We start from the raw sequence: 285,176 nt of genomic DNA on the forward strand, positions 1-285,176 counted from the left end.
TAAATTCATAAACTTAGTAAGTAGGTACAATTATTCCTACTTAACAAAAAGGAGGAAGCTGAGGTAGTAACTTAATGTGCCTAAGGTTACATTACTAGTAACCCAAGTGGTTGAGTTCCAAAGTCTGCTTTTTAGTTTCTATGCTATATGGCCTCACATACTTAAGCACACTTGTTCGATTGGGCAACTAGGTTGTTATTGGTAAACTTGGCATTTTCAACTGATGAGTGGAGCTGAAGTAATTTTAATAGTGGATTGGTAGAAGTGTATATGAGTGATGGTGCTTCCCAAGATTGGGGGAAAGATAAGGGTAAGCACGTAAAGAGAAAATACAGGGTTTGAATTTAGTTTTAAGCATAAGAGACATGATATTATGTTAATGGTGATATCACTGGAAGAGTAGTTTAGTCCAGAGAAGAGCTTATGATGGATTGAAACTGGGAGGAGTATGAAATGGAGCAAGGATAAAAAGGCAGGGGGGAATAAATAGCCTTGGATTATAAAAGAGGAAGCACACTATTTCTTAAAACATGTCAGGTACACATTTTCACATGGATAGATAGGTTGAGGGAACTCAGCCCTGTGAAATTTGGAACTGCTTTTGGATTTGCATGCTGATAGGGTCTGATACCTTTTTAAAAATACCCTACCAGAAAATACTGGCTTTGTTACTAGCTCATTTACATGACCTCGAATTACCAAATTTAATCTCTGCTTTAGATTATAAAATAAATGGTGAAGCCAGGTATCCTGGATTGTTGCTCCAACAGCTTTCTTTGTAATCCAGTGGTGAGTTAAAAGGAACATAATTTCATAAAACATCTTAAAGATCTAAGGAAATAATATATTCTACTTTATTAAAAGTTTGGTATTTTATATTCTCTTTCTTTTTTTTTTAATGTTTATTTTTGAGAGAGAGGGAGACAGTTTCTGGATCAGGCTCTGTCCTGATAGCAGAGAGCCTGATGTGGAGCCCGAACTCATGAACCCGTGAGATGATCTAACTGACTGAGCCACCTAGGCACCCCTGGATTTTATATTCTAAATAAAGGTCTTTGTTTTTAGTAATACAGTACTTAGCTACAACTAACCATTCATATCTTGATCATCCTGTTATTAATATCATGTAGATTATGTGATGATAGTTCCTTAGATCTCAGAAAAGGAAACTAGCCTATTGCATATTATTCTGAAGTTTAAAGGGTTTTTTTGTTTTTAAATTAGTAGGTTCTTAAATAGACTTTATTTTTTAACTTTTGAGGATTACTTCAGACATAATGCATATAGTTGCTCTATGGAAACACATGCTGGGTACCATAGTCTTATTTTTTCTATTAAGAGCTTCAGTAGAAAATAGAGAAGCTTTGATTCTTTGCCTCTTTGAATACAGAATAATTTTGACTTTTACCTGTTCTTGATATTGGAGCGAGCTCTCTGTAAGATTTTAGGTGAAAAAAATTGCTGATAGGTCAATATGAACATATATAGGTATGATTAGCCAAAGATGTTTGAAATATCACAAGGTCTTGTTAATTTGTTAATTTGTATATTTGGATTGGTCTCTCTTTAAAACAGAATTCAAAGAAGCTTTTTCACTATTTGACAAGGATGGTGATGGAACTATAACAACAAAGGAATTGGGAACTGTAATGAGGTCTCTTGGGCAGAATCCCACAGAAGCAGAGTTACAGGACATGATTAATGAAGTAGATGCTGATGGTAAGTTTTTTTTTTTTTAATTGGGGGTCTGTTTGGGGTGGGGGAGTCAAAGAGGGTTATTTGAATCCTACTGTAATATTTCAACTAAACAAACCATTTCAGGAAATGGCACAATTGACTTCCCGGAATTTCTGACAATGATGGCAAGAAAAATGAAAGATACAGACAGTGAAGAAGAAATTAGAGAAGCATTCCGTGTGTTTGATAAGGTAGGTATTCAGTGATTGAATTCGTTAAATTTTGAGGATGAATCTTGGCAAAGAGGCATCACTTGACTTTGGAACTAAGAAATGGTGATTTCAACGTAGGTTATCCTGCTTTGTCCTCAGTGATCTTTAATTTATTGTTCAACTATAGATTGTTTTTAGTTGGTATGTATTTTTAAAGTATATTTTTCTCCCTAATGTGAAGTTTGGCATAAACTTACTAAATTTCCATGCCAACTCTAAGTCTGTAATTTCAGTTAGATATTTTATTAAATTTTTTTCTAGGATGGCAACGGCTATATTAGTGCAGCAGAGCTTCGCCATGTGATGACAAACCTGGGAGAGAAGTTAACAGATGAAGAAGTTGATGAAATGATCAGGGAAGCAGATATTGATGGTGATGGTCAAGTAAACTATGAAGGTAAGCCTTTCACTACCTCAGTCTGCATTTTGATTTTAAGTTATAGCTATTTGTTAGGTATCTGATAGGTCAAAATTAGGGATACCTCCAATAAAGAAGCTAAAACAGGTTTTTATATTTATAAACTTTTAGCTTTTTAGAGTATTTTATATACTAGGCAAAAATCACGATCACCTGAGAACTTTTATTTATTTATTTTTAAATTTATATCTGAGAGAGAGAGAGACTGGATAAACGGGAGGGTCAGAGAGAGAGGGAGACACAGAATCTGAAGCAGGCTCCAGGCTCTGAGCTAGTTGCCGGCACAGAGCCCGACGTGGGGATCGAACCCATGAACTGCAGGATCGTGACCTGAGCCAAAGTCAGACGCTCAACTGACTGAGTCACCCAGGTGCCCCACCTGAGAACTTTTAAAACGGTTTACTCTCAAGTCCTAGTCTACCTAGTATCTGCATTTTAACAGGATTGCCGAGCAGTTTCATATGCACATTAAAGTTTGAGAAGCACTGTACTCTAAACTGCTAAATTGATCTTTGTATAATGATTGTGGAACAGTTTGAAAATCTTTAAACTTATTTCAGTATCCTCAAAATGAAATTAAGGTGATTTCCCTTCATTGGATTTATTTTCCCTCTAATTAGCTTTAGGCTGAAACTGGTTACTTGTGCTTCCATTCAAAATTATCGTGTTATACCAAGAATATTTCTATTTATAATAGCTTGTTGAAAGCATAAATTTGATGTATTGATTAATAAGCCTTAATAATTTTGGTTTATAGAGTTCCAGCCTTGACAGTCTAAGTAAACTAGCTTTTTCCTCTGTACCATATGGTGGTTTTGAGGAACAAAAGGGGAAATGGAGACTGCTCAGAGATTGAGTAATATGATTGGTTTTGTTAGTCTTTTGCCATTGATGCAACTTTTTGTGTACTTCTTCTTTTTCAGAGTTTGTACAAATGATGACAGCAAAGTGAAGACATTGTACAGAATGTGTTAAATTTCTTGTACAAAATTGTTTATTTGCCTTTTCTTTGTTTGTAACTTATCTGTAAAAGGTTTCCCCCTGCTGTCAAAAAATATGCATGTATAGTAATTAGGACTTATTCCTCCATGTTTTCTTCCCTTATCTTACTGTCATTGTCCTGAAACCTTATTTTAGAAAATTGATCAAGTAACATGTTGCATGTGGCTTACTCTGGATATATCTAAGCCCTTCTGCACATCTAAACTTAGATGGAGTTGGTCAAATGAGGGAACATCTGGGTTATGCCTTTTTTCTAAGTAGTTTTCTTTAGGAATTGTCAGCATGTTGTTGTTGAAGTGTGGAGTTGTAACTCTGCGTGGACTATGGACAGTCAACAATATGTACTTAAAAGTTGCACTATTGCAAAACGGGTGTATTATCCAGGTACTCGTACACTATTTTTTTGTACTGCTGGTCCTGTACCAGAAACATTTTCTTTTATTGTTACTTGCTTTTTAAACTTTGTTTAGCCACTTAAAGAAAATCTGCTTATGGCACAATTTGCCTCAAATCCATTCCAAGTTGTATATTTGTTTTCCAATAAAAAAATTACAATTTACCCAACTGTTGCTCTGAATCTGAGTCATTTCATTAACTTGAGGTCAATTTTGAGAATCAAATGGGGTGGTTTTTACTTACTATAATTTAGATGGTTTTGTTGTTGTTTTTGCTATCTAGATTGTGTTTAGTTTTGAAATTATAATACTTCTTCAAAAGGTTTAAGTGAAAGATTAAAACACCTTTTATAAGTGTACCTAGCATGGGAACTGACATAATGTAGGTGTTTAGTGTTTCCTATCTTTTTTACATACTTTTCAACTTTGGCATAGCCACTTGTCTGTATTAACTTCAGCTATGCAATGATTTTTTAAAATATTTCTGTTATAAAAACCCAAAAGGAGGGAAGGGTGTTGTTATGTTTTTACTTCTATCTACTAGTGTTTTTTTCATAGTACTTTTTCTTCATAAGACAAAGAACTTTCGGTTATCCTGCCTATCTGCAACATGTTTCACAAAGAAAGTTCTCTTTAGGAGTGGAATGGCACTTCTGGTTTTAGTTCTTGCTTGCTTCTAAGCCGTTGCTTTCTCTCTAAGCTACTCAAAAAGTGGTTATCAGGGTTTTTCTGTTTGTTTCAGCTACCTTTTAAAAGCTTAATGGAAGATTTCATAGCAAACCAGTGCCAAGATTAAAATATTGAGTATAATTGTTATCTGATTATTGTAGCCACAAGGTTTATCTTCACGGGGCGGGGGATTCATTTGTCAGGCTACTGCCATCTTGGACTATTTTAATACCATTGTTATTGATTGTACCAGTAAATAGAAAACTGGACGGTTAGTGAAGAAAAAGAGAGCTAATAAGTAGGTTTTAGAGAGAAAGTACAGGCATTGATAATCCTAATGGGATTATTACATGTTACACAGACAATTAAATAGAAAGACCTTTACTACATGTAACAAGTAAAAACGGAGGGCCAGCAAGGTATTTGGGGGGGAGAAGATTAATATGCCTGAGTGTTGAGGCATAGTAGTCTCCGGTGTATTAAACACGGGCTTTGGAGTTTTATTTCATGAGTGTGCAGATCACTGCTGTGTGTAACACTTGAAGAGGTCAATATTACCTAGGCCTCATTTATCTTGCCTGCAAAATGGTTTAAAAACCAACTGGTTTTTAACTTCTACAATAATGAAGGTAAAGTATTTAGCATAGTCCTTGGTGTTTGCAGTAAGTATTCAATCGATGTTACTATGTTATTAAGATTATAGTTAATCTTTTTGCAGTTCCAACAGTTTTTCCAATCCCTACATTTTGAAGTTTACCTAGGTTAACAGGGTGGAAGGGATCACTATTTTGGGGTACTTTGGTATATCATACTAATTTTTATGTTCTAATCTTCAAAGCCACAAAATTGGCATTTTTATTTTATAGGAAATTGAAATGAGCAGTTTTATATAATGGGTTATATTTAGCACATACTGAGCAGGATTCATATCTCTGTTCTACTTCCTACAACAGTCTTCGGGAACCCTGGACCAATTTTGAAACTTTTAGTCCTATCTTCAAATCTTAACCATATTGCCTGTTTTAGTTTAGCAGGATTATGGTAATTGATAATTCTTACCCCCATTCTAATAGATAATTCTAACAAAAATCACCACTACTGCAGTTAATAAAAATGATCCATACTTCAGAACATATTTTACAGAATTTTTATTAAATATCTGATGTGTAACAGAGGTGCTGTTGACCTCTATTCTTACGTACTCTTGTATTCTCAAATGCCTCCTCTCTTTTAAAACTGTTAGGATAACATGAAAATAAATCTTAAGGTTTTCTCAGTGATATTGTACAAGACTATGTTTTCTTACGAGGACATTTTGTTTATCCTACATACTTAATCTGTCTTACTGGTGAAGTCCTAGAAGTCATTGATTGACCTATGCTGTTTCTATTTTTGAGATACGCAAAACTATTTTCTCATCTAGATGTACTTTTCTATTTCACACCTTGTATGGGTTTCTAGACTTCTCTGTACCTTTCATCATATTCCTTTAATCTCTAGAGTACCAGTCCCTAGTCTGCTGAGCCAGTTTTACAGGCTCAGCCAAAATAAGAAAGTGAAATGAGGAACAGTGATGTACTTGATTTAATCTCTTCCATTTGTTAAAACTCTGGTTATTAGCCTCTTGGCCTTATAATTTCAGTTCTTGATTTCAAACTTGATGCCTGATTGTTCCCCCTCCCCTTGCTTTAGTATTTTTTAGACTGTTGAATTTAGCACCGAATTATTTTTTTTTTAATGTATATTTTTGAGAGAGGGAGAGAGATCACGCATGCATGCATGAGCAGGGGACGGGGCAGAGAAAGGGAGACAGGATCCCAAGCAGGCTCTGCACTGGCAGCAGAGAGCCCAATGTGGGGCTCAAACCCATGAAGTGCAAGACAAATCGGATGCTTAACAAACAGCCACCAAGGTGCCCCATAGAATATGGAGCCTTCTAGTCTCTCACTCTTGAAAAGTCCCCTACAGAATCTTAGGCCCTGCCTTAGAATCTGAATCTGTATTTTCCTAAGATGCCCAAATGTTTTGTATGCACATTATTATTTGAAAAGCACTGTGCTAGTCCACCCTCTGGTTTTATATAATAGGCAGGAAAAGTGGTCAGCCATATGTTCAAATATTTTAATCCCTCCTCCTATGTTCAGAAGACTCAGAATTAAGACAAAAACCTGTGTTTGTGACATATTTAAAAATTAGTGGGGCAATGATTTGTCAAAATGAATCCTCCAGTAAAGATAGGCACAGGGGACTTTGGGGTACAAAGGATTAGGTTAAGGAGGACTTCCCAAAGGAGTTGACTCTTGTGGTTTGCCAGGTTGTCAAAAAGGAATAAATAGCATTAAGGGGAGACTGTGAAGATAGCATATTTGGCATTTCGAAGTATACATCTGAGCATGAGGTTTTAATGAGGGAAAGGAGAGGAGATTGTGAATTTTGCTTTTGTCCCAAAGGCGATGATAATGACAGTCCATATTTACTAAATGTATTATGCTAGGCATGGTTCCACACATTTCACTCAGATTAGTCTCTACAACAACCTGGTGTGGGTAGGTACCATTTTATTAATCAACTTTATAAACAATAAATCACAGCAGATGCAGTGAGTGGTCAAATCCTGATAGTCCAGGCAGGAGAGGGATTCAAGAATGAGGTAGTGGAGTAATCAATACAGCAATGACAAGTGAAGGTCAAGTTTGATAGTTGAAAAATCCGCATTGGATTTGGTAATTGGGTCACTGACTAGCAAGTCCAGTTTTAATAGAAAGATGTGTACACATGCCAGATTAAGATAGTTTTAGGAAAGTGTAGGAGGCAAAAGTCTATTGAAATTTGTGAAAGGAAGGAGAAACTTTCTGGTACAGTGGACAGTGGGGTGCTGGACCAAGTCCCGGATTTGAACTCTGCCTCTGCCCCTTCTAAGCGATGCCCAGTGAACTATATATATGCTAACCTGTCCAAAGAGAAGCCTCTGTTTCCTCACCCATAAAATGAGGTTAGTATTTATTTCACAGGGTTGTTGCGAAGACTGAATTAGATTAATGTGTGTGAAGTGCTGACAACACCACAGGTTCTCCATAAAATGAAATTATTAAGGTTGAGGGGAGAGTGTAAAGATGCGGATGTTTATCAGCAGGGTGGTTCTTGGTTTCACAGCTAGGGAAGCCCATCGTCTCTAGTGCTTACTCCTCAAATCAAGAGGCAGTAGAAGAGACACCCCCAGAATTTCAATCCGGAGGAGTTTAGAAACAACCTTAACCAATGGATGCTAAGGCTGATTTTCGCTCTAAAGCTAGGTATGCCTACCAAGCACACCGTCTCCCTGCCTTGAGGTGTGGGGTGGGGGTAATCTGGGAAAAGGCCGGTGGGGATTATGGTACACTCAAGCTCCCACAAACCATCTTTTATTACAAGCCTTCCTTGGCGCAGGACTCCGTGGCGCCTCCAGAGCCCTCTAGACTTTAACTGCACAGGTGCGTGACAGGCTGGGGCGATTCCGCGGGCGCCAGGCTCGGGGCGGGACCTCAGTGTGCCCGCCTCCCTTCTCCCCAGCGCGCGACGCGAAGGGGGCGGTTTGCTCGCGGGTCCTCTGCGCAGGCTCGGCAGCTCGCGGACCCCGGGCGCCTCCTGGTAAGCGGACGCCCGCCGTGGCCCAGGGAGCAAGGAGGTTGCCATGGACCAGCAAGTCACCGCCGTCACCTCTAACTCCCTAAGGGAAGACCTGGGACCTGGCAGTTTGGTGGTCACCTCGGTACAGAAGTCCTCCCCGGGGCCCCCAGTACCCACTCCCATCTGCTCAACTCCTCTGCACGACTCCCATGTCTCTCTAATGCTGGGCCCTTGCGCCCCTCTGTACTCTGTTCCTGCATTTTCCCTGCCCTCATACCTACCCTGTAGACCTGTCTTCCTGATCTTTATCTGAGGTTCTGCCTCGCTTTATTTCATCTTCCCTTGCTCTCTCTCATCCTTCCATTCGCCCTTTGTTTTCTGTATTTTCTTTCCTTCTTCCCTCCTGCTAACTGCACTGGACAGCCGCTTTAATTTCCTTGATATCCCCCTTTGCCTAGAGGATGGGTTTTTTCCTTACTTAGTCTGACGCGTATGTTTTTGCCTCTGCCTCCTACTTTAGTATTTATAAAATATTTGAAACTACCTGCGTTTAGTGTTTAAGCGTATTTGGGTGAGGGATGTTTAGCCTACCTTTTGTAAAAGCGATTCACCCCCAAGTTGAATTTGAAATGATAGATGAGGGGCGCATGGGTGGCTCAGTCGCTTAAGCGGCTGACTTCAGCTCAGGTCATGATCTCACAGTTCGTGGGTTCGAGCCCCGCATCGGGCTCTGTGCTGACAACTAGCTCAGAGCCTGGAGCCCGTTTCAGATTCTGTGCCTCTCTCTCTCTCTCTCTGTCCCTCCCCTGCTCACACTGTCTCTCTTTCTCAGGAATTAAAAACAACAACAACAACAAAAACATTGAAGTGATAGATGAGTGGAGTTTAGATCACCTGCCTGGGGCCAAACAAAACAGTGTCTGCCAAATACCTTCCTTTAGAAGTACCACGTTTGCTTCTGCCTTCTTACCGCTTCATTTTCCTGGTCCTAGGTAGAGGTGGGAGACCTGTCTTGACCTGCCGGAGCAAGTTTAATTTCTGTGACTTTAAATGTACAACAGAGAAGACTCAACAGAAATCTTATAAAGGGAACACACAGGAAGAAATTCAGACAGCAGTGTGTTGAAACTGTGTTTTTAGAGAAATGCACATATTTCATAGTAAAACTAAAGCTCAGGAGTACTCATAAGTAGAGTGAATATAAATTGCTAAATAGGAAGAAAGTATTATATCAGTTTACTGATTAGAGTATTATTTCTAATGCATTGTTGCTTGAAATAACCTATATTTTGTCGTAATAACCAAAGCATTATAAATGAAAGTACAGTTCAATATTTTAATGACTACACCTTGTGGAAATAGCACAGAAGGAAAAAATAAGTAACTGTGTTCTGTTGATGGTGAGGCAGAAACAAATATGGAATAATAATAAATGGGTATAGAGTACTTACTATGGAAGATAAGAGCATCCTAGGAAACTAAGGAATACCAAAAATAATTTCCTTTTTAGCATAGCAGGTGAGATGTTAAAAATAAAAGCTATTTATTGAGCACTCTTTGTGGGTCCAAGTCTTTAAAAATTTTTTTTTCTTTTATAGTTTATTGTCAACTTGGTCTCCATATAACACCCAGTGCTCATCCCACCAAGTGTGTGGGTCCAACTCTTTAAATGTATAATGCCTTATTCTTGTGCCAACCTTGGTATGCCTTATTAATATACTCCTAAGAGGGAGTTGAAGTTCAGAAGGGTTAAGTAACTTGCCTAGACCTCCTAGCTAGTGAGTGGCAGAACTGGAGTTCAAGCCCAAGTCTGTCTAGGCTCCTCTAACTCTTTAGTGTCCCAGCTAGCTGGACAAGCTGAGGGAACTGACTGTATCATATATATATGCTATATGTTTGATAATGTATGTAAATCCAGGAAACAGCAGTTTTCAGCATTTGCCACATCATGAGGAATTTGTATCCCAATATCACATTAATTTCATGGCTATACCCTTCTACCTTGAACTCCCAGCACAATCACCTGAACCGTAAACATATAATAATCCAGGCTTAGATCTACACAACTCCTTCCTTCCTAAGAATGCCACATTTTGGAACATCTAATTTTCCTTATGACATCTCTGGAAAATAAGATTATTTATTACTCTCATTTTTCCCAAGGGAATTTAGATGATTAAAAAGCGCTTCAAATCATAAAATAGCAATTTAAGGAAATATTATGGGCAAAATTTATCATTATATAGTTTCATTTTAATTCACTCTGACCAATTTGGTACAGGTGTTGATTTCTTCAAGCAAATGTTTTATAAGATATATTTAACTTCCAGGGGTCATCTCTCAAATGATTAAGCACATTTTATGTTTGTTAATAGAAACCAACCCGGAAGACATCATCTTTTGAAAGAGAAGGATGGTGGAGAATAGCATTAAGAGTATGTATATTTTCATTCTTTCCATTCACATGATTCTTATTCCCATTGATATTTTCATCAGTCCTTACCCTTTAAGTTGCTAACAATTGTAAAAAGACAGTGGACCTCATCTCATATTTATAATTTTGGTATCAGCATATGACTGAGAAACTAAATTTTGGATGCAGTAAAAAGTAAACGGGGAGTAGGTGCATTACAAGATATTTAGATAAGGTCAATGTAGCTTATGATGGTGGTGAGATTACACAAGAAAAAGCCTCCATTGTAAAAAAGGGTTTGGGTTTCAGTTTGTTGTTTTTTGTTGTTTTGTGGTTTTTGGTTTCAGGTTTTATCTTGGCAAAGAGCCTGTGAGAACTTAGCATGGTCAATGTAGGAAAGCAAGGTGGTAATATGCTAGCAAAGAAAAATAACCAGGAGATTCCCCCTTTCAAGAGCTAATCATTTCTATATTGTAGAAATATTTTCTATCCATACCCCTCAATAACAGAGGGACCCATAGGTCAAAGCCTTCTTGAAATTGAACTAATTTTAAGGGTGGAACCAAGTGCAAAGTTGGTCACAAAACAAAAGTGGCTAAACTTTCAGGTCCGGCCATTCAACCACGTTGTGGTTGTGATTTGAAAGTACCAAACCTCTTATGGCACCGATTGGATCACATGATCTGCCCGTTCATCCTCAGCCTCATGTTCTTATTTTTTAGCTTCTCACTTGAGAGCTAGAAAGGAACCTGTTGTTAACTACCAAACAGAAATAGGCTAACTTTTTTTTGTCAAACTGTCTGTCCTGAGTGGTCTCACAGGAGACCTAACACTTAACAGTCCAAATGCATCTCAAGTTTTAGTATCTCTGGGGTTACTTTTTAAAAGTTAAAACGCCCACTATGGCCATGACCCATTTGCTATATAATTCAGCAATTGTCTCAGAAAAGAAGCAGTCATGATTCTCTGGAAATATTGTTCTGTTGAGAGTGTTTATTATATTTGATAAATTTTATTAAACTTTAAACCAGAGAGAAATGCTCCTTAAGAGTAACCCTTCTGGGGCCTGGGTGGCTCAGTTGGCTGAGCATCCGACTTCAGCTAAGGTCATGATCTCGAGGTTTGTGAGTTTGAGCCTGGAGGCTGTTTCGGAATCTATCTCCCTCACTCTCTGCCCCTCCCCCACTCATGCTCTGTCTCTGTTTCTCTCTCTCTCTCTCTTTCTTGGTCTCTCTCTCTCTCAAAAATGAATAAAAGTTAAAAAAAAATTTTAAAGTAATGAGTGACCCTTCTAAGAATGATGTTTTAGGGGAGGTTACCCGTTCACACGCTGATCTAAAAAATGATGTCAATTTTCCACAGAATACGCCTATCCCTGGCACTTACCACTTGAAGACTTTTATTGAAGAATCCCTATTAAATCCAGTGATAGCAACCTATAATTTTAAAAATGAAGGAAGAAAAAAACCACCTCTTGTGCAAAGAAATGATCCAGTACTAAATGACCTTCCCCTGTACGCACCTCCTGACTTCTTGGACTTGTTAAAGAAGCAAGGGGCCACTTACTCATTTAAAGACAAACCACGGCCAAGCCCCAGCACACTGGTTTACAAAGATCAGGTAAAGTGCTACTTTTTTTTTGTGGGAAAGCTACCCAGAACCCCTGAGGAAAATATTCTATGTACTTAGAGTGCATCTTCCCCAGGAGAAATTGCAAACCTTTATGATGCCTTATTTTCTACAGAAATCAAATGAGGGCTGCCTAATTTGCAAGTGTGTCCAGCAAGATTTTTCCCTCTGAAGTCTCCTTCACCTAAGGAGAGTACATGGGGACAAATTATTCCCTCTCCGGGCATTGTTGGCAGGATTCCCCGACTTGGGGAGCTTCTGAGATCTTATCTGTGATCGGGTTATAGTTCTGTTCTCTCAAGCAGTTCATGCAGGGTGCCCTCTTCTTTAAACGAGAAAAGTTTTCCAGTGAGTGGTACCCTTTAACTAGAATGTGAATAGAACTGGATCCCATAGGGAACGTTTTTCAAAACTTTCTTGTGGAAACGAGCACTGTGGTGTCAGAAAGGTCAGATTCTATTCTCTGCTCCACCAGTTCATTCATAACATGGGTAGTAGACAGAGTACTCCTATGCTTACAACCCTGTGCTAGGTTCTGTGCAGGAAAGATGTTCCTGACTGGGGAGTATTTGAGTAACAGTATAAGAGCCAATATACCAAGTGCTAAAATAAATAGCATGGGAGGAAATGCCAAAGGGAGTTCATTGTAGGTTGGGTTGAAAAGCTGGAAGACTCCCTGGATTAAGTAGGACCCAAGCCGGACCTTGAATAATACATGACATTTATGTGGCTCTTTATAGTTTACTGTGAGTTTCCACATGTAATCTCTCAGTTGTTCTTCCCCAGCATTCTGAAATAGGTGGAACAGATGTTATCCCCATTTTGTATGTGAAAACCGAGGCGGATAGAGATTAAGTCACTTGTTCAGAGGCATGTAGCTGATAAGTAGATGAGGCAGTAATTTTAACTGAGGGTTTCTGAGCCCAAATTTGGTGGTTTTTCCAGTGTGCCTCCAGCCATGAATGAGGGGCAGCATTTGGATGGTGGATCCAGAAAAGGTGTTTCAACGGAGGGGCATAGCATTCTTTTTTTTTTTTTTTTTTTTTAATATTTTTATTTATTTCTAGGAGAGAGAGAGACAGCGTGAACAGAGGAGGGTCAGAGAGAGAGGGAGTCACAGACTGAAACAGGCTCCAGGCTCTGAGCTAGCTGTCAGCACAGAGCCTGACGCGGGGCCCGAACCCACGAACTGCGAGATCATGACCTAAGTGAAAGTCGGACGCTCAACCGACTAAGCCACCCAGGCGCCCCAGGGGCATAGCAGTCTGGAAAGCCTGTTCCAGACTGGCAAATGCAGAGTTGTGACTTGGCCTTTGGGACTCGGGCCTTTGGGCCTCCCATTTATAAAGAAGCCAGTAATATGGGGCGCCTGGATGGCTCAGTCGGTTAAGCATCTGACTCTTGATTTCGGCTCAGGTCATGATCTCATGGTTTGTGAGATTGAGCCCCATGTCGGGCTCTGTGCGGGCAGTTCAGAGCCTGCTTGGGATTCTCTCAAAATAAATAAAATTTTTAAAAAATTAAAAAAAAAAAGAAGCCAGTAATAGTATCAGTCTCTATAGCTTTTTGGGAACATTGCTGTGATAACCTGAGAAGAGATGCATTGTAAGTGGAGGTTGAATTAAATACAAATGCTGTGGTCCTGAAGATGGACAAGCAATTTTCAGCAGGATGAGCACATGTCATAGCCAATATGTAAACCCTTCCTGTTGCTTTGCAAATTATAGCTTTGAGACAGGACAGAATGATAAGTGTTCATTGGGTAAATCTTATCCTGTTTGCTTCAGTGGATGAATACAAACACTAAATTATGCTTAGATTTTTATCGCTTGGTATCAGGTAACTGTGCTACATATGAAATCGTTCTGGCCACCTCCAATACAAAATCATTCTTCTTCATTTTCCATCACCATTTACTTCCCTTCTACTTCCTCTCTTCTTGCTTTTAAGAGTTCTTGAGGGTAGAACAAGGCCTACTACTGAAAGGAGAAAACATAGAAGGTTGATATTAAGTAAAATTTAAAGCTTTAAAACTAAAAGAATTTGGCTTACCCAGAGGGAGGGATAAAACCTGAAAACATACTCTTCCCGTTTTTCTTTCTCCTCTCTCTCTTTCGACCTCTCCCAAAAGGTTGTGCTCTAGAAACTGGAAGAATTCAATGTTTTCCTAATTTTCTGTCTCAAAGGTATATGATAACGTTCTCAAGAGGAGAGATACTCAGATGTGATATTGTTTACTCACCAACAAAATCTATAATTCTGTTTTTTTTAAAGCAGAACTCAGTCAAATAATAATTTGAATTTGAGGTAGATAGGATATACATTGTTGTTACTTACTAAGGCAGAGCAACATTCTCCAGCTTCACAATTTTTAATAGAATATTCACTTGATACCCCATTAGTGCTTCTTTATATTTGCAAGAAAGTTTTTACTATTTTCAGCACCTTTATTCTGAAGCATGTAACTCGCTGGAGAGTCTATATCAAAGACTTGTCATACATATGTGTGTGTGTCGTATGTGTCTTACATATGCTTGTCATATGTGTGTGTGTGTGTGTGTGTGTGTGTGTGTGTGTGTGTATACTCATCTATGTCTGGCTCTTTCCAAAGAGTATTTGAGACGGCCCTCCAATTTTTACAATAATTCTTTTTGTGTTTATTTTGGAGAAAGAATAGGTTTTTATTGTAGAACATGTGTACAGAAGTGGGGCGATGTGTCTTTTCGTTTATAGTGTGGCGACCTGCCCGTTGCCCGGTCACTGCTCATCCTCCGCTAGCCCCTGGGTTCTTCCCCCTCGTTTCTGAATGATTTTAGCTCCTTCATGCCACCGCTGTCTCCACTACCACTCCTGTCATGATTTCAGGGCACCTGTACATGATCTTCCAGCAATCTGGCTTTTCAGTTTCTTGAATTCTCCTCTGCCTCAGCTCCTCACTCCTTAGAGTTTTTCAAGACCGATCATTTCAACCCTCCCCAAGCTCAACTGCGTGCAATCCACTCTTATCATCCCCTCCCAATCTTCTGTCTCACTCACCCTAGCACCCCAACCTCAGCAAGTTTTCCATCCTCCCGATCTGTAATCCATGGATCCTCCTTTTCACTGCCTCTGATGTTCTGATGTTTTCCTTCCTTGCAAAGCTGCAGTTTGGAGTTTATCGTTAGAGTTTCTCCCTGCGTACGCCCTTGGTTCCCTTGCCCCAGTGGCTCATCTTACTTGCCTGGCAAGGCCAGGGGATTTAACACTGGTTAAATCCAAGTCTCTGGGAATTTTGTATTTGCATCCTTGTAGCCGAACGACTGGTCTCATTTTAAGTTCATCAGGGGCACTCCACCTCTTCCTCATCTCTGCTCACTCCCTTGGTGATCTCATTCAGTCCCAGGGCTCTAGACACCATCTATCTCTTTGAGATTTCCAAATTTATGTCATCTTCCCAGACTTCTTTCTTAAACTCCAGACTTGTATATCCAACTGCCGTTTTGATTTCTGCACTTGTATGTCTAATTCAGGGTTTCTCAACCTTGGCAGTATTGACACTTTGGACAGGAAAATTTTTTGTTGTGGGGGCTCTTCTGAGCTTTGTAGGATGTTCAGCAACATTCCTGGATAATTAAATGCCATTAGCTAATTAGATGCCATTAGCAATTCCACCCCCCCCCCCCCAATTATAACAACCAAAACTGTCTCTAGACATTGCCAAGTATTCCCCAGGGTGAGGAGGGCAGTGATAAAACCAACCGACCAACTAACCAACCAACTAGCAAACAAACCCACCTCCTTCCTGACTGAGAACCTGTGTGATAGTGGGCCTGATCTCTAAATGGTTGTCTTCAGGGTCAACAGCTTTATTGTGAACTGACTTTATCTTACTATTCCCTCTGACTCTCTTCCTGCCCCACTGGCCTCCTGGCTGCTTCTTGAGCTTGCCATTCCACCCCGGTATCTTTGCACTGAATCTTCTTTCTTTTGGAATTCTCTTATTCCAGATATCTGCATGGCTCGCTCCATCTCCTTCTTCAGGTCTTCAAGTGTCACTTTCTCAATGAGCCCCATTTAAATTGGCCACCTGACACTCCTGACCTTCCCTATCCTGCCCTTATTATTTCTTTCTTTAGCCGTCAATATACTATATTTGTATTTGTTATTTTATTATTTATTTTTATTATTATTATTTTGTTGTCTGTTTTCTCCCACGAGAGTGAAGCTTCATGAGGACATGAATGTTTATCTGTTTTGTTCACTGTTACATCTTTGCCTCTAGAACAGTGTCTGATGGTTAATATCTGTTGAATGTGGAATGAATGAATGATTATCCAAATATCTGAAATCTGACTGGGCCTTACTCTGTTTCCTTTGATGTGTGATTTTCTTTGTATGTGTATTGCTCATTGCTCCTCAGACTTATTTTCATGAATCCTAAGATCCAAGAGGAAAGTGTTTTCCTTCAGAAAAAGTTTACTTTTGGTTCTGCTGATACTTGGGGGAGCTACCAGTCTGGTGCTACTTGAAATACACTGCTTATGTGTTCTCGAATCATTCCAATGACGGGAATTTGGACTGGACTCTGTGAGAAGGACCAGCTGATGGTTACACTCTCTCAGTGGTGGATTGCTTTCCCCTCTTCCAATTCTGCTTAGCACCAAGGCAACTCTGTCTACAGACCCTTAGCATTGGGTGATGTAGGAGAGTTTACTTTCACGAAGTGCTCTTTTAGGGTCTCCAGTTCCTGTGGGTAGGACTCCCATTAGATCACCATCATTGATGGGCCCAGGCTTTGACCTCTGGATCCTTGTAGTATTCTGAAGTTCCCTCAGACACAGCTCTGTTCTTCTGCTAAGTTTGGTCTGGACCAGCAAAAGCTAGGCCACAGTTCCTCTCTGGCTTTTCGCTATGTCTTAGTTTGTGGTTCTTATGATTCCTTATTATCTTGTTAGCAATTTCATATTGTTTTAAAATCTCTTATTTGCTCTTAATAATTTATTCCTCATTTCTAGTAGTCATCTACAGTGGAAACTTTATCATCCAAATAACTTAGCTTGCTATATATAGAAACCAGATCTGTTTTTTTTTCCCTTAGAAATATACTGTGAATCTTTTCCATACCATTATGTATTCTCTACATCATTTTATTTTATTTCTTAAATGTTTATTTTGAGAGAGAGCGACAGAGAGACAGAGAGGGCGCATGTGAGAATCCACAAGCAGGGGAGGGGCAGAGAAAGGGAGAGAGAATCCCAAGCAAGCTCCATCTCATGAACTGAGATCATGACCTGAGGCAATATCAAGGGTCAGATGGTTAACTGGCTGAGCCACCCAAGTGCCCCTCTCTACAACATTTTAAATAGCTACATAGTATTCTACTATATGGACATATCCTAATGTATTCAACCAATTTCTGCTGTTAGTCATAGAGTGGAATTTTGGGGGAAAGGGTATATAGGTATCTAAGTCTTTAGAGATGCATTGCCAAAATGCTCGTACAGAAAAATTGTGCTTGGGGCACCTGGGTGGCTCAGTTGGTGGAGCAGCTGACTCTTGATATCGGCTCAGGTCATGATCTCAGGGTTGTGAGATTGAGCCCTGCATTGGCTTGGAGTTCGATGTGGAGCCTGCTTAGGATTCCCTCTCTCTTTCTCTCTCCCTCTCTCCCTCTCTCTCTTTCTTTCTCTCCTCCTTTGCCCCTCCTCCACTCATGTGCACTCTCTCTCAGAAGAATGAGAAAGAAAGAGAAAAATTGTGCTATTCTGCAGCTCCATCTTACAGAGTATTATAAGTCCAGTGGCATTTTACATCTGTTGTTGATGTTTTCAACTAGAAACATGGATCAGATGACTCAAATGGGAAATTTTTAAGTATAAGCTTGAAATCGGTATGCTAAGGGAACTTCCAAACAACCTGAAGTCAGCAAAGTCTACGCCAGAATTTCCCTACAATGAGCAGGACAGAGAGAAGATGGTAACTCTGGCCCAGTCTGTAGCCCATGAGTCAGTAACTGTGTGGCTTCAACACTCTTGCATCAAAGGGTAAAAATGAGTCATGTTCTCTTATAATACAATTGAAATAGATAGTCTGGTTTAAAAATGAACAAAGGCTGTGAACTAGCAATTCACAAAGAGACATACCAGTTACTAAAAACACATATACACACACAAAACCATAAAATGATGCTTGGCTTCAACTAGTAATTAAGTAATTACAAAGGAACAAAGCAGCTAGACACAATTCTTTGCCTATCAGATGATCAACAATTTGAGTTTGATGATACCCATTATTGGCAAAGGGGGTACAGAAACATATTCTCGTACACTGTATAAAACAAATTATCGCAAGTAATTTGTCAATTTCTAGTAATGTTTTAAATGCACATAGTGAGGGATTCCACTGTCAGGAATTTACAAATTGTCTTACAAAAGTACAATGAGATATGTATATACAGCACTGTAGCATTGTTTATGATTTTATTAACCAGAGGACTAAGGACTAATTATATAATGGTACATCCATACAGTGGTATACCTTGGGAGGTGAAGCTCATGTAAAAGGAAACAAACTTGGTAATTCTGCCTCTCCCCACCCCCATATCAAAAGGAGGGGGCCAGGCTGGAAAGGCACCCCTGTTAACTTAGAAAATTAGCCAAAGGACCCATTCTAATGTGTTCAAAAGACATCCTTGAACAGCTGATTGGGAGACTGAGGTTGAGCAAATCTGGTCAATTCATTGATCCTTCTTAGCTGTGTTTGTAGCTGTGATAATGCTATAGCTGTGATAATGCTATCTCGGAAGACATGTTAATTTGAAAAGTGTTCTATGGTAAAAATAATGGCTGATGGGAAATTTCAACAGAATGGTTTTGCATCGAGCAAAATATCAATGGAGAGAAACCTTGCACCCCAAGAAAGGCCGGCAAGTAATACTGTAGGGAACTCAAGTGGTAAATGTTGGGATAATGAAGAGCAAAATGTAGATGGGACAGTTCATTGTTTTTAAACTTAAATTTAAAAAGTGACCCTCAGAGTTGACTCATTTAGCAAATATTTTTTGAGGTTGAGCTCTCAGAGAGCACCTGCAAGGCAAGGCAGTAATTGTCACATGCAAATATGTCAAGAAAGCAGCTAGTGAAAATGAATTTTGAAAAATGGATACAGAGAATCCCTCTCGGACTGGGACCCACTCGTACTTCTTAACGTTCACTTGGAGCTGATGAAAACTACAAGATACTGGCAAAATTAAGAACAATATCATTGCTATCATGAGGCAGGCTTCTTTCTGAGAAAGTCCCATGTCCCGTCTATTTCTCAGTCCCAAGTCTGAACAGTGAATCAGTGATACTTTCATATGACATAAGAGACTTGACTTCTCAGAGAAAGGATACATTTGGTGAAATTTCTACCCCTAGTGCCTAAAAATATGGTACCTACTAGCCCATTCACTTCACTCACATTATGATTATTCTGATAGGGATGCTAAAGGGGTGAAAAATCTGTTTCCTTCTATCCACCTATTTATGGATCTGGATTTTCAAAATACTGTCACACCAAGGACCTGATAAGTAGGGTTGGATTTTTTCACTTATTCCAGGTTTTTGACATTAATGGTGCTGGTACCACCTGACTGAAATAAGTATCCACAATGATATCGTGCCGTGTTTTATGATCCCAAGATTGTAAGATTTCTGAGTGCCTAATCAATGTGAATTGAAACAATTAGCTAGAGTCCGGTCCTTCTGTGGGCACATCGTCTAGATTCTCTGAGCTGTATCTTACAAATGAAGAACTCAGAAGCGTAGATTGGAATTAGGAAAGTGTGTGTGTGTGTGTGTGCGCGCGCGCATGCATGCACACGTATGCGCACATCCACATATGCATACACATACATACACACATCTATTCTTTTGGAGTTATATATACTTATATACTCCATTAGACCCAAGGATAATGGGACTACCCAGATAGTTTGCAACAAGTTAAGCAATGCACAGAGAAACAGTCTCTTATGTAAGGCAGTTGACTATTTAAGACTTTATAGGAAAAAAATCAGCCCCCTCAACTATGTCAAATAGCAGAGAATGGCCAATGCCAAATAAAGTAGGATAAATATAGAAGCTATGGGTAACCAATATTCCTTTCTAGATTAATGCTGTCTAGAGTTTTTCCATGAGTACTTTATTACGTAAATCTTTTGTGATTGCTGAATATAGAAGAATAAACAGCTGCTTAAAGTTTTTTGTGTGTGTTTGTTTCTTGGTCTTTGGTTTTGTTTTCTTACTTTTCAGTTCTCTTTCCTATTTCTCCTCTTTGTATGTGTATATATGTGTATGAAGGAGAGAGCACAAGAACAATGAGCATAAAGTATATATGCACAATTTAAAGTAAATAGAAAGCAAATATACATGCAACCATCATCAAAACCAAGAAATAAGATGCTGTGGCCCCCAAGAAAGCTGCCTGCTTAAAATATATTCCTGTGCTTCTATGGTGTGATAAACAAACACGTTTCCTTGGTGTTTATTATGTTGAGTGAGCAATTAAGAAGGCACAGGTGCACCAGGGCAATGTATATATTTCATCATAAAATCTGTATTTACTGTTATTATCACTGTATCCACAAAAAGCTGCCTCTGCAATCAAAATTGTATTAGGACCTCACAGCTGGGGGGTGAGATAGGATAGCTGAACTCCCATGTGGCGGATAGTGCCAGGATACGGGTGCCTCATTTTCAGCAAAGGCAGTATTATACTTCTAAATCTGATTTTTAAATAATAGGGGGTGGAGAAGGTTGTTCTTCAAGGAAGGATTCTTCCCAGGATTTCGTAATACAACTCCTCCCTGCCCGCTCCTTTGACACAGGCAGTTCTGGAGGTCTGGTCGGTCCTCCCCTGGCTTCTCATTCTCTATCCCGCTCTGTGTGCGTACCAGCCCCTGACGCTCCCATATGTCACACACTTCTGGGCTGTTATCTGTAGATTCAGGGACAAGAGTCACCCACGTAGTTTGCAATAAGTTTGGCAGAGGTAGAGAGACCATCTTTTCTGCAACATTCCGCCTTCAAATGCCCTTCTTTGGCCCCCTGGAGGAAGTCTTGCCTTCCCTAAAACCCCAATCAAGTCTTACTGTCTTCGCCATCTTTGGATCACCCTGGTGGATTTATTTATTTAATTATTTTCTCCTGGCTTTACTGAGGTATAGCTGACAAATAAAACTGTATATATGTGTATGCCTCGTGAAATGATTACCACATCAAGTTAACTAACATCCATCACTTCACATAGTTAGTATTTGTGAGTGTGTGGTGAGAACCCATAAGATCTAGTCTCTTAACAGTTGTCAAGGATACAATACATTATTAACTATAGTCACTGTGCTGTACATTATATCCCCAGAACTCATTCATCTAGTAACTGAAAGTCTGTACGCTTTGACATTCATTTCCCCATTTCCTCACACCCGCCCCCACCCCAACCCTGGCAACTACCATTCGACTCTCTGTTTCTAGGAGTACCCTTTTCTTTTTTTTTTTTTTTTTTTTTAAGATTTTCTTTCTTTTCTTTTTTTTTTTTTTTGAAGTTTTGGGTTTAAAAAAATTTTTTTTTAATTTTTTAAATTTATTTCTGAGAGAGAGAGACAGCGTGAGCAGGGGAGGGTCAGAGACAGAGGGACATACAGAATCTGAAGCAGGCTCCAGGCTCTGAGCTAGCTGTCAGCACACAGACCGGCATGGGGCTCAAACCCACACACCGTGAGATCATGGCCTGAGCTGAAGTTGGATGCTTAACCGACTGAGCCACCCTGGCATCCCCAAAGATTTTATTTCTTAAGCAATCTTTACACCTAATATGGGACTTAAACTCAAAACCCAGAGATCGAGTAGCACGCTCCAACAACTGAGCCAGCTAGGCACCCCATGAGTACCTTTTTAGATCCCACATATAAGTGATACAAAACAGTATTTGTTTCTCTCTGGCTAATTTCACTTGGCATAATGTGCTCTAGGTTCATCCATGTTGTTGCAAATGGCAGGGTTTCCTTTTTTATGATTGAATAATATTCCTGTGTTCGGTAGGTAAATAGGTAGGTAGGTAGGTAGGTAGATACCATTATGCTCATTGATATATATATGTATATATATATATATATATATATATATCAGGCACCCCTCTATTTTTTAATTTTTGAGGAATCTCCATACTATTTCCCATAAAGGCTGTATAATTTTACATTCCTACCAATAGTGCACAGGGAGTTTCTTTTCTCCACATCCTGATCCACACTTGTCATCTCTTATCTTTTTGATAATAGCCTTCCTAATAGGTGTGAGGTGATAGCTCATTGTAGTTTTCATTTGCATTTCCCTGACAATTAGTGACATTGAGCACCTTTTCATGCACATGTTGGCCACTTGTATGTCTTCTTTAGACATAGAAAAATGTCTGTTTAGGTCTTTTACTAATTTTTAATCAGATTGTTTGTTTTTTGTTTTTCTACAAAAACTCATGAGTTGTATTTTGGATATTAACAATTTATTTAAAAAAAAAATTTAAAAAAACCCATTGCCAAAACCATCATCAAAGAGTTTTCCCCTATGTTTTCATCTAGGGGTCTATGGTTTCAGGTCTTACATTTAAGTATTTGGTCCATTTTGAATTAATTTTTGTGAGTGGTATAAGATAGGGGTCTAGTGTCATTCTTCCCATGTGGATATCCAGTTTCCCCATTACCACTTATTGAAGAGACTGTACTCTACCCACTGTGTATTCTTGGTGCTCTTGTTCGATATTAGTGGGTTTATTTCTGGGCTCTCTATTCTGTTCTATTGGTCTGTAAGTCTGTTTTTATTCTAGCACCACACTGTTTTGATTGCTATAGCTTTGTAATATGGTTTGAAATCAGGACGTGTGATGCCTCCAGCTTTGTTATTTATCAAGATTGCTTTGCCTATTGGCAGTCTTAGGGGATTACATATCGATATTAGCGTTTTTTCTATATGTAGGAAATATGCAGTTGGAATTTTGATAGGGATTGCATTAGATCTGTGGATTGGTTTGAGTAGTATGGATATTTTAACAGTATTAATTCTTCCAATCCATGAACACAAATATCTTTGCTTTTATTTGTGCCTTCTTTAATTTCTTTTATCAGTGTCTTACAGTTTTCGGTTTATAGATCTTTTACCTCTCTAGTTAATTCCTAAGTGTTTATTGTTTCTGATGCTATTTTAAATAAGATTATTTTCCTAATTTCTTTTTCCGATACTTCATCGTTAGGGGTGCCTGGGTGGCTCAATCTATTAAGCGTCTGACTCTTGGTTTTGGCTCGGGTCATGATCTTGCAGTTTGTGAGTTTGAGCCCTGTGTCAGGCTCTGAGTTGACAGCATGGAGCCTGCTTGGAATTTTCTCTCTCCTCCCTCTCTCTCTCTCTCTCTCTGCATCTCCCTGGCTTGCTCTCTCTCAAAAAAATAAATAAATAAACATTAAAAATTTTTAGAAAAAAGTTCATTGTTAGTACATGAAAACTCAGCTCTGAGTTTTGTAATTTGTTTTGGTATCCTGTAAATTTACTGATTTTATTTATTCTGACAGTTTTTTGATGGAGTCTTTAGGATTTTTTATGTATAAGATCATGTCATCTATGAACAAGAACAGTTTTGCTTCTTTCTTTCCAATTTGGATGCTTTTTAATTTTTTTTTTCTTGCCTAATTACTCTGGCTGGGGCTTCCAATGCTATGTTGAATAGGGATGGAGAGAGAGGGCACCCTTTCCCTATTTGTGATCTTAGAGGAAAAGCTTTTAGCTTTTCACCATTGAGTATGTGATATTAGCTGCGGGTCACTCAGTTGGATTTAATCTCTACCTACCTCAGTCTGTCCTTTATAATTTTATTTATACTATTTTATATTAGAATTGTGTAGGTATGTGCCTGCTCACTCCTGCTGGTCAGGGACTGTTGTATTCCCCATTACACCTAGCACAGTTCTTTACCTACAGAGCAGGCTCACTAAATAGTAGTTGAATCGATTTGTTGAATCTAGTACATTTAAAATATGATCAATTTTATAGCATTTTTTTCTATGCATCATCTCAGGCATACTGTCATATAAAATTTATCAAGAAGGGGCCCTAGGTGGTTCAGTTGGTTAAATGTCTGACTTCAGCTCAGGTCATGATCTCACAGTTCATGGGTTAGAGCCCCACACTGGGCTCTCTGCTGTCATTGCAGAGCCTGCTTTGGATCCTCTGTCTCCCCCCTCTCTCTGCCCCTCCCTTGCACTGCTTGCTCAGAATCTCTCTCTCAAAAATAAACATTAAAAATAAATGTACCATGAAAAGTGAGCATTGGTTGAATGTTTTGAAGCTCCATCTTTGAAAATGTTTTTTCCCCATTATTAAGATGGAGAATAAATTATGTAATGTTGTATAATCATAAAATAAAGGATAATGAATGACAGGTAATAAAATAAAGTGAGCTTGAGACCTGTATTAATCTATTTTTGGTGTCCTTGTCCATTCTGTGTAGTCGGTTAAGCTTTCACCAGGGCAATACGATCTACTTCCTGCACCAGTTCCCAAGCACGCCTCCAGGTAATTATATACTTACTAAGTTGCTTTTAATAATTTCACCCCTGCCTTTTTATTTACATACTTAACCAATACTAATGGCTTTTAAACCTCATTTAAGCCCATCATATCCAGATTGTTTTTAAATATTTAGTGAGAGATAGGGACTAAGTTAATGAAGTTCTCACATTAAAAAAAAGGTTTAGAATATCGTCTTTTCTCTTTTAATATAGGAGCTTCGTATTTCGTTCTGTAGTTCAAAGATTTCCAACAAGCTGCTTCACTCCTGTAAGTATATTGTAGACAGTTAACTCCTGATGAATTTGATGTTTAAAACATTCAGTGGTTCATTTTGAGATATCAAGATTAACATTTTGTTCACTGTAGTAGATAAGCAACGGATAATTAATGTAATTTATTTAATATGTACTTAAAGTATATCTGAAGATATACTAGGGATTTCAATGTAAGTAACCCATTTGCGTCAAGTTATAGAAGAAAAGTAAAGGCTCCTTTACTTTCTGTAGGTCTTGACTCCTATCATCTTCTCAGTGAAGTGATCCTGTTCAACTGTTCAGAATTTCCAATGCCCTTTCCTTGTTGTTTTTTCTTCTCTGTATTGCTAATCACTGATACACTACACTTAAACATTAATCTGTCCTGTTTTATCTGTCTCTCTCACTAGAATATAAGCTTCAGGAAGGTGAGGAGTTTTGTCTGTTTTGTCCTGTATATATAACATGTAGACAAAAGGCTGACACATGGTATTTTTTGATTTAATTAATTGATAAAGTCAGAGATATTTGATAGATCATTATATTAACAACAAAAAGGAAAAGTATCTCTCTCTAGTTTCCTTTTTTTTTTTTTTTAATTTTATTTCTAGGAGAGAGAGGGAGAGGGGAGGCGCCCCAGGCGTTTCATACTTTGGAAAGAAACTAGAGAGAGAGTGGGGCGCCTGGGTGGCTTAGTCGGTTAAGCGTCCGACTTTCGCTCAGGTCATGATCTCGCGGTTCGTGGGTTCGAGCCCCGCGTCGGGCTCTGTGCTGACTGCCAGCTCAGAGCCTGGAGCCTGTTTCAGTCTGTNGAAAAACAATTATGAAATGGGTACAATGATATTCAAGAAGAATTTCCTCTTCAGATGCACTAGGTCCTCTATCCAGGAATGAGAAAATTCCTAAATACATAATTAAGAATGAGGAATGATGGGGCGCCTGGGTGGCTTAGTCGGTTAACCGTCCGACTTTCGCTTAGGTCATGGTCTCGCGGTTCGTGGGTTCGAGCCCCGCGTCGGGCTCTGTGCTGACTGCCAGCTCAGAGCCTGGAGCCTGTTTCAGTCTGTGACTCCCTCTCTCTCTGACCCTCCCCTGCTCACGCTGTCTCTCCCTCTCTCTCCTAGAAATAAATAAAAACATTTAAAAAAAAAAAACAACAAAGTATGAAACGCCTACCTGTTTCTACAAGTTTCCAAATATATGTACATGTGTTATGATAAAAATGAACTCCTTTAGATAACTAACTAGTAGGATGTCAAAAAATAAATAATTATATAAACATTTTGCAGAATTAAGGAAATATGAAATTATTTGGGGATAGTTTGATGGACTCGAGTTACTATTTGTAACTAGAAACTCAGAGGGAGAAAAACATACAATGAACATCCAAAGTAGGAATTTAGATAACTGAGTTCAGAAACAGGCCATAGACTCTGTAAGATTTTATATTTGATAAAGATGGTATGTCAAATCGGTAGGGAAAGGAAGAGCTATTTTATGCTAGACAATTGATTAAATAACTTAGAAAATTAAGTTAGATTCTTCATACCATATATTAAAATGAATTCATATTGATTAAGGAATTAAATACTTTTGAAACCATAAAACCAGAAGAAAACTTATTAGCATATATCTAATTTTGGGATAGGGCAGATTTTCTGAGATAATAGCAATGGATGAACTGCAAAGGAAAAGAAGTATTTGATTTGATTCCACCACATTTACATTTTTTTGTATATCAGAAAACAAACTGTAAATAAGTAAACAGGCAGATGCAAATTAGGAAAAATATTTGCAACATACATGGCAGATAAAAGGCTGATGGCCTTATCTATACTTTTCTTAACAATCTATAGGAGGGATGCCTGGATGGCTCTATCTGTTAAGCCTCCAACTTTGGCTCATGTCATGCTTTCATGGTTCGTGAGTTTGAGCCCCACACTGGGCTCCGCACTGATGCTGTTAGTATGGAGGCTGCCTAGGACTCTCTCTCTTTCTCTGCCCCTTCCCCCCTCTTTCTCTCTCCAAATCAATACACTTAATAATAATAAAAAAAAAAAACAATCTATAGGAGAAACATCAATAGAAAAGTAAAACAGATGAAGGAAATGTAAGAAGCTAAATTGATTGAAAACTGGCTGTATGTGGGTGGTGTGCTAGGATGAATAATGGCCCCCAAAATGTGTCTGTGTCCTAATTCCTAGAACCTGTGAGTGTTACCTTGTGTGGCAGAAACTCTGTGTGACTATGTGAAGGATCTTGAGATGGGGAGATTATCCTGGGTTTCCAGGGGGCCCTATATGCAATCACAGGTGTCCTTATAAGAAAGGCAAGGGGAGATTTGAGAAGGGGAGAAGGCAATGTGGCTGCAGAGGCAGAGGTTAGAGTGACGTGGCCACAAGCCAAAGAAGATGGCTGTCACCAGGAGCTGGAAGAGGCAAGGACAGACCCTTCCCTAGAGCTTCCAGAGGTATCTCTACTAACACCTTGATTTTAGTCCAGTGACCCTGATTTCAGACTTCTGGACTCTTTGAACTATGAGAGAATAGAATTCTGTTGTTTTAAGCCACCAAATACAATTTGTCACAGCAGGCAAAGGACATGAATACAGGCAGGGATTATGTCCAGTGGATTTCACAGTGGATTGATGGGAGGAAGGAGGGCATGGTTTTTCCTTTGGGTGTCCCTAGGCCTTTTCTTTCTGACATATTAGTAGCTTCAAAATGACTCCTCAGCCTCTGGCTTGGGGTATAGGCCAGTTGTCGGTGTTCTGGGAGCAGAGTCGGGGAGGGGCTGGGGGTCTCACTGTTTGGGGTGTAGAGAAGTTCACTCAATTCCTTCTTTCAGTAAAGGCTTCTGTCCTCACAGTGTCTGAGGCTCCTGAGTCCAGTTCTCTGGTGCAGTCTCCCCAGAAATGAATCCCCCAACACCCCAGGATGCAGGAACGGGGTGAGGTGGACGGACCTGGAGAGAAGGGGTACACCAGTTCTCCTGCGTTCAGCCCCCACCCCCCAGGTGCTCCTGCTTTCAGCTTCCACCCTCCATTCCCACCTCACAGGGGCCTGTCAGGGCTGAAATTCCTGACCTTCTTTTGGGTTCTGTGGAGCAAATCAGCCTTCTTCTCTGGCAGGCCCTCTCCAGGCTCATGGGCTTCAGCTCTCCCCACTGAGCCACATCAGGTACCATTCCTCCAGGCTGCTTCATGTCTACCCCAGATATCTTATCTCTGTTGGCTGGTGTCTCTTCTCTTGGGGGGGGGTGTGGAATGGGGGTGGTGGTAGATATGCTTTTTTTATTTGATAGGAGGAACAGAGACAGATGCATATGTCTGATTGGCTTCGGCAGCAACCAGTCAAGATATCTAGGGGTTTTTTGTTTGTTTGTTTGTTTGTTTGTTTGTTTTTTGCTAGGTAATACTCTATTTCTCTTGAAATATATTCTTAAAAAATTTTTTTTAATGTTTATTTACTTATGAGAGAGAAAGAGAGAGACAGACAGACAGAGTGCAAGCAGAGAAGGGGCAGAGAAAGAGGCAGACAGAATCTGAAGCAGGTTCCAGGCTCTGAGCTGTCAGCACAGAGCCCAATGCGGGTCTCAAATTCACAAACCATGAGATCTTGATATGAGTGGAAATGGGACGCTTAACCGACTGAGTCACCCAGGCACCCAGATTGAAATATATGCTTTAAATGAATGCTGTGAGCTAATAATGATTTGTTTACTGTTAGTAAAGAAGCTCAAATCAAAAATGATTTGATATTAGTTCGGTTTAGGTGTCCTACAGGATAGGCAGCCTGGTATATGAAATAGCACAAGTCAATTGATTCTGACAGTCTTTGCCTTTGTTCTCATCCCTTTTATGGAGGAAAAGATTGTTGGAGATCCTTATTCTGCCATTTTCATTGATGTCACCTCATCCATTCTATTTTATAAATAAATGTGATTCACTGATTTGGAACATCCTGTCTTTCAACAAAGTGAAAAGAATACTTTCACGGAAAATGTTCTAACACAAAGAAAGAGCCCAAGGCTGTGATTCATGTCTGTCCTAAACATACATTCCCACAGCAGAATGTGGGTTTGGTTTAGATCCACAAACTTGTAAACTGTTGAACAAATTCCTTTGATCCCAACAGTGGGAGATGGTATGCTGTGTAGAGTATGGTACAGAAATGCTGCCCACCAGAACATTCTGAAATGTTAAATAAAGGCAGTAATCTTTAGGCCATTATAATATGCTACTTAACCTCTATCTGAAAAACTCATTTGATTGATTTCATCTTTCAGTTTAATTGTTCTAGAAATTAACATTATAATTGCAGAACTATTTAGGACTCTTAGAACTGGAAGAATCTATGTCAATGAGCTATAGCTGACCCTTGAACAACATGGATTTGAACTGTGTGGGTCCACTTATACGTGGATATTTTTTTTTAGTAAATACAGTATAGTACTATAAATGTATTTTCTCTTTCTTATGATCTTCTTAATAACATTTTTTCTATAGCTTACTTTATTGTAAGAATGCAGTATATATAATACATACAGCATACAAAATACATGCTAATTGACTATGTATGTTATTGTTAGGCTTTCAGTCAACAGTGGGCTATTAGCAGTTAAGTTTGGGGGGAGTCCAAAGTTATACATGCATTTTCCACTGCTTGGGGGCCATTGCCCCTAACCCCCATGCTGTGCAAGGATCAACTGTACTCTATTAGGGCTGGCTTTGATGGTGATAACCACCATCATTCATTGAGTGTTTTCTGGTGCAGATGCATTTAATCCTCACAGCAACTTGGTGGGATAATATTTATCATCTCCATCCCACAGGTCAGGAAATGGAAGTTAGTTTCCAGAGGTCACACAGTTATTTAGGAAGTGGAGCTACAATTTAGACCCCGTTTATAGTGACCTCAAAACCTGGGCTCTAAACTGTGCTGCCTAGTGCGTGAGCATGATCAAGTGACTTGCTTAGTGCCTTTGGACATTTACAGCTGATCTGGGGTCAAATCCAAGTGGGAGACGGGTTGTCTCTGGTGTCACCATTCCTCACTGATGACTAAGGTTCGTTTATGGGCCCAAGTTGGACCCTTTTTGCAGTAGGATAAGTTCACATGCAAGAAGCTTCTCTCTCCTGAGATGTCCATCTGCCAGCCTGCCTGTTAGCCCCTGATCATTGAAGTTCCTTAACAACGGATGGATGCAGCTTAGGCTTCAGCTGGGAGCCTTGCTACACTGGCTTTTCTTATTTGGCCGTATTTTTCTTTGGAACACCTTTAGGATATTAGAACCTCCAGTCTTTTCTCAGCAAAGTCTCTTTGTAAAAAGCTAGACTCAGCTGAGTCTAGCTGACTTCAGTAGAAGTTCTTTCATCTACTCTATGCATCTCTTTTGGGTGACTCTATGTGTGAGATCCCTATGCCAGGTAGGTATTGTTGAGTATTCAATGCAAATGAGACATTTTAGCAGTGCTCTCCCTTCCCTCTTGAAGGGCAAGGACACTCTAAAGTCAATAACCACCCCCCCCCCCGAAAAAATGAAAAAGCAAAGTCAGTAATCCAACCAAGGTGTACCCACACAAGCACACAGGAACTAGTGTGGGACCAAATGGCTTAGCACGCACGACTTGGCACCCAAAATTAGACACTGATGACTCAAGTTTAATATTATCTGTTGATAGAAGCACATGTACCTTCTTCCTTCTGGCCATCTCCAGAACTTTCTGAATACATTGACTTGTATGCTTCTTAGCAAGTGCTGATTCCAGGTGGAAGAAAGAGAGAAGGGCAGGAGTAAAGAAAAGGCTTGAATGAGGAAAGGGACACCCACACTTGTCCCTTCAGAGCCTGTGTGCTAAGCCAAACTCAAAGAAACCAAAGTGCTAGTTGTCTTCTCAGCCTTTGGATCCAAAGGCTTTTTCACGAAGCCTTTATTAGTTGAGGGGTAGAGAAGGGAAATTCTTATTTAGACCTCCCTGCCCACTGCAGTAATGCCTGAAACTCCATAGTAGGGATTTTTTTTTTAAGATTTTATTTTTCAGTAATCTCTGAATTACTGAAGCATGGGGGCCAAACTCACAACCCTGAGATCAAGAGTTGCATGCTCTTGGGGCGCCTGGGTGGCTTAGTCAGTTAAGCGTCCGACTTTCGCTTAGGTCATGATCTCGCGGATCGTGGGTTCGAGCCCCGCGTCGGGCTCTGTGCTGACTGCCAGCTCAGAGCCTGGAGCCTGTTTCAGTCTGTGACTCCCTCTCTCTCTGACCCTCCCCTGCTCACGCTGTCTCTCTCTCTCTCTCTCTCTCCTAGAAATAAATAAAAAAAAGTTAAAAAAAAAAATTAAGAGTTGCATGCTCTTCTGACTGAGCCAGCCAGGTGCCCCCATAGAAAGGATTTTGATATAAAAGCCTAAGATCTGAGACATAAGACATGCACCATTCTTTTTTTTTTTTTTTACTGTTTATTTTTGAGAGAGAGACACAGAGAGCGAGTGGGGGAGGGGCAGAGAGAGAGAGGGAGACACAGAATCTGAAGCAGGCTCCTGCTTCAGGAGGCACAGAGCCTGACATGGGGCTCAAACCCACGAACTGTGAGACTATGACCTGAACGAAAGGCAGATGCTTAACCAGCTGAGCCACCCAGGGACCCCTCTTTTTGTTTTAATGTTTATTTATTTGGGGGGAGAGAGAGGAAAGGAGAGGAGTAAGTGGAGAGTCAGAGAGAGACAATCCTAAGAAGGCTCCATGCTCAGCTCCAAGCCTGATGCGGGGCTCAATTCCACGACCACGAGATCACAACCCAAGTCCAAACCAAGAGTCGGTGGCTCAACCAACTGAGTCAGCCAGGTGCTCCAAGACATATCACTCTTGATTTAATTGTAAAGGGTTTTTTTCCCCCCTTTTCACATGTCCTCTTATTATTGTTTTATTGTTAAATGTGGCTTATTTATTTATTTATTTTGAGAGAGAGAGAGAGCGAGCGAGCATGTGCAGGGGAGGGGCAGAGAGAGAGAGGGAGAGAGAGAATTCCAAGCAGGCTCTGCACTGTCAGCATGGAGCCTGATGCAGGGCTCAGACCCATGAATGGAGAAATCATGACCTGAGCCAAAATCAAAGAGTTAGATGCTTAATGGACTGAGCCACCCAGGTGCCCCTCACATGTCTTCTTTTACAAACAAACCTCTTGAAGGAGAAATATATTGATCCAATTCATACTAAGAGATCCCCTCATCCTCCAGCAATATAGATGAGACAACAAGAATTAGAGTACCTGAGATAAAGAAAAGGAACTGAAAACAGGGGTTCCTGTTTTTAGATATTTATATCATTATCTGTTTGTTCTGTGCACAAAATATGTGTATTACACTTTTTGATATTTTGATATCAACCTAAAGATAATGCCATAAAAGCATTCTGCAAAAAAAAAATTCACAAAGAGTTACTATGTTGGGAATTTTTACAGACATTTTCTTTATAAAATAAATTTATGATCTATTTTATTCTTGATCGATTGAGTCTTACGAGAGGATCCAATTTTGTCAGAACTGTCAAAGTACTCATAGTTTCAGAGAAAAACTACAAGAATGAATGCTAAATAGGTGGGAGTTCTGGTTTATGTAGAAAATTTGAATATCAATTTATATATCTGTACTTTATGTAATTATGGTAATAATAGCTATTTGAGTTTAAAGTGTTTTTTTTTAAATTTTTTTTTAATGTTTTTTATTTATATCTAGGAGAGAGAGAGAGAGACAGCGTGAGCAGGGGAGGGTCAGAGAGAGAGGGAGTCACAGACTGAAACAGGCTCCAGGCTCTGAGCTGGCAGTCAGCACAGAGCCCGATGCGGGGCTCGAACCCACGAACCGCGAGATCATGACCTAAGCGAAAGTCGGGCGCTTAACCGACTAAGCCACCCAGGCACCCCTAAAGTGTTTTTTTTTTTTTTTACTGTTTTTTTTTTGAGAGAGAGCGTGAATGGAGGGGTAGGGGCAGGGGCAGAGACAGAGGATCTGAAGCAGGCCAGTATCAGTGTTGACAATGACCTGTGCTGACGTTGGACACTTAACTGACTGAGTCACCCAGGTGCCCCTGCTTTTGAAGTTTATATTTTCTATTCTAAAAGTAATATATGATTTCCTGCTCAATATGGCAAATTGGCCAAACATCAATCTCTTTTCACTCTTAAATCGCAATAAAATGGTAGCAAAAGAATAAATAAATCGGCATGGATAAATAGAAAAAAAGGGAAACACTGCAGACAAGAGATTTCAACAATATTTAGACAATAGAAAGTAGAGGAAGCCACAGATTACGAAGCAGGCAGGGGATGGTGCAGAGAGGACGGGAGCCTGTTTGTCTCTTAGAACTGCAGGGAGGCTTGGGACTTGGGGAAGTAAGGTAAAACAGGGAATTAGTTGAACACCAGGAAATTAATCAGAACTGTATGCAGAGAGTAATTTAAGTCTGAAGGCTCCCTTCCTCTTCTAATGTAAAATGTTGCTCTTTGGACATTTGCCCCTCAAGCAAAAGATTAGTAGAATTTATCCTCTGGAAAAACTCAATGAGCCTAGAGGAAAGAGAACCACTCCTGACATTGAGGGAACCTCAGGAAACAGACTGGCTCCCCATTCATTTGCCTGATCTCCACACATCCCAGCCACATACCTAAGCTTCCACCAGACAAATGTGAAAAGCCTGTAACACGAATAAGAGATGGAAATAAACAGAAGGTTGGAAAACTGGTTGAAAACAGAACACAGGGAATAGAAGGAAGATTTTTAATACATTTTAAAATTTATTTATTTATTTATTTATTTATTTATTTAGAGAGGGGGTAGGGACAGAGAGAGAGAGAGAGAGAGAGAATCCTAAGCTAGCTCCAACCTCAGTGTAGAGCTGGATACAACTGTGAGATCATGATCTGAGTTGAAATCAAGAATTGAACTTAACTGACTGAGCCACCCAGGAACCCTGAGGGAAGATTTTTTAAAATCCAGTTAGCACCCACAGAGAGAGAAAAAAGGGAAAATTCTTTTCAACTTAGAATTCTATGTTCAGCCAAACAGTCAATTGTAAAGACAAAATAAAGACATTTGCTAGCATGCAAAAACTCAGAAAAAAAATGCCTCCCAAATACTCTTTTTAAAGAGGTCACTGGTGATAAAATACAGCAAAACAAAGAAGTGAATCCAGGAGGGAGATGTGGGCTCTAGGACAAGGTGGGTCCAGCCTGGGAGAGCACTTAAAAGGTGTCCCAGGTGGACCACTGTGCAGCAGGGTGGGGGGGAAACCAATCCACATTGAGAAAGAAACTAAAGAACCCCAGAAGGAATGTTTTTAAGAAGAAAAGGATTTAAGAACAGCTGATATGATGGGAAAAATTAAGAAAATACATATAGCAAAATGTGCAGGTGAAAAAAACAAAGTGCTCATTAACCCCAGGTAAAACAGAAGACCGTCTAAGAAAAGGTATCATAATATGTAACTTGGCTCTGCAAGGAATAATATTTATTTAGTAAACATTGGTTAGTGATTTAAAATGCTACTTAGAAAAAAATAAAATGCTGCTTTGAGCAGATGAGGAGAGAGGAATAGTGGATAGGGCAAGTGCCATATCTTCATTCATTCCGGGAGGCCATGAATAGATAATTTCTAAAGTATAAATTAAGAAATATCAGTATGAACGAACTATTTAGTGATAAGATCACTTCTATAAGAACAGTTTAAAATAGTTAATAATAGTTGCCTTAGGCTCTTTAGAACCTGCTCAGAGACATGTATGCCTAAGATATATGTGTGAAAGGTGCTTCTAAGAGTGCTAGTTGTGTGAATGAATCAGTATAGTGTTATTCACATTCACTATCCTGTGCTGTTACACACTCTTAAAAACAAAACACAAAAACCTGTAGTCTTAGGGAATGCAATTGGAGAGGAATGAGGTCAGACTTCTGTTTTTCATTATAAGGCTTTTGGTTCCCATTGATGTTTAAAACTAGGCTTCTCTATAAATTTAATAAAATGTCTTAAAATTTAAGTAAAATATATAAAAATATAAAGTTAGAGTAAAAATAAATAAATTATAATTTGGAACATACAGAAAATTCTGTTTACAATTTTTGTCATTGCTCATATGCAACCAATAATGTTAATTTTCTCCTTTTTCCTTTGCAGTTTTAAAAACATAGTTGTGAAAAAAATGAAAACATAGTTGTGATCATGGTGCATGGTAATTTTGTATCCTTTTTTCACTTAGCACATGTTTCACTTTATATTATTATAAATCCTTTTAAACTTTATTTTTACTAGGTAAATAATCAAGTTATCACATCATAATTTACTCAACTATTTCCCTCTTGATGGTCAATCTTGTTTTCATTTATTCCATATATAAGAGCCTTCATTATCCCGGTAGAACTTGACCCACTAATGTGAACTCACTTTAAGTAGAATCAAAATCTCAAAGTAGTCAAAAAAGTTTGATTTGGTCTTTCCTTTAAAAAATTGGACTAGGGGCACCTGGGTGGCTCAGTCAGTTAAGCATCTGACTTTGGCTCAGGTCATGATCTTGCAGTTTGTGTACCTGAGCCCCGCATTGGGCTCTGTGCTGACAGCGCAGAGTCTGGAGCCTGCTTTGAGTTCCGTGTCTCCCTCTCTCTCTGACCCTACCCCCTCTCAAAAATAAGTAAATTAATATTAACCATTTTTTTAAATTGGACTAAAAATTAGGAAAATATCCTATAATTGCAAGTAGGCACTAATTCCTAAGTTAAAGAGGAGACTGTGTTCAGTTTTTCTGACAATATCTTATAATAGTATAGTGATGTCCTTCACTTCATGTTTCACATTCTAATGAAATCACAGAGGACAAATTTTAGAAAAATATTATTTGAAGTGTCATTAGTTTTCCCAGGGGCACCTCCTCTGACATTTGAAATCATTCTTTACTGAAAGGCCAATACTGTCACAATCCTATTCATCGTCTCTTTTTTCTTGTTAGCTAGCTTAACTTTGCTGGGTCCTCATTGGTCCATCAAAGACCTTTCCTGTGATTTAGGTACTTTTTCATCAGTTTCCGTGACTTCATGCAATCTTGCATTTTTTGGGTAAAATGTGCATTTTCACTTTAAATTGGATTTGTACTTTATTTGTGATATATTATTAAATATCATTTAGGAATGATGGGGAGAAACTGACTCAAAAAGACACTGTCCTGTCTGCAATGGTGGATGCCAGTGTTAAGCGGGAAGGGATGCTTGAATAGGATATAATTTTTAATTAAAAAAATTTTTTTTAATGTTTTTATTTATTTTTGAGAGAAGGAAAGACAGAGTGTGAGTGGGGGAGGAGCAGAGAAAGAGGGAGACACAGAATCTGTAGCAGGCTCCAGGCTCTGAGCTGTCAACACAGAGCCTGAAGCAGGGCTCGAATCCATGAGCCTTGAGATCATGACCTGAGCTGAAGTCAGACGCCTAACCAACTGAGCCATCCGGGTGCCCCTTGAATAGAATATAATTTTGTAAGAGGTCAGCTTATTGGAGAATTCTTCTGTGTTATGACAACTTTGTTTACATCACAATTTTGTTATACAAAGACTATGGTACCGAATACTCCGATCAAAAGACAAATGCTAACATAAGACTGAATGCATAAAGTCTTTTCTAAATTTGAGCATCATTTTTTTCTGGATTATCACAAATGGTATTTACTAGGTTAGAGGTTATATACAGCTTCTTGATCTAGATTGCCAAACCTTTTTTAAAAGTATCACATTCATTTATATCTTTACCAGCAATCAAAAGAATGCCCATTTCATAAAATTGGTATGAATTTTGTTTATCATTATTTTTTAAATATTTGTTAATTTGATAGTAAAAGAATAGAGGGGTGCTTGGGTGGCTCAGTCGGTTAAGCGTCTGACTTTGGCTCAGGTCATGATCACACAGTTCGTGGGTTCAAGCCCCGCATCAGGTTCTGTGCTGACGGCTAGCTCAGAGCCTGGAGCCTGCTTCAGATTCTGTATCTCCCTCTCTCTCTGACCCTCCCCTGCTCTCACTGTCTCTCTCTCACTCAGAAATAAATAAACATTAAAAATTTTTTTAAAAAAGAATGGCATCTCATTATTTTAATCTGTAGGATGTGAGACTACACATTCTAATTATTAATCAGTTACTTGAGGTCCTTCCTACATACTTTCTGGTCATAGTCTTTACCCAGTTATCTTGTGGGTGGAGTTTTACCATTTTTTTGTTGTTGTTAATTTGTATAAACTCTATAGCGAAAAAATATTAGCACTTGTATTTGCTGAGGGTTTTCAGGGATTTTGTGTTTTTATATGGAGAAAAGTTTATTATTTTTATTTATTTAAAAAATTTTTTAAATGTTTTACTTATTTCTGAGAGAGAGAGAGAGAGACAGTGTGAGCAGAGGAGGGTCAGAGAGAGAGGGAGACACAGAATCTGAAACAGGCTCCAGGCTCTGAGCTGGCCGTCAGCACAGAGGTGAACTCAGGGCTCGAACCCACGAACTGTGAGATCATGACCTGAGCCGAAGTCAGATGCTTAACCAACTGAGCCATCCAGGTACCCCTATTTACTTATTTTTAAATGTTTATTTTTGAGATATAGCATGAGCGAGTGAGCAGGGGAGGTGTAGAGAGAGAGGGGACAGAGGATTCGAAGCAGACTCCAGGCTGACAGCAGAGAGCCCGATGCAGAGCCCAAACACACAAACCATGAGATCACGGCCCGAGCCGAAGACAGAGGTTCAGCCGACTGAGCCACCAGGCATCCCTAGAGAGAAGTTCAAAATGTAAAATGTTTGTATCGTCTAATTAGAGAGTTTATCATCACCTTCTGGAATGTAGGTTCCAAGGAAGGGGGACTGTCTTCTTCATCAATATCCAGAGCCTAGGACATTGCTCAGAAAATGTGTTGAATGAATGAAATCTATGTACTTTTTCTTATTTTTTCCACTATTTAAAATATTCCCTCCAGAGACATGATGTTTTCTTTCATGTATTTGGTGTTTTGATTTGAAAAAACATAACCTACAACTCTTAGGGACACCTGGGTGGCTCAGTCAGTTATGTGTCTGATTCTTGATTTTGGCTCAAGTTATGATCTCAGAAACCATGAGATTGATCCCCACGTCCAGCTCTGCCCAGGCAGTTTGGAGCCTGCTTGGGATTCTCTCTCCCCTCCCCCCTCCCCACCCCTTCCCTGCTCACACTATCTCTGTCTCTCAAAATAAATAAATAAACTTAAAAAAATTTTTTTTTAAACCTTATAACTCTTTAACTTTTCTGAAATGTGTTTTGTGTATGGTTGCACTGTAAGGTTGTGGTGTCATTGAGCCCTGTTGACTTAGGACAGGTTGCCTCATTGTTGGTATACCTGAAACCTATAGTCACCAGAAATCTGACCTGTAGATCTGGTGTAGTATAATATGACCTACAGATATTCACTGAGCCACTCTAAACCCTTTTGAGAATGCGGCAGGTTATAAAAGATGGATACATACAGGTGTGCATCTCCTCCTCCTCTCTTTCCATCATCTGTGAAAAGTAGCCCACTGAAATTTGTTCATCATTCACGCCTAACATCTCCAGGAGCACCAATTAAAAAACAAGTAGATGACCATGTGAATGCCTAGCTGATCACTACATGATTTTTTAGTTGTAAAAAGTACATTAACCTTGGGGTTGAAAATCCTCTAGGATCATATGCCCCTATAGGCCTCTCAGTGTAGTGGAGCTGTTAGAAACTTGTGGAACTTGTTAGAAAACACAGCCTTCTTGTTTGTGTCAGGGGCCCAGTTGGTGAATTACATTTTGTCCCCTAAGTGTAGGTAGTTGTCAGGGAAAGGATTTGTTGGCTTGGAAAATGGTGTTTAATCTTTAGATCAAACTACCAATGTAAGGTTGTATACTCATTGTCTATTTCAGTTATTGTTGAAATAATAGTTGGTTTGGATCAGCACGATTGTTTTGTCTATAGTAAAGACTGTGAGAAGATTTATGTGAGCATTTTGAGATCAATGCCAGGAGACATGGTCTGCCATAAGTAAAAAGGGCCTTTTTGTGCCATAATAAGAATTGTATTGGCAACTTCTGCTGCCTTTGAGCACCTTGATAATAATGACCAAGCCCCACAAATTCCAAGACCTAAAGATACAGTTGCCTCATAGTGGGATTTTTTTTAAAGAAGGAAAACTACAAGAAATCCTGGTCATTCTTCTCCAAGAGAATTGGACAAAGTAAAACTTGTCATTTGTGGTTTCTCCTCCCCTCACTCTTCCCTTTAATTAATTTTTTTTTTGCAAATAGTTTATTGTCAAGTTGGTTTCCATATCTTCCCTTTAATTAATTTAAGTGCTTTCAAAAATGACTCAAATAAAACTCTTGACTCACCAAAAAAATTGCATGAATTTTGTTCCCTCTTGAATGTGTTTCCAAATGTGGACTATCTTCTCACATTTGGATTTCAGAGATTCTGCACAACTTCTTGGAACATATAGGGGCCACTGATGACTTTATTTATATGCCCATCTGCGTAAAGAAGACTAAGAAAGATGCTTTTTTCTAAGTCTTTTTTCCCCAGGCAGTTTGGCAGTATATTATCTTGTAGGCTATTGATTCCTTCTTGAGAAAGCCTGCTTAAAGTAATAGTCTTATATACAGAAATATCATCTGACAAAGATATCATGAAGGGATTACTTATAATAGCAAGATAACAGTAGCAACTTAACATCCAGCAGAAGGGAAATAATGTTTTTTTAATGTTTATTTTTGAGAGAGAGAGACAGAGTGTGAGCGGGGGAGGAGCAGAAAGAGGGAGACACAGAATCTGAAGCAGGCTCCAGGCTCTGAGCTGTTAGCACAGAGCCCGACACAGGGCTTAAATTCATGGACCGTGAGATTAAGACCTGAGCCAAAGTCAGACGCTTAACTGACAGAGCCACCCAGGTGCCCCAAAAGGGAAATAATTTTAAAAGAATATTAGATATCCACTCAAAGGAATATTGTATAGCCATTAAACAATTACTGTTAAAATCACAAAATAGCATCAAAAATGTTTATGATCTAACGTGTAGGGGGAAAATGCGATATATAAATTGGTACATATACTATGATTAAAATAATGGAAGAAAAATTGTGTGTATAAGAAAACAGGAAATGCACCAAAATGCTTTTTGGCTATGCCGAGGTGTGATGATTTAGGGTGATTGTTTAATTCCTTTCTTTTGATTGCTTTTATAATTTTTCAAAATACAATTTTCAGAAGTCAGACAAGAGTTAGTGTTTGTGGAAAAGAGCCATCAAATTGGTCAACATAAAAATATTTTGTTACTTAAAAATTTACTTTAAATGTTTATTTTTGAGAGAGAGGAGAGAGAGCAAGAGAGGCAGACACAGAATCTGAAGCAGGCTCTAGGCTCTGAGCTGTCAGCACAGAGCTGGATGCAGGGCTCAAATTGACAAACTGCGAGATCATGACCTGAGCTGAAGTTGGTCGCTCAACTGACTGAGCCACCCAGGTGCCCCCAAAATATTTTGTTACTTAAATAAAAATAGCTCCACTTAACGACTACTTAATTAGGCTGCAGTCATTCATATGATGTGGAGCTTATAGGGATTTGCTGAGCAGATTCTTTACAGTTTCTAATTCTCACAATTGTATAGACAGTGAAAATGCAGACATGCACACCTTTCCTGACAGTAGGAAATAGAATCTTACAATGTCAACAAAAATGGGTTACTTTTATTTGATGTCACAAATATTTCAAGATGCTTCTGTATTTCTTAAAGCCTGACAAGCCTGTAAAGAATAAGGAAAGGATTAGATAAACAGGAAAGAGTGTGTGCAGATACGAATGGGCGTTATATGATTTGTCTGCTGTAGTCACAATTAAGAGCACTTTGAAAGGGGCATAGTAGTCTGTGGCATACTCTGCATTGAAACTAGCACTGTGACAGAATGCTGAATCAGTCCAACTGTTTTTGCATTTACGAAATTAGTTCAACTAGAAACTAAGCTGATACCTTAAAAACTCCACAAGGAAAAATAATTAGTCAACACGGTCGGATTGAATCAAGCCGAACACAAATGGATTTCTGCTTGAATGGAATCTGAAAGATGATTAAAGCAGGTCCCAGGCTCAGTCTCCTCAAAGATGAGTTCACTTGTAGGTAACATTTTTGGAAAAATATAACCTTTCAAATATAGCTAAAGATGTACTAGGGCTTTTTTATTAAAAGATATCCTGGCATTTTTTCTTTTTAAAAATTTTGTGCAACTTTTCTAGTGGTATGAACACCAGCAGAGTCATATATCCCTGTTCGGCTGCGAGTATAAAGAATGTCCTGCTCTTTCTTACAACAGCATCTTGACTGGGAATAGGAAAAAGCATATAATCAGTAGGATTTTTTTCAGTTGCAAGTGACAGACGCCTATCCTGAATTAGCGTAAGCAAAACATTAAAACATAAAAGAAGGATGAAGAATTATTGGCTCACACAGCCTCTGGGACGTTTGCCACTGATTTACCTTTCCCCAGCTGTGGGCACACTCTGATTATGGGCTGGTAGGAGGGGCCATGAGCAGTCCCAGGTGCACACCTACCTGCCTGACCACCTGGTGTGGCATGTGAAAATGCAGGCTCTTTGGATTGGCCAGGTGATAGTCACATGCCTGCCCCGGACCAATCGCATGACCAGGAGTTGCGAGCTCGGCCCGAAGTTCCTGTGCGCAAGTATGCCTTATGTTTTTCTTTCTTAATTTAAAAAAAAAAAAAATTCTTTTAATGTTTATTTTTTGAGAGAGAGAGCGAGAGCGAGTGGGGGAGGGGCAGAAAGAGAGAGGGAGACCCAGAATCTGAAGCAGGCTCCAGGCTCGGATCTGTCAGCATAGAGCCGGACACAGGGCTCTAACCCGTCAACTGGTAGATCATGACCTGAGCCAAAGCTGGGAATGCTTAACAAACTGAGGCACCTAGGCGCCCCACCACCACCACTCCGTGCCTTAGATTTCTAACGTTGGTGCCCACCCCCCATCATCTAGAAAGGGGGGGATGGGCCAGTGAATACCTGTAGCAATGCTGCGTTGCCTAGCGGGCCCTGGAACATGCATTCCTGTAAAAGTTGCACTTTCATGGTGGGCAGGTTTGTGATCGCTCCGTGCTGCCTGCCCACATGGCCTCTATCAGGAAACATAGACTGCCAGTGTTTCTCTCCTTTCTGCAGACATAAACAGTACCGAGCTACACTTCAGAGGTGTGGTCAATTCTTAATTTGGCAAACATGAGTAACTTTTGGGCCTGATAGTTTGGCTTCTACCCTGCTCAACAGCATGCATGTCTCCCTGCTTTCTCCTGTGAACTTGTAGATCATCACAGAATTCTAGAATTTTCTGGGTTGAATATGCTCTGCCTCATGCCTCCCGCTGAGTTCTAGAGGGGCAGCTCCAGCTTCTCTCTGTGCCTGCCTCCACACAGGATTCCACTCTCCTTGCTAGGCCACCTGTCTTCCTGCCTTCTTTCCTTCTTTCCTTCCTTTCTTCCTTCCTCCCTCCCTCTCTTCCTTCCTTCCAGTACGAGGAGGGGTGGGGTGGAGAGAGAGAGGGAGAGAGAGGATCCCAAGCAGGCTCCATGTTGTCAGTACAGAGCCCCACGTGGGGCTTGAACTCACCAACCATGAAATCATGACCTGAGCAGAAATCAAGAATCAGATGGTTCACTGACTGAGTCACCCAGGCATCCCTTTTTTCTTTCTTGAGCAATGTATTCCAGCAATTATACCCATGTCACCAAATTTGGATGAGATCATTTTCCTACCCCATCTAATAATTTCAGTTTATGCTGCTTATTACTTGTGTTTTACATGTGTACAGATAGACATTTGGGGCCATAAATTTGGCTTCTGACCTTTTCTCTCTTCAAGTATGATTCATTGAAAGTTGTGCCTAGGATCAGTGGGAATAGACTGTGTGCTCTTTCTAGGTCCCCTTTAGCTTTGTGATTTTATTTATAGTTTTTATCTCAGAGCATGAGCAGGGGAGAGGAACGGGGTGGGGGAGAGAGAGAGAGAATGAATCTCAAGCAGGTTCCATGCTCAGCACAGAGCCTGACCTTGGGCTCAGTCCTGTGACCCTGGGATCATGAGCTGAGCCAAAATCGAGAGTCAGATGCCCAACTCACTGAGCCACCCAGGCACCCCTAGCTTTGTGATTTTAAGGAAAAATAGCTTAAAACTAAGCACCGATACCTCTCAGCGATGAAAAGCAAGATAAGTAACTGGCTCTGGCTCCCACAACTGAACTGCTGAAGCATTAGTTTCTAGGCCTACCCAGTCTCACTTTCTCATCTGTTACATGGAGGGAATGACGTTTCCCCTGTGAGGCTGTTGTGAGCATTGGATAAGGGTGGGTATGTGAGCTACAGACGGTGCAGGGATGAGCAGTGGTGAGGGCCTGGGGGAGCTTGCGGTGGGTGGCAGGGAGCCTGCTGCACACCAGGCTGGAGAGCTGCCCTGGAAGCTGCAAATCAGAGGCAGACGACTTGCAGAGATTGGAAATACAAGGGTGACATTTAACATTCTGCATCTGCAGTTAAATTGTAAAACGATTCTTAGTGTTCATAAATGTGTGAAAAACACCCAAGTGGTAACTGTCTTGAGAAAGTTTAATTTCAGGTCCCTAACTATATGCATATAATTTTTTTGACAGGAGTCTATGCACATTTTATTTTATTTCTGTGATGCAGTGGATTTGTTTGAATGGTTAAAATGAATGGCATATTCCTCACTGGGTAGCTTTCCCTAACCTTTCCTATTACTGCCTTTTTAAAAAAATTTTTTTTAATGTTTTTTTTTATTTCTGAGAGAGAGAGACAGCGTGAGCAGGGGAGGTCAGAGAGAGAGGGAATCTGAAGCAGGCTCCTGGCTCTGAGCTAGCTGTCAGCACAGAGCCTGACGCGGGGCTCAAACCCACGAACCATGAGATCGTGACCTGAGCCGGACTCAGATGCTTTAACCGACTAAGCCACCCAGGTGCCCCCCTATTACTGCTTCTGCACAGATCCTTCCTCTAGCTTCTTTGCCCGCAGACTCCACCCCTTCTTTATTCTTTAGGTCCTACCTCGTTTGTACTTCGCTAAGGGTTTCTCAGGCCAGATCAGTTTACCCTCTTACATGCTCTCCCATAGCATCCTGTATGCCCTTTTGTGTCATATGCCACATGTTTGTTATAATTTTTGTTACTGCGTATATTTCCTACTAGAATATAAGCCCCATGAGAGTAGGCCACATATCCATCTTGTCAATTAAGACTGAGTTCTGCTGCCAGGAATAGAGACCCCAAATAGCAACATTATAAATGAGAGAAGCACAGGCTTTTGTCTTGTGTACATTTCCTGCAGTAGACAGTTTAAGGCCAGGGTGGGGCAATTCTGCAGCATCACATTTCTGCATGCTGCTTGCTGAGCATGGCTTTCATTCCCATGGTCCCAGGGAGCCAAGAACTCTCAATGGGACCAGTTAGCAGGCAGGAAGGCAGGGAAGCTGGACAAGCTGCCCTCTCCATAAGGATGCTCTGGAATTTGTACATATCTCCTCACCTCTGTCCTCTTGGCTAGAAATTAGCCGCGCGGTCACATGTAGCTTCAGGGGAAGCTGGGGGATTTAGTCTTCATTCTGGTTAGACATGTGCCCACTTTAAAATGTTTCTAATACTAAGGGATACAATAGATATTGGGAGACAGTCATATACCACTGTCTTCCCAACTCCCAGCATATAGGATTAGGGCCCATCCTGATGACCTCATAATTGCATCTGCAAGGACCTTATTTCCGTAGAGGGTCACATTCTGAGGTACTAGTGATTCATGGTTCCTATGAATTTTGGGGAGGATATCATTCATTGCAGTTCAACACAGTACAAATTTATGGGGTTTGTGAATTTTGAGGAGATCACAATTCAACACATGTTAATTTTGGATAATTTAATTTACCCTCACACAGTCTTTCAGAGATGCCTGGAATTTTGCTGCTCTGGGATGTCCCAGAGAGATAACACCTTTTAATTCCAGAGCAGTGTGTCGTAGATTAGCCCGCCCCACTCTCCCAGTCCCAGAGAAGTGTGTTCAGTAGAGGCATGGCAGGGCTTACCAAAGGCCTATAATGTTACTGAGAGTTATTGCCCACTAAGAAGCTCTTTATGGTACGACAGATTCCCACGAGCACTGCAGAAAAGTCAATAGGACCCATCCATTCTGAGCCCTTTACAGGAAGTGGAAAGCAACCCTTGGTACCATCCGTTGGCCCCCTGAAATCACACTTAGCTAGCACATGCTGGATACAATGTGGGCTGGGGTAGAGTCTTGAAGCCAGACAGTTAGCTCAGCTCTCACTCAGCACCATTTGAGCTCCTCACTACCTTTTGGGATAAAAAGAATCCCTCCCTGGATAAACTCCTCTAAGGTTGAAGGTAATATCTCTATAGCTCCTGGTTGGTTGAAGTTGTTCTTGCCATTCAAGTGTTCCTGTTTTAAACACCCTCCTGTTGAACTGGATCCATTTTCTCAACCCACATTCTGAGCCATCCTAGACCATGTCCGCTTCCTTCCATTTCTGCTCTGCCGACTCACATTGTCCTCGGAAGTGGGGTCTGTGCCGGAACTGCTCCCTGCCCATTGCAAGGTCCTGGCCCAACCATTACTTCTCACTTAGAACAACATTCCTCTGACTTCTGGAATATGAACTTGGGCCTGTGTCCACTTCCCTAATGTTCCTTCTTAAAAGATTCCATCTGACACGTGGGGCAAATAGCATGAAGTCACTTCTTTCTGCCCCAACTTTTAGGCCCTTTGATTTAGATGACCATACCCATATAGGGAGGCTGCTGGGTGCACAGGCACACACCAGGGCTTTGCCAGGCCTGGCACCTGGACTCCCAAGGAGCTCATGATTTGGGGCTTAGAAACGTAAGCCACATCAGGCTGGGGGGCAAGAGGGCATGGGCAGCATTTCTTGGCCATTCTGCAGATGGCTGTAGGCATGAAGTCAATGAAGCACACTTAGCATCTTTTTCCCCAGCTACTGCTCTGGCTTCAAAGCACTGTATTTCTCTTGGCCAAACCAAGGGAAGGTGACACAGACTGTTCCTGTCAGAGTCCCTGGCTTTCTATGCTCTGGTTTTTACGGCAGCTCGGATTTCTCCAGTGGGAGTGTGGAGGTCACTCCACACAGAGAGCCTCACTGGGGTAGTGATCTCTGTCCCATGTATGCACCGGTTTCAAAACATTGCTGTTCTCATGTCTCTGCTGTGAGTCATAAAATTATGAGGCACATCCATCCCTTGATTCTTAGACTTGTGCTTGACTGTTAATAACAGACTCCATTCATGGAGGGATAATTGAGAATGGCAGCTGCCACCCACGGGAGTGAACAAGGGAAAGCCTTGCTCCTAAATCCTTGAAGGGTCTGCACCTGGGCACTTGTTCTGCTGAATATGATGGGCTAATTGGTGGCCCAGCCTTACCTATGACATAGATCTTACAGGACACATTTCTCTGGTCTTTTTCTTTTCTTTTCTTTTCTTTTCTTTTCTTTTAAGTTTCTCTATTCATTTCGAGAGAGAGAGAAAACGAATGAACGAACATACACGCTGAAGGGGCAGAGAGGGAGGGAGAGAGAATCCCAGGCACGCTCTGTACCATGAGTGCAGAGCCTGATGTGGGCCTCAAACTCACAAACCGTGAGATCATGACCTGAGCCAAAACCAAGAGTTGGGCACCTAACCAACTGAGCCACCCAGGCGCCCCCACATTTCTCTGTTCTACTCTAAGACATGAGTTATTGTTCATTTTGTCTTTTTTCCCTTTGCCCATTTTTCATATTCTTTATCCATATGTTAGGTACAATTTTTTTCATACCTCAGGAGCACTCAAGTCCATGGAAGAAAAATTAGAAAATGCAGATGAGAAAAATAACATTCTTTTTACACAACACGCTGCCACCTGGAGAAAACAGTCAGTGAACATTCCATTCCCTGTGTTTTTATGTACTTTTTTTTTTAAGCTTGCATTTGCACTTAGCAATATTAGAGAGTAGCTTTTGTGTCCTTGACAGTTCATCACCAGACAGCTGGATGGAAGAATCACAGTGTATTTAGCCAGGCACGCATCACTGGTCATTTAGTTTATTTCCAATTTTCCATTTTTAGAAACAACATTATAGTGAATGTCTTTGTGGTGAAATACTTGCATACATTCTCAGTTGCTTTCTTAGGATGAATTCCTAAAAGTGGAATTGCTGGATCTGAAATATAAATATACGTTGTCTGTAACTTCACATTGTAAAAACTTTAGAAGTATATACCACATAGACACAATACTTCATCGAACCTCCATGCACCCTTATGACAATTAGAGCTCGTGGCCAATGTGTACTCACACCCATTTCCCCTGGTCCCTGCATTATTTAAGAACAGATCGAAGACATCATGCCAGAAAGACTCATTTCTGTCAGATAACACAGGTATTTGAAAACAGGAGAGAAATGAGAAAAAGTGAATCTCCAGAAAAAAAAAGTTAACATTTTGTCCACCTTATCCACTGCAATGTGTGGGCCCTTTCCATTTTCCCTGCTGTATCTGGGCTCAGGACTCTTCATCTGTCTTCGGATTCCTGCAGCAATGTGGTAACTGGTCTCCTTTCTCTCCTCTGGGTAGGCATAAATGTTTTCAAGCCGTTTCATATCTTGCCAGATCGCACATCAGAAATGCTAATCAAATTGACACTTGCACCAGAAGAATATAGTTGTGCCCATGCCGGTGGTTAAAATTTTGGGTCTTTCTTTCTTTTCTTCTCTCTCTCCTTCCCCACTCTGCCTTTCTTCTTTCTTCAGGAATTTTTTAGACCCCCAAACAAGAATCACATCATTGTTTTAATTAGAATTTATTTGGTTATTCATGGGATTAAAGCTCTCCCCACCCCCTGCCATTTCCTCACTTGAACAATTGTATTTCCTCTTTGTAACTTGCCTTTTCCTAATTTTTCTATTAGGATGATTGTCTTTCAAAAATTGTGTTCATTTTATGTTAATGTCTATAGCATTGTACTTCTATCAGTGAACTGCTGTGAATACTTGTTTGGACTTAGATAACACATACTATATTCATAGGAAAGAATAAGTGTGTTTTATAAAGCTAGCAGCCCAAAGCAGGAAATCCTTATTACCAGTCAGAAGGACAAGTATGGAGTGAGGTGTGCCAGTGTGGGGGGAGGGGCACAGGCAGGAGAGAGGGAAACTAGCACGGGTCACTTAATCCACAAGGCGAGTAAAGCAGGTAAAGCAGGTCTTATCCCCATTTCACAATGACTTGTGCCAGGGCACACCTTAATGATATACTGCAACCCCCAATCTAGGGATTTTTCTACCATATCACAGTGATTCATATGTTTATTTGTGGAAGGCAAATAAAGCAATGAAATATAACAAATATTAGTAGTTATAAAACACTCTTCTTTTTTTTTTTTTTTTTCTATAGCATGAAGGCCCAGGACCAGGTCATTATGACTTGAAAATACCTCAAGCAAATTCTGTTACTTCTTGTTTTCAATCCAGAGTACCTCGATTCCTGTTTACCCGTTCTGTAAGTACTCTAAAAGATTATGGCTGTAGGTTTTGTGGCTGGGGTTGGGGGAAGGCAGTGCGGCCATGTTATAGTTCTATACAATTCTAGTGTATATATATATATGTATCCAATTGCTTGTTAAGGAAGAGTTCAAAAATCTGGCAAGCCCTCAGCCTGTTTCAGGCTCAGAGTGACTCTAGACCCAAAGACTGTGGCGGAATTATGGGTCCAGTTGACAGCATCCAGCATAGTAATTAGCCATCAACGATCTGATCTGGATGCTCTATGGGGAAACATGTTTAATGAACTGAGGTAAGCAGTAGGCAGTGGCTGGCCGAGCCATCCAAAACCACTATTCTTTGTGTATGTGGCTTTCCGGGACTGTGTGTATGGCTTCAGAGCAGAAACATTATTACTGAACCAGAGGGGACCATTAAGACATGAGCAATCATCCTGCCTCCAAGAACTCCGGAGAGTCAGGGGAGAGGCTCAAGTCCATTGAGAGGTACAAAGAAAGTACCATTTGGGGAGTATTCAATCCTCAGAGGCCTAGAGAAGACCAAGAGAAATTGCAAAAGCATAACATGGTGCTTTTGAACAATGGCAATTTTTTTTTAAGTGCTGACAATTTTAATTCCTGTGGTCTTGTTCCCAATCTTCATTCTAGTTTGAGAGTCCCAGAACTCCCTGGTGTGTAGCCTTATTTGAGATGGTTGGGGAGACAGAAATACAGATTCTGCCTGGGGCATCAAGTAAGGGTGGGTGTCCCAGGCCAGTGTCTTCATGATCTTGCTGCAGAGCTACCGATCTGGTGGGGGGTAGTGTGGTCTTTATCTGGAGGAATACTGGGGAGTCCCTGCTGGTGAAATTAAAAACAGACTAACAGCAGGAGGTGGAGGACACCTTCTGCAGATCCTCACACCCTAGTAGTGTCACCATGACCCAGACACAGATTTTTGTCCGAGCTCATAGGACTGAACATCCTCAGGAAGTTGGGGTTATGCTAACCATATCAGTTAAGCTGGTAGAGAAGTCAGAAGGTGTAGTATTTTTTAATGTTTATTTTTGAAAGAGAGAGAGTACTCATGAGAGCTGGGGAGGGTCACAGAGAGAGAGGGAAACAGAGGATCCAAAGCAGGCTCTGCAATGTCAGCACAGAGCCCGATGTGGAGCTCGAACTCGGGAATCATGAGAGATCATGACCTGGGCTGAAGTTGGATGCTTAACCGACTGAGCCATCTAGGCGCCCCCCAGAAGACATAGTATTAATTTACAAGTGTCCAGCAACGGGGCTGGTGTCTGGGGCCGCTTCTCCAGGGGGTGTCTCCCCACATAGGAAACTCTTCATTGAAACCAAGGACAGTCAGAAGTCTGCTTGGTGACAGTGAAATCAGGACTGGGGGATGGAGCCAGATGTGCTCAAGGTCTGAGAACCATAACCGGTAGCCTCCTGAGGGGTAGCCTTGTGAGACCGAGGCCCACAAACCTCCTGTTCTGTGGGCTGGCTCTCCAGGACTCCACATGCATGTTGCTTCCTTATTAATAGCACTAATAAAGGCTTCAGCTTCCTTTGACGTCTGGCCAGGCCTTGATTAGATTTTCAGGCTGCTCCTCCGCTTTTGGCAGGCAAAACATCCTGTCATTTACAGTGGCTTCTGCATGCAGCTGACTTCATCCACTCTGGGCTGACCGCTCTGTCCCACTTGCAGGGTAATCCTGTTTCCATCCTCCCTGTCTCTTGAAGAGATAACAAACTGCAAAGAAGGATGGAAATGACAAGTACATGATAAGAGAGAATAATAATAGTGGTGGCAGCTAAGCTGCAGAGCTCTTGCCTGGCCTAGTGTGGTGCTGTCTGTCCTGGGGGCATCCGGCAAACCTCATTACCTCATCTGATGGGTGAGGCTCTGGAAGCACCTGGTCCAGGGGCACGCCAGCCCATTGGCGGTGGGACTAGGACTCGAACTCAAGCCTGAGACCCTTCCCTTAACCACACACAGAGACACTCGTGTTTGTCCAACAGGCCCAAGATAAAATTCCTTTGGGCTCCAAGAATAGGTAGATGCGCCCCAGCCTGGGAAACACTGACCTACGAAATCAAAGTCTTTGTTTTACTCTATGAACATGACATTCAGTTGCATTTGATCACTATGGAAGAGAAGCTTCATTTAAATAATCAGCAAAACAATCTTTCCAAGAATTTCATCCAAATGAAAACGTGACTTTTAAAAATTAGTACTCAAAGGGGCGCCTGGGTGGCTTAGTTGGTTAAGCGTCCGACTTTCGTTTAGGTCATGATCTCGCGGTTCGTGGGTTCGAGCCCCGCGTCGGGCTCTGTGCTGACTGCCAGCTCAGAGCCTGGAGCCTGTTTCAGAGTCTGTGACTCCCTCTCTCTCTGACCCTCCCCTGCTCACGCTGTCTCTCTCTCTCTCCTAGAAATTAAAAAAAAAAAAAAATAGTACTCATAGATCCCTTGATAATACTTTGGGTCCTGGGGTCTACAGACCCTGGTGTCCATAGACCCTGGTACAGAAACATGAGTTTGGGCTTTTGAGGTCAATCGCCCAGGTTCAGAATCCATTTTCTCCAACCCCTTACCACTAGACTGAGGTCATTAGAGGGGAGGACAGTGGCTTTCCCAGGGATAGGAGCAGTCTGTGCGGATAGAAAACGTGCATTGAGGTGCAGGTGGGATGTGAGCCCACCGCCCTGCGGGTCTAGGCCAGCACTTGCTTGTACCTCTGCAGCCTTGGGGGCGGCCGCTGATTGGATCAGGCGCCAAGGAAACGCTCCACTCCAGGGTGTCCCGGGCCTCTGTGCCGTCCCGTGTGGCCCTCGTTTTCCCCAGTGGAGATCTGCCAGCCAGGCTCTGGTGGCTCCAGAGTTTCGGGGTCACTCTCTCATCAGCCTTGTCTTTTGTTCTGTTTCCAGAAAACCCCAGGCCCAGGAGCATACACATCTTCAGCACAGTACCCCAAGCAGTCCCCGACCATAGCCAAAATGGGCCAAGAACATAGCCTTTTCTTCAACAACACAATTGGCTTTTAAAATAAAGCCTCCGTGGTCCTAAGCTACTTTGTGTTTAGCAAGTCGTTATGTTCAGAAGACTCTGTTTTGTCTGTTCTTGAGGAGGGTTTGACTACAGAACAAAATCGATTGCCCCGGTGACTATCCTGCCCACTTATCTGGAATGGTCCCAGGACAATTTCCAGTTCACTCTCCCAGGTGTCCTGGTTTGAATAATAAACTGTGTGCTCACTCTGCTTATTGTCAAACGGTATATTCCCAGAGACTGTCACTGGGCTGCTCCTGCGGCAGCTCGGACAGGCTCCGATATGCCCAGGCTGTGTTCTGCGTGGCCATGGGCTCTCCAGCTGTGTCCCAGCTGGATTAGCGCAGTAATACTTCACAGGCTCATGGAGGCTTCCTTGGGGGTCGGCATTCAACCAAGGCCAAGCTGAGCATGACAGGGTCCCAGCAGGTGGTTCTTTCTCTCTCTCAACTCCCTGAGAAGAAAAATATTGATTCAACCCAATGAGTATTTGTGGTTTCAAGTCAACAGAAACATTTGAGTATCTGCTCTGCGCCAGGGTTGAGGAGTGTGGGCCGAACAGAAAGACGAATATGGCACGTATGTGATTGAGTTTGGAGAGGGTTATAGAGAAGATAAGGCCAGAAAGGGAGTTTGGGGCAGCCCCTGGCTCTGGGAAGGGTTTGCAAAGCTGTGCCCAGTGGCTCCTCTGGTCACCTTCTGTGTGAAGCTCAGGGGCTGCCCTCACACAGTGGCAGTTCCACTGGTTAGACAGGCCCTACTCTCAGGAAGCTGTCAAGTCACTGCACCTGGTGTATGAAGGCCACAGGCAGAGCAGAGATAAGGCAGGATGGCCTTAAGCAGTGAAGGGTGGCCACATGCAGTAGGACAGCTTGGCTGGCACACAGGGGACCTGGTGGCCCAGATAGAAAGAAGAGGGAAGAAAGCAGGCGGGGGTGGGGGTGGGGATGGGGGAGAGGATCTTGTTTGGGGGAAAGGCAGGAATATGTATTTGCTGGAGGGGGAACAGTGGGGGCTTGGCCCAACTAGAGCAGAGGGTGCTGTGAGGGTTGGAGGTGGGGGAGGGGAGGCTCCGTCAGAAGGTGGGGTCACACACAGCCGTGCCTGTCCAAAAGACCCACTCAGGGAGCTCCAGCTAGACACACCCCATGTATGACAGCAGGTATCTCACAAAGGAGGGACAGATTCCACAGGCATTAGCAAATGGAAGGGATTTCTTTTTTTAATTAAAGAATTGAACTTAAAAACGAATATCAATGCTTACATTCTGTTGTATTTTCAAAGGTGAAACCTGTCCTCCGGCACGTCTCTTCTCTAGTCTTATAATTCTTTATGAAAGAGGTGTTGGAAGCAAGAAAGGGAAGGTCATCATCTCACTGAATTTATTCAAGTTTCTCATTTGTATAAGAAACTCCCTGTGATGCGTTCTTTCAGAATAGAAAACGGCTACTTACTTGGAAACTCAGACGTGTCTCAGGGGCAGTGGCTCCTGTCCCACTTTGATCAGAAGACGGCCTCAGGGCAGGTAGTTCCAAATTTTATTCTCCAAGTGGGTCAGAGTCTCCTGTGGGGTCAGAAAGTAAAGGCTGGCAGTTGTGACAGAGGGGGTTTTCTCTAGGAAGCAGTGACTCAGGTGCTCAGGGAAGCTGTTGGTTTTAGAAAGCAGGAGAGGCAAGAGGTGTTCATGTCTGTGTGAGGGCTCACAGGTGGAAAGTGAAAGGAACCTCTCCTACCAGCGAAGGGAGAGAGAGATTGTGAGTACCTAGGGGGATCTCTCTGACAAGAGTGTGAAGCAGGGGCTGGCAGGAGCTGCCCCTCCCTCTGTCTCCCCACCGCTTCTCTCTCAGGCCTGCTTCTCCTTCCTTGGGAGGCCAACCTTCACTGACTCTTCATGTGTGTAGGGTCTAGTGTGGCTACCTCAGGCTCTGTGAACGGCATTTCCCGAGCTAACACCCTAAAAGAATGTAAGCAGCCCCTCTTGGTTCCAGCATCAGGTTCCCAGGAGAGAGACTCCAGTTGGCCCGTGTGAATCAGGGGCCCCTCCTAGGCCCTTCGGCTATAGCCCCTTGGTGCAGACGCAGCTGAGGGGCCCAGCTGTGTGGTGTGTATGTATAGTTGGGACAGAGGATAGCTCCTTGGATTCTGGAAGAGAATGAAGAGACCCTTTCAGAATAAGAAGGGGAGGATGTCTTCACCGGCCTGCAGGAAGGCGGTTGGAGAGGCTTCCAGAAGCTTCACCTGGAAGTAGAACCACTGGAGAACATTCTGCAGGGCCATCTGGACACCCTTAAGCTTCATTTCCATTCACTAAGCTTTGCCTTTGGCTCCTGTGACTCTGTCTGTTTTTCTGGAGCTGGGGCTACCTCAGCCCCTGCCGCCCTTACCAGTCTTGCCTTCTGCCTGTAAAGCAGCCCCTCACCCTCCTTTGTGGTTCTGGATGATGTGACAGTGGCTCTGCCCTAGGATATTAGCAGAGGGGCTGGTGGGAACGAGGTAGTGAGAAGAGTAGGGTTTCACTGCTTCTCTGGCATATTCCAGTATTTTTCATAGTGTTTCCTACAAGTAGGGAGAAGCTTTCCCAAAGACACTAGAGGAATTCTCGTGGCTTCTTCCTGCCACAAGCCTGAGACTGAGACAATAATTGAAGAGCAGAGCCTCCTTCTGTTCTTTCCAAGATGGAGAGACTGGGTTGACTTTGAGCTTGAGCTCTGAGGTTGGGATTTTACCACCTAGCATCCAGGATTGTTGGGTGCATCAAGTGACGTGCCCAGAAGAGCTTAGAAAAGCCATAGAGCGTGGCAGATGGAAGGGGCCTTGCTGTGTATCTGAAGTCCCTCCTCCCTCCCCCAACGACTGCTGTGACACTGCTTCTTGGGGGTCCCTGTCCATCTTCTGTTCCTCTCACCTCCCTCCCTCCACCCCCAACTGCTCTCTGAATTTGGCTTCAACCAGAGGGCCTGGCCCTTCTTGGCTGCAAATATCTTCTGCTGTTTCCATGTGACATTCTCTCTCCATTAAGTCAGAGCATGCATGTCAGGAGTCACCACACTGATTGGGACAGCTTGTCTTCTTCTGCCTCCCTCTTTTCTTTTTCCTTTCTTCCTCACCCCACCCACACCCCCACTGCCCTCTGGACCTGGAGCCAAGGGCCACACGTCGCTTGGGTGCTGGGCTCTGCCTCCAGTGTCATCTCTCACCTGCTTGATGCCACTGATGTCAGTGCAGCACAGAGTAGCCTGGACTTGGGTCCTTATGCCTGAGATTACTTTGAAGGCCCTATTATCTTGAAAACATAGTTCAGAATCTATAGGTTCAGGATCAGTGGTTTTAAGCTGCATTTTATTTTATTTTTTCAAAAGAGATTTTTTTTTAACATTTATTTATTTTTGAGAGACAGAGAGCACAAGTGGAGGAGGGGCAGAGAAAGAGGGAGACACAGAATCTGAAGTAGGCTCCAGACTCTGAGCTGTCAACGCAGAGTCCCACATGGGGTTTGAACCCACGAACTGTGAGATCATGACCTGAGCTGAAGTTGGATGCTTAACCGACTGAGCTACCCACGCACCCTCTGAGCTGCATTTTAGAATCCCCTGAGGAACCTATAAAAATCTTGGTGCTGGGCAGCTCCCTGACAGATCACATTAAACTCTCTGGGGGTAGGATTCAGGCCCAGTATTTTTAAAAAATACTTTCCCTACTCTAGGTAACTCTGATGAGCAGTCAGGGATGAGGACCACTATCAAGATGGTATAAAGGCACCAGTCACCAATTCTCTGTGGGGCACACATAGTTTTTCCAACCCTAGAGCTTGAACAAGAAGACAGGGTCCTTGTGCTAGGAAGTCAGTTTCTAGCTATGAATAGATTGACCCATGTTAGCATCTGGCTGAGGCCTAAGGGAAGAGAATAGCACAGGACTGCTTTGTCTGGGTGAACCTAGGACCTGAAGTGTCACTAGGTAGAGTTGTTCTGGGGAGAATGAACCATAGGAGCCTTGAACTCAGGCACCTCTCACCAGCCTGACCCTTGGCTGGGCTCCTCAGAGGCCTTTGGCTTTGGCCAAGGGCAGGGCTGCAGGCATGCAGAGCCTGCAGGCCCAAAGGGCAGGATTTGGGCTCTAGATTCAGGGCTGCAGGGGCTGGGTGGGCTTATGAGGGCCAGTGCCAGAGACCCAGAGCCAGCTTATCCGCAGCCTCCCCAGAGAAGAGGCAAGCCTGGACCCGTGGAGGATGGATGGGGAGAGAGATGGGACATAGAAGTTGGGAAGCAGGGGTAGCCAGAGAGAGGGGAGGCCCAGGGGGTGGACACGTGGAGAATCATCTCCCAATGGGCACTCCTCATGGCCTCATTAACTACACCATTGGCAAAATCAGTGCCCAGAGAAAAGTGTCACCCTTCTGGAGAGCGGTAGGGGCTCTGAGGGACGTAACCAGGGGTGGGGGAGGTAGTAGTGTGGATGCTTTGGGTGGTAGTATGGCTTAGAATCTGAGAACTCTAGGCAGGAAGGTGAGCTCAGGCCCACTGACCCCCCATCTCTGGTCACTAGAGTGGGTTAGGTGGGACAGGAGGCAGGGATTTCATTCAGTTCCCCTCTGCCCCCTCCCCCGCTCGGGGAACTGAGTGGCCCAGGATAGGGTCAGAGTGGGACAGGAAGACAGTGTGCTGAGAGATGTGTGGGTCACACGTGGGGCTCAGGGCTTGATGAGGGCTGGCTGTCCTCATCCTCTTTCTGAAGTCCTAGAGCTCAGCAGTCATGCCTGGCAACTGAGGGCCATCAAGGAGAAAGGAAGTTGCTAGAGATTCCCATATTTAACAGGGCAAGAGGGGACACTTAGAAACATGCCAGGCAGGGTCACACCTGTTTAGGCTTCTAATCCCCAGCCCCTCCCAGGTTGGACATGGGGGCTACACTGCACGTAACCCTGAGCTCCTGTGCCCAACCCTGTGCTTGGGGTAGCCTTGACCAAATTGTCTATATTACTGTCCTGTGGCTGCTATAACAAATTTCCATAACTTTGTTGCTTCACACGACACAAATTAATTATCTTCTAGTTCTGGAGGTGAGAAGTCTCCAAATCAGTCCCACTGGGCTAAAGTCAAGGTGACGGCAGGCTGGGTTCCAGAAGGAGCCTCCTTCGGGTGGCTCTGAGGGAAGGTCTGTTTCCTTGCCTTTTTCAGCTTCTAGAAACCATCCACCTTCCTTTGCTCATGGCCTCTTCTTCAAAGCGCTCCAAACCCCTGTTCCCATTGCATCTGCTCCTGACTCTGACCTTCCTGCTTTCCTCTTGTAAGGATCCCTGTGACTATATCGGGTTCACCTGGATAATCCAGAAGATCTCCCCATCTCAGGGCCCTTAACTTAATCATGTTTGCAAAGTCCCTTTCCCATGTACAAGAACAGGGGTACCTGGCTGGCTCTGTTGGTAGGGCGTGTGGCTCTTGGGGTCACAATCTTGGGGTCATGAGTTTGAGCCCCATGTTGAGTGTAGAGATTGCTTAAATAAATGGACTTAAAAAAAACATGTAGGAGAATACTTTCACAGGTTCTGGGGATTAAGACACAGACACTTTTGGGGGGGGACATTATTCATACCTCCACACAGCATAGCTGGGATAGGGAGTGGGGCATCCTTCTACCAGGGACACTGCTCCCCACCCTTACCCTTGGTGTACTAACTCCAAGCATCTTCCCCCACCTTCCTGAGGCTGATTGGGTGCCTCTCAAACATGTCCCAGCAGTTCCCATACTGGCCTGAGGCCAGTGTTGGGTTGTGGGCTCCAGGGTCATAGAGTTGGGGCCTCAGTGAATTTTCCAGTGCCTAGCAGTGTTAGCACATAGTAGATGCTCACTGAATACTAGATGTGCTTCAAGATACACAAGTATCCTGTAGGAAGTGCAGAAGCTTTGTAGAAAATATGTTATGGAAGTTTCTTTGATTATTTTGAAACACAAGGAATTACTTAGGGAATGGCTGGTAACCTGAATAACCTCAGTCCTTGCTGGTTTGGGTGCTGACAGAAATCACCTAATGAAGTAAGTGGTTGATTTTTTTTTTTTTGAAGTTTATTTATTTATGGAGAGAGAGAGAGCACGTGTATGCAAGTGGGCAAAGGGCAGAGAGAGAGAATCCCAGGCAGGCTCCACACCATCAGTGCACAGCCTGATGCGGGGCTCAAGCCCATGAATTGTGAGATCATGACCTGGGCTGAAATCAAGAGTCGGACACATAACCAACTGAGCCACCCAGGCACCCCAAGTTTTTCAAAAGGGGGTAAAGAAATTGAGTCCCTCCCTGGCTTGTTCTCTGTCTCTCTGTCTCTCTCTCTCTCTCTCTTTCAAAAGAAATTGAGTACTGATTTAGAAATCATTCCTGGAGGGTTAAGCTTAAGTTTGCAAGTGTTAGACATTATAAATAAGCTCTCTACAGATCACTTAAGGGGTAGTTGTGTTAAAAGTTGCATTGTGGGAAGTGGGGTGGGCAGAGGGGGAGCCCCCTGGTATTTTACAAGTGGTACTTGTGGCTCCAGATGAAATTTCCAGTGGCCACATTACTCCAGGATTTGTTATTGTTGTTTTAATTCTAGTGTAGTTAACATATGGTGTTACATTAGTATCAGGTTTAGTAAAAGTGCCCTATCTTAAATACCTTGATGGAAATGAAAATGAAGCTTCTAGAAGCACCTGGGACTCAGTGTGTTAAGTGCCCGGCTCTTGGTTTTGGCTCAGATTGTGATCTCAGGTTTCATGAATCTGAGCCCCGCATTGGGTTCTGCACTGAAAGTGTGGAGCCCACTTAGGATTCTCTCTCTTTCCTTCTCTCTCTGCCCTTCCTGTGCATGTTCTTTTTAAAAATGAACTTAAAAATAGAAAATGAAGCTTCTGGAAAATTGTGTCTAATGACCCACATGTCTACAGTGTAGATGAAGACCCTAATGGAGAAATGCATATTTCTATAATAATTTGCAGAGTAGGATACATGTGTAGCTTTATTAAGAAAATAAAATGGATTGGGACCAGCTGTAGGCCCTTGAGCAGCCTTATTAGAATCAGGAGGGCTGTGACCCCTCTGCAAAGCCCCTGACTTAGACATACTCCCAGGGCAAAGCCCTGGGATGGCATGTGGATTGGGTGAGAAGGAGGGCTAAGGTCAACCTGTGGGTAGAGCAAGATGTAGATTTGTACCCCAAGCCTCTCAGTGGCAGGAGAGCCTCCCTAGGGCCGGGCTGGTATCCCATTCATGAGGGCACATGTAGGTGTTGCTGAGCCCAGGAGTGTGGGATGTGGGGGCTGCACTCAGGAAGCATGATCCAGAGGGCCTGTGGCGGCCTGGGTGTTCTGACACAACATGAGAGTCCCATAGCATGGGTGCTGGGAGGTGGGGAGTGGGGAAGGAGGAGAGAGAGTTCTGAGAGGTGTGGGAATGGGAATCTTAAGAATGAGGGCATGGAGTGAGGCCCAGCAGGAATTCTGGGAAGACATCTGCAGGGGTGAAGCTGACCTGGGAAGACCCGTGCCTTTGAGGCCACAGGAGACATGGTAGATAGATGCATAGGAGGAAGAGAAGAAGGCAGGCGGAGGAAAGAAAGATGGCAAGGGCCCTGGGAGAGCGTTGCTCCCAGCTGAGAGGAGAAGCTGTCTGGATGCAGGAGAGTGCCCTGCCTCAGTCCAGCCCAGCCCAGCCCAGCCTCTGTGGGTTCACCCCCAGCTTGTACTGGGCCGAGCCACCAAAGCCCTTGCACCCTTGGCGGGGTGTTCTCAGGGATGGGGAACATCCCACAGGACAGGTGGGAAGCCACAACCCATAGCCACTAAGCCCTGGGCCTTGTTGGGGGGTGGGGTAATGAGCTGTGGGCTCCCGGGCACAAGACTGGAGTGTGAGAGAACACTTAACGGCCTCTTCCTCTGAGCCTGAGCCAAAGCAATTGACATCACAGTGATAGATGGGGAGTCTCGATCTCAGAGTCAGGCTGGGGAGCTGGAGAGGTTGTTGGGGATAGAATGGAGTTCTAGTGCCTCCATCATCCTTTTGCCCCTTTGAAAGTGGGCATCTGTTTTTTTGTTTGTTTTAATGTTTTTTTAATTTATTTCTGAGAGAGGGAGGGAGAGAGAGAGTGAGAGGCAGTGTGAGCAAGGGAGGGTCCGAGAGAGAGGAAGATACAGAATCGTAAGAATCGTAAGCAGGCTCCAGGCTCTGAGCTAGCTGTCAGCACAAAGCCCGATGCGGGGCTCGAACCCACGAACCGTGAGATCATGACCTGAGCCGAAGTTGGACGCTCAACCGACTGAGCCACCCAGGCGCCTGTTTGCTTGCTTTTTTTTTTTTTTTTTTTTTTTTTATCTGAAAGCTCTGTCTTTATGGAGATTCACCTGCTCTAACTTCCTGCTGCTGGCCTCCAGCTGCCCTCCCTTCTCTCTGCACCATGACTTCTGCTGCTTTTCAGCTTCTGCTGTTACCACCAGCTGCTTCCCTCTTCCTTGGTCCCACACCCCTATTGCAGAGGCCAGAGCCTCTGCAAGTTTTTATTAATGTCCATGTCATGAAAGACAGAGAGAGGCAAAAGGAAACAATCGAGACGTGAGAACCAAGTGGAGTATGTGGTCCTGGGCTGGAGGGAAACACCATTACAGAGAACACAAGTGACAAACTGCCATATGGATGGGAGAGGAGATAAAACAGTGTGTCGGAGTCAAATCCCCTCCGTTAACCATTGTTAATCATGCCTGTGGTTATGTCAGATAATGTCCCTTGTTCTTTGCAAACACACTGCAGTATTTAGGGATAAAGGGGCATGATTTATATAATGTAGGCTCAGATGGGTCAGAAGAAAATAAATAACAAGACATGTTTTTATAAGAGGTCCACAATGACCAACTTCTTGCTAAATTCCTAAGGGACACTTAAAGGAGGAAGAGAATGAGAGTGGGAGAGAGTGAGTGACACCAGGAGAGCAGGGACAGTCACCACCAGTCTGGGGACCTCCTGCATAGGGAGGCTCAGCCATGTCACAGGCTGTGGGCCAGTCCACAGAGGAGGAGCTTTGGTTGTGGAACCCACCCATGGTCCAGTCAGCCGGCAGGCAGGGCAGTAGGGTCACGTGGCCCAACACACAGCTCCTGTGGTGAGCTTGTCATGTTTCCGGGCTGCCTGGCATCTTCTGAACCTCCTTGCTAGTTGAGAATCTTCTGGCTTCTTGAGTAGCCTTCACTTACGGAGTGTCCTCTCTGGCACTGAGCATCATTCATTCCTCATCACTGAAGGCGGGGCCCAAGCCTCCAGCCTGTGGGCACCCAAGGCACCCCTGGACCTGTGTGTCATCCCCCGTGACGCTGCAGTAGAGGACTCCCGGTGATGGACATTTCATGGATCTCAGAGGGGCCATCCTGCTGCTGCAGCAGTGGGCACTTCTGTGTCTCTGTCTCAAGATCCAGAGAGCTGGTGCTGTGCAGGGTCTTCAGAAGGTGGTGGAAAGAACACTGGCTCTGTAGGCCAGGACCTAGGTTCTCAGGCACCATAACCTCTCTACCTTTCATGGGGACAAGGCCCACCTCCCAAGGCTGTTGACTACCAAAGGAGCAACGTGACAAGTAAAGTGCCTTGTACACTTATACCTTATAAGCTTTGTTTAGTGCAGGGAGAACATTAGGGTAGTTGCTGCCACTTTGATTTTAAGAGAGCAGCCAATTAGTAGTAGAATAGTCAGTGCCTTTGAATCCAGGCTGGGTGCTGACTCACAGAAGCCAGACTGTAGCTCCTTTGGCCCCAGGTCCATGCACTGCAGTCACTGCCCTAGGGCACCTGTGTGGGAGTAATTCCTAGAGCCACCTCCAATGGGTCTCTGTCCTTTGCACCTGGAGGAGCCTGATAAAAATTCCAAGAAATTTCTGGCAGGGGGCAGGCAGCAGGATACTTTCCCCACCACAATCCTTCAGATCAGTATTATGGGGGTTGGCACCACAGGTCGCTTATGTGCGAGGCTCCCTGATTATGGGTTGCCATCAAGAGCTGGCAGCATGGGCTGGGGGAGGTTTGTTTAGTTGGCAGCTTTCCAAGGCCGAGAAATATTTGCATGGTGATGACATCTGAGCGCCCGGTGGGGGAGCAAATGCAACAATGAGCACTTTGGTATCAGAAAGGAGTCTGGGTGTTGGTGGCTGAAATTCCATTCATATTTATGCCTGTAGATAAACACTATTAATACTGAAGGGCTGTGTCCTCGAGTGTGGTGGGGGTGCTGGAGGTCCATGGGGGCAACCGTGCAACCCTGAGTCTTGTCCCCAGGCTCCAGCCCTTGTTCTGGCACTATGGACTGGACACGGGGTTTGTGTGTGAACAAGGAGTCTGCTGATGGGACCCGGGGGTCAGGAAATGCTTGGGTCTCCACTATTGCTTGACTTTCCAACATGTGACCAACTAATGTCAGCTTGTGTCAAGAATAGGAAGGCCTCCCCTCCCTCCATTCTCTTCCTGGTAGGAAGAGCTTTCTAGATCTTTCTCCAGGGCTGGAAGACCATGTGACACCACCTATGGCATCAGGCAGCCTTTTACTGCTCACCAGGGTCCTTGAGCTGGGAGTGAGGGTGGGAGATAAATAATCTGATACCAACTGTTAAATCACTGAAGATTGTTTCCTCAAGTATCATAGTGAAAGGGAAGCTGGGCACCCACCAGCTCCAAAAAAGGCCCTTCCTCTCTGGAACAGCAAAACCAAACCCCAAGAATAGGGCTGAGGTGGGGAGCGGAGGCCAGACAGCTGTGAGGCCATGGGAGTGGGAAGTTCTTATGTCGGCAAAGCTCTAGGGGAAGCCTCTAGGGCAGCTCTCTTGAGTGGGTGGCTGCGGCCCTGGGGGTGCACCAAATGATCCTTCAGGGCACATGAAGAAAACTAGAGCTTCTGTGCAAATTTATGTCGTCCTCCAAAATTTTGTTGCAGGTTTATAATGTAGTAGCCTGCTGCAATGGTTGTAGCATGTTTTAGGAGCGTACTGGTATGGACTTCATAGCGCAGGTGGCGGATCAGGATCAGGATGCGTGCAGCCACGACCCTCATCACGCAGGCCTCTCCCAGTGCTCCTCCCCTGGGTGCTGGAGACGCTCCGCCAGCAGTACCCACGGATGATGGGTCGAGCCCTGGCCTCTCCCAGCTACAGTTAGGGGGCTTACCGGTGGCAGGCCACCTGGACCCCCCTCTGCCTCCTTCCACCCACCTCCAGGTTTCAGCACCTCCCTAGCCCTCTCTGCTCTCATCTGCTCAAACCAAAGTCTCTTTCTGCGCCCCTCTCCTCCACACCCCTCCCTCTAGTGTGGCCTACCCTGGTGTCCTCTCCTCCATGCCACGTTCCCGCCTCACTAGGCGCTCAAGGTCTGCTCTGGGATACCTGTTGGATGAAATGAACACACTGTGTCCCTTTCAAGGGTCTCTTTAAGACCTTTATTTCAAACTGCCAGCAGCTTGGCCCAGCCCTCTGAGGCTTTGTCCAGAGGAATGCTGCAAGCCGAAATGCATCCGGTGCCTTTCCTATTAACAATAACTACCAATCTTTGGGCACCCTGAGGCAAATCAATAGCATTTGCTTTTCCCATTTACTTTTTTCTAATAGAATTTCAGATAAAAATAGATCTCTATCATACACACACACACATATATTATATTTATACACACACACATCGAGACAGAGATTCTTCAACCAAGCGGTGAAGGATCTGGTGTCCTCTGCAGTGCCCCTCATGGAGCGGGTTGGCCAGGAGGGGCAGGACCTCTCTAGGAGGTACCTGGGGGTGTGCAGTGCTGAGCCAGTGAGGCGAGGAGGACGGGTCTCCCTCTGAGGAGCAGACCGGGCAATGTGAAACCAGGGTAGCCCTCGCTCAGTCTGTCCACACACTCTCATCTTAAGATGAGAGAGACGTACCAGATGGAGCTTTAAAACCCAAAGTGCAGAGAAAAAAAGGAATTCCCTGATAGCCCCGAGGGGCTGACTTCTTGGGGGAGAATTCCAAGAGCATCACACAGCAGGGCTAGGGGAACCAACAGAGGATACCCCCTCCCCCGAGCAGCCCCAGGTCCCCTCCTCTGATCGCCACAGTCCCCACTGAGCCCCAGGCAGGGGGACCCAAATGGCCAGGGTGGTGGTGGTGATGGGGGGTGGGGGGTTGGGTCACCTTTAAAAGCCTGAAGTGGAAATGGACTGTGGGTGGTGAGATGTGCGGGGTCAGTCCTAGAGACCGCCCGTCTTCATACCATTGTCTCAGAGGGTTCTGCATTGTACCCATGGCCCAGAAACGTAAGGCTTGAAGGAGTATGTTGATGCAAAGTATTAGGAAGAACTGGGTCCATCTACCATGTTTGTATCCTAGGGTCTATGGCCTAGAGCCTAGGGAGGCCATTTGAGTTGGGGAATGTTTCCAGAAAGGTGAGTGTGGCAGAAATGGAGGCTGAGTGAGGGCCAGTGCTCAGTGCCCCTGGCCAGGCACGAGAGGCCCAAAAGGCACTTGGCAGCAGAGGGGAAGAACAGTGGGGCCCAACTGGCCTCACAGAGCAAAGAGGGGCAAAGCTTGGCATCCTCCGATTACTTAAACCTGGGAGAGGGACCCAGAGATCCTGTCCTCTTCCCATTGGCCAGCAGAATCTTCAAGCCCTGACTGCTCTGGGAAAGACCTGAGAGTTCTCTAAAACCCTATCCTGAGACTGGGGCTGAGACCAGGACCCTGGGCTCCCTGGGCAGAGGCACAGGTGGAGGTGAAGTTCAGCTGTGAGGCTCCCCAACCTGTGCTCTCAGGAAGCAAGTCTGGTCACCATGACTCTAAGTCACTTAGGGTCCAAGCAGGCCATCTCTTGAGGCACCCGGTTAGCAACAGGGAAAAACCCTCTTGGCCTAGTCAGAGGGCAGCTTGTGGGGTTCATCTTTGGTGTTGGAGAACAGGGAGCTGAAGTTCAAGGCTAACACCTATGCAGAGTCACTGGGAAATCTAGGGACAGGGATGTGGAGAGTGGCAGGTATAGTATGGGGGCTTCTAGACAGTGGGGGGGGGGGAAGTACCTAGGAGATCCAGACCCCTACTGCACATTTAGATGATGTACAGGCGCTCTGGGGAGATGCCCCCATGCTGATGTGGCTTCCCAGCTACTTCTTTGCTCATAAATGCCACAGTGTCTGAATCCCAAGGAACAAAGGATTTGCTTTTCATGCAAATCTGGTCCACCCAGCTCCAGATGAGCAGCTCCGAGACCCAGCTGGCCCTGGAGGGAAAGCAGGGCTGGAGGGGGGAGGCAAGGAGAACTAGGGCTGCAGCGTGCAGGAGTGTTCCCTAGAGATGTATTTCCCTGAGGCCCCACACCTCCCCTGCCCTGTGCTCCCTGCTGCGTGCCTGTGTCTGCCTGCCCCCCTCTCCTTAGGGCAGCCCCCTCCCACCCTGCTGCTGCTGAGCAATGTCACAGCTCTCTGGGGATGATGGAGAAGGGCAGCACTGGGCTGCTGGCCTCCAGCTCGAGGGCGGTGAGGAAGCAGTCGACGGCAGCCTCGCTCTGGCCCTGGGCCTGCAGCACCTCACCCAGGCCCTGCCATGCCTCGTGGCAGGTGCTCTGCCTCTCCACGGCGTCCCGCAGCACCTTCTGGGCCAGACTTTTGTGGCCCAGCCGGCTCAGCATCAGACCCTGGGGAGCAAGCACAGGGTGGGGTTAGTGAAGGGCATCCTGGCCATCACGGCAGGGCTCTGAGTCTCAGGCTTGGGAACCATCAAGTGACTGTTCTTGTTACCCATGCAAATCCTGCCTGTCCCCACCCCAGCCCTGCTTCCCAGATCAACCCTCTGTGGGAGCGCTGTCCCTCCTGGCTTTCAAGTCAGCGGACCTGGCTTTCCATCTCCCCATTACAGCTAGGGATCCTGGCAAGTTACCTCTCTCTGGCCCTCAGTTTTCTCATCTGTAAATGGGAAAGACCACAATACCCACCTGTAGGTTTGTCAAGTTTACACGAGTCAGTATATGTAAGGCACCTGGACAGTGTCTAGCATGTGTGAGCTCTCAAATGTTTCTGTTACCCTGAGGCCTTGCTGCTGCACGTGGTGGGACCCTTCCCCGCAGTGATGCTGTAAGACGGAGGAATGTGTGCCACAGGGTTTCAGACTCTACAACTTAAAGCTTATGTGTAGGTGGGGGCAGCTCCTCTGCCTGCATCAGCCGTGGTCTTCCTGGGGACATCTGGGTCCCCAGATGGCCCGGCAGGTGAGGGTCACAGGAGGGCTGGGTAGAAGGAGAGGCTCCGGGGAGATGGGCCGGGGTGGCTAGGAAGCTTGGTGCTGCTGTTTGTCTTCAACAACCCCGGTGGCACAGAGGAAGTGACAGGAATCGTCATCAGAGTTTGGGAAGTGAAACTGGCGCCACGTCCCTTCTATGTCCTCTTCTACTCATACTGCAGATGGTGCAGGGAGGTGGGGGGATAGGGTGGTGAGTAGGGGGGCGGCCAGGACCCCCTGCAGCCTCCAGTCCCAGAAAGGCTGCTTTGTGCCATCCCACTGATCTTTGTTCCAGCCCTCAGAGGTGGCATGGGATGGCAGCACAGGGGGCTCTCCTCTCATTCAGATTTGAGGTAAAGCCTAACCCTGACTTCCTGAACAGGTGGAGGCTGGGATGGGGGAGGGGAGCTGCCTTCTCTGTGCCTGGAGCCCCCTCTTGGGTGCCCACCCACGGATGGCCATGTACATTTTTAGCTGGAACATTTTCCTCTTCACCACGCTCCCCAGAGTTAGGCTCTGTTGCTATGGAGACCCACTGGGGAAGATGCACATGCCTGGCTTCATAAAGTCCTCTGAGAGCCTGGAACACGACCAATTAGGCAAGAGTGAAAGATAGTGCTCAGGAAGCCCTAGGAAAAGCCTCTTCCTCTCCAGAGGGGCTGGCTCATGGTGGTCCTATGGCCAGGGGCCAAAAAAGCAATGGGGAGCCATATTCACAGCGCCTCTTCAACCCCGGGCAACGCTGTCCACAGAGAACCACACGGATGGGGTGGACAGGAGATCTGTGGCAGGGCGGAGCCACGTGGGAGCCATGCTGACTCAGGGCTGCCTGGGACCAGAGGGCAGTGCCCAGTCTGGCCAGCAGGGCTCCAGGCCAAACTGCGCCGCCCGCATGGCCTGGGAGCTGGACCCTGAGCAGCTCAGGATGGAACAGGGCCCACAGGGAGGAGGGAAGGAAAGCGAGACGACAGGCCACCAGACACCAGAATTAAGCACCAAAAACGGAAGGTTTCAGCCCTGTGAGTGCCGCCCCTGGAGGAGTAACAGAAGACAGATGGGGAGGGCCGCCAGGGCCTCCCAGAGAGAGGGCGGGGCTGCAGCGATCTTACCCGCTAAGTTGTCTACACTGAGCTTCCTCGTGAGATTTTGTTTGAAAAGAGGGCTCCACTGCTAAATCAGAGTTCAAAAACCCCTGATCTCAAGAAGTGTGTGGGTGTTTGGGAAGGGGCCAGATGTGCCTGCAGGCTGAACAGGGTGTGTCTCTCTTTCTCTGCTGGTTATACTCTCAGTTAGGAAGTTTGCAGAAGTCTCCTCTGCATGTTTCGCGTAGAGGAAAATGCCAGGGCTTCTCGGCCAGAAGACCTTGGCTGGGCTGGAATTCCAGCTTTGCCACTGACAAGTGCAGTAACCATGGGCAAGTGGCCCATTTTCTCTGAGCTGTGGTTTCCTCATCTGCACCCAGGGAACCAAACGGTGCTTCCCGGTGGGTGACCATGCAGGTTCTGCAGTGATGAGTCTGAAATCATGTAGTCCGGGCACACGGTGGGCCGACAGCAAATGGAAGGGTCCCCAGGATGCGCGGAGGGGTCCTGCCCGAGTGAGGAGGAGGAGTAGGTGACTCCTCCGGAGGGCAAGGCTCCCTGTGCGCGAAGACTGGGGACTGGGGTGGGGTTGGATCACATCCCCCACACCCTGGGGTGCTGACCTCAGAGCCTGAAAGGAGACACCGGGCTGGGGTCAGGCTGGGGCCCCGAGGCCCGGGGCCTGTAACAGGATCTGCTGCCACCTGCCTGAGACACCAGCCTGTTCATGTTTGGTAGCAACTCGGAGCTGTTTGCTGCCTGACAACTGGGCAGAGCCTGCCTCTGGGATTCGTGAGGTCTCACCTGCTCTGCCCCCAGCCTGGCGCTGTGCCAAGGGCCCACCATCGCCCTCCTGGCACCCCCACCCCAGCTGACCAGAGAATAGGTCTCCAGGGAGATGGAGGGAACACAGTTCCATCCAAATGTCCCTGGTGACTCTTCTCCGACTCTGGCCAGGGGCCACCTGTGCCAAGAGAAACCAGACCTGTTGGTGACTCAGCCTCTGACCCTCACCTGGGAGATGTCATGGCTGTACTGCCACCCACAGCGGTTAGCAAGCAATGTGCCTGTGAGAGGGGGCCGAGGTTCCAGCCGCTCAGGAAGGGCAGGGCTGTGGGGGGAGTTCCCAGAAATTCCCAACTCCATCCATTCTTTCTTCCCTCCCTTCTTGGATCTCCAGACGAGGGAGCATCTGGCCTCATCTTAACTACCCAGGAGCTTGCTCCCCGAGGAAGCCTTCCCTGAGGTCAGCACCTCCTGGCCACACCATCACCATTACGGTGGGCTCTGGTGTGGGATCCCTGTCCTGCTCCTTCCTGGGCTGGGAGGGACAGGGTCCTTGGCTCCTGCCTGCTTTGCTATTCCTCACAGGATGGCAGCTCAAAAGCGGGAGGGTCCTGGGCTCGGAGCCAGGTTCACCAGAGGCAGTGTGCATGCTTACCGCCCTGCTTATGGCCACAAGGGCAGGTAGCCTGAGGGGCTCTCTGAGGGGGCCCTCCCTGTTGGAAGACTATCTTCTCTGGCTGGGGGGGGGGGGGGGGAGGGTACACTGACTGCACCCTGGGATGGGGAAGAAGGGAAAGAAGGGTCCCCCACCTTCCTTTTTCAGAACTGCTGTTGCATCTCACCCCATTAATTCAGTGCCCGACACTGTCTCCAGAGGGGCAGGGCAGCAGGAAGGTCCCGGCTGTGGGCTGTGTGCACGTCATTTTCTTCTTCCAGGGTAGGCCTGCCCTGGGGAGCAGCCCCTAGCGCTAGGCCAGCTGCAGGTCAGGCTGAGAGCTCCCTCCCTGTCCCTACCCTCAAGTATTTATAGAAGTTATTTTGGGAATTTTCTTTCTGAGCTCAAGGCACATTCCTGGGATTCTGTAACAGGCTTTCCAGCTGGGAAGTGAGGAATCAGCTAGAGATGCTAGAGCCTCCTGATCCCAGGAGCCCTCTTCCAGGGGACCCTGGGGCCACAGGGAGGGGTCTGGGGTGGGGTCACCTCTGAGGCTACTCCCTCCACCCACCCTGAGGCTGACACACCCTACAGGGGTGGCCCACATTCCAGCCCCAGCTCAGCCCCCCCTCCCCCCCAACCCCCCTGGCAGGCCCCAGGTCCTCCCAGGTGTGTCAGCCTCAACCTGTCCAACCAGACTGGGAATGAGGTGTCTCTCCAGGCTGAGAACAGAGCCCATGTATCACCACGTCCCTCCTCCTGGACCTGGGGCAGCCCCAAGGCCTTGTCGGGAGAAGGGGCACAAATCCTTCTAGACTCCACCCAGCACCCGGTTGACAAGCTCCACCGGGCTCAGTTGGAGCCCACTAGGTGGGGGTCTTTTGGGGTAGCAGAGGTGGCCATGCTCCTCTTCCTTCCTCCTCTTTCCTTCCTGCCCCTCACCCTCACCGAGGTGAGATGTCCAGGAACACCAGTGGGCCTCTCGGCTGCCTGTGGTGGGAGTTGTTTGTCCTCACAAGGTCATGGCCAGGCTCAAAGATAACACTGGCTTGATGAGAAGGCACATGACATCCTGGGGGGCTCCCTTGGCAGCCCTGTCCCTAGGCAGGGGGCTGGGCCTTTCCTCCTCCCACATTCAGGTTCTGGGCCAGCTGGAGCCCCCCCCCCCACCCCTCCCACCCCAGCACAGTTAGGCCCTCAGGGCCAGGTCAGGAGCCTGGACTTCTTGTTGTTCTCAAAGTGAACACCCTGTGATGGGCAGTGAGTAGGGGACACCATTTCAGAAGCTCCCCACTCTGGGCAGGAGGGGTAGGTGCTGGCATACTGGGCAAGGGGAAGGCTGGACCCTGCTGCACCCTCCAGACATGGTGACTCTTCCAGACCACTGATTCTGGAATGGAATTAAGCCAACAGTGCTTAACTATTGTTCTGATCTGAGTCTACGACAGGCTGACAGAAGGCGTCCCTTCCACTTCCTCATCAGGGTTGATGAGGACTTCAGATCACAGTGAAGCCCAAGATTTTCCAAAGTCCTGAGCCAGAGCCAGGAGAACCTGTCTTCACCTTCTCGAAGGTCTCTGAGCTGGGGCTGAGGGTGTGCGGTGTGGGCTGGGGGCTGTGTCAGCTCAGGAATGAGGTGGGTGGGCAAGGGCCTGAACCCCAGTGAGGCCCATGCTGGCTCTGCCCTCCCACCTCCCCACACAGTGCACCTCCGGAACTCCCTTCTCCCTCCCCGTCCACTCCTTTCCCACCAGTGGATGCGGACCTCAGGTAGTGCTGGGACGGACGGTGGAGAGAAATCAATAAAACCACAGCCCGAGGAGGTCAGATGGCCAATGAGACATTCCTGTTGAACTTTCCTGACAAACAGAGCAAGGTTCCCCATCTGTTGGAGCTGGTAGGGCAGATGCTGTCTGTGAAGGGTGGGGTGTGTGTGTGTGTGTGTGTGTGTGTGTGTGTGTGTGTGTGTGTGTAAGTAAAAGAACTCAGGGTCTCTGCACACCCAGCACAAGGCTTCTGGGCCTTCCCATCCCTTCAGGCTGCCTACATTCTCTAAGCCACGTGCCACAGCTCAGAAAAGGTGGGGTGTCCTGGACCCTGAGGCATCGGGCCCTAGGAGCCAGAAACCATTCTGATCTGGGTGTTTGCTGGCCTTATCCAGCATCAGGGAATCTCCAGAGGGCCAGGCACTGGGTTTCACTTGTCAGCTGCTCAGGACACCTTTCCTCCTGAAAGTCAGGAAGCAGAGGCTGGACCAGCCTGACCACAACACAGCCAGGGTGGAAAGCCAAGCCGGGCCTCCCCAGAACCAGGCCTTCCTGCTGTTCCTCCCAGCAGCCTCAGATCACCAGCACGCCCCTTTAGCTGAGGAGACCAGCTGGGAAGCTGTTCTCACCCTCAACTCAGACTCCTGCCTACTGAGCAGGCATTCCCTGCTCCTGGCCAAGGTCAGCCTGGCCTTGCACTGTGTATATATACCCTCATCCCAGGCACAGTGCACTTGGGACCCATCTCTGCCTTGCCCAGACTCGCCTGATGGGCTCAGTAAGGACCGAGAGGCTCTGCTACAAAGGATCTCTGGAGTTTGGCTTTGGGCCTCTACTTCCCTCTGCAAACCAAGAGCATCTGAACCTGGCCTGGAAGCTGTGCTTCAGAGTGAAAAAGGTAAAAGTAACTCCAACCACTGGCCCATTCACAGTTATTTAACCTAATTCTTTTTTTTTTTTTTTTTTAATATATAGTTTATTTGAGACAGAGACAGAGCATTAGTGGGGGAGGGTCAGAGAGAGTGGGAGACACAGAATCTGAAACAAGCTGCAGGCTTAGCTGTCAGCACAGAGCCTGATGCAGGGCTCGAACCCACAAACTGCGAGATCATGACCTGAGCCGAAGTCGGATGCTTAACCGACTGAGGGCACCCAGGCAGCCCCTCTTTAACCTAATTCTTATACAGTTACTTAACCTAATTCTTTAAAAAAAAATTTTTTTAAGTTTATTATTTTGAGAGAGAATCCAAAGCAGGCTCCAGGCTCTGAGCTGTTAGCACAGAGCCCGATACGGAGCTCCAACTCAGGAACTGTGAGACTACGACCTAAGCCCAAGTCAGATGCTTAACCCACTGAGCCACCCAGGTGCCCCTAACCTAATTCTAGCAAGAGACCTAGATGCTTGGCATTGTGATTACCATTTTAAAGATGAGGGCACTGAGGCTCTGAGAGGTTGAACTTGGTCATGGTGGAATAATGAGTATAGGCAAAGTGGGACTCAAGTCCAGGTCCATTAGACTTGAAGGCTATGCTCCAACGTCCAGACACAAGCTCGCTCCGACACTGGGGCTTAAAAGACCATCCCAGCCAGGGGCGCTTGGGTGGGCTCAGTCAGTTGAATACCCGACTTCAGTTCAGGTCATGATCTCTCGGTCTGTGAGTTTGAGCCCTGCGGTGGACTCTGTGCTGACAGCTTGGAGCCTGCTTCAGCTTCTGTGTCTCCTTCTCTCTGCCCCTCCCCTGCTCACACTCAGTTTCTCTCTCTCTCTCAAAAATAAATAGAAACATTAAAAAAAAAAAAAAATCACAGCCAACCAGCTTCAGAGGAAAACTACAGGCAGCTCTGAGGCCCTGGGTCCTTGCCCAGCACCCCCTCCCTCCCTTCTCAGCACCCTGCTGGCACCATGGGCCACCAGGCAGCCCAAGGGAATCTGGGCTTGTCCTGCAGCAGGAGGTCAAGCAGTCTGGTCACAGGTGGAGCTCAGCCTTGGGCCATTTGCTATCAAATCCTCCATATGAATGATGACAAAAATGCCCGATGCTGACTTATCTTTTCACAGTGCTCGGCCTATCTGAGCCCTAAAATCTTTTCTTCGAGGTCACAAGGGCCTGAATTAATAACCTCATTTGAGAGAGGAGAAAACTGAGCCAGTGAGGGGAAGTAATCTCTAAGGCTTTCATAACTCAAGGGCTGGCAGGGCTGTCTGCCTTCGGTGTGTCACCTCTGCAGTCTAGTCCTGCCTCCAGGATTGGGGATGGGGCCAGTCAGGGGAGGAGGCGGCAGGAGCTCTGTGCAGCCAGAGTTCACCTGTCTGGCCACAGACAGCAGAGCCTGCTGTGGGATTCCTGAAGCACCTGCAAAAGGCTTAACCCAGAACCTCAGGGCTGGGCAGGATGGAGGGGGTGAGGGGTGGGGGAAGAGGCGGCGGTGGAAGCCCTGGTCCTGGCTGACTCAGGCCCCGCCTTAGGGGGCGCAGGGATGGTGGTGGGAGCTTCTGGGTACTTAGGGCAGAGTGCGCAGCAAGCACCAGCCTGGGGAAAGAGGTGCCAGAGTCTTTGGGGCTGGCCATGCGCTATGGCCGTACCCTGATCCCTCAAGCCCACCTGAGGAACGAGACAGCAAGCCCCACACTGGAAGCGAGAGGGAACAAATGCAGAGAAATCATTCACTGCTACGCTGTCATTGGGGTAATGGATGACAGAAACACTGTCTTCCTGTCTTTCCAGGGGCATCTGGAGAGAGAAGAGGCTGGGTCACATGGCCAGGACTGCTTGAGAAATCACATCCCCAGGGATTACATCACAGGAGCCAAAGTTGATTTAGGGCAGTTCCCCCCGCACCCCCACTCTGCTGCTGGGGTGCCCAGGGAGGAAAGGGTTCTGGGAAAATGGGGCAATGAGAGCCTGGAACTCTGGCCCAAGAAGAAAGCATGATCACAGGCAAGGGCCTGTGAGGAGCAGGGAAGCCTGGCCAGCGAGGCATGAGGAAACCCCAGAGTCTCTCCCTGGGAGAGCAGGGTGGGGGGCTGCCCACAGATGCAGGTGCAGGGATGCAGCAGGCTGCATCAAAGCATCCACACTCCTGGCTCAGCCAAGGGGCAGGCAGGGAGGATGAGTCAGCCTGCGGCCAAGATTAGTGACCCTCCCACCATTGAAGTCAGGGGACCTCACAGTCCTCCTGGGAGGGCTGTCAGTGACTTGACCGTTCCATTTGTCCTGCCTGGGTTCCTTGCCTTCCCCGGGCATCCCTGTTCCCGCAGAGATGCAGAGAGGCTCAGAGAGAGAGGGGTGCAGGCACCTCTAATTCCTCTCTGCCAAGCCTGTGGAGCCCTCTCCAAAAAAAAAAAAGAAAAAAAAAGTGTCCCCTTGGGGCCAACTCCTCTGCTTCCTTTCTCACATTTCCTCAGAGCAGGCAAGTCAAGTTCAGGCTTCCCCTCCATAATGAGATTCTTCTGCCCGGAAGTGAAGTGCTGAACACCCAGGCTGACTGAGTCGGGTTTCTGGCTACCTGGAGGGGAGGCTGAGACAGAGCTGGCAAAGACTGTCAGGACCTGCTCCTGAGATTTCACTGGGAATTTCCATCTGCAGAGAGGATGGCTGTTCCTTTCTGCATCTGGCAGTCTCCTGAAGCAACCTGGCCATCCGTGAGCCTAGTGGAGGTGGCTGCCTGCAGGGCTGGGGTTTGATGCCACAGACTCCTCTGGGGCGCTGCCGAGGCACAGTGGGGACTCTTCCCTGGCAAAGCACTGCTAGACTGATGTCTCTTTCCTGCCTGTTGGGTGGAAAAGCCTGAGCTGAGCCCAGGGTGGAGCCTGAACCAGGGAAAGGCCTCCCATCACATCCAGGGCAGGGAGGGCGGCAGGACCCGAGGGTAGACAACCTGCTTCTGGGTCATAGTTCATTTTCTTAGAAATGCCTGAACCTTGCCTCCTAAAAGCAATCGCCTCCCACTTCCAGAAGCTTTCTCTGGCTTATTCCCAAAGCTCCTGTCCCAGGCACACAGCCCCAGGGAGAGGCCCTGAGACTGGCCCCCTGGTGTTTGACAATCCTGCCCTGAGGACTGTAAGGCTGAAGCTGGCACCCACACGGCTCCCTGAGGGACCCAGAGCTCTCCCGACCCAGGCTGTGAGTGGGTGGCTGTGCTCTCGGGGGAGGGCTGCCTCTCCTCTCCTTGCACCTATCAGAGGCTGATGTCCTCAGAGAACCACCGTGGTGTGGCAAGGCCAGGATCCACTCCTTGGGAATATGCCTTGGCAATGACTGCACGGGGGGGTCCAGGTGGGTATCAGTTCCCGTTCACATTTCTGTCTCTGGATAGTTCTCCAAGAATGCACCCACCTCCAGGGTTCATGAAGGCTGAGACAACGTATATGTCTCCGTCATTCTCTGCTACTTTTACAGCGAATCCCTTACATAAATGCCAAGTTGACTGAGACCAACAGGTAGTGGCTCCCCTGATGTTGCACTATGGTGAAAGAACATCTGAAGGTCACGTGTGTGCTCAGTGAGAAAAAGTGCCGTGACTGATTAGCAATGTCTGTCATGGGTGTCGGACTGGAGAGTCGAGGCTTGTACGTTTTTCTGCCTTCTTGGATGTTGCACTGAAGACGTTAAGGAGCACTTTCACACGCAGCACCTCATTTGATTAGAAGTGGTCTAGGAATGATGTAAATTCACCCAAGTGAATTAGGGCCAGCGCCAGGATTAGATCCCAGATGTCCTGAGTCTGAAGCCGGGAAGACACTCACGTCAGGGAATGCTGGTGATCAACATGCCAAAGTGTTCCCGCCCGTATCTTTGGGAAAAGAGTGCTTAGTGAATCTTCTCCAGGCTTGTAATTTGCTATTCTTCATGCATGTGTGTGGGATGCCGGCAGGAACAGAGCATGTGGAAAGCGAACGGGCTGCCCACGCTAGAGCCGACTGCCACTCCGGTTGCTTGTAACTTTAACAGTGGGCAGGCCTGGCCCTGACTTGCTCTAATTCCATCAAATCAGCAAGGCACCCCGGGAAGAGAAAAGGGACCATTTCAGAAACATCTGTAGGGAGCCACTCTGGACAGCTATTCAGTTACCATGGAAACCCACCCTTGGAAACTGCTTCAATTTCAGGAAAATCGCTACAAACAATAATAAGCATAAATGAAAAATGGTACACTGTTACTTCAAAATTGTACTTATTATTGGATTTCGTCCGGTTTTAGGGACTGAGCCGGCAGGCGCCTCTCCATGAGCGCAGTGGAAGGCAGACATCTCTGGCTGGCTGCAGGCCTGACGACAGAGCCCACATCCTCCCTCCCACCTCCCTAATCAAGTGTCTGGATGTGACCTCCGGGGAGGCATTTGTCAGAGGAGCTCATGTCTGAATTGCGGGAGGAAGGAGGATGTGCCTTGCAAAAAACAAACATTTGCTGAGCAGACTGCAAGGCAGCACAGAGCCATGTGGAGGGGAACATGGGCCAGGGTGTGATGTCACCGCGTGGGCTTTCTCCAGCGGACGCTGAACATTCACATGGGGCCAAGGTAGATATCCTTTAAGAAATTGGGCAGCAGGAGTAATAGCTGAGCTGGGAGTCTCTCCTCTAATCTGTTTTCAGGGACTCTTGGGGTTGGAAAAGATCTTGTAAAGATGACTTGGCCCAGCTCCTCCGGCAAGTGGTGTTTCCATTCTGCTGGCAACGTCTTCACCAGACAGTTCCTGAGTTTGTACTTGGACTATTCTAAGAGCTGTACGGTTTTTCCTGACACTGAGCGGAAATCAAACTCCCTGTGGCTTCTCCTCGTGAACGAATCAGACCCCTTCTGGCAATGATAACCCTCCAGCCATCTGGAGTCAGTCTGATCCCTCTGTGTTCTCCACGTGGCAGGTGTCAGTGACGCCCTTGTGGCCGCTCCCCTTAAAGAACTGTCAAAGGGACATCTGAGGTAGCACCTGGACCCTGACAGGGGAAGACCGTGTCGCTAATGGTGTGCTCGTGAATTCTACTTCAGAAATCACTGAGCATGTGCAGGCGTGTACACCTTCAGATCCTTACACTTATCCCGATACTGGCTCTCTGAAAGCAGCTAAGGAAGGAAGGGGAAAATGGCTATCCCTACAGTCTACTATACCAACTGTCAGAGCAGGTATTCAGTACATGTTTCCTGCACCGGACAATCCCCACTGCACAGAGAAGTAAAACTGAGGTGCAGAGAAGCCCTCGATCACTCAGAAAGAGATTGGCAAGGCCAGGCCAAGAACACCAGCATCCTGCTCCCTGCCTCCAAACCTTCCTACAGAAACTCACTGAGCCCTGGGCACCCACGTCCTGAGTGCCACGTCCCCAGACTGGGGGCTGCTGGGCCCTCTTACCACCCCAGGAGCCATTTTCCATGTGTGCTTGAATCAGGCCTGACGTGACAGGCCATCTCCGGACATCCCCTGAATGACACCAAAGAGGCACAGAGCTCCTCCGAAATGGGAGAGGCAGCCCGGTGATCACAGAGGCACTGGGGACTCCCAGAAAGCAGAGCATTTTGCCTAGTGTGTCCAGGGCAAGGGTCTGATAAGGAACCGTGAAAGCCCTCTGGGGCTACACTGCTTTCCAGAAACTTACAGCAAAAAAGAAGTCACAAAGTATATCTACCAACCCTAGATTTTTCATCAACTCAGGCTCTGGTTAAAAGGGAATGGCCCAACTCTGTAAGACACTTGTGTCTCCCAGCCGACCAGGGAGGAAGTCACCTCCCCCCCAAGCACCAGGGAACAGGGGCGGCAGGGCACCTGCAGACAGTGGAGGGGGTGAGAGGGGAGAAGGGCCCTGAGGCCTTTCTCGGAGGCCGGGGTCTGACTCACCAGGCTGTGCATGATGCGCACACCATCGGGGTTCACCGTGAGTGCCTCCTTGTACAGCTGCTTGGCCTCCTCCAAGCTGCCCTTCATCTCGGCTAGCCGGCCCCGCATGTAGAGTACCGAGTGTGAGGTGGGAAAGAGGCCCGCTGCCTCCTGGATGCAGAAACCGGCTTCCTTGAGGTGTCGCTGCTCCATGAACAGCTCAGCTGTGAAACCAGAAGGACAGTGGGAGGTGACAGCGGTAGGAAAAGCCAGAGGCAGAGGACCCCTCCCTGCGGCCAACTGGCAGCCCCCAGAGTTGAGGGTCTCAGGTGGTGGAAAGCATCCCTGGAGTCACAGCATGGGTGGGGCTGGCTCTGGGCAGTGAGGACAACAGCAGAGAATGGTTTCCCGGCGCTCATTCAGTGTCAGGCACCGTACTACGTGTTCCACACAGGCCATCTCCACTGACGCTCACAACAGCCTGGAGAACAAGCACTTTTATTGCCCTGCTTCAGGGAGGAGGAAACGGGCACAGAGAGGGTAGGGAAGTAGCCTGAGGCCACAGGGAGAGTCAGCTGTAGGATTTGCATCAGGCTGGCTGACTTCCAAGCTTGGCAGTGGGGATACGGGTGGTGTCTGTAAAGGTCAGGTGGCTTTCTGCAGTGTCCCTCACTTCACCTGGTCTGGGGGTGGGGGATGGATGCTGTTCACGATGAGGCAGGTGTGCTCTACCAAACGGCCCACATTCCTCAAGACTGACCGCGGGCCAAGGCCTGCTTCTGCAAAGTGTCTTCTCTCATCTGACCCTCCCAGCAGGTGCCCTCATGAGCCCTGTGCTAACAAAGCAGGCTGAGGGAGGGGGGCTGTCACTCTGGTCCCTCGGTGCAAAGGCACGAGGCAGAGCTGGGCTCCCAGAACCCCCGGCCTCTCCCCAAAGCCCAGGGCTTTCTGCCACACTGAGAGAATAGGCAACACACATGCCTTTCACCAACAAGCAGGAAAGATCTGTCCCACAACCTGTTTGCCTTTTTCCCTGCAGATCTGTGGAAAATGGGGCCATCTCTCCGATCCCAGGCCAGCCCACATAAAGGCACATTTCAGATCCGCGCCGCACAGGTACACACCCGCAGCAGGCACTTTTAGAAACAGGCCAGCTGGGCTTGCAGCACGGCCTTGTGGCCCACTCCACCTTCCTCTCTGGCAGCCCTGGGCTCAGCTGCCCCTCCCGGGGCTGGTGCCCGCACACAGATGGGAGCACAGAAGGGCACGCAGAGCCTGGCCTGTGGCTCTGCCAAGAGCTGTTCCCAGCACAGGCCAAGGGCTGAGGTTACACTAATTTAGGTTAGGTCTGGGGTGGGTAGATAACAGACATCCCAAAAGAAGCTCCCAGAAAGAGGTGGAAAACCTGGGCCCAGGCATCGTCTTCCTGTTTCGACAAGCAGCAGGAAGGAAGCCTAAGGCCTCGACTGCAGCACACAGCACTTGGGAGATACTCAGCACGAATGTTGCCTAAGGTTCATTGTGTAATCAAGGCAGCTTGCCACATCCTACAATACTACAGAGGCCATTTTGAGCAAGGGTACTCTTTTTCTCTAGTAGAGATGAGAATTTGGAAGAATTGAGTAAACACAGAGGAGCCAGGCCCCCATGAGAACGCTAGAGAGAGAAATGCAGGCTCTTGTCCCTGTAGACAGCCTGAACTGCAGAGTCCCAAGGCAGAAAGCACAGGAACGTGAGGCCAGGAAGGGAGGGCTTGGAGCCCAGTGCCTTGTAGGGAGGGCTGGCCCAAGGTCAGGGGTTTGTCTAAGTTGGCTAAGCTCTCCTCTGCCCTGCCATCGTGTTCCCTTCTGGAGCTGCTGCCTAGGGCTCCGAGCAGGCTGCCTTCATAACATGTGCAACTATGATGTCCGGACCATGTGCCTGGCCCTCCCCCATGAGAAGGATACAGAGTGGAGGTGGGGCAGCTGAGCGACCAAACTGCTGGAGGGAGCCTGGGCAATGGAGTGCCAAGTGCCAATTCTGAAAGCTCCAGGCACTCCGAAGGGGTCAGGTCAGCTGTGCTGGTGTGGCCAGGAAGTCTTCCTGGGGGAGGCAACATTGGAGCCGGGGCCTGAACGTGCAGGGGCGTTTGGACAGGCAGATGGGAGGGAGGCTGTGCAGACCTGGAGGGCTGGGCTCCACCGTGACCTGCGCGAACTCCCCAGGGTCAGTGGAGGCGAGGGGAGAAGCAGAAGGAAGTGTGTGGTGTGAGTGCTGGGGGTGGGGAGGCCTGTCCTGCACCAGCCCTGCAGCTGCTTCCTCCACCACCAGGAACTCGGCTCAGAGGCTAGGCTCTCCACTCCCCCTGACCCTGCCCAGCAGGCCTGGCCCACCTGCCTGCCTGACCCTGGCATGGCTCATTAAGCTGTTTACAACTTGCCATCCTGCCTCCTGTCTCTGGAGGCTGCTCCTGGGGTCTCCCTTGGGGACTCCTCACAGTGCCTTCATATCAACAGATTTCAATTATAGGGATCCCCACCTCCTCCTTTCCTTGGGGCCGTAGGCCTTGTCAGGCTGGCCATACAGCAGAGAACATGCCCTGAAAAATAGGTAGGGCTGCTTTGGTCCGATGGACTTCATTACCAGTTAGGCAGGAAACCAGATGACACAGAGCAGAGCCAGAGAAGTGAGGTCTCCTGAGGGCTCCTGGCCGCCTTGCAGACAGTCCCTGGCATGCTCAGACTCCAGGGCGGGGCCTCTGACCTGCACACAGGCCCACAGGTCTGGGGGCTGCAGTGCACCCCTTCTTCCTAGCCTCAGCGTCCCTGGGCAATTGTTTTACCAAACATGGTGCTCCCGAGCCAGCCTGCCAGCCAGCCAGCCAGCCAGCCTACGCTCAGGCTAGCTCAGGCTGCAGCGGGAGCTGCGTGTGGTACCACACCCGCCCACTGCCCTGATTTTTCAAGCTCCTGGCCTTGACTGCTAGGGCCCCAAGGTGCCCACCCATCCTGGCCTCCCCCTCCGCCAGGGCTGGAGGAACACTCCCTGTTACTGGATTTTCCTTGAATTCTCTCGGTCCAGTTCACCATCCCAGCAAACAGACCTAGCTGTCCCTAGTGTGGGGGGCTCCTCTCCCATCCCCTCAGCTCTTCTCTCTATCCCGATTTCCCTACTTCTCTCATCTCCTCTCTGCCTTCTCTTGACCTCTCCTCCTGCTTCTCTGTCTCAGCTTTTCTCCCTCTTCCTTCCATCTCTCTCCACCAGCCCCCCTCTGTGCTGCTCCCGGCAGGCTCCAAATGGAAAACATCTGCTCCCTGGAGCTTTGCAACAGTCCCTTTTATTGTTGTTTTCTGAGGCATCCTGATCTAACCCTGCGCCCTGGGCCGGTTCCAGTCTTTCCCAAAGCAAAGCCCCACCCCACTCCCAGGTTGGGGGATGAACTCACTCTTCATGGGCTATTTGCATACCCTCTTTGCCGGGAGGGCCTTGCCCTTGGGCTAGTTCTAAGCTGAGGAACAGGGGGAGGGAGGGCCCAGGGTCACATCTAAGGCCTTTCAGGAGCCTCTCCACTTGAGAGGTGCCCCTAAGGACGGGGTGCACTCAGGCTAAAGGCAGAGGCCCCACAGAGAGAAGCTCAGGAGAGAAGTTAAGGTGAGGCTCTTAGCTAGCCTTGAACCCCAAAAGGGATCACCAAAACTGCCCACTAAAGAAACAGGTGTCCTCCCCATGGAGCAGACCATCAGGGCATATGGACACGCAGAATAAAGGAGACAGAAGGGAGGCAGGCAAGGAAGGAATGAGAGAGCCGACCACAGAACTGAAAGAATAACACTGAGAATCTGAAGTCTGAAGGCGTTATGCAGGTTGGTCTGAGACCCTCCATCCCAGGGACCCAGAGCGGGGCCCATTTTGCCTCAGGCCACAAGGGAATCAAGGCTGCAGGGCCAGGGCTCCTGACTTCCTGTCTCTGAGTGCTCTCCTCACTAATCGGCAGCTGGGAGGAGGGGGTGCCGGCAGAGGAGAGAAGAAAAAGCCAGAGCAAGGGAAGAGGGAATGTGGGAAGGAGGCACAGAAGGCAGGAGGGAGAAGGGCGGGGAGCTGGGACAGAGGGGAGTGTGAGGGAAGACAAAGAAAGGGATGGAGGAGGGATGGAGGAGAGGCACTAGAGGAGGGAGGTGGCACTGGTAAGGCTGAGTTTCTCCCCTGACTGCGATGTTATAATAAACATGCCAGTTGGACACGGCCCTGGCCACCCTACCCCAGTTCCCCAGTCTGCTCAGCTGACAGTGCGGGCAGCCGTTACCCACCCAGGGCCTCCTGAGAACTGTCCCCAGAGGTGGCTGGGTCTCCCATTCTGAGATGCCTTGGGCAAAGGGTTTCTGGGCACAGACTCAGCCTGGGCCAGTGGGGTTACTGGCTCTTGCTCAACGGATCTGTTCAGCAGTTGGAGCTCTGTGCCCAAGCCCAGACATTGTGAATCCACCATTTGGGAGCTGAGACTCGGGCCAACTCCCCCCCCGCCCCCCCCAGGGAAAGCCCATGGCCTTCCATGAGTCCCCTTGACCTCCAGGGCAGGGGATCTCTTCCCTACATCTGTCTCCCTCTCTCTAGCACACTGTTAGCTCCCAGAGACATGAGCTGCAGGGAGAGAGGGAGGTGGGCCATCTTGCTTTTCCAGAAGGCTCCTCTTGACACAGGGAATCCTGGAGCGTCTGTTAGGCCTGGTGCCTCTCCTGTCGTCACACAGACCCTCTGCCAAAGAGGCAACATTCCTGAAACGCGTCTCTCAAGTGGAACCCCCCTGTGATGCTCCTCACATCTGGGATGGACAGAGGCTTGCAAAGGGCGGGGAGGGGGACAAGAGTTGGGAGAGGAAGGATTTATTTCCCAGCCTGCGGGGGTGGTTAAAGATGGAGCCTACTGCCGAAACAGACAGGGATGTAATTTATCCTGAACCAAACCAAGGGGAATGAGCTCATTCCAAAATGTTAAAGGGGGATGGATGTTCTTCCCTTCCTGCACATTCACTATAGCTGGTGGAATTATCAGGCAGGGTGGGTGGGGGTGCTATGGACGATATTCTCAGCCTGGGTCAGGTCAGGGGAGAGGTTAGGGAGAAGTTTTTGCCTTGGTGATTTGGTCCTGGCAGCCCTTCCATTCAGTAAGTGCTCAGCACCTGCTTGTTGGTGAGCTGGTGGCTTCTGGAGTGCAGACGGCTCCAGAATCCTCCCATGCTCAGAATAAAGAACCTGGCACACTGTCTTCCTTCCCTTTCTGGCTGTGGCAGCTGTCCCTCAGTCTACCCCCACTTTCCCCTACAGTGACAGAGCCCCTGATTTTTAATGGGCCATAAGGACAACCAGGACAGTGACATTTCCCACAGTCCTTTGCAGCTCGGTGTTGTCATGTGACTAAGTTCCGGCCAATGGATCATGGCGGGGAAGTGATGAGTGCAAATTCCAAAATATGTCCTTACAGGAAGGGGTGTGCCCTTCTCCCACTCTTCCTGGTTATGCCTGGGAAGGTGAATGTGGTGAAGAGCTATCATGGATCACAGGGGTGAGAGTGACCTCCCACAGTCAACAGAGCCAATGAAATGGAAGGTGGAGCAGAGCCAACGAAATGGAAGGAACCTGGGTCCCTGGACCAGGAGAGCACAGCTGTCATCCCAGTCAAGGCCTGGGAAAAGAAAAACAAAGCATCTAGCTTGCAGAAGCCACTGCCATTTTGGATCGGTTACACACACCCAAACCGGCCTCCTAATGCCACACTGCCCAATCCTTACTTGGCACTACATTCTTAGCATTCAGATTTTGCTCTCGAGAGTTCTCTGTATGTAGGCTGAATATCTAGGATAACGTCCACAGAAGAAAGGCTAATGTGCAAATTATTGAAGGGCATGTGTTTATACCGATAATTCCCAAGCCTAATTACAGGCTTCAGGAAGGCTGTTGTTTAACCTTCCCTGAAGTTACCAGAACATACTAGCATCCAGAGCACAAAGCAGCATACGTGAGAAATGCAAGCAGGCTTGTGAAATACAGAACTGTGTTCATTTGCTGATGGTAGTAAACAACATGCATCATTAAACCAAAGGCCTTGGGAACTCTATAGAGTAGGCAGCGCACAACTCGGGATCCGATCGATGTGTTCCTTGCAGTTGGTGAAGGCCCAGTGAGGGGCAGCTTCCCCCCCAGGCACATGTAGGGGCTGGGGCTCCAGTGTGCCCCTCAGGAGCCATTAAGGATTCATGTCTTAGAAGATGACAGGGGCTCTCTGCCTAAGGGGAGGCCTTGTTGAATACCCCTCTGGAGTTTTCGACCTTCCTCTTCCTACTTAGGATGCAACAAGCCGGCTGTGGAACACGGCTCCCACACACCCCTCGCATCCTAAGGGACCCTCCTATGCTAGCTGCGGCAACGTCTGCTTTATTGAAATGCTTCCCTGTTCAGCCCGTGAATCCTGGCCCAACTGTCCCCGTCCGCCACCTTCAGAACCTATGGTGGGGGAAGAGGGGGAGCAGTACTAATAGGGCCATATGTGAAATCCAGGCAGCGGGAAGCCTCAGATTTCCAGGTAACCACATTCTGCCTCTGCCTTGCAATGTCCGCCAGTCTCCAGAACCATCTACTTGCAGTCTCTTCCGCATCTCCCTTGGGGGCTTGCAGGCACCATCCCCTGGGCAGAGAGGGGCATCAGGATAACCAGGAAACAAGCGAGGAGCTTCACTCGGGCAGTTCTTGACCAGAAGGCCATGCTGGCCTGGTGCATTTCTAGGATTCCACTTATTATTATTTTTTAATTTTTTTTTATTTTTGAGGTGGGGGCAGGAGCACGGGGAGGGGTGGAGAGAGAGAGAGAGGGAGACAGAGGATCCGAAGTGGGCTTTTGCTGATAGCAGAGAGCCCAATATGGGGCTCGAACTCAGAAACCATAAGATCATGACTTCAGCTGAAGTCGGACGCTTAACCAACTGAGCTGCCAGGTACTTCTAAGGATTCCACTTATTCTGTCACCTTCTTTTTTCTGCTGCTGCTGTTGGTGCTATTCTGTGTCATTCAGGTACCTCGATGGCCTTGATTCCCTCCCCTTTCCCTCGAACCCACCTCTCACTCCGTCTTAGATGAAATTCTCAAACACAAGGGAGTCCCTGGAATCCTCAGTGGAGCCTCAAGGACGCTCACCACTGGGGGCCATCCTGCTCTGTCTGCAGCATGACTGCAGCGGATGGGACAGAGACCAGGCACCATTTACTGGAGCCCCGCACTGCACTAACTGCTGCACACACATTAGCTCATGCTCGGGACAGAAGGGGGCTGGCATTAGAACCTAGCTCTGCGGGGCACCTGGGTGGCTCAGCTGGCTGAGTGTTTGACTCTTGATTTTGGCTCAGGTCATGATCTCAGGGTCATGGGATCAAGCCCTACGTCAGGCTCCACACTCTGGAGGCTGCCTGAGCTGCTCTCTCTCTCTCCTTCTGCCCCTCTGGCTCTGTCTAAAGTAATAATAAAAAAAGAACCCAGCTCTGTGTGAACCTGAAGCTGCCTGCCTCCCCAACGCTAACTGACCCTCAAACTCCATGGTGGCAACAGTGCCAGTTACCTATCAAGAGGCTACCTGAGGGGCGCCAGGGTGGCTCAGTCAGTTAAGCGTCTGACTTCGGCTCAGGTCATGATCTCGTGGTTTATAGGTTTGAGCCCCGCATCAGGCTCTGTGCTGACTGCTCGGAGCCTGGAGCCTGCTTCAAATTCTTTCTCCCTCTCTCTCTGCTCCTTCCCTGCTCGTGCTTGGTCTCTCTCTCTCTCTCTCAAAAATAAATAAACATTTACAAAAAAAAAAAAAAGAAGAAGAAGAAGAAGCCTCCTGAATGGACACCTCAGTGTTACCAGCCCTCTGCTTTCAATGAACTATGCTGCCACACCTCACCTCTTCTCTAACTACCCTGGGAGCCCTCTGGGTTTGACTACTAACTGGTTTTACTCAGGAGAAGATGGGCAAGGAGGAGGGATGGGCCTGATTTTGAGACTAAGAAGCCCGTCCATCTGTGTGGTCTTCACATCTTCTTACATTTGTCTTTGCTTCCAGAGAGCCTCTCCCAGGTAGGCAGGCAGGCCCTGTCCCCATTTGGTGCAGAAGGAAGCCCACAGCCAGACAGATTAAGCCACTTTCTTGGGCCAAGCAAAGAAGAGCTGGAATGAGGGCTCCAGGTTCCTATCTCCAGGCCTTTCCATGAGTACGACAGTCTACACAGGCCTTGTCAGGGACCCTCACTCCCCCACACTCCCTCTTCCCGGCAGGACACGGCTGAGACGCGCCCCCTCACAGGGGCCAGAGACACTCACCAGCCTGGAGCCAGATCTGTTCCAGCGTGGTCCACAGCTGCATGGGGCCCTGCTTCAGGACTGAGCTGGGCATAGTCAGCTCCGACATGGCCTCCTCCAGCCGGGAGGCCGCGATGGATGATGCCCTCCGAGAGCCTACAGGGCAAGAGGGGCAAGGGCTGAGCCGCACGGCTGGAGCGGCCCCTGGGCCAGGCGGCTGCAACACAGCTCCCCAGTGGGCTAGGAAGGGCCCTCCTGTACCTTCACCCATGGCTGAGATGAGGAGCATCAGGCAGCAAGCCTGCTTCCTAGAGTCTATCACTAAAGAAGGCAGGCACAAACGTTGGCAGAGGTGCCTGTACTACTGAAAACCAAAATGGCCTGAATGTCTAACAACAGGGAGTAGTTCAAAGTAAGTGAGGGTATATTCACACAAGACCCTGCAGTCATTAAAATAATGACACATAAATATGGATGCTGATGCAGAAGGATGTTCACGTTATACACTTAGGTGAAAAACAGCAAGTTGAAAAAGGGTCTGATTATTTACCCATTTATGTTTGTTTATATATTTTGAGAGAGAGAGAGATAGAGAGAGCATGAGCGGAAAAAAGGCAGAGAGAGAGGGAAAGAGAGAGTCCCAAGGATGCTCTGTGCAGCCAGCATAGAGCCCGATGCGAGGCTGGAACCCACGAACTGTGAGATCATGACCTGAGCTGAAACCAAGAGCTGGGCGCTTAACGGACTGAGCCACCCAGGTGCCCCTGATCACATTTTTGTAAGAAATAGGGACCTAGAGAAAAGGTCCGAAAGGCCATTATTAAGGTCTGGGTGGTGAAACTGTGGATGATTTTCCTTTTCTGCCTTTTGCCCTCTTTGCTTTCTGTCTTCACCAGTGCACGTTATCGTATCTGATATAGAAAGGTCCCATTTGAGATTGTGCTGTGAAGAATCCTTAGGTAGCAGCTCAGGTCAGACCCTGCGCCCTCCGGAGAACCTCCCCCGGGGCAGCTCTGGGTGACACGGTCTCTGTTGAGGATATATAAGCCGCCGTTGACATTTACAATTCACATGTAGGTGAAATGCGAGCACTTCTTTCTCTCTCTCCTCTCTCTCTCTCTCTCTCTCTCTCTCTCTGAAGCAATAAAGGCTCCAATAAACTCAGGAAACCTCAGGGCCAACCACAGATGGTTTCAGTTTGTAAGGCAGTGTACGTGGAATCCTAATAATTGGCTCATGGTTCTTCCCTCCCTAACTGCAAGGGTGCTATGCCTTCCTTCACCGTTCCCTCTTTGCAGCCAGCAGCTCCACATTCAACCCAGCGCCCCTCAGATGTGCCTCCAAGTCAAGTCAGGTGCAGGGCTTGGCATCGGAAATCAGCTCCAGCAGTGACAACAAAGGTGCATCTCGGTTCACGTCCACAGAGGTGGAAAAAATGAGCAATGCCGCTAAACGCAACTCCCTCACACTCCATTCCAGTGACTAATTCTTGTGCCTTTGCTCTTCTGCTGTAATCAGGGCTTCCTTTCAAACAGTGCTCTTTGGGCTTACAGTTGTAAATGTGAGCTCAGCTCATTCCTTTCCACTTGACTCCACTCAATCTACTATGGACATTTTCATGGCAGATGTTGGCCTTGGGCTTAGCCTAAGGGGAGATGGTTTCCGTGCTCCACAGCCATTTCTCCACCCTGGCTCTCCTCTCTGCACCCCTACCCAGGAGGCGGGGTCCCTCCCTTGCCTACTTCAGCTGCTCACTTCCTGCCCCAGAGCCAGGATAGGTCCAGAAAGATGCCCAAGGGCAGCTCCTTAGTTTCTTAGCACCAGGCTTTGGGGCCACAGCTGGCAAAGAACAGAGTAGGTTTGGCCAGGCTGCGAAGATACCAGTCTCCCCAGTTTGTGCTCAGGCTGGGAGAGGGAGTGGTAGGCCCACATGGGCAGCTGCCCATGGGCATGTTCTTACCGGAGTCTGCGTCATGGGCGTCGGGCAGAGTCAGATGCATGCCACTCTGCTTCTTCAGTGTGACACCCTCGCCGAGGCTCCCATCCTTTTCCAGGCCTCTGAAAGGCAAGGGAAGACCAGGCCCTGGTGAGGCAGAGGGCTTGCAGGGAGAACCAGGGAGCCTTACACCAGGCAGGCTCTGAGGCTGAGGGTTTAGGCCTGGGAACGGAGCCAAAGCTACGACCACTACGAAGGGTGGAGGCCACCAGAGCTGGCAAGACACATCGGGCCTCGAGCTTGGGGTTCTAGAATCTAGCTCACCCCTGAGGCTACACAGACATGCTGTCAACTCCTCAGCATGTGTATACACCTGCACACCCCCACACACACTGACGCTGTGTGCCCGTGGGGCCATCAGTCTCTCCGCTATTCCTTAACGCCACCACATTTCATCCCCGCAGCTAACATTTGCTCCTGCTGCTGCCACCAACAATGTTCTCACTGTTCTTCTGCTCCACACAAAACCCCCCATCCTTTAGAACCCAGCCCGCAGCCTCTCATCCAACCAGAAAGCCTCCTGTGCCCCTACAGCTGCCTTCTCCCCTGCCCTCCATCAGCATGGACCCAGCAGCACACGGATTAGAAGCTCTCCCTCCTCTGAAGTGGGTGATGCTAGAAGCTTCCCCAGGACAAGAGGAGGTCTGTGCTACTTTGGCCACCCTCACAATGTCCAGCAGAGTGCCAGGCACAGAGCAGGCACCAAGGCCCAGCTTCCAAGGAAAACTTGGTCTTCATGGACTACCAGAAGTACCCCCAGTCCGCCCCCCAGGGAAGGAAGGCCCAGCCACCACTCTGCATCAGGCACCCTACCTTGGGCTGCCAGGGTGGCCCCAGAAGAACCAGAGGGAGGGCCCTGGGGTGGCAGATAAACAGCACGGTACTCTCCCCCGCCCCCAATTCCCCAGATCCTTGTAGTTCCCACACTGCGAAGGAGGTTCCTCTTTTCTGAATGGGGGAGCGGCGGGTGGGAGTCACCAGCTCAGAAAGGCAGCACAACCTGTTGTGCCGATCCTGGGGCACCCCCCCAGCCACCCCACCCACTTCTGGGGTTGCCCTAGAACCTGCTGACTGGGGAAGCCCAGAGGAAGGCTAAGGTTAAAAAGGGCGGGACAGATGAGAAGCCCAGCCTGGGGCCAGAGGCTTCTTCCCTTCAGGGGGGTGTCAAGATGGTTAAAGGAGGACCATGGGGGAGGAGAAGGGGAAAAATAGTTGGGGAGAGGGAGGGAGGTAAACCATGAGAGATTCTTGAATGCTGAGAACAAACTGAGGGCTGAGGGGGGTGGGGGAGAGGGGAAAGGGGTGATGGGCAGGGAGGAGGGCACTTGTTGGTATGAGCACTGGGTGTTATATGAAAAACAACTTGACAATAAACTATTTAAGGAAGAAAAAAAAAAAGATAATCCCATCAAGAATGCCAGAGCCCCGGGTGTCCTTGCCATTTTCATTCCAGCTCACACTGGCCTGAAATTGGGCCTGTGGGTGCACAGCCATGGTGCAGACATTAGAGGAAACTATGCACAAAACACAGTGGGTCCAGGTTGGTGCCTTTCCTCCCCACCCTCTTCTGCTCCTGGAGGCACCAGAGTGTGGTGCCAAAGAGCCAGAGACACCGGCCACCCCTACTTAGATGTGGGACTTTCAGCAAAGCTACCTAAGCATTCTAAGTCTTACTTTTGTCATCTTATTGTGTGCAGTAACAAGCAGAGGATGTCGATCTCACGAGGTTACTGTGAGGTGTACAGGAGACAACATGGGCAAGTGCCCAGCACAGGCGCTTCTAGTCTCACCATCCCTCCCAGCCCAAGAAGGGCTCCAGAAACAGCCCGTCTCAGGGAACTTTCGCCACTTGGCTCTAGGCCAATATAACATTGCTCCTACCCTGAACACCCCCACAGCCCCCCCCGGGGAGGCGAGAAGGGGAGGGGAGTCCATGATGAGCACTTCGGAAGATCATGAAGGTTGAGCTGAAGGGTCCAAGGCTGGGTGACTGCAGGCTCCACGAAGGAAGGCATCCGAGCAGGGCCTGGGGACAGTGTGGGCTGGCCCAGGTGGAGCGGAGGAAGAAGGGCGCCTGGGTGGGGCGGGGAGGCCAGACCTTCAGGCTGTAGATTCTGGCCTCTGGTCTCAGCTGCCCGAAACCAAATTTCACAAGTCCTAGTTTCTGCTCTGTGGCTCCAGGTTCAGAAAGAATGCTCCCTATGTGACTCCAGGCTGAGCCCTGCCCCCCCGCCCCTGAGTGGGGAACTATGAAGTTCCCCAAAAGAGGTGCTTGGGGAACATAGGAGGAGGTCCACCAGGCCCTCCTATCACAGATGAGTGTGTGGGTGGTGACTTAAAATGACCGTAGCGAGAACCCACAGCCCCAGCCCTGGAGAGAACATGGGGCACCCTCACAGTTCTGCTGCCTGGAGGGGAGGCACAGCATGGGCCCAAATGCCAAGAGACAGGGCTGCAGCTCAGAGAGGCCCCACAAAGACTGCCTGGATGAGCGGGCAACCAGCCATCCAGCCAAGAGGAGGTCCCTGCCACCTCCAGTGACAGGTCCTTTCTGTGAGGGGAGCCGGACTGTTCACCCACAGGCTCCATGAAGGAGTGGCCGCAGCCAGTGAGTGGCTGAGCAAGGGGTACCTCCATGCAGGCCCCCTCACACCGGAGTCTGGTCCTCACCCCCATATCACGCAGCTGCCAGACAGCTCCCCATTCCCCTTTCTGAAGAGTCCCTCACCCCAGAGCCTCCTCCTGGCAGCTTCTGCTCACTGGGTCCTGCTCTGCCCTAGAATCTCTCAGGCCTTTCAAAGGCCTTCAGAGAGAGGCAGACCCTATTTGCCCAAGGGTTTTAACCTCATAGGATTACCCTGGAGCCTCCTCTATAAATTTCACCATTAGAGAGTCTTGCCTCTGGGGACTGTGAACACCTTCAGGGATCCCAGAGTCCCTGTGAAAATGCAAACACATCTACCAGAGTGGGGGCCCCTAAGGCCTCTGGTAGATGACATCGTGGACAATTTCAGGGAAGGGGAGGGAGGGAGGACCGGAGGACCAGGAAGACACGGTGCACCTGCCTGGCACAAGGCCCTTTTCTGCTTTGGGTTGCACGGTGTCCCAGGGGATCTGAGCACAAACTGTCAGCAGATTCAGTCTGCACAACGGTGCCTGCTCTGGCCCAGGAGAAAGCCGGAGTCCTGGCTGCGCACTGTGGCAGGAGCCAGGATGGGTGGAGATGCTGGGAGAGTGGGAAAGAGGGGTGGGCCTTTCAGGAACTCAGCTTCTTCCTCCTCTTCTAGCTTCTGAATGGAGCCAGGAAGAAGCCACAGGCTCAGGGCTGGGGCTCGGGGGATCCAGGTTCAAGCCCCAGCATTACCATATACCAGGTGAATGACTCTGGCAATTTCCTAAGGTTCCTGAGTCTCAGTTTCCCTCCTGGGGTGAGAATAAAATCTGACAGTGTATAAGATATAAGGGGCAATCCCAGAACCTGGCCCAGACGCTCAATAAGGACTACAGTCTTACCCCTCTGAACTTCAGTTTCCTAAACAGGTTCTTTGTGTCCTCACAGAGGACTGTCAAAAGGTTAAAATTAGCCTATGGATGTAAAAGGCCCCAGGAGCAGTAAGTAGCACACGGATTAAAATATCGTCACCACCCCCAGGCATCAGGGCCACTCAGCTGTGGGCTGTTGCCTTGGCAACCACCACCTGCCAGTGCTGCCCTCCACCCCCTGGGTGACCCCAGGGACGATGATGATGACGACGACGACGACGACAATGACGATGACGGCCACTCACCCCAGCTGGGAGAAGCTGTACAGGGTCTGCCACAGCTGCAGCATTTGTCTGCAGGTCACAAGGGCTTCCTCGGGGCCTTTCAGTACCTGCTCCAGCTTCACCTTGGTGAACATCAGGCTGCAGGGAGGGACAGAAGCAGTTAGCATGCACCTGAGAGGGCCCCCTTGCCCCCTGGCTCTCCTCCCAGGCCGGGAGCCCAGGGATTCGGCCCCACCATTCTGCCCGTCCCCCTCATCCACTGAGCCCCTGATCAGATACTCTCTTGCGCCGCACTCTGAAGCACTGTCCCGTGTGCCTACTGGTACTGCTTTGTTTGTTCCTCTTACCCACACCCACGGTATGCACCATCCTCAGTGACCGTGTGTCCCTTTTTATATTCACACAACCCCATGAGCCCCCCTTGGACCTTGTATACGAGACAGACCCAGAAGGCAACAGGTCATCCAGGAATGGAGCTAAGCGAGGAACTGAAAAAGGAACGGCACCTAAAGGGCAGAGTTGTGCTTTAGACCTTGCCAGCACACAATAAATGCTCAATTCACATCTCCTAAACTGAACTGCACACTCTGTTTCCTGATCCTGGATACATGAGGAGTGTCATCGGTCATGAGTTACTTTACCAAAGAATTCTTCACTGGATATCCTAAAATAGCCAGCTCCCCTTATATGTGCAATAGGATTCAAGTGACACCAAGTCCTATTCAGTCACCATTTAGGAACACAGTTGTTCTGCAAACGGAGAGAGCAACTTCAGAATCTCTTTCAACCTGACACCTGGGCATCCTCTGAGATCAGGATGCTGTTGGATGTGGGGATGTGGCCCTGAAGGGGGCTGCGAGGAGAGGGGCAGGGGTGGTCCCACCAGAAGGGGCCAGGACCACAGGAGGGGCCGGCGGCTCCCTCCCTCTGCCTTGGACATAGCAGAGACCATTAGAACACTGCTCACCATATCCTAGGTGGGGGTCTGGGAGGGGCCTGCTGTGCCAGGTGTTGACCCTTCAGTTGTCAGGAACTATTGGGGTCCCAGGGGAGGGCCAAGGCAGCTGGGGACACTCAGGACATTCAAGGCAGAGGCAATTCACTAACAGCTATGGAGCTACTGCATTCTTTATAGCGGGGGTACTGCCAGCCGCACTGATGCACACCAGCTGCCTGGGCACCGTGTGAACTTGGCCAAGCCACTGAGGCCCAAACAAGGCTGTGGCTCTGGTTCTCACTGGGTGGTGAGTGTGAGGCCCTTTTAATCCTGGCATTGCTGTTGGGACAAATGCACATGACTGTCAGGCCCTGTACTTGATCGCCGCCCGGTTAGCTCTGCTGGACCCTCTGAGGTTGGCACACAGGCCCTCACAGAAGCGGAGTCCTGCATCTGGACAGGGTGTATCCTGTGCCTGAGGCTGGAGGCATCGTACAGGGAGGCCAGCCTCCACCTGGGAGCTTTCCCCTCTGACCTTCTCACTCAGTTGGAGCCCTGGCCCGAGACCCTGTGCTGAGACCTGGGCCTCCAGCCTCGTGAAGGATGCTGATGGCCTCACTCTGCTCCTTGCTTCTCATACCTTGTTTTTCTTAGATTGTGACTTGCTGCTACAGAATGAAGACCAGGGTGGAATTTGCCCCAGTTCTCTTTTCAGAGGAGGTGGTTTGGGTTCTGGCCAATTATTAGTTTCCCTCCTTGCCTTCCCTCAAAAATGCCATGTGCATATTCTGCCTCTGCTCACAGGACCCTGACACCCCGCCCCTCCCCTGGCCTTGCGTCTCCAGGTTCATCTCCCTTCAAGCCTGACCTTACATTCCCTTCTCCAGGGAGACTTCTCAGACCCTGAGGATGCCTTGTGCCCTTCTTAGAACAGCTACTAGTGGATTTCCTGGCTGGCTTACAAGGTCCCCAGGCCAGAAACTGGGGTCCCCACAGTATGGACTGCACAGGCCTGGGCAGGAGCATGGTCTCTGCATCCCAGTGGGCAGCTGCTGGGGAAAACTGGACCAGCTGTTTTCTACTCTGCCTTCCCGGATTCTCGAAGGGTCCAATACTCCACAAGTACTAGGAGCCTCTGCTTCAGGAATATGGAGGAGAAGACACGATTTCTGCCTTCAAGGTAACAATTAGTGCTAAAAATGATCAATTGCTAATCAGGTCCTGATTATCAAGTGATAATCAAGTGGATCAGACTCAGTGCAATGAAGGAAGAGATAGGGGATCTTGCTGGGGCTGGTGTCTGATGAAAAGGAGGGGTGCCTGGGTGGCTCAGTCAGTTTCGGCTCAGGTGGTGATCTCGTGGTTTGTGGGATAGAGCCCTGAGGGCTCTACGCTGTTGTGCACCTCGCTGACAGTGTGGATCCTGCTTCCGGGTCTCTTTCTCTACCCCTCCCCCACTTGTGAACACATGCTCTCTCACTCTCAAAAATAAATGAAACCTAAAAAGATTTAGAAAAAGGATGGTGGGGTGGCACGTGGTTGGGAGTTGGGGGAGAGGTGAAGCATTGGGCAGCGGGGACCAGTGGCTGGAGCAGGTGTTGATGAGGAGTGAAAACTCCTTCCTACAGGTGTGGGGAACATCCAGGCAAGTCCATTCTAAGGCTGACCCCCGCCCCCCACCCAGACAGCCAGAGCAGCAGAGTCCCCTGGGCACGACCACTTAGGGCTGGGCTAGGCTGGCTCCTGGGACAGCTCCCTGGGCAGACCAGCCCTGAAGCATTCCCCTGGTACCCCATCTCCCCAGACATGCCTCCTCTTCAGCTCCTCTCTGCTAGGCCCAGCCCCGCCTCTTGCTCCCTGCTTCCCTGAGAGCCAGGATGAGTGGCGGACCTGATCACACCATATGCCTAGAACAGAAGCGGCTAAAAGCTGAGCTGGCACAGTGTCTTCTCCCAACACAGGCTGTTATCCTTGTGGCTGCTGACATTCCATTAGCGTGAGTGACCTAGAACGGAATTTCTCAACCAAACCACATCCTTTCTGGGATGGGGCGAGCGCTCCAATAGTCACCCTCTGGTCAGATCCTTCACTCCCGGATCCTGGGAGGCTCCACATTAGCTCCCGAGATTTCCTTAGTCTCACAGTTCAGCAGTGCCAAGAGGGATCTTCCCCACCAAAGAACCCTGCCCTGACTGTCCGTGACATCAATTCAAATGCCTTTGTGCAGCCACTTTCATTCCTGCCTCTCCTCCCATGCCCTTGGGCACCCATGTGCTGCTCATATGGGTATTAGCAACCTGAACAGAGGGACAGGCTCCCGGACTCATCTGTGTCCTGCTTCATGTCATTGCCCTTGCTGGGACTTCCTCTTTCCCTCCAACATCCGGCCAACTCCCAACCAGATGTCACCTCTGACTTTCTGTGCTGTACACACACCCCTTCAGGAGGGCCTTCACTATGTCGGACTTAGTTATCTGCTCACCTGCTGGCATGCCACTAATTCACTGCGGAACTCTCTCCCTGCCACTCCCCTCCCCATCACAGCACAAGGCTCCCTCTCCATCCCCTTGGCGGTTCCTCCCACAACAGGACAAGAAGGCTAGTAGAGCACTGGTGTGGGCTGGTGGGTGACGCTTTCCAGCCCATACAACAGGCTGGAGCCTCAGTGGAACCCGGTGCCCTTGGCACCCCACCCCTTCAACCAGCCCAGCCCCTGGCGTGCCTGTCTTATACACTGAAATGAGCCTAAAATGTCATTTGAAGAAGGGTTTCTGAGGCTTGAAAAAAGCCCACTATCTTAATTCGGTGGTTCTAGGCCTCCCCCAGCGTGACCACCCTTGCCCTTCTCTGAATATTCAGTAATTTTTACTTAATACTTACACAGTATAGACTTATACCTCTAGATGTTATCTATCTATCTATCTATGTGTATTTATATATTTATCCTTTTGCCACATAGGCTTAAGAGTTTAATAACAAAGATAAATTTATATCAAGCATTTTTAAATTCTAACAATATGGACACAGTGTGTGGCTGGTCCCACCTACAGATGGTAAAACTACTATTTATCTTGTCCTGTGTCCCGCCATGTGTCCCCACCTGGATGGCAGGTACCTGTAGGCCAGGGCCCTCATTCTGCCACATCAGGGTCCCCCTCGCCTCTCCAGTGCCCGGCACAGAGCCAAGAACATGGTGTCTACTCAGTTTGTGAAAATGTGTGTTGTCACAACCACACTCAGCGGTCTCGTAATCCGTGCTAAATCAGAGAGGATTTCTAACACCACCACTTCCCACGGCTGGGTCTCAGGAGGTAAGAGAGGAATCTGTTCGCTTGGTGCCTCATAACTGCTGAGGGGGCTGGACTCGCGTAGCCAGTGAGTGAAGTGCTGGCCGAGTCTGTTTTAAGCTGTCTGGAAGCAAAGTTTTACAGAGCCTGGGACAGCAGGGGGTTCTGGGCAGGACATGAAGGTATCTGGCTCCTTGTGATTCGGGGTCTTCATCCTGGAGGACAGTCACCCAGGCAGAGCCAGAAGTACAACCAAGGAATGCGTCTGAGACAGGAAGGCCTGGAATATGGGCTCCTAGCAGCCCTCTCACCCTGACGGGAGCCACGTGGGAGGGGAACAGCCACACTGCTGTCCTCAGACCCACTGTGATGTCACTCAGAGTGGACAGACACTGGCCCAGGAGTGAGAAAGCTGAGCCAAAGCCCCAGCTCTGTGGTCACCCAGCAGCGCACATCACAGGTTCCAGTGAAACGGGAGTGAAGTCTCCCACTAGATGAACTGCAATGACCTGTAAGCAGCAGCTGAGAAACCCGCAGCTGCATTCAGTCCTCAAGCCCGGGCCTGCTGAGTCTGCGGGACGGGACTCTTGCTTTCACGCTGCTGGTGTAGACCCGGCAAAGTGGTTTCCAGGCCTTGTGCCTCTGAAGGCTCCCAGAAAGCCCCCGAACCTCTCATGGCCTGTCTGGCAAGGCAGGGGGCCCTCCTCGTGGTTCCCGGGACTTAAGAAGGATATAAGAAAGGAAGAGGACAGGAGGGGATGGACGGAGCCCTAGCCAACTAGGTCCAAGCACCCTTGGCTCTAGCCCTCTCTTGCCAGCACTTTCCTGTGTCTCAAGCTATGGAAGCCCATGTCGAATAAACACCAAGGTCGTACAAGAATGAATGGCCTTCCCATGCCTTGCATCTGAAGGCAGATGTGAAAGCGAGTGTTCTCTCTGGGGAAGAGGAGAGAGCAAGAGTCCATGTAAACACGCCATGTGCTCTGTCCTGCTGCGGGGGTGAGGCTGCTGGGTCCTGGACTCCACAGTCCCGTCCAGTTGAAGTGGTGTGTGTGCCCTGGTCCTAGTAGGGAGTCCCAGTGGGGCCACAAGGCCACTCTCCAGGAGCTCACACCCTCCCAAAGAATGCCGCCCGAGCATCGGTAGTCCACAAAGGCCACCTCATGCCTCACTCAGCCATTGTCCTCAGCACACACTTCATCTACCACTGTGCTCTGGTCCAGGTGGGGGGGTCTGCCACCGCCCACGTCACCTGCACAGTCCAGCACTCTGGGGGCGCAGACAGGGACAGCCCCTGCTGGACCATGAAACGTCTCAGCCTTGCAGAGTCCATCTGCAGCTCTCTGCATCTGGGCCGGCCCTCCTCCTGTGGGGAAGACAGAGATCGGCAAGGCCGGTGTCTCTGCGTGTCACCACGGGGCATCTTTGCCCATCCTCGCAGTCGCTCAGGCCAGGGGCTGATGAAGGAAGTTCTCGGGGAATGTGTGGTCAGCCTAGTGTCCTCCCCCTCCCCCTCCTCTCCCTCTCCCTGGGCCCTGCCTGGCCTGTGCTCCTGGGGCAGGAGCAGCCTGCTAATTATTTGTCAAAAGGATTAAGACTTGGAGCTGTTCCCATGTGAGGCAAAGACAAACCATTTTTCTTCCCACTGCCATAAAGGAGAAATATCTTAGGGTGAGCCTCCTCAGAACTGTGTGAACATGAGCCTTTCCAGAAGAAATTTTTTTAAAAAAAAAATTATTTTGAACACAGGGGATATTTTTGTGAAGACGGCTCTAGCTAAGCAAGCAATGGCCTGGGGTCAGAGGTCATCTTGTCCATTCCCCTTTCCAGGAGCCTCCAATCATTCTCTCCTATGTCCCTTCCCTGGCTGCTCCCCCCAGCCCCCCATTCCTGGCAGTTGGGGAATAACAGCAGAACTGGATGTAGGGAAGGACATGGGCTGTGTGGGCGGCAACGGGTCCACATTTTCACTCCCATGTTCCTGAAAATGACTCCCTCTAAAATTGCTCAGCATATGCAATAAACACCTGAACACGGCCACTGCCATCTACTGTAAGGAGCCACCTCTGGCCCATGCCTCGCTCCCCATCAAATGGGAGGACACTGTGTTGGAAGAGGCTGAAACAGCCTTCAGCACCAGACAATGCAAGTACACTCCCAGGCCCTGGCACCTCCCGGCAAGTGCCTTCACTCCCTGGGACAGTAACGGAAGCGCCCAGGGAGGCCGCTGGGAGGAGTTAGGGCAATAGAGCCTATAAAGGCAGCCCTGGTGCACCCCTCAGGACAGGTCTCAAGCGTCCACACCATCATCCACATCAGTAGACCCTGTGCCCGGCGGGGAACATGACTTTCTTCTCTTTGTGTCCCCAGTGCCTGACCTAATGTCAACACGTCTGCTGACTGACAGAAGGAGGTTGAGCCACAGAGACTCACTGGGGCCTTTGGAGAGTTGCGGGCATTCCCAGATTCACAGAAGTCCCGGGAAGACAGGCGGCGGCGTCTTGTGGAACTGTCCATTCTTTGTGGTCCCACCAGCACCATCCGTCTGGCTCCTGGCCATTGTGGGAGCCTTCCGTGGTGGGGGAGGGGATGGCGGCAGGTGTGGCAAGTGCACAAAAGGGGGAATTATCTCTTTAAAGGACAGTAATTAGTAATTCTGGCTGATGGCTGTGCCGTGCTGTTTTAATGAAGAGTTCTATTTTTACAGAAAACACATAATTGAGTGAAAAAGCAGGCTATTCTTTGAGTCAAGCAGCCACGCCTCTGGAAAGTCTAACTCCTGGGCCAGGAGGCCAGAGCCTGTACGCTGCACGGGGATACACAGGAAGTGGGCCCCATCTTACATGCCCCACGTCCGACTCGGTACTGAAAAGCAGGGTCCAAATCTGATGACCCAAGTTCAAACCCTGCTTTCCCTTCTTCTAGCCATGTGACCTCCGGGTCAAGTCACTTTAACTTCTCAGAACCTCAGTTTTGTATCTGTAAAATGGGAATGGCAGTATTTTATACAGTATTGTATACCAGCAGGGGAGGGGGGTTGTTCGTAAATAATGCACATTAAGGCCTAGCAGGGGGTTCTTCCTTCATAAAGCGCTCAATCCAGGTTTGCCCTGCCATTGTTTACCACTACATACAGTTTGCTTATTTATGCCCTCATTTGTAAAGCGAAAGTAACATAGTTGCTGTACCTCCCGGGGTCCCTGAGGGGATCAGGAAGCTCATGCACATAGAGTGCTTAGAGCAGTGCCTGGCACAGAGCATGCTCTGGGCACACTGCTGTTTTACTATTACTGAAGCTCATGGGGTTCGAGCCTCTCAGGGTTGTTCAGCCCACCACCTGGCTTGGGCTCTGGCCTCTGCTCTGCCCCGTACCAGCCATCTGACCTTGAGACATCATCTAGCTTTCCATTAGTTTCTTCATCTTTTCAAGTAGGAGGGCTGTAAAGAGCAAAAAGTAAACATACCCAAACAACAAAACCAGGGTAAGTGGAGTGAGGGCTGTAAGACGCCAACATCCCTGTGGGTCCCTTCCTTCCCTCCAGAGCAACAAACAAAACAACTCCCACAGTCTATCCATCGGAGGGTCTACTGGGGTGTGTGGGTGCCCAGCTGTGGGTCCCCCACAGGGAGGAGGGGGAGGCAGGGTGCAGGCTATGGGGAAGCTCAAATGGTGTATCTGAGGCAATCAGGGAACAAACCAGAAGACAATCCAGTACTTAATTGAGTGGTTCAGTTTTGACTGACAGGGGTGAGGGGTGGGGGGCTTCCAGGGTAACTGGAGTGGAGGGCTGGCCCAGCAGGGATGAAGACCTGAAAGTGGGGCAGGTTGCTGGGCTGACTAGGCAGAGAGGCCCATCCCCAGGACGGGAAGGGACAGGGGAAGGGAAGGAGCATACCCCCCCCACCCCCCGCCCTCATTCAGGCTGTGGTCACCAGGCTCTGACACCTGGCTCTAACCAGTGGCCCAGGAAGACAGGCAGGTGCAGGGCTGCCCGGGTGGTACACACTCTACCAAATTCCATGCCTCTGGGAGACTCCACCAGGGAAATTAACTGGTTAAACTCACACACATGCTCTTTGAGCCTATTATCTTAAAGTGATTCTAAGAGGAGTGAGCTCCCTGAAAGGCCATAGTGAAGCCCTTCCCAGAGACTAACCCCAAACACAGATGGGACCTGACAATAGCTCTTAGCCATAAAAACCAATGATTTTCCCTTGGGTATGGAGGATTAACTGATCTCCCACCTCTTAATGAACTCATTCAAAGTGAACCGATTTTGGGGAACCTGCGTGACTCATTTGGTTGAACATCATCAGACTTTTGATTTTGGCTCAGGTCATAATCCTAGGGTTGTGGGGCTGACCCCAGTGTTGGACTCCGTGTTAAGCATGGACCCTTCTTAAGTCTCTTTCTCTCTCCCCCCACTCCAGGGACCCCCCTCCCCCCACCTCCCCTGCAGCCAGCAAGGTTCTGCTTCCTGAAATTAGCTCCTCCTTGCTTTAAAAGCCCTACCTTTGCCTGGAGAATAGCCTCAGGGCATTTCTGAGAGCAGCCTGCATCTAAGCTCTCTGGTGGCAGGCTGCAGGGCAAGGCCTTCTTCTTCCCCACCCGTTTGTTTATTTATTTTGAAAGATGGGGGGGGGGGCGGGGGATGAATCCTAAGCAGGCTCCTCGCTCTCAGTGAAGAGCCTGATGTGGGTCTCGATCCCACGAACAGCAAGATCATGACCTGAGCAGAAATCAAGAAGGACACTTAACAACTGAGCCACCCAGGTGCCCCATGGCAAAGCCTCTTTATCTGTGCTGACCCAGCAGGCCTCCAGTTATCTCCAGAAGACTCTACAAACACAAATGCGTGGTCTTGAAAGATAAGAATACAAACCACGCATCGCCTTTCCATAACCATTCAGGAGTGGAAGAACTTCCAGAAAGAAGGTCCCTAGGTGGAACAAAGGTAGTATAAGACACCAAGAAGCAAAGACCTTGGTCTTAGTCTACAATCTCTACCCAGTGAGAGCATCCACTTGGGACCCACCGACCACCTGACCACCCACCGTAGAGGGGAGGCCAGCCCTGCCTCAAGGGCAAGAATGCCCTCTCTCCAAGAAGCAAAAGGGCTTTCTCCTGGGGCCTGGCCACAGTGCCTGCCTCCAGCAAATGTTGTAAGCCAGGAGATGAGGGAGTGAGGATCAGGAAACCAAGGGCTAAAACCAGTTCAGCACAAGTGAAGAATTCCTTTTGGGAAAAACTGCAAATAATGCCTGCCTTCCTTTCCTCTCTTCCCCAAACAAACAAAATAGCCTGGGTCGTCTACCCTCCTGTCTGAGCACGAGCGGACTGCCGTGGGGAGACTGAGGACTGTCTGACTGCAGCGTCACACAGAGCTAGATCACAGGAGGCTCCACAGAACAACCAGTGAAGGGAAATGCTGAATGTCAAACCAGCTTAGCTGATGAGGAACTGACCTTTGGGGAAGAAAGTGCTGGTGCCAGTGATTACGCCTGGCTTAACACTTCCCTCAGCCACATGGCCTGCAAGTTTAACCCCTGGCTCTTGTCCTCGCTGGGGGCTGTGGCGGCCAAAAATGTTTAATGAATCCAGCAAAGTGATAAACTATGTTTGTGTTAATACCTTTGATTCCAGCCCCCTCACTGGAGTGTTGGTATTTTAAGTGTCTTTTTGATCTACTACAAGTCCCTGGGTAGAGCCATCCAATAAACACACTGGGCTTAAGTCAGAAATCTTAAGACAGGCCTGGGACTCTGATCCTTCTGCCTGGTGGAATGCATGGCTAGAAACATATCCCATGCAACCTGAGAAAGAGGTGAGGCAGGCCAGGTAGATCAGAGAGGTGCCCTTGAGGCCATAGTTCGCCTTCACTACAATTAGCCAATGTCTGGGCCCAGCTCATGCCTAGTTATCAGCTCAAACATTTTCCAAAACAGCCTACGTTTCCTGGGGGAGATGGTTGTGCCGATAGTTTGTTTATACACGGCGAGCTCTGGCTTGTTGAGAGGGCCATATTATTCCTGCACTGGGGGAGTGCCCCCCGGGCTCTGGCATACCTTCCCCTAGGATCTTCCGAGTCCCCCAGGCCCTGGGCTGGGCCAGGCAGAAACTCCTGAAAGGGTCTAGCCTGACCCTGCACCCACCAGTCCACCCAAGGTCTGGGCTTTCAAAACCGGTCTGGCAGGCTGCCAGACCTGGGGTGGGGGCAGTGACTGACAGGCTGGTTATTGGAAAGCTCCCATCATTAGCCTAGGAATTTTGTTTGGTTCCCATGGCGACCTTCACTACAAGCGCACTGACTAAAGCACAAGGAATCTGTTACCTAAAACCAGTGCCCCTGGAGCCTCAGCTTCGGGAACCGTGCTTATCAGGGGCCCGATCCCCTGGACCCCATATTCCTGCCCCTCCCCAGGGGAGCCTCCCAGCTGCCTCCCCTAGCAGGGAAGAGCAGGAAGACTAGCACAGGCAGCTTCCGCACAGGACAGAGACCATTCACATTCCACCGCCTGGCTGGCTTGGAACCCAGGTCCAAATATGGAGTTTGCTGCACCCCTGAGGCCCCCTGCAGGCTGGCCAGGGACAGCCCAGCCAGCACATGTGTCCAGGGCTTAGTCAGAAGCCCTCAGGATTTCAGGAAGCTGCTCAGGGTGTCTGGTTGCCCCCGTGCCAGGTTCACACTGTCCCGGCGGGGCCATCAGTCTCTGCCTCATCACGTTTCTGCCTTTTAAACCCGAGCTCCATTAACTAAAGGTCATCCCACAGCACAGAAATCAAGATCCTCTTTGCTTTTGCTTCCTAATCCCCGAATTTAGGGGGGATTTTCAGAAGTTCAGCTCCACGAGGGCTGGGTTTTTCTTTGGGAGCTTCAAGACTGCCTATAGGAATGGTGGCCTCTGGTGCAGTTAAGGAACCTTGACACCTTCCCATGGGGCTTCCTGCCTCGGCCCGCGCCTCCCTGCCCTCCCTTGAACGATGCCCTCCTCTGCTCCAGGCCCATCACGCACCCTACCCTCAGCTCCCACCTTGCTGTTTTACCCTGTTGGTGTGCTACCTTCCAGATCACCTCGCCCCACTGCTGCCCTTGAATACACTTCTAAACGGACTGGGAGACCTTCTCTTGCCTGAGTCTCACAACAGATCTTGGAGGCAGAGGGAGGCAGGACAGAGGTCTTTGGCAGCTGAGCAGGCTGCTGGAAGTGGCACAGGTCAAGAGCACCGACCCAGTGAGGGCAGGAGCCTAACTGTGACCTCACGTGGGGACCAGCTTACATGGAAAGCGTTTCATCCCGCCCACCGGCATGTCCCCTGTGCCAGACCTCCTCCACACTTGACATGGGCCTGCCAGCCTCCTCCTTCACTAAGAGCTTCTGGGAGCCGATGCACAGGCAAGGTCGACGGAAAAGAGCATCTGAGAGGCCTCAGCCCCTTAGGACAGACTCTGGGGAGCTCCTGGTGGAAGACACACCTCGCCGGGGGCACTGAGGTCAGGGTGAAGGGGGTTTGATCTGTTTGGCTGCAATCATATTTACTGGACCGGCTGTTGAATGCTCTGCCGTGGCAACAGCTGGAGACACACACAGCTTGTTCCCAGCACAGGGAGCAGCTGGAGGACCAGGATGCAGCTTCAATTGAAAAAGCAATGACATTTGTCAGTGATCCCTGGCCGGTAATGGACTCAATGACATTTCCTGCTAATCCATGGGTTTCTGTACTCTGCTGTTTCATCTGTGGGGAGTAGTGTTGCCTGATTCGCAAAGAACCACGGTCATGCTCTATGGGCACTCCACAGAGCTACGTGGTAGGTAGATTTTCCACACCCACTCCCAACCTCTTATGTATGTTTTTTTTTTTTTTAAGGCTGATTTTTTTTTTTTTAAGATAACAGAAATGCATTGTTTCATAGTTCAGAAGGCCAGATGTGGCCTGTAGATATTTTTTTTAGTTTTGCAGCCTTTTGGGGCTGGCTCTGATCAAGACAGAGATCCTTATGGCCATGGAGGTGAGAGGCTCATGGTGGCTTAGAGATAAGGAATCTGCCACTGCTTCTCTATCCCCACTGTCCCCGGATGGGCAGGCTTTGCACAGTGAGGCATCACAGAGGATGGGATTCTCTGGTCCTCGGCCTCTCTGCAGTGACACAAAACAGAAGAACCCTAGGGATGGGACTCAAATACTTTCCCTTCTTGGGCTCGGACTTCAGAGATATCTCCCTGCTGCCAGCCCCGTGGCCCAAGCTCCCAAGGCCCTGGCAGTGACCCCGTGGAGTCTGGATGGGGCAGCTGTGTTCTCATGCAGAGGCTGCCCCTTCAGAAGGCTCCTGCCTAAAGGAACAGGGACATAGTTGACACAGAGGGACACAATTACCCTACAAGTCGACCAAGAGCCCAATTGGCACTGGGGAAGAGCTTGTCATCTTTTTTGGGTTTAAGGTTCCTTGGAGGATCTGCTGAAAGCCATCTCCCTGGGTACACGCACACAGGCACAAATGTTATGGTTCGGTTCTCGGTATGCTTGGAGGCCAGAAGCCCACCCACACCTCCTGAGGGGGAGTCACCAACCTCAGCAAGGACCACCTCCTCCACCACCCATAAAGGCCCTTGTGGTTGCAGAAAGCACGCTTGAGGGGAAGGGTGTACACTCTGCCTGCACAGTACAGAAGGACTGCAGAGAAGGGGGCTTCCTCACCAGGCCAAGGAGCCCAGGGGACAGGAGACACCTCCCCTGGGGTGGGCTGGGATGCTGAGGCAGAGCCAGAGGGCTGCCCCCCAAACCAACACCCACCCCCAACACAGCGTGAAGTGCCATTAGCTTCCTCACACCAGGCCAGGGGATGTGATTCTGGCGGCAGAAAGAATTGAGCCCGGAAGTTAGGAAGAGACGCTGCTGTGAGATGTCAGGCACTGGAGCAGGTTGGGGAGAGGCTCCTTGCAGGGCCTGGGGGTCCCAGGAAGGGCCAGGTATGCAACATGACAGTCCCCTACCCTGCTTCTATCAGGACAGCTCTGGTCCCCTCTGCTACCACACAGTCTCAACTGGCATGTAAGCTTTCATTTGGGAAAAGGATGTGCTGATAAAACCAGGTATGACACCAGGCCTCGCTCGCTTCTCTTTCTATGACACACATTCTGACCTGGGAGCAGGGCGAGGAGCCCCTCCCCACTCTAAGATTTTCTTCAGGAAAGTTTCTTTTTCCATCAAAGCCTGACGAAAAACGCACGCGCACACGTGCACATCCACACACAGCTGGTAGAGACCCTGCCTGACAGTCGTGAGGACAGAGCCAGGAAAACAGCAAGGTATCTGGTACTGGAAGAGGGGGAACCTGGGTCTTCTGTGTTGTTTCACTAAATGTGAAAAATGAACTTCTACACGGTAGGTCTTGCTGTATTACGCTTGGGATTAATGAGATGAGGTACCCCGTCGCCTGTCCACACACACACTATTTCATCTGTGCTGTACTATTCCCTCAGTGACCTGCCTGTTCACGTGAACTGACCTGGGGGCTTGCTCTTCAGTAGGGCACACCGGGGAGTTTCCGGTAAGGGCACTCTGCTGCTCCCAAAGCACCTTTCTTGAACCCTGGCAAGGACAGAGACATCCCGCAGAGCTCACAGGCACAGCTTCCCGCAGCATCCTCGGGAGGAGGCTAAAGGCACAGGAAAGCCGGCTCTGCCCCATGATGGGCTAGGGATGGACAGAGGTGGACGCCCGGGAAAGGAAGCCTCCTTGGGCTGGGAGACTTGCAGCTTCCCTCTATCACCTAATATGGCTGTGGCGCCCCCCAATTTCTCCTCATTCTTCATGAACCTGCCTTCACTGCCAGTATGAGTCACCCCTCAAGGAAGCCAGGACTGAGCTTCTTTCTGCTGTCTGAAGCAGGGCCTCCCTTCGCTGGTTCTAACAGCCTTCTTCAGACCCGAAGGTGGAACAGAGTGGGAATGGGGGCGCTCAGGGACCCCTCATCCTGGGTTCACAGGATTCAGCTAGACAAGGTCTATTATATCCAGTGTCATGTGCCTGGGTGGAGGGGGGCAGAAAGCAAAAGATGACTGGCCTCCTCCTTGTTCCCTCCTGCAGGGCCATGCACCCTCCTGCCTCAGCTGGTCCAGCATGGCTCGTGTTCCCCAGTGTCCTAGTTGGGTGGCAGTGGGTCCTCTCTGTATAGGTGGGGGCAGGAAAGTCTAGTCCTGCCCCACCCACCATGGCCTGGGGCAAATGCAGCACAAACCCTGCTCCCCAGAGAGGGGCATCTGGGCAACGTGGCAAATAGGGCTGCGGAGGAGCCGAGGATGGAGGGAGAGGCCAGGACTGCTCTGGATGGAGCGAATCCCTTTCCTCCAATGCCGGTGGCCTGCGTAGAGGCAGGGGGATGGCTCACTTGGCCTCCAACCATGTCAGAATCCCATCCTTGGCTGGCTGTGCCAGGGTTATGATTAAGGTACACAACTCAGTGTCCCCATGAGGCTTAAATGCAGAGCCCATGGGGATGGGGTGGAAACAGCTCAAGCACGTGCATTTGAGCACAGTCTCCTCTGTGGTCCCCAGAGCTCGCACGGAGCCCGCAGCTGCCACAGAGAGCCCCTCACTCCCCACCTGACACTTCCTGGCACAGAATGTCAGAGCCATTCCCTGACCCCACACGTCCTCCTCGCCCCACCTTGACCCTCCAGCCAGGGAGTGTGCATGCAGTAGGCACTTAATCAGTATGTGCTGGCTGGCTACGTGGCAAGGTGAGGTGTGTGTGGGCACCTGCATCTGTGGCAGGCGGCCCCCAGCCCAGGAGTGTCCATGGGGAACTCACTTGAAGTTCTCGGGATACTCTGTGATGGCCATGTTGATAACGTCTAGGGCATGCTGGTAGTGTTTCTGGGCAGAGAAGAGGAGTGCCAGCAGGTGGAGGGCGTTGGCATCATCCCTACACATTTTCAGGACCTCCTGCAGCTGCTCCATGGCACTGGAGATCTGCCAGAGAAAACTGCCAGGTTAGTGACCTTCTCCACGGCCCAACATCCCCCAGGACCTTGGTGCCAGTGCCTGCCATCGAGGGCACAGTGGACTCAAGTGAGCCCCTGGGCCCTGGGTGGGGAGGGCTGGTGCTCTGAGGAGAAAACACACCCTAATGGCATGGCAAGAGGGATCTGTTGTCCCAAGTCAGGCCTGGGAAGCCACTGCTGCTCAGGCCTAAAGAGGAGGTTTATGGTGTGGCACAAAGGGTTTGGGCAGACGCCGGGGCTGTGAGAAAGCTACCCAGGTCACAAGCTGCAGACCGAGAGGTGGCCTCCTCTCCGAATGGTTTACGGAGTGATGGAGGCTGACAGACCAATGCCTCCTCCCACTCAGAGGCTCACAGTGGCAAGAGCTAGGCACTTGCTAGGTAAGGGGTGGGGTGTGGGTCCCGGCTCTGCCACTGCCTAGCCGGGCCCTTTGGGTAGCTTCTCTGAGCTGCAATTCCTAGCCATCAAAATGAGGGAAATGGTCATGCCTATTACTGTGGCTGAGAGGGGGAGACGACAGAAGAAAATGTCTGCCCCATATTGGACATGAGTAAAAATGTGCATTTCCCTCTTCAGGCTCCCAAAGCCCAGGCGGCGACCAAGCTGGTAAGACTCTCCCTTCTTGTCCTAAGGGATGTGTTCTCTCACGCCCTCAGGACTGGCGGCCACATCGGCTCTTGCAGCCCTGTCCACATCAGGGCCTGACCCTCCCAGGAAGTTCGGGACTCTTTTCCAGAAAGTCTTGCTCCTTACCAAACCTCAGACGTGGGCCTCCCATGCTCCTATGGTCCCGGTATACCTGGTGCCAGCCTGGGGCCCACCCAGCCTCTCCCCTGCCCTGAGCACTAGTGCCAGGCCCAGACTCCTCCGGCAGGAGCCCCCTTTCGTGGAAAATTCAAGGGATGTGAAGGAAGCTAAGTGGTTGCTGTGTCCGCTTGCCTAAGGCTACTCCTCCCCGGTGATTCTCCAGAGCACCCCATTATCCCGGCCTGAGGATCCAAACCCACAGCGTCACTGCTTAGGCAGCCGTACGTGCTCCGGGCAAGATGGGCTGGCGGGCTTTAGAGACCCAGGCAAGCCAGGTTTGGGCTAGAGTCCATTCCCTGAGGCTCCCAAGGTCTGGGGTTCCCAAGGAAAATGGGTGCCAGGCTCTACTGGCCTGGCCCTGCCATCTCTCTGGGAGGACGGACACCGTTCACCCGAGGTGGCTGAATCATGAAAGACATCAAGAAATGCATCGCCAAAGGTTTATCATGAACTTGAAAGCTAAAAATACAGTGGTCTCTGACCACGTTCCTTGCAAAACCAGACCAGAGTGATGTTCCTTGCGGAGAGCAGCAGAGAGGTCCCAAGCGTCTCACTCAAGACCTGGGAGTCCGGAGTCATGGGCATAGTGGGGAGGTGGGCTGGGACAGGTGGCGGCAGCCGGGAGGTGGAGGCAGGAGAGTGGGGGGTGGGTGGGCAGGTGCAAGGGAAGGGAGAGAAGCAGCAAAAGGGAGTGGGAAGCAGAGCCGGGCCACCGGGGAGAACAAGGCTGAGACGGAAGACCGGGATAGATGAGTGATGAGTCCAGTAGGGGTACACACGGGCGCTGGACCAGGGGGTGGCATGGGGGGTCCCAGTGATGGCAGTAAGGGTGCAGTGAGGGGAGAAGCCAGGCTGCTGCGGGGCCTGAGAGGAAGGTCAAGCAGATGGCAGCACGAAGCACCCAGGCGACCCCAGAGCCAGGAGAAACAGCTCGCTGAACCACCTGAGCACAACACCAGAGGCCAGGAGATGGCACTGACCCGGAGGCCAACTGCAGGCTGGCGGATACGGCTCTAAAGGGGTCAGGGTACGCGATCCTTAGAGCCACGTGGCATCTCTTACTGGGGGTAGAGTGGGCTCTGGAGCAGAAACCCGGCTTCAGAGCTGGCTTAGCTGTAGCTCAGCAGGGTCTTAGTTCCTCTAGTATAAAATGAGGCCAAGGGCACCCTCCTCATCAGATGGAGGGCTCAGCCAGGTCAGCAGGGTTACAGCAGCCCCCACGTTTGCCAGGGCCGCCCATCACCTGACCCCCAGAGGATGGAGGCTCTGTTGGCTTCTCTCCACCAGTCCAGAGGCCAGCCCCATTCCCGTGGTGCAGGGACCTGTACTCTGGGTATCAAGGCTGTCGGCAGTCCCCGAGCAGTCCAGAGCCCAGCTCGCTGGGTCAAGGCCAAGAGGTCCTGCTTTGGAGGCCGGGGGTGCGCACCGAGCCCCAGCCTGTGTGAGGCACACACACAAAAAGCAGAGACTCCCAAGGGCCTGGGGGAACCAGGAGCCCTCGCTCTTTTATGAAAGGTGACCCCCCCCTGGCTGGATGACAGCCTGGCCTTACTCCATGGACAGACCAGTGTCCTCAGGGCACCAACAGCTCAGCTGCTCAGCTTGGGAAAGAAGGTGGGTTGGGCAGTGGCAGTAATTCTGATGGGGCCAGCGTGGCCAGGGGACAGGAGGCCCTACCCGGTCCTAGAAGCTGAGCCCAAGGGTATTGCCCACAAGGGCAGGGACAAGCTCTGGGGTCCACAGAAACAGCTCCGTGTGTCAGTCACTCTGCTCTCCTAGACCCGTGGAGAAAGCCTGATTGATGGAAGGAGAGGACGTAAATGCTTCCTGTAGTCACTCACCAACTTCTCAGGGGACCGAACTGTTCAAGGGGGTATGAGGACAGAGAAGAATCCCTTCCTGCGTGCCCACCATGGGCTCTACCGCGTTTTCTGACTTAATCCTTACTAGGCCCCGCTGAGGTGGCGTTCAAAGGTGCTCAGAGAACAGATAAAGAAACAGAGACTGAGAGAGGTCAAGTCACTTGCAAAGGGTCACGTGGCTGGGAACAGCAGTGGTGCCAGGAGCAGACCCGCGGCCCTCGGGGACCTGGGAGTTAGGAAATGTGACAACAACCCACCTGGCGGACCAGGGCCAGTTGCAAGGAGACGTAGAGGATGACCTGGGGGTCACCGGGCGCCAGCTGCTGGGCTCTGTGTGGGGAAAGGGAGTGACAGGTCAGCCAGCAAGGATTGAGCCCCCAGTGTGTGACATGCACCTCGAGTGTGCCAGCCCTGTGTTGAGTGCCGCAGGGCAAAATGTCAAGGATTCTCAGAGGGTGCCCGCGGGGGATGATGGCGTCGGCCCCAGGCTCCAGGAGGGCTGGCTCTGCCGAGGTGGGGCCGTCCAGGAGGGGAGGGCTGGGGGATGGGTGCTGCCCGTCACCTCTGGGCAACTGTTGGCCTGCCTGAGGCCCCGTGGTGGCTTTGTACAGAGCCCGGAGCCTGATCTCTCCATTGCAGGACAGAAGGGAACACTCCTGCGGGTGGAGGGCCTGGGAATGGCCTCTCTGGGAGAGAAGCCTCAGGAACGAAGAGCCGAAGAGCCGGCCTGGGTAGCTCAGCGGGGGTTGGTGGGGATGGGACTGTTCTGCCTCCCTGGGTTCAGAAACCACCTTCCCCAGAGAGGGGTTGGATGTGCTACATGTTCCCACAAAGACGGCACAGGAGTCTAGGGCCGGCCCCAACCCAACAGTTTGCACATCAGTCCTCGGAGGGAGTACACGCAAAGGGCTGGGAGGGCGGAGGGAGAAGGATGCTTTGTGGGGCCCAAGGCTGGGGCGGAGTCAGGGGCTTAGCAAGGACGGGGCTGAGGGAGAGAGGGCCACCACAGGGGAGGGGCTTCTCTGGCATCCCCCCCCCTCCCTCCAGGACCCTACCCTGGCTGAGGACCGGGGTGGGGGGTTCTCACAGGCTGGAAGGAGGCAAATATCAATTTGGAGCCCCTGTTGCTAATACAAGGTGCATCCCTAGCTTGGTCTCACATCATCCTCACAACCGTAATGGGCTACTACTCCCATTTTAGAGGCCTGAGCTCCAGAGGGCAGGGGCTAAGCCTGGGGGCACTCTACCTGCCCAAAGAGCCATGAGAGCCGGGGTTTCCTAGTCAATAAAATGGGGATGGAAACCTTCGTTTGTCTATACCAGAGGGTCCACTGAGATAGATAAAGCACGCGGCTGTGCCACCTCATGCCCCTGCTTTGGCGGGGGCCCTCCTCACCTCTCCAGTGTCTGCAGCGCTTTCCGGTGCAGCTCGTCTTGCTTGGATTTCAGAGTCGCTGCAAGAGACAAGACAGAGACGGAGCCATGAGGGGCTGCCGAAGGGGCGCCGACCCAGCTCTGCCCCATCCCGGGGCGCTCAGGCTCTGCAGAGACAGGCAGGGCTCTATCTGGCCAGTGCTCGCACTCAAGCAGCTCCGGACTGATGCTACCCACCGCCCTAGTTACCAGGGGAGGGTGCGTGTAAGAGTGTGAAGTCTGGGTAAAAGACTGGAAATGGGACTGAGAAGTGTGTCTGTGTGTGTGTGTGTGTGTGTGTGTGTGTGTACTCAATGACGTGTTGGGGGGTAGGCACAGGTGGGACAAGACGCCTGGTAGGCCACCGTCTGAGCCCCTAAGCGGACGCCTCTAGGCCGTGGCACTCACCGTCAGTGGCCTGCAGGCTGTAGGTGAGACCCAGGGCCAGGTAGCCCTTGGAGAGGAACTCCCCGGCTTCCTCCCTCAGGTCGATCACCATCATGGCAAAGTGCTCTGCCTCCTCCAGCTGCAAAGAGGACAGGCAAAGGTCAGTGAAAGGGCTTTCCTGGCTCAGTCACCAGCCTGGGACTTTCAGAACTACAATTCCCCGGGTGTTGGCAGCACAACCAGAGGCCAGGTGGCCTGTCTGAGACCACACGACCACGGAGTGGAAGAACCGAGGCTGTTTCCTCTATCAGTGACTTCCTAGAACTCCTCCCTGCAACCCAAGGACCTGTGGCCAGTGTCAGAGGGGAAAACTTCCCTTGCCCCAGACATTCTAGCTCCCCAAAGAGGACTCTGCCTAGAGCGTGGACCCAGGACCAGGCCAGCTGGTGACAGCTCCTTTCATCATCTGGCCTCTGTAGGTGGCTGTCTGTCCCTGGCCTGTGCGGCAGAGAGAGGGGAGCCAGGGCCGGTGGGGGCAAGGGGGTGTGGGCAGGCAGGGCTTGGGGACTGGGCCCTGGGGACACCGCCCACCCTGCAGAGTGGGCAGGCTGCCACTCTGGCTCCATCTGTGAGCTGGCTTCCTGACACAGGGAGCTCAAACTTTTCAGGGGAAAAAGGCCTGAGGCTGTTTTTGTCCCGGGAGCAGGAAGAACTGTTTAGTCAGAAAGGACCCAACTGGCACAGGTCACGTGTGCACACACCATCACACGCGTCACATGACATGAAGACGGGCTCCCACGGCGGTCGGGCTAGTCAGGGGAGACAGGGGACAGCTGGGGGATGGTCACAGTCATGTCCGCTCATGGCCCACAGGCCTTGAAGAGGCCCCCTCCCTCCTTCTCAGCCCAGGAATGGCCTCTGCCCCCGTGCCAGGCATGGCAGTGTACTGACATTAGTGTTCCTGAGAACACAGATGGGGGCCTCCACAGCTAGGAGGCTGAAGGGATCATACCCAAGCCCCGCTGCCACCCAGATGTCAAGGCCCCCTGTGTAGGGCATCTCGTCCCCAGCAGAGGTCCATAAAGTCAGACGACCAGGGAGCTAGATTCAAACCCAAGTTGGCTTCTGGCATTCACACCAGTGCTGCTCCTGCCCTGTTCTTGTCCCTGCCACCCCATCATGGCAGGAGAGGGGCAGCTCTGTGCATCTTGTGGCCTGACCACTGGGCACAGCCGGGGCACCGGTGGACCCTCCCTCCCTGGAACGTGGAGTTGAGATCCTGAGACAGAGCCCATCGGCAGAGGGGAGAGGAGCTGCCCTTCACGTACAGCTGGGGTACGTTCTGTGCAGGGAAAGGGCTGAAGGAGCAGAGAGCTGCTGTGTAGGGAGGGAAACAACAGAACCCAAACATAAGGAAGTAGAGCACGTGAGCTGACGGCCCAGACAGAGTGGTGGGTGAGGGGCTGAATCCCTGTGTGGCCTGCCCACCGTCCCTGACCAGGGCAGTGCTCTACCCCCTCGTGGTGGTGCTCTGGCTGCTGGTCTGGACAGGAGGCCACCCCTAGGTTGGTGGGCTGGTCACTGAGAGGAGAAGGGGGTCCAGGGACCTGAGCTCTGACACTATCAGGCCTTAGGATTCACTGTTTGGGGGAGGCCATAGCTCAGGAAACCCCTAAGCTGCCAGCTGCCCATCTCAGCTGGCTGGGGGGTGGGGGGCCAAGGCTGTAGCAGCTAAGATCTGGTCCAGCAGGACCCGGGGCAGTGGGGGTGGGCTTGGTGGCTTGAGGTCAGAGCCAGGTTGAGAGAAAAGCACTGGAAGATGAACTCCCAGACACAGGCTCTGATCCTCGCCCGGCACCTGACAGCTGTGGGGCCTGGAGCCAATCACTTAATTTCTGTGCCCCAAAGGTCCTCTTCTGCAAACTGGGGAGTTGGACCCCAACTGCGCCTCCCCACTAACCTCCACGGAGGCTGCAGCAGCAGGCTCTGTGGTGGGCCCAGCTGGAGGCCCCAGTGATGAGGGGCAGGATGCCCCGGTGAGCTCACAAGGAATCGCCGCAAGCTGACACGGTGGCTCTTAGTTAAGGCTCCCTGCATAACGCTGGCATGGGGCTAACTAGAGCTCCAACAGTAAGATAATCATGTGGCTGTGGTCGTCCAAGGAAGACTCATGGTGGGGCAGGGACAGGAGGGACCGAGAAAAGGGTTAAGTGAGTAAACTGTACCTTTCCTCCTTCCTAATAGCCCACTGCTGACATGGCTCATCGCATACAGTCTTTAGGCATCATTATGCCCCATCCAAACAGGACGAGGCTTGTTTATAAGTCACCAATTACCAATTACAGAAATAATCTAGAAACCTATTACATCCATGTATTATATACTCTCCCCATGACCATGTCCTTCTACTCAGCGAATGTTCGCTTCTATCTCCTGCAACCCGTGTAGGGAGGGTGCTGGGAACAAGGCTCAACAATTACTGGCCAACAGGGAGAAGTTACTCTCCAGTTCACACACATCATATTCTGGATTAGGAGAGCTCACCACGGTTTAGCTTTAAAAAGTGAAAACAGGGGCGCCTGGGTGGCTCAGTCAGTTAAATGTCCAACTTCTACTCAGGTCACGGTTCATGTGTTCGAGCCCCACATCAGGCTCTGCGCTGACAGCGCGGACGCTGCTTGGGATTCTCTCTCTCTCCCTCCCTCTCTTTCTCTCTCCTCTCTCTCTCTCCCCCTCCATCTCTTTCTGCTCCTCTCCCACTTGCACTCTCTCTCTCAAAATAAATATATAAAATCAAAAATCAAAACATATATCCTTAGCCTGTCCAACTTGTGGTCCACTCTGATCCCCAGGTCAGGAGCCTTCCTCAGCCAGTACTTGCCAGCCTTATCCATGCAGTTTAAGCAGAGTGTCAGCATCTGTCTCAAATCAAGCTCACAAAGCTTGGATATACCATTTTCCCTTGATGGCCAACCCTATTCTGGTTTCTATTACCTACTGTAAAGCAGCCTGTTTGCACGTGGGGTCACTGCAGTGGTAATGAAGGGAAAAAAATTACCATTTGTTTTAAGCATGACGATATATAACATGATAACATACGTGGGTGCTCTAACTGGCCTAGCGAAAGAAAAACTGCTGTCACAGCAAACAAAAAACAAAACAAAAACAAAAAAAACAAAACAAACCCAAGATTTGTATGTATTTTAAACATATTTTAAAAATAAGAAATATGCAATTTAAGTATATATATGTACACCTACACACACCCACATCGACAAATACATACACTCACAATGCACCATTCCCCTTCATCCAAGACCCGAGTGGCAATCCTAAAGCCCTTGAGAAGTGACTTTTCCATCTTTGTTCTGAAGTACTAAACCCTCTCCCCGCCCCCGCCCCCCCTCCGCCGCCCTGCCCCCAAGTCCATAATCAGTTCCACACTCAGATAAGCTCTCCACACAGACAGCAGGACCACCTTGAAAGCTAAGAACACAAGTCCGGGGACCAGACTTCTCACACTCAAATCCTGGTTTGGCTCCTTACTAACTGTGTGACTCAGGGCAAGTCACCTCCTTTTGCTATGCCTCAGTTCCCTCTTCTGTAAAATGGTGTAACAAGTATCTGTCTGTGAGGCAGCTGCTGGGAGGACTGAATGAGATAAGACACAGGGAATGCTCGGAGCAGCGCTTGAATAAATATAAACTATTATTAGTAGTTAGTGAATCTCTATCTATAATTAGTGAACCTTCCAGAATTCTCTTGGGCATCAACCTCACCGATGTGGCAAGTGCTTTCTGAGTAAAGTCCTCGTGCCCCTTGTACGTGACCTCACTGACAAATCGGGGAAGTGGCATCAAAGACTCTCCTGGAATCCAAAGGGGGTACTACTGCCCACCTTTCAGCTCTTGCCTCAGAAAAGGAGACAAGACAGAAGGGCAAGCTGGGTGTCCGCAGCCCTGGGCAGTCCACTGTGCCAGCTGGTCACACCCATCCACAGTCCGGGACACACATACCTACACCCACTAACCCACCCTTTGTCACAGTGCTCACCTGTGCTGTAGGTAACACACTGGGAATGACATTTTCCGCCCTATTCTCTGATAGTCTATTTCCATTTCTTCTTAAGAAAGAGTTCTATTTCACAACCCACTAACAGGTCTCAACTTCCGATGGGAAAGCCATGGCTCTAATCCAGCGGTGGACTGAGCTGCCTGGTGACTGTCCATCTGCAGCCGCCGCCAACAGCTTTCTCCCTGGGACTACCACACTTGGTCTCTCCAGTCTCCACACACTTCTTTCAGTGGCCTCAAAAGCCAGCAGCTGGTGGCTCTGTGGTTGGGGCTGCTGTTTCTGCAAGATTAGCTCCGATTACAGTGCTGGGCCCTCCTCGCTCATCCACACACTTCCAAGGTGACAGGTTTTTAAAGTTCTTTTCAACCGTTCTCCTTCCTGCGACACATTACTTTTTTAACATCTCCCTTACCTATGGCAGTCCTGTAACTTCACCATGAACCCCATAGAGAGACCCCCTCCACGCCCCTGCCACTCCAGAGCGGTTTAGCGCCACCTGGCGGGTCATAGCACTGCTGCTGCTGGATGAACAGGTATCTCACAGCTGAAGGTTCTGGGGGACACAGGGAGCTTTGGGGACCTGTTCGAGGCCATCTGACTAGTGAGTGACAGCACAGACTTTTCAACCCAGGTCTCCTGAGCCTACATCTGGATCTTTCTGAGCTGCCCGATTCACAGCTGCCCTCTGTGGGTCTTTACTCTCTTCCTCTCTGACCCTTTGGGAAAAGGAGGCACTGAAGGTTCTAACGTGTGGACCCTCTGCTTCGGCTTTCTGGAAGTAAGGGAAGTGTCCCCATGACCTCACAAGTTCCTATGGCTCTCCAATCTTCTTGATTTGGTCCCTACACAGACAGGCTTCTGGCTTGCACGCCTGGCTCTTGCTCGCCTGCCTTCTGCTTCAAGGGCTGCCTCATTCATGTCACACTGGGCCAGAGAGATGGACCCCTGGCATTTCATCCTCTTCCTCTCTTCCTAGGAACCAGAGAAAGTTCCTTTCTGAGCCTCTCCAGTTTCCCCTCAGTCCCTTCCCACGGAGTCCAGCGCCTGTTGTTATCCACTCCACTGAAAATGCACTTTCTCCTTCCCGGGAGGAACAGGACGAAATTTCTGTATTTCCACAGGCTAGCAGCAAGACCGGTGGCACTGTCTTCCCTGCCTCATAAACACTCAACTCCTCTTCCTGGCTCTGGCCACCTCTGAATCTCAAAAAGGGAGGCAAAAACACAAAAGCACGTGCTCTCCGAGAACCCGCTGTTTTGAAAGGTCTGTCACAGGCATAGCTGCCGTCCATCAGGTACCTGCAACGTGGCAGGAAGCGACTCTGCTCAGCTCTGGTGTTCCCATCCACGGTACAGATGAGGCACGGAGGCGGGTACATTACTCCCCTAAAGTCACACAGCTCCTAAGGGCACGGGCAGGGATCTGAACCCTACCCTCTCTGCCTCCAAAGCCTGAACTATTTGCACGGCCTCATACTGCCCCCTCAGGAAGAGGCTCAGAGACAGCACCACAGACCTTTCCGAAGAGGAGCATGGTCTGCCTTTCCATTTCGTAACTGCCCTCTTGTGTGTGATACATAGCACACATGCACACCCAGCTCCTATCCTCCTAGGGAAGTTTCACCTTTTTTTTTTTTTTTTAAAGTTTTTTATTTATTTTTGAGAGAGAAATAGAGACAGTGTGAACAGGGCAGCGTCAGAGAGAGAAGGAGACACAGAATCTGAAACAGGCTCCAGGCGCTGAGCTGGCTGTCAGCACAGAGCCTGATGTGGGGCTCGAACCCACATACCGTGAGATCGTGACCCGAGCCGAAGTCGGACGCTAAACAACTGAGCCACCCAGGTGCCCTGGGAAGTTTCACCTTTTAAAACATCTTAAGTAAATTGTGTTTGGAGAGATACTAAAATATAGTTACATCCTCTTTCCTTCTTGCCCCAAGTAACTGACTGGGGACCTTGGCAAGACATTGGCCATGCCAAGGCAGGAGGCTACCACACACTGCAGCAGTACCCCCCACCCCAACCCTCACCTAGGGGAGCCTCAGGCTAAGCCTCAGGGCCAGTGCCCTTCCATCTGACCCTATACCTGCCCCAGGTGCAATCATCCTGTAGCAAACCCCATGTCAGTCAGCATGTGACTGCGCAGGGCCCTCTGCCTGGTGCCCCCCTTCCCCAACCACTACCTGAGGGGCAACCTCGCTCTCACACCTAGACCCAGCCTAGGGCGTCCCACACTGCCTCTGGGCATGAGGACAGGACATGGGGACAGCAGGTGCTCCACCTCTGGGCACATGGCCACAGAGGCTGGTTTTACCCAGCACAACTCGTTTTTCAAATGTCCCAGTTCCAACCTCCTTTCCTGCAACCTGGGCCAAGTTGTCCACCCCCAGATTTCTGTCCCCTGCTCATGGGGCTTGGCTAGGCGAAGGCTGGGCCCGCTGGGGGCTGTCGTGAGCCAGAAGAGCTGCAAAGGCAAGAGACAGAGGTGGCATCAGATGCCTTTCAGGAACAGTGCTCCGTCTCAAGCACTAGCACCCCTCTGCCCGCCGAGGTCAGACCTGTTCTTCCTGCTTGTGGCCCTGCGAATAGAGAGTGCTGGGCCGCCTCTCTTCCGGCCTTGTTGGAGAATAGACTGCCCTCAGCTACCCACGGTCTGCTCCCTGCCCAGTGCCAACTTGGGAACCTGAGAATCACTGAACCAGAGGCAGACTTCCCACACCCGTCCCTCTCAGCCAGCTGGGGCGGGAGTCATTCTCTAAGATATTAGCAGACACCTAACCACATGCAGAGTTCTCTGCTGGGGAGAGAGCCGCAGGGTGCAATGCGGTAAGGATAGAAGCTCCCCGACTAGTTGGGAAGAGAAGTACCACGTAAGGCAGAACTGGGTGCCCAGTGATTGGGCTCATCGGCAAGTAGGGTCTATCCGAGAAGCACCGGACATTAGCTTTGACCTGGGGTTTTGAGAAGGAAGAGAGACAGTCTCTGCCCTCAAGAAACACTAGTGATGCCAGTGTAATGTGCTAGGTGTCCAAGGCAGGTATAAACGGGACTTTAGGGAGGTACAAGGGTTCCAGGTTAAGGACAGCGGCCGGGAGCCACCCCCTGGCCCTCCAGCATGACCTGGCTCTAGTCTGGACCCAATTTAAACCCTATCTCAAACCAGCCCCCAAAGCCGTGCACACTTCTCAGCTGAGGTTAAACAGCTCACCCTCCTCCCTGATTCTGATGACAAGTCTGCATGTTTAGGTTTCCTTTTGGGCTTTTCTATTTATGTTGTCATTGATGACTTTGCTCCTAACGCATCTGATTTCAATTTGGACTGATTTGATCCTAATTTTATTACCATGTAATCTGAATGCATGTAATGACTGTAATTATGCTGCTGAGGGAAACAGCTCCTCCACGGCGAGAAGACCTAAATTTAGGCTTCCTGGCAAGGGGCTGCTGGCTGGGTGGACACCCACGGCCACCTCAGAGCTGGCAGCCTATGAGGGGACAGAGGCCCTCCCCAGCCCTAGCTCAGTGAGGCGGATATTTGGGGCTTTGTCCCACAGATGGGCATGACGTCCCTTTTAAGAGTCCCAGAAACACGCAGTAGTATGAGTGAGGGGTCGGCAAGCCCACCTTCTCTGCACCCCCGGCTCACACCACAGTCTGCTGTTGCAGTGCTCAGTCTGGGTGTCTCCTCTCTGCTGGCACCCCTATACCAACCATGTCCCCACAGCTCCCCCACCTTTAAGATGCAAGATGCCAATAGTGCCCTTGGAAAGATTTGGGGAGCAAGGAGTTTCCCTGCTAATCATAGTGTGGGGAAATGTAGCACCTCCTAAAGTCCATAGCGTGATGGAAGAGCCCACCAGTGGCCTGACCCTTCACAGTCCAAGGCCATCTCCTCTGTGAATCTCTCTGACCCATCCAGCCTTCTGCATACTTTATGTCACTTATGCCACATATGAGGAACAGACTGTAATTATTTCCATTTTATGAAAAAGGAAACTGAGGCACAGCAAGGTTATGTACTTTACTCAAGACCACCCAGGGGCTGGGCAGTGAAACTCTCACCCACCTCATCACACAGCTTCTTCTGATGCCTGGAGCCTGTTATAGGTCCTTCTGCTGGATTTCTCCCTCACCAAAACCACCCTCTAAAGGCTGGGGTCGGAAGCCATGCTTCCCTCTTCCCCCACCATTCACAGCGAGTGGGGCCATGCAGCGTGATGCAGGCATTTCAGCTATAGGAATCAGACCAGGAGACAGAAGGGAAGGTCCTGTTTCTCTCCTGCTCCTCAGGCTTGGGGGTCAGTCCTCTCTGTGGCAGAGAGAGGGCAAGGCCCACTGGGGCCGCGAGGTGGGGGACCCAGGAGAGGGTTGGGGTGGGAAGGGTTAGAACATGGAGTCTCCTTTCCCAGGGCTGGATACCTAAGGAAGGGGGAGCAGCAGCAGGAGCTGGACAGGCGGCTAATTCTGAAGCGCCTGCTGTATCACCCTGGAGCCTGGCCCCTGCTGCCCCGAACAAGCTGGGCCCTCAACCACGGCAAGGGTGGCCTTGGGGGGTTAGGGCAACAGGCAGGGGAGGCCTGTGTGTGGGTGCGGCTTCCTTTGGGGAGGTGCTGGGCCTGGAGGGCAGATGAAGGAGCTGGGGCTGTGTTGCCTGCAGAGAGAAGTGGGCTCCTGCCAACATGCGGGAGCGGATGTGCTTGTTCTAAGACAGCCCCGGACGTCAGGAGGTTGATGCGGGCTTAAGGAAGCGGAGACCCTCGGGAAGTGAGCTCCTAGTGAGAGGAGACACCATGCAGAGGCCCTGGCCCAGGACGCCATAGACTCAGAGCAGTCATCGCGGGAGACTGGGCAGGGGGGTGGGGGGTGGGGTGCTCCAGGCCCAGTGCCATGACCGCTCCAAGCCGCAGGCTTCCGTGAGGGCCTCAAGGCCTGCCTGCAGTAAAGCCTGTCCTCTGGGGAGAGGGTGCTCAGAACAGTTCCTCCACCTCAGCTGAGCCCCAGGCAGGCAGCTGAGCACAGGGCAGGGACCTGCAGGCTGGAGCCCAGAGGACCAAGGGGGCTGACAGAGGAGGCCACCCTCGAGTCCTGCCCACACAGAACTGCACCCTGCAGTCATGTGCAGTCTCTATCCAAACGATGGCTGGCCAAGGTGCTCCCAGTCCTGTCCACTGCTGCACTGCTGGCCAGGTGGGGGCCTCTCTACTTTTGACTCTACATTCAGCTCTCTGGAAACCGCAGCTCAAGGCTGAACCACAAGCCTGACACCATCCTGAGCCGGGGGACCTGCTGCTGCAGATGGAGTCTGGTTTCCTCAGATCTCTCCCTCCAGGCCGTCTGCCTCACGGCTTCCCTCATGCCCCCCACCCTTTATACACACAGCAAGATGCGCATGCCCCCATCTCATGCCCATCTGCAGGAGCTGCCGGGACCTGGACCCTACCCCCACGGCTCACTCACCCAGTGCAGGGACCCGATGCAGACCTTGGCGGCCATCAGGGGCACGGTGGGGTCCGAGGGCCGAAGCTTCACGCACTCCCGCAGCAGCGACACAGCGTAGGCCGACTGCAGAAGAAAGGGCAGGTGATACCATCACTGGAGCCCTGGGTCTCGAGGGACTGAGTGCTTCGTGCCTATGGTGGGGGGAGCTCCCAAACAGCCAGTCCTTGCTCTGCACCCCCTTCCTCCCAAGAGCCAGGAAGAGGGCCCAGTGGGAGGAGCACAGGGAGACATGCTGTCACATTGGTGTAACAGGCATTGTTATAAATCGGAGCTCAACAAAACACAGCCCATAGGCCAAATGTGGCCCTCTGCCTGCTCCTGGAAATAAAGTTTTATTGGAACTCAGCCACAACCATTCACATATGTATTGCCCACAGCTGTTTTTGTGACAGAGTGGAGTCGTTCCCACAGAGACTGGCCTGCAAAGTAAAAAATGTTTACCATGTGTCCCTGTACAGAAAGTCTGCTGTCCCCTGTGCTAAGTGCTTTATAAATACTAAGTCATTTATTTTCACAAGTCTCTGAGGTAGGTATGCTATATCCCTATTTACAGATGAGGAAACTGAAGTGCAGGGAAGTTAAGTAGCTTGTTCAAAGCCACAGTACGCCTAAGTGGCTGAGCTGGGGTTTGAACAGTCTGGCTCTAAGCTTGTAACCATTGCCCTATTCTGCTCTGTGGTGACTACCTTGGCAGGAGAAGCTTCTGTCACCCTTCTACACACACACACACACACACACACACACACACACACACACACTCAGGGCTTTTGACTCAGTCCAACACTTTTCCAAGAAACTCAGCAGTGACACCCCTCCATGTGTGCACACCACCATAGTTGTGTGACTTCCAGGCAGGCAGGCAGGGGCATGAGTGTGTCACTACAATTCCCACATGCTAAGCCGTGCTGTGAGCCAAGCTTCCTTGCCATGAATTAGCTTTCACCCTCCCCAGCAATTCCGGAGGTACCACTGAGGAAATGGGGCTCTGTTAGGCTTAACTGTCCCCAGCTCAGTGTGAAGCACTGGCAGATACAGACCTGGAACTCTGATCTGTGTCTTCCCGGGATCCCCAGCCTCTTTCCAGCTACCCCTCCTTTCCCCACCAGCAAAGAAGTGCTTTTCTCGGCCCAGACATGACAGACTGAGGCTCTGGGCTCAGGCTTATTAGGCCAATTCCAGGTGTTTTAGTTAGGGGCCGGCTCTGTGCCCAGTACTGGGCTGGGGTGGTGGGGTCACTGCGGAAAGGGGGAAGAGGCCATGACTCCTGCCTATCAGGTGCCTGCAGGAAGGTCAGGGACAGAAGACAAAAGCGACCATTCCCCGCTGTTCTCTCGGGAAACAAGAGGGTGTGAGACCAAGCACAGGAAGGCGTGTCAGTAGATGACCCGTGGTGGCAGCCTGGGAGACTGTGGCAGGCTGGGAGACCGGCTTGGGCTGAAGGATGGGAGGAGGCAGTGTGAAGGGCCTGAAGGGGCTCCTGTGAATGTCACTCCCAGCACCCCCCAGCCACGGCCCCCTGTCCACACAGCACCGCAAGCCTTGGGCTCTCCTCGGCCTCCTTCCTCGGCTGCTGGTCTCCACAGGGTTGAAGTGTTCTCTGACCTTAAATAAAGGTTCTATAACCCTGACTGTCTGTGTTCACCACACACAGACCACAAAATGCTGCTATTTAAGGAGCCATCTGAGGACTCCACAATCAGGGTAGGCAGCTCATTCTCTCTCTCTTTTTTTGTCATGCTGGTTACCTAGCAACGCAGACAATGTGACTGCTGAGGAGACCAGGAGAAGGAGCAACCTAAATTATGTCATGGACCTCATCCTTTCTTCCTGCAGGCTGACATGTCAGATGTATTTATACTGGCCTGGCCTCACCTTCGGCACAAGCGCAGGTACAAGAATCTTGATTCCCACCTTAGGCTTTGGCAGAGGCCAGCTCTGGGGCTGCCTGGGCCAACCGGGCAGACTGAGCTGGTGTGCAGGTTCCTGAGGGGGTGGAGAGTGTGCTTCCAGAACCATCTCCTGCTGTACCAAACTCAGGGATGGCTATGTCTCCAACCGGAGGGGCCTCACATGTGAGGAACTCCCGTATGGCCCCAGCTCCCTGCCTGTAGGTCCACTCTCGTCCCCACCTTGCTGGTCTGTGAAGGCGTCCAACTCCCTGGATCCTGGGACGTGCCAGACTGTGTGTGGACCTCTCTGAGCCTGGCTCTTCTCAGTAGGGGGCTTGGAGATCCTGTACCTCCCAGACTAACACGACACCTTCTCCTGAGACTGGGGGGCTTCCTGGAGCACCACCAGAGATCAAAGCTACCTTCTGAGTGTGGTACATTCTTCTGAGAAGGGTCCCCAACTTTCCTTGGCACCTCAAAGGGAGTTCATAACTCACAGAAGGGGGAGGATCATTTCCCTGGCCGTGGGCCTCTCCTCCTGGTTCATGGCCACTATTACAAGACTAGAGGCTCTTTGTTTCCCAGAGTTGGGAAGAAGCTGTCACATGCCACTGGGAGCTGTCTGCCCAGGCTCACATAAGCTCCAGCCCTACCTCCTCCCCTCCCTCAGGCCTCACTCCATCATGGCTTGTGGCTTGAGCGCCCCCTGAGCCTTGACAGGACCCTGCTGAGCACAGAGCCAGGGAACATCATGTCTATGCATTTAGGACGAGCATTTAGGCCCTGGGAAGTCAATCTGATGGGGGAGGGGAAGAGGTCTGGGAAGATAAATGCCCAGTGGGGATGGGATGCAGGGGTGGGAGGCTCCCCACATGATTCTCACCATACTCCCCTGGCCCCTTCCCACGTCAGGCTGTGGCACCTGCTCTTCTTCCTCTTCCCTGCCTGACCCGGCCAGCACAGCCTCTGTCTGTGGGGGAGATGCTGGCAAGCCCAGGAAGGCCCGCCTCGGAGACGAGCAGGAGGGCTAGAAATGGCAGGTGGCACAGATGGGCGGGGGAGGGGGCAGGAATTCCCTCAGCCTCACAAAAGGGCTCTGGGTGTTTACAGCTCTTGGCACGATCTGCAAGCTCCTGCCACCTTATTTCCTGCATTCGTAACGTCCTCAGCTCTAACACCCGCAGCACCCAGCTCCGGAAAGGTTTTCCTTTCATGTTACTGCTGAAAATAGAGGCTTATGTAAGTGTAGCTCTCATCAGAGGAGAAAGCAGGGGGTGCTGGAACCGGGCTAGGTGGGTAGAGGGCAAAGGTGGCCCTGGTGCCCCAGGCTCCCTGCCCCCACCCCGGCCACAGCCTCTGACACAGTCGTCCCTCCAAATTTGAAGTTTGGGAGCTGCTGCTCTGCTCCACCCCCAACCCCTCCCTCCCAGGCAGGTTCTTCCATGGGAAGGTTCTTTCCCAACACCACACTCAAAGGGCAGGAAGACAGCTACGGCCCAAAGGGAACAGCGTGCTCCTTGCCCGGTACCCTAGTCCCAGGCCGGTTTCACACAGTTGTACTCAAGTCACACACGGAAATGCTCCGATGCCCCATGTGTGCACATGTGCTAGGAGAAAAGCATCCACAGATTCACACTGCACACCTGGCACCTCGTAACTCAGAAGGGAACACCAGTGCCACACAGGGGGCTGTGTGAGACCCTCTGCTGCCCCCCACTCTCCTCCGATGCTGGAGGACATTTCTGAATCACTGCCACACCATCCACCAACCTCTGGGAAGGACCAGAGGAGAGCAGAGGCCCCAAGGATGGGTGTGCAACCTCCCCCACCCCACACATGCTTTGGGTCTTACCTTCCCACAAGCCACCATGGAGAGGGCCACTTGGTACCAAAGGTGAAATTCTTCAAAGGCAAACTTCATGGCTCGCTCCAGGCACTGAGGAGAGAGGACCAGTCAGCACTTCCCCACCAGGGGGCCTCCCTTCCCCCCCAAGTCCAGCCCATTCCTCTCCAAGGTAACCACTGCCCAAATCACTTCCTGGAGGAGGCTGCCCGAGGCCCACACTTGGTCAGCAAACACCAGACATCACCTGTCCCTGCCACGGGCATGCTGGATGACTTTGCACAAGTCTCTTATCCTCTCTGGCTCTCGGTTTTCAAACCTTACAGGATGATGGTCCAAAGTGAATGAAATTGGGCCTGGGTTTCTAATATGGAAACATCCCATAAAAACCATAAAACCATGACATTATTGTGCATGGTACCATTCCCAGCTTTGTACATGTATTAACTCATTTATTCAACCCAACAACTCTTTGAGGTGCTTCTCTCATTATGCCCATTTCACAGATGAGGAAACTGAGACCTGAATGACTTATCAGGGTCACAGGGCCAGTAAGCGGCAGAACAGGCTGACTACAAAGCCCCCCAAATGGAAAGGCTTTTTCTCGGTTCCGCTATTCTCTATGATCACCAAGAAGACTGACCGCCCACTGGCCTGTCTGAGCCAGGGCAACCCCAAATCAGGGGCGGCCTGGTGAGATCTGGTAGACAATACAAGTGCTTTTAGGCAATGGAGGCAGAAGCCAGCATGTGAGGACAGGATTCACCATGTGGCCATGGTCAGGCGGGGTGGGGAACAGAGGTGACGTCACAGGACCAGACAGTATGTACTTTAAGAGCTCACTGGCCTGGGTTCACATGCCTGCTGGCTCAGTGTGCCCTCCCTCTGCCACCTTGGGCAAGAAACCACCTCTATGAGCCTTGCCTTCCTCACTGGTAAGTTTGAAAGAACACCCTACTTAAAGAAGGTATCCTCTGAAAGTACCTTGCGTGACACCTGGTGCAAGCAGGGGCTCAACAGATATCACCGCCCCCTCAGGAGCCCCATAAACAGGTAGGAAGAGAATCTACTGCCAAGAGGCGCACCTGGTACAGGGAGACAGGGACCCCAGTGCCACCTTTGATCCCAGCCCAGATCGGAAAGCTCAAACATGTACGTGTGCCATTTGCACTGTGGGAGATGGAGAGAGGGGCGGCTTGGTCCCCCTGCCTTCACCCCAGAAAGGCACTATCCCTGCAGCATTGCTCCAATAGGGTCTGCTCAATAGATTGGGGGTGCTCTGTCTAGCTGGGGTGGGAGGGGGCCCAGGTTTCCGACACACGCCAAGCTCAGAATCCTGTTGGGAGAGGCAGTCATGAAACACCAGTGTCATCTGTGGGGAGAACTGAGGGCTGGAAAATTTCCCCTTGTGCTTCTCTATGCAACACCGTGTGTTTTTTTGTTTTTTGTTTTTTTTGTTTTTTTAATATCACATAAAAACACTAGTAAAACAACCGAAAACCAAAACCAAAACCAAAGCCCACCCTGCCAGTGACGGGCAGCTCTCCCAGCATTGGAAATGGAACGGTCCCAAGCCTGGTCTCCCAAGCACCGACTGTGCCCCTTGGTGGAGTCAGGAAAGGGGCAGAGGAGGAGGTCCTCAGCGTGCCACCTGACTTCTGGGGAGGGGTGGGCCACCGTACCTCAGAGAGCATGACGTACTGGCCTCTCCTGCCCAGCGTGATGCTCAGGAGGTCATAGATGGCCGCAGCGTTCCGCAGGCTCAGCGCCCGGTCCTCCTCCTGCTCCGGGGCCCGGCTCAGCACCACATCTCGAGTAGCCTGTGGGGGACGTGGTTTGGGAAAGAGCAAGGACAGAAAGTAAGCAGCTGCCTGCCTCCAAGGCCCGGTGGCCATCACCCTTCCGCTGCTAACCCAGGCTGTCCTCCTAGAAATGGCCAGAGCCTTTCCCCACTCCTATGAAGGCCCCCATGAAAGAGGGAAAACCCTCTCTTTAGGGTTTAGGGTTTAGCCCAGGTGAGGAAGCAGTTCTGAGGGCTCCTGGTGTTCAATGTTCTAGTCTGCAAAATCTCAAACCTACACAAAATTGCAAGGATAATGGCACTGACCACATTTGCTTGTCTCTAGTACATAGTAATAACAATAATAATAATAGAGTCATTACGGTAAGATGACCTGTTACCCTTAAATGCAAGAGGACATTCCTTTTACAAGCACAAGAGGAAGGCCAGTGTTTCAGGAAGTGTAAAACTGAAACCTCTCCTACCCGCTCGCAGTCAGATCTCACCACCTGCCCGCTGCTGGTCTCACTAGAAGTTTTCTCATCCCAGAACCCAATCCAGGACCATGCCCTGCATTCAGGGGGCATATCTCCTTCATCTCCTCTCATCCAGAGGGGCCCCTCAGCCCTCATCTGTCTTTCAGACACTGGCACTTCTGAGAATATGTTTATATGTTTTGTGGAACAGCTCCTTGTGTGCTTGGAATTGTCCACTCACAGAAAGAGCTTCCGGTAGGATCTGGAACTGTCTAGATCAGGTGGGTGGTTCTGCTGCTTGACTCACAGGAGGGGTGCTTGGGCGGTGGCCCCTTGGTGCCCTCTGCAGGTCCCCCAAGTCCCTCTCATAAGGACCCCCCACCCCTATACCTCCTTCTCATCACCCCTGTGTCCAACCCAGACCCCATCCTGACTCCTGACCATGGAACTATCCTCTTGGAGTTCCCTAAGAAACCTCTCCTATAACACATGGCCTCTGTGCTTGGTGTCCAGCACTTAGGAGTTCAATAGCTCAGAGCTGCCAGGTGGCTACTGGGTGGGAGGGTGGTGGCAGGGGGTGGGGTGGGGGGAGGAGAATGGGAAAATGTACTTTAGGAGTAGGTGACTCTGTACAATCTGGAGCATGGAGCTCTGTTTTGCCTGAAATCTCCCCCGTGAGGATTTAGGATTTTCTGTGGCCGATGATCCCACCCCCTCTTGTAAACCCATGCCCTGGGAACAACACTCAGGCTTGGGAATAATTCAACACGAATCATCATTCTTTCAGCTGAGCACCAACAGAGCAGGGACCAGACTAGGGATGCTCTGGAACCCCTGCCTTACACACACACACACACACACACACACACACACACACACACACACACACTCTGAGTGCTATATCTGAGCTGAAGCAAAGCTGGGATCCAGCCAGATGTTCCTACTGGCAACTCTCAGTATTGTCTTCCTTCTGTTTTAGGGACTGAACCCCCTTATCTACTTCCCCACACAGGACCTCAGAACCAAGGATGCTGGGATAAAAGGGAGCTTAAAATGGCTCTTAAAACCCATTTCCCACTGACAGATCTGGACAATCCTACCTAGCCTCAGATGGTCCTCAAAACACACCTGGGAAGGACTACTAACCCCTCCTGCAGGTCAGGGGCTGAGGTTCCCAAGGGCAAGTGGTTATAGAGGCAGAAGGTCAATGGCCTTCAGACTGCAGGCTCTGAAAAGTGTCCTGCTGTGCAGGCCTGAAGTGCATTCCCAGAGGCTTCAGGAAGCCCAAATGCCTTGTAAGACCCAAGGAAGTGACTCAACCATGGGGGCATTTCAGGAAGGCAAGGCAGTGGCCAGGGGCCCTGAAGGGTGATCCTCCACCCACAGCAGGTGAGGGCTGCCAACCCCCCACCATGTACATGGACCGGCCCCAGGAGAAGGTGCTGGACATGCCAGGAGATCCCCAGAAAGGATGAACACTGGTGCAGCCTGATATAAAAGAGCTGGTCAGGAGCTCCCAAGGGTTAAGGGAGAGGAGCAGAGAGGGAAAGTGCCAGAGAAATCCCTCTCCTTCTCAGCAAAATCCACCCACACAGGCACCATCAGGAAGAGAGAAGAAATTCTGAGGCTTGGCAGGAGCTATTTCTCTAAGCAGAGCAGGAACACAACACTGGCCGTGTACCTCACCCCTCCTCCACTTCCGCCCTTCCCCTCTAGCAGCTCCCCAGCCCTGGCCACCAAGGGTGGGGCCCAGAGAGGCAGCCTTGCCAGGCAGCAATGACAGGGGTGGGGGACAATGAGAAGACAGAAGGTACAAGTCCCTGCCCTCAGGGAGGGACCACGGAACCTTCTGGAAGCAGCAGCAGTACTTGTGTCCAGTGGAATTTGACCTAGAGCTCGGGTGGGAGAGGGGTCCTGATGGAAAGAGGACAACGCTGAGGCAGCCTGCGGCGGAATGGGGGTGGGGGCTTCTCTGTGGGGAGTGGGCACATGCAGGACCTAGGAAGCCACCGTGCACAGCAGGATCCTTCTGGGGACGGTGAGCAGCGAGCTATGACCGCAGGCCTCAGCTCTCGGTGGCCTGTCCTGCAGAGTAGCCCCTGCAGACCCTGGCTCCCGACCCCCTCCAGACTGCTCCAGGACAAAGTCAAACCTCCGCTTCTGTGGCTGCCACAGGAGGCCCTTCACCACGAGACCCGGCTCCCCTGGCCAGCTCCTCCCCCAACCAGCTCCGGGTCGTCCCCCTGCCCCACGGGACTCTATAGTCCCTCTCTGCACCATGGACGGACTATCCGTGCCCTCTGTCAATCTGGATGCCTCCTGGCTCCTTACAACCCAACTCACGTACCTGTTTCTTCAAGCGTTGACCTGACTTATCCCACCAGGCAAGGCTCCCTGCCCGTGACCTCTCCCAGCATGACACACAGACCCCAGCCCCTGTATGCGCAACAGTTCTTGGGGGACAATACTCAGGCTCTTGAGGCAGGGAAGTCTCGCTGTCCCCAGCACCTTCCTTGGTCCATGTCTGTAGAATGAGTGACGCTGAGAGGGAAAGATTTCTGGGCCTAGTGTGGAAACTTTCTCCTCTTGCCCTAGACCTTGCCCTGTAAGACAAGAGCATCTCTGAATGTGTGCCTGGGGGATGGGAGCGGTGGATTTCCAGCACTGGGCATGGATTAAGTCAGAGGCCCAGGAACAGATGTGAGCATCTCCTGGGCCTGGGGCCGGGCCTCCCCAGGAGGCAGACGGCAGAGAAGGTGTCTCCCCAGGGGTCCTCAGGACCTGGCACCTGTGTCAGAAGGTAAGCATGGTTCCCCAAAGGAAAGCCAAAAGCAGAAGTTTGCCCCAGTTGCTATGGCTTTAGGGCAGGGCTGCGGTGAAACGCTATGGTGGTGCTGGCCCGCCAGGTGGGGGGAACAGGGAAGGAAGCTGTGGGGGCTAGTAGCAGGCTGGGATTCCTGTGCGGCACAGAGGGTGGGGCCTCAGACACTCAGGGGGCTTCTGGTCGCTGCCCATGTTCCCCGGGTGTCCTGTCCCTCCTCCCCTGGGCTCACCACCCTCGGGCCAGCGACACTGCAAGATTCACGAGCAGCCTACTTGGAACTAGTCCCAGCCACTCTTTCCCTCCACCATCCAAATGGCCTTGCTAGGAAATCCTTCAGACCAAATGCAGTGACAGATGTGACGGTGCCTATGACCCATAAAGCAGTATGCAGACACTCAAGATTCTTCTCACTCCCACCATCCTTACAAGGCTGGGTATAGTGCAGAATGTTCTCCCAGTGCAACCTCCAGGCCCCTCCGCCTCTGAAGATGCCCTGCCCTTGTCTGGTCCACGAATTCTGTCCCAGGCAGGGCCCGTGAGCTGTACCTTCTCCCAGCCTGGGCCCTCTGGCTGTTCCCCCCCATGGCAGCCTCTTCCAGACTAAGGGCATTCACCCCAGGCCCTCTGCAAGCCAAAAGGGGGAAAGCCAAAGAAGCATGCTCTTCCCTACTCCCACCATCCAGCAGCTCATCACTGCCAGCGTGATCCACATCTGGTCTTTGGAGAAGGATCCATGGCGCAAGCGTAGGGCCTTACAGGAAGGTCAGCAGGGCAACTGCCACGTTTCCAGGCAGGGCAGCCCACGTGAGAGCCAAGGCAGGAGACTCTTCTTCCAACAGCCATCCCTTAGGTGTGCTGCACGTCACCTTTTCAGGGTCACATCCGTCACATCTCATCTGGCCTCACAGTAACCCCATGGAGGGGCAGGAGGAAACCACTATGCCCCCTGGGCAGATGGGAAACTGAGTCCCAGAAGGTGAACTCATTGTGCAAGGGCCCTGAGAGTTCAGGCTGTACCTCCAACGGCCAGTCCAGGACAGCATCTACTGCCTCATAGGCTTCCTCTGCCTGCCTTGGTCCTGACCTTATGCTGACTGCAGGGCCTCAGATCACACCAACCTTCGCTTCCACCCAGCCCCGTTTCTCCTCTCTGATCCTGGACACGAACGGCGAAAGAGAAGGAAAGGGAATGAACTTGTGGAGTACTTTATAAACATCTCACAGTGACCTCATGTACTACTGTCCTGTTTTACAGATAAGACGGAGGCCCAGGGAGGCTCCCCAAGGCATACAAATAGATGGGACCCAGATTAGAACAGAGTCATTCTGAGTTCACCCCCAAAGGCTTCTGAAAAAGTGTCCAGTAGCCTCGTCTATGCCACAGAAGCCCTGGGATGGCTCTGCTTATAAAGGAACCAAAGCAAAGCACAAAGCCTGGCCTTTCAATCAGGGAAAAAGCCTCTTAGGCAACGTGTCCAGCCCTGTTCTCAGACACGGCTGCTCCGATGGTCAGGGACCCAGTCTCAGGGCCTGCTGCTGGCACCCCACAAAAGCACCCCGGAGCGGAGTCTCCCAGCAGCTTCCGTGATTGGTGCCTGCCCCTCCCTGGGGGGGGCACTGTCATGTTCTGCTCGTGCTCTCGTCCCCCACCAGCAGACATAATTACCACGGCTCTCAAGCTGTGGGTCCATGGAGCCAAGAAATAGCATGCTCTGTGACGTGTCCCAGCCCGGGCCAGGCCCACGCCAGCCCCCACTCTCCTGCCGCGTCAGGCTTCTGTGGCAGAAATCACAGCTCTTCCTGCCAGTGAGGGCGAGAGGCTCTCCCACCTCTACTGAACCGAATGCTCCGAGCTGGTGGCGTTATCAAACCCTTTGCCATCACAGCCCGCAGCAGCGCAGGGCCTTTGTGTTGGAGCAAACCAGGTGCCAAACGCTGGAACAGTGTGTGCTCATCTGCTAAGTCCCAAATGGAATCAAGCCCAAGAAGCACTTGCTTGCTTTTTTTTTTTTTTTTAAACTGAATGGTATCCTCAAACCAATTTTTCTCCCAACCAAAACTGAGCCTCAATGTATTCTAAAATGACTGAATTGGAACCAGTATTTGTCAGGACAAAACAAATACATGAACATCTACAATGTACTAGGCACCTTTGGGTTCATTTTCTTGCTTTTTCTGAGCAAGAGAGGCCTTAGCAGCCTCATTTTACAGATGAGAAAACTGAGGATCAGGGAGGTAAGAACCCTGCCCAGGCCACAGATTGTGAATGGTGAATTCCAGACTCAGACTGCCGGGTGCCTGACACTGGGCCTGGCACAGTTCGTTAAGCTGCAGGGTCCTGGTCCCCAGAGGCGTCCACCCCCATCTCACTCAACACCAGGCCTTGTGCTTTTTTAGTTTCCAAGTGCCTGAAGCCAGCAGCAACTTCTCCACCAGCTGAGTAACACAGGGACCCATGGATTGTCTGCCTTAGCGTATATTTTGATGCCTAGATCAGTATTTTAGAAATGATCAAGATTTCTGTACTTCCTGGTTCCCCAACTATTAGAGAAAATTAGACTAGTTTTTGATATATGATTCTTTTAAAAACTAGAATATATACTTAGGCTTCAGCAGACTGGGTGGGGGGGGGGGGGTTTCTTCCTGCCAGGAGGACCAGGACTTCCTCCAGCTCCCTGGATACATACTCTAGTAGGTGGAAGTACCTCTGGGAAGGGGGGTATGACTGAACTCCTCATCACTGTTTCTCCAGTGCTCAGCATGGCCTGGCGTGTTACAGCTTCTCTAACAAAGCTGGATGGATGGACAGATGGACGGAAGGGCAAATGAGTGGGTGGATGGATGGATTTTAAAATGTCCTTGTGGGGGCGCCTGGGTGGATCCGTGGGTTAAATGTCTGACTTCAGCTCAGGTCATGATGTCGCGTTTCAAGAGTTTGAGCCCCGCATTAGGCTCTGTGCTGACAGCTCTGAGCCTGGAGCCTGCTTTGGATTCGGGGTCTCTCTCTCTCTCTCTCTCTCTCTGCCCCTCCCCTGCTCATGCTCTCTCTCTTTCTCAAAAATAAATACATTAAAAATTTTTTTTAACAAGTAAAAGATAAAAATAAATAAAATATCCTTTTGGCTCCAAAGACTCAAGAGTAGGTCCAAAACACAAATCTTCTTCAACCGGTTATAACTCACATCCCTTGCATTTCTGTAAAAGCAGTGGTAAGGTTTCTATTTACCTCTTGAAAGACAAGGGGATTCCCTATTCATTCTGATCACGCTCGGTTAGCTTGTAATAAAAAGCGTAACTAAGGTAACATCCCCACACTCAAGACTGCTTGCAGGCTACTCCTGAGTTCCAAACCACGAAATAGGGGCTGACATCCTCAAGAAACCTGCGGACACCCTTTCCCAAAGCAGCTGCTCTGCTGATCCTGGAGGTGGGAAGCTTTCATGATTATGTCTCCCGGGCTGGCTCTGCTGGGGTAGCTTTTACCGCAGCATAATGAATTCTGCAGGTATTAGGAAAACCCAAGTAGCAGCCGAGGCAGCCAGCTGCTGTTCTAGAGGCTTCTCCCTATCATCTGCAGCCAAGCCCAGCCAGCATCAAAGGGTGGTGAGGAAAAACCCACAGGTACATGGAAGCCAGGCTGGGCCTCAGGGTTCAGCTAAGGGATCAGAGCCCGGGAGGCTGGCATAGTGGTGCCCGCACCCAATTGAAAATGTGACCCGCAGGGAAAGAGGGTATGAAACAAGGGCAAGGAAGAAGTCAGAGGCTACTTGGTCAGCTCTGAGCCACAGAGGCCAGATCCAGATCCCAAGTGGAAAGGCCTCTGTAGATGAGACACCAAAGCGCTCCCCCAGATTCCTGAAGTTTCTAGCCATGTGACAGGCTGGGTGTGAGCAAGAGGAAACAAACCAGCCGGCCCTGGAAGAGTGCCTCCTCCCAGCCCAGCGCACACAGCGTCTGGGCACTTCCTCTGCTTTGTGTGCTACAGGAGTTCCCAGGACACAGCCTGGCAAGCCGGCCTGCACCCTCTGGGTCTCCCTGGCAGGCCAGCAAGTCACAAAGATTCTTGCAAAAGGGCAGGGGTTGCTTGGATGGAAACCACACATTTAGGAAAATTCACTTTGGCTTCAAATCCGGGCCACTTTTTTGTGAAAGGCCATTCTTCACTTTGGATACAGGGCAACTTGAGGGTTTGGGGTTGGGCTGGGGGGCACAACCTAACGGAAGGGCATCTGAGCTCTTCCCAGATCAGGCAGAGGCCACCAAAAATGGCTGAGGGAGACAGAGTCCAGCCTCGGTCCTTGCCATCTCACATCAACAGGCACGTCCCTGCTTGCAAAGCCCTCCCTCAGCCTCGTCTCATTTGATCCTCAAAACTACCCCCTTGGCCCTTGTACAGATGAGGAAGCTAAGAATCAGAGTAGTTTGTAAGTGGCCGCGGACTGCAGTCCAGGGTGTGGGCTCCATGGCCTATGCTTTGGAAGCTATTTATGGAGGTGGACTTCATTCAAATCATGGCTGTGAGGATTATTACTGTATGACCCTGACCAAGATCCATACCTGCCCCGGACCTTACTTTTCTCATCTGTATGGTGAGAACATATTAGTACTAGACCGAACCATATGAAATGGTTATTTTTTTCACGTGGCTCAGCATAACACCTCCCTCTATGAGATAATCGCCTTGGAACCTGGCAGAGAAAGGACCTAAGAAAGGTTCCTGCTTTCACCTTTTTGCCTCCCATCTGTCATTCCTCAGCACAGGAAGGGGGTTTCCCGAGACAGATGACTTCAGTGCAGTCTCATTCGAGGGTGTAGATGGTGAGGTGGCACCGGTGTGTGGGTGGGGGCAGGGCAGGGCACCGGTCTATGTCTGAGATTCCATGAGTAGACACTGGGGCTCAGTCTGTGGTCAGGGTGGGGGCCCACTTTCCATGAAAACAGCACTGCTCTCCCATGCCAAATCCTGCACTTGGCATTTCCATCCTCCCCTCAGGCGAACCAGCTGGGTGCCCCTTCTTGGAGCAACCACTCACCCCCTCACCAGCCTGACCTGCAAACCTTCAGGTCCACAGCCTGGCTGAGGAGGGATATAATCTCTCGCTGCCCCGGGCCAGCATCCCTCCTCCTGCCTACCTGCTGACAGACCCGGAGAGGTGGAAGAAACCCACTGACCAAAGCTCTCTGAACAAATCCTGTTACCACGTGGTCCCCGGTGTCCAAAGGAATATTAGTTTCAGGCTCTTCAGGGACCCATCTCATGGGGTCTTGGTTTCCTAAACTCTACTTCCACATGCTGTTGTCAGATGTGCCAATTTAGCGAACTAGGTCCTCAACCTGGGGGGAGGTGGGGTGTCCTCAGCTCACAAACTCTGAGGGGCCCCTCAGTCAGAGGGCTCAGACCCAGCCTTGGACTCCCCCCAGGCAGCCCACGTGGGTACCACCTGCACCCCCTGGCTTCCGGTGTTCCTGCACACCCCTACTCTGCCTCCCTCCGGCCAGTCCAGGCTGTCCTTCTCACCGACCCCTGCGCCACACTCTCCCCTCCACCAAGGCTCCAGAGCCCATGCATGCATGTGTGTGAACATGTGTGTGAATACGTGTGTGTGAACAGGTGTGTGTGTGTGTGTGTGTGTGTGTGTGTGTGTGTGTGTGTGTGTGATCTCCCTGCCTGAGGCAAGGGAAATAGGTCTTACGAAAACATCCAAAGAGCACTTCCTGCACGCTTTGTCCAGCACACTTTATCCCTCCTCTGCTTTATTTCTCCATAGCACTCAGACACTAGCACCCTGGATATTGTAGTGCTTGATTAATTCATTGTCCACCTCCCTCACTAGAATGTAAGGTCCGTGAGGGTAGAGACTTTTCCCCGCTTGTTTGCTGCTGCTTTCTGGCTTCTGGAACAGGGCCTGGCACAAAGTAGATGATAATAAATAGTTGCGTGAATGAGTGAATTCCTTCTATGGGCACACTTACTCTGTGCACTACTATCATCTAACGGGAAGAAACTGAAGCTCAAAGGCACTAGATTTGCCCATGGCCCTCAGGTGACAGCTCTGCCAAAATCCAGACCTTCTGCCTCAAAAGTACATGCTCCTTCCACTCCCTCACATCAGTCCAAGAACAAGCACAGGGCTGCTCAGTGCATACTGACGACTTGCTGGTAAAATCGTCTTTTGTAATCCCAGAAGAGGTGCTGGGACTCATAACTCAGTCCCTACTCACACCCCCGAATGCAGCCCTGTGCACTGGACTCAAACCTAGTAGCCTAGCCAGCCTCACCCCAATGTGGGGCGCAAGTCCAAGAATCCTGCTTCAGGGATGTCCGTGGGAGGCTGAGCAGGGTCAGGACCCCATGGCCTGTGCCTGAGCCCCACAGTCCTACCCCACGGGGGCAGTGAAGGAAAGCCCTGGCGCTTACCATGGACTCACTGATGAGGAGCAGCAGGAGGGCTTCCTCAATATTATCCTTCGGGCAGTAGAGGCTGAAAGACACAAACGACAGCCCGGGCTCCAGCACAACGCTCTCAAAGCAATGCGGCCGGCCCACCACACGGGCCCTTCTGCCCCACAGTCGGCAGCTGCCCCGGTAAGGTGACCCTCTGCTGCATAATTTATCAGCACCGGATACCGCCTGGAGCTCTTTATCAAGCCCCAGAGCTATAGATCTGAAAGACTGGGGTGGGTGGTGGGGCCAGAAATACCACAGATGCTCCAGGGGAAGAAACGTCCCTTCCAGCACCCAGTGCTACATGAAGCAGCTGGGGCAGGGGGCCGGGGAGAGCTGCTCACAGATCCCACCTTCAGTTATTAAACAAACACAAGAGAAGGCACACCAAGACTAGAAGGGAGGCAGATGCCGTCCAAATAATTAGATCTTCGGATGCCTTAGCGAATTCTCCTCCCAACCCCCATCCTGGGACTGTCTTCCCTGGTCTATCCGGCTTCTGCTGCTGCCTGCCTGGCAGTGAGCTGGGTGGCAGCTGGGGGAAGGGCAGGGCAGAGAGAGGGGATGTCGGCGGGGCCGGAGCCCAAGTGTGGCATGAGACCAGCAGGGCTTACTTGTCTCCTTCGTAGAGGTGAGGCTTCCGCAGGGCCTGCGTGATGAAAGAGTTCTCCTCCTTGCTCATGAACTCAGGCAGCGGGTGGGACAGGGGGCTCCAGTAGCACTCCTCACTCAGGGAATGGAGCAGGACCCCTGCCAGATGCTTGGCAGCCATCTGGCAGGAGAGGGAGGAAGTCAGACCTGGAACGCCCTCCACCCAGCACCCAGCCAAACCCACTTGCCTTTGTTTGCAATGTGCTGCCCCTTCAGGAGGCCCGCCACTCCACCCCCAAGGAGCCCCCTGTTCTGTTTCCAGCACCCCTTCCGTTGGCCTTTGATGGCTTCTACTTCATCTGCTGCCCTGTTTCCTCTCCTAGACGAGACATACGTTTCCTCCTCCTCTGGGCCCATAGGGCCCAGCGCCGCTCTGAGTATTCAGCAAGCCCTTGCAGAGCATAAAGCCACTGGCACAGCAGCTCTCTCGACCAGATCCCTTTCTGATATTTGACCAAAAATTCTAGAGTGAGAAGCAGCTGTGGCTCTGAGTTTGGGTGAATTGAAGCCTGAGAAGGTAGGCCTGAATTGGGGCAGGAAAGCGAGTCCAGGTTATTTATGAAGTTCATAAACAATCCCTAAGAACGAGCACACCACTTTGCTAGGAAGGGATGATATTAGGTTTTAACTCTGATCTAACGCTAGGGCCTGTGGGCAGCACTGTGGTAAGGATGCTGAGGGTGCCTCCTAGGTGCAGTGGGAGAGAATGCGGAGATCGATTAACAATGTCTGCCATGAGCACAGACAGGGAGAGGAGAAGCATGCATGAAACATACTGTCATCCCTGATTCAGAGGCTGCCTGCTAGCACTTCTAAGGGATCCTACTAAAAGTGAGTCCTGAACAGGCCAGCCACAGCCAGTACCCAGCCCCAAGGTCCTGGCCGTGTGTTATTACCACTTTGAAATTCTGAGTTGCTTTGGTCTCCACGGTGCGTAGGACCTCCCGGAGTTCTCTCATCCCTTTCACGATGTTCCTAGAGGGAAGACAGCAGAGCAGGGTCATTACCAGCCTAGCCCCCACAGACACCATCATCAAACCTGCAGATGTAAGCAGAAGCCCGCCACTTTGAGTTTTACTTGAAAACAGTCAACTAGAATGAAAGGTCAGAGTTGTAACACCAGGATCCTAGAAGCCCAGGACATCGGCAATCAAAGAACAAGAAGGATCCTTCTCCCTCACAGCCCCCAGGAACCCAGGCTTCCAATCACTACCAGAAGGAGACCAAGATGGAGTATATCAAACAAGATGTCACATTGGCCCCAAAGCCTTGCCTGGTGTCAGACTTTCTGACTTGAATCAGCCTCAAATTCTTCATCTTCACCCAACACAGCCGGTCAATGCTGGGGTCCATCCTCACCTCTCAGTCCCCGTCACCAGAGCCCTAGACCAACTTGCATCACCACAAAGGCCAGTATCACCTCCCTGCCGGCCCCTGTCAGCTCTCTGGGCCCTGAAATAATTTGCAAGCTTTATAAAGTGTGAGCCAGAGTAAAAAAAATACATCTTAAATTGCAACTCAGTATGTACACACTTTCCTTACATAAAACCGAAGCAAGTTTCTTGACACATTACCTAGCTCCGCTCTGGTATTTTCTACTTTACGTCTCCCTCTACTCCTCTTTCTAAAAATGCTGGCCGCAGTCCACTACACAGAGCTTGCAACCCACTAGTTTGCACAACCTACTAGTGGTGGCCTACACTTTGAAACTCTGTCGCCCCTGGAGGGGTCTCCTTGACAGACAAAAGTCATCTTTTTCCTCCCCAGGCTGGCCCCTCGGTCAGCACCCCCAGGGCTTGCAGAATCCAGTCTAGGTCCTCAGCAAGGTATTGTGGGGCTGATGGGTCTGTCCCCTTGCCTGTCTCCCATCTCCTCTCCAGCCACTCAGGTCCATTTTGAACAACTGACCCAGGTGATCTTTGTCAAATCTTGGCACAGACTTCTCCCATTGCCTTAAACAGCCCTTCCTCATTCATCCTCAGAAAGCCTTTCCAATATCACTTCCTCCTTGCAGCCAGCCCAGATTCCCCCCCACCCCCACCATGCTCACCACTCCTGCCTGCGTCCCTCTTGCACCCTGTTAATTCCTCTTCAGAAGCATGACACTGCGTGGCTGACCCTTCGTGCACTGTGCTCCCAAGGGCAGGGCTCCAGTCTTGCTCCTGACCCTCAGCCTTCACATAGCTCCTGGCACAAAGCATGTGCTCAGCAAATGTTTGAGCACCGCCCGTCTCATTTCCTGTGGGGGTTCCCTGGATCACAGCTCACAACAGAAAGCAGAGGCTGCCGGCTGGTCAGATTCAGAAATGAAAGACTACAGAGGGGTGAAAGGCCAAAGGTGGCAGCTAGGACGTCGCAGGAGCCCCACCTGCAACTTTCATGCACAGAACAGATTCCTAGGAGCTGTGGGGCCTGAAGCCATGGAAGGACAAATTCGCAGACCGAGTCTCTGCCTTCTGGAACCTCTGGTTTCAGAGAAGAAATAAAACCGTGCAAACTACTAACATTATAAACACAGACCCTCGTTTGTGGGGCTGAGAATGGAGATGAAGACCCCTGGGACAGAGTCAGAGTCACAGCGACCTCTCCTAGTCTGTCCAGAGCTTTTGAAGGACTGGGAGGGGAAACAGGACAGGAAACCACAGTGTCCTTGGAGATGATTCAAATTTGGGTACTGCTACTGATGCCCTGCAGCCTGAGGAGGGGCTCGCCTGTGGGCTGCGCATGGTCTCCCCTTCTACAAAATCAGGACCTCAGTTTGGACAGTGCCTCCTAGATTTCTGTCATCTGCATACCACGTGTGCAATTTTTGCTACTACCTGCACACCATCAGTGTTATTATTTATGCAATACTTTCCTTTACTTCTTGTTACGTTAGTAAATATCTCAACAACAACAAAAAAACACCTGAAATTAGGGCTTTGTTATGGTAGTTGGGTATTTTTTTTTTTTTTTTTGGCAATAGATGTTAAATATAGAAGTACTTATAAAAAGTCTGCATGTCACTCAAAGCCATCTTGTGTATCACTAGAGGTGCAGCCTGGGAAGCACAGGTTCTCACAGAGCGCTCCCTGGGCCGGCAGAATCGGCATCCTGGGAACGTATTAACAATGGGGAGTCTGAGGCCCCCACTCCAACCAGAGTCAGAAACTCTGCGGCGGAGCCCAGCAATCTGGGTTATATCAAGTCCTCACAGGCTTCCAATGGACTTTCAGTCTTGAAAACCACAGGTTTGCCTGATCCTCAGTGTCTTCTAGTTCCCCTATGCCAGGAAGGTAGCTTCCAGAAGGTTCAATTTGACACGAAAAGTCCAGCTTTGCAGCTGGATTCTGAATCTGTGATCTCAGCAAAGTGAAGCAGCCACTCAGTCCTTGTCTCCCCATCCATAGGCGGGTTCCTCATTAACTCACGGTGCAGTCAGGAAGATGAACTCGGGCGAAGCCCAGCCACACCTGGGCACGTGGTAGAGACTCGCTAAATATTCATTATTTTTCTTTCTCCTTTTAATTTGGGTCCTAAATATCGCATTAAAATATGTTTTAACTTGCCACGTGATTTTCCATGGAAGTTTGTGATTTTGCATGGAAGTTCGGGACCGAATGCGTAGGGGGCAGGGGACAGAAGTACCTGAGGGGATCTTCCAGTTCTGAGCCTATCTTTCTCCTTCTACTAGTCCCTACCCGCCCCCCCTCCCCGCCACCAGGGGACAGAAAAGCAGGGTTCCCTCGTAGACAAACCACACAGACCGGGAGTCCCCAGGAGCCCAAGTAGGAAGAGGCTGCAGGACAGGCCCTTCAGTCCCACGGAAGCCTCTGCCTTAGAAAAGGACCCAGATTTGGAAAGCAGGCCGTCGGCCAGGCCAGCTGAAGGGAGAGCTCAGCGTCAGACACCACCAGGAGAGAGAGAAAGACAGACTGCGTGAACTCCCAGAAGAGAGAAGAACTGGCTGGCTCTGGGAAGTCTGTAGGAGAGCACTGTCCTGGGAGCTGGGCCCACGGCCACAGGCTGGGGCAAGGCTGGACCCTAGGACTGTCCCAGGGCCTTATGGCCCACAGACAGCTGGTAGCTCCTGGGACCTGTGGGTGATTTTCCACTCTGAGGGCTCCCTGCCAGCTTCCTCCCTGGCAGCCTGGCCAGCCTGCTACCAGGAGCGCAGAGCCAAGAGGGACTATGGCCTCTCTTTCTCATTCTAGCTCAAGGGCTGTCCTCTCTCTGCTTTTAGTCTCCACATCATCAGCACTAGAAGAGGGTTCCCAGACCAGCGGCACGGGCATCGCCGAGGGGATTCAGAGAAGTGCGGACTCTTGGGGATCCTGCCCCCCACGAACACACACACAATTAAGGAATCAGAACTGCATCTTCACAAGCTCCTATGTGCCAAAAGTTGTATCATTTTACTATTTTCAATTCTGTAAGGAATTCTGGTATTTCAATAAGCTCCCAGGAATTCTTTAGCAAAGCAAATAATCGCCCTTGGGCATCTTTGGGGTAAATCCCAATTTTTATTGAATGCACATAAAGAGGAAAAACCAATACTGACGCTCCAGTGGCCGGGGCTGTACAGGGAGAGATTCAGGCTCTCAACTGGCCCCGACCTGTTCTAAGATGCTAGAAACACCCCTCTGCCTCAGCTTATCCCTCCAGGAAATGGGAAATTAGGTGGTTTCTCCCTCTAGCCTAAGCTAACATTAACCGTGCCAAGTAGAGCTGGGGCTTTTCCCAGTCCCGTGAGAGGGAGGCTTGAAAGATCTCTTTGTTCTGGTCTTTCATGCTGACCTTTCTGAGCAAAGCTGCCACTTTTAACAATATCCAAACAGGGCCTCAGACAAACCCTGGCCCAGAATCAGGCTGCGTGTGGAGAAGCCAGGAAGCGACCGATCCCAACTCCTGTTCCTGGCCGGCCGGGAACAGAAAGACAGAGATGTACAGGCAGTGATGGGTCACCTAGGGAGGTCTCCAGGTGGTAAGCTTCCCCCTCTACCCTTTGCCGCCCCTCCCCACTCCCCCTCCCGCCGCCGGGGTCCTTCATCAGCAGTAGGCAACAGACAGACTTTTCAAATGCTTTGTCGCCTTCAGTCTTCACAGCTTCTGATGAGGCTGGTAAGGCTGGCTTGGTTCTCCCAGGTACCAGCACAATGCTTGGCACACAGAAGGCACTCAATAAATCACTGAGGAATAAATAAACTCCCATTTTCCAATGGGAAAACTAAAGCCTGGTAGATGCCTGCCTTTTCAGGCCATCATACCCAAGGGGGAGAGGCAGGCTTACCATAGGCACCAAGGCTTCAGATTTCACTTCCTTTACACTGAAATGATTCCTGAGAAAGATAACACTTGCCTTTCAACCCAGCTTTCCTTTCCAGGCCATCTGAACTCCAGGAGTTCTGGAATTCAGTTAATTGACTAGTCTTTACAAAGTACCTACTGTATACTCAGTGCCTGGTCATCAGCCCTGTTGACAAGAGGCATTCCACAAATTCCCTGATAAAATGAACTGAGTGAGAGACAGATGGAGTGAATGAGTATCTCATTTATGGCCTGCAGGTAAGAAGTTCAGTCTATTAAATTAGCCACACTCAATTTATTCAGAGTTTAGGAAAGTGTTTTGCATATAGTAGGCACTCAACAAATGTTTTGATTAGGTTTGATTTGAGAAAATAAGAAACTACATGGAATTTATGGTTGAATGGAATCTAAACAGACACTGGTGCATGTGACTCTGCCCAGAGGTCCCCATTTCAGGACTGGCACTAATTGTGTAAGAGAAGTTTCTGGTCAAAGAGCACGGCCAGTTGGCAGATCCCAACAGCTGGAGAGTTGAATCAAGAGACAAGGTCAGATGAAGCTCAAATAGCTATCAAGCTGTTTGCTCCTGCCATAGATCCATATCATCAGTTTCAAAAAGTAAAGCTCTCCTCTTCACCCCAAGTCCCAGAAAAAGGGCACTGAGGACATCCAGGCCAGGAGAGCTTTCCTCGCGACCGAGGTGGGGGATGGGCAGTGGCTGCTAACAATAAATACAGGCTGTGCATTATGAGAGGCTGGAAGAGTGTGTTCTCTCCATGGGCCTCAGAGGTGTCCCTGTGCCCCAAAGAGTGACACAGGCCACTAGAAGGCTCTCCTGGGCTTTTCTGTTGGATGATTCTGGCCCCTGAATCCCCCTTAGAGCAATGTGTCTCCTGCCCGCCTCAGTACTGCAGATAGCAGGCGGTTGCTGAGGACAAGACAAAATTGCTGCTGACTGAACACACCTCTCAAGAGGTCATGGGGGCGCCTGGGTGGCTCAGTCGGTTAAACATCCGACTTCGGCTCAGGTCATAATCTCATGTTTGTGGGTTCGAGCACCATGTCGGGCTCTGTGCTGACAGCTCAGAGCCTGGAATCTGCTTCACATTCTGTGTGTCTCTCTCTCTGACGCACCCCCTCTTACTCTCTGTCTCTCCCTGTTTCTCAAAAAATAAAACAAACTATTGAAAATTAAAAAAAAAAAATATCATAACCAGACAGTAGGCCAGGCTTTCTAAGGTGCCTCACCATTGGGCAGAGCCCCTCCTGACAGCCGTCTGCAGCCCCAGCTGCCTTAGCTGCCTCTTGACTCAGCACCTAGCTGGCACAGACCCACAGACCGAGACACCTACACACACACACACACACACTTGCTCACAATCACAGCCACCCACACCCACACCCCCCAGAAAGGGAGAGTGCTTTCATAAGGCTGAACAATCTGCCCAGCCCCAGGAAACTCCCTCAGAAAGCACACACACTTCCTTCTCTACTGTTTGGTTTGGGTACAGTGAGCACATATTGTTTTAATAATTAAAAAAAAATATATTCTTTTAACATGCACAAAACGTACAGCCCACCTGGTTCAATTACACATGGCTCAAGCTTACTCCCAGCCCAGAGCCAAGAAAAGGCTCTGTAGGTCTAGGAAGAAGGAAGGGAAAAACACCACTCCAAAGAGAATGGCCACTTGTCCACTCTGGGGGAGGAGCCTCGTCAGCTTATGATCTTGTTTCTTTGGGAAAGGCCCAGAGACTCAGGTCCTAGTGAGGTCAGGGTCCCAGACAGGGACAGTCAGCTTTCCTGGTATTGCATCGCCATTGGCTTCCCTTGCTGCCTCATCCCTGGAGCTGCTTCGTGCAAGGGAGACCAAACCTCTCCCACAGCCAGGGCTCTGGGCCCAGGTGCCGCTGTCCGCAGTCACAAGAACACGTCGGAAAGGTGCCCTCTCCTGGCAGCTGCTCTGCAGAACTACCTGGGACAAAGTTCCACTCAGAGTCCACCGCTGCCCTCTAGTGGCAGCGAGGGGGAATCGAACCACAGGGTCCCAAGCCCCTGCCCTTTGGAGGGGGTCTCCCAATTCCTGATTGTCTTTTAGGTCAGGACTTCCAGTGCCAGGTCAGTTAGGAACCCTGTCATCAGCCACAGAGCAAGGGGAAGGAGTCATCTGGGGGGAATTAACTGATGGGTCAATAGGGCAAGGCCCCTGGAAAAAATGAATGTCTAAAATACTAAGGCCCAGATTTAACCAAAGCTCAGAATAAAAGAAGAGCTGCTGGAGGTCAAACAAACACCACCACATCCCATTTTTCACAGTGGAGAACACCATACCCTTTAAATTATGTCAAATCCTCAACTGGAGGGACAAGGGTGGACCATGGGAGCAGGCACTGCTTGTGGCCATCCGGTCCCAGGGGCCCAGCACCCCAGGGTCTGCCCAAGGCCCGCGTGGGAATGAGTGCCAGCTCTCAGATTCTACCCGGAAGCAGGCCGACCATCTCCCCCTGCTCCTTAGGCCCCAAGGGAAGTCTTCTAACACCAAACGGCTCCCTGGCCCCTCAGAGCCCCCCTACGCCTGCGCACCCCCACCTCCCTGCCTCCCTTCCCTGATAGCTACATTCAGCTCCTCCACTGTCTGCTCGGTGCTGGGATGGAAGCTCCCTAAGGAGGGGGGCTCATCCCATTCCTGGCTTCAAACCCAGTGAGTAAGGCGGGATGCGGGTGCATGGCAGGCTCTCAGAGGCTATCAGTGAAATGAACAGGTGGGCTATTCTCTGGGGTGTCTTTTGCCTTAGACTCTACCCCCTACTGGGCTGTAACCCCTCAGAACATAGGGAATGATGGTTTTATCACCTTCCCAAATGCCCCAAGAGCCCAGGTGAGGTGGGGGGAGGGTGGATTTAACCAGCAGGAAATGGCTATGAGACCCTTAGAAGACTTTTCAGAGCTGCCCTGGAGGAGAAGACCCAATGGCAGGTATAGGGTCTCAACCTACCCTGAACCTCTGCTTCTTGCAACTTAGGCTAAGGCAGTGGTTCTCAACTGGGGGTGACTTTGCCCTCCACCATCCAAGACATTTGTCCACATCTGGACACACTTTTGGTTGTCGCACAGGAAGAGCTACTCGCATCTGGTGGACAGAGGCCAGGGATGTTGCTAAATATACAACATACTGGTATCTGGCTCAAAATGTCAACAGGTACTGAGGGTGAGGAACCCTGGGTTAAGGTGACTTTTTGTTTGTTTGCTTGTCTGAACTTCCTAACGACAACAAACAGGTAAGACAAATACTGGAACTGGTGATTGACCTAGGAAGATGTAACTCTGACCTGAAGGCCGTAATGGGTAGTCATGAAAGCTCCTACCACTGTGGGTGGGTGGAAGGGGAGGCGTAGGGCTGCAGAGGCACGGACCCCATTCAGCACCAGGTATGCTGCCTCTGCCACCTGTTAGCTCTGCGGCTGTGGGCAAGTTACTTCCCCTTCTCCTTTCTTCAGCACACAGGGACATTATTACTTCCTCTACGCTCACAGGATTCTGCCTGGCAGGCAGCAAGTATTCAACAAGTGTTAGCTACTGGTGGAGGAAAGGGGTAAAGAAATTATTTAAAGACCAGCCAGGCACACAGGGCCACTGCCCTCGCTTTAAATATCTGTCACATTCCCGGGCCACCTCTGGGCTGCATGCGGCCACAGAAAACGGACAGAGGAGCTGAGCCGTTGCCACGTGAACTGGGGACTGCTGCTCACACTCAAGCTTTCGAATGTCTGGGCTGTTTGCTTGGAAAGAAAAGATGATTCAGTTTCCCTTGCTCTTTATTTGGGAGGCACGGGGCAGGGGTGGGGGAGAAGAGTCAGCATCCTGGCTTTCAGGACTGAAAGCTGTTTTAGGAGGAAAAGGGGATGAAGGGTGGGCAGCAGAGTGACAAGAACAGAGCAGTGTTACTTGGGCTCTCCTGGAGAGGTGAGGGTTGGTTCATGTTCCGTCCACCGCCGGCGGCACCGCCACCACACCACTACCACACACACGGACACACACTCACAGGCGCGTGCGCACATGGCCAGAGTGTGCAGAATGCTGGCAGGGAGGAACAGCCCCGCTCAGGAGGGTGGGACCAGCTTCCGGAAGAGGAGCCACCCACTGAGATGGTGACTCAGGGTCCCAGAGGGACAGAGAGAGCCCTGAGTCAGCGGAGCAAGGATCAGCCCAACCATCACCAGGGCTCTGTCCTTCTCCCACACACTCCCAAACTGGAAACTGCATGGGGTTGAAGGCTACTCAGATCCAAAGCTGGAACGTCAGTGGGTAAGGTCTGGCAAGCTACTCAACCTTGTTGAGTCCTTTGTCCCCTCTCGAGTGATGCGGGGTCACCTGACTTCCTTCACAGGGCGCTGTACACTGAGCACATGGTTTAGCCTAGCACACAGCAGGCGCTTGATAACTGCCAGCTCTCTCCCTACTTCCCTCCCGGCTGTCCTTGACGGTCACCTTAACCTCATCACACCTGCACCAAGTGTGGTGTGGGGAAGGGCAGCAGGCAGCCCCGAGGGGACTGCAGCGGAGGTGGGGGGTGGTGACAGCAATACCCCGCTGTGCTCTGAGCTCTGTACTCAAGGTGTCTTTTCATTGCTGCCTCTCCTTGGGCCCCCACACCCCCAGCTACAAGACAAACAGGAGCTCCCTGTTTGAGGAAGGAAGCAGAGCTGGAGGGTGGAGAAGGAACTTGCCCAGGGTTGCTGTGCGGTCTCCCATTCCCAGGCCCTGCCTTGGTGACCTCCAGATGGCCAGGGTGCCCCTGAACTCTACACACCGGAAGCTGAGGCCACGCCTTCCAAGCTGGAGCACACTCACCAGGCTGGAGCCCCTGGGGGCTCATTAACCCCGGGGGCTTCTGCTGTGGGCAGGGGAGCCTGCTGGGCAGGAGCGTCCGCTGGCTCCGCCCAGGACAAGTCACTGACGTTCTCGGGGCCTCCACTTCCCGCCTGTAAAATGGGGATGTAACAAGTGCACCTGCCTCAGAGGACTGCTAGGACCACGAGATACACATGAAACAAAGCACTTACCAAGTGCCTTGCACAAATTCAGCATGTATTTTAAGATAAGGAGTATCTGTTAAATGAAAGCACAAAGGAGACAAGACACTGACATCACCAAGACCCCCTCCTTACAAAATCCACTCCTAGGGTCTGCCGCACAGAAGGGTTCCTCTACCCTTTGTGCCTACAGCAGACATTGGGAGCGAGGGCCTCTTCAACGCAGAGCAGGCGTCAGTCAACAAATTTTCTCTAAAGGGCCAGGGAGTAAATATTTTAGGATTTGCTCTCTACTCCACTCTGGGTGAGAGATGATATACGAATAGGGGGTACAGCCATGTTCCATTAAGACGTTCTTTGCCAGAACAGGCAGCAGCAGATCCATGTTGCAAAGGTTCAGCTGAGGGTGGCAACTCTTCATGGCCCCCACCCACCCCTGGGAGCTACACCTGCTGACAGAAGGTTCCCCGGGGGGAGTGGGCGGAGCCAGGCGATGGCATCCGCAGCTAGCGAGAAGCAGCCAGGTGGCAGCTGCCTGGGCAGTAAAAACAGGAACTAGCCCACCGGGCCACGTGTCTCTGAAACTCGGCAACCCAAAAAGGACAAGGGAACACAGATGGTGGAGGGGGAGCAGAGGCAGCAGGCTTCCCAGGGTCCCTGCGATGTCTCTCAGTCCCACGTCTCCCCAGCCACAGGGTGGTCTGAGGAGCCCAGGGCTCTGGGGTCAGCCTCACCCTTGGGGTCAAGCAGGCTCTCTGGGCCTCCTGGTCCCAAACGGGGACACCACAGCCTCCCTGACCTAGCACTTGAAAAAAGAAAAAAAAAAAATGAAGAAGAGGTGTGAAGTCCAAGTTTGGGCCAACAGCCTACCCAGCTGCGGACTGCCACGAAAAACAACACAAATGATAATAATGCCTTTAGTTTTCTAAGCAGCATTTTCTGGGATGGATCAAGAGCTCCGGGCAGTCTTCTCACATGAGAGTCTGAGGGCAGCCTGACTGGGACCTTTTTGCCCTGCTCTTCCCACTCAGAAGACAGGGCTCGAGCAACAGCCCCTCATCTAACAGCGAGGGTAGGGTGGAGAGATCGGAGGGCAGCACAGGCCTCCTCCAGGCCAGGGGTCCATCTGGGGCAGGGCTGCCCCCCTTCGCAGGCACCTGCCTCTGCGCACCTCAGCCCGACCGGGTGTGAACACACCAGCCCCCACGGATCCTCTCGAGAGAGCGCACACACCCGGATCCGAGAGGCCCAACTCCACGCGACCGGCGTCAGGAGCACCCCGGCCCAGAGGGAAATGTCCAGGTCCCGTTTAGCTCAGCGACCTACCCCTTCTTCAGGTTTGTCACATAAGCGCTCTGGAGGGCAGCTTCCAGGAAGTAGGTGAGCTCATAGTCAACCGGGTGAGAGCCTTTCAGATGCCGTGATGTGGTGTTATTTGTGATCTGGAAGGGGAACACAGAGAGAGCCGCTGTCTCAAAGTTGCGAGTCAGAGGAGCTGGGGTGACAGCCAGCCCCTCATCTGTCGGCAACCCCGTTACCATCCCAAGTCTCTGGCTGCCTCAGGGGCGTGCGGTGCAACTCTCAGGCCAAATCCAACCTAACTTGCTTTTGTTTAAAATAAGTCTAAAACATGCTCTCTTCATCCAGATGCTGGGTGCCCTCAGCAGCCATACAAAGCTGGTTTTGTCGGCATTTTACAGATGAGGACACTGAGGCTCAGAAAGTGCCTAAGGTCACAAAGCTGGTATGCACCTAGACCTCAGACTTCAGTCTGGCCAGCTGCAGGGTCAGGCTATTTCTGCTACTGGCTGGTTCAGTCATTCAACAAACACTGGAGTGTCTACCATATCCCAGGCACTGTCCCTGTCATAGAACCATGGAATGTCAGAACAGCCTAACTGCTGAAGACCCCTGGCTCCAGGGGAACCTGAGGACCAACTGTGGGATTAAGTGAGCTGTCCTTAAGCCTCAACTCTAAGAGGATCACCCAGCCCCAGCGAAGTAGGCCTGCCTTTATCATGACACCTCCCCTCCCTGATCCAAGAAAAAAATCAATAAGCCATCCACCTTGTCTTCCAGAAGTTGAAGTGGATTTAAGAGACGTTCTTGGAGCTTGGGGCTGGGTCTTAGGAAGGACACGGTGCCATTTCTGAGAGTGCACAGGGTTCCACAGCCTGGCCTCCCCTGACCCTAGATAACCAGCTCCCGGGGCCCACTGGTGTGCCCATTGCCGCAGGGCACTGATTCCAGCCCTGCACACCATTACAGCTCATCAGCCTAAGAGTCCAAGGCCTAGGCTGCTGGCTAAATGGGAGTCTACGTTTTTCATGAAAGTTTTCTCCCAAACCACATGCATTTTCAGTGTGGGGAGCTCCTAAAACTCTGTTGTCTAGCAGTGATCCATGTGACCTCGACAGAGGTCAACCCAGCCATGCCAGTCTCTGTGTGGGCTTCTGCCAGGGAATGCGCTTGAGTCCTGTTTTTGCTGAGTCCCCCAGTCACTTCTCCTTTCCTCCTGAAATCCAATCAAGTGGAGGGAATCTAGGCTAGTGACATTCAACAGGGAGGTGATTTTGCCTTCCAGGGAAATCTGGCATATCTGGAGTCATCTTTGGCTGCCACAACTTGTATTTTATAATACACAAGGTCGCCCCACACAGCAAAGAATGATCTGGCCCTGACATCAGTAGCGCTGAGGTTGAGAAATCCCACCGTGGGGGAATCAGCTTGGCCTGGACGACTCCTCCTACAAGGCCTGTCACAAAACAGGTGCTGGGTTGACATTTTGGCACTTGCCAAAGTAGGTAAGGTTCAAACGTCCCTGAGCTGACTCTCAGCTCATGACCAGCTCTTTCAGGATGCCAACCCAGGTCTACACTGCCATAGCACCTGCCTTCTAGCACCTATGAACCGTCTACGGAACAGAATGCCTAAGCACCACCCCCGAATTCTCCCCCACAAGTAACCAGAGCCACACTCCCAGGGATCCAGTCCTGCCAATGCCACTTAGGAACTGTCTGAGCTCTGGGAAGCCATTTCACTCCTTCCTAAACCGGAGTTTCTCTCTTGGGAAACAGAACAACGGGGCCTATCCCAGCCAATGGGTGTGAGGGTTAAGTTCGAGAATGACGGTCAAGTACTCAGGACTACTGTCTGACACAAGAGCAGTATCTTTGTTAAATACAGCTGTCTGCCCTCCCCCCATTAAATCAAGACAGCCTCCCCCCCCCCCCCCCCCCCCCGCTGAGGGGAAGAACTGGGGTAACATCACAGTATACTGCTAACCCAGAACCACTGTCCTGCCCCCAGTTCGAGCTGGGAGAAGAGGAGGCCCAAGGACTCCCAGGCCCCGGCTGGCCGGCTCTCTGCTGGCCTCTGAAAGGCTGGGACAATGGGCCCCAAGGCCTCCCCTCCCCGAGGGGATCGAGTAGGGAGCTTCCTGACCACGGGAGGACAGGGAAGGATGCCTAAGTGCAAGGACCAGCCAACACCTCTCCCGAAGGGGCTGTGGTGGGCAAATGGTTTCCTCTCGCTAAACCTCATCTGTGAGGAACAAGTATAGTATCTACTTCATACAGCTGCTGTGGGGGTTACACAGGTGTAACAGGTACAGACAGGGCTATCACATTTGGTCGTCCAAGCTAAGCTCATCAAGGAGGCTCTGGGCTCCCACTGAAGACGGTATGGACTCACTTACTTGTTAAAGGGTCTCACTCTGACAGAAGAGGTATACCGTGATGAGTTTTCCAACCAACAAGGTGGAGTGGCGTTGTAGGGGTGCAAGGTGGCTTTTTCTAAGATGCACAGGGCGGCCCACAGGCTTAGTGGGGGCCCCGCATGACAGGCGCTCTGCAGAGGCAGCTATAAGCAGAGTGCTCACCTTCTCCAAGTCCTGCAGGAACACCTGTGCGATCCAGGAGGCCCTCTCGAAGCAGGTGATCACTTCCTCCTCCCTCTCAGTCAGGCGGTGGCGGGAAGCAATGGAGTTGGGCAGGCGTTCCAGGGAGAGGCCTGCGGGAGGAAGACGGCACCTCAGATGTGCCCAGCCCGGCCCCCCAACCCCAGGCCCTGCCCACGGGGCCCCGGGAGACCTAGGCTCAGGAGCAGCCCGCGAGGGGCAAGGTCTGCAGCGGCGGGGGAGGAGGAGGCTAAAGCAGCGGCGGTACTGGTGGTGGCTGGGGTCAAGCTGTGGGCCGATGGCGGGGACACCCACGCCCCACACAGGGAACTACACCGAGGCACCGTTCCCGCCTGCGCTTCCAGGCCAGCTCCTGCAGGACCTTCCTGGACCCTCCTCCACGTTGCAGGATGAAAACCACCACTCCCCAGGCACTCACTGTTTCTACACTGATTATTTACGCTCAGCTCTCCTCTCTCCCTTCAGCTGAAAGCTCCATGCAGGCAACATGCGAGCTTCCCTGCACCACCGCAGTCCCTAGTACCTGCACACAGCAGACTCCCCAGCCGGACAGCACTTCACGGGCACCCCTCCTCGGAACCAGTTTCTGCCTCCCCTAAGTTATTTGCGCACAGGTCAATCTGCCTGAGGTAGACAGCAGCTGCTCCTGCTCTCCGGCAGCCACGGCCAGTTCTCAGGCCCCAGAGGCTCGCCTTCCCGGGGAGCACCCCTGCTGCAGCCTTAGAGCTCAAGGCACCCACTCCATCTCCTGGGCAGACCCATCATCAGGACCACAGCGACTGGCTAAGTAAGGATGAGCCCAGGGCCCGGAACTTTTAACTCTTTCACTGGGGCTGGGAAGAGGCCAGCCTGAAATGCTGGGGAAAGCCTGCTTTAAAGTGATGCTATGCAAGGTGAATGCAGTTAACACGACTGAGCTGTACACCTGCAAACACTTGCAACGGTACGTTTTTTTTTTAAAACCACAGTTACATTTTTTAAAACCAAATCAAATCATGGCTCTAAAGCAAAAACCAACAAAACAAAAAACCCCAGAACAAAACCAAAATGAACAACAACAACAACAACAACAACAAAGACGCCCAGAAGGGAGAGCACAGTTAATGCTCATTAGCAGTTAATGTCATAAAGGAACAGAACTATTTTTGCATCCGTTTTGGGTTTTTCTAAGAAAAAGACTGAATAAACTCTTAGTAATGGGGAGAAAAATCTACAGGGTACAGATGAGTCAAGATGAAGAGGGCAGATTCCTAATGACATGGTTTGAGTGCCCTGCCCGAAGCTCAACCCCCTGAAACCTCCCAGTATATGAGCCCATAACACCTCCACCCTTTGTAGGGTCCAGTCAGCTTCAAGTGCATTTCTGTCACATGGGACTAACACACAGACGTGACGAGAGAGTGCTGTCCCGGACTGTTGCTTCCTAATGGGCAGAATCCGGGTCGCTCCCAGCTTTGTGTCCCTCACAGGACTTCACACGCAACAGGTGCTCAGGATGAACTTCCCGGAAGAACAGTAGGGACAGAACCCCCAATTCTCTCCCGCCCTCACCTCCAGCTGATGACCATGCCCTCAACACTTCCCCTCCCCTCCTTTTCCTCCCTCATTTTAGATTTGACCTTTCTGTTTTTTGAAGTTTATTTATTCATTTTGAGAGAGAGAGAAAATCCCAAGCAGGCTCTGCACCATCAGTGTGGAGCCTGATTCAGAACTTGATCTCCCAAGCTGGGAGATCATGACCCGAGCCAGAACCAAGAGTGGGATGCTTAACCGAATGAGCTACCCAGGCGCCCCTAGGCTTTACCTCCTGTGGATGACCACATCAGCCTCCTAACTGGCCTCCCTGCCTCATGTCTTGTTCTACTCCACCCTGCACACTGTTCCCGGGGTGATCATTCTAGAACTTCGCCATTTCAATCCTCCTGGGGTCCCCAGTGCTAAAGGATATGGTCCAAACTCCGGGCACTCCACAACAGGGCCTCTAGGATTCCATCCCTGACACCTGCCCAGCCTTGGCTCTCACCATAAGCCATAGGCTCAGTGTTTGTGCCCTCCACCCCCCAAGTCATATGTTGAAAACCTAGTGCCCAAGGTGATGGTATTAGGAAGCAGGGGTCTGGGAGGTAATGACTGGGGTTAACAGCCTTCAAAAGAGACCCCAGAGATCTACCTCCTCCCGTCTGCCACGTGATCTCACAGCAAGAATTCAGCAGCCTGCAACGCGGAAGAGGGTCCTCACCATAATCTGACCATGCTGGTGCCCTGACCTCAGACTTCCAGCCTGCAGAGTCATGAGAAACAAATGTCTGTAGTGTCCCAGGCTGCACTTTGTTACAGCAGCCTGAGCTACAACACCACAACTGCTGCATCCACACCCAACCTCCTGTTTCCAGTGTTGACCTTGCTCAAGCCCTTCCTCCTGCCTGGAATGCATGGCCCTGCCCAATCTCCCAGGTCCACCCAAAATTACCACTCACCTTCTGCCCTGTTGAGGGCCGCCCCCTCTATGCAGCAAGCCCCTCCTTTTTTTTTTTTTTTTTTTACAAATAGTTTATTGTCAAATTAGTTTCCACATAACACCCAGCACTCAACCCCACAAGTGTCCTCCTCCATGCCCATCCCCCCCTCCCCCCCACATCCATCAGTCCTCAGTTTTTGTCAGCATTCAAGAGTCTCTCATGGTTTGCCTCTCTCCCTTTCCCCCACCATTTCCCCCCTTCTTCTCCCCCTTGTTCCTCCGTCAAGTTCCTCCTAATCCTCCTATACGTGCAAACATATGATATTTGTCCTTCTCTGCCTGACTTACTTCGCTCAGCATAACACCCTCGAGGTCCATCCATGTTGCTACACGTGGCCAGATTTCATTGTTTCTCATTGCCATGTAGTATTCCATGGTATAGATAAACCACATCTTCTTGATCCATTCATCTGTTGATGGACACTTAGGGAGCAAGCCCCTCCTAATACACCCTGGTATAACCAACCGATCCCTCCTGGGGCCCCAGTCTATGCTTTACATACTACTGCCCCACCATTTCATATACATATTTATTCACACGGATACCCAGCCAGACCGTGCGCTTCTAAAGGCCTCAACCTTAGCACGTTCACCTTTCTATAAACTGGTGCACAGTAGGCACTTTGCGAGCCCTGGCTGGCCAGCTGAAGGAATGGAGAGCCTGATCATGTCTGACAAAGTACAAAGTACCCTGAAAATACAAGGTAAGGAATTATTGTTTTTCTTGGCTAGATCCCAACTCATATGGATTTTGTGACCTTGCCCTCTGCCAGGCTGGGGCGTGAATGGGTCCAAAGGTCAGGGTGACTCGGCCAGGGGTAAGGCAGGCAGAGAACATGGTGGCCCTTGCTCAATGCAAAGACTCAGTTACCGGGGTCACCAAGGGTCACCGTGCCTCCTGCCAAATGACTCATGACCAGGAGGGGAAGCTTCTCACTCGAGAGCACAAAATGGGGTAGAGGAAGAGTGGGAGCCCTGGAGAAGCGGGCAGGAGGCAGGTGCCACCGCTCACTGCTGGTGCCAGCCCTGCTTCCTCCATCCCAGCTGCGTGGCCTGCCCACCCTGCAGGAAGGTGGTTCAGAGGCCTGGCCTGGGAGACCAGCTGCAGACAGCAGAAGGGTGCAGCCACTCCAGAAGGCCCGGACCCGGGCTGGATCGGGCTGGACACGGCCACTCTGTGGCTCCCTGAGACACATGCTGCTGGCTGGGTTCCTTCCTGTCCCACAGCTGGGCCCAGACCTGGGATAGATGATGCCAGCCACTTGGCCTGCTCCGACGGCCGGTCCCAAGCCTCCAGCGGGCTGGCCACTGCAAACGGTGAATTCAGTAACACGCGTCTGTGGGGCCTCTGCTGTCCATTGCTTCATGTATTCCCTTTGCTCCAGACAGGGGCCTCTCACCAGGCTTCTCAGGGAATTCCAGTCCTATCCTCCTGGAAAACTCACAGCAAAACCACCTCCTCTTGGAGGCCGTCTTAGGCCTCCTGACTTCCGAACCAGTAGAACACTCTACCCGCATCTCCCCTGCGAATGCCTTTTCCCCACTCTGTATGTAACCAGCCTCTCTGCCCATTCCTGACTGCTCCCGGCAGCCAGAGAGAGCAGGGGCTGGTGTCTGGTGAGTGGATGGACACAGAGCTGCCTGCACACAGTCACTCACACGCTTTCTCCTGCTCCGTTTACAAAACGCTTCTTGCTGAATTCATAAACAAACTGGCATGTATTTATACAACGGAACATCACTCAGACCAACAAAGGACAGATTCTTAATACATGAACAACATGAATGAATCTCCAAGAAATGAGGTGCAGAAGAAGCCAGGTATCAAAAAAGTACAATTCTACAGGGTTGCAGTTACATTCAGAAAAAAAGGCAAAATTATAATCTGTATTAACAGAAACCCACCAGGCATTGGGAGTAGAGAGAGAACCAACTGGAAAAGGGCCTGTGGGAAACTTCTAGGCTAGTGGCAAGGTTGTCTTTACTGTGGTGTTGGTTACATGGGCATTAACACTTGTCCAACTCACCAAGCCACTATACCCTTAAGATTGGTATACCTCAGGGGGCGCCTGGGTGGCTTAGTCAGTTGAGCGTCCGACTTTCGCTTAGGTCATGATCTCGCGGTTCGTGGGTTCGAGCCCCGCGTCGGGCTCTGTGCTAACTGCCAGCTCAGAGCCTGGAGCCTGTGTCAGTCTGTGACTCCCTCTCTCTCTGACCCTCCCCTGCTCACGCTGTGTCTCTCTCTCTCCTAGAAATAAAACATGAAAAAAAATTAAAAAAAAAAAAGATTGGTATATCTCACTATATGAACATTTATCAAAAATAATGGATCTGAGGCCTTTTCCAGAGGAAGCAGTTGTGACAGCAGAGAACTAAAAGCTGGAAGTGGAAGGACTACGGTCACAAAGCTGGTCCTCTGTGAAATAACTTCCAATATACATAAGACCAAAAAGCTTCCTGGAGCTTGGCAATGGCTTCTAATGAGGGTCAGTCTGGTCACCCAGTTCTGCCCATAAAAAGGGGCTTTTTGATCATACTTTTTTTTTTTTAGTTTGTTTATTTTGAGAGAGAGAGAGATTGAGAGCAGAAGCAGGGGAGGCATAGAGAGAAAGAATCCCAAACAGACTCCACACTCAGTGCGGAGACCAACATGGGGCTCCATCTCATGAATACTGAGATCGTGACCTGAGCCAAAGTCAAGAATCAGACACTTAACCAACTGAGCTGTCTAGGTGCCCTAGGGCTTCTTTACTTTACATTTGCTCTTGGACTCCCATGAAGGTCCATTTTTCTGTCCATAAACATCTGATTAGAAACCCACTAGGGACTCCTTGGGTCCCTTCATCCTCTGCTCCTTGAGCGTTTCTGCACAAGCGGCCAAACCACAACACCAGATCCAAGATGAGACGGGCTGCTCCTGAGCCCGGCCTCCACAGGACCCCAGTGGTTGTCACACAGCCCTGTGAGGAGGCAGGAAGCCAGGGGCTGCCAGGAAGCCCTGGGCACCACCTCTTGATTCTCACTGGCAAAGGTGTCCTTCTGTGAAAACACCCAGCTTTACAAGCCAAGGGAGGGCCCCTTTCAAGAAGAGTGCTTGCTTTTTCATTAGTCCAAACTTTTGGTTTGGAGGCAAGCTTGGTTCAGGCCCAGGCTCAATACCCAAGCTGGTCTCGGCCTCCTCAGGCTGAGATGAGTCATCCCGTCCCAGGCAGGCGCCTTTCCAAGAAGCCCCACCCTTGGAGCCCTGGGCCCTAGATGCAGAGGTGGAGAGCACAACGTTTCCTCTGCAATGGAACTTTCCAGTTGGGTGGACCCCTCCCTCCCTCTTACCCAGTTGGTCCAAGGGCACTCGGAATCCACAGAAGGCTAAGCCCAGAGTTAGGTATTCTGGGCTGGGGGGCGGGAGAGGAAGAAATGCAAGTCATTGCTTCAGCCCTCAGGGAGGGAGCCTCAATGCCAGGTAGGGAACAACCCTTATAAATCACACTTAAAAAGCGGGCGACTGCGGGAACGGAAAATGGTGCAGCCACTGTGGCAAACAGCCTGACGGTTCCTCAAAAAAATGAAAAACAGGGGCGCCTGGGTGGCTAAGTCGGTTAAGCATCTGACTTCAGCTCAGGTCATGATCTCATAGTTCATGGGTTCAAGCCCCACGTCAGGTTATGTACTGACAGCTCAGAGCCTGGGGCCTGTTTCAGATTCTGTGTCTCCCTCTCTCTCTAACCCTCCCCTGCTCGACAGCTCAGAGCCTGGGGCCTGTTTCAGATTCTGTGTCTCCCTCTCTCTCTAACCCTCCCCTGCTCGCTCTCTCTCTCTCTCTCTCTCTCTCTCTCTCTCAGAAATAAATAAAACATTAAAAAAAAAAAAAAGAAAAACAGAAATACCTTATGAACCTGCAACTCCATTTCTGGGTGTATACCCAAAAGAATTGAAAGGAGGGTCCCAAAGAGATATTTGTACACTCGTGTTCACAGCAGCCTTAGTCACAATAGGCAAAAGGTAGAAGCAACCCAAGTGTCCCTTGATGGATGAATGGAAAAGGAAAATGTGATACATGCATCCAATGGAATATTATTCAGCCTTTAAAGACAAGGATATCCTGCCACATGCCACATAGATGAATCTTAAGGACATTATGTTGAGTGAAATACACCAGTCACAAAAAGACAGTGTATGATTCCACTTCTCAGAGGAGCCATTGAGACAGAAAGTAGAACAGCAGCTGCTAGAAGCTACAGAGAAGGGCAAATGGGGAGATGTTTGGTGGGTATAGAGTTGGGGTTTCACAAGATAAAGAGTTCTGGAGACTGGCTGCACAACAATGTGAATGTATGTAACACTCCTGTTCTGTACGTACACTTGCAAATGATTAGGATAGTGAATTTTATGGCATGCGTATTTGATCACAATAAAATAAAACCTTTAAAAAACAGCTAAGATGCTAAATTTAGGTTATATATATTTTGCCAATTTTTTGACCTACAGGGTTACATTAGTTCCGGGTGCACAATATAGTGATCAACACACCCACACATCGCCGGTGCTCATCACAACAAATACACTCCTTAATCTCCATTACCACTTCACCCATTCCCCGTAATCATCGGTTTGTTCTCTATAGTTAAGAGTCTGTTTTTTGGTTTCTCTCTCTCTTTTCCTTTGCTTGTACTTTTTGTTTCTTAAATTCCACATGAGTGAAATCATATGGTGTTTGTCTTTCTTTGCTTTATTTCGCTTAGCATTACGCTCTCTAGCTCCATCCATGTTGCTGCAAATGACAAGACTTCATTCTTTTTTATGGCTGAATAATATTCCATTTTGTATATACACAACACACCTCCTTTTCCCATTCATGGACACTTGGACTGCTTCTGTATCTTGGCTATTGTAAATAATGATGCTATAAACACAGGGGTCCATGTATCCTTTTGAATTAGTGCTTTTGTGGGCCGCTTGGGTGGCTCAGTCGGTTAAGCATCTGACTTTGGCTTAGGTCACATCGGGCTCTGTGCTGACAGTATCTCAGAGCCTGGAGCCTGCTGCGGATTCTGTGTCTCCCTCTCTCTCTATCCCTCCCCTGCTCCTGCTGCCTCTCTCTCGTTCTCAAAAATAAATTAAAAAAAAAAAACATAAAAAAATGAATTAGTGATTTTGTATCTTCTGGGTAAATACCAAGTAGTGTGATTACTGGATCATAGATAGGGTAGTTCTGTTTTTAACTTTCTGAGGAACCTCCATACTGTTTTCCACAGTGGCTGCACCAGTTTGCATTCTACCAACAGTGAAAAAGAGCTCCTCTTTCTCCGCATCCTTGCCAACACCTATTGGTCCTTGTGTTGTTGATTTTAGTTATTCTGACGGGTGTGAGGTGATATGTCATCATGGTTTTGATTTGCATATCCCTGATTATGAATGATGTTCAGTATCTTTTCATGAGTCTGTACATCTTACCAATTTATAAAAATGAAAAAAAAGGAAAGCAGACAACTTGACCCATCTCCAAAAAGTGCATGCTCTTGGACCCACTAACTCTGCTTCTAATATATCTTTAAAAAATTAATTACATAAGCAAAAATTTAGTTTGAAAGATATCAATCGTAGCACTATTTATAATGGCAAAAAGATGAAATTTAACCTACAGGTCCAATAACAGGAGACAAGTTTGCTAAATTGCAATAGATTCTAACAATGAGATGCAATTAAGCTTTAAACAGTAATGTGGATATGTACTGGAAAATGTCTCATAAAAGTACTCACTTTATTTTTTTAAAATATTCACTTTATTTTTTTTATTTTTATTTTTTTAATATTTTTATTTATTTCTAGGAGAGAGAGAGAGAGAGACAGTGTGAGCAGGGGAGGGTCAGAGAGAGAGGGAGACACAGACTCTGAAACAGGCTCCAGGCTCTGAGCTGGCAGTCAGCACAGAGCCAGAAGCGGGGCTCGAACCCACAAACCGCGAGATCATGACCCAAGTGAAAGTCGGACGCTTAACCGACTAAGCCACCCAGGTGCCCCTTAAATATTCACTTTAGAAAAGAGATTATAAAGTATGATTGTATGAGCTTATTTTTGTTTTTAACAAACCACATATAAACCTATAGGGAAAAAGACCATGATATATCCCAAAATGTTTATAGAGATCTCAGTCTCTGTTTCCTGAAACACAAAATGGGATTACCACTGATGCCCAACTCATATGGGCCCGTGAAATTGAAATTAGATGGTATTATACAGATTAGCATGCATTAGCATGCACGCTCTCAGAGAATGTTGAGTGAGGCTCACAGTGATCTCTCTGGAAGGAATTTGGTCTTTCCCTAGAATGACAGATGAAACCTCTAATTCAAGGAGAAGAGATTCCTTCCAACATCTCTCAGTTACAAGTGCCAGATTCCAAACTCTAGGCTTCAACACTGTCTGCTGTCACAGCCCAGATGCCCTGTGTCTCCCCCTACCTGCTGTGATGCCCAGGGGTTCCCAAACCTCAGGCTTCTGGCCAGCCCCTGGTGGTTGAGGTAGAGCTGTCCACCCTGCAGGGGGATGGGCCCCTCAAATGTACCCCTCACAGCCCTGCCTGCACTCCACACCCCCAGCCCAGGAAAGAACTCAGTGAAGGCCAGCTGCACACACAACGAACACACTCAGCCTCCTTCCAAGATGCCCCAACAGCGCTCCTCTCCCTCTGGAAGTCTGGCCCTTGCTCTGCAGACTGCAGTCTGGGGACAGGGCAGTGGTGCTGACAGTGCTGACCCACTTCCCCACAGGGCAAGCGACCCACGCCCCTCTGAGAAGGAAGCCAAAAACAACTAATTCCTGCCATACCAGGACGAAAAAAAAAAACAACAAAAAACCCACCCAAACCAAATATGCCACTATGTCCTGCCCTAGAAGCAGGCTGGTACTTTTATTTTCAAACTCTAATAAGTTCCCAGGTGAGAGCAGATGAGCTTGGGATTGAAATGACCGAAAGACGACAGAAGGGAAAAAAAAAAAAAAGAAAATACTCAAGAAGTGAGGAGAAGAGAATTTGCAGATCATAATTCTCACAGCTGTTCAATGTTTTGTTTTGTTTTTTTATGTTTTTACTTTCCACAGCCTGTTCACCACTTAGCGCCTAGCTAACTGGGGCCATTTTTCTCCATTGCCAGGCCAATCTCCTACTGGTAGCCGGAGGGCAAGCCTGTCCAGGGCATGGACTGTGACCTCCCTGGTGATGGGCTGCAAGCAAGAGGGGAAAGGGCAGGACTCGTGGCTTTTCAGAGAAATGGAGAGTCATTCCTCCCTGACATGTTACCACACTGAGCTAGCGCTGGAGAACAGGAAGTGACACAGGCCTGAGGGGAGAGGCAGCCGTTTGCCACGAACAGTCCTCTGAGAGGAGGACAACGATGCCGCCGTGGCTTGTGGGGCTGAACTGAGTAAGCTTGAGATGTTGAAAGTGCAGGCCCTGAAGCTCCTGCATGCCCATCAAAGCATGATTACCTAGGGCCAAAGTTCTAGAACACCAGCAAGGAGACACCCTGAGCTTTACTGCAAGGCTCTCATGCTCAGTCGCTCCCCGCACCACCACCCCCTCCCCGCTACTAAACAAGTCACCTCCATTTCTCCTGGGGCTTCTCTTTGGACTTCTCCTTTACCTGGAAGGCGCCTCTTCTATTTATCTGCAGACGGTTCCTCCTTAAGTTCAGGTTCACCTCCAAGCTAACCTGCAGAAGCTCCTAACTAGCTCCATTCACTTCACTCTCTGCAGCAGAGTAGTTCAATCCCCAAGTACCTTTTGGGCATCAGGGATGATGCCAAAAGCTGGAGAGCCGAGTTCAAATGCTGGCCCGATCACAGTGGTGTAACCTGAGGTGAGTCAGTTCTGCCTGAGCTCTGGGATTCTGCCCTCCATACCTTTCACCTACTTTGGTAACAGCACCCTGATTTTCCTTTGAGGAACCATTCCTACAACTCAGTCCACCAGATTCAGGTGGAGAAATCACACCCCTGGCACCAACCCAGAGTCCTGGATGCTGGTCACTGCAGCTGATTCCAGGGTAGGCATGACACTGAGCCAGGTCAATGAGGCACTCTCTCCTCCTGAGGTTGTAAGTGCTATGTCCAGAACCACGTAAACCCGGAGGTGCTAAGACATCAACACATGGAGCCCCTGGATCCAGCTATGCCTGATGCCACCTACCTCTGAGGACTTTCTAGTTACATGGGGTCATAAGTTTCCAGTGCCTCCCTCCTTTTTGTTGTCGCTCTTCCAGCTAGTTGGAGTTACGTTTTTGTCATTACAACCCTAAGCCTGGTTGTATGGAAACTGGTCCCCAGAAGCATGATGACGTCAGAGGGTACAATTTCTGAAGTGCAAGCCTGGCTGAATTCAGGTCAGATACGAGAGTGAGGGCTGACTATCTCACAATTAAGAAACCGGGGCCCTAGATACACAGCAGCAGTAATGCCTATTGAAATACAGCCTATTTTGTCTTGAGGTGAAGGCTGGAGCTTCACGGCCTCGGGTAGAAGGTTTCCAGATATTAGCCTATGTTGGGTACTTCCCAGGGTCCACAGCAAGGCCTATGAAAAGGGCAAGGTTTACTCCAGCAATCCCTCTGGATGGTGCAGCTTTGCCAGGGGCCCTTTTTGCCTGTGGACAACAATCCAAGGTGGCTGACGGTCAAGTCAGAAAATCAGGGTTGGAAATTTTCTGCTCCTGGAGACGGGGAGACCAGACCGTATCAAGAGCTAAGGTGGGGGCCTGGGAAAGGCCTGATCTCCCCCCAGGGTCTCACAAGGACCCTATGCTGGGGCTCTCATGTGCTGCTACAGAGCCAGATGCAGCTTGGGGGCAAGAGGTGTGAGCACCCCTCAGCCCAGCCCATCGCTTACCCATTAAACTGAAGCCTGTGGGCTGCGAGGGGCCCTGAGGCCTGCTGTAGAGACAGAAACTTCTAGGTATGGCTCTAGAGCCAAGGGCTCTGAGTCAACGAAATCTCTAGCTCTAGTTTCTTACCCATGGAGATGATCTGATGCCAAATGTCCAAAGGCTTATTATGAAGTTGCTCTGGAGAGCCTTAGAGCCAGACAGACCCCAAACCTGGAAAACAAGGCCTCAGACCACTTAACTCGTAAAGCGATCCCAGGTGTGTTACCACCATTTGGAAGTGGGCTGCTAAGGAGCTGCAGCCCCAGAGGGTACTTTGCAAATAAATGCCCCACTCAGGCGTCAAGGCAGAGAATAGCACTGGGAACAGCCGATGGCTGGGGCGGCCAGGCCAGGCACAAAGTCCAATCTCCTGCCCATAACAGGCTGCAGAAATAAGCTACAGACTAGCCACCTCTGGGGTAGTTGCCATTTCCTGATTTTTCCAAACCGTAGGCTCCACTAACACTGTGGCCTGTCGATTCAGGGACTGGACAGGAGAGAGTGGCCCCAGGTAGCTTGTGACTCATCAGTCTGGCCATAGCTACTGCCTGCTTAGCTCCTCCTCCAGAGAAGCTGCTTCTCCCGGAGCCACATCACACCAGAAGCAGGCTTTGCTCACTTGACTGCTACTCCCTCAAGGGAAGGGACCCCAACTGTTCATCTTGGCAACCCTGGCAGGTGCCTGCTGAATCAGCTGCTGGGAAATCCTACTTCCTCCTGTAAGACATAGGGCCAGGGACCTTGAGGGGTACAACGGCCAGGGGCCAGATGCCTGGCAGGAGGAACATACTGACTTCTAACTGGGGAGACTGGGTCAAGGTCCAAATGAGGTTGAAGGAGAAACAGAATGCTATAGGCTGCAGCTATAAGCAAGGGAAGCCTTCTGGTGGAAGAGACACCTGAACTGTGCCTGCAGGGAGTGTCAGGGCTATCTCTGTGCGTAGTAAATACAAAAGGGGCATGTTGGGCAAAAGCAGTGGCTCAAAAAAAGTAAAGGGACAGACCTCTATATATCACGTTGGACACCAGGAGGGGACCTCATTCAGCGGGAATGTGAGTGGCTCCAGGAAGGGACAAGAGGGAAAGAATACTGGGGTTGCAGAAGGAATGACCACCTGTCCCCCAAGGGCTTCAAGTTCAGAGGGAAGACAGGGCTGGGAGCCACGAGCAGGCAGGATCAAACAAGCAGGCCCTGCCTAGGGCTTCATGAGGGTGAGTGGCACTGCAGACAGGCCTTCTGAGAAGGGCTTGAAACCAAATTATTCTAGATTTTAAAAAGAAATTTTTTTTACGTTTATTTATTTGTTTTGAGACAGTGTGCATGTGAGTGCTTGCATGCAAGTGGGGGAGGGGCAGCGAGAAAGAAGGAGAGAGAGATGGGGTTTGATCCCATGACAGTGAGATTATGACCTGAGCCAATATCACTGACTGAGCCATCCAAGTACCCCTGGGTTGTTTTTTTAATACAAAGTAAATGGAAGATGTTCCCTTGAAACAAACCAAGATGGTGGAGGGGCAACACCATCAAAAATAGATGGCTACCATCCGTACCTGGAATGGGCTGGGAACATTTCCCTTCCCAAGGCTTTTGCCTGGTCTGACGAGCTTGGCCAGGGGGCGGTGGGCTGGCAGAAGTCACACGGGAGCCACTGCAGGGCCTAGGGAACAGGGTGGGAGCAGACAGACTTCCCACTCCAGACCAGGTAACCGATGTTGACATATAAAAGGTAGTCTTCTGAACAACTTGCCCACCAACACCGCTGCCTGGGCTGCTTCCACACTAAGTAGACCCATGGGACAGTGATGCAGGGCTTCACCGGTGGCTGCAGCTCCTGGGCAACCCAGGGCTGATGGAAGCCAGGAGAGGGTAAAGCTTCCCATCTTCCCAAGGCCCAGTTAGCCCCACCGTGGGCTCCTCTCAGGAAGAGAATGACAGTGCACACAGGCATCGTTCCTCCTGGCTGGCCCCTGGGTTCTGCAGTAACTGGCAGGAAACTCTCCTTTCTCCAGGCTCCATGCACTACACTCTCATCTGTGTGAACCTGTCCCGGAGGTAACTGCAATCTGCTCCCCAGGGGAGGTCCTCTGTCACAGGCAGGATACAAGCTTGAGAGACAACCACCTGGCCATCAAACTAAGCTCTGCTTCTTACAGGTTGCATGACCTTGGGCAAGCCTCAGTTTCTTCATGCAGAGAGTAGGCATACCAATTAATCCCCACCTTATAGAGTAGGGGTGAAGATGAATCCCCTTACAGAAGCTGGCAGGTCACGTAACCCCCATGCAGTGTACACACATATGCAAGTATGTTTCTGCATTTCAGGCAAGAGAAACCCAAGACCGCTGCAGGAGCCCCTTCTCTCAAGCTCCTCGGTTGGTGTCTAGAGCCCTCCCTGAGAATCAGAAAGCATTTTTTGGTCTCATCCACATCCCCTTAACTTCAGAGGAAGGCCTAGTCCTTGTGAGTGATGCCTCAGAAGGACACATCTCCAGGTCCCTCTGCCCTGAAGGAGAAAGTGGATGAGTTGAGTGTACTTTTATGTCTTTGGGGGCTGGTGGTGAAGAGACCCCAAGTCTGCTCCTGACTCCTCTAACAAGACCAGGAGCTCCATGTTGGAGATACCCATACATGCACCCCCACTGAGCCTCCAGGCCCATGACACATGTCCTCAGGCACCCCCGTGACACAGGGTCCCATCTTCCTCCCTCCAGCCAGGTGTGCTGAGAAAATTCCCTGCCCCAATGGCACCAAGTGGACCCATGAAGCAGAACCCAGTGCAAAACAGTAAAGAAACTGTGATGTAATGGCCTGGCCAGGCAGTGCTTGCGAGTAGGGAAGGCAGATTCCTGGGGGTGGGTGGCTACCTGGAGACAGGGCCTAAAGCTACAAGACTGCCTCGGGTGGAACATTCTAGTTCAAACAAAGCTGACTACTGTCATGGGTAAGTTGCTCCACTTCCATCAGTCTTGGCTTCCTCTGTATGGACTGAATGTTTGTGTCTTCCCCCAGCTCACATGCCATACGTAGCCCTAACCCCAGTGTGATGGTATTTGGAGATGGTGCCTTCGGGAGGTAGTCAGGGTTAGATGAGGTCACGAGGGTGGGGACTCGTGACGGGACTGATGACTTTATAAAAAGAGGAGATAAAGAGATGAAAGAAAAGCCATGTGAAGGCACAGTGAGAAGGTGGCCATCTGCAACCCAAGCAGAGCGCCCTCACAGATAACAACACTGCTAGGACCTCAATCTTGGATTTCCCAGCCTCCAGAACTCTGAGAAATCAATTTCTGCTGTTTGAGCCACTCAATTTATGGTATTTTGCTATGGTAGCCCAGCAGATTAAGACAACCCCATGTCCAGCCATCCCCATCCCTTCTCTCTGCATGGGGAGACCCACCAGGTACCCTCCAAACCCAGGAAAATCAACATCATGCACACCCTGGGGGCCTCATGCATGATCTCAAGCACACACAGGGTCAGGTGAAACTCAGCATGCCGAGCAACAGGCAGGACACAGGCACTGCAACAGAACAGAACGGACAAGCAGAGAGGGGGCAGGCAGGTGGGAGGCCACGTGCAGTCAGCGAAGGGTGGGGAGCTAGCACAGGCCACGACCGAGCAGCCCACGCCGGTGGCGCTCGGCTCCTTACCTCCCCTGCAGGACCTCTGACCACCAGGACTGTGTTCCCCCAAGAAGCTGGAGGCGTGCTGGAAAGAGTAGAGAGCAGAAGACAGGGAGCAGTAGGTAGAGCCAGGTCTACAGGAAAAAGTGCTAGAAAGGGTCCCCAAGGAAGGGTGTTAGGTTTGGGGAGTCCATGTCAGAGTGCTGATTTTCAAAAGGCCCAAAAGACCTAAATACTAAATGAAAAACACCCCCAAGACCGGCCTACGCTGGGGCACAAAGGGACGAGAGCCAAGGGAAAAGACCCCACATACTGGGTCATCCCAGATGGCCACCTGCCCTCCCGCATGCTGGTGTTGCATCTGGCCTGCTTGACAACCTCGGCAGACTTCCTGGGAGGATGTGAATAGTCCCTCAAAGGGAGAGGGACCCAGGGGTGGACAAATAGCCCTCAAGAAACCCAGGAGCCAGGGTCAAAGGAGGTCATGCTCTGCACAGATGTCAGTCAATCTCCTGGGATCCACAGAGTGGAAGTTCCAGCCCTGGTTCCACCATAAATCTCTGGGCAACTCTGGGTGAGGTACATATCCTCTCTGGGCCTCAGTTTCCCCATATACAAGATGGAGAGAATATCCCTATCTATAACAGAGAAGAACGTGACAAACACTCTACCATCTCAGACATCCAATCTCCATATGGCCATAAGCATGTCTAGACTTTTCTCTGGGGGCTGGTTTGTGCTGGAATAAGCCAAACGTGTAAGATTCCTGACAACAATCTGGGGGGGGGAGGGGGTAGGGGAGGTGCTCCTGGGACACCTCACTGCCACCAAGAGCCATCTCTCAGGCTTGTGACCCCAGGGTTCATGGATCCAGGGAAGAAGAAGCCTGAAGCACAAGGTCTGGGGTCAGGCTTTTACTAACATGTAACCCCTTCAGGGTCAGTTCAATGGCACTAAACAGTGCCCCAGGCGAGCCACCATTCACAGCTCCATATCATGGAATTTCTACACCCCCAACCCTGTGTGCCTGGGCCCTCACCAGAACACCCCTCACGCTGGGAACTGGTTCTGACCTGCCCATCACTGATCTCTGTGCCTCTCACGGGTGCCCAACAAATACCTGAGGAGGGACAGGCTGCTCTATGTATACCACAGAACCCCTGACCTATAATAGCCAGTGTCGGTTCCCAGCACCAGCCTGACGACAGGATGGCAGTTTTTAAGCCTTTCTCAATGTCATGACCCAGCGGATTGCTCTTGGCTACAGTAACCCTGTGAGGGCAGGTATTATATAACTCTGTTTCGTACAGAAGTCAACCGAGGCCAGGAAAGGTGAAGTGGTAATTTGCCCAGGGGCATGCAGTTGGGCGGCTAGTTATCGACAGAGCCAAGGTGAGAACCTGAGTCTCCTGACATCTGGCCTGGTGGCTGCGGTCAGTCAGCATGCACTGGTGCATCTGGTTGCCAATGGTGTCCACCTCGCTGGTCAGCGCCTGGACGCTACTAGGGGTCATATATCTTGGACACTGACCTTGCAGGCCAACTGTGAATATAGCATCTGCTCTCCTACAGCCACCACCTGCTCCTGGCACCTGGGGGCCAGAGTGTAAGGAGCTAAACATGGTGGAGGGGAGCCGTGGCTTGTGTCCTCTAGCGCCCCAGCTGCATCCACACCCACCTTTGATGACAAAGGCCTCTGCCAGCAGCCGCATCTGATACAGTGGCTTGTTCTCCATGGACATGTCATCAATCCCAGCCCGTGCATACATGCTGATGGCATCTCGGTACGAGCCCTCCAAGTAATGCAGCTTGCCCTGGATCAGCATGGCCTCACACAGGTACTGTGGCTAAAAGGACAAAAAATACTTTAGCAGGCTTCTGCCTCAAAGCTCCCACCCCATCCCCACCCCCACCACGTACCCTGAGATGAACCCCCACCCCCTCCCACTGAGCCAAAACGACTTGCCTAAGACTCTCCTCAGAACTCCCCTCTTCTCCAGGAAGCCTTCCCTGGCCCTCAATACAGGTGACGTTCCCCTTTTCTCCACACCTGCAGTCTGTGGGCTACACTAGGGCTCTCACTGAAATCCTTACACGAGTGCGCACTTATTTCATGTGTGTGTCCTATGCCCCCAACCAGCCCCCAGGCTGTTTGCAGACTGGGCTCTGTCTTCTCTCTCCTGAAGCCCCAGAGGCTTTGACCTAAGGCTGGCACTCAGGAATTCAGGCATTTGTTCTCAAAACAAGGAGGGAGTCACGGACCCAGCCAAATTTTGGGGGACCTAAAGCTCACATAACTGGGGCGTCCTCTTTACAGGCACATCTGTACAAACATACAATGAGGGGAAAGGCCTTGGAAAGAGGCCGTGCAGGTAAGGGGCCAGCAGCTGAAGCCCTAGCCCCAACAGCGAGACCTCTGTGGCAAGAAGGGCCCTGTCAGCAGTGGGACAGGAAGGCAGGAAAGCCACGGCCTGCTGGGCCACCGTCCTCGGCTCAAGTGCAGAATCAAGTGCCTGAATTCAAGCTGGTTGGTTTTCTTCCCTTTCTCTCTCTAGTACTGCTAATGCCCAAATCTTCAACCCCATACAAGGACTCTTGGGGCCTCCCTCAGGAGGTCTGCTCAGCTCTGCCCCAAAGTTCTGTTCTTGGAGAATGTGCCCAGCTCCGCTCCAAGATCTCCCACTTTCTGTGGCCATTTGCTCTAGCCCTCTGCCTCCATCTCTGTGCTCAGCAGGTCGACCACCCCTTTGGGCCAGGCTCTTGGCACTGCCCTTACTACCCAGCAGCAGCTCTGTCCACAAAGCTCCTTGGAGATGCAGTGCCGGCCCCCACCTCGGGCCTATGTGCTACCCCTGCTTCCCTTCAGAGAGATCGGAGTCTGGGGAACCTGTAGCCCCAGGGAAAGCCTCCACCACTCTCTACCACCTACTGCCCTCTCAGAAGCCAACTAAGAGATATGGAGCACAGCAAAGCCAAGTTCTCCTTCCGCACTGGTGTTTTGGTCACTGTAAATAATTTTCCCCTTGCCTTTGCTCACACAGCTTCCTCTCTAGAACAGTCTATCTGGATCCTCTTCCATCCTTTGGGAACTTCCTCCAGGCCCAGCTCTTTCTAGAAGCCTCCCTGAGTACCAGAGGGCTCCTTCCTGAACTTCTAGAGTGCCTACACCAAGCAGACCTACTCAGCCCAAATATGCCCGACATTTTCCATTTCCAGCTATCAGTTAATTCTCCAAGGCTGAATTTTCTTTTTTTTTTTTTTATGTTTTTTTATTTATTTCTGAGAGAGAGACAGCGTGAGCAGGGGAGGGTCAGAGAGAGGGGGAGATACAGAATCTGAAACAGGCTCCAGGCTCTGAGCTAGCCGTCAGCACAGAGCCTGACACGAGGCTCGAACCCACCAGCCGTGAGATCATGACCTAAGCTGAAGCAGGACGCCCAACCGACTGATCCATCCAGGCACCCCAAGGCTGAATTTTCAAGTGTATCTGCTAGTCACCCCAAAGAGGCCACCCACTCCCTATGCCAGGGCCACAGATGACACACTCCAGAGCTTCGGAGCCCATGGTCCCTCCTAGTTGGCCAAAGATTCTGCCGTTCCCCATGTTGGTTTTGAGCCACAGGCACATTTTCTCATTGCTTGGGCTTATTTTCACCACGGGTGAGGGCGAGATAATAACTAACATCCACCCTCGCCTCCCATCAGAGCAATGCCAACAGCATCAGAGCAGTGTGATTCCAGAAAAGAGCTTTGAACTTTTCTTTGGAAAGGAGCTAGATAAATACAGAGCATGAGTCATTATCTTTCTTTTAATATTTATTTACTTGTTTGTTTGTTTATTTAAAGAGAAAGAGAGAGTGTGAGCAGGAGAGGGGCAGAGGAAGAGAGAGAATCTTAAAACAATTTTTTTAAATGTTTGTTTATTTTTGAAAGACAGAGAGACAGAGTGCTTGCAGGGGAGGGGCAGAGAGAGAGAGGGAGATACAGAGTCTGAAGCAGGGTCCAGGCCCTGAGCAGTCAGCACAGAACCTGACATGGGGCTCAAACCCACAAACTGTGAGATCATGACCTGAGCTAAAGTCAGACGCTCAACTGACTGAGCCACCCAGGTGCCCCAGAAGAGAGAGAATCTTAAGCAGGGTCCCCGCTAAGTATGGAGCCCAACACGGGGCTCGATCCCCCAACTCTGGGATCATGACCTAAGCCAAAATCAAGAGTCGGACACTTAACCGACTGATCCACCCAGGTAGCCCACAAACTACTTTTAATATTTCATTTTGCCTAATCAACATCAAGTTTTTTGCTCTGGCCTAGATAATGTTGACTATCTCAGTGTTATTGGTGGCTATGGATGTCTTTAGAGCATGGTAAAATTTGTTCTTCCTAAGTGTGATTTGGCATACAAACAGTTTTCATAATAATACACATGGATGCTATTCAGCCAGTGCAGAGAATGAAATATTGGCATGGGGAAAGCTCTAAGTGAAAGTTCTTGTCAAATATGGGTCCAAGGACTGTGGTGAGAACCGATACGTGTGCACATGTGTTTGCTAATGCACAGAGAAAGCGTGTGGGACGTGACACCAAATGGTGACCAGCACTCAGCTCTGGGGAGGAGTGGAGGTGGGCTGGCAAACAAAAACTTTTACTTATTAGTCAAACTACTTGCTTATTTAATGGCTTTTTAACAGTGAGCCTGAGTCATTTTTTACTTTCGAAACAATTTTTAAATATTTAATGGAGTCTGGCAAAGGAAGTAATTCAAAGGGGTCTTGGTGGGGAAAGCCTGGGGCCCCTTTGACTGGCAGATGAAGAACAAGAGGGTCCAAGAGGTCAGATGACATGCCTCGGGTCAAACAGCTGGTTCACTGCAACACGAAGGCTCCCAGAGCCTCCTGAGAGCATAATCCCTGCTGAGGAATCTAAGGACAAGATGCTTAAACTTCCAGGATACTTTCCCTACAGAAAAAGCCCCACCCTTCTTGCCCTAGTTTTTCAGTCCCTGCTCACTGGCCCCAAAGTCCCTCTATCACCTCATTTCACACCATTCCCTTGTGCTCCTGCTAAGTGACATACTTGAATGAAAATCATATAAGAGAAACCATTAAAGTGTACGCTGCTTCCTTCTTGGAATGTCATATCCTATGATATGATATGTCAATATCCTCCCCCCCTTCCAGGTCTGGACCCCCCACCCCCTGTAAAGAGTCTGATTCTAACGCCACCATCATCCTGGGTTGACTCCCCACCTCACCCCAGGGAGTATCCCCCTTGAACTTGCCTCCTCATGTACACTAATCCTGTGGCATGTGTCATAGTCCACCTAGGACAATTTGCCAGTAAGACTTATTTTCCTGGGGCACCTGGGGGGCTCAGTCGGTTAAGGGTCTGACTTCAGCTTAGGTGATCTCACGGTTTGTGAGGTCGAGGCCTGTCTAGGGCTCTCTGCTGTCAGCGCAGAGCCTGCTTCAGATGCTCTGTCTCCCTCTTTCTGTCTCTCCCCTGCTCACTCTCTCTTTCTCTCTCTCTCTCTCTCTCTCTCTCTCTGAAAAGTAAATAAACATTAAAAAAAAAAAAAAGACTTATTTTCCCAGTAAACCTGCAGCCTCCTCCCTGAGGGCAGGGTCCATGTTGAATCAGTCCATCTTTACTGCCCACAGAGTATAAAGCCTTGCACAGAGTTGGTCGCCATAAAGTGTTTAAGTCAGAAAGTATATTACTTTGGAGCATCTCTTGAAAAATCACCTACTCTTTGGGTCTCTAATGACATACCCATACCTCTATTATAGCTCAGGATACACTGTAATCTAGAACAGTCTCAAGCTTTAATGTGCACATGAATCACCAGGAGAACTTGTTAAAACAAAGATTCTGATCCAGATTTTGCATTCCCCAGATAATGCCCATACTGTAGGTGGGTGGACCATGCTTTAAGCAGCAAAGGCTGGAGAGAGCTGACTTCGCTTCCCTCTATACCTCGCCTCAGTGCCTTTTATACAGTAGGTGTTCAATAAATGCACAGACTTAAACTGGTTTGCCTTGTTACCAAGTACTTCTGTCGCTAGCCAACTTCGCATTTTTGCCTGTCTCCAACTAGATCACGGGCTCACTGAGGTCTTATTTCCTTGAGATCCCTAAGGGGTCCAAAGGACCTGCCACATACGAGGTCAACTAAGTACTGTTTAATAGCAATATGACTTAAGCCACATGTATAATTTGACTTTTTCTAGTGAAATTTTCTATCACATTAAAAAATGTAAAAATAGAAGATATTAATTTTATTAAAAAATTTTTAATGTTTATTTATTTTTGAGAGAGAGAGAAAGAGACAGAGTGTGAGTGATGGAGATGCTAGAGAGGGAAACACAGAATCTGAAGCTGGCTCCAGGCTCCAAGCCATTAGCTGTTATCACAGATCCCGACGTGGAGCTCGAACTCACAAATCATGAGATCATGACCTGAGCTGAAGTCAGGTGCCTAACCGGCTGAGCCACCAGGTGCCCCAGTGACATTAATTTTAATAAGATACTTTATTTAACACAATTTATCCAAAATATTATCATCTGAACATGTAAGCAATATAAAGAATTAATGACATTTTACATTCTTTGTTTTGTGCTAAGTCTTCAAATTCCAGTATATGTTTTACACTTGGATAGCACAGCTCAGTTTGGACTAGCCCCGTTCTTTTTTTTTTTTTTTTTTTAATTTTTTTGTAATGTTTTGAGAGACAGAGAGAGTGTGAGCAGGGACAGGCAGAGAGAGGAGACACAGAATGCGAAGCAGGCTCCAGGCTCCGAGGTGTCAACACAGACCCCAACGTGAGGCAGACCCCAACGTGAGGCTCGAACCCACAAACTTCAGGATCATGACCTGGGCCAAAGTTGGATGCTCAACTGACTGAGCCACCCAGGTGCCCCTGGACTAGCCCCATTTCAAGGGCTCAAGAACCACATGAACAGTACAAAGCCCACCCTTAAGGGAGACTTGCTGCTTAAGTGACCAAATGACCCTGGAAGAGGGCTTGAGAGAAGAGAGAAGGGGAGGCCCCAGACACACGGGGCCAGCTACTTACAGACAGCCTCCCGTGGTTAAGGATACTACTCAGGTAGCTTCTGGCTTCATTCATCTTTGGCTCATTCTTCTCTGGCAAAGGGATGGAGTCTTTTATCTTCGTGTGGTTCTCCTTTAAACACTGCTCCAGCAGGGCCTCGGCCAGCAGCAGCTTCCCAAAGTCATCTGAAAAACACAGCAGTGACCCCCTGCAACTGGTACCTGTCCTTGTACCCAGCCAGCCACCCCTGCCCCAGCACACAAAGAGCCCAGGTCTGAGAAAATAAATAAAGACACTGTTTTCATAAAGTTAAACAGCCTTTAAAGAAAAAACAGAGGCACACGGGCACAATACAAATTGCCCCTTTGGGTTTATTTTCTGTAGTTTAGTGGTTGGGGAGGAAAAGTTTCCAAGACTTGGGGCAAACTCCCAGAATTTCAGAATTTAAAATGAAGGACAAAGTCACACCCACGTCCAATTGTGGGTAATGAGTTCTTTTTTTTTTTTTTTTTAATATTTTTATTTATTTCTAGGAGAGAGGGAGAGAGAGACAGCGTGAGCAGGGGAGGGTCAGAGAGAGAGGGAGTCACAGACTGAAACAGGCTGCAGGCTCTGAGCTGGCAGTCAGCACAGAGCCCGACGCGGGGCTCGAACCCACGAACGGCGAGATCATGACCGAAGCGAAAGTCGGACGCTTAACCGACTAAGCCACCCAGGCGCCCCGTGGGTAACGAGTTCTTAAACTGAGAAGAAATTACCCCAAATAACAGAAGAGGAAAAATATATGATGTGGCTTAATGCATTTTCATGAGCTCCTAATTTCCATGTAACCAGAAAACCATGGTTTTTCCATTTTTAAGGTATTTTAACGTAACCAGGGATAACCTAGCAACAAGAGCAAAGAGTTAGCCAGGAAGCAGATGTACCCGTGTAGCAGGGCAAATCCTTGGACGTGTTTAGCTCTGGCACTTTCTGGAGTTCTCTCACATATGTTAACCCATCGTCAGACCTCACCAGCTGGCAAGGGAATTCATACTGTTTGGTTCAATCTGCCATCTCCCCATGCAGCACTGAACACTCTAGGATTGTGACCCTCTTGCCACCACAGAGAGGAGACCCGGGGAACGGGCGGGTCCCAGTGCTCAGCATGGGGGCTTAGCGGTTGAGTGTGGTTTCACCATCAGCATCAGGTGGCTGTGCTTGGTGTGACTGATTCACTGCCCCTCGCCTGCACCCAGGGCGAGGACCAGGCCCACCACTCAACACAGGCACCCATTAAATAGCTACTGGGTGAACCAGACCCTCCCCACTACTGCATGAGGAAGCCGCCAGGCTCAGAGAGTTATACGCCAACCCAAAATGCCTCCAGGAAGGTCTGCTTGGTTCCAAGCCTTCGCAGAGCTCTTTCTACTGCCAGGATGGCATTTTTAGACCCACTCGGGAATGCCACTCACTGCTTACTCTCAGGACCACTGCAGTTTGCTCACAACTCAAAGCCACGGACCCAGGATTGCGGGCCTCTGAAGAGCTTTTCCCGCCCAAGGGGACACCCTGAAAGCCCAGATTCCAGGGAACAGCCATACAAGCGTTTTCCTCTGAGGGTACCAGAGCCTCTTAGTGATCCTTAGGTATCGACCTCAGGATTTCCAAATTAACATTCAGAGGAACTGGCCAAGACAGTACCTAGTTCAAACTCCGTTCCATCACTGGTAGAGCAGGAGTCGGCAGGACCTCTATAAAGGGCAATTTGATGACACACATGAAAATTATTTTTGTGCAACCCACTGATTCCACAATCCCACCCCTACAGAGATCTTGGTGTGTGTGTAAAATGACTGACTTATAAGGTGATTTCTACAGTGTTATTTATAACAGCAGAAAATCAGAGATAACGTTTATGTCCACTGACATGAGGCTGATTAAATAAAGCATGGGCCTTCCATAAAAGGGGACACCACGCTGCCATGAAAAGAAATGAGGACGCTCTGTGCTGTGAATGAATGAACTCCATGATACATCAGTAAGAAAGCAGAGCGTGCACAGTGGTCAGAAATGTGACAGTAGACCAAAATGTGCCTTTATGTATGAAAACGTGACAGGATACATATCTGATGGCCTTTCTGGCTTATAGGGAAGGTGCCGGAGATGGAGAGAGGCCTTTCATTCTTTACTTTTTGGTCCCTTTGGAAGGTTGAGCCATGTGAATATCTTATCTAGTCAAAAATAAAATTTAAATCGTTAGAGAAAGATAAATATCATATGATTTCACTCATATGTGGAATTTAAGAAACACAACAGATGAACATAGGGGAAGGGAAGGAAAAATAAGATAAAAACAGACACGGAGGCAAACCATAAGAGATGCCTAAATACAGAGAACAAATTGAGTGTTGCTGGAGGGATGTGGAGGGGGCTAAATGGGCGATGGGCAATAAGGAGGGCACTTGTTGGGATGAGCACTAGGTGTTGTATGTAAGTGATAAATCACTAAATTCTACTCTTGAAACCATTGTTACGCTACATTTTAATAACCTGTATTTAAATGAAATTTAAAAAAATTAAAAAAAATTTTTTTGTTATGTTTTATTTATTTCTAGGAGAGAGAGAGAGAGAGAGAGACAGCGTGAGCAGGGAGGGTCAGAGAGAGAGGGAGTCACAGACTGAAACAGGCTCCAGGCTCAGAGCTGGCAGTCAGCACAGAGCCCAACGCGGGGCTCAAACCCACGAACCAAGAGATCATGACCTAAGCGAAAGTCGGACGCTTAACCGACTAAGCCACCCAGGCACCCCTTAAAAAAATTTAAAAAAAGAACAAATGTATCAATATTGATTCATTAATTGTGACAAATCTACCATACTAACATATAATAACAGGGAAAATGGGTCTGGGTTATTATGAATTTTCTATACTATTTTCACAATTTTTCTATAATCCGAAACGGTTTTAAAATTTAAAAAGTTTACTTAAAAAATAAAACAAAATAAAATTTAAATCAACTCAATGGGGCGCCTGGGTGGCTTAGTCACTTGAACATCTGACTCAGGTCACAATCTGGAGTTTGTGGGTTCGAGCCCTGCATCTGGCTCTGTGCTGACAGCTCAGAGGCTGGAGCCTCCTTCAGATTCTGTGTCTCTCTCTCTCTCTTTCTGCACCGCACCTCCCCCTCCCCCTCGCCCCGTTCATGCTCTGTCTCTCAAAAAAATAACAAAACCAAAACCAAAAAATAACACATTAAAATTTAAATCAAGATGAAAGGCAATCTTCTCAATTTCTCAGTATCAGTTAGGAGGAGGGGCAGGCTATATAGTGGATGCCTGAGCTGTGGGCCACTGGGCAAGTTGCTCTTCCCTTCCAACCTGTTTTGCACCTGTTAAACCAGAGGTAGGTTTAGGAACCTGCTCCTTCTGAAGGAACTGAGTCGCTCCCGGACTGGTCCTTGGCTCTCCACAGTCAGAGTGCACTTGCAGCTCCCACCAGGCCCCGCCTCCGCCACCCAGCTGCCTGCCTGGAGCTCCCCAAGGGACTCATTGGCTCTGTTGTTCCTTTCGTGCCCAGAGATTCCTTCCCAGCAACCCTTAATCTGGAAATACTCCCCAGGGCACAACACCTCCCCTCTGGGAGGTGGGAGTGTCTTCTGGATACCTGCTGCTCAGAGTGAGGTCAGGGGACTAGCATGGGTCTGTGTTTGTCACCCAATCCTGGGGACATGAGTTCAGTTTTGAAACATTGATAATAATGTGACAAAATAATTCTGAATCTGTTGAATTGAATAATTAAAAAAAAAAAGAAAAAAGAAAAAGCCCCCTGTCGGGCTCTGTGCTGGTGGCTCAGAGCCTGGAGTCAGCTTCGGATTCTGTGTCTCCCTCTCTCTTTGCAACCCCCCCAACTCTGTCTCCCAAAAATAAATAAACATTTAAAAAAATGGGAGGTAGCAGTTTGCGTATCTTATGAAAGTATCAGAGCACAAAAAAAAATGGGAGTTAAAAAAAAAAACAACCCAAAACATGAAAGTAATCCTTCACCTCAGGTAGCTTGAGAACCAGAACGCCTTTTACTGCATGAGGGAGACCAATATTTGTTGACGGCCTCCTGAGTGCCAAGTACTTTATTATACGGTAGCATTTAATCTGCACAGCCCTAAAAGGTAGATACTACTCCCATTTTATAGATGATAATATAGATATGCAATATTGCCATGGTCACAGCCCACAATAATAACACAACATTGCACAACACAGCCACAGAACAGTCTGTCTCTCCTGCATCCCGGGCACAGCAGAGCTTCTGGTAGTTTAGAAATAAAAGACAGTCGGGGAGCCTGGGTGGCTTAGTCGGTTAAGCATCCGACTTTCGCTTAGGTCATGATCTCGCGGTTTGTGGGTTCAAGCCCCGCATCGGGCTCTGTGCTGACTGCCAGCTCGGGGCCTGGAGCCTATTTCACAGTCTGTATCTCCCTCTCTCTCTGACCCTCCCCTGCTCACGCTGTCTCTCTGTTTCTCTCCTAGAAATAAATAAAAAAATTTTAAAAAAAATTAAAAAAAAAAAAAGAAATAAAAGACAGTCTAAGGGCTATAAATAGTAGGTTCAAAGGTAATAGCAATTCCAAGTAGTAGGATAAGGATTGTTCTCATCTCATACACCTGTGAGTTTTTGACTGTTCTTTTTTTTTAATTTTTAAAAAATGGGTTTATTCATTTTTGAGAGAGCATGAGTAGGGGAGGGGCAGTGGCAGGGGGTAGGGGTGGGGACAGAGGATCAGAAGCAGGCTCCAGGCTCTGAGCTGACAGCAGCGAGACCAATGTGGGGCTCAAATTCACAAACCATGAGATCATGACCGGAGTCAAAGTTGGACACTCAACAGACTGAGCCACCCAGATGTCCCCGAACTGTTCTATAAACTAACACTTAAGGTCCTTCTCCAGCCTTTTTGCCCCACCTCTTGATCCCACCCAAGGTCTTTGGTTTTTTTTAGTAGACACAGTAGGTGTTGGGCACTGAACTTTATTTTCTTCCTTGCCCACATCTCTTCCCTCTCTACTCTGCCTCTCTTCCCTTTCTCCTATCCATCCCACCATTCCCAACTGGCCAATCTGTGGGACTGAAGGCTATTTTAGAATGAAAAGTTCTGGATTTTCAGTTGTTAAATAAGAACCCAGATAGACTAGGGGCTTTCCTGTCCTTCCTTCTCCGAAGGCAAAACATGGCTTTTTATCATCTTCTGGTCTGAAACCTACTCCCTATTCTGATGTGGGTGAAGTATTTCAATTTCTCCCCTCCCAGAGGCATTAGGAAGACCTTCCTGACAGTGACACAGATTCTAGCAGCCCAGCCCAGCCCCCTGCCCTGGGCAGAGACCCCCACTTAATGGTCCCTCAGTCTGCCCACCAACCTGGTTTTGAAGGCCTCTGGTAGCTAGCTTCCCGTCTGCTCCCACCCTTCTCCAGGCCTCTTTCAGGGCGCTAGGCCACAGGGACCCACTTCAAGGATACCTGCCCCTTCCCCAGAAACCACATTTGCAGGGCAGTGCCTCCTCCCCACAGCCTGCCAGCCTGCAGACAGGAAGCCTGGGTCCGGCCAGGCAGGCCATTCCCCACTAAGTCAAATGGGGACACAGTGGTAGCTGCAGCTGCTCACCACACAGGACCATGGAGGGCTGGGAACTTCTAACCACAGCGAGAGGGGGAAGAGGCCAAGACCAGTGAGAGGCCACCTGCCTCAAACACACCCCCTCTAACTCCAACTGAAGAAATGCTCAGAATAATCTCCAGTTCAGAAAAAAAAAAAAAAAAAAGATGGGGGTGCCTACGGATTATGAGACTCTAGACGGATGGATAGATAGAGGGGCAGTCGTGATAAAGTAAGCACAGCTTAAGAATATCAGAATCTTGTGGTGGGTATACAGGTGTTCACCGAAACATTCTTTTAATTTGGCTGTTATATTTGAAATTTTCATAATAAAATATTGAGGGGGAAAAAAAGGGACACTCGAGCCGTTAACCAAATACAATGTGTAGCCTTATTTGGATCCTGATTCTAGCAAATGAACTGTAAAGTTAAATCATTAGATCTTGGTGGGGGGAGTTGTGATAATGGTATGGTGGTTTTGCTTTTCAAAAGAGCTCTTCTTCGGCAAAAAAAGAAAGGATCATATGATTGATTACATTAAAATAGAAAGCTGCAAAAAAACAACAAAAAAAATGAAATTTCAACCTATTAATCTAAACCATCATCCTATCTCACACCAAATCATCCTGTCCATGACATTCTAAGAGACTTCCTAAAATCCTGATTTATCTCTAGAATTCCTTTTGTGTAGCAGACATCTAATCTTAATTAAGAGAAATGATTTTTCCCCCATTTTTTTAGGCTCCCATGCTGTCTCCTGATAGTCACAACTTCTTCTTCTTTTTTTTTTTTTTTTAAGTAAGTTTGTAAAATATTTATTTATTTTTGAAAGAGAGACATAGCACAAGCCAGGGAGGGGAAGAGAGAGAGAGGGAGACACAGAATCCGAAGCAGGCTCCAGGCTGTGAGCTGTCAGGACAGCCCCAACCAGGACAGCTGGAACCACGAGATTATGACCTGAGCCAAAGTCAGATGCTCCAATGATTGAGCCACTCAGGCACCCCTCCACTTCTTTATGTATGTGCTTACACACCACAGTAAATAAATTAAAAAAAAAAAAAAAAGAAACAAGAGTTCTTATTAATAAGTACCTACTATGATATTCAGTGTGGGGAAGACATCGGTTGGGGTAGTTCATGAGTTCATGATCACTGAGGCTGGTTAATGGATACATGGGATCCATTCTTCAGCTTTTTTGATGTTTTGGAAATTTTTCATAATATTCTTTTCTTTTTCTTTGACCACTTGGATGGGCTCTTTGTTTTTACATGAACAAACTCCAGCACAGCCAGCTACACTCTGGGGTTCCCCTGCTCCATCCTGGCCCAACCTAAACCGGATGTGAGTTTGAAAGAAAATGTACAAACAGTGGCAGCCACCTTCCCCCTGATAGTGGGTGGTGGGGAGCAGCCTCCCCTGATAGGAGAGGGGCCCCTCTGCCTGAGATTCTTCTGACCCTTCACTCCCACCAGATTCTACAAAGGCCCCCACAGCCAGTCTTCCCCTGCTGCCCCCAGGACTGAAGTAGATGCTCTGGGAGCAATTTTTTGTTTCTGTAGGAAACCTTGCAGAGATAGCCGGGCTCAGGCCCTCAGTCGATAAAATGGGATGCAACTGGGGTTTGCCTCCCCCTCCATACATTCCCTCCCTCTCCCAAAAGAAGTAACTGTTGAAGCTTCTGGTCACTGATGGTACGAGTGTAACAGGCCAAGTAGGACATTAAGAATCTCTCTCCTGGGCTGGAGGGGGGCAGTGCCTATACCACTCTAAAAAAACAGGCCCTCAATCCCTTGAGTGACCAAGGAACCCTGCAGAGGGAAAACCAGAAAAAGCAGACAATCCAAAAATTGCTCTACACTTGGGTTTTAGGACTCCTCTGTTTTCCTAGTGTGCACCTGTGTGTGCGCCTGCCTGGGTGTTGGGACAGTGTATCCAGATTTAACAGGGGGAGAGAAATCACTCATAGAACCAAACCCCAATGCCTGCCTCAGTCTCCCTCCTTTTGTCCCCATGGTGAAGCCAAGCCAGGCCCTTGAACCCAGCCCCCACCTTCCCTAGCAGTAGACTTGGTGGCAGGAACTTAGGCTTTCACACAGGCTCTGCCACATACACATTACATGACCTTTCTGGGCCTTGGGGTCCCTATGTGTAAAATGGAGACAATAACTCCTTCTCTACCCACAAGGTTGTTGATAAGAATTAAAAAAAAATAGGGAAAGCACTTTATAACCATACTATACCACTTATAAATTATGTGATACCAGTGTTTCCCAATAATGCCTCATAGAATATGGTCAAGGCAAGTTTGAGAAATGTGCTATTTATACTCCAACCTTGGCTTATACATCACAGGCAGGTGAGCATATTAAAGGCTCTGAAAAGTCCTACAGTGGAAGGAAAAAAAAAAAGTCTGTATAACAATATTGAATCTATTAGGTCCAATTTCTTTAATTTTCGGCTCCCTAAACTTGTTCCTCTTGAGATACCAATTATCAATTACATAACCTTCTTGAGACCTCCACATAGCAGTTTAAGAAACTGGACTCAAGGGGCGCCTAGGTGGTTCAGTCCATTAAAGGCCTGACTTCGGCTCAGGTCATGATCTCACAGTTCATGGGATCGAGCCCCGCATCGGGCACTGTGCTGACATCTCAGAGCCTGGAGCCTGCTTTGAATTGTCTCCCTCTCTGTCTGCCCCCTCCCCCACTTCTATGTCTCTCTGCCTCTCAAAAATAAATAAATGTTAAAAAAAAAAAAACCTTTTTTAAAAAAGAAACTGGACTCGAGGAGGTTGGGTTCCTATCTTGGTCCAGCATGTTTCTCTGTGGGGCCCACTTTACTCATATTCCCATAACTCACCCAGGCCCCAGTGCCCTCTGTGTAGGTCCATATCCACTCCCACTCTTGGAAGCCCCACCCCACCACATCGCCCCATGCGGGGGCAGAAGAAAACCTGCAATTTCTCTATTCTGCCCTGGAAGAGCAGGGCCCACCAGCTCCTCCCATACATGCACCTATTGCTCTGGTCAGTCCCCTCACTGCTGAGCCCACACCCATCTCAAAGCCTCAACCTGACCGTCCGTCCGTGTCACCTGGGCCTCTCAGTGTCCTTCTATCCTTCCTCCTTGATGGGCAAACGCACTCTGCTCTTCCCAATACCCGTCGGAGGCCAGCGCATTCTGCGGCTCCCCCAAAACTTCTCTGAGCTCCACCATCTACTGCACGACTGTCCTCTGGTCACTCCTCTGCCTCCTCGTCCATTTTGGCAACTCCTCAGGCTCAGATTTTGTGCTACATCTCATTAAAGGCAACAGTGCAAGAGGTAAGGATATACTCAGAAGCCCAAGTTCAAATCCTGGCTCTAACCCTTATTGATTGGATGATCAAGTTTTTTAAACTTTGGGGGCCTGCTTTCAGTATCTGCAAGCAGAGCAAACAAAAGTGCAGGCTTCATGGGGTTGTTGGGAGGAACTGAGTTGACTGAAGTGCTTGGGCAGTGTCTGGCACACAGTGAGTGCTGGGTAAGTGGTAGCTGCTATTATTATTACTATTATTATCATCATCACCACCACCACCACTGTCTCCCCCACAGAACCTTTCACAGGCTGGGCAGTCTTTAAACCTCTTCATATCTGCATTCATTGACTCCCTGCCTCCTTCCACAGGGCTCTAATCTGGTTGCGCACAGAGAGGGCTCCGGGAAGGCTCTCCAGGCTCAGCTGAGGGCACCAGGAACACGATTTCAGGTTGGAGACTGGGGCGGGGTGTTCCCCTCCCGTCCCCTCCCCGAGACTGCCACATCAGGGTGCCTTCCCACCCCAGCACAAGAGCCCAGCCCAGCCAAACCAGCCCCACTGCCAAAGCTAGGGCTAGATGGGTCCTGAGTCCAACCACAGATGAGGACACTGAGGTTTACCGGGCCACTTTCTTGCTTCACCACCCTATCTCGGAGCTCGCCAACCCCTCCAACCTTGTCTGCTGTGGACAGAGCTCAGCTGTCAACTGGACCTGGGGGAAAGAAGTGGAGGGCGGGGAGACACACACAGCCTTCACCTGATGGAGTTTAGGACCGGATGCGGGGTGAAGGGACGGTGCAAGAGTCCAGCCCTTGCCCCGAGCTGAGTCGTGTCGACACCACCATTTCACGGTAGACGGAGTTGCCCACATGATCCCAAAGGACAGAGAGCAAGAGCAGTCTCTCTCTCTCTCTGTCTCTCTCTGCCCCAAAGTTCCCAAACCTGCAAGTGGTTTTTCTCCTGGGGCATAAGAACGTTCCTAATTACCCTGGTTGCTCCTAACACCAGCACTACAGGAAGGGTAATACCGAAGGCGGCCGTTGGCGGCCGGGAGGCAGTCGGGGCCCGCTTCCTGGAGGAGGCGGTGCATTTCGCGCGCTGGGTACTCGTGAGCCAGCCCCTTCCCTCACTCACCAGCGTCCAGAGAGGTGAACACGGCGCTCGGGTTGGTTCGCCGGCTGCCTCCGCCGCCGGGCACTACCAGCGTCTGCAGCTGCCGGACCAGCTCGGGCATGCGGTCCCAGTGGCCCTCCGCGCGGCAGCGCTCCAGCTCGCTCTCCATCTTCAGGTGGGAGCCGTGCGCGCCCTTCGCAGCCATCTTCGCGCGGGCGCTGTCATGGGAGGTGCGGCCGAGAAGTGGAGACCCGGCCGGGGGCGGCGTCCCGGCTGGGGCGCACACGCGGGCGGGGGCGGCGGGGACGCGGGCGGCGGTCGGGGCCCGGGCGGCAACGGGGGCCCGGGCGGCGGCGGCCGGGAGGCGGCAGCAGCAGCACCCAGAGCACCGCCCGGCGCCTCCGGACTGGGGCTCCGGCTGAGCGGCCCCGACGCGCCCAGGAGCAACCTCCGCCTCTGCTGCAGCAGCTCCCGGCGGTGCCGCCGCCGCCGCAGCTGCAGCTGCTGCCACAGCCCCCGCCCCGGGTCCCGGCGCCGCCAAGCGCGAACCCGCCCCTGGCCGCGGCTCCACCTCCGCGGGGGCGTGGCGCGGCCTCGGCGAGCCCGGCGCGCAGGCGGCCAGCGCGGCCCCAGCAGCCAGGCGCACGAGGAGCGCTCGCGGCAAGCCCTGCGCCAGCGCCAGGTCCCCGCCGCCGCCGTCGCCGCCGACTCGGCGCTCACTTTAATGCTGCGCTGGGCCCCCGCGCCCGGGGGCGCCTCGCTCCCCGCCCCCTTCCCATCCCATCGGGGCTCTTGGCCTGGGGGCTCCCTGCCCCGACACCCCGGCTTTGTGTGTTGGCTTCGTCACCACCGCCGCACGTCACAAATCCGGGGAGACGCCGGCCGGCCGGTCGCTCCCACCTTCGAGAGCGAGCCTCCCCGGGAGCGGGCCCCGCAGGGACGCTCTGCGCGCGTGTTCGGACAGGCGTGTTGCGGGGCGGAACTGGCTGGATAGGAGCCCCTCGACTCCCTGGGCGTCTGCACTCCGAGACTTCTCATTTTCTTTTCTTCCTTCCTTCCTTCCTTCCTTCCTTCCTTCCTTCCTTCCTTCCTTCCTTCCTTCTTTCCTTCCTTCCTTCTTTCCTTCCTTCCTTCTTTCCTTCCTTCTTTCCTTCTTTCCTTCTTTCCTTCCTTCCTTCTTTCCTTCCTTCCTTCTTTCCTTCCTTCCTTCTTTCCTTCCTTCTTTCCTTCCTTCTTTCTTTCTTTTCTTTTCTTTCTTCTTTTTTTTTTTTAACAGCGGAGTTCCTCTTTCCAACTTGACAACCCCGCACGAGTTGGCTGGCGTGTCCTCTGTGGAATCCCGTTACCCTGGAGTTCTTAAAGGTTTTAAGCTGTTTTCTAACTTGGTATTTTTTTCTTCTGGTGTCTCAACACTGTAATCAAAACTCACAGCATGGCTTAGCTTGGCTTTGTGGGGTGCTCAGAGGTTCAAGGGATCACAAGGTGGCCTGAAGGCGGAGGGACTGGTTAGGGTGGCCCTGCCTCGGGGGCGGTTTACAGTGGGGATTGAGGCCATCATGCAAGAAATGACGGTGAGACAAAAAAAAAAAAAAACTCCCTTGAATGTAAGCGACATATTGCACAGTGCAGATCTAAGACTCCAGAACACAGGAGAGTCAGGACACACTTTGAAGTGTAGTATAGACTCCTAAGAGTTAAGTGTCCACTTGTTTTTTTTTTCCTGCTGCAACACGAAGGGCTTCACCACTGCCTGACACGCGGCTGTGAGAGTGCACCTGACCACTTTCAGTGTTAGCAGACTCAGCCCTTCTGCTTCTGGATAACTGTAACCGTGGTAAGGTGTTTTGCCAAGCAGAGCCTGGGCCCCAGGTGCTTAGTGCCACCAGCCCTTTGCTACCTGGGGTTGTCTGCGCAATGCCATCTTCTGCTCCCCGCCACTCCAACCCCACAACTCCAAGATGGAGACTCTCCTTTCCAGGTTCCAGATGCAGCTCCATTCTATGCTTGGGGACAGCATTTCCCGAACTTGGGAGCATCTGGGGTCTGTTCTGGACTCCTAGAGGCCAGAAAGTAGGTGCAGAAAACAGGGACAGCTCCTGCCCTTGGAATTTAGGGACTCTCTACTCCATTTACACAAAAGCTGTGCCTACTCTTGTCACCTCCGCTAGTTGGCATCTGGTTAGCCTTTGGCTGCCCTTGCTGGTCCCCGGAACCGCCTTTCACTTGGAGAGAGCTGTGCATGTTCTTTGGATGAGGGTGGCCTGAGAACACCCTGTGATAAGCCCCAGGGTCAGCCCTGCAGCAGGCGGAGGACAGCAGAGCTGAGGACAGAAGGCAGCCCTGATGGAAATACGGAAACGTCCCCTCCTCCCTTTTTTCTCCCTAATCCTTTGCCAACCCTGCCCCCAGGTTGCAGGACTCCAGGGAACTAACTGGAGAATTACTGCTTGTTCATTTGACTCAAGCACCAAGATTTGTGTGGGCATGGCGCAGGGGGGAGAGGAACACAGTACTGTGGTCAGAAGTTCTAACAAGCTGTTCCTCAGCACTGCAACCAATTCCTGACCCCTCTGTGGTTCTTTTCTCGCAGAGACAAGCCCCTAGCCTGCTAGTGACCCGCATTTTTTTTTTTCAGGAGAGTAAGAGACTGTAGGAACAAGAGCAAAGAGCAACCACGATTGTTATTAGTAATGTTTGCCAAAATAAAAGGCATGTAGGAAGCGTGGCGGTTGTTTTTATTTTTTAATAATCTGAAATCTCTCAGAGGAAAGTTTAGGGCGAGTTCTGATAAAGATTGCCATTTTTTTGCCAACTGGAGAATGCTGTAAAAATCTCTTGCCGATCGGGAGAAGCTGGGTTGGCTGCTTAGCAGAGTGAGGGAGAGCACTGCCTGACAGTCCTGGCATCTCAGAGAAGGTATTGAAGTTCACAGGAGGTAAACCAACCTGCCCAGAAATGTGTAATTTTACGGAGCAACAAAGACAGGTACCAAGCAAAGGACCTCTACCCGCAGACTGACGGGAGATTCCACTAGTTCAGGGGCTGACTCCCTCTAGGTAGGGAGGCTCTTACCGCTGGATCACAAGAGAAGCTGTAGTTAGCTCTTGGTCTCAATTCTCATGAACTTATGGCCTTAGAAAGATCTCTCATGTACTTATAGGTTGAAGGTTTATGCTTTTCGGTTAGGCCCAGAATGGGAGGGTGTTGAAGAGCTAATCTGAACTCACAAAAAGTCTGTTCATGTTTGGGTTCCCAGAGAAAAGGTTTGGTCAGCAAGGACTTGGATAGGTTAAATAATGGCATGGAGATTTCAGAAAAGTTGGGGCTGTATGGCCTGCAGTAGCCATTGAGACCCAGGGATCCTCATAATTGTCTTAGAGATTGGCCAGAAACACCTTGCACAGCTGGTTGTCTGGAGTAAGGGATTTTCCTCCATGGGATATCTTTTGTCTTGGGTAGTGCACTTCCTTTGACAAACTGTCAGCTTTTCTATAGAACCCTTGTGCCCTCTCTGAGCTAAAAGAAAGCAGTAGATGAATCAGCCTTAGAGCTCACCTCATCGTTGGAACACAGCAAAAGATTGTCCACACATTGAATAAGAATAGAATTACAGGGCAGTGGAAAGCTCTTGAGGTTCTGATTGAGGACTTGTGAAATGTAGGAGGGGACCTCAGTAAACTGAGGCACAGTGGTCCAGATAACTATCTTTGATTTTCTCTGGAGAAGACACACAAGTATTGACTTGATTTACAGAGAAACCGAAGTGTAGATCTACAACTGTAAAACACATAGTCAGTCTCTTTAGGACTTGAAGATAGAATAGTAGTGTATTTGAGTTTGATCTTAAAGGGAAGCAGCAAGTGACCAATTTATTTGTGGCCCTGGGGTCCTAAGCGAATCTATATATTCCTGCCCACTGGGTTTTTCAACTGAGGATAGGTGCATGTTACAAGGACTGGGACAAGGTATGAGACTCCTTTCTCTTTAAGTCTTTTTTTTTTTTTTTTTTAGTTTTGAAGGCTTTTGATTATTAGTTTTATTCCTTCTTTATCCCCTTGTTTTAGAGGCTATTATGCAAGTTTGGGTAGAGATTTAACCTTGATGGGTTTAGCTCCAGTAGAATATCAGTAGAAGTTTTGCTGTTAAGAGGGCTGCAGTCTCTGCCTGGTTTATACACAAAAGTGCTGGTAAATCATATCCAAATGAGCCAGGATCTTATTATGAAAAGGGAGGTCCTCGGGGTCCAGAAGGAAGAGACCATCAGGAGAGCACCTAATGTAGTAGTGGCATATTAGCACAGTAAATCCCTTGCTATTAAGTTAATGAGTGTGGTGTCCCAAAAGTTAAAAGAACATTCCTTGGCTAAAGGTTTGAGGCTGATGGTTATGGGCTGGGGCTTAGGGAAGGCATAGTGAAGATAGATGTGTGACCAGAGTAGTTTGTTGGCTCCAAGGAAAAGGCTGTGTAATAGTGTTTGGGTTTAAGATTAGTATTATTATGCCTATATCAATAAAACATTTGTAAGGCTGTCCTTTAATTTTTAGAGAAATGTTTCATAGTGGGTTTAAGAGTAGAATGAGAGGAGCGCCTGGGTGGCTCAGTCACTTAAGTTTCCAACTTCAGCTCAGGTCGTGATCTCCTGGTTTGGGAGTTCAAGCCCCGCGTTGGGCTCTGCTGACAGCTCAGAGCCTGGAGCCTGAATCTGTGTCTCCTTTGCAGATTCTGTGTCTCTTTCTCTCTCTGTCCCTTCCCTGCTCATACTCCGACTCTCTCTCTCTCAAAAATAAAGAAAACAATTAAAAAGTTTTTTCAAAAGAACAGAATGAGAAACGAAACACCTTCATTGGTATCTTTGTTGTTGTTTAGTTTCTTAGTTTTAGAACTCTTGACAAATATTCAGCCAAGTATTGGAGGTCTGGGCTTGGGGCTATTTCCCATCCTACTTTTTGCTGGCATATTATGACTTCTCTATGTATGATTCAAGGCCATTCACGAAAAGAGAATGAGCCAGGGTCATGTCTGCTTCAGGATCTACTCCTGCATGCAGTTGCTGGGTATGAACCTTCCCTGAAGTCTCCATCAGACTTCTCCTTTTTGGTTTGAAGAACTGAACCAGAGCGCAGTCTATTTTTACCCAAAATACAGAGGATAGCCTCCAAAGGCCTTGACCAAATCTCCAGCTTTTATAAACCCCAAGGATTTCCTATGCCAATGAAGGCTGTTTAAGTTACCATTGGGTCTTCCCATTCTGACTTTTTCATTGAACTCCATGCATCTGAAGTTCCTACTAGCATCCGAAGGGATTAGTATCTAGGTGGCTGCTCTGGGCTATGTGTCCCTCAAATGATTCTAAATTCCTCAGCCATGTTTTCTCTCTCGTTTAGGCTTTGCAGAGTCTCTGACAATGACTTTCAGCAGAGAATGAAACCAGAGCTTAAAATCCACCGTAAGAGATTTTCTCTGTCCTGCAGGAGGTTTACTTTAAAGAGGTAAGTGAGCGGGGCGCCTGGGTGGCTTAGTCGGTTAAGCGTCCGACTTTCGCTTAGGTCATGATCTCACGGTTCGTGGGTTCGAGCCCCGCGTCGGGCTCTATGCTGACTGCCAGCCTGGAGCCTGTTTCAGTCTTCAGTCTGTGACTCCCTCTCTCTCTGATCCTCCCCTGCTCACGCTGTCTCTCTCTCTCTCTCCCCCTCTCTCCCCCTCCCTCCTAGAAATAGAATAAAAATATTAAAAAAAAAAAGAGGTAAGTGAGCTTTGGGGTAGCTAGCTGGCCAGCAAGGAGGGGCAGTGCGTCAGGGGAGGACACAGAGGAGTAGCAGGAGATGGAGGAGCATAGCATGGGGGAAGAAGAAAGTAGGCTTGAGTTGTGGTTTGGGAAATCTAAAAAATAGTTTTAACATGTTCGCATTTTTCTTTTGCTTTGGCCAAGCAGTCCATGAAGGAAGTGATTTTTGAACCTGGTTTCTTTTGGATGCTTCCTCATGCTAAAGAAAAATAATGAAGACCATTGGATGCTTAGAATTGTGCTGCCTTTACATTCTTCGGCACCTCTCCAGTGAATAACTTTGTTCATATCGAAACTTCCTCATAGTGGCACTGTAATTCTAAATTATCCTTGGTGAAATGATGCTATTTAGAAAGATAAGTGCACAAATTTGGGTACAGCATAAATACACGGAAGGCATGGACTGAGGTTTATTCCAAGACAGAGCCTTGAAGGCCTGGGGATGATCAGTCAAGAGTTCCTTGTGCATCCTCTGGCTCAGAGCCCCCCAGCCTCACAGCTAGACCTTATCCAACCACAACTCTGATGAATTTATACTTTCTGGCAGATAGAAGGTGTGGAGACATCTTTGCTGAACCTCAAAGCAAGTCTGAGCAAAGTTCTCATTAAGTGGTCCAAGACCAAATTTGTCCCCGGGCCAGGTTAGGGGCATACTTATTGGGTCCCATATCTGTCCTTACAACTATAAACTTTGCTCTGATTGATGCACAACCAAAAATGACGAGGATGGACATAGACAATAGGGATCTATATATCATATAGACAATAATATTATGAATTACTATGAACAATAAGGCAGCTATCTACCAAGGTGAAAAGATGTTCAAATATGGTCAGATAATCAAAAGATTCCCGAAAGGGGTTCCTTATCACTGGAGACAAATAGACTGTATACTTGGGGAACTCAAGCCCAGTGCAAGACTTAACATCTCTCGTTGCTGTGGTCTAAAAGACTCCTGAGGGGCTGGAGGGCCTTGGAGGAGCACACTTTCTGAGTCGGGGTCTTGGCCACAGTGGCAAGGAGGTCTCAGTGGGCCTTGTAATTGAATAATTGCTGCTCCCTGAAAATATCCTCGAAACAAATTTGTGAGAATGCAAAGCTGCGTTCTGATCGCAGGAAGGAAAACACCTGTGCAAAGTCATAGTCGCATCTGTACTAGGGAGGCCATGGCAGGATATTTATAAAGTGTTGGGTCTATTTGAAGGCAGCTTTTCTAATGAGGGGCTTGATGAGGACTGGGCAAGAGTCATGAGAACAGTAGTTGAGGATCGATGGACAGGGCGAGGTGAGGGTTTTGAAACAAGGGTTTCAAGGAGTCTTAGAGAATAAACAGTGGTTGGATGCAATCTATCGAAAAGTTGCGAAGTTCATTCAAGGTTACTTCTTGAAATTTCTGCAAAAACAATAGTTACTTACAACTGTTATCATCACGGGAAGAAACTTCCTATATAATAAAAAGGTTGTGTCAACATCAACAGTAAGCTGGGTGCAGGTGGTTTTGATTCTTCCTGTGTACTCATGCAGAAAGGGATTATGTATGATTATTACCAGAGCCCCTCCCCCCATCAAATCACTCTTGTTTATACTAACTGTCACAGTGCTGGGAGTAATTAGGCCATCCAGACATGGGAACCGCCTGATGGGAGATGTCCTTCCCACCTTCTGTTCCTCTCTTCTCTCATACTCTTGTATTTGCTATTCAGGGCCCCCCAGAGCCCTGTGTTCCCAACAGGAACCCTAAAAACCCTAAATTTGAATACAGTTAAACCTTTCCTTCATAGCCAAGAGTGCTTTCATGCACTCAGATCATCAGTATGTATGACCCAGAGCCTGCCCAATCTTCTTGTAGACCCATGCCCCACAGTTCTTACATTTGAAAATCAGCTTTTACTTATGACCATGGTTGTTGGCTCACAGCATTTCTGGCCCCTGGTGTCTCCTCTCTTACTTAATGATCAGTACTGTGGACTGGCCAGCTGAACCGGCCCTCCTAGAACACTGCCATGAACACTCTGCCAGGAGGTGGCTGTATGGTCAGTCTTTCCCTTTGACAGCTGCCAGCAAAACTGCAGGTAATCATTAGGTGAGGGATGCGGTGCTACAAAGGCAAGCTTCAAAACCATGAATTCTTTGTGCTTGTGCATAGTGGGCACTCAGTAATTACTTATTATGTTAATTTTGGAATCCTATAATATTAAAGGTTTTCCCAGGCCTGGGAGATGAGAGCTCTGGGGTGTCTCCTATCCACCCCGCCCCACCCCGCCGCCCATTTCATGGTTGAGATACTAGCATGTTCTTCCATGCATTGACTTCCTCCCATCATCTGGCTCCCTTCTGTTCCCCCGGGGTCCCAGGTGACTCCTGCTTCTCCTCCGTGGCTTCTGTGTCATCTTGCAGGACTGCTGCAATGGTGCCCACCCGAGAGTGGGGGTTCACACTTTTCTCCCAGCCTTTGCCAGTGCTGATTCTTTGCCCAGATACTGCTATCCTGGAGGAGAGAAGTCAGTCCAACCCAGAAACAGTGAGAGCCTTTCAGTTCATGTTAGGTGGTCTGATTTTAAGTTCCACCACTCCTAAGGCCAACTTGTGTATCTGTCCTTCAATGATGATAGCAGTTTTAGGCCTTAAAACATAGCTTTGCTTTCTGTGCTTTCAAATCTTTTTTTCTTTTCTACCTTTTAAAAAACATTTTTGTTTTAATAGCATTTTTGCTGAATAGCAAACAAATAACACAGAGGAAGTTACATAAAATACAATTGTTATGAAGCACTTTCATTAACCTAGAAAGAAATCAGATTTTACCAGCATCCCAGAAGTCCCCAATATATATCCCTTCCCAAGTACAACCTCTTCCTCCTAAATGTAACTGTTGGCCTTTTATGGCAATTATTCCATTGCTTTCTTTCCTCCATCCTCCACTATCTTCCTCACTTCTTTCCTTCTTCCTTCCTTTCTTCCTTTTATTTTTAAAGTTTATTTTGAGACAGAGGGAATGAGCAGGAGAAGGGCAGAGAGAGAGGAAGAGAAAGAATCTCAAGCAGATTCTGCCCTGTCAGCGCAGAGCCCGACATGGGGCTTAATCCCATGAACCGTGAGATCATGACCTGAGCTGAAATCAAGAGTTGGATACTCAACTGAGCCACCCAGGCTCCCCCTTCCTTCCTTTCTTATTAAAGTATGATTGACATACCATGTTATATGAGTTCTGGTGTACAACATATTAATTTTACTTCATCCTCTGGTGAAGTGTATCCAATTTAGAAAGACCCTTTCAATCCTGGGATGTTAAAAGTTTGTGTTTTATTTAATGATGATTAAAGTTGAATTTTACAATTTTTTTTTCACTTATTGAGCTAGCCATATGATTTTTCTCCTTCAAATCTATTTATACGGTGAACTATTTTGATTTTCCAGGGCTAAACCATCCTTGCATTTCTAGAATAAGATCAACTCAGTTGTATTTGTTTCCTGTTGCTTCTGTAACAAATCCCCAAATACATAGTGGCTTAAAATACCACACCTTTATTATCTCCCAATTCTTGAGGTCTGAAGTCCAGGGTGGGTCTGTAAGCTAAACTGAGGTATTGGCAGAGCTGCATTTCTTCTGCAGGCTCTAGGGGAGCCTTTTCCTAGCCTTTTCCTGCTTCTAGAGGCTAGTCACATTCCTTGGCTGGTGGTCTCTTCCTCTATCTTCAAAGGCCATCATGCCAATCCAGGGTCACATCTTGTCTCTGACTCTGACCCTCCTGCCTTCCTCTCATGAGGACTCTGGTGATTACATTGAGCTCATAGGATAATCCAGGATAATCTGCCCATGTCAGGGGCCTTATTTTCAGTCAACTTTGCAAAGTCCCTTTGCCATGTAAGATGACATATTCACAGGTTTTGAGGATTAGGATATAAACATCTTTGGGAGCCATTATATTGTCTACCACATTGGTTATAATGTATTTTCCTTTTTATATATTGTTTGGTGCAATATTTTATTTAGAATTTTTGTATCTGTGTTCATAAGTGAGATTGGCTAAATTTTCTCTTCTGAAACTATCTTCATTGGCTTTCAGTATCAGAGTTAGGCTAGCCTTATAAATGAATTTGAGGGTATACCATTTTTTTTTTATTCTCCAAAGAGGTTGTATACAGTAAGCATTATTTTTTTCCTTAGCTATTTATGGGAAATTTTTTTAGGTTTATTTATTTATTTTGAAAGAGAAAGAGAGAGGGGGAGGGAGGGAGGAGCAGAGAGAAAGGAGAGAGAGAATCCCAAGCTGGCTCTGCGCTATCTGCACAGAGCTGGACCTGGGGCTTGAACTCATGAAATGTGAGGTCATGACCTGAGCCGAAATTAAGAGTCGGTTGCTTACCTGACTGAGCCACCCAGGCGCCCTGATAGGAGGTTTTTTTAAGTACTGATAAAACTTATTTAAAAATCACAGGACTTAAAATTTCTATTTGTTCCTTGAACAATTTTCAGAAAGGTGTATTTTTCTAGTAATATATTCATCTAGCTTTTCACATTTTAAGCATAAATTATTCATAAAACCCTCTTTTTTTTTTTTAAGTTTATTTATTCATTTTGAGTGAGAGAACAAGCAGGGGGAAAGAGGATTCAAAACAGGCTTCTGTGCTAACAGCTGAGACCCCAGCTCAGGGCCCGAACTCAAAAGCTATGAGATCATGACCTGAGCTGAAGTCAGATACTTAACCAATGGAGTCACCCAGGTGCCCACATAAAACCCTCATCATTTTTTTAATGTTTGTAGAGTTCATAGTGATATCTGCTTTTTTCATTCCTGGTATTGGCTATTTGCACATTCTCTTTTCTTAATCTTATTGATAATTTTTTAAGGATTTATCAGTTTTATTGGTCATTTCAAAGAACCAACTTTTGGTTTTATTGATTTTCTGTATGGCATGTTATTTTCCATTTCTTTAATTTTTTTCCTGTTATCCTTATTATTTCATTTATTTTATGTTTTTGGGCTTTGTTTGTACTCTTGTAATGGTCAGAATAGGTTAGGTTATGCTGCAGTAACAAACAACCCAGAAAAAAATAATCTCAGGGCTTTGCACATTTCTCATTTGTTCTACCTGTTCCAATCAGTTTGCCTGGCTTCTTCTCATTGTTTTCACTCTGAAGCTTGAGCTGACAGAACAGCCACTGTCTAGAACACTGACAGTCATTGCAGAGGGAAAAGAGACAGTATGGTGAACCATATGTTGGCTCTTAAAACTTTTGTTTTAGAAGTATATACTCCTATATACTTTCCATTGACTAGAGCAAGAGATAGAGCTAAGCTGATGCCAATGCCCAGAGACGGATTAGTGAATAGTTGTGAATAATAATATAGTATCCCAGATCTTCTTTTTCTTACTTTTTGGGAAAAAAAAAAATTTTTAATGTTTATTTATTTCGAAGAGAGAGAGAAAGACAGAGCATGAGCAGGGGAGGGCCAGAGAGAGAGGGAGACACAGAATCCGAAGCAGCACAGATCCTGACACAGGACTTGAATTTGCAAACCATGAGATCATAACCTGAGATAAAGTCAGATGCCCAAGCGACTGAGCCACCCAGGCACCCCTTTCTTACTTTTTCATACTGAATCTTTGCTCATGAATGTTCATTCTTTCTTATTTTCTAACATATGTGCATTTAAAGCTACAAATTTCCCTTTTTCAGCTATATCTCATAGGAATCAATACATAGAAATTTTGTTAACACTTGATTCAAACTATTTTCTAATTTTCTTTGTGATATGTATTTGACCTATGTGTTCTTTAGAAGTGTTTCTTAATTTCCATGTAACTGTGGAGTTTTCTGAGTTTTCTTCTTGTAATTTCATTGTATCAGAGAATATACTTCACATAATTTTAAATCTTAGGCTTTTTTTAGACCTCACTTTTAACCACATGACGTTGGGAAGAGGACCTCAAGCCTCTAATGGCACCCCAGCCGCACTCAACACTTTGATTTCAGTCCTGTCATACTCTGAGCAGGGAGCCTAATTGATCCTTACCTGGACTTCTGATCTACAGAACTGTGAGAAAATAAATGGGTATTATCTTAAGCTGCTAAGTTTGTAGTAATTTATTGCATAGGAATAGAAAACTAATATAGTGTTTCTGCAAGTGGACAAATCACTTGTTTTTTGTTTGTCCCAAAATATCTTCTTAGGTTTATGCGAGGAGATTTTAGCTGGATGTAGAATTTTATTATTTATTTGTTTAAATTATTATTATTTTTAACATTTTATTTATTTCTGAAAGAGAGACAGCATGAGCAGGGGAGGGTCAGAGAGAGAGGGAGATACAGAATCTCAAATAGGCTCCAGACTCTGAGCTAGCTGTCAGCACAGAGCCCGACGCAGGGCTCGAACCCACGAACCATGAGATCATGACGTGAGCTGAAGCTGGATGCTTAACCGACTGAGCCACCCAGGGGCCCCTAGAATGTTATTATTTTAAAAAAATTGTTTTAAGTTGTTTTTATCTAATCTCTACACCCAGTGTGGGGCCTGAACTCACAACCCCAAGATCAAGAGTCACATGCTCTACCGACTGAGCCAGCCTGGAACCCCAAAGATGTAGATTTTTAGACTAACAGTTTACGTTAGCCTTTAAAGATACTACACTGTTTTCTGGTTTCCATTTTTGCTATTGAGAAGTCAGTTATCTGACTGTTGTTCCTTTGAAAACAATCTTTTTGGGACGCCTGAGTGGCTCAGTCAGTTAAGCGTCTGACTTCAGCTCAGGTCATGATCTCACAGTTTGTGAGTTTGAGCCCCGCATCGGGCTCTGTGCCGACAGCTCGGTGCCTGGAGCCTGCTTTGGATTCTGTGTCTCCCTCTCTCTCTACCCCTCTTGTGCTCACACTCTGTCTCTCTCCAAAGTAAATAAATATTTTAAAAATATATATATTTAGAAAAAAACAAACACAAAAAACAATCCTTTCCCCACCCCTGCCTGTCTTTTTTTCTTTTGTTTTCTGAAGAATTATTTAATGTGCCAAGAATAGATTTCTTAAATAATTAATTATGCTTGGGATTTGTTGCTCTTTGTGACTGAACTTTAGTCTTTCATCAGTTCTGGAAAATTCTTGGCTATTTTCTCATCAATTCTTGTCTCAGTTCCTTCTCTCTCCTCCTGTGACACCACCTAGATGGAAGTAAGATCTTTTTACTGTATTCTCTGTATCTCTTACCCTTGTTTTTGGATTTTCTATGTTGTCTCTTTACTTTATTCTAGATAGGGTTTTCTTTTTCTGCTATATATTTTTCTTTATTTTTAACTTTTTTTATTTTGAGAGAGAGAGAGACAGAGCACAGGCAGGGGAGAATCAGAGAGAGAGGGAGACACAGAATCCAAAGCAAACTCCAGGCTCTGAGCTGTCAGCACAGAGCCTGATGTGGGACTTGAACCCACAAACCGCGAGATCATGACCTGAGCTGGAGTCGGACGCTTAACTGACTGAACCACCCAGGCGTCCCTTTTCTGCTATATTTTCTAATTCATTGACTCTCTCTTCTGATGCATCTAAACTGTTGAATCCCTCTCTTGAGTTTTTAACACCTCTAATTAGATTTCTCTGTTCTTGAATTCTATTTGCTTCTTTATCTAATCTGCTATTTTATCATAGAGGGAAGTCTTCCTTGACTTCCCACATCCTCACCTCAGGCCTTTTTACATGCCCTCTGCCCCCGCCCCCCCTCATGTGCTCCCATGGCAACCTGGGCTCCGACAGACATTTACCATATTCTTTTCAGTCTCTCCCCAACTAGATTGTAAGTATCTTAAGGACCGTGGACATCATGTAGTTTGTATCTCCAGCGTTTAGCCTCACAACTCACAACTGTTCCTTGTGTCAGGAGATTCTTCTATAGAGGGAATGCTAAGAGATGCTCTTTCTGCATCCAGACTGATGAGGGGAGAGCATGGAAAGCAAAACAGACTCAGAAATAAGAGGCTGGGGAGACCTTGGGTGAGGAAGTCTCTGAGAAGGAGCAGAAATTATTGGGCAAGCTCAACTTCTCCAGGCTGTGGAATTGGCTGGATCTGATCCCATTATACCCGAACCTCCAAGGACTAAGGGGCTCGTAGCCAACATCTGGGTTGTTCTGTAGTGCATCTAGAAACTCAAGGCAGAGTGGCTTTTAAGAAAGGAATGTTGTATAACCAGTATGCTGGACACGCAGGATTTATGGGTTATATCCACAAGAGCCACTTAGTTTTTGTCCTCCACTGCTTTTAAGCCCTTCCAGTGGAGGTTAGGATGGTCTTTTCCATGACCACGTATAAAAATCCTGCCAAGCTCATAACTTTTTCTCCGCATCTTTAGTGTAAAAGTCCAGGGAATCACTTTAAGTCACGAATGCAGGCTTAATTAAATAATTAAAAGGGTTCAGCCCAATGTACTAACCAATGTTTCAGTCTTCATTCATAGATAGGATTTCTCTCCCACTCTCTCAAAGCTAGGGCCCATGGCAGGTAGCCTGGGAGGGAGCTGTGTTTAGCTCCTTTTCTTTCTAATTCTCGTCTCCCCCATCTTGCTGCTGTTTCTGACCTTTAAGGTTGAAATGAGGGAAGGGGGTAGTCCTAGATTTATGGGTTCTACACCTGGGGACCCATAGGCCACAGGTCCTCTGGCAGACATTTAACGCTGATCCTGGGGCTTTCTGTGAAGTCCTGGGAGACTCCCTGCTGGGCTTCTCTGACCCTGTCCCTTTCCCTTCAGCAGGCTCCTCCTGCCTGCGACCCCCCCCCCCCCCCCCCCCCCCCCCCCCCCCCCCCAGTCTCCGCCTTAGGACTTGCCTCCCAGCCTTTAACTGCTGGGACCTACTTGTCCTCACTGGCTACCCTCTTGGTTGGGCTCCACCCTGGGGAGACTTACCTCTGTCTCCTCCTCAAATGGTCCCCAGGACTCTTGTCTCATTTGACCTGCACCCAGCTGGTTGAGCAATTCTCACCCAGGCCTATTTCTGTCAGCCAAGCCTGCTTAGCCTTCCTGAGACAAATAGCACCAGGCCATCATATGTGCCCTAGAGCAGTGACCACACCTCAAGCTACCTGAGTGGTCTGTCCCTCTGAAGCCTTTCTCACAAGACTGGAGGGGAGGGAGAAGGTGACCCCTCACGTTTCCCAGGGAAATCTTTCCCACAAAATCACCTCTGAATCTCCCCTCTTCTGACTCTCTTATTTCCTCTTTCTGGGTGAAGAATTCCTTAGGCCAAGGACCAAGAAGCAGGCAGGTAACCAGATTTTGAAAATCGCCTTTGAAATCTTTGTGGTCTGCTCGTACCTTACTTTGATGCTCAATACTATTCTATCTTGGCATTTCAATCAAAATCCAAGTCAACATCCTGTTGGATTTGCTTGTTTTTCATCGGAATGAAACATCATTATTGTTTTTTTCTGATTATGAAATGAATGTGTGCTTCTTCTAAAATTAAATCAAAACAAATAAATGTAAAAGACAGTAGTAGGGGGTGCCAGGGGAGCTTAGTCGGTTAAGTGTCTGATTTCGGCTCAGGTCATGATCTCACGGTTTGTGAGTTCAAGCCCCATGTCGGGCTCTGTGCTGACAACTCAGAGCCTTGAGCCTGCGTCGGATTATGTGTCTCCCCCCCGCCCCTGCCCCTTCCCTGCTCATGCTCTGTCTCTCTCTCTCTTTCAAAAATCAATAAACATTGAAAAAAATTTTTTTAAAAAACTGTAGTATCTCAGTGCAATTTTACCTCCCAAAGATAACTCAAAGATAAGACTTTGCTTTTTACCTTTCCAAACTTTTTTCTTTGACACACTGTGACACACTTGTACTTCTGTTTTTAATAGTGGAAATGGGATTGTACCATATATGAACTCCAAAGAGCCTTTTCCCTAATGCCGTAGAACATGTAAGCCCTCCAGCCCGCTATGTGCCTAAACCCATGTTGAAGTGGAAGAATTGATGAGAGACCAGGCAATGATCTTGACAGACTGAATATCTAAATGGTCAGTTTATGTATTGAATTAAACGGGTTTTAGTGGAGTAGACTAAATTTAGTTTTCTTTCACTTCCTATCTCAAGATGGGTGCTTTGGAGGAAATAAGTTCAGTCTCCTAGGCGAAATAATAATAATAATTAAGCCCTTCTTATTATTTTTTTAGATTATTTATTTATTTTGAGAGAGAGAGAGAGCACATGAGCACACGAGCAGGGGAGGGGCAGAAAGAGGGGGAGAGAGAATTCCAGGCATGTGGTACGCCGTCAGCACAGAGCCTGACTCAGGGCTGTAACCATGAGATCATGACCTGAGCTGAAATCAAGAGGCTTAACTGACAGAGCTACCTGGGCACCCCAAGCCTTTCTTTGGTTTTAAGTAATATTGAGCAAATTTTGCATGAGGATAGGACACTTGCTCATTACCAGTGCTCCCTTTGCCCAAGTGTCTATTTTCATATCCCAGTAAAATCTTCATAGGCTTTGCCCAGGCTCAGGTTTTAAAGAACCCAGGCTAAAACAAATGAGCTCCAGATCTGCATCAGATTCTGACTGAAAGAGGCCTAACCCCTTCCTGAGCCCCAGGGCGGACGTGGCTCTTGGGGAGTAAAAGTGGAAGGAGTCCTGGAGGCCAGCATGAGAGCTGCTTCAGGCTTGATCTGTCCCCCCATGTTTAGAGAATCGATCACTCACTCATAGCCCCAGACTGTGCCTGAGCCTTATCTCATTGCCCTATCCCTTTAGACACGAGTGACCCCACAGACCAAACTCTTGCCCTGAGGGAGGCCAGGCTACCCATGGACCAATTAATTAGCTGTTCCAGACAGCAGTGGCACAAAAAGATGGGCTCAACCAGTGTCTTCTTTCTGGAGATCAACTAAGAGACTTGGAAAGGATTTGCTTGTGAGCAGTGGGAATAAAGTTGTAAAGATTAAGTCAATTCAGCCCAAGCCAGGCTGAATCGACTAGGAGATGTACAGAGGCAAGGAGTGGTTCCCTTTGACACAGAGATCTCACCCAGGCCGGTGCTGCTGGCCTCCTGCAAGTAGGGCTGCAGCCTTATAGCCACAGACCCCATGCCTGGCTCTGAGCACCTGGGGGTGTCCAGCCCTCTGCTGCCTGCCCCCCCGAAAGACTGAAGCTCCTTTGGCCCTGCCCCATACCCACACTTACCTTGTACATGGCACCAGCAGTCACACAGATACTGTGTATGGCCCACGGCAGCTTGCACGTGTAGATAGAAGATGCTCCGGATGGCCTCTGGGCTGGGCTTCTTACAAGCCACTTACATCATTGGGGGGAAGATTTTGATTATAAAGGATAAAGGGTAGGTGAGCTTTTTAAGACACGTTTGGAGCAGATTTGGAGCAATTTTATATGGACTTTGCAAGAAAAAGAAGACAAAATGTTTTACAATAAATTCTCTCATTGAACTTGGAGGGAGAGGGTTGTTTGCTTTAGGCCTGATCTTGGCAAGTCTGGTAATATACCCCTAGCATGGCATCTAGCTGGTTAAAGCGTCCAACTTCGGCCCAGGTCATGATCTCACGGTTCGTGGGTTTAAGCCCTGCTTTGGACTCTGTGCTGACAGCTCAGAGCCTGGAACTTGCTTTGGATTCTGTGTCTCCCTCTCTCTCTGCCCATCCCCTGCTCTGTCTTTCTCTGTTTCTCAAAAATAAATAAACGTTAAAAATAAATGAATAAATTGGAGCGCCTGGGTGGCTCTGTTGGCTAAGTGGCCGACTTCAGCTCAGGTCATGATCTCATAGATCGTGGGTTTTAGCCCTGCATCGTGCTCTCTGCTGACAGCTCAGAGCCTAGAGCCTGCTTCTGATTCTGTGCCTCTTTCCCTCTGACCCTCCCCCGCTCACACTGTGTCTGTCTCTCAAAAATAAATAAACATTAAAAAAAATAAATGAATAAATAAAAAAATCACCCACTTTATCCTCCATTTCCCCCACTCTACCTCCTTACAGGAGAGGATGAGCCATCGTTCAGTACAGAGAGGTTCATCTAAATTGTTCTGTGAATATATGGCATTTCCTAAAATAAAATATGCTTCCAGAAGGATCAGTTTCTACTGTTAAAACTTTAACCCTTTTTGGTTTTTTTTTTTCTTAAACGTTTATTTATTTTGAGAGAGAGACAGAGCATGAGCAGGGGAGGGGTAGAGAAATAGGGAGACACAGAATCTGAAGCAGGCTCCAGGCTCTGAGCTGTCAGCACAGAGTCTGATGCAGGGCTCGAACCCGTGAGTGAGATCATGACTTCAGCTGAAGTCGGATGCTCAACCTACTGAGCCACTCAGACACCCCATCTTTACCCCTTTTTGAAAAAGAATACACTGTCAAAAGAAGTCCTTTTCATTTTAATTTTCTCCCTGTCAGGCGTGGTCCTTGAGTGTACGGTAAACCCTTGGAACAATTCTAATCACTCACAAAGAATAATGAACCACTTGATGACTAAGCAGAGGATTTGAGCTAATTCTTGGAGTAAACACTGGCTGGAAAAACTCCAGAAAAGGTTAACGACCTCAGTTCATGCAATGTCTGTGAGGCCGAAAAGTAACACGCCAGTTAAAGTTTTAGAAATAAAATCCTATTAGGAAGGTAGAAGTAATCACCATAGAAAATGTCCTCTTTACAAATATCATATGTTTGCACGTATAGGAGGATTAGGAGGAACTTAACTGAGGAACAAGGGGGAGAAGAAGGGGGAAATGGTGGGGGAAAGGGAGAAAGGCAAACCATGAGAGACTCTTGAATGCTGACAAAAACTGAGGACTGATGGATGTGGGGGGGAGGGGGGATGGGCATGGAGGAGGGCACTTTGGGGATGAGCACTGGGTGTTATGTGGAAACTAATTTGACAATAAACTATTTGTAAAAAAAAAAAAAGAAAGAAAAAAAAAGAAAATGTCCTCTTAAGAGACTTGGATAATGTGAGTAGACAGAATGCAGCCCATAGTTTATTGTATGTGTTTAGCCAATGTCTTGCAGGGATCCCAGTTTCATGACTCAACACCAGGAGCTCAGCCCGCCTCCACCTACACTGTGAAGCCTTCCCCTACCTGTCAGGTTTTAGGGTTCATGTTCATTCATGTTCATTCGAATATGAATATGAACTTAGTTTTAACATGAGCTGTATCTTACAGTTCAGCTCTTTTCACTTTCAATGTCAAATCCTGCAAGGCTTAAAAAAAAATTTTTTTTAAGTGTTTGTTTATTTTTGAGAGACAGAGAGAGACAAATCATGAGCAGGGGAGGGGCAGAGGGAGAGGGAGACACAGAATCCGAAGCAGGTTCCAGGCTCTGAGCTGTTAGCACAGAGCCCAACGCGGGGCTTGAACCCACAAACTGCAAGATTATGACCTGAGATGAAGTCGGACGCTTAACCAACAGAGCCACCCAGGGGCCCCTGCAAGGCATTTTTTTTTTTTTTAAGAGATGCAATTCTCAACTTGATACACTTTAAGGTTTTTTTTTTAATTTTTAAAAGTTTATTTGTTGAGAGAGAGCAGGAGGAGCAGGGAGAGAATGGGAGAGAGAATCCCAAGTAGGCTTCACACTGTCAGTGCAGAGCTGCATGTAGGGCTTGATCTCCCCAACCATGAGATCATGACCTGAGCTGAAATCGAGTCGGATGCTTAACTGACTGAACCACCCAGGCACCCCCTTAACTTACTACAGTTTAAAATACCTCTCTTACCTCTTCCCTTCTTTTCCATGTTTCTGTTATTGCAATCTTTAGTATAGTCATACTAATCAGAATTCCAAGCATAGCTCTGTAGGTATCACTGTGAAAAATAAAATTTAAAAAGCTTACTGTTCTTATAAAGTTAATTAACTGATTCATTCACTCATCCATGCCTTCATTTGCTGTTACTAAAACTGTGGTTCGATGTTGGGCAGAGAAGGGAAAACAATTATTAATGTTGCTTAGAGAAGAATGGAGCATAATGAGGGGGGCTTTGGGGGAAGGTAGGAGAAAAGTCAGGAATGGATTTGTGAATTGCCTTTTCCTACCATTCATATTACATTTATACATGAATATATTCCATACATGTTCTCTTTCTTTGAAAACATCTTGAAATCATGGTAAAATAAATTAAGCTTTGAGTTGATTGGAGAGCTAAGCTCACAGAAAGTAGCAAAAATTCTCAGTGGTCAGCAATTAAGAGGGAGCTCAACTAAGGGGCAGGGGAATGTTGACTGAGCTGATGCAGAGCCCCTCAACTGGGGTTTGCTGGTCTCAGGAACCAAGGTATTTTTGAACAGACCCATAGCAACAAAAGAAGAGACCTTGGGTTAACAAAAGTAAGGAGATAGACCTGATACTTCGACATAAAACTAGGACTCTCAAAGGGCTGTACCTTTGGTGAAAATATGAACCAAAAGTGAAATGTACAGACATGTACAGAGAAACAGTGAAGTTGTATCTCTTGGCCTAGCTTCTTGATTGGGGGAAAATGTTCTCTGAAGAAGTTATAATTTCAGTCTGCCCTTATTCAGGTCTAGAGTTCAATCTTATACTACCTATGGCAACTTGGGGGCCCACAAGTTGAAAAATTAACTTAAAAATGGATATCAAGCAGATAGAAGCAAACATAAAATCTCTATGAAGGTACATACCCTCCATCTGGGCCACACAGAATTCCCAGATACAAAGCCCCACTAAAGATGAGCCCATCATCAAGGGGTGCCTGGATGGCTCAGTTGGTTGGATGTCTGACTTCTACTCAGGTCATGATCTCGCGATTTGTGAGTTCGAGCCCTGAGTCAGGCTGTGTGCTGACAGCTCAGAGCCTGGAGCCAGCTTCAGATTCTGTGTCTCCCTCTCTCTCTGCTCCTCCCCTACTCAAACTCTATCTCAAAAATAAATAAAAATTAACAAATTTTTTTTAAAAAAGATGAGCTCATCATCTAAAATTATAAAATGCAGGAGGGTGTAATCACAATGAATGAGAGAGAAGAAATTCTAAGGAGGAAAATGGTACAGACCTGATCTAAAAGTGTCAGCCTGGAATGAATATTCCACAATTAAAATCTCCAACTCATCAGAGGAATCTGTCAGAGGCTAAAACTGTTTCTTTTCCTTTCTGAGCTTATTCAAAAGCACACATCACAGGCTAGACTCTGCCAGGTACCCGCTGATCCATGTGCCTTCCTCATGAAACATCAAACCAAACAATCTACACACTCACTGTTCCCAGAGTGTTATCAGGGCTTTTTCCTCCCTTTTTGAAATCCTTTCTTGCTAACAGTCTATTAACTGTTCTCTTTAAAATAAGTGAGTTTAGGGGTACCTGGGTGGCTCAGTCAGTTAAGTGTCTGACTCTTTATTTCAACTCAGGTCATGATCTCAGGGCTGTGAGACTGAGCCCCGCAGAGCTCCACACTGGGCATGGAGCCTGCTTAAGATTCTCTGTCTCCCTCTCCCTCTGTCCCTTCTTCACTCTGGATAATGCATGCAGACTCTCTTTCTGAGAAATAAAAATAAAATAAGTGAGTATACCATTTGCTTGCAGGTAACTAAATGTCTCTCAGTTACACTTTAACAGAGTGAAATGGAAAGACATAGCAGCAGGACTGGACCACAATAACTGTAGATAATAAAGTTCCCAGGCTATTAAAAAAATAAGTGTACTTTTTTGTTAAAGACATCTGTAAGTGTTTTATGTTTGGGGATGCTATTGTAAAATTCCATTTTCCATGTTTTCATTGCTAATATATGGAAATACCATTGAATATTTATCATATATTGACCTGTAGCCTGTGGCCTTGCTAAATTCACTTAATTCTAGTAGCTTTTTTATAGATTGTTTAGGATTTTCAATGCACATGATCACGTTGTCTGCAAACAAGGACTGTTTCACTTTTTCCTTCCCAATCTGTACACCTTGGGTATCTTTTCCCACAGTGGCTTGGCGCTCTAGTGTAATGGAGGATAGAGTCCAAGGTGGACATCTTTGCTTTGTTCCTGATGTTAGGGGAAGAACACTCAGTCTTCCACTATAAAACATTAACTGAGGGTTTTGAATAGATGTCCTTTATCAGATTGAGAGACTATCCTTCTATTTTTAGTTTATTGAAAGTTTTGTGTTATGGTTGTTTGTTTATCATGAATGGGTATTGATTACCTTTCCCCCCATCTTTTTAGATGATCATACAGTTTTTCTTATGATCATGTATTAAGTACTGAAGAAAAAGAACCCTGAACCTTAAACTTTATACACAGCCAAATTTTCATTTCAATGAGAGAGTAATAAAAATGTGCTCAGGCATACAAGGTCTCAGAAGTTTGCCACATTAAAATCTACAGTTGAAAATACCTTTAATGGAAGTGTCCAAGTAAGAGAAACAAATCCAGGAAAACCTTTAAAAGATATGGGATGTCAGGGCAATCTAATATTTCGATAAATCTACTGCTGTTAAAAAAAAAAAAGCCTAAGATTGACACAAATCCCAAACACAAACAACATGATAGGGAAGGAAAGGAGATAAAAAGGAATATTAAGAAATGCTAATAATGTGTTTGACTTATTACAGGGGAAGGTATATCTATTTAAAAGTTTAAGAGATCAACAGTTGTGGGATTTTTCACCCAAGTCATGAGTTCTTTGGTAATAGTCAGAGATGGAAGAAGCAAGGTCATTAGATCCTGATGGACATCATTTCCACCACCCCTATGTCAGTGTGCCTAAATTCAGAACATCCAATAGAAACTAAAACTCCACTGTGTTTCACTCTTTTTTTTTTTGTAATGTTTTATTTATTTTTGAGAGAGAGAGAGACACACAGCGTGAGCAGGGAAGGGTCAGAGAGAGAGGGAGACACAGAATCTGAAGCAGGCTCCAGGCTCTGAGCTGGCTGTCAGCACAGAGCCCGANAGAACATCCAATAGAAACTAAAACTCCACTGTGTTTCACTCTTTTTTTTTGTAATGTTTTATTTATTTTTGAGAGAGAGAGAGACACACAGAGTGAGCAGGGAAGGGTCAGAGAGAGAGGGAGACACAGAATCTGAAGCAGGCTCCAGGCTCTGAGCTGGCTGTCAGCACAGAGCCCGACGCAGGGCTCGAACCCACAAACTGAGATCATGACCTGAGCCAAAGTCAGATGCTTAACCGACTGAGCCACCCAGGTGCCCCAGTCTGTTTCACTCTTATCAAAAATGAGAATAAGAGAAGGAGATAAATGAGGCCCTACCCGGGTGCCTTGATTAAAGCAGATTTTACTGGCATCAGTAGTTTGAATTGCCCCTTTTGAGGTTCTCTTGAGCTTGGTGAATCCTGGGACAGTGCATCTTCGTAAGATGCAGGGCAGAGCTGTTTAAAGTTAGGGAGGGAGAAGGAGGGCACTTGTGAAGATGAACACTGGGTGTTAAATGTAAGTGATGAATCACTAAATTAAAAGTAAATACATAAATACATAATAAAGAAAGTGGGAGAGGGAGAATGATTGCTAAAGGGAAGGCTGGAAAAGAGAAGTGGCTTCATGTTCTAAGGCAAGTCCTTGTCAGTCAGGTCAGTTTTAGCAAACAGTGCATCTGAAAACAAAAGGCCTGAAAGTAATCTCTAAAACAACCCTTGCCGGAGCAACCCTTGGAATGTCTGCATGTAACTCTCCGAGGTACTCATGCTCCTTGGGAACAGTGATGGGTCATTGTGAAGGAATGAGGAACACAACACAAGATAGGCTTCTAATGGCTTTCAGCCTAAAAGACCTGTTGAAAAGTTTAAAAAAAAAAAATCACAAACCCAGAGTTTTAAATTCTTAGCTCAAATCACAGTCAGAGCCTGTGGGAGGGTCTTTAAAAAGTCTTTTTTGTCTTAGAGCTCCTGAACATAAGCAGCTAGAATCCAGATACAGTGTCTGATACTGTGGGAACCCATGTTAACAACAGAAGATGAATTTATAAACCAGTCATGTCCCTTATCAGAAAGTTAAGGCAATGAATGAGAACATATGGGACCTTGGGGATTAGAATAGGGGAATCTAGTTGCAATTCAGTGAATCTGAGTATCTGGAATTCGTAAAAGTCACTGGACTTAAGTGTGAACTGGATTTATGAAGGGGAGGTCACTGGGGGCTTATTGCCAGTCGAATCAACGTCTTTCTTCCATCAATCATCTGAGCCCTTGCTGGTGTCCTCTATTTGGGAGGGTGTCAAGGGAACCCTAGTGAGGGCTCCAGCTGGGAAACCACACAAACAAACTCTGAGTGAATCGGTATCAAATGGAGAAGGTGGGGGAAGAGCCAACTTAACTGTACTAGTCAGGTAGGAACATCCTTATCCCGCTACCATTCTCCAGTCCTTCCCCACTCAGCCCTGATGTGCTCACAAATGGCAGCTAGCCCAAGAGGGAATAGCTAGTGATAGAGAGGAATTTACTGTTTTTGAGACAATTTTATGTTCTTTTTCTGGCCACATGTAAAAAAAAATGTTTTTAGATTAAATTTCAGGAAATGTACGTTCCCAATTGTATACAATCAAATAATTATGAGGACTGTACCATTATACCATCATAAATGAACAACTTCCAGTTTCAACTAGACCTTCAACTCAGACCAGATAGCCTTCTGTTTTCCCTAGGCAGTTCACTTTCCCAGTTACACCATGATGATTTCAAACTTTGACCCGCTCAGTCTCCCTGCCCCTCCTCCAACCACGGCTCTGTCAGAAAATAGCCATGCTTCCCAAATCTCAGGCCTGTCCCCGCCTGGGCTTTGGATCCACTCTCTCCTGCCTCTTCAGTAACCTTAGCCTTTCAATTTTTTCCACTCTGCTGGCTCTTCAGTCTCGTCTTTGCTGGCTCCTTTCCAAAACGATGTAGACATACACATGGCACTCCGTCTTAAAGACCACCCTTCCTGGATCCTGTGTCCCCTCTAGCTACTTTCCATTCCCTTCATAGCCAGTGCTTGGAGAATTTGCCCGTATTTGCTGTACCGGTGCTTCCGTACCAGGCGCTCGTCGCACACTGCAATCTGGCTGCTGTCCAGCATTCCACATTAGCTGCTTCCTGAGCCCCCAGTGACCTCACCTTGATCAATTCAGTATCACTGAGGAATGCAAGTGACTGAAAGTAGTTTAAATAGGAGTTCTCCCCACATAGCAGGATATTTGGAGGCAGGCAGCTGCTCGTGCTGCTTCAGTAGCTCCAAAGCATTGGGGTGGCCTTTCTGAAATTCTCCCTGACTTGCCTTCATGGTTGAGGATTACTGTTGAGGTGGTACCTCCCCACTTTTGGGGCTGGAAGATGGGGAAAGATCAGCACCAGTCACTTAGCTATTTTTTTTTAGAAATGCAGACTTCCCAAGCACCCCTTGGTCTCATTGCCCAGAACTGTGTCATGTGGCCATGTAGCTGCAAAAAAGACAGAAAAGTGAGTGGTTAGTGTTGTTTAGCCTCTATTATGGGGATACACCAGAGCCAGAGGGTGGAAAATTGAATCTGGCCTACCACCCAGTCTAACTCACCAGAGTCAATGTGGTGCAGCACTTTGGTTACCTACAATCCCTGCACACCCCGCTTTCCCACATACACATTTTGCATGGAGTGTTCTCACTCCTCCATAAAGGAGCTAGTCCTAAAATGTCAGTCACCTCCTACAGACAGCATGGAGTCCAGGTACTCTGCGCACAGGCCCCCCTTCCAGGTCCAGATGGGGTGCCTGCTGTGGCCTGCTGACTCAAACTGAAGGTTAAATTCTCTGCAAAAATGAAAATGACAGTACCAAGTGTTGGGAGAATGGGAAAAAACGGAACTGTCACATGCTCTTGCTGGGGCATACGTGGTCACAGCCACTTGGGAAAACTTTTGGCAGTAGATTGCAAAGCTGAATATCTGTGTTCCCTACAAGCAAGCAGTTCTATTCCCGGGTAAATACCTGACGGAGATGCAAACAGATGTGCAACAAGAGAAACGTTCTACAACATTCAAAGCAGCATTATTTATAATAGCCTCAAACTGGGAACTACCTAGATGTGCAAAGAGAGCAGAATAGCATACAGAAATGAGAATGGTCTAAAACCACACACATTACAGACGAATCTCAAAATAACATTGAGTCAAAGAAGCCAGAGACAGAAGAGTGTGTACTGTGTGATCCCATTTATAGAAAATACAAAAACAGGTAAAATGGCTCTGTGCCATTAGAAGTCAGGATAGCAGTTACCCTTTGGGGAGAGGGTGGTACTTGGGGGGGAACACAAGGCGGGGGGCTCCCAGGATGTTGGTAATGTTGTATTTCTCGATCTGGGTGATAGTTATATGGGTGTGTTTAATTTCTGAAGATTTATGGAGTTGTATGCTTTTCTATATGTGTACTTCTCTTTGTGTATACTATTGTGAAATAATAGAAAATCCATGTACTAGTCTATACCCCTAGTTCCTGGCATAGAGCTCCTAAAACCCTTGTAATTTCCCAAGTGATGAGAACACTAGGAATGTTTTTGGTCTAATAATTGATTTTTGAGTCCTGACCCTGGTTTCTGACACAGTACCTAAATCCCTTGGAATTTCCTGGGTGATAGGAGTGTCTTTTGTTCTAATGAGGTGACTCTTGGTGGGGTCCTGGAAAGCTTCAGAATGGAGGCTGGTCACCAGAAAGACCAAGCCATGATTAGAAGCTTGGAACTTTCAGCCTCAGTCCCCATCCTCCAGGAAAGAGAGAGGGCCTGGAGATTGATCTAATAATCAATCATGCCTATGTCAGAAAGCCTCCATAAAAATTGCAATAGTACAGGATTTAGAGAGCTTCTGGGTTGGTGAGCACAACCGTATGTTGGGAGGGTGATGCACCCCAACTCTGCAGGGACAGACTCTCCTGCACTTGGGACCCTTCCAGACCTCACCCTCTGTATTTCCAAATCTGGCTGTTTTCAACCGTGTCTTTTATTACGTAACAAACTGGCAAACATAAGGAAGCATTTCCCTGAGTTCTGAGAGCTATTCTACCAAATGATCAAATCCAAGGAGGGGGTCGTGGGAACCTCAAGTTTGTAGCCAAGTTGGACAGAAAGTGTGGGTAACTTGGGGACCTACTACTTACAATTGTCATCTGAAGTGGGGGGCAATCTTATGGGATGGAGCTCTTAAGCTATGGGGTCTGTACTACAGTTAGTGTCAGAATTGAATAGCATTGTAGTACACTAAGCTGGTGTTGCAGAGAATTGCTTGGTGTGGGGAGAAAATCTGCACATCTGATGTCAGAGGTATTGTGTTTGTAAGTAAAGGACAATAGAGTGTGTCTTTCCTCCACAACTGTACAACAATAAAATGCATAAAAACACTTTCAGTGCACAGTGTGAAGAAACAATGAAAACTTCCTTTTAGGGAAAGAAAAAAAAAAAAGAATGCAAAGCATAATATATCTTTCTCCTCCCCTCTCCCAAACCCCCAGTAAACCACATCCAATCCTGCTGGACAGATATAGTAAGGGATCTCCTCTGGAGCAGTATGTTAAGTATTTGATTTGGGGAATCTGCCAGCCCCTCACTTGTTCTGTGCCCTGGTTGTGCAGAACACCAGTGTTTGTATCCCACTACCTGTTGGAGGGGATTCAGGAATCCAGGGATTGCCCTAAGTGTTAAACAGTAACAGACAGATGTTGACCAGGCTTGAAATTTTAGGGACATAAATGATTCCCTCAATCATTTGTTAGGCTTCTGGTCAATTCCGTGCACGAGTAATAGCAATCAAATAACTTACCTAGGGGGTCTTTAAATGGTTTTCTAATTAAAGATTTAAAAAATGTTTTCCCATGGGGCTCCTGGGTGGCTCAGTGTTGGTTAAGTGTTCGACTCTTGATTTCAGCTCAGATTGTGATCTCACAGCTCATGAGATCCAGCCCCATCATGGAGCCCTGCAATGGGCTGACAGCAGCGAGTCTGCTTGGGATTCTCTCTCCCTTTCTCCGACTCTCCCCCACTCATGTGCTTGTGCTCTCTCTCTCCCTAAATAAATAAACTTAAATTTTTTTTTCAAATAGGTGACATTTTTCTTGGTTAAAAAAAGAAACAATACAAAAAGAAATAAATGAAGATCTTATTGGGGCACCTGGGTGGCTCAGTAGATTAAGCACCCAACTTTGACTAAGGTCATGATATTGTGGTTTGTGAGTTTGAGCCCCAAATGGGCTCTGTGCTGATAGCTTGGAGCCTGGAGCCTGCTTTGAATCCTGTGTCTCCCTCTCTTTCTGCCCCTCCCCTACTTGTGCACTTGTGCCCTGTCTCTCTCTCTTAATAATAATAATAATAATAATAATAAAGTTCTTATTCTCACCTCTGTTCTCTTTTATTGGTTTCTTGTGTATACCTCAAGTGCTTACTTTTGCAAAACAAGCAAACCAAATATAAGAATATTTAAGTCTTCTAGGGGTTGCTTTTTATGGGCTCAGTTACAGTTGAGGCAATTCAAAACAACAGCTGCAGGTAGAGAGGCCACCTGTAGTCCATTTTTGCTACCTTTGCTACCTTGGGCCTCAGTCTTATCTCCTGATAAAGCTGCCTCTTCCCTGCTTCCACTTGTGCTGGGTATACAAAGAAAATTATTTATTTCAAACTCATTCCAAGTTGTGGGACTAGGTCAGTTTAGGCTATAAGCTGCAGATAAGGAGTTCTGCTCTTACCAAGGCCTTATTTTTAATCTCTGCTTTCAAATAAGGTGTCTCTAATCTAGATTTGTCACTCACTTGCTGAAAGCTACTAAAGAAAAAAAAAAGCCAACACCACTAATGTTTTATATTGTACCTGAGATTTCTCCTACAAGACAACTTTGGTTGGCATGCAGTCTATATTCAAGGCCCAGCAAGTGACAGCAGTTTGACAGTTTCACTACTGCTTAACAAGTCGGCCGCCACCTTTCCAATTTGGAATAGATAGTCTTCACCACTGGCCATGTTAACTTTCAAATAGCTAATTCCACATGTTAGTGTCTGTTTTTAGTGTCCTACTTCTGGTACCAAATTACTTGCCGAGTAGGAACTAGTTTAGCTACAAGTTACAGAACATTCACCTATAAATGGCTTAAGTAAATGTGTGCTCTCTCATTCATGGACTAGAATGGGGGCAAGAATGGGTTCAGGGAGGTCAGTTAGGAAGCTCTCACAGTAGTACAGGTAGCAGATGATGGTTTCATGGATACCAAATATACCTCAGTAGAGCTGAGGAAAAACCAAGAATAGCTCCCAGAATTTTAGCTTGAAGAACTAAATGAATGGCAATGATATTCACTAAAATGGACAAAACAGAGAGGTACATGTTTGGGGATGAAAATATTTGGGGAGGCCACGTTAAGTTTGAGATACCAGTTAGACATTCATGTGAAGATGTCAAGTATGCACTTTTTTTAGGGAATTAGGAATTATTGGGAGAGGTCATTGTTAGAGAAAATTCAGAGCCACCTGCTTATAAGTGGTACATAAAACCACAGGACTAAATGAAATCACATAAGGAGTTAGAGTAGGGTAGATAGAGAAGAGAAGGAGACTTGGGATAGTACCCAGGGCACTTTGATATTTATAGGTTGAGCAGAAGATGAGAAGCCAGAGAAAAGAACCCAAGAAAGAATAGCCAATGAGATAGGAGAGCTAAGAGTGCATGATGTCAGAAAATGAGAAGAAAGTGTTTCAAGATGGGAGTGGTTGACTATGTTGCATAGTACTGAGAGGGCAAGTAAAAACAGAACAAAGAAGGGACCACTGGATTTGCATGGAAATTGCAGTTTCAGTGGTATGATGGGGTAGAAACCGGAGGGTAAGCTTATGTAATGATGAGAAGGGTTTATTAGAGAGGAAGCAATTGTTAATTCTAGAGAAAGATGATAGAGGGTAATATCCACAGAATAAGTGGAAGCATGGGTTATATAGAATGAGAACACAAGACTATGTCTTATTTGTATATCTAGTAGCTCCTAGTACAGTGTTTAGTACATAGAAAGTACTCAAGAAATGTTACCGAATCAATGAATACATGGGCAAATGTAAAAAAGGGTGGATGACAGATACAGGGCTGAATAATGAACAAGATCAAACTAACCCAAGCTTCACACTAAGGAAAGAAGGGGGTCTTGATCTAATAGGGTTTCTTCAGGGACTTTGGGATCCTGGGAATTTTCTCTGGGAGCGGACTGACATTCAATCTCAGATGAAGACGGGAGGAGGAACGGTGTACTGTCAATGGCAGTTACCTTGGCGAACCTTCAAGACGGCTGATCTGCTAAAGCAGAGTGCAAGGAGGATTCTGGGATCATCTACTTAACCCCTTCCTTTCTCCCCCAGACTGTCCCTTTTTGAATCCAGACTCATATGAAAAATGATTATGGATCCTTATGAACACAAATGGGAGAAGGGATTTACAAAACGACGGTCCCACACTTATTTATCCATCTGATCAATAGATATTCATGGAATCATAGTCTTGTATAGGGAGAGAGATGTAAGGGCAGGATTATGTGGGGCTTATGGTTTCTTTTGTTCGTGGGTCTGTTTTGGCGGGGGGGGGCATTGAAGCGCTTTCTATTGGGATAGCAGGTGATTTCACGAAGTGCACAGGTAAGGTGATTGTTGAACTGGACTGCCGATAAAATCTTGGGTGGGACTCTATACAAATGAATAGGTCTTGCAGCTGAAGCGGTTTGTGGACTGCAGCAAGCGGAGGCTGGAAGTAGGACAATCTTGGAATCGCAGGATCCGTGGCTGTCTCCAGCGTTTTCTAGACATTTCATCAGGAAAAGAATTAGGATTCCTAGGTCGGAGGAACCTAGGAACCTGTAAAGGTGGAGGCAGACTGGAAGCCAGCTGTAGCATCCGCCCCATCCCCATTAGCCATCCTACGTCCCACGCCCGACTACATTCCTCGCAACCTGCTGGGCCCCAGAAAGCTCAAGGGGCCCAGCTTAGGCCCGAACCGACAGTCGCCTTCGGGGAGGCAGACTAAAGAACTGCGCCTGCCAGGGACTAGCCCGTCCTGAGCCCTTTACACGTGGAATCACCCGAGCGGTCCACTCTGCCTCGCGCCGGGCAGGGGCGGGACTCTGCGGCACCAACGGGCGGGCAGATGGGGCGCGCATGCGCACGGCGGGTCGGGCTGAGGGGAGGGGCCGAGGGAAAGCGTTGTGAGGACGGGGGCTGGCGAGGCTCATGCTAGAAGGCTTCGCGTCTGAAGACAACTGCTTGGAAACTGGTGCAGCCAAGGTAAGTGAACGCGGGCGGAGCCGAGGCCCGACCTTCGGCCTCTGAGGTCTGTGACTCGACCCTGGGCAAGGAGGTCGGTGGGGCGGCACTCAGGGGTCCGCAGTGGAGCGGGATTCCGGCACCTCTCTCGGGCTCGGGGCCTCCGGCTCGGGTCGGGGGATGGAGGGCGGGAGCAGCCTGAGTAGGGGTCTCGGCCTCTGAACTGCCTCAGGAAGCTTAGGCTGCTGGGAGCATAGCCACTCTCCTGGAATAGAGGCCGCCAGGGCCTTTGAAGCCAGATGGGTCCGGCTGGGGCCGGTGTCTGCCTTCTTGGGACACCTGCACGCGGGCCTGGGGCGTTACTCTCCGTCTACCGCTGGTAGTTTGTGTCCCAGAGGGGGTCACAACAAACAGGTCTTTTCTGGCCAGGCGAGTGGGAAGACGGGGGTAGCCGACTTCCTCTTGTATTCCCTGTCTGGGCACAGCACTGCCATGCACCCGGTGCCGAAACCAGAAACCTGGGCGTCACTCTTACCCACCACCCCTCCTCCCCCGGCTCGGTACTCCTTCACCCACCCAGTCGAATCCATCACAGACCTCCCTTAAATACTTCCAACCTCATCCCTGATCCCCAGCCCCTCTGCTGCAGCTAGTTCAAGCCACCATCGTTTCGCCCCTGCCCTACCTCAGGGGCCTCCTGCCTGGTCTTTTGATCCTTTGTACTTTGTTTTGTACTGGAAAACCTGAGTGATAATCTTAAAACACAGACCTGATAGTGTCACCAGGTCCCTTCCCGCATTCCCTTTCTGTTCATAGTGGATTTTCATTGTTCTGAGCTGGTTTTTTCCCCTTAAATAGTTTATTGTCAAGTTGGTTTCCATATAACACCCAGTGCTCATCCCAAAAAGTGCCCTCCTCCATGCTCATCACTCCCCTTCCCTTCCCTTCCCCTCCATCCCCCCCCCAGCCCTCAGTTCTCAGCATTCAAGAGTCATGGTTTGCCTCCCTCCCTCTCCCCAGCCATTTTTCCCCTTCTTCTCCTGCTTCGTCCTCCACTAACTTCCTCCTAATCCACCTATATGTGCAAACATATGGTATCTGTCCTTCTCTGCCTGACTTATTTCGCTCAGTATAACACCCTCTATTTCCATCCATGTTGCTACACATGGCCAGATTTCATTCTTTCTCATTGCCATGTAGTGTTCCATTGTATAGATAAACCACATCTTCTTGATCCATTCGTCCGTTGATGGACACTTAGGTTCTTTCCATGTTTTGGCTATTGTTGAGAGAGCTGCTATGAACATTGGGGTACATGTGCTCTTACGCATCAGCATTTCTGTATCCCTTGGGTAAATTCCTAGCAGTGCTACTCCTGGGTCATAGGGAGTTCTCTGGTTAATTTTTTTTGAGGAACCTCCATGCTGTTTTCCAGAGTGGCTGCACCAGCTTCCATTCCCACCAACAGTGTAGGAGGGTGCCCCTTTCTCCACATCCTTGCCAGCATCTAGAGTGTCCTAATTTGTTCATTTTAGCCACTCTGACTGGCGTGAGGTGGTATCTCAGTGAGTTTTGATTTGTATTTCCCTAATGAGGAGGGACGCTGAGCATTCATTTCATGTGTCTGTTGGCCATCTGGATGTCCTCTTTGGAGAAGTGTCTGTTCATGTCTTCTGCCCATTTCTTCACTGGATTATTTGTTCTTCGAGTGTGGGGTTTGATGAGTTCCTTAGAGATATTGGATACTAGCCCTTTATCTGATATGCCATTTGCAACTATCTTTTCCCATTCTGTTGGTTGCCTATGAGTTTTATTGATTGTTTCCTTTGCTGTGCAGAAGCTTTTTATCTTGATGAGGTCCCCGTAGTTCATTTTTGCTCTTGATTCCCTTTCCTTTGGAGATGTGTCAAGTAAGAAATTGCTGTGGTTGAGGTCAGGGAGTTTTTTTTCCTGCTTTCTCCTCTAGGATTTTGATGGTTTCCTGTCTCACATTCAGGTCCTTTATCCATTTTGAGTTTATTTTTGTGTATGGTGTGAGAAAATAATCTAGTTTCATTCTTCTGCATGTTGCTGTCCAATTCTCCCAGCACCATCTGTTAAAGAGGCTGTCTTTTTTCCACTGGATGCTCTTCTTCTCTTTGTCAAAGATTAGTTGGCTATACATTTGTGGGTCCAATTCTGAGTTCTCTATTCTATTCCATTGGTCTATGTGTCTGGTTTTGTGCCAATACCATACTGTCTTGATGATTACAGCTTTGTAGTAGATGCTGAAGTCTGGGATGGTGATGCCTCCTGTTGGTTTTCTTCCTCAATATTGCTTTGGCTTATTCGGGGGTTTTTGTGGTTCCATACAAATTTTAGAATAGTTCTAGTTTTGAGTAGAATGCTGGTGCAATTTTGATTGGGATTGCATTGAATGTGTAGATTGCTTTGGGTAGTAATGACATTTTAACAATATTCTTCTAACCCATGAGCATGGAATGTTTTTCCATTTCTTTGTGGATAAGAATGTGCTAATAGCAGGGGACTTTAATACTCCACTTACAGTAATGGATAGATCAACTAGACAGAAAAATCACTAAAGAAACAATGGATTTGATAGATACATTTAGAACTTAACAACCTGAGGCCATGGAATTCACTTTCTTCTCAGGTGCGCATGGCACATTGTCCAAGATAGATCACATACTGGGACATAAAGCAGCCCTCAATAAATATAAAAGAACTGAGATCATACCATGCACACTTTCAGGTCACAATGCTATGAAACTTGAAGTCAATCACAGGAAGAAGTCTGGAAAACCTCCAAAAACATGGAGGTTAAAGAACACCCTACTAAAGGACGAATGGGCCAATCAGGCAATTAAAGAAGAAATTAAAAAATATATGGAAAGAAATGAAAATGAAAATACAACAATCCAAACACTATGGGATGTGGCAAAGGCAGTCCTGAGCTCTTGAACAGAACTTATACGGGCCGGGCCCTTCATGACCTGTCCTGTTTTTACCTTACTCTAGTTCTCTTCCTCACTGTGTTCCAATGGATTAGGCCCCCTGGCCAAACAACCCTCCTTACCAAATGGACCAGGTATAGTTCCTGCTTAACCCAGAGTAGCAGATTTCAGTTTTCTGCCAGCCTGCAGAATTATTCAGACAAGCTAACCATATGCTTCCATCCAACTCTCCCTCTCTACTGTGTCTTCAACCCTTTTGAACCTTTTGTAGTGCCTGAATTGGACCAAGTTTCTTACAGGCTTAGGTGTTGGTTACAATCTTTTCGGTCTGCCTGAAGTACTATCCTTTAGTTGAAAAAAAATCCCCTTCTCCCTTGTGTGTTACTCCAGGTGTGGGTTGGGGTTTCTGCGGTAGTCCATAGGTGTCTATTTACTAGTCTCTCTTTTCCATCAGGCTGGAATCAGTGTGACAGAGGCCTGTCTGGGCCGCTGTCCTATCCTTAATACCTTCTGTGGCACCAGGCTGTTAGTAAGGAGCGTGTTGGTTAAATGCATAATGAAGCCAGGCCACTCCTTGGGCTCCCCAAATAAACATATAGATCAGGTTATTAAATGCCCTGCTTTTCAGCGCCAATTCTCAATCCCCAACTCATGTAGCAGTTTCTTTGGCCTGGGAAGCTAGTTCTATTCTTGCCTTTAGTCCAGGACCATAGCAGTGATAAAGGGGAAGTACTGTTCAGAGTTTTTCTTTGGCATTGACTTTGGGTACAGGATGTCTGGATATTGGTGATTGTGGCTGCTTTGAGTTTGAATACTCTTTTTTAAAAAAAATTTTTTTTTAATGTTTATATCTGAGAGCAGGACAGAGCGTGAGCAGGGGAGGGGCAGAGAGAGGGAGACACAGAATCTGAAGCGGGCCTCAGGCTCCGAGCTTTCAGCACAGAGCCCCGTGTGGGGCTTGAACCCATGAACTGCGAGATCATGACCTGAGCCGAAGTCAGACGCTCAACTGACTGAGCTACCCAGGTGCCCCTGAGTTTGAATTCTTAACTGAGGGCCCCTGGCATGAGAGAAAGATGCTAACAGCTGGTGCATTCTTTATGGGAGGAAGGCTGGCTCCAAACTCTTACATGCTGATAGGGCTAATGACACAATGGGAGGAGGGGGTGGACCAAGCTGGCCAGGCCAGCCCTCATGGGAGAGCTCCAAAGGGGTTATTTTTCCAGCTTAGGCCACGTCTTCTGTCCTAGGAAACAGCATATCTAGGAGCCAAAACCCACTGCCCTGCATCAGACCTGATGGTCTGCTGTTCTTCAGTCAGCTTACACTTTGTGATTAGTAGAGTAAGGGAGACACTGAGGTGATAGGCTCCTGGCCCTCACAGAGGGAGGGAAGACTATATGTTGTGAGAGGCTGCAGACTAAAGTCGGAGGAGAGAACGAACCTATCCGTGTGGCTGGAAGAATCCCAAGATGACATTTGAACTGGGCCTGGAAGGAGGAGGGCAGACTGGTTAATGGTGGGGGGAGGGGGGGAGCAAAGGCTCTGGGTTTGGAAGAGGCTGCTGGAGCGGTAAGGTGAAGGGAGCCCTGTTACACTCCAGGCACTGCAGGAGACGGCTACCGAGCCTGGTCTGCTCCTTCCCTCCCAGGACTGAGGCTTCTCCTTGTGAAGGATGTCTGAAAGCAAGGGTCTTTCAGAAGTCTCTCCTTTGGATTTTTTTCCAGTCTGGCCTCTATAATTTCTCAAAGAAGGCAGTGAGCTTAGGAACTGCCAGAGCTTATCTACCAGCCTGTTTGCTCATGGCCTTGAACTAAATTGTTGGAGTATGGGTGATGCAACATGTTCCTCAGGCAAAGGGGAGTTGCTTATGTTTCTTTTTGAATGTGACAGTTTAATTTGTTAGGTGGTAGATTCCCTGTTCTCCCTGTAGCACTTGAGGGAAAGTTTCTCCTCTGAGTTTGTAGATTGGGCTTTTGTTCTGTTCTGTTCTGTTCTGTTAGAAACCCGCTGCAACAAATCATAATGGGACATGTTCACAGCAACTGGTTCTTGGCCTTTATTCTGCCTCCCCTGAAGAAGAGAGAATGTGGAGAATATAGTTACTGTATTACCTATCCCTTCCAACACATAGTTATAGGAAATGGTGCTGTGGGTTCATTGATCACTCAACTATCTGATCGATATCTCCAAAAAAGTTTTATGCTTAGTTACACTGACATCAGAACTTGGCAGCATATCTGTGAAGGTGCGGGACCCTCCCCGCCCCAACCTATGCTGGAAATGTGGTTCACTCCCTGCCTTCATGGAGCTCAGTCCAGCAGGGAGCACTTATAAGTAATCACTTATAAGTAATCAGGCAAGTTTCAAGGTCGCATTCACAGCTTTTCTCGGACTGGACCCTTTTGAAGGGAGGCACTCAGGAGCATATGGGAAGAATGCCTAAGCCAGACTCAGATTTGAAGAATGCTTGCTGGAGAAAAAGATGTCCACTGTGCATGAGTCTAAGAGGCTTGGGAGGAACCGGCTTCCCTCTCTGATCTCTCCTGTCCCAGAACTCCAAGATGTGTGCTTAGACCAAGCTGTTCTGCTCTGGCCTGGGCAGTCACTGCTGGGAATAACTTGAGACCTTGTTTTCAGGTACCAGGTGCAGTGGCATTGGCCCTGTCAGGGTCTGGACACTTTTATTTGGTAAAACTGGAAATGTAGTTTCCGGTCCTGAGTTATTTTCTACAGATGAGAATTAAATGAAAGCCCCCCCCACCCTTTTATTCCATTCATACACATTTGAACAAAATTATGGGGTAAATTACCTTAAATACATATTTATAAAGAAAAACATGTTTATAGTAGGAACCTTAGAATCCATAGAGAAATAGAAAGAAGAAAAATCAGAATCACGCCTCATAATTCAGAAAATAATCTTTTGGGGCGCCTGGGTGGCTCAGTTGGTTAAACATCTGACTTGATTTCAGCTCAGGTCATGATCTTGCAGTTCATGAGTTCAAGCCCCATATTGGGCTCCACACTGATAATTTAGAGTCTCCTTGTGATTCTTTATCTCCTCGTCTCTCTGTTCCTCAACCACTCAAGCTCCTGCTCACTCTCTCAAAATAAATAAAGGAACTTAAAAACATTAAAAAAAAACCCAGAAAATAATCTTTTAGCAATTTTTTAGTCATTGTTCTATGTATGAAATATACACACTTTTTTTCTTTTTTTTTTCTATGTTTTTTCTTTATTTCTGAGAGAGAGAGAGACAGCGTGAGCAGGGGAGGGGCAGAGAGAGAGAAGAAGGTACAGAATCTGAAACAGGCTCCAGGCTCTGAGCTAGCTGTCAGCACAGAGCCCAACGCGGGGCTTGAACCCATGAACTGTGAGATCACGATCTGAGCTGAAGTCGAACGCTTAACCGACTGAACCACCCAGGCACCCCCACACTTTTTTTTTTTTTTTTACAAAATTATTCTTCACAGATTTGCAGTCTGCTCTTTTTCATTAAATATTAAAAATCATTTCTTACTGTTAAGTGTGACGTTGCATTATGATGTCCCTATACAGTTGTAACATTAGATGCTGCGTTTTCGCTCTCTGGAAGTTACACCCCAGTAACTGTTGTTCCCTTAAGGAAGGGACTGTTGAAGGGGTTACCACAAATAGGCAAAATGGGTTTGGGAAATTTTCCTGAACGTCGTGGGGATGCCATTCGCCCAGAGTCCCCCCTTTTGGGATGGGTAAGAGGGTTGCCACACAGCTCCTGGCCAGCCCCAAGTACCGGAAATGGAGGGAGCAGGGGCTTTGGAGGGAGCTCTGTGTGTGGTGGGTGTAAGGGAATGACCAGTACCCTAAAGCTTTCTCATTACTGCTGTCGGTTTGGGCTGGTGGCTACCGTTGGCCCATTAGAAATCACTGACCCTTGTCACCAGCAGAATTTGTGCTGTCTTTCGGGAGATGGGTGTGTAGTCCTTGTGTTGGTGTGGAGGTCTGGCAGTCCTTCACCTTCCTTTTTGAGATTGGTCTATAAGCCCCCAGAAAGACTGGGCTTTTGAATTTCACCAGTCGTAGAGGCCTGCTTGAGCCTTGGTGGGGAGCCCTGGGAACGAAGCATTCCTGCCCTCAGGAACTTACTGTGTAGCTATGTCTCATTGACCACAAATGCAGGGCTAGCCAGACTCCGGGAGTACTTGATGGAACCCTAATGTCTGTGTAACTGTCCTTTCCGCTGCTTTTTCACAGTGGTCGGGTTACCTGTCACAGTCCTGAGACATGGACGAGGCAGGGGTTAATGTCATCTTTCCTGGGTCCCCTACTGCAGGTCTTGATCCGACCTGCCTCATCGCTTCCCCTCAGCTGCCACATTCCTAGCTCTGGTCTCGCTCTACTAAATACCTTCCCCGCATTGTGCTGCTGGATGAGCCATTCTGAAACCAAGCTCTGATCTCATCTCCCACTCGCAAATCCTCAATGGCTCCCCATCTTTCCTCTGGAAACTTCAGCCTCCTTGGCCCAGCATGCAAAGCTGGTCGACCTCTGTGTCCCGTTGTCCACCGCTCTGGCTGCTTCATACCCTCTAGGCTCCCTGACTTGAAGTCTTTCCCACTTGTCTGACCTGCTTCTCTGCTCACAGCATTGCCTTCAGTTCCTGCACGTCCACGGCACGCCTGTCCATCCAGGCGCAGCTCCGGTGTCCCCAGGTCTGTCAGCCTTTGCTGATTTTCCCTCACCCAGAGGAAATTTCTTGCTCTGAACTCTCAGTTTTTAAATTTTTCTTTAGGACACCTCACTTTCTGCCTAATTAGTGCTTTCCACAGGAAGTGTTTCACCAGACTGTAAACCTCTTGTAGGCAGGAATAATCTTCAGATCCCTTAAGCTCTCATTGAATTGTTTGGCATTCTGAAGAAGCTCCAGGAAATGTCATGGAGCCTTCCCACCCCCTGTTTGGTTGATAGGGACTTGGAGTACCCAAGGTCATCCCAGTGTAGTGGCAGAGCTGGCCTTAGGTCCAGTTGGACATGTTCTGTTCCCCAACTTTGTTCCTTTCACGGAGTTCCTTCCCCAGGAGCACACTGTCACGTTTTGAAAGAACCTTAGCCCTGGTTTTCACCTGAACCTTCTATGTTCCCCACCTCCCAGGTGCCGGTGACCATGAGATCTCTGCGGCTGCTCAGAACCCCCTTCCTGTGTGGCCTGCTCTGGGCCATCTGTGCTCCAGGTGCCGGGGCCGAGGAGCCTGGGGCCAGCTTCTCCCATCCTGGCAGCATGGGCCTGGATAAGAATACAGTGCACGACCAAGAGTACGTATCCAGCAAGGGCTGGGGGTCCCAGGGCCTCCCCCCTGCAGCTGCAGTCGGTACCCACTCTTCTTTTATTGTTTGTACAGCTCCTTGACATTTTCCAAGAATGATTATTTATTCCTTATAGCCACCTGTAAATCAAGCAGTCTTTTTCCATCATCATTTCATAGATGGAGGATCTTGATGACCAGATGAGAGAAATGACTTGCCTGAATTCTTTCTGTCTCTCTCTTTCACCGCAGACGTACAGACAAGCCACCTCCCACATTCACGCTCATGTGTGCATGCATGCATGTGCGCACGCACACACACCCATTCTCACACACACATACACAGAGTAGTGACAGAATGACAGAATCCAGGATAGGACTGAGGTTTTTGGACTGACCAGAGCTTTTTCTTTCTTTACTGGCACATTTGAACACTGAATTTGTTGCAGCTTTTGTCCTGGGCCAGTCAGGCTCACACATAATTTGTTATCCTTGAATTGGATCAAAAAAAATGTTTTGAATTGCTCGTCTTCCATAATGTTATAACAACATTCTAATAATAAAGCGGGAAAACAACCATAATCTTGCCAGCTTAACAGGTGAACTGTTTGACTTTTTGCCTGCCTTGCTCATGGCCTTGCCTGCATCTGTCATCATGCGTGTGTTCTGCCACTCTTTCTCTTGGTTTTTCTGGGGTGAGTGAACTTTGAGATCTTGAACTTTTCAGCTCTTAACATTTCAGCATGATCCCAGGGTTGCTGCCAAGTGGTCTGAGTCTAACTATCGGTTTTTAGGCATATCATGGAGCATCTAGAAGGCGTCATCAACAAACCAGAGGCGGAGATGTCCCCACAAGAACTGCAGCTCCATTATTTCAAAATGCATGATTATGATGGCAATAATTTGCTTGATGGCCTGGAGCTCTCCACAGCCATCACTCACGTCCATAAGGAGGTAGGTCTATGGTAGCTCAGGGGGCAGCTGCTCAGAAAGTGCCACCCGCCGAAGGTTCAGTCCCCAGTCTTGACGACTTATGCAGTCCTTGTACAGCTGTGTTGCGGTGTCTCCTTTGCCTGCCCACCGCTCCGTTCCGCCTCTCTTCCTGTTCGGAGGTGCTTCTCACACAGGGTGGCCTCCTGAGGCAGAAGCCCCAGGAGTCCCCGCTGCACACCGGAGCTTGAGAACCAGCACCTGAAGGATAGACCACATCAAAATGCAGAGCAGGGGAGAAGCTGTTTTACTATAGGGTGGCGAACCGAGGGATCAAGGGACTCAGTAATAACTACAGTGCTCTGTACGAAGTGGTTAACACAGCACTTTCTCGAGTGGGTGAGAGAGCTCATTTGGCGAGCCTGTGAGTGGCCCGGGCAGGTACTGTTTTTACCCCCATTTTTCAGGTGAGGGAACTGAAACCCAGATGTGCCCAGGTCAGGTGTCTGTCCTGCCCTGCCACACTGCAGTCTGTAGTATGCAGAGGAGGACAGGCAGAGCTGGTGATGCGAGCGTGCTCCTGGTGGCTAGCAGGAGAGCAGATTCGGGTTTGCTTTGAAGGCGGTGGGGAGCGCTAACAGTGGCTGTGTGCAGAAGAATGGCAGTGTCGCGGGAAGGGCCTTTGCCATGGGAGGCAGATGGATGCACGTGGGGAGACTTGGCATCAGGGAGAGGACCTGGGGTTCAGCAGTCCTGGCAGGCGAGGCTGGTGGTGGCGACAGGAGGGCAAAGGGTACGCGTGGGAAAGGCAGCAAAGGTAGAATCGCCGGGACGTGAACAGCGTTAGCATAGCACTGGGCGCTGTGAGCTCTGCTGCGGCTCCCTCCAGAGCAGGGGAAGCACCTTCGTCTCATATTGTAACACATCCTCCTGGTTGGCAGTGCCTTCCTCTTGTTCTGACCCCAGGACACTATCCAGTTTGCACTTTAAAGAGCACATTGGACCCAGAGCTGTCCCTCGGGAGAGCATGGGTTCTCAGCTTTTCTCTAAGATGAGTTTGTGGGATTATGAACCTCATAATTCTGTGTAAGCCAGACCTAACTTTCTCCAGTGAACGTGTGTTACTTGTGTAATTAGAAAAGAGGGGATAGTAATTTTTAAAACAAATAAGCAAGGACCTGCTTTGATTGCATCTTTCTTTTTAACTGGCGAATATAATTTCTAAACTGGATTATTATGAATTGACTCTGTATCTGGTATATGGTTTGTGGATTCCTAGAAGTAGCCACATACTACATTGAAGGAGTTTCCGGACACACAAGTATGGACATTTTAGACCTAAGCTAAGCACTTCCAGTAAATGTGCGACTCATCGTTGTCTAATTTGTATTTTATAGGAAGCGAATGAACAGGCACCACCAATGAGTGAAGCTGAACTGATTAATCTAATAGATGGTGTTTTGAGAGACGATGACAAAAACAATGATGGATACATTGACTATGCGGAATTTGCAAAATCACTGCAGTAGACATTGTTTGGCCATCTAGTTGTATGCGAATGTGACCCGTCATAATGTGATGAAACACTTTGGGTAATGCAAAATAACTCCTTCCCAACTACTGCTACAGCATTTTGGTAAAAACCTACAGCAGTTTGTTACACTGGGGTGAGAAAGAGAAATCAAGAGAAGTAGAAGAGAAGCAGGACATATCGTAGTCCCCAGGTGCTGTTAAATCTCTTACTGGACAAGGGCTTGATTAAGGAATCCTTTCAAGAATATTGGATAATTAATTGGAGCATAGTACTCAGGAACTTGACTGTAGAATACCGCTAGTCTCTTGGTTTCATTCATGCTACCTGAATAGTAAGACAAGCTTTGCCAAGTAGCCACAGTTTTCAGTAACAGTGAGGGAATGGCATAAATTCCAGATGTTTCCCCTGGTGAATCCTGTGTCTTTAGGTAAAGGTGGTCTGTATTCTGCAGAGTTCCCCTGGCCTGAATGATGACGTCTTCCACGTCATCACCCCGAGCAAGTGAGTATCAGGCTGTTTCAAGGCATAAGAAGGATGCCAGATACCGAGTTCAGCTAGCCAGAGAGTCCGAGATTCTCTGTCTTCTGGCACTTTGGGAATGAGGAACAACTGATGTGATTAGCATTTTTTGGTTTTTTTCAGTATTTTATAAAACTACTGCCATATCCTTTCTTTATGTCTTCTTCATCTTAGGGGAGACTTTGAATTTAAAATGTTCTGCATTCTAATCATTAGCAAATGTTTTAGCTTTCTAAATATTAGTATTTAACCCTTATTCTTAGGGTTTGTTTTTGCGACTTAGAAACTATTAGGAATGCAAGGACTTTATCCCTCCTGCTTGGCACATTGGGATAAAGCCACTCACTGGTCCTGCCTAAGTGAGGAGTGAGAAGCACCCATATTGCTGCAAGCTGTATTTAGAAGGCATGGGGTTTAAATCACCTCTTCTAGCTTAAATATGTGAATTCTTTCAGATCAGGAAAGATTTAAAAAAGAAGTCTAGAAACTCTTGATTAAGAGCACGAGTCTCAGTAACGGTTGAAAATGAGAAGCAGCAACAGATTGTAATTCGGTCTCCTGGATGTGGTGGACTCGCTGTGAAAGAAAACCTGAAATGATGGCTGAATGGGGGGAAAAACCTGCAAAGGATTTGCTGTAAGACACATAGAGACTTATTTTCGTTATTAAAGTATTCTTATAAGAAAACATATGTATTTGTAAAAATGGTTTCCTGTGTCATGTATTTGTGCAATCAGAGCTGAATTGTAAACTATTCTTGTAATATCTAGTTATTTTGAAAGATTTATATATTGAATCCTGGATATATGACCAATAAAACTGATGAAACAAAATAAAGAGCCGTTGATTTTTGTCCACATAGGACTCTGCTCCCCCCGACGTGAAGGTTTTGTTTATTTAGGACAGACGTTTCCATGCGCCTGCCCCACCATAGGTCCTGTGACCCTGCCTGGCTGTGCCCTGTTCCTTTTGGCGGGGATAGACTCCCAGTAATCAGTCTCTTTCTGCCTTGATGCATTTCTTCTTCTGAATGAAATCACTTTTTGGACCTTTCTTCTCTGGCCACATTCAGATTATGACAGCATTGTCTAGCTTAGGAAAATAACAGTGTTTTCTCCTGGAGTCTGGTGACTGTCTTTTCTTTGCCAGAAAATTTAATTAGGTAGCATTTCTGAAAGCCCCCCAGGCCCAGGCAAAAAGCACAGCCTTCCTGGCATTTTGAGAATGACACCTTGTTCTGCCATTTGAAAAGGAAGGAAGGAAGGAAGGTAACCACTGCCTTCTCCCTCCCTTGCCCCCCAAAGATCCTTGGATGCTGCCCTGGACTCATCATCCAGAGCTGCCCTTCTGGATGGATCTAATGTGTGGGCTCTGCAATTATTTCATGCTAGCCTTTGTGGTCCTGTTTAGCAAATGTCCCTGGGGGGAAAGGGGCCTGTGATATTAGAGATACAGCGATGTTCCTTGCATACCCTTGACCTCCTCTCTTCTAGCCTCCTCATAGCCCACCTGAAGGATTTTTCAGAATGTATCAGGAACATCTCTGCACCTTAGTTTCCTTATCTCTAAAACAGAGATAAATCTATCCAGGAGAGGCAGCTTTATATGAGCATAAGCTTTGGACTCAGACCTGAGTCCAAATCAGGCCTGCCACTCGTCAGCTGCGAACTTGAAATTTAGTTTCTTACCTAAAAAATTACTACAATAAAACCTACAGAGAGGATAAGAGGGTTAATAAAAAGAAGGAAAATGTAGAAAGCACCTAGTAAGCACCTGACACCACACAGAGTAGATAATAAATACTCAGTCACCTGTTCCTCAGACTAGCTGTAGAGCCTGGGCCCCTACATCATTGCAGGCATTGGAGGGGCTGTAAAGGGATTGATGACTCAGGAGCGGGGGTCACAAGATATTCTCTGTTCCACTGAATGGATAGACCATGGATGTCAATCCATCTGTCTGTCGAGGAACTATGTAGTAAGTTAGGGTGTCCTATTACATGGTATTAACAATTACATTGTGATAATGTGTGCAGAAATCTTTTCTATACTCTTACTTCTTGAGGAAAGTGGATTACAGAGGTTTGAACCCGGTAAAGAAGTAAGGCTTACTTAGTAAGCCTTAATAGGTATTGCTAAATTGCTATCCAAAAGAGTTGTACTAATTCATACATACTTCATCTCTATTGCATAGGAAGAGCCTATTGCCTTTAGCTAGATGCAGAGCATAACCCAACAAGTTTCTCAATACAGAATGATGAGACATCAGTACTTATTTTTGGTCAGTCCTGCATTTGTTCATTTGTTGATTCATTGAGTGTTTATTGTGTTTGCCATGTAACCTCTTTGATCTAGACTTCGGATTTCAATACCTTCTAGAGAGGAGAAAGAGAAAAAAGCCTTTGTGTCCCATTCCAGACTTCCCCTGAAGGTGTTATCATCACAGGACAGAGATATTCTTACATGGCATTCCCAATAAAAACAAGAGCTAAATCACATCTCTACTTCAAGAGGAAATCCATTTTATCAAGGACCCAACCAATCTAACATTTCAACTAGGGAATTAGTAGCAGGAACTATGAACATTATGTCTGAACTTTTGGATGTTAAACACAAGAAACAAAAAAACCAAAAAACCCAAGACCTCTCCTTTTGGGAAGATGGAGTAGATACACTTCTGTCTATTTCTCTAATGAAGTACAACAAAACCCAGGAAATTATTTGTAAAACAAACATAAGAAGACTCTGGAAGGTGGAGAGAAGAAAGCAGACTGATTAGGGACACTGGGATGTAAGCAACAACATGGTGGTAAGTTCTGTCTTGTGTGGGTTTTGTGGGGATTTTTTTGTTTTTTGTTTTTGTTCTTTTGTTTTTCACCAAATCTATCCCAGACTTGGAGCTAAGGAAGCCAGCAACCCAGAAATCCCAAAAAGAGCACACTTAAAAGCCCCAACAAAAACTTGCTCTCTCTAGCCAGGGGATGAAGAAAAGGGCAATCTAAAAAGGCAGAAAACCTGTAGACAATAGCTGCTCTGTTCCAGCCAAACACCACAGGGAGAGCTGTGGCCCTGCCAGCAGAGGCCGAGTGGGGAGCCTAGGCCTCCATCCTTGCCAGGTCGTAATGAGGTATCGTCATTCTTCCTCTATTTGAGGTGATGCCAGACGATGCCAAGTAAGGAGCTGGGGCTTTCATTCCTCCCACTCTCAGGGCAGTAACAAGGCCCCTCTCCTGCCCACAAGGTCAGTGGAGAACCCCAGGGAACCTGGGTTTCCGCCCCCAGATCTCCCAACTGGCTGCAGTGAGACTCCCCTCCCCCTTTCTGCAGGGTGTGTCAGAGGCCTGATGAAGGGTCAGTCCTTTCACCACCCAGGGATAACAGTGTCACCTCCACCACAGTGTCTGTAGAGACCAAGTGGGGAATCCAAACTCCTGACCCCGCCCAGCAGTAAGGAGAAGCTGCTAGCCTTGGGTATTGACGGAGGCTGAGCGGGGAATACATTTCTCTTTCACCTGTCAGGAAGGAGGCAGTGCCTGCCCTTCCCCTGCCACAGTGGTATCATGGAAAACCAGTTAAAGCAGGTTTAAATGAGATCCAGGCTCATTACATAATACAAAAGTGTCCTGGTGTCAGTCAAAAATTGCTCATCATACCAAGAACCAGGAAGATCTCAAGGAGAAAAGATGCCAGCACTCATAACAGGTGTTTTTTTTTTTTTTATTAAGTTTGTTTATTTATTTATTTATTTAGACAGTGAGTGAGCAGGGAGGTGCAGAGAGAGAGGGAGAATCCCAAGCAGGCTCCCCACTGTCAGTGCAGAGCCCAACGCAGGACTGAAATACACACACAAAGAGTGAGATCATGACCTGAGCTGAGATCAGGAGTCAGCCACTTAACCGACTGGGCCACCCTGGTGCCCTTCATAACAGGTTTCAGAATGATCTGACAGGGGTGTTAAAGTAGCCATGATAAAAATACTAGAATGAGCAACTAGGAACATGAAGCCAATGGAAAAATCAAGTCTCAGCAAAGAAATAGAAGATATGAAGAATAGCCAAATGGAATTTGTGACCTAAAAAAATATAACCATAAAAGAACCTCAACAGCAGAATGAAGGACACAGAGGAAAGAATAAGTAAACTGGAAGATGAAACAATCGATATTACTTAATCTGACCAACCCACTAAAAAAGACTCCAAAAGAAATGTACAGACTTCAGGGACATATGGGACCATAACAAAAGACCCAATGTTCTTCCTGTCATCAGAGTCCCAGAAGAGGAAAGAGGTTGGAGCTAAAGAAGTACTCAGAGAAATAACAGTTGTAAACTTTGTAAATTTGGCAAAAGACATGAATCTGTAGGTGCATGAGCTCAGCAAACCCCCAAGAGAATAAGCCCAAAGAAACCTACCAAGACTCATGCTAGTCAAACTTCTGAAAACTAGAGACAAAGAAAAAACAATCTCAGAAGCAGCAAGAGAGAAATAACAGCTTACCTGTAATGGAAAACAACTTGAGTGATGGCATATTTCTCATCAGGAACCATGGAAGCCAGAAAGAAAAGGCCCAATAATTTTTTTCTTTTTTAAAAAATGTTTTACTGGGTGTTCTATGGAAACCAACTTGACAATGAACTATTAAAAAAATGTTTTATTTATTTTTGAGACGGAGAAAGACAGAGCATAAGCAGGGGAGGGGCAGAGAAAGAGGGAGATACAGAGTCTGAAGTAGGTTCCAGGCTTTGAGTTGTCAGCACTGAGCCCAACACGGAGCTTGAACACACAAACTGTGAGATCATGACCAGAGCCCAAGTTGGATGCTTAACCAACTGAGCCACCCGGGCGCCCTCCAATAGTTTTCAAGTACTGAAAGGAAAGAACCCTAATCTAGAATTCTAGATCTTAAGAAAATATCCTTTAAGAATGAAAGGGAGGGGTGCCTGGTGGCTCAGTCAGTTAAACATCCAATGACTCTAGATTTTGCCTCAGGTTATGATCTCCTGGTTGGTGAGATTGAGCCCTGCATGGGAGTCTGTTTGGGATTCTCTTTCTCCCTCTCCTTCTGCCTCTCCCCAAATTGGGTGCATGCACTCTCTCCCTCCCTCCCTCTCTCTCTCAAAATAAATAAATAAACTTAAAAAAGAATGAAGAGGAAGTCAAGAGAATTCTTGGATAAAGGAAAACAAAGAGCATTTGTCACCAGTATACCTGTCCTAAGAGAATGGCTGAAGGAAGCTTTTTTTTTTTTTTTAAACAGAAATGACACAGTGAAAGAAGGAAACTTAGAACATCAGAGAGGAAGAAAGACCATGGAAAACAAAAAAATAGGTAAGTACAATAGACTTCCCTTCTCTCGAATTTTGTAAGTTATGCCTCATTGTTGAAGCAAAAAGACAACACAGTCAGATGTGGCTTGGAATTGAAGTAGAGGAAATATAAGACAATTATATTACAAATGGAGGAAGATAGGGTAATATAAAGAAAAGCAAGATTCCTATTCTTCGCTCAAACTGGTAAACTGTGAAATGGGACAGCCACCCTGGAAAACAGTTTGGCGGCTTCTTAAAAAAAGAAGTATGTAACTACCATATGACTCTGCGGCTGCATTCCCAGGCATTTACGTTTGCCCAAAACCCTGCACACAGATGTTTACAGCAGCTTTATTTATAATAGCCCCAAATCAGAAACAATCAACAGGTAAATAGTTAAACAAGCTGTGGTACATCGTGCCATGGCATACCACCCCACCACCCAAAGGACAAACTGTTGATAATGAGCTACCACCTGAATGACTCTGCAGAGAATTATGCTGAGTGAAGGATTTCTGAAGTGACAAAATCATAGAAATGGATTAAGGAGGATATGGGGGCAGGAGAGAAGTGGGCATGGCTATAAAAGGGCAACACGAGGCATCCTTGTGGTGAAATGATCTGTATCTTGACTAAACTGGTGATGATATCACGGTTAGGATATTGTATTATGGGTTGGGAAGATGATACCATTGTGGGGAACTGGGTCAAGGGTGTACAGGATCTCTCTTATTCTTTACAACTGCCTGTGAATTATCTACAGTTATCTCGAGACAAAAGCTTAAAAACCTAGTATTGAAAGACATTGTCTTCTCAACACCCAGTGGCCATTTTAAACTGGGGACCCCTGGGACAGTATTGGAACAGGCCTGTTGCTTTGTGTCACAGCCCCGGGGCTGTGCTGGCAGTGCTCACAATTATAGTCTTCTTTCAGGAGCTTTCAGAGAATTTGCTTCGCTCTGGCAGAATTGAAAGGAAACATTGCGCCGGGCATTTTCTGTTCATGAATTTCTAATTGCTTTCCCACTGGGTGGCTGGGGAAGGATGTGCAGGTCGTGTCTGCCAAGGCTAAAAGGGCTTGCTGCCCAGACACGGGAGAGAGAGGTCGAAGAGGTCCTTGTGCCCTGGTGGGGGGCGGGATAGGCAGGGCTGGCCTTCGCGGAGGCTGGAGGACTGAAGGAAGCTGAGTGCCCTTGTCCCTGCTGTGGCTACAGCCAAAGACAGTGGAATGACGAGAGGTGTGGCTATAGTTGGTGAGCCTGAGAGAAGAGATCCAGTAGGTGTCCAAATTGAGATCTAGGGGAGAAGCCTTGAACTTCATGGATGTTAAGAGAGTCAGAGTGCAGGCTTCGGGGTCCACAGCTAAGTTCTGTGCGCTCTGTGGGGCATGAGATGGGAGTAAGGTGACCGTGTCTGAAGGGACAGGGGTGCTAAGCCAGGTGTCCCTGGACTTTCTTTGAAGAGTTTTGCCAGTGCCCATTCTGGTAGCCAATTATATTGAAATACACGTACCAATATATTTTAAAAGGTGAGTGAGTGATTTAGTAATCACACGCTTTCTAATTAATATTAAGATCTAGCAGCAGGTCCAATAATCACCATAATTTCAAAGGAGTGATGAATAAATAATTTGAGATATGTGCAAGAATTGTACTGTGATAGGAAATTTTTTTATAATTTCTATGAATAATGAAGTCAGGTTCTGCTAATGACCCTCACGGTTTGCTGCTTGATTCATAATTTTTAAAAATGCTAAATTTCAGTTCAAGGTTCATGAAAATAAAAAATTTTTTTCCCACTCAAGTTCACGGGTCATCTGAAGTGTATCTAAGAAGGGTCATAGGTTAAGAATCATTGCCCTGGGAGTACATGGTCAGTAATGTGCAACAGATTCATTATAACCACTGAAGTAAGAAGTATTTTTGAAAACACAAGCCAAATACGTGTATATAAAGTGAGATTCCAGTCCCCTGCCCTCCACCAGAGTCTGCTCGTTTTCTGCGGGATGTTGTTTCTGAAGGGTCCTGCGCTTAGTGGCCCAGAGCCTATCTTCTCTTGTCCCCTGGACCACCAGCACCGCTCCAGTGCACGGCAGAGGCTGGGACCAGAAGGAGCACTTGATAAGCCTTGTTGACGCTCTGCCTGTGACGATTCTTTAAATGCCAATATTTGAAGGTTCTGAGAATTTTATTATCCTATTCAATGCCTCTGGTCTCTCAGTATAAAAATTGTCATTTGCATGTAAGCCACTAGATGGCAGCAGTGTTCCACAGACTGTCCTTTCCCTGCCCTTCGAATCCAATCCAGGGGATACTTCCATTTTTTTTTTTTAAGACTCAGTTAGGTTTTCTCCTGGAAAATTCAGGCTCATTTCCCTTCCCGCTACCTCCCACCCACATGAATTTCCCAGACAGAATTAGCACTGTATTATTTTGTTCCTCTGGTAGGGAGGCTGTGGAAGAGCATGGGTAGTTAGGTAGACCCTCCAAGGTCACTTAGAAAAATGATCTGACTGGTCTGCGTTGGAGATTCATATTCCTCCCAGCACTTACGGAGCACCTACTATGTGTCAGACCTAATGCTATGCTTCACTTACACGGATACACCGCCCCTGTCATGGGTGTGTGACCCCGTACTGATAGTGGAGGGGAAGAGTAGCTGGGTCTTTGGGGGAATGGAAAGGTTTAGGGCAGCAATAGAGAAGCGGTGCTGGTGTGAGCAGTAAAGCTCACCGGGCTGTTCACCCCACCTGAGAAATTTAAGTTGCAGCAGACTCTGTGATTGCAATGAAGCTAAAATTTGTATGTGGGTGAAGCCCAAAGGCAACTCACAAACATGAAATCAGAAGTTGGGGTGCAGCTGAAGAATGATGATCTAGATGAATGTTCTCTGTACAAACTGTTCTGTCATATTGCTGTGATATAATTTTTGTAAAAAAAACACTAAGAAACATATAATGAATGATGCTAGTAGAAGTAGACCTGAAGCTAGCTCCCGAACTTATTGCCCATGCTCTTAGTAGACAAATCAGGTTTGGTGAGACCTTATTATAGATAGTGTTTGGGATGCTGAAAATCAGCAGGAACACAGAGAGCTTCCATGTGGAGTCGACCACTTTGTTTACTTCAAGGTAGAACAACAGTCTTTTAATCTTCAGATTCAAGAGGCAGGCTGACACTTATCACATGCTTCCATATATTCCAAAGAGGCATTGCTGAATCGCATGGTCTCCTTAATTGGAGGGGACCATCCCTCCCTTGCACAGGATCCTTCACATGGGCAGAAAGATGGGCTGGCTCCTCTCCAAATCTCCCTGTGTCAAATGGCCGCCAGAAAACCCCCACAGAACACCCCACGCTCACATATAACAATGACAAAAAACACACCTGCACACAGTAAAAACAAGAACAAAACCGTTCAAAAGAAATAAGAACTAGAGGGGCGCCTGGCTGGCTCAGTATGTAGATCATGCAACTCTTAATCTCGAGGTGGGGGTTCAAGCCCCACGTTGGGCATAGAGATTACTTAAAAATAAAATCTTTAAAAAAAAAAAAAAAGGAAATTAAGAACTTGAATAAAACCCACTTGGACTGAACTACTTTGGAGAAAGGCATTTGTAAGCTTGCCACAAACAATGGAAGTGATGTCCGGGAAGAGGAAGGGCAGTGGTGATACTGTGGACCCAGGATAAACTCTGAGCTGGCCAAAGCAGTATGTGTCTACACCTTGGTGAAGCAATCTAAGCTTTTTCATCTTCTATGCTATTGTGCTTTCTTCTCCTAATATGAATGCCTTCTGAAAAAATCCCCACCTGATTGCAGCTGAGTGGAGGAGCCCAGGGATTTCCCTACACTCATCAGGATGGCTTTCCAGGGAGGCAAGGCCACCCCCGGGCTGTAGCCATGTGGAGGTGGGGGTGGAGAGGCATGGGACTTGATGGGACACAACCTGGGTTTGGGAAACAGCGTAGATTGCAAGAACCAAACCTCAAGGGAGGAGTCGGGGGAGCTTTGTCAGTGCCTTGTGCTCTGGAGTTTACATCCTAAGGTTTAATTCCAGTAAGCCCTCCAGACGTTACCAAAGCTCAGAAAATCCGCCTGCCAGTTCTCTTCACGAAGTCTAAGAAAGCTGAAATCCCAACAGAAGTGAGAAAACTTTGCTTTTCAGAATACTATTCGTCCTTTTGCAACCTGAGCACCAAAGAGAAATCAATCTGGTTTATTTATTGTCGGGCCTCGAGAAACTGACTAAGGTAGGCACTCTCTACAGTTCAGTTCAGTGAACATTTTTTAACATCTTTGAGGAGCCAGTATTGTGAATGGAGTCAGGAGTCTCAGACCTGGGGTTTCATCTGCAGGTGGGATTCTTACGAGTTATGTGGCCTCCCTGCGTCTCAGTGACCTCCTATATAAAGTGGCAAGAATCTGATGCCTGTTTCATAGGATTGTTGCAGAGATTAAATGTACTGTGTTGGTGCAGAGCCTGGGGCATTTATTGATAAATGATCAAGAAATTGTGTATAATGATATGCTAGTAGGCATGTATTCATTCATCCAAACCTGATGGATCTCAGAAGACAAAATAAAGATGAGTAAGATCCAGCCTCACCCGCAAAGAACAGACTTCTTTTTTTTTTGAGAGAAAGAGAGCATGCCTGTGTGAATGGGGGAGGGGCAGAGAGAGAGAGGATCCCAAGCAGGCTCCACACTGTCAGCGTAGAGCTCACAAAGCATGAGATCATGACCTGAGTGGAAACCAAGAGCTGGATGCTTAACCCACTGAGCCACCCAGGTGCCCCAACGGGCTGACTATTAAATTAACTGTTGTGAAGTGAAATATGTATGTGAATGTACATACACTGCATAGATCATAGTTCACTGATTCTAAAATGTGCCTTTTTGTATTTTAAAATAATTTGGCAACACTTTTTTTCTTTCTTGGTGGTAAATGAAACAATGGTGTGACTGTAATCAGTGGAATCCTAGATGTGGTGAAACAAATCATTATAAAGACAGAGCTATGGAACTCACCACCATGATCCAGCCCCAGTGAAGACATTGAGATCAGAATCTTTAGTACAGGTCACCGGGGAAGCTATCATCTCTCACCTGGGCTTCCACTGGGTGTGGCAGACAGGTGTGGAAGGGGGCCTTTGGGATGACTGGACTGATAACCTACTTGGCAGCTGAGTGCTGGGTGGTACCCAAACTCCAGTGCACATAACAGGTCTGTGTGCAGAATACACATTTTCAGGCCCTGCCCCAGAGGATCTGGGTGGTGGGTGTGAGGGTGGAGTCCCAGGTGACTTCGCCAGTCCTGGTTCTTTCCTGGTGCCCCAGGGATTTTCTGCTTATGGGCAGCATGTCAGTCTCGGATTCAGGAAATGATCCTTACCTGAAACTAGGAGACCTAAGTTTGCTTTCAGATGCTATTGGTCAAGTAGCATGCTGAAGCTGGCTAGTACAGTTGGTGTAAAGTTAGTCATGGTGGCAGTATTTACACCATAGCAATTGGCAAACCCCACAAGTCAAGACTCCTTTTTTGTTTTCTTTTTCCTTCAGAGAGTTTACCAGCATACCAGTGTGACTTCTTCTCCTTAGCTGGCTGACCTCAAGGGTGATCTTGAGTAAGAATATCACTGAAAATCGTTCTGAGCCTCTGTCTGCCCACCTGAAAGGGGACAATGAGATTTCTCACCTCATAGCCTTGTGAGGGAATAAATGGGTCTTCGTGAGAAAGCCTCTAGCCCGGTGCTAGGCTCTATCAATTTGAGGTTTATTCTTTTGCTTCAGAAGTTTCCTATAACATTTTCTCTTTGGGATCTTGTGGGGAAAAGAATGAAATGAGATGAATGATGTTCTTTGTGAAACAATTCAAGTCTCCATGTGGGTAATTGGCATTTAACAGTAAGGGTATTAACTAACTTTATATAACCTTCCCCAGTTTAACAAACTGTATTTAAATATTTTTAGGTGTTTATTTACTTTGGAGAGAGAGAGAGAGCGTGAGCAGAGGAGGGGTAGAGAGAGAGGGAGACACAGAATTCGAAGCAGACTCCAGGCTCCGAGCTGTCAGCAACAGAGCCAGACGCAAGGCTTGAACTCATGAGCTTTGAGATCATGACTTTAGCCGAAGTCAGACACTTAACTGACTGAGCCATCTGGGCAGCCCAACAAACTGTAATTAATGTGGCATAACCTCGCAGGGCAGACATCTGAAAAATGGGGAAACCGAGACTCACAGAAGCTACGTGACTTGCTCCATGCCAGGTGGCCTTTCAGCGAGGCAGGAACCACAACTTTTGATGTCCCTTTTTTCTTCCCCTTCTCATCACAGCAGACCTGTATGAAGATCTCCGGGTGGGTGGCATTGAAACAACCTGAGCCCCCAGGCCCCACAAGGTTCCTGCCCAAATCTTGAAGTTCAGTTGGAAACTTAAACGCCCTCAAGGGGATCACTTGGGAATGATGACCAAGCAGTCACAGAAGGTGCCATCAGCAGATGCCCTAGTGAGTTCACTTGCACAAACATGTGGAGGGCAGTGCGAGATCATCTCAGAACCTTCAGACTAGCAAAACCGCACAGACATCTCCCCTGACTGCTTCCTGACAGCATCATGGTTCTGCTACCAACCTTCCCTTCCTGTGTGTGCAGGGGAAGCAGAGCTCAGGGCTGAAGTGGCATTTCTTTCTCTTTCCCTTGGCTGCAGTTAGGCTCTCAGTTTTTTCTCCAATACAAACACTGAAGTCTTGAAAGTTGAGACCGTCCACCCCTGGGTGTGAATGTGGACAATAATTTAGTCTTTGGTTTCTCCAAGTATGAACTTTATTGCCCACTCGGCTTATTGACTTATGAGCTGATTAAAAGGAAGGAAAAAAGAAAACCTCTCCCAACTAAAGACACGCACCAAACTTTTCCAAAGTTTAAATCAAGTTGAAATTCGGCAGCAGGTTGGCTGCAGTTGAGAGAAGGGGGTTTGAGCCAAATTCAGCCTTCAAATGAAGAAGGTGTTAAAAGGGTCAGCCTTGAGGCCCAAGGAGTACAATGTCTTCCCTTAAAAGGGGGAAAAGTTAGCTTTGAAAGTTGATTCCGTCAACCTTGGGTGTTGCTGAAAAGGTAGAAGCAATTATTCAGATGCTTCAGAAATCCAGAGGGAGCCCGGGAGACCTGGCCACTAGTTCCTGGAGATGCTGCAGTATAACGGTCGTGATTGATCAGCCGTCCCGACCACATTGCCCACAGGCCACCTGGGCACACGAGCCACCCAGGTCTCCAAGCCCTTATCTGTCAGTGTGGGGGGGGGTGGCTTTTCACATGGAGGGCTGGGGTTGACTCTTACACAGATGTGTCTGGCCAACACAGGGTTTTAACGTCTCCTCCCCTCCCACAATGTGCATGTGCATGCCATTCATCATTCCTACCATTTCCTGACTTTTATACCCATTTCACACACCCACAGAATAGGAGCCTGTTAAGGACCCTTTCAGCTTTAAAGATTCTATGACTAAGATATTTGTGATTCATTCACATTCTGAAATATTAAAATCACTTGGCTGAAAAATACTGTTGATATGGGGAAATATTCGTAATGTAATGCTATGTATAATAATAATGCTGATACCAGAAAGTCATGGACTAAAATGGGAATCATGGAATTCTCTGGGCTTTGGGATGGTGGGTAGACTTGGGCTTTATATCTTTCTGCATCACGTGACATCATAATTATTAGTTTCTATCTGAACTCTGATGAACTGTAGGCACTCTGAGTGCAGGGTCTGTGTCTAATGTATTTCTTGATGTATCTTTTGTGCCAAGAACCATGTCAGGGACACAGAAGGCACTGGGTAAATATTTGTTGAATGAATTAATGAATGCTTTTCTGGGCTATATGAGTTGCTCTCCAATGAGCATATATTACTTTTTCAGTATTGAAGGGTAGAGACAGCAATAGATGTTAATAAGATGCACTCTGGTGAAAATTCATATCCTTAAATGCCCTTATTTGAAAACAAACAACACCAACAACCCACAGAAATCTGAATATTGTGTAAGTAGCCAAATGTAGAACAGGGCTTATGCTGTTGTGTCATTTTAGAAGGAACCATTGTTGAGTCGCGGGACCCCCAGCCATGGGGAGTCTTTCTGTGTGTGGAATCTTCCCCGACAGGTACTGGTGAATTCCAGGCACACCAGAGACCCCGAGCCGCCTCAGGGCTGAGCTGACTGGCAGAGGGGAGGATGGTCGTTTCAAATGGGTGAGAGTTTGGGGTTTTGATGTTCGAGTGAACTAGGCTTTTTATTACAGAATATGGGATTGTTTATTAACACTCAAGAGTAAATGGAAAGCTATGGAAGCTGCCTGCGATTTTGTTGGCAGAATGGGAGTTGCTAAAGGTTCTCATTGGGCTCTGCTCGCACCCTCCTGAGGCAGCTCATCAGATGCCTGGATTCTACTTGTTAAGTGATCAGGACTGCTGTGTCCTTGAGGGAGCCTTGTTGATGCCCGTGTCCCTGCTTGCTATTAGCCCATGGCCCGGCACAGTCCTGGTGCTTGTTACGTGCCTGACGTGGCCAGCAAATGTTTGTAAGGAGAATGAGAGGGGAATCCTTGGGCAGCAGGGTCTGCTGCACTAGGACCCTTGGTGAGGGGCAGAGGGACCAGACAGTAGACCACCTGGAGGATGCATGCATGTGTGGTGACAGCATGGAAGGGCAGGGGTTGTGCACATTGGTGGGAGCCCCAGAATGGGTTCAGCCCCAAAGTACCATATGTAACCTGCACGGGGGCCTCCTCCCAGGATATCTGCTGCTTGCTGGGCGGAGGGTCAGCTGCTACGCCTTCGTGTAAATGAACCTGGGCAGAGGCTGTGTTCTATTTCTGGTTCTTCCCACCAGCTTGCACTTGCTGAAAGCTTCACCTTGGATTCATTGATGGGCAGAGCAGGGCAGTGCAAGATCTCCTTGGCTCTTAACCTTGGCTGTACATCAGAATCACCTACAGGGCTTTTAAAGCTCCCAATGCCCAGGCTCCCTCAGACCAATTACATCAGAATCTCTGGGGGTGGACCCCAGTGGCAGGACCTTTTAAAGCCCCCCCCCCCTTTCCCACAGGAAGCCAAGGCTGGGAGCCAGAGCTCCCTGAATTCTGGCCCTTCCTGCTGCCTACCCTGGCCTAATCCTGGCTGACCCCTAAGCCCCCCCCCCCCCCAGAGCACTGTCCTGGGTCTTAACGAGCAGGTGAGAGTCCGGGGTGATCCCTCGCCTTGGCGAGGCTGCCTCCAGATGTGCCTCTGTATGTAACCATGGTCACCAGCAGCTCAGGCTGAGATTTATGAGGCAAAAATTTCTCTCTTCATAAAAATGTCCTATGTTCCTGTCATGAAGGGTAATTGAGGCTTTTAGCTTCTGTGTCACAGTCATCTCCCATCTCCCCATGTGCCTGGTGGCATCGCCCACAGGGAATTAAGTCATAGTCTCCGGCAGTGAGTAACAGAGGCTGCAAAGTGGATCCCCGGGCCCAGTGACTCAGCTGGGACCCTGGTCCCTGGAGAACTGTTCCTCCCACCACTGATCCTGCTTCCCCTAAACTGTGCTCAGCAGGCCAGCATCGAAGGAGAAGTTTGCAATGGCTTCTGCTTCCTTGTCTGTAAAAGAAGGTGACTGCATTTACTTCTTGGGGATCATGAGTATGAAAACCTGGAGCCCACGGGGTGGGGGTTCTTTTGAGCCACCTGGCTGCTGCTTCCAGTTCCACTGTCCCCACCCACCCCACTTCCACAGGACCTACTCTCAGATAAACACAGTTTTACTTGCAGCAGCATCCAAGTAAATCCCTTGAATCAAATTCCAAATGGCTGTGAGTTGGTTCTGGGGCTGCTACTGTTGGGGGATTATAGAGCCATCCCCTTTACCTGCCAGGAAGCCCTGTTCTCTCTGAGAGCACAGTCCAGACCAAGGGCTGCTGTCGTCTTAACCTTCATAAAATCGCCTGCAACCAAAGATTCCCTATGCTCAGCGAATCTAGATTCTGGATTTTTCTGTCCTTTTCCAGAGAGCAGGGGACTGTAGAGCTCTCTTTCTCTGGATGACCCTCCCACAATTCCACTTGCCTAGGCCCTGGCTGAGCTCTACCTGATCAAGATGGGCAACAAAGACATGTTCAGGTTTAATCCCATCAGGTGCTGAGGACATTCTTGTTGTACATTTGTTTGGTGAAATCTGATATGGATGAAATATTGTATTATTTTCGTTTCAGTTTGCATTTACTCCAGTTCTAACCCCACTGCTATATTTATTTTGCTTTCCTTCCTCAACCCAGAGGCATACATAATTTTGACTAGCGTGTGAGGAACTTTACAGTTTACAAAGTACCCGCACATGTGAGAGCTTATGCAGTCCTCCCAACCAGAAGAGGAAGTTTGCTCATTGTTCTCACCGTAGGGATATGGAAAGTGGGGCTCAAGAGGTTAAATGACGGGCCTGAGATGCAAGCGTACGAGAATACGGATCTAACATCCCAGCCTATGCTGTTCCATCCACCAAAATACCTTTCCTCCTGACTTGTAATGCGGCTCTGCAAACCTACACATTTTTAATTCTTTTCTTACTTAATACTATTTCAGAAATATGGTTTCCTTACACTATCATTCAGTTGTTCTCACTTAAATAGCTGCACAATATAATATTTTACCATAATTTACTCACCAGCCTGGGTCACCACTCACATCAGCAATTCTAGTTTGCTCTATTAGAAGCAATGCTGCTGCAGCCTTTGGGGGTTAGGACAGTTGTTTTCCTCTGAATTATTTCCTTACAGCAAATTCTCAAGAATGGGATTAAGGACTTTATGATTCTTGATTCACCTTGGTAGTACTGACCTCCAAAGGAACAAGACATATTTACTCATTATCCACCAGATGTATACATTCATTGCTCTGTTTAGCCACCCAGCCAAACATCCACCCACCCATCCATCCATCTATCCATCCACCCAACCACCTACACACCCACCCAGCCAACCATCCACCCACCCATCCATCCATCAATCCATCCAACCAACAACCAACACACCCACCCAGCCAACCATCCACCCACTCATCCATCCAACCATCCAGTATATAATGCATTTCCTTTATAAGCCTTATATATATTGCAGGAGTCCCAGAAAGAGTGTGTTCTGGTATACTGTGTGGGTGTGGGTATAGTGGGGGAAGTCCCCATTTCTACCCTTCTCTTAGACCAGGCCCCTGCAGCTTTCCTCACTCCCCCTGAGCAACATGTTCCCAGGCCCTGTCCCTCACTTGCTGCCCTCAGCTGACTCCCTCGTTGATGCTGGCAGTCTTGGCTCCCTCAGCTTCCCTTTGCTTATTTTGGAAGGCCTGGCCATTTAGCTGCAGCCACTGGAGTCATTTGGGTCCAGCTGTTTCCCCAGGGCCTGGGCTGGTGGGGGGTCTGTGCCAGAGACAGCTGGCCTGAGTCGGGGGAGGTCAGGTCTCTGGAGGAGAGAGAGGCCAGCAGTAGCTCTGGGATGTCCTTAAAGGCCAGTGTCTTGTTGTGGGAGACTTGACTGTGGGTGGGCATGACCCCAGCCTCACCTTGGAAGGTCACAGGATGCTTCTGAGATACTCTGCTCCCTCCCACCAACAGCCTGTAGCCCACCAACCTCAAGCTCACAACATGTGAGCATGTGTGCATGTGTATGCATGAGCATGCATGTATTTGGGGACATTGGAGGGGACTCTTTTCTTGAAGAGAATCTTGACAATGAGGTGTTTTTTTAAATTAAAAAAAACTTTTCTGTTCCTTTGTTAAATAATAAGATATTGCTGTGGTAGAAAGTATAGTTAAGCAATAAAAAAATCGTCCCTGATTCCACCATCTCGCAGTGCCCATGCTAACAGAGGGTGTACACCCTTTGCAGGAGACTAGTGTGGCTAAAGCACAGGGACTTGACCCGAGCAAGGAAAGGATGAGTTTGGAAACTATGCGTTAGAGCCACATTGTTCTGTGTCTCCAGGATGCATGAGGATGGAGGTCATGGGCCTTGTCCTCAATCCTGGTCAGAGCCTGACTCTGGCCACTTCCTGGCTATGTGATTTTGGGCAAGTCTCTCAACTTCTCTGCACCTTCACTTGCTCATTTGTCTAATGGGAACAATAGTATCTACTTTGTGGGATCAAACGAGAGTGAACGTGTTGCATGCCTGGTACGTGGTAGAGGCTGTTCAACAGGTGTCACGTCCTCTCTTGTGAGTTTGGATTTTTTCCTGTGAAACTGTATTTTAAGCGGGGAAGGGAAGAGTTTATTTCTCGTGACTGATTTCTGTGAAGCATATTTTAAGCAGGGAAGGGAAAAATTGATTTCTTTCGGCTGACTGGCTCTTTGAAAAGCATTTGCAGAAACGTGGGAGTGGTAAGGTGTGAGGGAATATCGCTCTTCTGGACTGCAGGAAAGGGGGAGTTTCGGTGGTACGATCTCTTGGACAGCAGTTGGTTGTTATGCAACAAAAACCTTTAAAAAACCCTAATGCCTGCCCTTTAGTACAGCAATGCTATTGTAAGTAACTGATCTGACGGAAATTATCAGTCAAGATGCATGTACAACGGTGCATTCATCATGTTGTTTTCAATGTAAAAATGACTGATAAGCTAAATGTCCAACAGGAGCACATATACATCTAACCCCGACGCATCCTTACGATGGAAACACTACCAACAATGAATGAAGTCTTAGGTCCAGGTTTATTAGCATGAAAAAATGTTTGCAATATATTGTTGAATGAAAATAACAGGTTACAAAAGAGTGGACATAACAGTTTGATTCCACGTTTGTAAAAATGTGTAGGTACCCACATTTGTGTAGAAAATGTCGGGAGAGATTTCTAAGGCCCTCATCCTCCGTTTAAGACACCATCGATTCCTTAAACGGAGTTCCCGGAAGCCAGCTCCAGGGAGCGATAGCTGTTGGTAGTGTCACAACCAATTCAGAGACGAGCCCGTCTTCTTGCAGGGTCCTGTTCTTCAGAATGCTCCCTGGAGCAGAAAACAGACAACTTCCTGCCTCAGTTTCCCCAGGGTAGGGCAGGGGGAGGCAACAGGAGGAGACGGCCACTCTCAACCCCGTAAGCCAAGGAGAATTCAGGTTTCCTAGAGGCAGAAGACACCAAGGTTAAACCCCACTCACTCTCTTGGGACCCAAGAGAGTCAAGGTCAACACTGGCCTTGGGACATCAACCCCAGAGTATTAATGGAGCACCTATTATATTCAATGCACTGAGCTAGGTATACAAACATAAACGAGCCACAGTTCTTGCCCTTAAGGAGCATAATTGGGGTGAGGGTGGGATCAAAATGACTAACAGGAAGAGAAGGGGTACGCCAGAGCAGAAAGAGGGTGCCCTGCTTCGAGGGCTTGGGAAAGGCCTCGCTGACGAGGTGACCCCCGAGCTGGTCTGGTAGAGTCAGGATATGGTGTGGGTGGGGGCTGGGCATTGGACCAGCAAAACAGCATGCGTGGGGCAGAGGCACTGAAGGGCTGTGTGTTTTAGAAAACCTCTCCCCTCTCAGCAACTCTGGGCTTCCTACTCTCCAGCAGCCACTTTCCCTGCTTTCCAGCCCACCAAGTGGGGAACATAGCCACCCACTGCCCCAACTAGGCTTCTGGTACGGGGGACAGTTGGACCAAATTCCCAATTCCCATTTCCTGAGCCCCGCGTCTCTACTCCTGGCCTTGTGAATTGCGTCAGGGTGCATGGGCAGGAGGCATGCTTTATGGGCAAGTTTGACACGTGCAGAGGGCAGTTCCCAGGTGGGCGCAGTGCTGAGGGGACAGGGCCCACCCCCCTCCCCCACCCCCCCGCACCATGAAGGGATAGTCCCAGAGGCTGATGCCTGTAGAGTTGACAACCCTCTTAGCTTTAAGACACCAGCTTGTGATTGAAGGACATTCTTATCCCAAATGTGTTGCGAAATAGTAATCTTCCAGGTATGTGCGTCCCACGTGCACTCAGGGGGTTCCAAGTGCACACGTACACACAGGCATGCACACACGTAACCTCACATGCCCACAACAAGAGGAGAAAAGTCAGCTTCTGCAGCCTGACTGCCTCCTCCCAGGATCATCAGCACAAACAATGCGCGGTGACTCATCGCCCGTGACTCACAGCGCTGCGGGGCCTGAGGTCCTGTCGGCAAAGGGCAAATGGCTCATTATTTGTCATTTCTGTTCTCTGAGATAGAGGGTCCCCCCAGCCTGGCCTCCACCTCCATCCCACATGAGCATGGTAGGGAGCAGCTCATTAATTTAGGGGGTGGAGGAGCACCCTGGGGGAGCTCACCTGATCTGTGCTGGGGGTGGGGGGTGTTACATATGAAAGGATTCACGGAAGATGTATTTCAACACATCATTCCCCACTGGGCATTCAGCACAGGGTATGATTTCCCAAAACCCAATTTCCTGGCATCTTTTCAGGAATCTGCTGGTTGTGCAAAGTGAGGTTGGAGTGTCAGGAGGGTGGGGAGGAATATCCTGGGGGGGGGGGGGGGGGGCAGACATTTCCAGTTGGAAGGAAAGGCCACAGAGAGTCCTGGACTGCTGAGGGCACGTCCTACCACCATCTTGGGCACAGTAGCATTGCTGGCCCCGGCCAGCCGCCTTTGTCCCTGTCTCACTTCACCTGGTGCTGGCTCCCATCTGGAGACCGCGGGAGAGGCTGCCCTGGCTCTTGCTGGTGGCCTAAGTCCCTTCAGCTGTGCCTGAGAGCATAGCTCCAGAGGGCCATTCCTTCCCTGCCACCAGTGTCTGCCCCACATTCTCTACAGGCCCTGTGACGTTCAAGGGTGAGGGGGACATGCCACAGGCTGGCTGCTCAGCCCGGAGTCAAGAGTCACATGTGGAATGTTGCGGGAAGGGGGGCTTTAAGTGCTTACCCTGGGGTGGACGTGCGGGGGGGAAGACTGCCATTTGGGGGCCAAGCTTCCATTTAGGAAAGACACTGCTGCATCCTACAGCAGGCTTGTACAGTTCTGGGCCGCCCCATGCCCCCCTGTAAGGTCAGTAGCCACCCACGAATCTGGGAGAGGGTGTGGCTGGGTATTTTGATCCATCTGGGCCTGAGTGGAGCCCTGTGGGCACATGGAGCTGTGTCACCTTCTCCTATGGTCATAGAGAAAAAGGAGCTTGGCAGCTGCTTGATGAAGTGGTGGTGGCTGCAGTGGCAGGGTGGCGGTGGCTAAATTTGCACACTAAGCCTGTGGCCCTTTCAGGAGAGTGAAGATCTGCTCTTGAACCCTTCTCTCTGAGGGTTTAAGTTACTGAAACAAATCAGAACCATCTATTCCAGATAGTTCTGGAATAGAGACCCAGAAGCATGGAAGGACCGAGATATCTCTGAGATAAAAGTCATGGTAAAGATAGAAGGAGACGAAAGTAGTGGGCTTGTCCACTGGACCAGGAGGGATGAGTGTGCTCTCGACTGATGTGAAAGGATCTCAGAGCCAGGTGTTCAAGTCCAGCCTGGCATGAAGCCCATGGCCCACAGTGACTCTGGAGGCCTATGTAACCTTGGGGACCCACTGCCCAGCCAGGGGCTTCAGTGAGCACAGCAGCCAGCAGATTTAAGGATCAAAAGTTTTAATAATTTGAATGAAAATTATAAGGAACCTTGAACTTATTCTGTATCTCAGAAGGGGCAAGTGGGACATCCCAGTTGTTTACACAGTGTACCAGTTAAGATGGGTAGGTTATGCTCCAGTAGCAGATAGCTCTAAAAATTTCAGTGGCTTACAAACAACAAAGGTTTATTTTTTGCCTGCAATTACATGTCATCACAGGTCTGTAGGGGCTCGATCTTTTGTCAGACAGGGACTCAGGCAGCCGTTGTTGGGAACTTTGGCGGTCGTCATGGGAAAGCATATTCTGAGTTTAAAATGATCTTGCTGGAAGTGACACCTGTCATTTCCACTCACATGGGTGGGGATATACAAGTGTCCAGGAGAGAGAGCCAGAGCTCTCTGTTCCCTGAGAACAGTCCCAGTAACTTCCACACACAACCAGAGGACATGGCTTGCAGCAGGTTTCCGGTACAGATTCTAAATTTTGTTTATGTTTATTTATTATTGAGACAGAGAGAAACAGAGCATGAATGGGGAGGGTCAGAGAGAGAGAGAGAAACACAGAATCTGAAGCAGTCTCCAGGCTCTGAGCTAGCTGTCAGCATAGAGCCCGATGAGGGGCTCGAACCCACAAACTGTGAGATCATGACCTGAGCTGAAGTCGGACACTTAACCAACTGAGCCACCCAGGCACCCCAGTTTCCGGTACAGATTCTATTTGCCCCAAGAATTCTGAGAAGGGTGGAAGCACCCTGGCAGGAATCAGGGAAGGCTTCCTGGAGGAGGTGAGATCTGACATTAGCCTTGAAGGACAACCTATCTTCAGACCTACTGATCTAGACAGAAGGAAGAGGAGATCAGAGGGAGCAGCCTGAGAAAGCAGATTTGGAAGGAGACCCAGCCTTATTTAACTGCCAGGTTGTCTCAAGTGATAAGTGAGCCCTTCGATGAGAAAGTGCCAAATAACAAAAACAGTGTTAATTACAGATAATTCAAAAACCAGGGCCTACGTACAGGCACCCTGGCTTGATGTCAAGACCCCAGGAGTGGTCTAAAGAATGGATCTCTCCCTCCCCTAGACATGGTTACCCAGGGCCAATACTCTGGGAACACGTAGTCTCCTGCAGGGCCAGCTTCCAGGGAGAAAACAGGAGACATGGGTGAGAGGAATAAAGGAAAGGCGGCAGACCCCTGCGGTGAAGGAGGGTGGGCAGAGTAGGGATGGATAGGAGCCCCAGGAATTGGGAAAGAGAAATAGGGCACAGCACCTCCTGGGGCAGAGTTGATGGAAGGGGCTCAGTATTGTGTCCTGGGGTGGGAAGGAATGGAACAAAGTTAGGATATTGGGGATAGAAATCCAGTATATTGACCAATGAACCCCATGGCGGGAGACTGAACTTGTAGTCGACAGGGAGGGCAGAAGGGAAAACAATGGCGAACATGGCAACCTGGGACAGAAGGCTACCCTCCTCAGCCTCAGCCTGGGGGTGCCTCTGTCCCTCTGCCCAGAGGCAGGCTCACAAACCTCTGAGGGGCTGCCGATGTAGCAATGGAAAAGGTAGGGCCGGGGCGGGGAGACGGGTTGGCCTGGGGAATAGAAACCAGGCTCCAGGAACGGGGCAGTGGACCAGACACAGGGGCCAGGCTTGGGCACCCCCACCCCACCCCTGGAACTGTACATTCATAGCAAGGAGCTATTTGATTCTTTCTCAGAGTGGTGCCCGTGCCCCCCAAAACTGTCCCCTACCTTATCTCGTCAGCACTGGCCATGCCCTGGGGGGCAAGTAGGGAAGCCTTGGCTTTGCATCTGCAGGGAAGGGGGTGGTCTTCACCCCTGCACAGACTCCCTGGTGGGCCCAAGGGCAGGACTGCATGCCCGGCATCATAAGGAAGCAGTAATGAGTCCCACTGATAATAATAGCCGCCCACCGTTATCCTGCACTGGGCTCTGCTCTTGGTACTTTGCAGCTGCAAGTCCTCATAACCACCCCCATTACACAGAGGGGAAGACAGGCACAGAGAGGGGACAGGACTTGCCGGAAGTCACAGGGCAGGAGGGGGCAACTGGATTCCAAGCCTGACAGTTCGGCTCTCTTAGGCCTGTTCCAGCCCCAACATGAACCAATCTCCTGGAACGTTTCCCCTGGAGCCGGCAAGTCTTTGGCTCACGGCAGATGCTGCCACACTTAGGCTGGGTGCTGTGGGGGCTCCTGACACAGGAGGCCAGTGGGGCAGAAGGGTTGTGGGGGGTCCAAGGGGTTGACAGGGCATGAGTCCAAGGGTGGGGGTGAGAGTGGTGATGTGGGGGCAAGAGGGAGGGAAGGGCTGGGAGTGGGGGGCAGGGTTACACTGACAGCAGATGCAGGCCCCATTTCGTGTACAAGCAAATTTTTTATTTAATGTTTTATTTATTTTGAGAGAGAGAGAAAGAGAGAGACAGCGTGAGCAGGGGAGGGGCAGAGAGAGAGGGAGACACGCGATCTAAAGCAGGCTCCAGGCTCTGAGCTGTCAGCACAGAGCCCGACGTGGGGCTTGAACCCACGAACTGTGAGATTGTGACCTGAGCCAAAGTCGGACACTTAACCGACTAAGCCACCCAGGCACCCCGTGTGTACAAGCAAATTAAAGTGAGCTCCGGTCAGGGGGCAGAAGTCATGTCCTGGAGACAGACCTGCTTTTGATTTATGGGTTTTGGTTTGCCGGTTGAACTCCTATCCGTTCTTCAAAACCCAGTTTAGGAACTATCTCCTTTGTGAAACTTTCCCTGACCTCCCTGACCCAGGAAATTGTTTTCTTCCCTGACTTGCTCTCTTATCCTTATCTCAGTGAGGTTTTTCTTGTCTGTCTCCCCTACTAGACTAAGAATTCCTGAAGGGAAGTTCCTTGAGGTCAGCAATGCCTAGTGCAAAGCCGGGCACATGGCATGGTCCAGGAAATGTTTATTGAGTGAATTTAATTCAGAAGCAGAAGGAGAGTCAGCCCCCTTAGGAAAACATAGGCCTTTCCCCAGGAACGTCTGACTTGCCAAGGGAGAAAGGCCGCCCTTTCCTACCATGAGAGTTTGTAGGACAGCCAAATATAAACCAATGTGGGAATACGCAACACGTATTAATGTGGCACCAGCTGGTTCCAAAGTGAAATTCTGGAAACGAAGTTGAAAGGGGTCCTGAGATCCAACATTCTTGTTTATATGCAAAGAAACTGAGGTCCTAAGAAGTACACGCCTTCCCCTAGCATATCCAGGTATAGTGAGTGACTCAGGTGGGATAAGAAGACAGGTCCCTCTGATCCCAGTCTGGGGACCGTGCCACTTGAAAAGCAAGCCAACCTCTCCAAGGAGTAGCCCAGGGCTTGGTCTCTGTCCCTGCCCTCCTGGGTGCTCATCTGCACAAGGGGAACATGGCATCTGCCCCCCAGGGAGTCAGGGTGGGCATGCTGCAGCCCAGTGCCAGCAGATCTTCACAGAGGTGAGTCCCCTTCATGCTCTGCACGGGGAAGAGGCCAGCACTGAGGCCCTGCAGTTCAGAATCAGGAAGTTTGTTGGAGGCGAGGAGCCAGGATTTACAACAGGAACTGCTGTTTCCTGAGAACACTGTGTTCTCTGAGGCCTCCCCTCCTCTCTCCAGAGCCCGTTCACCTCCACCCCACCTCCACGCAGGCACCCATTACTGCAGGTCCAGCCTCTGCTTCCAAATCTGCATCCCTCCTGGGGCTCATTCCCACCAGCCAGCTGGACCTTGGCCTTGGCAATCACAGCCTCACCACAAAGGCCAAAGGTCTGAAGTCATGCTCTGGTCTTCTGTGTGACACCCCAGGCGCTTTGTCAGAGCCACCTTGTTGTCATGAGAGCTGGTGTTCTAGGACAGGAAAGGGTCTGATCTAAGTGCAGGTGACTTTTAGCTCCACAGGGCACAAGACACACATGCTCTGTCTCCATTGCTCAGCTCCCCCACCCCGGTCATCTGTCTTCAGCCTCCTTGGCCTTGTCTCCCTACTAAGTTAAGTGCTGTTGGAGTTGGGGACCACATGTCAAGGAGCGCATGGGCTTTTCAGCTGCAAATTCCCAAGGGCCAAAGACACAACCTTTTTCTCTCCAGAGGCTCAAGGACACAGCCAACCTCCCTTTTCTATTTCTTTTTCTTCTTTTTGCAGTATAGTTACCGCTACCCACCCTAGAGGTCATGGCAAGGTTGAGATGGCCATAAGATGGATATTAGATCAGAGGACCCAGAAGTACTCCAAGCTCTCCCAGCCTCCCAGCCTCTCAGAGAGAAAGGTAAAGCAAAGTAATAGGATGCTTTGTTGCTAGCTGGAGCTTTGACCCCAAACCTGAGCAGCCTCACCAAATGACCTTTTCCCAGGCCTCAGAGCCCTGGACCCAAGGCCCTCTTCCCCCTAATGCCACACCCAAGTCTCAGGTGAACAGAGGCCAGCACAGAAGCAGTGGGGGCCCTGGCGTGGGGGCCTGTGTGGTCCAGGTGGCCGTCCTAGGACAGATTCACACGCACTTTGTCTGAATGGAGCAGGTGGGGCCGAGGGAAGAAAAGGATGAAGGAAAGAGCTGGCTAGGGCTACTTGCCACCAGTGGAGTGAGGGCACATCTGTTTTAAGGGAGAGCCATCCATAGGCCTTTCCTCTCTGGACTGAGCCCCCAGCTCAGCACTGTTCTGGCTTGGCCTGCAAGAGGCCATGCTCCAGTGTACCAGGTCGTTTAAACAGGCATAGGGACCACCCACGAGCACATTCGCCCAAATCACATCCTTGACTTGGCCTGGGAGGGCAATGGGAAGGGCGAAGGAGGACTTCTTCCTCTCTGGGCCAACGGTCACACCTGTGCCTCCCTGCCCTAACATGCCTGGCTTTTTTTTTTTTTTTCTTCAGACTGGTTCCATGTGGTGATCCCGGAGGCCATTCTCTTTTTGCCGAGTTTTCTGGGCTCACTGTGGGGAATCAGGGAGCAGACAACAATAGGCGCAGACGTGGTGGTCACAAGGGCTCTGTAGTGCCTGCCTTCTTTTCTTAGAGGCGGTCCGGGATGCCTGGCGACCTCTGGAACGGTGGCTTTGTGTCTTAATTCAGTGATGTTCTTTTCCCACATCTCAGATTTCTCCAGTTTCTCCAGACTCCTTCCCGACCCCCCCCCCCGCCCCCCGCCGCCAGTATATATGTCTCTTACTCAGAGAAAATGTAATCATAAGGCAGCTGGTGAAGTAGAAATGTGGCAGCTCTGGACTCTGGGGGATCTGGGCTGCAGTCTCTGTTCTCTCACTTCCTGGCTGCCAGAGTTGGTCCCAGCTCCTTGGGCCTGGGCTTCTCTCATTTGCAAGACAGGGGCGTTGTCTTCCCCGGGGTGGGTTGTGAGAATCACCGTGATGCCATGTGGGGACCACCTGGATTGTGCCCGGCAGCGTTAATGCTCAGAGGAAACAGTTTACCCTAGGCTAGAAAATACTCGTAGATAACGGGATAATAAAAACTGACATTTAGAGAACACTTATATGTCAGACATGAAGCTAAGGATTTAAACCTAATTCTATTTAATCCAAGTATAGCTCTATGAGGTAGGTCCTATCATTATCCCCATTTTACAGAAGGAAACTGGGACACAGAGAGGCAAGGAACTTGTTCAGGAAGTAAGAGTCAGAATTCAAATCTAGAGGCCCTGACTCCAGAGTGGTTATTTTAGGAAAGGGCAGCAAGGGAGGACAGGAGTGTGTCTGGGTGCGAGCTGCCTGGGGTGTCTCAGAGTCGGGTGAGAAGCTGAATGGTCTCTTTCAATAGAGATTCTGAAAGATAGAAGAGGCTACTCTCTCCACCCAACATCCACCTGGGATGGCTCAGGAAGCCCTATCTGCAGCCAAGGCGGTTGGGGAAGGGGGTGCCTTCCTCCCCGATAAGATCTTTACCATATGCTTCAGAGGGTTCCCATCTCTAAGAACAGACAAACCTCTGGGCCATGTTTGTACCCAGACAATTACGGGCACGGGTAGCAAGAGGGGGTGCGGTGGGCAGGGCCTGGTTTCTCAGAATGTGGAGGGAAGGGTCCCCTGCAGCACTCATGCTGGTGATTCAATAGAGGAGCTGGGATGGCCTGCTGACTTGCAAAAGATATCTGTTGGCGTGCAGACAGAGCGAAGGAAAGCTTGTAATTGTAGCCATAAATCAAATGTGGACAGAGGAAAAACCGTCAGACTTTTTGCAGTTATTTTGTACAGAAGAGGTGGAAAAACACAGCTGTGGTGTGATAGCTGGGCCGGCTGGATGTTGGCAGAGGTGGGACTTGTGGCTTCCTGTCGTGGAAGGGAGGGTCCCCTGCCCCAGAGAGCTATTGCAGTGGCCCTCACCTTCAGGATGACAAAATGGCCAGTTCACCCAGAGAAGGAGGGCCCTTCCTTGTGGGGACTGGCCTGGCGGACACCTGGGCAAGCCCAGCGTATCTCCTATACTCTTGCTTGCCTCTTTGTGGGTTTGGGTTTGAGCTCTGCCACTTAGAGCCCCGTGCCCTTTGGCAAGCCACTTAAACGTAAATGGATGTATGACTTCGGTGCCTGCCATATGCCAGCTCTTGGGGTTGGCCATCTCAGCGGGGGTGTAGCTTCTTCCTGACTAATACACCTGATTTAATTCAAATATCCTCCCCTCCGGGGCTCCTGAGTAGCTAGGTCCCTTAAGCGTCCCACCTTGGCTCAGGGGAGTTTGGGCCTTGCTTCCTGCTCTCTGCTGATAACTCAAGAGTCTGGACCTGCTTTGGATTCTGTGTCTCCCTCTCTCCCTGCCCCTCCCCCTCTCACGTTCTGTCTCTCTCTCAAGAACAAAAAAAAAATTTAGAACAAAACAACTCCCCCGTCCCCAGCTCCCTTCTTTAGCTGGGAACCATGCTTTGCTTCAGAAGGTGGTTCCTGATTGGCTCAAGCCAATCACGGTCTCATTCCTTCTGCTGGTGATTGGCTTGGGCATGGACATGTGACCTGATCCTGGTCAATGAGATATAAGTTTGTTGGGGGTGCTCCAGGGAAAGGTTTCTCATCTCCTGCTCTGAGGAGGAGATGGTGTGTTACGCCCCCGAATGTTGTGCCAGCAACCGCTGCAAGCATCTAGCTCCCAGGCATTTTGAGTTGGGTTTTCTGTTAATGGCCTTTAAGTCTCTCTGTACGTCTTGATTCACTGAACAATGAGTAGGAAAAGTATGTTCTCTTCCCCAAGTTATAGGGTCCAGAGCTGGGTTGCTTGGTCCCAGCAGAATATTCTTTCTTAATTTTTCAGAAAACAAGTCAACCCCGCAGATGTAAACACATCCCTACAATGGGTTCACAGTAACAACCACTTTGACCCCTCCAACGTTCAGGCCATTTTTCTGGATAGGGCTCGTTAGGACGGGTGTGTTTTCTCAGGCAGGCATAAAATGATCTTAGAAAGTGCCTGTCTGATAAATGTGTTATGGGTGCCTTGCATCAGTATGTGCTAGTAATTGGAATAATGAGATATTTTATATGCAGTGTTAGTGAATTATTAAGCACCCATAGTCTAGTCTTGCCTCAGAAGGTCTTGTGCTCCCTGAATGAAAGCAAAGTTAAGGACTGAAAATGTCATGATGCCTGCTGGAGACTGGCTTTCTAATGAGGGATCCTGGAGGAGCTATCCCGTCTGGGAGTCTCTCATCTCTGCTCTTTGTCTGGGGAGGAGCTGATTAATGTAGGATGGTCAGTTGTCTCCTCAAGAGGAGGAAGATTAAAGACCTACATCCACCCTCTACCCCCACCACACACACCTCCAAGCCAGACAGCTATTGATGGCTATTGACAGCTCCAAGCCCCAGCCAGGGGCCATTGAGATGCTTGCCCCTTTCAGAAATGCTGAGGGGCCAAGCAGTGGTCAGGGAGGAGTCCATTTCTGCTGGAGAAGACTCCCACCCTGTGCCCCATACTTGACTAATGCGCCCTAACCAAGTAGGCCTCTGCTTAATATACTAGGAGTCAAGTGATCAAGTCAAACAACCTCACAGAGGACCAGGGAGATCAGACATGGACTGTCCTTGCTCTTACCCACAGTTAACCCCTCCTACTGGGTTCTGTAAGGCCCAGGTTGAGTCTGTGAGTAGATACTCTGGGGAGGGCAGGGCTGGAGACGTTCTGAGCCCAGCCGAGTCCCACTGAGGTCTGGACGATCTGGTTTCTCCAGGGACAACCTCGTCAGCCTGGGGACAGAGAAGGCAGGGAGCTCCTTCAGACTTCGTGTGCTCTGTCCTGTTCTCACGGGGACTTCTTCTTGCTCCTGGAAATGGAATTCGTTCTCTTGGAGGCGGTGAGTGCCTGGAACCTGAGAGCAGTGACTTATCACACAGCCTTGGAGTCTACCTATGTCTAAATCCTGGCTGTGCCATTCCTATTTGTGTGACCGTGTGCAAGTTTGGTGACCACTGTGTCCTGCGGTGTCCACAGCATCCCTCTCATGAGCAGTCAGGCATGTTACAAGAGGTGGTACATGGCAAGCACTCAGGATCAGGCACGTGGTAGGTGTCTAAGCGTATGAGCTGCTCTCATGACTTGAGTCATCTGGTAAGTGAGGCATCTGGCTGGTTCTCTCCCAGAGTTCTTTGTTGTTGTTTTTTTAAATGTTTTTTCATTTATTATGTGAGAAAGAATAGCAAGCAGGCTCCACCATGGGATCATCTTGCCACACAGAAAGCTTTGACTTCCCCTGAGTGATCTTGAGCTGGTGGTGCTTATCTTGGGTTTAGGGCTCTCAGGACCACCATTGAGAGGGACTCACGAAGACCAGAAAAGCTCCCTGTAGACCTTGGAGCTCATCTGAAAGGCAACAGTCGGCAAGCCTGTTGACTGTCGAGCCCATGTTGAAAGAATTATGACAAGAGCTTCGCCACCAAACATTGTAATAGCTGCTCCTTGCTCTACAGACCCTCCTAGTTACAATCCTATCGCCTGTGTAACCAGCCAACGAGAACACTTGCTTTTATGTCGAGCCTAACAAATGCAGCATTTCCCAAAGCCTGCGCCATGGAACACTGGTCACATGGCATCCCCCAAGAAAAGAAGAATGTGGAGTGGTTAAGAAAGTCTGGAAAACACTCTTTCCACCTCTAATGCATTTAGTAAATTCGCAGAATCAGGCAATAAAAATCACATTCATTTTCAAAAGCCAATGTTTCCCAAAGTTGTTAGACTTTTTTTTTTTTTACATAACACCATTTAACATCTCACAAAACTCGAGGTTTATGGAGCAGACGTTAGGAAACATTGCCCAGAGAAACATTGCCTGCAAGGCTCTTCTGGAGAGAAAGACAAGGGAGAATTATCAAAGAAGGTCAGCTTTACAATCCTGTGACAATTGCTGATACAAACATGAGAGCGAACTGGGGTGCTGGGTCCAGGAGGACACCCTTTGGTCTGGCCAACCAGTGGCAGCCTTGGGGTGTGCAGAGTAATCCGGAAGGAAGGTACAAATTAGGTCAAGGAGAGTTTAGGACAGGTCTGGAGTGACAAGTTGCATTATCACAAGTACAAAAGAAGGAATTAGGGGTATTTGGGACATGCTGTGAATCTTTCGAAGAAAAATCAATGTAGAAGAATCCTAATCCTCTCCTGAACTGTTCCCTACTACTCTTTGAAGACTGGCTTCCGAGCTGGGGGATGGCGGCTCTGCTCTTAGATTTCCCACTTACTGAGTAACCTGGCATCCTCGTGTTTAGGCAGCACAGGGACAGCTGGAGGGCAGACACCTAGGCTCAGGCCCACCTTTCCATTCTCTTTAGAAAAAGACCTGTGAAGTGGGTGGTCCTAACGCTGCTAGTTTAGTGCCAGTTAGTCTTTAAAGTTGTTTTTTTGTTTGTTTATTTTGAGAGAGAGAGTGTGTGTGAGCCAAGTAGAGGTGAGTGGGGGAGGGGGGTGTCGGGGAGAGAATCCCAAGCAGGCTATGCACTGTCAGCACAGAGCCTGATGCGGGGCTCGAACTCACAAACTGTGAGATCATGACCTGAGCCTAAATCAAGAGTTGGACGCTTAACTGACTGAGCCACCCTGGCGCCCCATATTGCCATTTAGTCTTGCCTGAGATGCTTTTCCCAGGTGCCAAATAGGATGCTGCATGGTCACGAGACTCCATCAACTGTGACCTTGGATCAACTCCCACCGCGTCCTAAGGCAGTCCAACCTCCCCTCTAAGGTCAGCGCTGGAGCCCAGGGGAGAGAGAGAGTGCAGGCTCAGGAACCACTGAGTTCTCGACGAAGCCTGGCCTGGACCTGCGGCAAGGGAGGTGTTGTCTGCTTGCCAAGAGGGACAAAACTGCCCCAGAGAGAAGGAGGGACAAGGGAGGGGGGCAGGCGAGATCTGCTGCGCGAAAAGAAAGGGTCAAAAAGGTCATTGTGTGGCTGCTCTGGGCGCCCACTTCTGCATTTCCAGCCAGACCCAGCTGAGCAGAGCACAAAGCTGCCCCTTCTCAGCCAGCTTCCCATTAGCGTGTCAGTTCAGCACCTGCATGGAAAAGCTGTCACCCATGGGTGCTAGGGGACAAGCTTTTTTTTTTTTTTTAATAATTTATTGACAAGTTAGCTAACATACAGTGAATATAGCATAGCCTTGGCTTCAGGAGTAGATTCCCATGATTTATCACCTACATACAACACCCAGTGCTCATCCTAACAAGTGCCCTCCTCAATGCCCATCACCCATTTTCCCCTCTCCCCACCTCCCCACCCCATCAACCCTGTTTATTCTTTGGTTTGCCTCCCTCTCTGTTTGTAACTTATTTTTCCTTCCCTTCCCCTATGGTCTGCTGTTAAGTTTGTCAAATTCCACATGTGAGTGAAAACATGTGATATCTGTCTTTTTCTGACTGACTTATTTCACTTTGCATAATACCCTCCAGTTCCATCCACATTGTTGCAAATGGCAAGATTTCATTTTTTTTTCATTGTTGTGTAGTATTCCATTGTATGTATATATCACATCTTCTTTACCCAGTTGATGAACATTTGGGCTCTTTCCACACTTTGGCTATTATTGATAGTGTTGCTATAAACATCGAGGTATATGTGCCCCTACAAATCAGCACTCCTGCAACCTTTGGATAAATATCTAGTAGTGCTATTGCTGGGTCATAGGGTAATTCTATTTTAATTGTTTTGAGAAACCTCCACACTGTTTTCCAGAGCAGCTGCACTGGTGTGCCTTCCCACCAACAGTGCAAGAGGGTTCTTGGGGACAAGCTTTTAAGTTACCTCCTGGGGCTCCTCCTCCAAGAGGCTGACTGTGTACATTTGGGGTTCCTTGTGAAGTTGTCCACTTGGGTGCGGGGAGTCGCGGAGATATGTATCTGTCCCCAGTTCATGCTCCACAGTGAGAGACAGGACAGCAGTGTGCCAAACCAGAGGGTTTCCAAGAAATTAGAGGTGGGAGGGAAGATTCTGTCAGGCAGCTGGGCTCGCAGAGGGCCAGGATCACGTGGCTTATGGAGGGGCAGGGATAGGAGTGCAGTATCCTCAGAACTGGTAGTGGTTTTGAAAGAACCCCGTAGGCACCTGGGGTATGCATGCCATGGCAGATGTGAAGACCTTGTATATTCTGTGGGCCATGGGAGGTTTGGGTGTGAGCTGAAGTCTGGGGGTAGGAGTGGGCATGGCATTTAAGTGGGAGGGGGCAGGATGGTAAGGCAGGGTGGCTGTGCCTCAGGGAGACGGAGGGGAAGGCTGGGGAAGGTTGGATATGACTTCAAGTGCCGGCATGAAGCCTGTGACTTTCTCCTGTTGCAGAGGGAGCCGTTGGTGGTTCAGGCTGGACTGACCTGCGGAGAGGCGACTGCAGGTCTTGGAACCCCGGCCTGTGATGGGATGGGAGAGAGGCTTGGGGGTGGGGTTGCATCTGAGCTTCCCCAGGGACTGCCTGTAGGAGAGTTTTATACCCCATCTTCTGACAGGCTCACTGCCTTCCAAAGCCTGACCCACCCACCAGCTCCTTGGAGCTACCAACCTTCCCTTCAGGGAATCGCTTGCTTTTGGACTCTGCAACCTGACTGAACGGAGGAAACTCTCCGGTTCCCTGGAGAACCACCTGGTTGAACCCAGAATTCGAGGCAATGGCTAATAATAACCCTCTGAGAGTCAGGGAGGCATCAACAACTGGAATTATCCACCTGGTGTAAAATGGCCCCAGACCCTCCAACCAGCAGGCTCTCCTCATCGGCAACACATTGGAATCACCTGGGAAACCTAAAAAAGTACTAATATGTGGGACCCACCTCCAGAGGTTCTGATTTAGTTGGCCTGGAGTGTGACCTGGGCGTCAGGATTTTTAAAAGCTCCCCAGAAAATTCTAGTGTGTGACCAGAGCTGGGAAGACTTCAGTGACACCGAAGCCTGTGGAGCTTCCCCAAATCAAAGTGTTGTCTGCAGACCCAGGGACTGGCTCTTGCTGGGGTGACTGTAACACTGAATTTCTTGAAATGCCCCGAGGTCCTGAGAGGAGCGTTCCCGATTCTCACTAGAGCCTCCTGAGGCCTGACACCGAGAGGTCCCTGTCCTCCGTGCTTGTCTCTTTCTGTCCATTATAACTATTCTTTTCTGCCCGGAGGCAGGATCTCCCCCCGAATCTGCCTCCAAACCAAAAAATATTTCTTTGACAATCATTAAAGGTAAAATTTAAAAAATCATCTAAGAGGACATGTGTAACCCACTGGAAATTTCAAGGCAGTGAGTCATTGTGCTCCTGGGCCCCCTCTGATTCTTATGTAAGGTTGAGTCACTTTTTGTGAAGTCCGTGCATAGCAGAAAAAAATTGGAAGGCTCTCAAGATCTGTGTGTGTGTGTGTGTGTGTGTGTGTGTGTGTGTGTGAGAGAGAGAGAGAGAGAGAGAGAGAAAGAGAGAGAGAGAGAGCGAGCCTTGTTATTTGTAGCTTTAAGACACTGGTGGTAACTCTGAATTAACTTCAGAGATTCCTCATCCCCTGTTCTTTTTCTCCATCCCCTCTACTTCTTTTTGCATCCAAATTTTACCCCTTCATAGAAGTGACTTTTTTGCTGCAGAGCACAGGCGTGCAGATTCTGTCACCCAGCCGCATGGCTGTCTCTGATCCCTGGGACAGGCCGGCCAGTGTGGGTAGGATGCCCCTGTTCTGCTCATCCAGGGTTGGGGCTGCATCCCTACGATGTGCAGGCCCCAGAGCCCAAAAGATGGAGAAGACATGTCTGGGCCCAGTTCTGGGTCTAGGCCCAGTATTTCCGGTTTTCTCAGAAAAACACAGAGGCAGTGGAACAGCATCCAGGTGAAAAAAGAATTTCGGGCACTTCAAGGGAAGAAAATGAGGGATCCCATTCCCTGGGGAATCAAGTTGCTCTCTGAGAGTTGGACCAAATACTGACACACAGAACATGGAGCAGACAGAGGCAAAGTCATCCTAACAAGAGAGAATAGGTCCACAGCAGAAAGACTGATTTGGGTCTAAAGGGAAGGATGTCCATCTGAAGGGGCCAGGCCTGCAGTGGAGGTGGAGAAAAGAGCCAAGCCACAGAATGTGGCCACAGTTGGCTCACACTGCCTCGCAGAGGGCGGGGAGGCCTGGCTGCATCCTCCCAGTGATGCGGATGCCTGCCGGGGGTGGGGGAGGAGCAGGTGTCTCACAGTGGTGCTGCTGAGATTTTCAGTCTACACTCAGTGAGGGCTCTTCCTGGTTCTGAGTCCAGGCTCCCGAGAGCTGGCTCTCCAAGAAGTGTTCCCTGGGGAAGGGGTGGGACTACAGGTACAAACGAGAGAGTGATCAGATAGAGATCATTTTCCTGGTTATTGAACAAATCCCCTTCTGGGTTTGATAGTGTGGTCCTGTGAGCTTGCCCCCGAGTGACTGCTTCCTCCATCACCAAGAGGCAGAGATGAACCATCATCAGGAGCGCCCTTGAAGGCAGTGAAGTCATCAGTAAATGCCACCTCCCAGAATCCACTGACCTCCCCAGGGGTGTCCCCAGCACCATCACAGGCCTCACCCCTTTCTCTTCTAACTTCCTGAGCTGTGCTGTTCAATAGGGTAGCCACTAGCCTCAAGTACCCTAAGGGTCAAATACACATGGGATTTTGAAGACTTAGTATGAAAAAAGGATGTAAAATGTCTCGTTAATAATTTTCTAGGGGCACCTGGCTGGCTCACTTGGTAGAGCATGTGACTCCAGATCTCAGAGTTGTGAGTTTGAGCCCCCATTGGGTATTGAGATTACTTAAAAATAAAATCTTTTTGAAGAGTAATAATAACTTTCTATACTGATTACATGTTGAAATAATAATATTTTGGATATATTGGATTAAAGGAACTGCCATTAAAATTAATCTCTCTGGTTTCTTTTTGCCTAGGGTCCTGCCTCAAGCACCTCCAAAATGAAAATATAGAGACAAAGACAACAGAAGAGCAGATAACAGCCATAGAATCTTGGAAGCCAAAGTCCAATGGGTAAGAGGTCATGGACTTTACTGACCAGATAAAGTTGAATTCAGGGCACCTGGGTGGCTCAGTCGGTTAAGTGTCCGACTTCAGCTCAGGTCATGATCTCATGGTTCGTGGGTTCGAGCCCCATGTCAGGCTCTGTCCTGACAGCCAGCTCAGAGCCTGGAGCCTGCTTCAGATTCTGTGTCTCCCTCTCTCTCTGACCCTCCTCTGCTCATGCTGCCTCTCTCTCTCAAAAATAAATAAATTAAAAAAAAAAAAAGTTGAATTCAACATTGCTGTACTAGGTTGGGTAGTGTCCCCCTAAAATTCCTGTCCATCTGGAACCTCAAAATGTGGCCTTATTTGGAAGTAGGATTTTGTAGATGTAATTAGTTAAGTTAAAATGAGATTTTACTGGATTAATCAGGCCACATGAAGATACAGAGACACAGAAAGAAGCCCGTGCTGGCCACAGGCAGTGTGGGGGTGGAGTCCTGGGGTTACCCAAACAACCCATTGGCTCCAGAGGATAGGGACAGAGGAAGGGAAGGTAGGGGAGAAAGCCACCTGGCTTAGCCAGCCCAGACTCGTGTTTTCCTTGGCCGGAGCTGGGATTCCTCTCAAGGTTTCTGCCCCCAGATAGCAGCGCGGCTGAACTGGGTAGCGGCCGGATGCCGTATTTCACTCTGTTTGTCCAGGCTGAGGGGGGAGCCAAGGATCATCCACGGAATGTGTGAGGTATGACGATCGCTTTCCAAGCGTGCGATCCCACTGGGGGCTGTGGGATTGTCTTTAGAGGTAGGAGTTCAAAAGGCAGGGATTCAGAGAGGGTCTGACCCAGAACCCCTGAACAGTCAAGTCACACTTTTAGCTGAGTTGCAGGGAAGCAGGCTGGACCGTTCTGGTTATTAAGGTTTTCAAGGGATCCCAGAGGTGACCTTGAAACTAATTTCCAGAGCTTCTGTCAGAAGACACTCTCGCCATCCTCTCCACACTGTAGTACCCATTATTATTTTTCTTGTTATTGTTGAATGGCTTCCCTAGGAATCTCCCCAGACAGGTCAAGGGCTGAAGTCATCCAATTTTTGCCATGCAGGCCACCCGCACCTAACCAAACCTTTCCACGTTTGCTTTGAGGTACTCCTGGTTGCCCTTTCTACCTCTGAGATCCCATCCCTGGGGGATTGATCATGGCTCAAACAGGGGCTCACCCAAGAGCAGTAATACAGCACGTCATTCTTTCTACAGATACTTCCCGAGTGCCACCAGGCCATGTGCTCGACCTTTTCCAAGTACTGGGAGATTGGATTAGCTCTCCTCTCCTGCTCTGGGCAGCTCTACAGGGGTTCTTTGGGCCTGCAGCTCGCGCTCAGGGAAGCGTGGATTCTGACTGGTGAATGACTGGCCGGGTGAAGGGCCCGGACTCGGCACCTTATCAAAGTGAGGCTGAGAGCTGGCAAACCCTGCCCATCATGTCCAGCCTCCGGCAGGGTCTGCCTCTCTCGGCAGGGAGCCTGCTTCTCTCCCTGGGCCCAGCTCCAGCTCTCAGGCCTCTCCTCCCTGCCTGCTTCTTATCTCTATTTCCAGTGTTTAGAAAATGTCATTCTGAGTGGCCAGGGCTGTGAGCTGCTATGAGAACAAGGAGAGATTTGCTATGGGGTGATGGGGGTCCCCCGGGGCCTGGTTTCAGCACCCAGAGCTTGTCAGAGCTAGAGGGGCCGCTTGAGACCAGCCACTCGTGCCAGACGCCGGCTCCGTGGCCCCCCCCCCACCAGCCCACCTCTACCTCACCTTGGGGAAGTTGAGATTTGTAGTTTTGATAGATGGGGGAGGGAATGAGATGGTTTCTCAAGACCCCAACTCCTCCTCCCCTCCCCGACACTAATTAAACAGGAAATCCAAGGACACCCACTCTGTTTTTCTTGGTCAGCTCAAGACCAGAAGACTGACCCCATCTGCTTAGGAAGAAGGCGGTGTGCAGGCCAGTCCTGCTGGGCAGGGGGACTAGGAGGCCCAGAGGGGGCAGCCCTGGATCTGGGGTTTGCCCTTTCACACTGGCAGTGCAGGCTTTTCAAGGACTCAGTGCTCTGCGGTGACAGAGCCCCCCAACCTGCTTTCCTTCCTAAGGACCCCAGTCACTAGCTCTTCTAGTCTCTTGGCCATTTTCCATGAGGACTGAAAAGAAGAAATGAACTTTAATCCCGGCACCGGGGATGTGGACAGACTGAGGGTGGGGGGCGGCCTGAGACTGGGGGCCCCAGGGCTGCAGATAGAGCTTCCCAGGGCAGCTTCTTCATAGACCAGCCCCTGCCCGTGAGCTTTGGTGTGTACCTCCAGGAGGCAGCACCAGGAGACAGATGTTTTCTCCAGATCTTTCCAGCCTTATGGTTTTTATAATTAGACCTGGAAAAACATCTTTTCCTTTCTTCATTTCTTTGAAAAAGCAAGATTGGCTTAAACACAAAGTGATCATTGGGGCCTTTTGAAAGCAGAAAAAATAATGAGGTGACCTTTTGAGAATAATGCTTCATTTCCTAGTTCTGCCTCCCCATCTCTCCCCCATGACTCCTGCCCCTGCCTCAGTGAGGAAAATGCCCCTGCTGTGGCTTTGATTCTAGAGGAGATGGAAGACTAGATAACAGCCCGGTGTTTCAAAGCCATTTTCCCCAAGGGCCCAACTGCTTGCAAAGCCTCTAAAAAACCTTGGCCAACCTCCTCGCCCAGCTGCTGGCCTTGAAATCGAGGCTGCTTGGCCTGTCCAGGAAGCCCGTAAATCCCCAAGTCGGCAAGAAAATGCACTCTGCAGCTTGCCTCTTTGCTCAGATGCCTGGCTGCAGGCCCTGGACTGTCCTCAGCCGGTCTAGAAGCTGGTGTAAATAAGCACATTTATCTGAGGCAGACCTCATTTTCTGAGGAATTGTATCCCCTCAGGGGCATCAGCAATCAAAAAGCCCATTGTTCCCTTTGGGAGCCACAGCTCTTTCCCACCTGACAGTTGATATTTAATTGAGGGCTGCTGTCCTCCATAGGCTTTTTAGCATGTCATGTGGTGTTAGCAAAATTTCAGCTAAATATTAATGCTTTTGCTTCTAAGGCAGAGAGTGGTGGCTCTCTTAATATCTGTTTAACCTAATCTAAGCCCCCAAAAGGATAGTTGTATGTGTATCATCATTAAAAAATTCAAATGTCTTGCATTCCCTGAGGCCTGAACCAAGCACAGCTTGCAGATGATAGTTGCTGGGAGTTGAGGCAAGCTAGGAGGAGAGTATTAGCTCAGGACTGCTTCAAATCTGGGAGAAAAGAAGGGACCTTTCTCTGGAGGGTGGAAGAAATGAGGAAATTTTAGTCTTGAAGCCTCGAGGACATGGGATGTCAACTTTAGAGAGGCACAAGATGGCAACCAGACAGAATTTGGGACCCCACCAGGGCCATGCAGCAGATGTGGAGCAGATGAAGCCAGATAGCTCATGAAATAAATCTTCAGGGCTAGCTTCAGTGGTAGGCTCCAGGAGAAAGCAGGGGAGTCCTAGAGACAGCCCAGGCTGCCCTCGCAGCTCAAGAGCATCAGGACAAAGGCTTTTGGCCAGACGAACTGCCAGGGGCCTCTATTCGATCCATCCTGGCTCCTCAATGGCTACCTGGCCTCAGGCCAGCCCCTTCATTTCTGTGCCTCAGTTTTCCCATCTGTGGTAGGGGATGCTGATACTAAAGGAAAGGATGGGGACACGAAGGCTGCGGGAAATGCTTAGGACAATGAAGAAGCCATTTGAGGAGGGCGACTGTAGAGGGGACCACCGGCCGCACCTTGCCAGCTGAGTTGGGCCCGGGAGCCAGCGGGATTTATAACCTGAGATGACTCTTGAACCACAATGCCCAACAAGCAGGCAGTCCTGGCCCTCTGGTGGGCACAGAGCCTAGTCTCTGCTGGCAGGGGCATGGCGGGGGGCTGGGGGGGGGGGGAAGCATTCTGCCTCCTGGGCCTGTCTCAGGAGCTCTTGGTGGGCTGACATTGCCCTGAGAGATCCTGGCCAGCCCTCTCCCCCTCTCCCCAGTCCTTCCTGCTTGGGTGTTTGGGATTAACATGCATCCCTTGAACCTTTTCATTTTTCTACCCAGATGGAAACTTGGCCAGCCACCAGGCCTGGATGTGTGCACGGTATGGCTGGGCTCAGGCCAAGCCCACGGTAATTATAATCACATGTGAGGCGCCCGCTGGCTTGCTGGGTGCGGGGGGCCGGGGGAGACCACAGCTGCCAGAGGGGAGGGCTGGGCGCTGGGCTCCGGGCAAGTGTGTGGACAGCGGGGCCTTGGGCTCCTGCCCTCATCTCTGACCCTCAGCTTCCTCAATTTAACGAGGGGATTGGCTTACAGGACCTGTGAGGGCCCGGCCTATGCTCTGGAAATCTCAGATAGCATGCGATGTGGGCCAGCCATCACACACCCCCTTTGGTCTTCCCAGCCCTGGCCTGGCCTCACGTGTACGCAGGGTGGGACCTGCCCCTGTCCTGCTTCATCAATCTAGATGATCTCTCACAAGACACAGAGCCAGGGGGTCTTGCGGCTGCCGTTATCCCAGAGGTAGCTGGAGGTGTAGGATACCAGGGTGGGACTGAGGGTGCTTAGGGAAGAGCCTGGAAGGAGAGGCACAAGACAGCCTTCACCAGCCTCCCTGTGGCACAAGGGCCAACGTGATCCCATGAGCATTCGCCCAGGGGCTGGCGATTCGATCTGTTTTCCGGTGTAACATTATTCTGAGCATGGATGCTGCAGCCCAAAGAGTTCTTTACCCAGTAGAGTTTTGTGGCTTTTTCCATTCACAGCGGAGTCTCAGAAGGCTGGAGGATAAGGAGGTGTTGAAGAGCTGTGAACGGTGGTTAGCCGGCTAAGCGGTGTGGCCACGGGCGGGGGGCACATTCTGCAGGTGCGCGCAGAGGTGATGGAGAGGAGAGTTTCTCCAACTTTGCATCACCTGTGCGGGTTCCCTCCTTCTCCCTGCTTTCTGCCTGCACGCATGTCTCTCCCCACTTCTTCCTTGGTCTCTCCTGTCCTCCGCTGCTTCCCTCATTCCCCTTTGTTCTCTCTTCCTCCTTTCTAGTCAGAGGAGCTGGGTGATATGGTGGAAAGGGAGTGCCGTGGGGGTCAGGCAGCTTTGAACTCTGAGCCTCAGGCTTCTAGTCTACAAAACAGGGCAGGGCTAACCATAAGCTAACCACAGCATAGTTGGTAAGATTAAATAGTATGATGTGTAAAACTCAGGCGAGACATAGAAAACTGTCCAGTAAAAGGCAGAATTATTAATTTATCCAAAACATCAACTGTAATTTGTCTTAAGAGATTATACTTAACATTTGTTCCCATTCTTTTCTCTTTTAAGGTTATTTATTTTTGAGAGAGAGTGTGAGTGTGAGCAAGGGAGGAGCAGAGAGAGAGAATCCCAAGCAGACTCTGCGCTGTCAGCACAGTGTCTGATGTGGGGTCTGAATTCACCAACTGTGAGATTATGACCTGAGCCGAAATCAAGAGTCGGATGCTTAACCAACTGAGCCACCCAGGTGCCCCACATTTATTCCCATCCTTTTTTTCCTTAAATAGTTTATTGTCAAGTTAGTTTCCATATAACACCCAGTGCTCATCCCCACAAGTGCCCTTCTCCATGCCCATCACCTCCCTTCCCCCCCACACCCATCAGTCCTCAGTTGTTCTCAGCATTCAAGAGTCTCTCATGGTTTGCTCCCTCCCTCTCCCCAACTATTTTCTCCCTTCTCCTCCCCCATGGTCCTCCATTAGGTTCCTCCTAATCCACCTTTATGTACGAACATATGGTATCTGTCCTCTGCCTGACTTATTTTGCAAATGACATATCAGATAAAGGGCTAGTATCCAAAATATATAAGGAACGCACCAGACTCCACACCCGAAAAACAAATAATCCAGTGAAGAAATGGGCAGAAGACATGAACAGACACTTCTCCAAAGAAGACATCCAGAAGGCGAACAGACACATGAAAAGATGCTCAGCATCACTCATCATCAGGGAAATACAAATCAAAACCACACTGAGATACCACCTCATGCCGGTCAGAGTGGCTAAAATGAACAAATCAGGAGACTCTAGATGCTGGCGAGGATGTGGAGAAACGGGCACCCTCCTACACGGTTGGTGGGAATGTAAACTGGTGCAGCCCCTTTGGAAAACGGTGTGGAGGTTCCTCACAAAAAATCAACAATAGAGTTCCCATTCTTAATAAAAATCAGGTAATTTAAACTTTTTTCTTCCTAGCTCTTATAAAATGACCATATTCAAAAGGATTGCTCTTTATTGCCTGGGCTTCTGGTTTTGCTGCTTGAACCTAAGTTGGGACCACATTGCAAGGGATGCGGGGAGCTAAAGATCCCGGGGGCCCTGCTGGAGGCAGAGGCCTTGCAGAAGAGGCAGGCAGGGTGCTATGGTCCCTCCAGGCCAGAGGACCAGTGCCTCTTGAGCTGCCGCTCCCACTTTCTCCACTGCCCTTGGCAGGAACAAGGGGTTCATAAGCCACTGTGTCCCGGAAAGAAGGGAAGGGGCGTGGGAACTGAGAAGTAGAAGAGTGATCTTACAACGAGTGGAGGCATGAATAAAGGCAGCTGAATAAAATACTTGTCTCTCTGCCCAGGGCACACCATGGAGTGGGGAGAGGACAGGACTGGATATTGTAAGCAGGCACCTGTGCGGGGCGCTGGTAAGTCACTCCTCCCTCTGCCTTCTGCCTCTTCATTGCAAAGTGAGGGGCTAAATGCAAAGGTCCTAAATGCAGAGTCCTAACCTGTCATGACTCTGATTTGCATGAGAAGACTGGTGTGCTTGGCATAAAAGATGGGGCTCTTCAGGCCTCCTCTCCATCCCTGGATCCTTTCAGAGGCTCAGATCTCTGCTCCCTCAGACACAGACAACCAAACACAACACTTCCCAGGATCCTAAAATCCTCTCTTGAACTACTGCTTCCCCTCACTCCCTTCTTTTACTCCTAAGGCCTCTTGAAAGGCTCAGGGTGTTAGTGTGGAGGCCTTCTTGCCTTGCACGCCTCAGGCCTTGGAGGGAAAAGAGCAGAGCGTCTGCTCAGTGGTAAGGGAAGGAGGCGTGGCCTTCCCAGAGAAATTGCCTTACACTGGGTTCTGCTCCCAGGTGGCTATGTTTTGAGCTTTGAGCCTATTTTCATTTCCTAGAGCTGTTGTAACAAATTACCACAGACCTGGTGGCCTAAAATAACAAATTTATTCTCTCACAGTTTTGGAGGCTAGAAGTCTGAAATTAAGGTGGTGTCAGGGCCACGTTCCCTCCAGAAGCTCAAGGGGAGAATCTTCCTCGGGTCTCCTAGCGGCTGGTGGCTCTAGGTGATCCTTGGCTTGTGGTTGCATAATTCCAATGTCTGCCTCCATCTTCACATGACTCTCCTCTCTGTCTTCTCTATGTCTCTCATAAGAACACTTGTTATTGGATTTAGAGCCCCCCTGAATAATCCGGGATGATTTCATCTCAAGATCCTCAATCACCTCTCTGCAGAGTCCCCTTTTTCCACATAAGGTCCCTTTCACAGATTCCAAGGATTGGGACATGGACATATTGGGGAGGGGAGGTCTACCATTCAACCCACAAGAATGCTTCCCCACTCAGGTCCCCACAAGAGCCTGAAAGAACGAGAAAGACATTCTTTATTCTATGGGTCGAGCTTGAGGTCACTGCTGAAGATTGTTCATGGAGATGTTATGGCTCGTTCCTCTCGTGCACCTTAACAATGTCACTTTACTGCTCTTCCCATCGAGAGGAGAGGTTGTCTCTCCTCCCTTGAATCCAAGTTGGCGCTGTGACTTATTTTGGCCAATGGGAATTTAGCAAACGTAGGCAGAGGATTGAAACACACTCGGGTGTGAGGATTGCCCTCTCTTTGGCCATGGTTGGAAGGTGGAGACCATGATGTGGATGGGCCTGAGCTAGCTGCTGAAGAGGCCACACTGAGAATTGAAGTATCTCAGCCCTAAGCTTGCCAACTGCTGGATATGTGGTGAGAACATGCTAGACTCTCTAGCCCTAATCAAACCACCCAGGGAGTACAGCTGCCTGCTTGAGCCCAGGCAAGACTAGTGGAATAACCACCAACTGAGCCCAGCCAAACTGCCGACCTAAGAATATTGAGCCAAGAATATGGCGGCTGTTTTGAGCCATTAGATTTCGGGGTGGTTTTCTGCTCCACCTGCTACAGTCCCCACGTAGAAGAGCCTCCAGCACCCCCAAGTCTAGAGTCAGGCCCTGGAGGCAGACTCTGGTGGCTCTCAGGGGTGTGTGGCTGAAGATGTGATCCCGCATGAGCCACCCTCTCCCCTTTCTTTTTAGGAATGGAGCTTTTTAGTAACGGCAGAAATCCAACTAACTGGAGACTCTATTTTGCAGCTAAGTATGATGACATTTTTACTGATGGAATGGAATGAAAGGGATGTGTGCAACTTCTGTGTTACTTCTTTAAAAGGAATTTGCTTGCCCTACATTTCCTCCATCCCCCCTTCCTGCAAGCTGGAATGCAGAGCCGGGCCAGGAGGGTGGACAACTGTGGCGGGGAGGCAGCACCATGTAAGATGGTGGCTCACACAGCTCAGTGTGGGGAGCAGTTCCACAAAAGGGGGGCTATTATTCCAGGAGAGGGCAAGTGCTGGGCAGACAGGACCGTGTTCATCACACGAGGCTCCCAGCTCTTCTAATCCCTTTCTCTTGTCCCCCAGCCTCCTCAGCACTTTCCCATCAGCTCCCACAGCAGGAACAAAGAGGGGGAAATGGGAGAGCAGAGGAAGCAGCATATGCAAAGGTCCAGAAAGGAAAGAGGCCATGCTGCATTTGGTACACCAAAAGGAGCTTGGAATGGCTGGGGGTGGGGGCAGGAAGATGTGAGGCCCGAGACCTTGTCCTGAAAGGGGTTGGTCAGTGGGGAGTCCCCACTTGGCTGTAACTTATAAAAATAGCTCTGGCTGCTGTGTGGAGCATTGAAAGGGGACCGGGTAGAGGCAGCGAAGCCAGTTAGAGGCTGTAGAAGCCATCCAAGCAACAGACGATGGTGGCCCGAGGAGAAGGGTGGTGTAGAGGAATGAGACAAGTGCATTCAGAAACATTTAGGAGGGAAAATGGACCAGATTTGTAGAGAAGTCTGTTGTTGGGTATCTGGGAGAAGGAGGAGTCCAGGCCGACTCTCGGGGATGCAGATGCCACTCACTAGGACAAGGGACACAGGCAGAGAAGTGGTGCGGGGAAGGTGAAGCCAGCTGGCTTCTGTCTTGGACATGCTGGGTTGGAGGTGCCAGTTCAGATTATCTGTGCCTTTTGCATAGACCATTTCTGGAGTCTCTTAATTGGTTGCTCTCCATTTCCCCTCCTCTGCCTTTTAAGTTTATTTATTTATTTTGAGAGAGAGAGAGGAGAGAGAGAGAGAGAAAGCACCTGTGCACATGTGTGCGAGGGGGAGGGGCAGAGGGAGAGAATCCCACGCAAGCTCTAGGCTATCCTTACTTGGGGCTCAGTCTGAGAAATCGTGAGATCATGACCTGAGCTGAAACCAAGAGTAGGACGCTTAACCAATTGAGCCACCCCAGGTGCCCCCCCTTTTAAAATTAAATAAAATCCAATCAGATTAATATCCCAGGTGGTCGCAGTGGTTCTCTGCTTTCTCTTTATCCTGGCACCTGAGGCCCTCTGCAGCCTGATGCCCACCCCACTTCCTCCCGAAGAGGCCACACCTCCTCTGCCTAGGCCTCTGTTTGCACATAGAAACACTAAATTTCTCCATTTATAGTGTGTTGCCTTCATACCTTGGGTGAGTCTGGAGGGCTCCCTTCTCATGGATACATACAAAAAATTTCACTCATCCAAGGGCACCTGGGTGGCTTAGTCGGTTAAGCGTCCGACTTTCACTCAGGTCATGATCTCGCGGTTCGTGGGTTCGAGCCCCACATTGGGCTCTGTGTGGACTGCCAGCTCAGAGCCTGGAGCCTATTTCAGAGTCTGTGACTCCCTCTCTCTCTGACCCTCCCCTGCTCACGCTGTCTCTCTCTCTCTCCNAGCTCAGAGCCTGGAGCCTATTTCAGAGTCTGTGACTCCCTCTCTCTCTGACCCTCCCCTGCTCACGCTGTCTCTCTCTCTCTCCTAGAAATAAATAAAAATATTTTAAAAAAAATTTCACTCATCCTTCAAAGTCAAGTTCATATACTGCTTCCTCCATTAGCTGGTCCTTGATCCCTTCTACCAAAAGATAATCCCATACCTTCTGAATTTCCAGTGTTTTCTCCCCCATATTCTATATGCATTCCGTATGTAAGAGAAGATGTGATTGACGGGCTTGGCACCAAAGGATATAGGGACGGGCCTGGTACCAAAGAATATGTTGCTTCTATGGCATCTGTTTTCCTGCTTCTGCTCTACCACCTCCGTTTCCCTCTGGGAGACACTCCCTCCCCTGCTCTCAGCCCTTGAGCTCTGGACAAGGCTGATCCCAACCCCAGTCATGAGTCAATGCTAAGTGAGGACTCATCCACCCAGCAGGAGCCCAAGCAGGACTTTTGGGGAGAAAGGGCAGAGAGAGCCTTAGAAGGAGGAGACAGGGCTGGGGAGGAAAAGCTCGCTATCCATGGGGTGTTGAACTGGAAGATGAGATTCTGGGTCCATCAGTGGCCATTTGCCTCTACTAAGGGAGCACTCCCTCAAGAATGGAGCCAACCAGAGGAAGACTGTTCCCAGAGGGAAATTCTTGATGCTGTTTGCACACCTGGATCAAGTCACCCTTGTACTTTTTTTTGCTACTTTAGCCAACAAATCCCCTTTTATGCTTAAGGCAGTTTAAATTAGGTTTCTATTACCGGCAGACAAAAATGGTTTAACTAATACAAGATGCTCAAACAATGTACTGAGTGAATGAATGAATGCATGAGCGAGTATGACTACAAGTCTTTCCCCTCCTACTGAAGGAATCCTCCTTGGGGAGTCCAATCTTACTGTGTTATTTGGGTGGATTTCTTCAAGGAGCGATCCATTGAAACACCGAGTCGATTCATGATCTATAGGCGCCTCCATGTATAAGGCAGAGAAAACCTGAGAAGGAGGAGAAGCCAGACATGTTTCTACCCTCGAGGAGGCAGACATGCATGCTTTCTGTAATGTATTTATTTGTTTGCACTCCCTCCTGCCACCTGCTCCAGAAGGGCAGCCACACTGTCGTGTGCACAGCTGTACTGAACGTCCTTTCCTGGGCTCCTCGGCCACTCGTGTGTCTTCTTCGGAGAAATGTCTGTTTTGCTCTTTTGCTCATTTTTATATTGCATTATCTTTTTATTGTATTATGAGAGTTGTTTATATATTCTGGATCCAGGTCCCTTGTCAGAATGATGATTTGCAAATATTTTATCCCATTCTGTGGGTTACCTTTTCACTTTCTTGATGGTATCATTTGCAGCACAAATTTTTAAAATTTTAGCATATTTTTAAAAAACTGCCTTCTTGAGGTATAATTTGTGTCCCATAAATCTCACCCATCTTAAATGCTGCATTCAGTGATTTTCTAGTAAATTTACAGAGTTACACATCACCATAGCAATTGTCATGATCTAGTTTTCGAACATTGCCATCACTACCCCCCACCCCCCAAAAAAACCTCATGTGGCCATTTGTGGTCCCCTCCTGTTAACACCGTCGGCCCCAGCCAGCCCCTCTGGATGTGCCTGTTTGGGACATGTCATATAAATGGAATCATACAATATGGAGTCTTTCACTTTGGGCTTCTCTCACTTAGATGTTTTTGAGATTTATCCATGTTACAGCATGTATCAGTAGTTTGTTTCTTTTTAATTGCTGATTAGTATGCCACTGCTTATCCATTCACTAGCTGAGTTATTTCTGGGTTGGCGCTATTGTGAAGAATGCTGCTGTGATTCAGTGTAATTGTCTTTAGTAGCTCGGGCTGCTGTAACAGAACACCGTGGTCTGGGCGGCTTAAACAATAGTTATTTCTCACAGTTCCGGAGGCTGGGAAGTCTAAGATCAAGGTGCTGCCTGGTAGATGGCTGCCTGTTCTCTCCCTCCTCATGTGGCAGAGAGAGTGATTTGGCCTCTCCTAAAAATTTTTTTATTGTTTATTTTTGAAGGAAAGAGAGACAGAACATGCGCAGGGGAGGGGCAGAGAGAGACGGAGACCCAGAATCTGAAACGGGCTCCAAGCTCTGAGCTGTCAGCACAGAGCCTGTCGTGGGGCTCAAACTCACGAACCTTGAGATCATGACCTGAGCCGAAGCTGGTCACTTAACTGATGAAGCCACCCAGACATCCGGGCCTCTCTCTTCTTATGAAGACTCTAATCCCATAATAGGGGCCCCACCCTCAAGACCTCATCTAATTACCTCCCAAAGGCACCACTTCCAAACACCACCACATCTGTACAGAGGGCTACAGCATATGGATTTGGGGGGACACAAGCATTCATCCCATAAGAGTAATTATTGATATGACTGGATTTACATTTACCATTTTGATATTTGTTTTTGACTTATCTCATGTCTGGTTCGTTCCTCTGTTTCTCCTTTGCTGACTTCTTTTGTGTTAAATAGATATTCTTCTGGCATACCATTTTAATTTCTTTGTTGGTTTTTAAACTGTGTTATTTTCTTCTTGTTTGTTCTAGGGACAATATGCATTCTTATCACAAGGTTAGAGGATATTTGACATTTTATGTGATGATTTGTGAGTTTGAATAAGTTAATTTATTGTTTAATAAATAATATAATTTAAATATCTCATATTTACATTCAACTTATATTAATGTAAATTATCAGTTATTAAATTAACTTAATAAGTAGTTTGTAAATAATTATTTCTTTAATATTAAGGCATTTGATATGCGGTCTCTGTCTGCACCCCTGGCCGGGATCTTCACATCTTGGGGGCAGACCTACCTTTCTCATATTTGCATGCATGTATTTTTTCACATAGCTATTGTCGTACTATGAGTTATATATTATGAATATTACAATATTTATCCTGCTTTTAATTTTGTGTATTTTTACCTGCTATTTTCTTTTCTTTTTTGTGATGACAAAATTTTTTTTAATGTTTTATTTATTTTTGAGAGAGAGAGAGAGACAGAGTATGAGCAGGGCAGGGGCAGAGAGAGAGGGAGACCCAGAATCTGAAGCAGGCTCCAGGCTCCACGCTGTCAGCACAGAGCCTGACACGGGGCTTGAGCTTGTGAACTGTGAGATCATGACCTGAGCTGAAGTCAGACGCTTAACCAACTGAGCCACCCAGGTGCCCCTACTTTTTGTAATTTTTAAAACATGTTTTTTTATTTTTGAGAGAGAGGCAGAGTGTGAGTGGGGGAGGGGCAGAGAGAGAGGGACACACAGAATCTGAAGCAGGTCCAAGCTCTGTGCTGACAGCCCAGAGCCCCGGGCAGGTCTCCAACTCATGAACCATGAGATCATTACCTGAGGTGAAGTTGGACGCTTAACTGACTGAGCCACCCAGGTGCCCCTTATTTTATTTTTTAAAATAGGCTTCATGCCCAGCACAGAGCCCAATGAGGGGCTTGAACTCATGACCCTGAGATCAAGACCTGAGCTGAGATCAAGAGTCCGACACTTGACTGATCCACCCAGGAGCCGCTCTTTTTTTTTTAAACTTTCCGTTGTATGAGCTCTTTATTAATATGCCCCCCTCAAAACTTTTTAGGAAGGAGGCAGTGTATAAATACATAAAAACAGATAGTAATCTTTTATCTCCCTTATTTGCTGCCAATATTTCTCCCCACTTGCCCCTTTTCATTTTTTTTTAATGCAGAAAATTTACATTTTTCTCTAGTCAAACCTGCTAATCTCTCCTTTGTGATTTTATCAGTGATTTCCAAGTTTAATAAAAGACATTCTCCCTCCGGAGATTTGATAAATGTTTAAATCTCTCCTCCTCTAGTTTTCCTAGGTTATTAAAAAGTATGGAACTCTTTAATCTCTGTAAAATTTCTCTGTAAAGACTCCCTCCGGTCTGAGGAGAGAGATGATTTCGAAGCATAAGTTTCTCAAACTCAGCACTTTCCTTCCCTGGTTTCCCTGCCTGCATTCGTACCTGGGGCTAGCCTGACCACGTCCTGCAGGCTGTTTGTCTGTCTGTCTGGACAGAGGGGACAACAGAATCCAAACTTGCCTCTTGAGCTACACCCACATGCAGAGGACAGCAGGGGGTGGGGGGTGGGGGGAGCAGTGGGAGAACATGCCTCCGAACCCGAGTTTGGCCCCTGGTGGACTCTCAACCTCTCATTCTCCCTCTGCAAAATGGGGCCAAGGGAGCCTGACAGGGCTGCCATGAGAATGACAGGAGATGAAATATAGAAAGTTCTAGAACTCCCCTTGGCCTATTGTGGGTCTCTCAGGGCCCTGCCTTTGCATTGACTTGACTCCTGGGTCCCACCGCGTGACCAAAGGTGTCTCTGAGCCTCCCTCACCACAAAGTGTGGGCAGGCCGAGTGGAGCGTTAAGAGTATTTACTTTTTTAGGTGAGAAAATTGAGGGTTAGAAAGTTTAAATGGAGTGCTTGCTTTGGCAGCGCACAAACTAAAACTGCAACATACAGGGAAGGTTAGCATGGCCCCTGCGTGAGGATGACACGCAAATTCATGGTGTTCCATACAGGTATTTTTAAAGACAGTTTGCATGTCAGAGTGGCAGATGCTCCTGACGCTCTGACACACTGCACCCTCCCGCTCCGCCTGGCCTCGCCGCACCTCGGCTCCTTGGCGTCCTCATATGTGAAATGGAGCTAATTGTCCTCATCGGTCTCACTGCCGAGGGGTTATTTGATGATCAAATGAAAGGCTCTGAAAAAGGCCACGGAAAAATCCAGAGGCAAGGTAGCGTCCCCGTGGGCGGCTCAGTCCATTCCTCCTCCACCCGGACACAGACGGGGCCTTGTGCTGGGTCTGTGAGGTTCCCTGCCTGCCTGCCCCTGCCCCCCCACTCCCCTCAGGAGAACCGCACAGAGACTCTGTGAAGGCCCCTTGTGCCTGCTGCTCGCTGGGCAGAAGGCCCAGGGCTGGGCGGAAGCGCCAGGAAGCAGAGCCTGGAGGTGAGCCGCACTCAGGCCCCACTGTGTTCAGCTTAGAACAGCTTCTGACGTCTCCAAGAGCCACGGTGAGGAGGAACCTGGGGCCACCCAGGTCTCCCCATTTCACAGATGTGGAAGCTCGGGCTCAGAGGAGCAGCAAGTTAGTGGTCACGTCAGAGCTTAGACCAGGGGATCCTGGCTCCCAAGCCCAGTGCACTTTCCCCTTGGCCTCTACTGCTGCAGTGGCCTCCCTGGGAAGGGCTCCTTTGGCCCTTTTGGAAAATTCTTTGCTAATTTGATGACATCTGAGCAAAACTGCATGATGTTGGAGGAGCAGAGCACTTAGACAGGCATGGCAAAGCACTAAGAATGAGATGCCTCCACAGTCGGGAGGGAGTTTCCTGGGAGTAGAAGTTTCCAGAAAAGGAAAGAAGCATTTTGAGCAGGAGCTTGGATTTATTGGAACAGTTTGGAAGAATGTGGGGGCAGTGGCGGGAGGTAGGCAAAGGTAGTGCGGAAATTTGACACCAGCACCCCACCCTGGCATTTTGGCATTTAAAAATAAAGTTGCTTTCTCTATTAGCATTTTTTTTTAAACAGAAGCCATACTGCTCCCACTGAGGTTTGAGAGGCTAGCATTAGCCTGAACGCTGCTGCACATTAGAATCCCCTCAGTGCTTTTAAAATCCCAGTGCCCAGATCAAACCCCAAAACAACCATATGGGAGTCTCTCGGGGGAGGACCCAGACCTCAGTAGTTCTTAAAGCCCCCCAGGTAATTTGAATGAGCTACCAATGTTGCTCAGAGGACCACTGGCCCCTGCATTACTTTGCCATCTGGTTTGTGAATCTAAATACATGAACACAAGGGGCAAATGTGTAACTCTGTTTGCCACGCACACTTGTCCAGGCCTTCTTCTCAGGAAGACCACCAAGAGAAATGTCATTCCTCTTCCCCACTCCCACACCCTCCCCCCAGTTCAATTGCACTGGATAGGGTAGGGCCCACCTCCTCTAAGAGATGGTCCCAAATCAGGATTATTTATTTCCTCTATTGAGTTATACTGTGCTTCTGATTTGACTGGGGACTCTGGGCCAGCCTGCAGATCTTCCCTGTGGCTTTACCTGACATGGGCTGTCATGTCTGTTATCAGCCATGTGCATGTTCTCTGCCCAACGAGATGGCAAACCTTCTGAGGGCAAGACCCCCATCCTTCCCAGAAGCCCTGGGCTTCCCAGGAGCCTTCTATTAAGACTTGTCCACAAGCTGAATGAATTCACTGGATCCATTTGGGTTATACTCAACACATTTTTAAAAAAATTTTTTAGAGAGTGAGAGGGTACAAGTGGGGAAGGGGGGCAGAGGGAAAGAGAGAGAGAGAAAGAGAGAGAGGAAGAGGGAATCCAAAGCAGGCTCCATGCTCAGTGTGGGAGCCCAACTCAGGGCTCTATCCCATGACCCTAGGATCATGGCCTGCGGCAAAATCAAGAGTCAGACCCTTAACCAACTGAGCCATGCAGGAGCCCCTATACTCAACACATTTAATTCTGACAATGACCCTGGGAAATTGGGACTGTGTTATTATTACTTTTAGTCTCCATTTTATGATGAAATGAATCTCAGCTCAAAAGTTTGTGTAAGGTCACAGACTGAGGAAGTGGCCACACACCAGGCCCAGTATGCTTCCTTCCCCACCACACAGGTTTCTGCTACCATTAGAGGCGCCCCCAGAGCAGGCAGGACCTTGTTGGGGACCATGCCGGAGGCCTCTTTCCCCTGGAGTCCTCTCTCTGACTGGGAAGTCAGGAAGGCTGTCTGTGAAGGACTGTTTGGTCTCCAGGTCCTCAGTTCTGAGGAGGGGGTGGAACAGGGTGGAAGTTTCTGCTAAGATCTCAGGATGATGGGTAGCAGTTCTCATAGTCACTGGAGCAAAAGACAAATTTTATAAGGAAACATCTTAAAACTTGTTTTACAAATCTTACAGCCTTTTTTTGTGTGTGTGTGTGTGGCTGGGGGGTCAGTTTATTGGAAGTTAATGGGAAGATGCTGGGGAGAGGATTTATTTATTTATTTTTTAATGTTTATTTTTGAGACGGGGGAAGAGGCAGAGAGAGAGAAGGGGCCTGAGGATCTGAAGTGGGCTCCCTGCTATCTGCACCGAGGGGCTCAAACCCACAAACCGTGAGGTCATGACCTGAGCCAAAGTCAGATGCTTAACCGACTGAGCCACCCAGGTGTCCTAGGATTTATTTATTGAATGCCCTCTGTGAGGTGCCTGTCTCTTGCATCAGGAAGCCTTAGAGGGGGCTTCATCAGAGCTTCTCGGGGAGATGCGTATGGGATCCCTGCACTATGGGGTGGCCGACTGGCCCATGACTCTCACCCGAGAAACCCCAAGGGCTAGAGATGGTTGGTCAGCTGCTCAGTAAACAAACCAAAGGAGAGGCTGCTGTGCTGAGATCAGCCAGAAGTTCCTGAGTCTTCTGGGAGAACGGAGGCACGAATATATCCCAGGGAACAGAGCAGAGAGGGTCTGTTGGGAGTTGAATTGTGTTCCAGGACCCAGAAGTGATAGCCGGTGTGGCCGAACCAGGGGCAGGGCCACAGGGAAATAAATGCAGCCCCAGGTGGGTACAGGGGTCAGGGAGAGGACTCCCGAGGCTGGCCCCGCCTCTGGGCCTCTGTCCTGTCCCCGGACTGTGGAGCCTGGCATTCAGGGTGGTTCTGTGCCCCAGGGAAGCCTCGCCCGGTCCTGTCAGTCCTCCTGGTGACTGTGCGCACAGCAGTCCCCTCTCTTGCACTGCATCGTAACTGGTTAACTGACCATCTCTCCTCCAAGAGGGCGGGCGTGTTTTGTCCGCACGGCTCAGTTCAGTGGGGTGCAGTTTTCTGGGTTTAGGTAGCATAAAGCTTGGCGAACTTTTTCTTAAAAGGCCAGATGAAAATGCTGTCAGCTTTGCAGAGCCATACGGTGTCTACTGCAACACTCCAACTCTGCTGTCGTGGTGTGAAAGCGGCCAAGACCAGACATAAAGGAAGGAGTGTCCTTGTGTCCTACAATAACGCTTTATGTACAGAAATAGGCCGCGGGCCGGAGGGCTGTGGTCTGCTAGCCCTGGACCCAGAGAGGGGGAGGGTGGTTCTCATGGACGAAATCACACGTGAGCAAAAGCGAAACTTGCGTTAGGCTCACACTGTTCCCTAATACCCCAGTCACATGGGAACACATTTGTATTTTCAGAATGAGCGTTAAGGCAGAATGGACTGAACGACGGGGCTGTTATGGGTGAGTGGACTGTTGTGTGTAAAACTTTCACTAAGCCATTGACGGGCCCGTGAGCAATAGATGGTAGCGATCATTATTAGCTGTGATAGACTGTTGTGGTTGGGATCACAATGCATTCTGGGTGTCATGTGCTTAGTTAGAACAGTGCTCGAAACTTCATTAATTTTACTGTTTTCATTAAATCTAAGACCTACTTTTAAAAATTATGGTAAAATACACCTCAAATAAGATTTTCCATTTTAGTCATTTTTTAAAGATAGAACTGGGATTGATTTAATTTTTTTAATGTTTATTTACTTATTTTTTTTAGAGAGAGAGATACTATGGGAAGGGCAGAGAGACGGGGAGATGGAGAATCCCAAGCAGGCTCCACAGCTGCCAGTGCAGAGCCCGATGCAGGGCTCGTACCCATGAACCATGAGATCATGACCTGAGCTGAAACCAAAAGTTGGACACTTAACTGGCTGAGTCATCCAGGAGCACCTTAGTCATTTTTTAATGTACAGTCCGGTGGCATATAGCACACAGTGTGTGCAGCCATAAACATTATCCAGTTCTGGAACATTTTCATCATGCTGAAAGGAAACCTTGCACGTACTGAGCAGTCAGTCCCCAGTCCTCTCTCCTCCAGGACCTGGAAGGCATACTTCTATCTATTTATTTTTTCCTTCACGTCTTCACGTCCAAGACCAAGCTGTGCTTACAGTCATATGTCATGATCACTGCTTCCCAGGTGGCAGTCCCACACTGGCGTCACTGAGTGCATGAGCAGAAACTTGACCATAGCTCTTTAGTAAAGTTTTGTGCATTCTTGGGTATTTTATTTGAGTTTAACTGCCATCCAAACCGCCTTCGAGGATGCTATGATTCAGCAGAGAAATGAAAAGTTGTTTGAGTATGAAGAAAGATACAACATAGAGTGGCAGGGCATAAATTAGATTTTAATGAAGCAAATATTCATCATCAGAGGAATAACCACAGTCTTCCAAAGCAACAACCAAGTGTGTTATGGGGGAGGAAAGGAAGATACCAGTGGATAAAGCTGTGCTATATTTTGTTACTGAGATATGTCTAAAAGATGGTCTGTCACAAAGGAAGCAAGGCAAGTGGAGCCTGGAGAAATTGTGAAATCCCTTGGAATAGATAATAAAAAATTTCCAAGTAATGAGAGGTTGGTGTGACTGGTTCATGTGTCACATGGGACTATTATTAAGACATCATGTCTCAGTTTAATGGCAGTATTATTTTTCTTCATGGTACATAAAAAACAGTGTATCGTACAAGTGATCGCATCTTAAAATAATGATGCGGCCTTACCATCATCACTGTGCGTTGTTATTTCCATTTACTCATTTCCCCCACGAGACTGTCAATATTTTGAAGAAAAGGAGTTTATGTTACTCACTGCCGAGTTCTCAGCGCCTCATCTAGTGTCTAGCATGTTCCCCCAGCTTTCAGGTTGCGGTGAAAATTCAATGAAAACCCAACTTTAAAAAATCCTGACTTGTCCTGTGCTTGGCACAAAGAATGTGCCGCTTACTTGGTGGTTGTTTTGGTACCAGTGGGATTGTGTTTGGCTAAACTGGTAGAACACACAAAACAACAATGGCTGAAACAAGATGAAAATTGATTACTGTCACAGATAAACAAAGTGGGGATGGTGGCACAGCAACGGGACCACAGATCTGCAAGTTACTTTAGTCATGATGCTGTACCGCCCTTGAACGCGGTATCCACCTTTAAGGTCTAAAATGGCTGCTCGAGCTCCAGACATCGTGTTCACATCCCAGCTGGTAGGAAGTAGGAAAGGAGGCCATAAAAATGAATACAAATTCTTCCCCGAAGTCATAAATGCGACTCTGCTTATAGTCCAGCAGCTAGAAATTAACTATATCTAACCACATGGAGATTGGGAAACACAGGCTTTTGGTCTAGGCAACTATGTACATCACTAAAATTCAGGGGTCCCATGACTGACGAAGAACGGAGGAATGCATGCTGAGGGATGAGTAGCAGGCTACGCCACAACTCTTAGACTCCCTGGTGCTGATTATACATGCACCACGGTAAGTAGGATTGTTCTGTCGAGGTGATGGAAGGCTCTCAATTGGAAGTAGGGTGCAAGCCAGGCTGCGAAAGATAAGTACGATTTAAATGAGTAAAAAGGATGGGTGAGGGCATTTCTAGCAGGAGAATGACCAAACAAGGGCCCGAAGACAGGAAGGCACAAGGTGTGCCTGTGGGTTAGTAGAGCAGCCTTGGCCAAGCAGCGGCCGTGTATGGGGAAGGCTGGCTCGCTGGTCCCCAGCCCCACGAGCAGGGGCCAGTGCTGTGCTGACTGTAATCAGTGTGGAGTCATCTCCCCCCACCCAGAGCCTTGGTTTCTTCCTCTGTGAAACATTCACAGGGAGCATCCTATTGTGAGGATTCAAGGAAATGCGGTAGGAGGAAGCCCTCTGTGCACCATAAGCTCCTATACACTTTAGATGTTCAAAAAGACCAGCCACTGTCATTAGGACATAGGTTCGGCCTTGAAACGGGAGAAGGGATTTGCACTGCGCACCCCCTCCTCAGGTAGCTCCTCTACTCGCAGGCTCCTGGTGCAGGTGGGAGATGGGAGTGGTGAGTGGAGGGCATGTGGGCAGACAAGCAGACAGGAGCCTTCAGTGGAGTACAGACAAGGCACATAGATGCTCTTGGAAGGGGAGACAGCGACGGGAAGAATGCAGGAGAGTCGCCCTGGACTGTCCGCTGCTCTCCCCCATCAAGGAGCACAGTGGATCAGTGTCCTATGCTAGCCAGGGGTCAAGTCTGGGTCCCCCAAGCCCATGCAGGCTCCTGAGTTGGAGGCCAGGTATCTGGCAGACCAGCCAAGGGGGCAGAGAGCCTCCTTCACATCCCCGCAGACCCCTGTGGAAGAAGCCAGAGGCTACAAACGCTGAAGGCGAGGGCGGAGAGTACAGTGTGGGTCTGGCCTTGGTCCAGGTTGGGCCTGGAGGTCTGACCAGGCTGCTGCCTCTCCACAGAAGGGCCAACTGGGATAGAACAGAGTCTTAGTCCTTAGTCCTCTAGGGCTGCCGTGACAGAATACCCTAGACTGGGTGGCTTGGATGACAGATATTTACTTCTCACCGCTCTGGAGGTTGAGAACTCAAAGGTCCCGATGTTGCCTGATTTCGTTTAGTGAGAGCCTCTTCCTGGCTTGCAGATGGCCACCTTCTTGCTGCGTCCCTCACATGGCAAACAGAGACACCTCTGGTCTCTCTTCCTCTTCTTATAAGAACACCAATCCTGTTATGGGGGCCCACTCTCATGACCTCACCTGAACCCAATAACCTCCCAAGGTCTCCAAAGTCCCAAGTCCCAAGGACTCCAAGTCCTGTTGCTTTGGGGGTAAGGACTTCAGTACAAGAAGGAACACAAACATTCCGTCCATAATAAACACCCAACTGCTGTTGGAAACGGGCCCTGGGCCCTGTGGGGGTCCTGCTGTGTCCCCACGCTTGGCTGTACCTCCTTGGCATCTTGGCTGGCATGTTTCCGCCCTGGCCTGACGGAGGCATCAGGTGGGAGCTCGGAGCCGCTTTCCCCGCTGATGTGCAGGCAATCCCGCCAGCACAGATGTCCTGGAGGGAGGGAGGCCGCAGCAGGGAGGTGGGCAGGTCCGCAGCCACATTCCAGGCCACCAGGGTTTCATTACGCTGATGAAAACCAAACGGTGCCTTTTCTTTTCCTTTTTTTTTTTTCCTTTCCTCTTCTTCATGAGATTTCTGCAAAGTGGGTCACAAAGCCTGCAGTGATGAGTGCAGAGGGCAGGGCTGGAGAGGAAGGAGAGTCAGAGAAACAGCCAAGGAGAAGCACCAACTGGGTCAGAGACACAGTGGGGAGAGAGCGGTGAGGACAACGTGAAGACAAGGAGTTGGGGACAGGCAAAGAAAGACACAGGAGGAGAGAGAAAACAGAGGACAAAGTGGCCCAGATCCCGAGAGACGCATGGGAGATGGGGTGTGTTAGAAGATACAGAGGACCAGGGGGCAGCTGGGGACCGGGAACAGGGCCCAAGGGAGGAGAGGACTCGGGAGGTGGGAGGCAGACAGAGGCCCTTCCCCACCCCAGCCCAACCCAGGAGAGGGAGAGAGGGGAGCCAGGGCTCACGCTGTGTGGCTCACTGGGCATCAGGGGCTTCCCTTGGCCTGGCCTGGCTGCCCTCTCTCTAGTTCAACCCCTCACCTCCAGATTGGAGAGCAAAGCCTAGGGAGCCTAGCTGACAACATGGCTGGTCAGATAGGTCCAGTGTGGCCAGGCCGGTAGGCTGAGGGCGGGGACGGTGGCCTCCGGGAGCTGCTCTTAGCTCCAGGGCCTGCTGGACAGCAACAAGCTGTCATGGTGCCTGGAGGGAAAGGCAATCAAAATCAGGGGCTGAAGGTGGAAGTCAAGAAAGAAAGCAAATCACACATTCACGTCATCAGCTATCAGTTGCCTTCCCTTCCGGAGAGTATGGTCTTCCCGGACCAGATGGTTGTGAATCATGCCCAGTCCCAAAGCAAGTCCATGGCCGGACCCTTCTCTGAGAGCAAATCCCAGCAAGCTAGGGCCCCGTCTAACTCTGGCAGGAAGGGAGGAGGCAGCTTTATTAGAAAAGAAGTTTCACTGGCCTCTGCCGGCACCCGCTGGGACCTCCAGACCCTAGGAATTTGGTTCAGGACCCAAGACCTGGCTCGGCCAGAGTGGCCATCAGGGCAGGGGACAGCCTGTGTGTGCGTGTGTGTGTGTGTGTGTATGTGTGTGTGTGTTGAGTACAGGGAGCTAGCCATCAGGGATCTCAGAGACCAGGGCAGGAAAACCCACCTAGGGAGCCAGAGGGTGTGGAAGGAGTGGAGGCGACATCAGGCCTGGGGGGCAGAAGAAGGGTAGGACCTGCCTCTTTCCCTCTGCCCAAGGCTCCCCATACATTCTCAGAAAGGTCAGTGACCAAAGGCCGCTGGCAGGTGCTCTGAGAAACAATGGAGAAGCAACTGGTAGCACCTCCTCAGAAAGGATCCCTTAAGAAGGGCGAAGATAAAGATGGTGAAAACAAAGAGGGTAACGAGAGACACTAGAATTGCAAGAGGCATTCAAGATCAGCTGGTCCACCTCTCAGTGCACAGAAAGGGGCAGGAACTTGCCTAAGGCCAGCCAGACCATTGTGAGTTTTGTTTACTTATTTGTTATTGAAGCATAACTGACGTGCAACATTATATTAGTTTCAGGTGTACAACATAGTGATTCAACAACTACATATTGCTCAGTGCTCACCACAGTAAGTATGGTCACCATACAACATTAGTACGATATTGTTGACTGTATTTCCCCATATGGTGCTTTTCATCCCTGTGACTTACTTATTTTATAACTGAAAGTTTGTACTTTCTTTTTTCCAAAGTCACCTCCATGCCCAACATGGGGCTTGAGCTCACGATCCTGAGGTCAAGAGTCTCATGCTCTACCGACTGAGCCAGCCAGGTGCCCCTGGAAGTTTGTACTGCTTCATCCCCTTCACCTGTTCCCCCACACCCATGCTCTCTCATAACCACGTTTGTTCTGTGTTTATGAGTCTGTGTCTGTTTTTTGTTTGTTCATTTGTTTTGTTCTTTTGGATTTCACATATAAATGAAATCATATGGTACTTGTCTTTTTCTTTCTGGCTTACTTCACTTAGCACAATACCCTCTAGGTCCATCCATATTGTTACAAAATTTCTTCTTTTTTGAGAGAGAGCGAGCGCGAGAGACAGCACAAGTTGGGGAGACACAGAATATGAAGCCGACTCCAGCTCTGAGCTGTCAGCACAGAGCCTAACATGGAGTTCGAGCTCGTGAACCCATGAACTGTTAGATCATGACCTGAGCTGAAGTTGGATGCTTAACGGACTGAGCCACCCAGGTGCCCCAAAATTTCATTCTTTTTAATGGCTGACATTTGATCACTTATATATATCATATCTTCTTTAGCCTTCTTTCGATGGTCTGTTCACGACCCTTCCACAGAGTTCTGGGTCTAACTTGCCTGCATCCTTCCGGTCTTATCTCAGTGGGGCTCCCAAAGCCCTCTGATGTAGGTAGGAGTACCAGCAGGGAAACTGAGGCTTTGTGGGTGAGTTGCCATAGGGCTCATCCAAGGCGGGTCTGAGAGGGGCCTGGGCAACGGGCTCAGGGCTGTCCTTCTCTGCTGTGACAGGTAGCCCATCTTCTGCAGTGGGGGTGGCCTGTGCCATGCTGACGGCTAGGCCACCCTCTCCCACCTTCCCGCTCAAGCATCTGTTTTGGCAGAGAAGGGGGCCACCTGAGTGGAGCTCTCATTCTGTGGCCCTGACTAGACTGGTTCATCCCAGTCTGAGGGATTCGCTTCTTTGAGGGAGCCTTGTTTTCCGGAGCCACTCCTTTAAACCTATGCCCCCTTCCTCGCCCTCTGCCGGGACCACCTCTGTTCCTCAATGTGGGTGCGTGTGTCAGCCACTGCCCTGGGCAGGAGGCTTTGGGACGGCCACAGCACAGTGACACATAGTTTGATGTGGGATAGGAATATTTTAAATCTGAGTTATCCTTCAGAGACTGAAACATGTGGTTTCCAGAAGCCCCAGGGCACTGGTTCCCTGAAGAGGGGGAGGGGAAGTGAGGGGAAAGTGTGGAAAGGGTAGGGGGTGGGGTGGGGACCAGACCGACCTAGCACAACTCCAACCTACTAGTGCAGGCCTGGGAAGGACGCTGCCTG

At 48.8% G+C, this 285,176-nt stretch overlaps 4 protein-coding genes, 1 long non-coding RNA gene and 1 other non-coding gene across 10 annotated transcripts in view; 4 read left to right on the top strand and 2 right to left on the bottom strand.

The window, feature by feature from the left end:
• CALM2 (calmodulin 2) overlaps nucleotides 1–3,933 on the top strand; it is a 14,530-nt gene extending 10,597 nt beyond the window's left edge. Inside the window, exons 3-6 of the mRNA XM_039245925.1 lie at nucleotides 1,576–1,719; nucleotides 1,822–1,928; nucleotides 2,211–2,346; nucleotides 3,291–3,933. Coding sequence (XP_039101856.1) covers nucleotides 1,576–1,719; nucleotides 1,822–1,928; nucleotides 2,211–2,346; nucleotides 3,291–3,319 — 416 coding nt within the window. The 3' untranslated portion in view covers nucleotides 3,320–3,933. The remainder of the gene's footprint in view (nucleotides 1–1,575; nucleotides 1,720–1,821; nucleotides 1,929–2,210; nucleotides 2,347–3,290) is intronic.
• Nucleotides 3,934–8,017: 4,084 nt separating this feature from the next.
• Nucleotides 8,018–51,797, top strand: STPG4 (sperm-tail PG-rich repeat containing 4). Of its 2 annotated transcripts, XM_039245914.1 has the most exons (7): nucleotides 8,020–8,181; nucleotides 10,415–10,474; nucleotides 11,815–12,072; nucleotides 24,595–24,659; nucleotides 24,869–24,923; nucleotides 48,448–48,552; nucleotides 51,466–51,797. In XM_039245914.1, the coding sequence occupies exons 1-7, from the start codon at nucleotides 8,104–8,106 to the stop codon at nucleotides 51,580–51,582; spliced, it is 738 nt and encodes a 245-aa protein (XP_039101845.1). In that variant the 5' UTR covers nucleotides 8,020–8,103; the 3' UTR covers nucleotides 51,583–51,797. The 2 variants fall into 2 exon arrangements, with proteins under 2 accessions (XP_039101846.1, XP_039101845.1); XM_039245915.1 differs by lacking the exons at nucleotides 24,595–24,659; nucleotides 24,869–24,923 and having other exon boundaries at nucleotides 8,018–8,181.
• Nucleotides 40,664–44,674, bottom strand: LOC120241008. Its single transcript, XR_005530809.1, has 4 exons — nucleotides 44,516–44,674; nucleotides 41,991–42,140; nucleotides 41,452–41,677; nucleotides 40,664–40,723 (listed from the first exon to the last, which is right to left on the bottom strand). It is a non-coding gene; the product is annotated as an uncharacterized LOC120241008 (long non-coding RNA).
• An 11,195-nt stretch (nucleotides 51,798–62,992) lies between the features above and the next one.
• On the bottom strand, nucleotides 62,993–182,767 carry TTC7A (tetratricopeptide repeat domain 7A). 2 transcript variants are annotated; one of them, XM_039245938.1, is made up of 20 exons: nucleotides 182,564–182,767; nucleotides 172,529–172,692; nucleotides 167,132–167,300; nucleotides 150,357–150,487; nucleotides 147,803–147,918; nucleotides 137,054–137,132; nucleotides 136,121–136,278; nucleotides 135,480–135,543; nucleotides 125,664–125,801; nucleotides 123,991–124,074; nucleotides 120,208–120,312; nucleotides 110,699–110,816; nucleotides 110,274–110,331; nucleotides 109,135–109,207; nucleotides 106,016–106,176; nucleotides 91,002–91,118; nucleotides 87,178–87,275; nucleotides 85,239–85,373; nucleotides 76,939–77,141; nucleotides 62,993–65,235 (listed from the first exon to the last, which is right to left on the bottom strand). In XM_039245938.1, exons 1-20 carry the CDS (start codon nucleotides 182,745–182,747, stop codon nucleotides 65,014–65,016), a joined length of 2,577 nt encoding a protein of 858 aa, XP_039101869.1. In that variant the 5' UTR covers nucleotides 182,748–182,767; the 3' UTR covers nucleotides 62,993–65,013. The 2 variants fall into 2 exon arrangements, with proteins under 2 accessions (XP_039101869.1, XP_039101870.1); XM_039245939.1 differs by lacking the exons at nucleotides 167,132–167,300; nucleotides 172,529–172,692; nucleotides 182,564–182,767 and adding an exon at nucleotides 152,200–152,251.
• On the top strand, nucleotides 182,628–225,540 carry MCFD2 (multiple coagulation factor deficiency 2, ER cargo receptor complex subunit). 3 transcript variants are annotated; one of them, XM_039245941.1, is made up of 6 exons: nucleotides 182,628–182,717; nucleotides 183,819–183,904; nucleotides 187,927–188,031; nucleotides 221,570–221,730; nucleotides 222,515–222,674; nucleotides 224,048–225,540. In XM_039245941.1, exons 4-6 carry the CDS (start codon nucleotides 221,582–221,584, stop codon nucleotides 224,177–224,179), a joined length of 441 nt encoding a protein of 146 aa, XP_039101872.1. In that variant the 5' UTR covers nucleotides 182,628–182,717; nucleotides 183,819–183,904; nucleotides 187,927–188,031; nucleotides 221,570–221,581; the 3' UTR covers nucleotides 224,180–225,540. The 3 variants fall into 3 exon arrangements, with proteins under 3 accessions (XP_039101872.1, XP_039101871.1, XP_039101873.1); XM_039245940.1 differs by lacking the exons at nucleotides 182,628–182,717; nucleotides 183,819–183,904; nucleotides 187,927–188,031 and adding an exon at nucleotides 213,418–213,502; XM_039245942.1 differs by lacking the exons at nucleotides 182,628–182,717; nucleotides 183,819–183,904; nucleotides 187,927–188,031 and adding an exon at nucleotides 213,525–213,548.
• Nucleotides 225,541–274,626: 49,086 nt separating this feature from the next.
• LOC120241036 lies at nucleotides 274,627–274,732 on the top strand. The gene has a single exon (XR_005530820.1). It is a non-coding gene; the product is annotated as a U6 spliceosomal RNA (small nuclear RNA).
• Nucleotides 274,733–285,176: the final 10,444 nt, after the last annotated feature.

The sequence above is a fragment of the Hyaena hyaena genome, unplaced genomic scaffold, assembly GCF_003009895.1.
Source record: "Hyaena hyaena isolate Hyena2069 unplaced genomic scaffold, ASM300989v1 scaffold_274, whole genome shotgun sequence".
Lineage (NCBI taxonomy): Eukaryota > Metazoa > Chordata > Mammalia > Carnivora > Hyaenidae > Hyaena > Hyaena hyaena.

Excerpts from the sequence above, each read along its gene's own strand:
- STPG4 (XM_039245914.1), top strand. The coding sequence starts at position 8,104 with ATGGACCAGCAAGTCACCGCCGTCACCTCTAACTCCCTAAGGGAAGAC. Across the intron at positions 12,073-24,594 it reads CACTGGTTTACAAAGATCAG|TCGGTTAAGCTTTCACCAGG; the intron begins GTAAAGTGCTAC and ends CATTCTGTGTAG. Across the intron at positions 48,553-51,465 it reads GATTCCTGTTTACCCGTTCT|AAAACCCCAGGCCCAGGAGC; the intron begins GTAAGTACTCTA and ends TTCTGTTTCCAG.
- TTC7A (XM_039245938.1), bottom strand. The coding sequence starts at position 182,747 with ATGGCTGCGAAGGGCGCGCACGGCTCCCACCTGAAGATGGAGAGCGAG. Across the intron at positions 136,279-137,053 it reads CAACTCAGAATTTCAAAGTG|ATGGCTGCCAAGCATCTGGC; the intron begins GTAATAACACAC and ends CTCTCCTGCCAG. Across the intron at positions 110,332-110,698 it reads CAGCCTGCAGGCCACTGACG|CGACTCTGAAATCCAAGCAA; the intron begins GTGAGTGCCACG and ends TGTCTCTTGCAG.
- MCFD2 (XM_039245940.1), top strand. The coding sequence starts at position 213,449 with ATGCTAGAAGGCTTCGCGTCTGAAGACAACTGCTTGGAAACTGGTGCA. Across the intron at positions 221,731-222,514 it reads AATACAGTGCACGACCAAGA|GCATATCATGGAGCATCTAG; the intron begins GTACGTATCCAG and ends ATCGGTTTTTAG. Across the intron at positions 222,675-224,047 it reads TCACTCACGTCCATAAGGAG|GAAGCGAATGAACAGGCACC; the intron begins GTAGGTCTATGG and ends TGTATTTTATAG.